Below are 288358 nucleotides of genomic sequence, written 5' to 3' on the forward strand. Positions count from 1 at the left end.
GCAGTTGCCGGGACAAGTCCAGGGACAGTACTTTGTAAATTCGGGACAGTCCCGGAAAATTCGGGACAGTTGGCTAGTATGTTATTTGTATTAATCTGGTTTAAAGGAGGGTAAATATTGACCAACTCTCACATGAACTGGTATCCCCCTCTCATTCTACACGCACATGACCATTTGTATTTTGCGGCCCGTAAACAACAGATCCGTTGTCCATTTTTGCGGTCCATGTGTCATCAGTGTGTCCTCCGCATCCGTACCGTATATCCGCAAACATGGTCCGTATTGCATCCGTATGTCATTCTTATTCACGAATCCGCAAAAAAAAAAAAAGGAAATGATGTCAATAGCTTGTCCCAAACCCCTGAGAAGGTCACATGATCCCCGTCGCCCAGCAACTCATCCGCATAACATGGATGCCATCCGTGTGCTGTCTGTGTTTTTCACGTCGCCATAGACTTGAATGGGCGAGACCGATCCGAAAACACGGATAGGAATAAACCTGCACTGAGTTTTGCGGCCCGGTTCTACTTGGTAGGGTGCATGGAGCCATAGAAGTGAATGGGTCAGTGTGCTATCCATTAAAAAAAACGGATAGCACACCGACTAAAAGAACAACTGACGAAAACAACGACCATGTAGCCTTCTCTTAATTTAAATGTAATAAAAAAAAGTTAATACACAACCCCAGGCGTTGTCATAGCAACACTTCCTTCTGTTCTTCGCCCAGGCCAGCCACGTATAATCCCATATGACTGCTGGCTGCAGTGGTCACATGGGCTGCAGCATCATATCACGAGGCCGGGCTGCACGGAGAACAGACTAAAGCGTCGCTAAGACAACGGAGAACGGAGTAAATATTAACATTTATTTTTCAAGCAGTCTTTCCGCCCGAAAAATTCCTTTTGGGTTCCAGGGTGGATTTTTATGCAGCGCATCCGCCCTGTGTGAACATAGCCTTATATTTCCTTGTGATATTCTGAATGAAGATAAAACAAAGTTCAGTATTGGTCTACTTGGAAAGTTAAAGGGGTTTTCCCCACAAATGACATTTATCACCTATCAGTAGGTTTTTTTTGTCACGGTTCTTGCAGCAGTTTTTACAATTGCAGCAAAACCATGCAATTTTTTAAGTAAAACACCACATTTTTGCCGCGATGACAAAAATTGTGGAAATAACCGCGACAGAAACTGACTGATCTAAATGTACCATTAGGATCCATTTACACATTGAGGTTGAAATACATTAAAAAATGCATCCAGAAACCGCATGCGTTTTACCGCCATTTGGTGTGTTTTTTAATGCGATTGCATTTTTTTTATCGCATTCACATTGAAAAATGCACCGAATCGCAATAACACACGCATGTGGTTTTTTAACCCCTTCAGGACCGAGCTCATTTTGGCTTTCAGGACCAGACCCATTTTTACAAATCTGACATGTGTCTCTTTATGTGGTAATAACTCCGGAATGCTTTTACCTATCCAAGCGATTCTGAGATTGTTTTCTCGTGACATATTATACTTTATGTTAGTGAAAAAATTTGGTCGATAAATTCAATATTTATTTGTGAAAAACACCAAGATTTAGAGAAAATTTGCAAAAATTTGCATTTTTCTAAATTTAAATGTATCTGCTTGTAAAACAGATGGTTATACCACCCAAAATAGTGACTATTTCACATATCCCATATGTCTACTTTATGTTTGCATCGTTTTTTGAACGTCCTTTTATTTTTCTAGGACATAGAACTTTCTCAGCAATTTCCTACATTTTCAAGAAAATTTCAAAAGGCTATTTTTTCAGGGACCAGTTCAGTTGTGAAGTGGCTTTGAGGGCCTTAAATATTAGAAAGTCCCCATAAATCACCCCATTTTGAAAACTGCACCCCTCAAAGTATTCAAAACAGCATTCAGAAAGTGTTTTAACCCTTTTAACCATTTCACAGGAATTAAAACAAAGTAGAAGGGAAATTTACAAATTTCATATTTTTTGCCAAAATTCATTTGTAATACATTTTTTTCTGTAACACAGAAGGTTTTACCCAAGAAACGCAACTCAATATTTATTGCCCAGATTCTGCAGTTTTTAGAAATATCCCACATGTGGCCCTAGTGTGATAATGGACTGAAGCAAAGGCCTCAGAAGCAAAGTAGCACCTAGTGGATTTTGGGGCCTCCTTTTTGTAGAATATATTTTAGGCACCATGTCCAGTTTGAAGAGGTCTTGTGGTGCCAAAACAGTGGAAAACTCCCAAAAGTGACCCCATTTTGGAAACTGCACCCCTCAAGGAATTTATCTAGGGGTATAGTTAGCATTTTGATCAAACAGTTTTTTTGCAAAATTTAATGGAATTAGTCTTTGAAAATGAAAATCTACTTTGTTTCTGAAAAAACATAGAATTTTATAATTTTTACAAGGAATAAAGGAGAAAAAGCCCCCCAACATTTGTAAAGCAATTTGTCCCAATTACGGCAATACCTCATATGTGGTAATAAACGGCTGTTTAGACCCACGCCAAAGCTCAGAAGGGAAGGAGCGACATTTGGATTTTGGAAGGCAGATTTTGCTGGAATTGTTTTCGGTGCCATGTCGCGTTTGCAACGCACTGGAGGGACCAAAACAGTAGAAACCCCAAAAGTGACCCCATTTTGGAAACTACACCCCTCAAGGAATTTATCTAGGGGTATAGTTAGCATTTTGATCCAACAGATTTTTTGCTAAATTTAATGGAATTAGTCTTTGAAAATGAAAATCTACTTTGGTTCTGAAAAAACATAGAATTTTATAATTTTTACAAGGAATAAAGGAGAAAAAGCCCCCCAACATTTGTAAAGCAATTTCTCCCGATTACGGCAATACCCCATATGTGATAATAAACTGTTGTTCAGACCCACAGCAGGGCTCATAAGGGAAGGACTGCCATTTGGAGCGCAGATATTGTTGGAATGGTTTTCGGTGCCATGTCGTGTTTTCAAGGCCCTGGAGGGACCAAAACAGTAGAAACCCCCAAAAGTGGCCCTATTTTGGAAACTACACCCCTCAAGAAATTTTTCTAGGGGTATAGTTAACATTTTGACCCCACGGGTTTTTTGCTGAATTTATTAGAATTAGTTTGTGAAGATGAAAATCTACTGTGTTTCAGAAAAAACATAGAATTTTCTAATTTTTAAAAGGAATAAAGGAGAAAAAGCACCCCAACATTTGTAAAGCTATTTCTCCCGATTACGGCAATACCCCATATGTGGTAATAAACGGCTGTTTAGACCCACAGAAGGGCTCAGAAGGGAAGAAGTGCCATTTGGAGCGCAGATATTGTTGGAATGGTTTTCGGTGCCATGTCGTGTTTTCAAGGCCCTGGAGGGACCAAAACAGTAGAAACCCCCTAAAGTGATCCCATTTTGAAAACTGCACCCCTAAGGTATTCACCTAGTGGTTTAATGAGTGTTTGTACCGCTAGGTTTTCATAGCCGGAATCATGGTATTTAGGTGTAATTTTTTTACCAAATCTATTATTTTTGGTACATGGTTGCCTTCCACAGCATATTAACCCGTAGAAGTGCATTTGCCAGTGTATGTAACTGTGTCGTGCCAACAAAGCAAATGACCAACAAATGTGTCAGTCCACAGCTGTTAACAGTTAAAGCAGGGAGAATTTAAATTAGAACTGTATTGGACTGAAGGGCAATATATTTGGGAACTGGAGGAAAAAAATTAGAACTTGAGCATGTTCACAGGACGAAAGAACAGGGCTTTATAATGTCACTTCTTTTTTTCAAAGGGACTAGTCATACAACATCTCTTTAGCCCCATCAATCAGTTATAATAATAGGCAAACTCAGTAAAATTATTAAAAAAAATATGTATTGAAGGAATATTACATTTATATGAAATGATGCTGTCAAATAAAAATTACATTTTTATCTCAAGTATGCTATTTCAGTGATTCCAACTGACATTATTTTGAAAACTCTACCCTTCAAGGTATTCATCTAGGGGTATAGTGAGAATTTTGTAGGGGTTTTTCAAAAATATTTTAATTTTGTGTGACCAATTATAACGTGAAACCACGTAGGTATTTATCTAGGGGTATAGTGAGAATTTTGTTAGGGGTTTTTCAAACATTTTTTTATTTGGTGTGTCTAATTATAACGTGAAGCCACTTTAGGTATTCATCCAGGGGTGCAGTAAGAATTTTTAGTTTTGTTTGGGCTTCTTTTAAAATTTTGTGGGCAAAAATTATTTGATATAAAATTACTCTGCTTCAAAAATAAATTTAGAATGGCCAATTTGTAAAATAAACGGGTGTATAAATAAAATAATCTAAAACTCTTGGGAGGTATGGTAAATTTTGAAGCATTCATTGATGCATAGGCTTGGCTTTTTGGGGCATGTCTCACACTGGTGGATAGTGTCTTTCCTAATGCCTTTTTTGGAACACACCCGACATCTTTTCTGGGGTCTTGTTTTCTTGTCAGTGGGGGGATTTACTGAGGGAAAGTGCTGGCCTGGGATTATACGGCAACTATAATCTCCCAAAGAAGTGCCCTCGCCTTCTGGGTTGTCAAATAAAAGGGCCTTGATTATTGTCTCCTGAAATTGGAGAAATGTGTTTCGATTGCCTGCGTATCTGGACACCACAAATGCGTTCTACAATGCCATTTGGGTGAGGTGGACTTCCAGCTTCTTGTACCAGGTCTTACTTTTACGCATGGCACTATACGGCTTTATGACCTGATCAGATAGATCCACCCCACCCATAAAGCGGTTATAATCCAGTACGCAGGCAGGCTTGGAAGTTGTGGTGCTGGAGCCACGAACTGGAACATTGATGCTGCTATCCTTATGGATGCTAGTTAGAATGTGGACATCTTTCTTGTCCCTATATTTCACTAGCAACATATTGCTACTGCACATTGCTTTGCTTTCCCCTTTTGGCAAAGTCTGGCCCAGGAGGGTTTTGGGGAGGCCCTTAGAATTTTTTTTATTGTGCCACAGGCCACTGTCGCTCTTGCCAAAAGGCACTTTTGGAGAGGGATGCTGTTATAAAAATTGTCTATATAGACATGATATCCCTGGCCAAGTAGTGGGTGTACAAGATCCCACACAATTTTTCCGCTGACAGTAAGGGAAGGGGGGCACTCTGGGGGATCAATTTTGGAATCCCTTCCCTCATAAATCCGGAAACAATGGGTGTACCCGGTGGAACTTTCACAGATCTTATAGAGCTTTATTCCATACCGGGCCCTTTTATTTGGGAGGTATTGACGGAAGTGAAGCCTTCCCTTAAAACTGACGAGAGACTCGTCGACCGCAATATTTTTATCTGGGGTGTAGATTTGGGCAAATTTTAAATTCAAATGATTTATGACAGGCCTTATTTTAAATAAACGGTCATAATTTGGATCATTGGGGGGTGGGCAGCGGGTATTATCTGCGTAATGCAGAAATTTGAGGACGACCTCAAATCTTCTTCTGGTCATAATGGTGCCATAAAGGGAGGTATAATATAGGACATTCGATGACCAGTAGTTCCTAATGCTGGGTTTCTTTATGAGGCCCATATTCAGTAACAGGCCCCAAAATTTGCAAAGCTCCTCAGAGTTTGTGGGGGTCCAATTTTGGTCTTTGGCATAGTAGGATGTGGGATTGTTGGTGAGAAATTGTTCCGCATATAAATTAGTCTGTTTCACCATTAAATGTATAAATTCAGCGGAGAAAAATAATTTAAAAAAATCGAACTCTCCAAACCCTGTGGTCTCCACTTGGATTCCCGAGGATGCGGTGAAGTCGGGAACCTGGGGGGCATAACTTGTAGCAGGCATCCATATCGCCTCACTATCGGGGGGGTCAGAACCAGCAACTCTTCTGCGCTGCTGGGGGGGCTCATCAGACTCGCTAGACGAAGATGATGTCAGCACGAACTCCATTTCATCTTCGCTAGCAGAGTCTGTATCTGAGCACAGCATAGCGTACGCCTCCTCTGGGCTATAACATTTCTGTGCCATATTGTAGTAATGGACACTACAATGTAACAGCTCTAATTTTATTGTAACCCTAAAATGTAACTGTCACTAAGAAAAAAATTTCTTTTTTAGAATTTTTATTTTTATATATTTTTTGTTGTATTTTTTTTTTAATTAACTGGAAACAAACTGGCGCTCTCAAAAATGTAGGAGCGGGATGGAACGGACTGGGTCACTGCGTAAAACTGTGACTGTATGTGGCACGGCAACAGTGAATGGAGGCGATCTGTTTGTATCGGACTGGACGCTGACACGGATCAATGTTCTCTCGCTGGGCAGTGAGGGGACGATCTGGGGATATTTAGGCTATCGCCTAACGTAATATGGCGCAGTATTTTCACTGGGGTAATGGGTGGGCGATTTGGGGATTATTTTATAACTACTGGGACAGGAGAGATCTGAGGAGATCTGGGAGGATCTGGGGAGATCTGGGGAGATCTAGAAGTGATCTTTATTCACTTTATTTTAACTTTTTCTGTCTGACAGGGCTTCACACGACGACTCTCACAAGCTCTTTGACAGAAATGAGCTTGTCAGAGTCGGCGATGAGGAGAATTCTCTGTCTTGTTTACATATGCTGTCATTGGTCATTCATTTTTGAATGACCAATCACAGCCATCGACGTCACAGGACCACTTTGATTGGTCCTGTGCCGGCGGGCAGCAAGTGTTTGTTGCTACTCGCCACCGTGATCTGCCTGCTGTCACCATGTCAAGTGACATGGTGACAGTTTATCGTCTGGACGTTACTGTACGTGATAATGCGGGAATGCACTGCAGATTATGACGTACAGTAACGTGATCCGGCAGGAAGGGGTTAATGCATTTTTTTCTATGCGGTTTAATGCGGTTCTAACCGTACCTCAACCACAAAGTGTGAATGGACCCTTAGGAGAAACTGGTACTTTATTTAAATAAATTATATAATCAATGCAAATTACTCATCACTCCATAAGTCATGTGTTATGGATTCTTTCTCATGTGTCATTTTGATGCAGCTTTTTTAACACAGTTTTTTAAGACACAACAAGGAGTGGAATGATGGAATTAAAAAGAGAGAAGTAGAATCTTTCCTGCACACTCCTTTACCCTTTAGGGTATGTGCACACAACCTCTTTTCAGACGTAATGGAGGAGTTTTACGCCTCGAATTACGCCTGAAAAGACGGCTCCAATACGTCGGCAAACATCTGCCCTACGTGTCGCTGTCAAAAGATGACGCGTAAAATTACGCCCGCAGCAAAGAAGTTCAGGACACTTCTTTGGACGTAATTGGAGCCGTTTTTCATTGACTCCAATGAAAACCAGCTCCAATGACATCCGTAAAAGACGCCGCGAAAAACGCGTACACTTGTAAAAACGTCTGAAATTCAGGAGCTGTTTTCATCTGAAAACAGCTCCGTAATTTCAGACGTATTTTGCGTTTGCGTGTTAACATACCCTGAGGGTATGTCCACATGTAGCGTAAAGACCGTGGATTTTCCACAATGTATTTCTTTCCAGAAAATCCACAGCATAACACAGTAGCAGCAGAGTGGATGAGAATACCTCCCAATCATCCCAGATCCTGCGGTACAGTCCAGTATTCCAGGCACTGTCCTGCTGTCCTGGGCGGCCGGTGGTATCTCCAGGTGTCAACTGTATCTGCGTACTCTTAAAGGTTCCCTCTAGGAGCGGAATCCCCGGCCGGAGCGTCGGAAACGCTCTGGCCGGGGATTTCGCTCCTAGAGCGAACCATACACTTCACTGTCCATATATGGACAGTGGTATCAGGGGCTACTCCTGGAGCGGAATCCCTTGCTAGCTGTATTGCCGACGCTCTGGCCGGGGATTCCGCTCCTAGAGGGAACCCTTGACGTCACTGTCCATATATATATATATGGACCTCAGGAACACCATCTGGAGCGGAATCCCCAACCACAGCTTGGTCGATGCTCTGTCTGGGGATATACATGGGCACTGTGTGTGGCACTAGCTACATGGTCACTATGGCACTATCTACATGGGCACTTTACATGTAGGCACTGGAACTAGGGGCAGCTAAGGCGGCATTTTACTGTATGGAGCAGCTTATGCGGCATTATACTGTATGGGGGCAGCTACGGATGGAGCCATCTTTATCTTGACTGATAACTTGCTGCAGCGTGATATCACACAACAATAGCCATTGAAAAATTCAAGATAAAGGATCTTGCCACTGTGTATTTAATGCGTTAAAAGTCAAGATAAAGATGGCTACATCTGTATGGGTTATTAAACTGTATGGGGGCAGCTAAGGGGGCATTATACTGTAATTGTGGCAGCTAAGGAGTCATTATACTGTATGGGGGCATCCATGGGGGCATTATACTGTATGGGGGAAGCTATAAGGGCATTATACTGTATGGGGAAGCTGGCAGCTGTGGGGGCATTATACTGTATGGTGGCAGCTAAAGGGGCTTTATACTGTAAGGGGGCAGCTATGGGGGCATTCTACTGTATGGGGAAAGCTAGAGGGGAATTATACTGTATGGGGAAAGCTATAGGGGCATTATACTGCATAGGGACAGCTATTTATACTGTATGGAAGCAGCAATGTGGGCATTATGCTGTATGGGGGCATCTATGAGGCATTATTCTGTATGGGGCAGCTATGGTGCATTATACTTTACGGCGGACAGCTTTGGGGGCATTATGCTGTATGGGGGCATCTGTGTGGGTATTATGCTGCATGGGGCATTCGTGTGGGCATTATAATGAATGGGAGCATTATACTGTATGGGGGTAGCTTTTGACTGAATTATGCCATATGGGGGCAGCTATGGGGTATTGTGCTGTATGGGGCAATTTGTTGTGGCATTATACTGCATGGGTGCATCTGTGTAGGCATTATAACGTATGGGGGAATCTGTGTGGGCATTATACAGTATGGGGGCATCTGTGTGGGCATTATACCATATGGGGGCATCTCTGTTGGGTTTATACTGTATGGGGCAGCATACAGTATGGTGGCAGCATGTGGGCTGAACCGGGTCCGTATGGGCGGGATTAGAACCGTGACTTAAAAGGAAGCAAAATTTGTCCCTCTTTAGTGTACTTGTAAGTTGGGAGGTATGTGGATGGGATTTGAACAATTCTCATCCACTCTCCGCGTAAAACATACACAGAAAAACAGTTTATAAATTGACCTGCAGTGCGTTTTGTTTTGTTTTTAAAATCTAGAGCATGTAAATTTATGCTTCGACATTGCTGCTTTTCTGTTGTGGGCTTTCCCCATTGATATCTCCTCTTTTGCGTCCAGCCCGGACTAAGGGATGACGTTTCATCCCATGTGACTGCAAATCACAGGTTGCAGCAGTCACATGGGATGGAACGTCATCTCAGAAGGCCAGTTACAGAACGTCAGAGGGACGCGTCACCATGACTACGGGTAAGTATAAGCTGTTTTTTTACATGCTGTTTCCTGCAGTGAACGTTCCGGCCGAAAAACTGCACCACAATTTGGTGCGGTTTTTTAGCCGGATTTCCCTGCGGGACCAGAGTATATACACGGTGTAATTTTACGCAACAAATTCGCCCTGTGTGAACATAGCCTTTAGGGTGCATTAAGATGAGACGTTTTGCGCCGGAATCTGAATTGCAAACTGTGACAATTTGTGGTAAAAAAGCATGCGTTTTTGCCACGATTTGTGATGCATTTTTTACCACGTGGCCAAAGAATCTCATCTAAATGCACCATAAGGGTATGCCCAGACGTGCCGGAGTTCTTCCGCCACTGTCCGCATCAATGGCGCACAGAATCTGCGTTGCAGATTCTGTTGCGGCTTTGCCTAAAATGGGCATTAAATTGATGCGGACTAGCCGTTGCGTATTGAGGGGAAGAGGGCTTTCCTTCTCTCTATCAGTGCAGGATAGAGAGAAGGGACAGCCCTTTCCCTAGTAAAAGTAAAAAGAAATTCATACTTACCCGGCCGTTGTCTTGGTGACGCGTCCCTCTTTCGCCATCCAGCCCGACCTCCCTGGATGATGCGGCAGTCCATATGACCGCTGCAGCCTGTGATTGGCTGCAGCCGTCACTTGGACTGAAACGTCATCCTGGGAGGCCGGACTGGAGGAAGAAGCAGCGAGTTCTCAGTAAGTATGAACTTTTTTTACAGGTTGATGTATTTTGTGATCAGAAGTCACTGTCCAGGGTGCTGAAACAGTTACTGCCGATCGCTTAACTCTTTCAGCACCCTGGACAGTGACTATTTACTGACGTCGCCTAGCAACGCTCCCGTAATTACGGGTGCACACACACGTAGTGACCCGTAATTACGGGTGCACACACACGTAGTGACCCGTAATTACGGGTGCACACACACGTAGTGACCCGTAATTACGGGTGCACACACACGTAGTGACCCGTAATTATGGTTGCACACACGTAGTCACCCATAATTACGGGAGCCCCATTGACTTCCTCAGTCTGGCTGTAGACCTAGAAATAAGCAAACCGAACAATACCCCAATATATACTAGTGGTCCTAGTGACTAGATAACAAGCCCAGAAGAAGAAACAAGTCACGACCAGATAATTGGAAAAATACAAACAGTCTTTATTGAAGTTAATTTATACACAGAGACAACATAGACAATTAAATATATTAAAATACCATAAACCTCGAACAAGAATGGAATCCGAACAAAAAAGCAGAGCGACCCCCAGATAGTAAAATATGGTCACAATCGACTCCTATATACAGCTAAAGTGCATAAGTATAAACTATTAAAGCAAGTGCTAGGCATAATACATTTGCACAGATGGACACGTATGCATAGTGTAAATAGTAAAAAAAATCTAGAATGCAGTCCTAAGTACATATAGCACACTGAGCAATGTACCTACACCTACATGGTATAAGATGAATAGGAGATCCGGACCAGGAAGGGGGACCTCTGCTTGACACGATGCGCGTTTCGCTCGTGCTTGGACACCAACCCCTGACGAAGCACGAGCGAAACACGCGTCGGGTCAAGCAGAGGTCCCCCTTCCTGGTCCGGATCTCCTATTCATCTTATACCATGTAGGTGTAGGTACATTGCTCAGTGTGCTATACAGTGGAGGAAATAAGTATTTGATCCCTTGCTGATTTTGTAAGTTTGCCCACTGTCAAAGTCATGAACAGTCTAGAATTTTTAGGCTAGGTTAATTTTACCAGTGAGAGATAGATTATATAAAAAAAAAAAAAGAAAATCACATTGTCAAAATTATATATATTTATTTGCATTGTGCACAGAGAAATAAGTATTTGATCCCCTACCAACCATTAAGAGTTCAGCCTCCTCCAGACCAGTTACTCGCTCCAAATCAACTTGGTGCCTGCATTAAAGACAGCTGTCTTACATGGTCACCTGTATAAAAGACTCCTGTCCACAGACTCAATTAATCAGTCTGACTCTAACCTCTACAACATGGGCAAGTCCAAAGAGCTTTCTAAGGATGTCAGGGACAAGATCATAGACCTGCACAAGGCTGGAATGGGCTACAAAACCATAAGTAAGATGCTGGGTGAGAAGTAGACAACTGTTGGTGCAATAGTAAGAAAATGGAAGACATACAAAATGACTGTCAATCGACATCGATCTGGGGCTCCATGCAAAATCTCACCTCGTGGGGTATCCTTGATCCTGAGGAAGGTGAGAGCTCAGCCGAAAACTACATGGGGGGGGGACGGGACATGTTAATGATCTCAAGGCAGCTGGGACCACAGTCACCAAGAAAACCATTGGTAACACATTACGCCGTAATGGATTAAAATCCTGCAGTGCCCGCAAGGTCCCCCTGCTCAAGAAGGCACATGTACAGGCCCGTCTGAAGTTTGCAAATGAACATCTGGATGATTCTGATAGTGATTGGGAGAACGTGCTGTGGTCAGATGAGACTAAAATTGAGCTCTTTGGCATTAACTCAACTCTTCGTTTTTGGAGGAAGAGAAATGCTGCCTATGACCCAAACAACACCGTCCCCACTGTCAAGCATGGAGGTGGAAACATTATGTTTTGGGGGTGTTTCTCTGCTAAGGGCACAGGACTACTTCACCGCATCAATGGGAGAATGGATGGAGCCATGTACCGTCAAATCCTGAGTGACAACCTCCTTCCCTCCACCAGGACATTAAAAATGGCTCGTGGCTGGGTCTTCCAGCACGACAATTACCCAAAACATACAGCCAAGGCAACAAAGGAGTGGCTCAAAAAGAAGCATATTAAGGTCATGGAGTGGCCTAGCCAGTTTCCAGACCTTAATCCCATCGAAAACTTATGGAGGGAGCTGAAGATCCGAGTTGCCAAGCGACAGCCTCGAAATCTTAATGATTTACAGATGATCTGCAAAGAGGAGTGGGCCAAAATTCCATCTAACATGTGTGCAAACCTCATCAACTACTAAAAATGTCTGACTGCTGTGCTTGCCAACAAGGGTTTTGCCACCAAGTATTAAGTCTTGTTTGCCAAAGGGATCAAATACTTATTTCTCTGTGCACAATGCAAATAAATATATATAATTTTGACAATGTGATTTTCTGTTTTTTTTTTTAAATATAATCTATCTCTCACTGGTAAAATTAACCTAGCCTAAAAATTCTAGACTGTTCATGTCTTTGACAGTGGGCAAACTTACAAAATCAGCAAGGGATCAAATACTTATTTCCTTCACTGTATGTACTTAGGACTGCATTCTAGATTTTTTTACTATTTACACTATGCATACGTGTCCATCTGTGCAAATGTATTATGCCTAGCACTTGCTTTAATAGTTTATACTTATGCACTTTAGCTGTATATAGGAGTCGATTGTGACCATATTTTACTATCTGGGGGTCGCTCTGCTTTTTTGTTCGGATTCCATTCTTGTTCGAGGTTTATGGTATTTTAATATATTTAATTGTCTGTATGTTGTCTCTGTGTCTAAATTAACTTCAATAAAGACTGTTTGTATTTTCCAATTATCTGGTCGTGACTTGTTTCCTCTTCAGACCTAGAAATACATAGGTCCAGCCAGAACGAAGAAATGTCATGGTAGTAAAACCAATACGCTCCGAAGCACACATAACATCTGCGGACTTTATTGCGGAATTTTGACTCTCCATTGAAGTCAATAGAGAGAGTCCGCAACAAGTTCGCTACACGTCCGCAACAGTCAGTGTATGCTGCGGACACCAAATTCCGCACTGCAGCCTATGCTACGCAGTGGAATTGTCCGCAACGTGTAAATGAACCAAACTAAAAAGCTGTGGAAGGCAATGGAGAAACGTGTACTCTGCGGATTTCCGCAGCAGCTTAATTCCAGAGCAATTCTGCCACGTGTGGTCATGCCCTTAGGGTGTATTCACACAGTGCAGTTTACCCAGCTTTTTTTGTGCTCATTTTGGCATGGAATCAGCGGCACGAAACCCCCCCCCCCCCATTGATTTCATGCACCTTCTTTGAGTGGTTTCCGCCTCTGACTTCCCATTGAAATCAAAGGGAGGGAGAAAATCTTGCGGCACTGGTTTGGAGCATTTTTTGCGACGGTTATTTCCCGCGTTAATTACATTAGATTCAACGGCTAAAAAAATGCAGGCCAGAAACACTGCAAAAAACGCGAAAAAAAAGCGTCAGAAAATACTGGCAATTCAAAATCAGATTTTTTTCTGCATGACAAGAACTGCCGTCTGAACTCTCCCTTAGGCCTTATTCAAGCGAGCGTATTTCATGTCCGCGTGCTGGCTGTTTAACTAGTTCCCGACCGCTGGCTGTATATATACGGCCAGCGGTCAGGGTCTCTGAAGTCCGCCGTATAGACTAATTACGGCGGCACTTCAGAGACTGTGCACGCGCGATCGCGTGCACACAGCTCTGTGCCCTGGCTGTTGCTAACAGCCATGGGCACTGGGCAGAATGTCAGGGGCCAATCTTTTGGCCCCTGAACAGGTTATCGCTGTGACAACCAATCACAGCGATCACATACATTTCTGCATATAAAACAGTGTGCACGCGATCGCGTGCACACAGCCCTGTGCCCACGCTGTTACCAACAGCTCTGGGCACTGGGCAGAGTATCAGTGACCAATTTGATGGTCCCTGAACATGTGGTCGCTGTGAAAACCTATCACAGCGACCACATTTGTTTTATTTTTACTTTTCTGGCAGTAAATCTCCTGCCTCTTTTCTTCTCCTCAAACATTGTTTCAGTTTGAGGAGAAGAAGAGACTCGAGAGAATTGCTGCCAGAAGAATAAAGTGAAAAAAAATACAGTTACACTATAAAACATTCTCTGTATAGATAGATTGTATAGATAGATAAAAATCTATCTATCCATATATCTTTTTTTCTATCTATCTATCTATCTATCTATCTACCTTTCTTTCTTTTATTCTATTAGAATAGGCAGGTAGGGAGTATATAATTATATATATATCCACATATATAATATATATAGCAATAGCGATTTATTTTTTTTGTTAGCGGTAGTGTAGATCTATATACCAGTTAGTTTGTGTGTTTTATAAATAAAAAAAAATTGGTTTAGTTAGTGTTAGTGTTAGTGACGTTATGGCGAGGAAGTTGTTTAGCGCCGAGGAGGCATACGCCATGCTGTGGTCTGAGTCGGAGACCGCATCAGAGATGGCGTCAGAGATGGAACCTGTTTTGGGCAGTGACGATGACAGCGTCACTTCAGGTTCATCTTCAGGGGACGTTGTCCCTGATGCAGTTGAAACTGCAGAACATGAAAGCGCAGGGCCAAGTAGCGCTGTAGCACGGGACAGCCTGGTCCCTCCAGTCCAGGCTCTTGTATGGGCACCTTCCCCATCTTTTGGGCCTAGAATCCACGGATTTACTGCCACTCCTGGCATAACCGTGGATAATACAAATTTTGTCCAAATGGATTACTTCCATTTATTTATAACGGACGACATCCTAAATCAGATTGTCCACAAAATAAATGTATATGCCACTCAATATACTGTATAAGGCAGAAACCTTCATCCACCCATGCCAGAGATTGGACGCCCACCAATTTGCAGGAATGAAAACATTTTTTGGGGCTCACCCTAAATATGGGTATTGTCAAAAAGCCCTCCATTAGGTCTTACTGGTCAACAAGAACCGCCCAAGCCACCCCAGTATATTCTGCAGTAATGCCCAGCTCTCATTATGAGACAATAATGAGGTTCCTCCACTTCGACAACACACAGGCCCCCCCAAGTACCGATGCAAACCGGGATCGGTTGTTCAAAATAAGACCGCTAATAAATTCCCTGAATAATTTATTTTCTGCACCCCTGAGCAGAATGTAAGTGTGGACGAATCCCTCCTCAACTTCCATGGCAGACTTAGCTTTCAGCCAAAAGGGCAAGATATGGCGTTAAGCTTTATAAACTGTGCGAAAGCGGGTCAGGATATACCACCGCCTTCAGGATTTATGAAGGGCGGGACCGCTCAATAAATGTTCCTGGATGCCCCCCTGATCTTTCCACCAGCAGCAAAATTGTGTGGGAGATAATGCAGCCTCTGCTTCACAAGGGGTACCACCTGTACTGCGACAATTTTTATTCCAGTGTGCCCCTGTTTAGGCATTTGCATGCTGCAAGGACTGGGGCATGTGGTACCATGCGCAAAAACCGAATTGGTTTTCCACAGCAATTAGTGGGGAAGCGCATGGTAAAGGGGGACTCCTGTGCTTATGCATCTGAGGAATTGCTGGCGGTCAAGTTCAGGAATCGCAAAGACGTGTATGTGCTAAGCACGATTCATACCGCAGGAACAGTGGCAGTGAGGGAAAGAGGGGCAACATCGGACAAGCACAAACCAGTGAGCGTGTCCGAATATAACAAGTACATGGGGGGGGGGGGTGGATTTAAGCGACCAGGTTTTACAGCCCTACTTAGTAAAGGGAAAAACAAAAACCTAGTACAAAAAAGTGGCCATTTATTTGTTACAGGTGGCCATCCACAATTCATTTGTGCTCTGCAAAAAAAAACAGAGGCAGAGACACATACCTGGATTTCCAGGAGAAAATTATTGAAGGCCTCATTTTTGATGTTCAGGACACCAGAGAATGCCCCCAGTCTGAGGATGTCACGCGACTGACTGATAGACACTTCATCAGTTGGATTCCCCCAACACCAACCAGAAGCAACCCCCAGAAAAAGTGCCGCGTCTGCAGAAAAGACGGGCACCGCAAAGATTCCCGATATTTCTGTCCCTCATGTCCCTCGCAACCAGGCCTGTGCATTGAGCCATGTTTTAAAAAATACCACACTGTTCTGCATTATTAGATTTTAGTTAATTTGTTGAAAATATATTTGCCCTACATTACTTTTTTATTTTTCCCCTGATTTTACTCCAAGGGTGAGGGAGGATGTCATGTTTGATGTTTTCTAAAGTTCATCTGCTGGAGAGCTCCATTTGCATAAACCTGCAATTTCTTATTTTAGAAAACCCCAAAAACTAAATTCCCATTATACCCCTAGATGTATATTTTTGGATTTCTGCTTCAAGAGCAGATATTTTGGAAGTGTTATAGAAACTCTGTTGAGTTTTGTAAAACCAGTGTAACGGCAGGGGGTAGGGAGACGGACAAGTGAGCCCTAATCTACCCGCCACTCTGTCCCTGCCTACTTGCAACGACCCGCCCTAGGCGACGGGGTACAACTGGGCGGCGGTCCCTGCGCTCAGTAAGTGCACGACAAACACGACAAACATACAAGGAACACAAGCAAGGAAAAGGGGCCGTTGCCCACAGCAACACCGTGAGCAACCAGAGTGGTGAACGAGCCGAGTCAAGCCAGGAGTGTGCGAGGTACAAAACGAAAAGCAGAAGAGTAGTCGGTAAGCCAGGGTCGGTATGGAGCAGGATCAAAAATAGCAGGAGCTGTAGCTGGGCCAGGAACCACAAGGAAGGAAACCAAAGCAATAACAAGCACCGAGGGACAGGAAGTGCAGGCTTAAATAGACCGAGGGCGGGAGCTAGCTGAGTCTGGCCAGGTTACGATAGGCTCTCCCACTCCTAAGCCTGCCAGCCTGAATGGTGGAAGCAGGAGTCAGTCTCAGGGATGTATTCTCAGGTGCTGACTGATTAGTTCTGGGAGTTAACCCCGCAGTGCTTGGCAGATCCTTTACAGTACCCCCCCTTTTATGAGGGGCCACCGGACCCTTTCTAAGTGGACCTGGCTTACTGGGGAAACGCAGGTGGAACCTCCTGACCAATACCCCAGCGTGAACATCCCGGGCGGGTACCCAAGTCCTCTCCTCGGGCCCGTATCCTCTCCAATGGACCAGGTACTGGAGGGAGCCTTGGACCATCTTGCTGTCCACAATCCTGGCCACCTCGAATTCCACCCCCTCCGGGGTGAGGATGGGAGCAGGAGGTCTCCTCGAGGGAGCCAAGGACGGGGAGCAGCGTTTGAGGAGGGAGGCATGAAACACGTCGTGTATCCGAAAAGACGGGGGTAACTCCAGCCGGAAGGAGACAGGATTGAGGACCTCAATGACCTTATACGGCCCAATAAACCGGGGAGCAAACTTCTTGGACGGAACCTTGAGACACAAGTTCCTAGACGACAACCACACCAGATCCCCGACCATAAACAGGGGGTTAGCAGAACGTTTTTTATCAGCCTGAGTTTTTTGTACGCTCTGGGACACCTCTAGGTTTTTCTGAACCTGGGCCCAGACTGTGCACAGTTCCCGATGAACGACCTCTACCTCAGGATTGTTGGAACTACCAGGTGAAACGGAGGAGAACCGTGGATTAAACCCAAAATTACAAAAAAAAGGAGAGACCCCAGACGAGTTACTGACCCGGTTATTAAGGGAAAATTCGGCGAGGGGAATGAAAGAGACCCAATCAAATTGACAGTCAGAGACAAAACACCTTAAGTATTGTTCTAGAGACTGATTAGTCCTCTCCGTTTGGCCATTGGTTTCAGGATGGAAGGCAGAGGAGAAGGACAGATCAATCCCCAACTTCATACAGAAGGCTCTCCAAAACAATGAAACAAATTGTACCCCTCTGTCCGAAACAATATTGACAGGGACCCCATGGAGACGCAGGATGTGTTTGACAAACAAGGTAGCCAACGTTTTGGCGTTGGGTAGTTTCTTGAGGGGCACAAAGTGGCACATCTTACTGAAGCGGTCCACCACCACCCACACCACCGACTTGCCTTGGGATGGAGGCAAATCGGTGATAAAATCCATGGAGATATGTGTCCAAGGTCTCTGGGGAATGGGCAACGAACGCAGTAAGCCCGCTGGTCGGGACCTGGGAGTCTTGGACCTAGCACAAACCTCACAAGCGGCGACGTAGGCCTTAACGTCTTTAGGCAACCCAGGCCACCAATAATTTCTGGTAATTAGGTGTTTGGTACCCAGGATGCCTGGATGGCCAGATAGTGCGGAGTCATGATTTTCCCTAAGTACCCTTAGCCGGAATTGCAGGGGAACAAACAGCTTGTTCTCAGGAAGGTTCCCGGGAGCTGCACCTTGATCAGCAGCAATTTCAGAGACTAAATCAGAATCGATCGAGGAAATGATTATACCTGGAGGCAAAATACAAGCAGGATCTTCCTCCGAAGGAGGGCTGGCCATGAAGCTACGCGACAGTGCATCAGCCTTAATATTTTTAGACCCAGCCCTATAGGTAACCAAAAAATTGAATCTGGTAAAAAATAACGCCCATCGAGCTTGTCTCGGGTTTAGCCTCCGGGCAGATTCTAGGAACACCAGATTCTTGTGGTCGGTAAGGACCGTTACCTGGTGCCTAGCCCCCTCCAGGAAGTGGCGCCACTCTTCAAATGCCCATTTAATGGCTAAGAGTTCGCGGTTGCCAATATCATAGTTACTTTCAGTTGGCGAAAACTTCCTGGAGAAGTAGGCACAGGGGCGGAGATGGGTGAGGGACCTGGTACCCTGGGACAAGACAGCCCCCACTCCCACCTCAGATGCATCAACTTCCACGATAAATGGCTCCATTTGGTTGGGCTGAACCAGCACCGGGGCCGAGACAAAGCACTTCTTAAGGACCTCAAAAGCCTGGACAGCCTCAGGAGGCCAGTGGAGGAGATCAGCACCTTTGCGAGTGAGGTCCGTAAGGGGCTTAGCGATGACCGAGAGGTTAGCAATAAATCTCCTGTAATAATTAGCAAACCCCAAAAAACACTGTAACGCCTTCAGGGAGGCAGGTTGGACCCATTCCGCCACAGCCTGAACCTTGGCGGGGTCCATGCGGAATTCATGAGGAGTGAGGATTTGACCCAAAAATGGAATCTCCTGTACCCCAAACACACATTTTTCGGTTTTGGCAAACAGTTTATTTTCCCGAAGGACCTGGAGCACCTTCCTGACATGCTCCACGTGGGAGGACCAGTCCTTGGAAAACACCAGTATGTCATCAAGGTACACTACCAGAAAAATCCCCAGGTAATTTCTCAAAATCTCATTTATGAAATTCTGGAAGACCGCAGGGGCATTACACAACCCAAAGGGCATGACGAGGTATTCGAAATGGCCTTCGGGCGTGTTAAACGCAGTCTTCCACTCATCCCCCTCTTTGATGCGAATAAGGTTATACGCCCCCCGTAGATCCAATTTAGAAAACCATTGGGCCCCCTGAACCTGATTAAAGAGATCAGGAATCAAAGGAAGGGGATACTGGTTGCTAACCGTGACCTTATTCAGGCTACGGTAGTCAATGCATGGCCTAAGACCACCATCCTTCTTCCCCACGAAGAAGAAGCCAGCACCTACCGGAGAAGAAGAGGGACGAATGTAACCCTTGGCCAGGGATTCCTGGATATACACTCTCATAGCTTCACGTTCGGGACAAGAAAGATTAAATATCCTACCCTTAGGAAGCTTAGCTCCTGGTACCAATTCGATAGCGCAATCGTATTCTCTATGAGGAGGTAACACTTCGGAGGCCTCCCTAGAGAAAACATCAGCGAAGTCCTGAACAAACTTGGGTAGCGTATTCGCCTCCTTAGGGGGAGAAATAGAATTAACAGAAAAACATGACGTACAACATTCATTACCCCATTTGGTTAGCTCCCCAGTATTCCAGTCAAACGTAGGATTATGCAACTGCAACCAGGGAAGACCTAGCACCAAATCGTACGATAATCCCTGCATCAACAGTACAGAGCATTGCTCCAAATGCATGGAGCCAACAAGGAGTTCAAAAACAGGGGTATGCTGTGTAAAATAACCATTAGCAAGAGGAGTGGCGTCGATACCCACTACCGGGACAGGTTTAGGCAAATCAATAAGAGGCATAGCAAGGGACATAGCAAATTCCACAGACATGATATTAGTAGAGGACCCTGAATCCACGAAAGCACTGCCGGTAGCAGACCTACCACCAAAAGAGACCTGAAAGGGAAGCAAGATCTTAGTACGTTTCATATTTACGGGAAATACCTGTGCGCCCAAGTGACCTCCCCGATGATCACTTAGACGCGGAAGTTCTCTGGCTGCAACCTTACGCTTAGGACAGTTGTTCACTTGATGCTTGTCGTCCCCACAGTAGAAGCAGAGACCATTCTTCCTGCGGAATTCTCTACGTTGTTGGGGGGACACGGAGGCCCCGAGTTGCATAGGTATCTCTGAATCTTTCGGGGAGGAACGAAGCAACGGAGCTTCGGGAGGCATCATGGGGGAGTCGGAGGAGAAAACACATAAACGTTCACGTTGTCGTTCCCTGAGACGTCGGTCAAGTCGTATCGCTAAAGCCATAACCTGGTCTAGGGAGTCACAAGAGGGATAGCTAACTAGCAGGTCTTTCAGGGCATTCGACAGACCCAACCTAAACTGGCACCTTAAGGCAGGGTCATTCCACCGAGAAGCTACGCACCACTTCCGAAAGTCAGAGCAATACTCCTCAACAGGTCTCTTACCCTGACTTAAGGTCACCAGCTGACTCTCGGCAAAGGCAGTCCTGTCAGTCTCGTCATAAATAAGTCCGAGAGCAGAAAAGAAACAATCAACGGAGGAAAGTTCAGGGGCGTCAGGAGCCAAGGAGAAGGCCCACTCTTGGGGCCCTTCCTGGAGCCGGGACATAATTATACCCACCCGCTGGCTCTCAGAACCTGAGGAATGAGGCTTTAAACGAAAGTAAAGCCTACAACTCTCCCGAAAGGAGAGAAAAGTCCTCCGGTCCCCTGAGAACCGGTCGGGCAACTTGAGGTGGGGTTCAAGAGGTGCGGTGCGGGGAACTACCAGGGTAGCATCAGGCTGGTTGACCCTCTGAGCCAGGGCCTGGACCTGTAGGGAGAGACCCTGCATTTGCTGAGCCAGGGCCTCACGGGGATCCATAGTGGTGTCAGGGACCAGGGGTAGACTAGGTATGGGCTTGTTATTATGTAACGGCAGGGGGTAGGGAGACGGACAAGTGAGCCCTAATCTACCCGCCACTCTGTCCCTGCCTACTTGCAACGACCCACCCTAGGCGACGGGGTACAACTGGGCGGCGGTCCCTGCGCTCAGTAAGTGCACGACAAACACGACAAACATACAAGGAACACAAGCAAGGAAAAGGGGCCGTTGCCCACGGCAACACCGTGAGCAACCAGAGTGGTGAACGAGCCGAGTCAAGCCAGGAGTGTGCGAGGTACAAAACGAAAAGCAGAAGAGTAGTCGGTAAGCCAGGGTCGGTATGGAGCAGGATCAAAAATAGCAGGAGCTGTAGCTGGGCCAGGAACCACAAGGAAGGAAACCAAAGCAATAACAAGCACCGAGGGACAGGAAGTGCAGGCTTAAATAGACCGAGGGCGGGAGCTAGCTGAGTCTGGCCAGGTTACGATAGGCTCTCCCACTCCTAAGCCTGCCAGCCTGAATGGTGGAAGCAGGAGTCAGTCTCAGGGATGTATTCTCAGGTGCTGACTGATTAGTTCTGGGAGTTAACCCCGCAGTGCCTGGCAGATCCTTTACAACCAGCTTTGAAAAAAAGCGATTTGTGAAATAAGCTTCTTCTATCGTCCGCCCTCCTACATCTCTATGTGATAATAAGGCCCACATATTTGGTATCCCCATGCACAGGAGAAGTGGCAGAATGTGAAAGGAGATTAATTTTGGCCGTGGTCTATACTGTGTGTGAAAAATGCTGGTATAAACTGACGCATTTGCTAAAAAATTGCTAATTTTATTTTGATCCATCTTATTCAAGAAACTTTCAGAAGAAAACTGGACTGTCTAAAAATATGATAAACCCCTTGAAGGAAACCTTGTGGCGTCTACTTGTGTGAATGAAGTCATTCATGGGGTGTTTCTAATGTTTCAGCAGCATTAGGCCCCCCAGAAAACAGTATGCGGCTATAAAATCAAGTGCAGAATTCCTGGACCGAAAAGGCCAAAATCCTCCTTTTATGCCAAGCCCTGGCACATGCCCGTGAATAAAGCACAAATATTTGGTATCCCCATGCACGGGAGAAGTGGAAGAATGTGAAATGGGATGAATTTTGTCCGTGGTTCATTCTATGTGTGAAAAATGCTAGCATAAACTTACGCATTTGCTAAAAAAAAAGCTAATTTTATTTTGTTCCATCTTATTCAAGAAACTTTCAGAAGAAAACTGGACTGTCTAAAAATATGATAAACCCCTTGAAGGAAACCTTGTGGGGTCTACTTGTGTGAATGAAGTAATTTATGGGGTGTTTCTAATGTTTCAGCAGCATTACACCCCCCAGAAAACAGTATGCGGCTATAAAATCAAATGCAGAATTCCTGGACCGAAAAGGCCAAAAAGCCTCCTTTTATGCCAAGCCCTGGCACATGCCCGCACAGTGAATAAGGCACACATATTTGGTATCCCCATGCACGGGAGAAGTGGAAGAATGTGAAAGGAGATTAGTTTTGTCCGTGGTCCATACTGTGTGTGAAAAATGCTAGCATAAACTGACACAATTGCTAAATTCTTGCATTTTTTTCCAATTTTGCCCACTTTAGAGAAAAAAATAAAAATTATATATACTGACAAATGCCACTAAAACAAAGCCCTATCTGTCCTTTAAAAAGAGTGTAAAATTCAAAGATGAACTTTATTCACCTGCAGAGTTATAGTCATCTAAAGAAGCGCATAGCAAAATTGTAAAATTTGCTCTGGTCATTTAGCTGTAAAACAGCCTAGTCCTTAACCGGTTAAATAACGGACAGCATATTGACCCATGCAATTCAATGGGGATATTCACACGTCCGTGTTTTTTCAAGGAGCAAGTGTCCATTGCGTGAAAATCACTGCATGTGCTAATTTAGTCCGTTTTTGCGGACCACTTTGCCCATTGAAGTCTATAAATGTATGAAAAACACAGACAGCACACAAACGACATCCGTGTGCTGTCCGTTTTTCACACAACATTTGTAAAGAAAACATGACCTAAAAAAACAAAAAAACAGGAAGTGCAGAAACACGGACTAGAGATATTTATCTCCCTACAAAAAAATCACTGTGATAAATCACTGTCCATAGGAATACATCAGACTAGAGATATTTATCTCACTACAGAAAATCACTGATAAATCACTGTCCATAGGAACACATCAGACTAGAGATATTTATCTCACTACAGAAAATCACTGTCATATATCACTGTCCATAGGAATACATCAGACTAGAGATATTTATCTCACTACAGAAAATCACTGTGATAAATCACTGTCCATAGGAATACATCAGACTAGAGATATTTATCTCACTACAGAAAATCACTGTGATAAATCACTGTCCATAGGAACACATCAGACTAGAGATATTTATCTCACTACAGAAAATCACTGTGATAAATCGCTGTCCATAGGAATACATCAGACTAGAGATATTTATCTCACTACAGAAAATCACTGTGATAAATCACTGTCCATAGGAATACATCAGACTAGAGATATTTATCTCCCTACAGAAAATCACTGATAAATCACTGTCCATAGGAAAACATCAGACTAGAGATATTTATCTCACTACAGAAAATCACTGTGATAAATCACTGTCCATAGGAACACATCAAACTAGAGATATTTATCTCACTACAGAAAATCACTGTGATATCGCTGTCCATAGGAATACATGCGACTAGAGATATTTATCTCACTACAGAAAATCACTGTGATAAATCACTGTCCATAGGAATACATCAGACTAGAGATATTTATCTCACTACAGAAAATCACTGTGATAAATCACTGTCCATAGGAATACATCAGACTAGAGATATTTATCTCCCTACAGAAAATCACTGATAAATCACTGTCCATAGGAAAACATCAGACTAGAGATATTTATCTCACTACAGAAAATCACTGTGATAAATCACAGTCCATAGGAATACATCAGACTAGAGATATTTATCTCACTACAGAAAATCACTGTGATAAATCACTGTCCATAGGAATACATCAGACTAGAGATATTTATCTCACTACAGAAAATCACTGTGATAAATCACTGTCCATAGGAATACATCAGACTAGAGATATTTATCTCACTACAGAAAATCACTGTCATAAATCACTGTCCATAGGAATACATCAGACTAGAGATATTTATCTCACTACAGAAAATCACTGTGATAAATCGCTGTCCATAGGAACACATCAAACTAGAGATATTTATCTCACTACAGAAAATCACTGTCATATATCACTGTCCATAGGAATACATCAGACTAGAGATATTTATCTCACTACATAAAATCACTGTGATAAATCACTGTCCATAGGAATACATCAGACTAGAGATATTTATCTCACTACAGAAAATCACTGATAAATCATTGTCCATAGGAACACATCAGACTAGAGATATTTATCTCACTACAGAAAATCACTGTGATAAATCACTGTCCATAGGAACACATCAGACTAGAGATATTTATCTCACTACAGAAAATCACTGTGATAAATCACTATCCACAGGAACACATCAGACTAGAGATATTTATCTCACTACAGAAAATCACTGATAAATCACTGTCCATAGGAATACATCAGACTAGAGATATTTATCTCACTACAGAAAATCACTGTGATAAATCACTGTCCATAGGAACACATCAGACTAGAGATATTTATCTCACTACAGAAAATCACTGATAAATCACTGTCCATAGGAATACATCAGACTAGAGATATTTATATCAAGACAGAAAATCACTTATATCGCTGTCCATAGGAACACATCAGACTAGAGATATTTATCTCACTACAGAAAATCACTGTGATAAATCACTGTCCATAGGAATACATCAGACTAGAGATATTTATCTCACTACAGAAAATCACTGTGATATCGCTGTCCATAGGAATACATCAGACTAGAGATATTTATCTCACTACAGAAAATCACTGTGATAAATCATTGTCCATAGGAATACATCAGACTAGAGATATTTATCTCACTACAGAAAATCACTGTGATAAATCACTGTCCATAGGAACACATCAGACAAGAGATATTTATCTCACTACAGAAAATCACTGTGATAAATCACTGTCCATATGAATACATCAGACTAGAGATATTTATCTCACTACAGAAAATCACTGTGATAAATCACTGTCCATAGGAACACATCAGACTAGAGATATTTATCTCACTACAGAAAATCACTGTGATAAATCACTGTCCATAGGAATACATCAGACTAGAGATATTTATCTCACTACAGAAAATCACTGTGATAAATCGCTGTCCATAGGAATACATCAGACTAGAGATATTTATCTCACTACAGAAAATCACTGTGATAAATCACTGTCCATAGGAATACATCAGACTAGAGATATTTATCTCCCTACAGAAAATCACTGATAAATCACTGTCCATAGGAAAACATCAGACTAGAGATATTTATCTCACTACAGAAAATCACTGTGATAAATCACTGTCCATAGGAACACATCAGACTAGAGATATTTATCTCACTACAGAAAATCACTGTGATAAATCACTGTCCATAGGAATACATCAGACTAGAGATATTTATCTCCCTACAGAAAATCACTGATAAATCACTGTCCATAGGAAAACATCAGACTAGAGATATTTATCTCACTACAGAAAATCACTGTGATAAATCACAGTCCATAGGAATACATCAGACTACAGATATTTATCTCACTACAGAAAATCACTGTGACAAATCACTGTCCATAGGAATACATCAGACTAGAGATATTTATCTCACTACAGAAAATCACTGTGATAAATCGCTGTCCATAGGAACACATCAAACTAGAGATATTTATCTCACTACAGAAAATCACTGTCATATATCACTGTCCATAGGAATACATCAGACTAGAGATATTTATCTCACTACATAAAATCACTGTGATAAATCACTGTCCATAGGAACACATCAGACTAGAGATATTTATCTCACTACAGAAAATCACTGTGATAGATCACTGTCCATAGGAATACATCAGACTAGAGATATTTATCTCACTACAGAAAATCACTGTGATAAATCACTGTCCATAGGAATACATCAGACTAGAGATATTTATCTCACTACAGAAAATCACTGTCATATATCACTGTCCATAGGAATACATCAGACTAGAGATATTTATCTCACTACATAAAATCACTGTGATAAATCACTGTCCATAGGAATACATCAGACTAGAGATATTTATCTCACTACAGAAAATCACTGTGATAAATCACTGTCCATAGGAACACATCAGACTAGAGATATTTATCTCACTACAGAAAATCACTGTGATAAATCACTGTCCATAGGAATACATCAGACTAGAGATATTTATCTCACTACAGAAAATCACTGTGATAAATCACTGTCCATAGGAATACATCAGACTAGAGATATTTATCTCACTACAGAAAATCACTGATAAATCATTGTCCATAGGAACACATAAGACTAGAGATATTTATCTCACTACAGAAAATCACTGTGATAAATCACTGTCCATAGGAACACATCAGACTAGAGATATTTATCTCACTACAGAAAATCACTGTGATAAATCACTATCCACATGAACACATCAGACTAGAGATATTTATCTCACTACAGAAAATCACTGATAAATCACTGTCCATAGGAATACATCAGACTAGAGATATTTATCTCACTACAGAAAATCACTGATAAATCACTGTCCATAGGAATACATCAGACTAGAGATATTTATCTCACTACAGAAAATCACTGTGATAAATCACTGTCCATAGGAACACATCAGACTAGAGATATTTATCTCACTACAGAAAATCACTGATAAATCATTGTCCATAGGAATACATCAGACTAGAGATATTTATCTCACTACAGAAAATCACTGTGATAAATCACTGTCCATAGGAATACATCAGACAAGAGATATTTATCTCACTACAGAAAATCACTGTGATAAATCACTGTCCATAGGAACACATAAGACTAGAGATATTTATCTCACTACAGAAAATCACTGTGATAAATCATTGTCCATAGGAATACATCAGACTAGAGATATTTATCTCACTACAGAAAATCACTGTGATAAATCACTGTACATAGGAATACATCAGACTAGAGATATTTATCTCACTACAGAAAATCACTGTGATAAATCACTGTCCATAGGAATACATCAGACTAGAGATATTTATCTCACTACAGAAAATCACTGTGATAAATCACTGTCCATAGGAATACATCAGACAAGAGATATTTATCTCACTACAGAAAATCACTGTGATAAATCACTGTCCATAGGAACACATAAGACTAGAGATATTTATCTCACTACAGAAAATCACTGTGATAAATCATTGTCCATAGGAATACATCAGACTAGAGATATTTATCTCACTACAGAAAATCACTGTGATAAATCACTGTACATAGGAATACATCAGACTAGAGATATTTATCTCACTACAGAAAATCACTGTGATAAATCACTGTCCATAGGAACACATCAGACTAGAGATATTTATCTCATTACAGAAAATCACTGTGATAAATCACTGTCCATAGGAATACATCAGACTAGAGATATTTATCTCACAGAAAATCACTGTGATAAATCACTGTCCATAGGAATACATCAGACTAGAGATATTTATCTCACTACAGAAAATCACTGTGATAAATCACTGTCCATAGGAACACATCAGACTAGAGATATTTATCTCACTACAGAAAATCACTGTGATAAATCACTGTCCATAGGAACACATCAGACTAGAGATATTTATCTCACTACAGTAAATCACTGTGATAAATCACTGTCCATAGGAATACATCAGACTAGAGATATTTATCTCACTACAGAAAATCACTGATATCGCTGTCCATAGGAATACATCAGACTAGAGATATTTATCTCACTACAGAAAATCACTGTGATAAATCACTGTCCATAGGAATACATCAGACTAGAGATATTTATCTCATTACAGAAAATCACTGATAAATCACTGTCCATAGGAAAACATCAGACTAGAGATATTTATCTCACTACAGAAAATCACTGTGATAAATCACTGTCCATAGGAATACATCAGACTAGAGATATTTATCTCACTACAGAAAATCACTGTGATAAATCGCTGTCCATAGGAACACATCAAACTAGAGATATTTATCTCACTACAGAAAATCACTGCCATATATCACTGTCCATAGGAATACATCAGACTAGAGATATTTATCTCACTACATAAAATCACTGTGATAAATCACTGTCCATAGGAATACATCAGACTAGAGATATTTATCTCACTACAGAAAATCACTGATAAATCATTGTACATAGGAACACATCAGACTAGAGATATTTATCTCACTACAGAAAATCACTGTGATAAATCACTGTCCATAGGAACACATCAGACTAGAGATATTTATCTCACTACAGAAAATCACTGTGATAAATCACTATCCACATGAACACATCAGACTAGAGATATTTATCTCACTACAGAAAATCACTGATAAATCACTGTCCATAGGAATACATCAGACTAGAGATATTTATCTCACTACAGAAAATCACTGATAAATCACTGTCCATAGGAATACATCAGACTAGAGATATTTATCTCACTACAGAAAATCACTGTGATAAATCACTGTCCATAGGAACACATCAGACTAGAGATATTTATCTCACTACAGAAAATCACTGATAAATCACTGTCCATAGGAATACATCAGACTAGAGATATTTATCTCACTACAGAAAATCACTGTGATAAATCGCTGTCCATAGGAACACATCAGACTAGAGATATTTATCTCACTACAGAAAATCACTGATAAATCACTGTCCATAGGAATACATCAGACTAGAGATATTTATCTCACTACAGAAAATCACTGTGATAAATCGCTGTCCATAGGAACACATCAAACTAGAGATATTTATCTCACTACAGAAAATCACTGTCATATATCACTGTCCATAGGAATACATCAGACTAGAGATATTTATCTCACTACATAAAATCACTGTGATAAATCACTGTCCATAGGAATACATCAGACTAGAGATATTTATCTCACTACAGAAAATCACTGTGATAAATCACTGTCCATAGGAACACATCAGACTAGAGATATTTATCTCACTACAGAAAATCACTGTGATAGATCACTGTCCATAGGAATACATCAGACTAGAGATATTTATCTCACTACAGAAAATCACTGTGATAAATCACTGTCCATAGGAATACATCAGACTAGAGATATTTATCTCACTACAGAAAATCACTGTGATAAATCACTGTCCATAGGAATACATCAGACTAGAGATATTTATCTCACTACAGAAAATCACTGATAAATCATTGTCCATAGGAACACATAAGACTAGAGATATTTATCTCACTACAGAAAATCACTGTGATAAATCACTGTCCATAGGAACACATCAGACTAGAGATATTTATCTCACTACAGAAAATCACTGTGATAAATCACTATCCACATGAACACATCAGACTAGAGATATTTATCTCACTACAGAAAATCACTGATAAATCACTGTCCATAGGAATACATCAGACTAGAGATATTTATCTCACTACAGAAAATCACTGATAAATCACTGTCCATAGGAATACATCAGACTAGAGATATTTATCTCACTACAGAAAATCACTGTGATAAATCACTGTCCATAGGAATACATCAGACTAGAGATATTTATCTCACTACAGAAAATCACTGTAATAAATCGCTGTCCATAGGAATACATCAGACTAGAGATATTTATCTCACTACAGAAAATCACTGTGATAAATCACTGTCCATAGGAATACATCAGACTAGAGATATTTATCTCACTACAGAAAATCACTGTGATAAATCACTGTCCATAGGAATACATCAGACAAGAGATATTTATCTCACTACAGAAAATCACTGTGATAAATCACTGTCCATAGGAACACATAAGACTAGAGATATTTATCTCACTACAGAAAATCACTGTGATAAATCATTGTCCATAGGAATACATCAGACTAGAGATATTTATCTCACTACAGAAAATCACTGTGATAAATCATTGTACATAGGAATACATCAGACTAGAGATATTTATCTCACTACAGAAAATCACTGTGATAAATCACTGTCCATAGGAACACATCAGACTAGAGATATTTATCTCATTACAGAAAATCACTGTGATAAATCACTGTCCATAGGAATACATCAGACTAGAGATATTTATCTCACAGAAAATCACTCTGATAAATCACTGTCCATAGGAATACATCAGACTAGAGATATTTATCTCACTACAGAAAATCACTGTGATAAATCACTGTCCATAGGAACACATCAGACTAGAGATATTTATCTCACTACAGAAAATCACTGTGATAAATCACTGTCCATAGGAACACATCAGACTAGAGATATTTATCTCACTACAGTAAATCACTGTGATAAATCACTGTCCATAGGAATACATCAGACTAGAGATATTTATCTCACTACAGAAAATCACTGATATCGCTGTCCATAGGAATACATCAGACTAGAGATATTTATCTCACTACAGAAAATCACTGTGATAAATCACTGTCCATAGGAATACATCAGACTAGAGATATTTATCTCATTACAGAAAATCACTGATAAATCACTGTCCATAGGAAAACATCAGACTAGAGATATTTATCTCACTACAGAAAATCACTGTGATAAATCACAGTCCATAGGAATACATCAGACTAGAGATATTTATCTCACTACAGAAAATCACTGTGATAAATCACTGTCCATAGGAATACATCAGACTAGAGATATTTATCTCACTACAGAAAATCACTGTGATAAATCGCTGTCCATAGGAACACATCAAACTAGAGATATTTATCTCACTACAGAAAATCACTGTCATATATCACTGTCCATAGGAATACATCAGACTAGAGATATTTATCTCACTACATAAAATCACTGTGATAAATCACTGTCCATAGGAATACATCAGACTAGAGATATTTATCTCACTACAGAAAATCACTGATAAATCATTGTACATAGGAACACATCAGACTAGAGATATTTATCTCACTACAGAAAATCACTGTGATAAATCACTGTCCATAGGAACACATCAGACTAGAGATATTTATCTCACTACAGAAAATCACTGTGATAAATCACTATCCACATGAACACATCAGACTAGAGATATTTATCTCACTACAGAAAATCACTGATAAATCACTGTCCATAGGAATACATCAGACTAGAGATATTTATCTCACTACAGAAAATCACTGATAAATCACTGTCCATAGGAATACATCAGACTAGAGATATTTATCTCACTACAGAAAATCACTGTGATAAATCACTGTCCATAGGAACACATCAGACTAGAGATATTTATCTCACTACAGAAAATCACTGATAAATCACTGTCCATAGGAATACATCAGACTAGAGATATTTATCTCACTACAGAAAATCACTGTGATAAATCACTGTCCATAGGAATACATCAGACTAGAGATATTTATCTCACTACAGAAAATCACTGTGATAAATCGCTGTCCATAGGAATACATCAGACTAGAGATATTTATCTCACTACAGAAAATCACTGTGATAAATCACTGTCCATAGGAATACATCAGACTAGAGATATTTATCTCACTACAGAAAATCACTGTGATAAATCACTGTCCATAGGAATACATCAGACAAGAGATATTTATCTCACTACAGAAAATCACTGTGATAAATCACTGTCCATAGGAACACATAAGACTAGAGATATTTATCTCACTACAGAAAATCACTGTGATAAATCATTGTCCATAGGAATACATCAGACTAGAGATATTTATCTCACTACAGAAAATCACTGTGATAAATCACTGTACATAGGAATACATCAGACTAGAGATATTTATCTCACTACAGAAAATCACTGTGATAAATCACTGTCCATAGGAACACATCAGACTAGAGATATTTATCTCATTACAGAAAATCACTGTGATAAATCACTGTCCATAGGAATACATCAGACTAGAGATATTTATCTCACAGAAAATCACTGTGATAAATCACTGTCCATAGGAATACATCAGACTAGAGATATTTATCTCACTACAGAAAATCACTGTGATAAATCACTGTCCATAGGAACACATAAGACTAGAGATATTTATCTCACTACAGAAAATCACTGTGATAAATCACTGTCCATAGGAACACATCAGACTAGAGATATTTATCTCACTACAGTAAATCACTGTGATAAATCACTGTCCATAGGAATACATCAGACTAGAGATATTTATCTCACTACAGAAAATCACTGATATCGCTGTCCATAGGAATACATCAGACTGGAGATATTTATCTCACTACAGAAAATCACTGTGATAAATCACTGTCCATAGGAATACATCAGACTAGAGATATTTATCTCACTACAGAAAATTACTGTGATAAATCACTGTCCATAGGAATACATCAGACTAGAGATATTTATCTCACTACAGAAAATCACTGATAAATCACTGTCCATAGGAAAACATCAGACTAGAGATATTTATCTCACTACAGAAAATCACTGTGATAAATCACTGTCCATAGGAATACATCAGACTAGAGATATTTATCTCACTACAGAAAATCACTGTGATAAATCACTGTCCATAGGAATACATCAGACAAGAGATATTTATCTCACTACAGAAAATCACTGTGATAAATCACTGTCCATAGGAACACATAAGACTAGAGATATTTATCTCACTACAGAAAATCACTGTGATAAATCATTGTCCATAGGAATACATCAGACTAGAGATATTTATCTCACTACAGAAAATCACTGTGATAAATCACTGTACATAGGAATACATCAGACTAGAGATATTTATCTCACTACAGAAAATCACTGTGATAAATCACTGTCCATAGGAACACATCAGACTAGAGATATTTATCTCATTATAGAAAATCACTGTGATAAATCACTGTCCATAGGAATACATCAGACTAGAGATATTTATCTCACAGAAAATCACTGTGATAAATCACTGTCCATAGGAATACATCAGACTAGAGATATTTATCTCACTACAGAAAATCACTGTGATAAATCACTGTCCATAGGAACACATCAGACTAGAGATATTTATCTCACTACAGAAAATCACTGTGATAAATCACTGTCCATAGGAACACATCAGACTAGAGATATTTATCTCACTACAGTAAATCACTGTGATAAATCACTGTCCATAGGAATACATCAGACTAGAGATATTTATCTCACTACAGAAAATCACTGATATCGCTGTCCATAGGAATACATCAGACTAGAGATATTTATCTCACTACAGAAAATCACTGTGATAAATCACTGTCCATAGGAATACATCAGACTAGAGATATTTATCTCACTACAGAAAATTGCTGTGATAAATCACTGTCCATAGGAATACATCAGACTAGAGATATTTATCTCACTACAGAAAATCACTGATAAATCACTGTCCATAGGAAAACATCAGACTAGAGATATTTATCTCACTACAGAAAATCACTGTGATAAATCACTGTCCATAGGAATACATCAGACTAGAGATATTTATCTCACTACAGAAAATCACTGTGATAAATCACTGTCCATAAGAATACATCAGACTAGAGATATTTATCTCACTACAGAAAATCACTGTGATAAATCACTGTCCATAGGAAAACATCAGACTAGAGATATTTATCTCACTACAGAAAATCACTGTGATAAATCACTGTCCATAGGAATACATCAGACTAGAGATATTTATCTCACTACAGAAAATCACTGTGATAAATCACTGTCCATAGGAACACATCAGACTAGAGATATTTATCTCACTACAGAAAATCACTGTGATAAATCACTGTCCATAGGAATACATCAGACTAGAGATATTTATCTCACTACAGAAAATCACTGTAATAAATCACTGTCCATAGGAATACATCAGATTAGAGATATTTATCTCACTACAGAAAATCACTGTGATAAATCACTGTCCATGGGAATACATCAGACTAGAGATATTTATCTCACTACAGAAAATCACTGTGATAAATCGCTGTCCATAGGAATACATTAGACTAGAGATATTTATCTCACTACAGAAAATCACTGTGATAAATCGCTGTCCATAGGAATACATCAGACTAGAGATATTTATCTCACTACAGAAAATCACTGTGATAAATCACTGTCCATAGGAACACATCAGACTAGAGATATTTATCTCACTACAGTAAATCACTGTGATAAATCACTGTCCATAGGAATACATCAGACTAGAGATATTTATCTCACTACATAAAATCACTGTGATAAATCGCTGTCCATAGGAATACATCAGACTAGAGATATTTATCTCACTACAGAAAATCACTGTGATAAATCGCTGTCCATAGGAATACATTAGACTAGAGATATTTATCTCACTACAGAAAATCACTGATATCGCTGTCCATAGGAATACATCAGACTAGAGATATTTATCTCACTACAGAAAATCACTGTGATAAATCGCTGTCCATAGGAATACATCAGACTAGAGATATTTATCTCTACAGAAAATCACTGTGATAAATCGCTGTCCATAGGAATACATCAGACTAGAGATATTTATCTCACTACAGAAAATCACTGTGATAAATCACTGTCCATAGGAACACATCAGACTAGAGATATTTATCTCACTACAGAAAATCACTGTGATAAATCGCTGTCCATAGGAATACATCAGACTAGAGATATTTATCTCATTACAGAAAATCACTGTGATAAATCACTGTCCATAGGAACACATAAGACTAGAGATATTTATCTCACTACAGAAAATCACTGTGATAAATCATTGTCCATAGGAATACATCAGACTAGAGATATTTATCTCACTACAGAAAATCACTGTGATAAATCACTGTACATAGGAATACATCAGACTAGAGATATTTATCTCACTACAGAAAATCACTGTGATAAATCACTGTCCATAGGAACACATCAGACTAGAGATATTTATCTCATTACAGAAAATCACTGTGATAAATCACTGTCCATAGGAATACATCAGACTAGAGATATTTATCTCACAGAAAATCACTGTGATAAATCACTGTCCATAGGAATACATCAGACTAGAGATATTTATCTCACTACAGAAAATCACTGTGATAAATCACTGTCCATAGGAACACATAAGACTAGAGATATTTATCTCACTACAGAAAATCACTGTGATAAATCACTGTCCATAGGAACACATCAGACTAGAGATATTTATCTCACTACAGTAAATCACTGTGATAAATCACTGTCCATAGGAATACATCAGACTAGAGATATTTATCTCACTACAGAAAATCACTGATATCGCTGTCCATAGGAATACATCAGACTGGAGATATTTATCTCACTACAGAAAATCACTGTGATAAATCACTGTCCATAGGAATACATCAGACTAGAGATATTTATCTCACTACAGAAAATTACTGTGATAAATCACTGTCCATAGGAATACATCAGACTAGAGATATTTATCTCACTACAGAAAATCACTGATAAATCACTGTCCATAGGAAAACATCAGACTAGAGATATTTATCTCACTACAGAAAATCACTGTGATAAATCACTGTCCATAGGAATACATCAGACTAGAGATATTTATCTCACTACAGAAAATCACTGTGATAAATCACTGTCCATAGGAATACATCAGACAAGAGATATTTATCTCACTACAGAAAATCACTGTGATAAATCACTGTCCATAGGAACACATAAGACTAGAGATATTTATCTCACTACAGAAAATCACTGTGATAAATCATTGTCCATAGGAATACATCAGACTAGAGATATTTATCTCACTACAGAAAATCACTGTGATAAATCACTGTACATAGGAATACATCAGACTAGAGATATTTATCTCACTACAGAAAATCACTGTGATAAATCACTGTCCATAGGAACACATCAGACTAGAGATATTTATCTCATTATAGAAAATCACTGTGATAAATCACTGTCCATAGGAATACATCAGACTAGAGATATTTATCTCACAGAAAATCACTGTGATAAATCACTGTCCATAGGAATACATCAGACTAGAGATATTTATCTCACTACAGAAAATCACTGTGATAAATCACTGTCCATAGGAACACATCAGACTAGAGATATTTATCTCACTACAGAAAATCACTGTGATAAATCACTGTCCATAGGAACACATCAGACTAGAGATATTTATCTCACTACAGTAAATCACTGTGATAAATCACTGTCCATAGGAATACATCAGACTAGAGATATTTATCTCACTACAGAAAATCACTGATATCGCTGTCCATAGGAATACATCAGACTAGAGATATTTATCTCACTACAGAAAATCACTGTGATAAATCACTGTCCATAGGAATACATCAGACTAGAGATATTTATCTCACTACAGAAAATTGCTGTGATAAATCACTGTCCATAGGAATACATCAGACTAGAGATATTTATCTCACTACAGAAAATCACTGATAAATCACTGTCCATAGGAAAACATCAGACTAGAGATATTTATCTCACTACAGAAAATCACTGTGATAAATCACTGTCCATAGGAATACATCAGACTAGAGATATTTATCTCACTACAGAAAATCACTGTGATAAATCACTGTCCATAAGAATACATCAGACTAGAGATATTTATCTCACTACAGAAAATCACTGTGATAAATCACTGTCCATGGGAATACATCAGACTAGAGATATTTATCTCACTACAGAAAATCACTGTGATAAATCGCTGTCCATAGGAATACATCAGATTAGAGATATTTATCTCACTACAGAAAATCACTGTGATAAATCACTGTCCATGGGAATACATCAGACTAGAGATATTTATCTCACTACAGAAAATCACTGTGATAAATCGCTGTCCATAGGAATACATTAGACTAGAGATATTTATCTCACTACAGAAAATCACTGTGATAAATCGCTGTCCATAGGAATACATCAGACTAGAGATATTTATCTCACTACAGAAAATCACTGTGATAAATCACTGTCCATAGGAACACATCAGACTAGAGATATTTATCTCACTACAGTAAATCACTGTGATAAATCACTGTCCATAGGAATACATCAGACTAGAGATATTTATCTCACTACATAAAATCACTGTGATAAATCGCTGTCCATAGGAATACATCAGACTAGAGATATTTATCTCACTACAGAAAATCACTGTGATAAATCGCTGTCCATAGGAATACATTAGACTAGAGATATTTATCTCACTACAGAAAATCACTGATATCGCTGTCCATAGGAATACATCAGACTAGAGATATTTATCTCACTACAGAAAATCACTGTGATAAATCGCTGTCCATAGGAATACATCAGACTAGAGATATTTATCTCTACAGAAAATCACTGTGATAAATCGCTGTCCATAGGAATACATCAGACTAGAGATATTTATCTCACTACAGAAAATCACTGTGATAAATCACTGTCCATAGGAATACAGTGAGATAAATATCTCTAGTCTGATGTGTTCCTATGGACAGTGATTTATCACAGTGATTTTCTGTAGTGAGATAAATATGTCTAGTCTGATGTGTTCCTATGGACAGTGATTTATCACAGTGATTTTCTGTAGTGAGATAAATATCTCTAGTCTGATGTATTCCTATGGACAATGATTTATCACAGTGATTTTCTGTAGTGAGATAAATATCTCTAGTCTGATGTATTCCTATGGACAATGATTTATCACAGTGATTTTCTGTAGTGAGATAAATATCTCTAGTCTGATGTATTCCTATGGACAATGATTTATCACAGTGATTTTCTGTAGTGAGATAAATATCTCTAGTCTGATGTATTCCTATGGACAATGATTTATCACAGTGATTTTCTGTAGTGAGATAAATATCTCTAGTCTGATGTATTCCTATGGACAATGATTTATCACAGTGATTTTCTGTAGTGAGATAAATATCTCTAGTCTGATGTATTCCTATGGACAGCGATTTATCACAGTGATTTTCTGTAATGAGATAAATATCTCTAGTCTGATGTATTCCTATGGACAGTGATATATGACAGTGATTTTCTGTAGTGAGATAAATATCTCTAGTCTGATGTATTCCTATGGACAGTGATTTATCACAGCGATTTTTTTGTAGTGAGATAAATATCTCTAGTCTGATGTATTCCTATGGACAGTGATTTATCACAGTGATTTTCTGTAGTGAGATAAATATCTCTAGTCTGATGTATTCCTATGGACAGTGATTTATCACAGTGATTTTCTGTAGTGAGATAAATATCTCTAGTCTGATGTATTCCTATGGACAGTGATTTATCACAGTGATTTTCTGTAGTGAGATAAATATCTCTAGTCTGATGTATTCCTATGGACAGTGATCTATCACAGTGATTTTCTGTAGTGAGATAAATATCTCTAGTCTTATGTATTCCTATGGACAGTGATTTATCACAGTGATTTTCTGTAGTGAGATAAATATCTCTAGTCTGATGTATTCCTATGGACAGCGATTTATCACAGTGATTTTCTGTAATGAGATAAATATCTCTAGTCTGATGTATTCCTATGGACAGTGATATATGACAGTGATTTTCTGTAGTGAGATAAATATCTCTAGTCTGATGTATTCCTATGGACAGTGATTTATCACAGTGATTTTCTGTAGTGAGATAAATATCTCTAGTCTGATGTGTTCCTATGGACAGTGATTTATCACAGTGATTTTCTGTAATGAGATTAATATCTCTAGTCTGATGTATTCCTATGTTCTATATTTCAGCATTGTGAGAAACTAGACATGGACCGCACAATCCACAGTATATACGTTGATCTGAGCAGCTAGGCATAATTTAGAAACATGAACATGAGGTTCTTTGTAAACATTTTGATCAAACTGTATAAGCCCACTTGCCACTTCACGGCGACCTCTTTAAAGTGGGTCCCTACTCTAGCGGTTGCAGCACCGCATGGCGGCTACCACCACCGCAGCACCGCTCCTGCAGAGGGAGCAACCCAGGGGCCCAAAAGCACCCATGCCTTCAGACCGTGCCAAGCCTCCTTGGCTCTGGGCCACGTCCCCCCACAAGTGCAGCACTACAGCAACAGACACCACCATACGGCACCACAACAAGTGAACAGATGGAATGAGCTCACCTTGCCATGCGCCCCCAGTGGCCAAACTGAGAGCACAAGCAAGAGCAGGAACACTTATGAGGTCATTCCTGAATTAAAATCAACTGGGTATTTTTTCAAATGCGTGGAGTGCTGGTACCAAGTAAAACAAAGGAAATTAGGAGGATAGACTATACAATATCAGCATTGTGAGAAACTAGACATGGACCGCACAATCCACAGTATATACGTTGATCTGAGCCGCTAGGCATAATTTAGAAACATGAACATGAGGTTCTTTGTAAACATTTTGATCAAACTGTATAAGCCCACTTGCCACTTCACGGCGACCTCTTTAAAGTGGGTCCCTACTCTAGCGGTTGCAGCACCGCATGGCGGCTACCACCACCGCAGCACCGCTCCTGCAGAGGGAGCAACCCAGGGGCCCAAAAGCACCCATGCCTTCAGACCGTGCCAAGCCTCCTTGGCTCTGGGCCACGTCCCCCCACAAGTGCAGCACTACAGCAACAGACACCACCATACGGCACCACAACAAGTGAACAGATGGAATGAGCTCACCTTGCCATGCGCCCCCAATGACCAAACTGAGAGCACAAGCAAGAGCAGGAACACTTATGAGGTCATTCCTGAATTAAAATCAACTGGGTATTTTTTCAAATGCGTGGAGTGCTGGTGCCAAGTAAAACAAAGGAAATGAGGAGGATAGACTATACAATATCAGCATTGTGAGAAACTAGACATGGACCGCACAATCCACAGTATATACGTTGATCTGAGCCGCTAGGCATAATTTAGAAACATGAACATGAGGTTCTTTGTAAACATTTTGATCAAACTGTATAAGCCCACTTGCCACTTCACGGCGACCCACTAGTCTGATGTATTCCTATGGACAGCGATTTATCACAGTGATTTTCTGTAATGAGATTAATATCTCTAGTCTGATGTATTCCTATGTTCTTTATTTCGGCGTATTTTGCGCATGACGCACCAATTGAAATCAATGGGTGCGGGAAAATCACACATGCCCCACGGAAGCACTTCCGTGGGACAAGCGTTTTTCGCGCAACAGAAGTAAAAGAATGAATGTAAACAGAAAATCACCACGTGCTTTTCTGTTTACAAACATCCAAACGGAGTGTCATAATGATTGCGGCTGCGCGAAAACCACGCAGCCGCGCATCCATATGAACATGACACACGGAGCTGTCACGCGCACAAAACGCAGTGTTTTTTGTGCACGCAAAACGCTCACGCTCTTGTAAATCCGCCCTTATGATCCAAACCTGGCTTGCTTAGCAAATTGTATAAATAAACTGCATCAAAGCGTTATACTTGAATCCAGCCTCATTGGCAGCCAATTAGACTAATGTTATATAAGTTGGTCACAGGTGGTGTAGTGATGGGGGTGGAACACAAAAAGTGGTTTTGCATGTCAGTAGGGAGTGAGGGTTGGTCAGTCAGTGGTTGTAAATGGGGATGGTTTACTTATGGAACTTGTATTATTGTCTTCTGTTTGGCAAACAGGTTCCCAGTTGGCTATTTGCATCTAAGGCCATATTAGCTTTAGGAGAAGTGTTTTTTTTTTTTTCCAGGTGAATTTTGCTGGGAATCGGCCAGGTAGTATTATACCTAGCCAGATTACAGCTTTATAAGCAGTGGAACCTTTGCAAAAATGGACTTTGAGGTAGGAAAAGTAATCAGATTTGTAATGAAATTTAACAACATGTAATCTTGTATGTAGGGAAAGAAGCTATTGAGTGAATGGGGAAATGGTGGTGCTGTAAGGCCTCACGCACACAACTGTATTGGCTTTGCGATCTGCAAAGCCATGGGGTCCGTTGCTATCCATCAGGCCGCAAAACAACCAGTTGTACATCTGTGTGTTGTCAGGACTTGCAACAATTCACCAGTTTTGGTAAATCTGCAAATCTGGACTGTAAAATGACTTTTCTGAGTTTTTGCGGTCCGGATTTGTGACCCACGTGGATCTGTATAAACCATGATCGTGTGCATGTGGCCGTAGAAATTAATTTGTCTGCGATGTATCCACAAAAATGTGGATAAATTGTGGCTGCAAAAGCAAAGTTGTGTGCATGAGGCCTTGGGCTGGAATCACACCCTGCATTTTGGTCTCATTTTAGCTTTTATGTTGCCAATCAGATGTTTGCTGGTAATCCAATAGAATATGAAGTTCTCTATATATTTGGGGTATTTTATTTATTTTTTTAATAAAAAAACAAAAACAAATGTAGAGTAAATTGCCTTTAAAAGTGGCACATGTAAACTTGCAAAAAAAAAGTGTGATGGAGAACTAAGGTGTGCCCTGCCCCTAAACCTGAACACCTTACAGGGAAAAGCATATTTTGTGTATACTTCCCTTTTTTTTTTTTTTTTTAACTTCTCAAATCAATTGGCACAGCATTAAATTATGTAGTAGGGTGTGCTCACACGGGAGGGTGCCTAAGGGTATGTTCATACAGAGTGTTTTCGGGCCGCAAACGTCCCAAAAAACGGCTGAAAAATCTGATGCAGAACGCCTCCAAACATCTGCCTATTGATTTGAATGGGAAAAATGGCGTTCTGTTCTGATGGGCTGTTTTTTTTTTGCGGCTGTTTTTCAAAACTGCCGCGTAAAAAAACTGCTGTGAAAAATAAGTGCGTGTTACTACTTTAGCCGTTTTTGGAGCAGTTTTTCATACTCTATAAACAAACGGCTCCAAAATCGGCCGTGAAAATCGCGAGTGGCTTAAAAAAAAGTCTGAAAATCAAGAGCTATTTCCCTTTTAAAACCGCTCCGTATTTTCAGACATTTTTGAGTTTGTGTGCGCACATACCCTTAGAGTACACAGTGCATCAGTACATAGCATATCAGTACACAGCGTATCTGTCCTGGACCCTGCAGGTCCAGGTGGAGAAGTTTTTCATGCTGGATGTCCGCTGTAGAAAACGGGTTAAAAAATAAATGAAAAAAAACTTATCTGTAGACATGGCGATGTGTCACTCTGATGTCTGGCTGCCTGGGATGAAACGTCATCCCAGGAGGCCAGCCTGGATGGAGAAGCATAGATCTTGTTAAGTATACTTTTTTTTTTTTTTCCCCATCTGCTTTTTGTTGCAGGTTTTACCTCCCCCCAACATGTTTGTGTGCAGCTGACATAAAGATTCTATAGCAGATTCTTGCCTTAATTTTTTGTGAAAATTATAGGTAAATATTTCTGCTGTCAAAATGAAGTGACTGATGGTGGGGATATTCAAAAAACGTTACACTCCGATAGACTGCTGCTTATTAATAGAATATGGTGGATGTTTTTTAACATTGTATTTGTTAGCAGTGCAGTTTAGAAACACTGTGTATGTTAACCACCCAGTCCCAAATACTTTCCTCATATGTCTAGTTCCTGCTAATGCTGCCTTCAGCCCTAGCTTGCTCACATAGAGGGAATTTATCTTTAGAATATTTTTCTGGAATAAAAGTCGTAAACTTTGGCGTACACCTTATTTGTGCTAAAATGTGCAGTTTTTCAGGGTCGTAACCTGACTGCCAAATTTATTACTTATTATTTAAATTGGTGCAAATTGTAGAGCAAATCTATACCAACTTGTAGCAGGTGTAGATTTCAATTTCTGTTTGAACTGTCTAAGGCCTTATTCACACGAACGTATTATACGTCCGTGCCACGCGCGTGATTTTCACGCGCATCGCGCAGACCTATGTTAATGAATGGGGCCGCTCAGACTGTCAGTGAATTTGACTCAGCGTATGTGCACTGCGTGAAACTCACGACATGTCCTATACTTGCCCGTGTTTCGCGCAGCAAACACCCATTGAAGTCAATGAGTGCGTGCAAATCACGCACGCCACACGAAAGCACTTCCGGGTGACACGCGTGATTCACACTACAGTAGTAAAATAAATGAATGAGAACAGAAAAGCACCTCATGCTTTTCTGTTTGTAAACATAAAACCAGAGTGTCATAATGATGCCGGCTGCACGAAAATCATGCAGCCACACACCATATGCTGATGACACACGAAACTTTTGCGCCCGCAAAACGCAGCGTTTTTTGCGCACACAAAACGGACACGTCCGTATGAATAAGGCCTAACAGGCATGCGCCTCTTAATAAATTTAGCACATCTTAGGCCCTGTTCCCTCCAGTGTAGTAGGGAAATGCCAGAACTTATCCCATGCTTTCCTATGGGATCATTTCTGGCATCCAGTTGCATTTCTTTTAACACTAGATATCTCCCTTTGACAGAAAAACATTGCATACAACATTTTGCTTCCTGGCTTTAGCCCGGTTATGGACACTGGACTGGTGCGCAAAAATGTCATCCGTTACTAAAAACAACTTCCCTGATGCAACTGATATGTGAATCCAACCTAATTCCAACACGTCTATTTAGGACTGGATTATGAAACGCAAGTCTTACTAAATCTTTTCCCAAGATGCGTCTAATAGAATGTTGCACAATCTTTTGGAATTGTGCTCAACTACAGTATAAAAATACATGAAAAGGATCAGATGAATCCTGCCTGGTAACAAGCATGTGAACTCACCAGATGTACCACATGAATAAGGCCCTAGGGTAAACTGAGAGGAGAAATGCATTGGTAGTACATTATATATTCTATTTTGTTCTTGGTTATGCAATTCTGTTGTGCTAAAACAATGTAGATTACTTATGTGGTGCATGGTAATGCAGCAAAAAAAAAATAAAAATCTAAATTTTTAAATTCACTTTGCTGGTGAAACATTCTGTGCAATTCGTTTGTGAATAACTGACCTGCTATTTAAAATAAGGCATTTTACTAAATATTTTCATATTCGTACAGAATCCGGCAGAAAAAAAAAATTGTTCCATCTGACTCTGTATGTATGAAGATATTCTTCCCAAGAAGCATTGCAGTACTAAGTCTGACAGCTCCTGTATGGCAGTGCAGAAGCTGTATGGCTCTGTTAAAGGAGTAGTACAGGCTCTGTGCCAGTGTACCGAGCCATTACTGTCCATGCATGGTGCGCAGTAGCAAAGCTACAGTCGTAGCGGCTGCTTCGGGGCCCAACACATACCACAAGGTGCAACCGAAGGGGATGGGGGTGCCTGGCCCGCTTACTATGGCGGAGCAGTGAGCCATTTGCTCTCACCCCCGCCACTTACTCTGGTAAGCCAAAGACTGTTTTAGGACTATGTCCGCTTGATGTCCCGACGCAGGTGGCGCAATGATGTCAATGCATAGTCGCCTATGCCGGGCTGTAGATCCAGCAGCTTGTCGTGGGAATGGGGTTAGGTAAGTTTGTGGTTTGTTTTTTCCCTATTGGCGCAAAAGGAAACTATTAAATATTGGGCTATATACTATATGGGGCGCCTGACCACACTATAAGGACGCAGAAGACTATTATTGTGTGGGGGCAAAAAAGTGGACATTACCACCATATGGGAAAGTTATTTTGTTTGGTGTCTATAGGGGGCACTATTAACGTCTGGGGCGGTATGGATGATGATTTTTTATAGAAGGTGGGGAGACCCAATGTCCTTCTATTAAAATGTTTATTCTTCTGTTGTGGTTACAATGTTCTCTACAAACCATGGTGAAAGTCAAATTTGTTGAATCGGTTCATTCACCTCTAGTAATATAGCAATGTGTGGAAAAAGTGTATTCAATATACTCTATAATACCCAGTGTTTTTTACTTTTTTACAGTGGCTTGCAAACCGAATATTGTAGTTTAAATGATTATTTCTTAATAGAGGAGGATCAGGCTTCAATGAGCAGGTTCAGTGTGATTTAGGGTGTTTTATTCCAATAGAAATAATTTTAATATGCTTTTACTGGATTTTCGATGGCAGCCTGCATTAAAACCCATGAAACTACTGATGTGAGAAGTCAGTGACATTTATTTCAATTTATAAGACCTGTAGAAAGTGAATGTGTTATTATAGGTCCTAGTGAGAATGTATCATTAAGCAAGTATTGATTTATTTCTTCTATCTCATGGTGCGTGACTGGTCCCCGATGCACAGCATGCAAATCTTAAAAGAAACAGAAGGGTGCACTCTGGTATAATGTTATTGAATGTTGTGCTTGAGTCTTAAAAAGAGTTATTAAAGGCTTTGAAAACCTTTTGCAGGTTTTTTTTTTGGTTATTTTTGTTTGTTTTAGTGTGGTTGGTGCAACTTTATAAATAGTCTTTATTAAAAATTTGTTTTACTTTTTGACATACCGCTGCTCTGTATGCAGCTGTATTGTTCGCTATTACCTAAATCCGTAAGTCCTGCGGACTGACCTGACCGGTTCAGTGTCAGCGGGTCTTGTGTCTCTGACGCGCAGGATCCTCTTGTAAACTATCACATCTAAGTTATGAACTTTGATGTGATGGTTAACAGGTAGTTACTGCGTGTCAGACACGCAGGAACTGCTGACACTGAACCGGTCAGTCCCGCAGACCTGACAGATTCAGGTCTTAGTGCTAAATACAGCTGCCCTGTATAGACAATAGAGCAGCTTTATCTCAAAAAGTGTTTTTTTTTTTTTTTTAATAAGGACTAATTAAAAAGTTACACCAAACACACTGACACACTAAAAAAAAATGCTCTGCAAAGGTTTACATAGCCTTTAATGAAAGATTGAGCTGTACTAGTCATATGATTCTTCTGTAGAACAGAGGGAGAGTTTGGTCCTGATATGGAACTTATTTTAAAGATTTAAAAATCTATTTTGTTGTACCCTATTTGGGAATGCTGAGTTAATAAAGAGGGGTCATCTGTTAAAGGGGTTTTCCACGTACTGACAACTCATGACCCATACTGATGACCTATACAGTGTTTATGAGCGGTGCGGGTCTGACAACCGGACCCCGCACAGATCAGCTGCTGCGGATGCCACCGGGCATCGAACAATATTGCCGGAAGCAGATGGCTCCGGTCAAAGAATAGCGGCCGAGCTATAGTACTGCTCCTACTCAAGTGAATAGGAGCAGAGCCGCAGTTCTGCCGAACAGCCACTATGCAGTGGTCGGAGGCATCTGCTTCTGGCTCAGACTGCTGCATACCGTTCAAAACATCCAGAGCCCGGACGCAGCCAGTGTGTAGTCCAGGTGTCGGACCTGCACCGTTCATATATTGGTGACCTATCCGGTGGATAGGTCATCAGTTGTCAGAGCGTAGAAATTCCTTTTAAGGATCCTCCTTTATTTTTTTTAGGCCAAAGTGGAGAGCGGTTACAAGGTCTCTCACTCTGGTGGTCCTGTCCTGCATTACACAGACAACCCATTTATATGAATGTGCATTGTGTAAAGCAAAATTTAGCCTGGGGTTATGCTGCACGGAAATTGAACTCTGAGGGTATGTTCACACGCCCTATTTACGGATGTAATTCAGGCGTTTTACGTCTCGAATCACACCTGAAAATATCACTCAAAACCGTCTGCAAACATCTGCCCATTGAATTCAATGGGTCTTACGGTGTTCTGCTCGGACGAGGTGTATTTTTATGCGCCGCTGTCAAAAGACGGTGCGTAGAAATACAACCGCCTCAAAGAAGTGCATGTCACTTCTTGGGACGTAATTGGAGCCGTTTTTCATTGACTCCAATGAAAACCAGCTCCAATTACGTCCGTAAAAGACGCCGCAAAAAACGCGTGCACTTGTCAAAACGTCTGAAATTCAGGAGCTGTTTTCGCCTGAAACATACAAACAGAGCGGCAGAACAGGGTTTGGGGGGCCACTTTCTAGAGGTAGGCGTATGTCCCAGAGGTGGGACCCGCATATATCTGACATTTATCACACATCCTGTGGATATGTCCTAAATGTCTCTGGGGGGAAAACCCCTTTAATAGGGTCAGGTAAACAAGTGTAACTTAGGCCTCATGCACTCAGCCATGTTATGGCTGAGTTTTGTATGGAGCTAAATTAGGCTACAGTAGACGTGCATGAGGGCCTTACTGTATATCCGAATGCTTAAATTTTAACTTTTTTTTTTGTCATTTTTTTTTTTTATTGTATTTTTTAAAAATCCAAGAGAAAAATAGTTACATCAGATGTCGTATGTACAGAGCTATTCTCTTAAAGCATGCTTCTATTGGGGAATAGCTATGCACAGCGCCCGACAAAGCATTGCTGTGTATATGCAGCATTATAGGCATCAAAAGTGCACATAAAAAATACTACCAACTGTAGTTCCCATAAAATTGTGCCAATAAAATAGCACCACTTATCTCTCTCCCTTTATAGAAAAGAACCGGTTCTCACAGAAGAACGTATTATCCAGTCATGGCCGGGCATTCATTGTTCTCTCCAAAACTAGCTCAGTCCGTGTGTGTGTGGATCTGCAACAGCACCCCTAAAATCAGACACATACTTTACGTCACCACAATCACTGGCAGCCATAACAGTAGTTTGTCACCCATTTTTTGCAAACCCTGAATGGCATATAAATCTACAGTGCTATGCAGAACTGCATCCAATAACAATTCAGTTGTGATTTCAGGTTTAAAAAACCCCTGATAAATACTATAATGGCTGCTATGAGTGGTTTACACCTTTGGAAAACCACCATCCGATTTCAGGGCTTAAGAGACTTTTTGATTGCATTATAATAATGGCTAGATGAACTAAATATGTACGAAGGTCCCCCAAAACTTGTTCTTGCACAAACTACTTCTCTTTCAGTAATGCAAGTTTGTGTTTTTTGTGTTTTGTTTTATCCCCTCTAGTTTAATTAATAAAATCACCTGGAGTGATTTGCGCCAAATTTATTAAAAGGCGCATTTCTTCTTAAACTTTGCATGTTTCAAAGTGCTTTTCTATTTTTGTTGAAAGATGAGAATCTCAAATTTTACCACTAAAATGTCACATAAACTGCATAATAGATGTGGGCTATTGTGTTGAACTTCGAATCCTCCTATTGACAACCAGCAAACTACGTTGTTACTTGCATAAAAAGTTGTCTGTCATGCACTGTAGACTAATCAGGCAACTTAAAATTTGATTGGGAATAATTAAGATGGTAAAATGTATACTATTCAAGTTTTTTTTTTGTTTTTTTTACTATCGAAGACTCTTTTTGTAATGACCTATGTATCACATGATTAGACCTCATGCACACGGCCGTGCCCGTAATCACAGCCCGAGAGCACGGCTGGCCGCCGACGGCCTTGGGCTGCATTTTCGGGCTGTGCTCCCTTACAAAGTATGGGAACACGGCCTGTAAAAATAAAAAATTAGGACATGCTCTATAATTCCCGGCATGGTTCTACGGCACGGACACCTAGTCATAGCGGTACAGAAAGGTGTTCGCAGCCAATAGAACCGGACGGGTTCGTAATTGTGGTCCGCAATTACGGAGTTTTTTTTTACGGTGGTGTGCGTGGGGCCTCAGTCAAATGAAGAAATGTTTTTGTATTTTGTTTATGCTCTTAACTATCATTTCAAGTGTCCGCATACTGATGTTTTTTATTCTTTTCCTTTTTTTGGTAGTTAAGTAAAGTGTTTCCCAACAGTAAAATGTACCTTGAGAACAATAATGATGTCCCATGTATAAGAAAACTGGAAGTGGAGAGTACTCAAACAAATGCTACACATCATTCCAACTTAAATGGGCGAGTGGGCATAGAAGCTGTGGCAAGTGACTTCAATGAGCTCATACTTCTGGACAGCTTTCACAGAGCGGCTGATGCTAAGAGTGAGCGGGAAAAGTCTTTTCAAAACGGGCAAGATTGTTGTGTTGCCTTTGGAGAAGACTTTGGCCCAACTCCTGTACAAGGAAGGTAAGTGAGAACATGTAAATGAGTAAACCTGTCTTTTCATAAAGTGCTACATCAATGGCCAAAGAGAAACCGACCTTCAGCAAAACTCTAATATTCCACCATTACTTATATTATACATTTTGTGACCCATCATGGCCTCTTGCTTATGTTTACTTCTCATATGTTGGCAGTTGTGCAGTGGTTAAATCGGCCATTGTCTGGCAAATGTGAAAGATGTGCTACATTAGAGAGGAGGGTGGTTAATCTGATCATCTAATACATATTGCACATATTCCACCTTGTTGTTTTATTGATTTTTATAAGGTAAGGCAAGGTGCTTGGCTTTTTTACAATCTAAATTTAGGGCTCATTCAGACGAGCGTAAAACTCATCTGTGCGATGTGCATTGATTTCAATGGGGCCGTTAACACATGTGAGTTTTCACGCAGCGAGGGTCCGCTGCGTGAAATCACTGCATGTCCAATATTGGTTCGTTTTCACGCACCTGCGCGCCCATTGAAGGCAATAGATGCGTGAAAACCACAGATGCAATAACGCAACGCACACGGACCAGATTTACATGCGTAAATCTGTCACACTCGTGTGACTGTAGCCTAAGGGTATGTTCACACGCTTAGCAAAAAACTTCTGAAAATACAGAGCTGTTTTCAAGGGAAAACAGCTCCTGATTGTCAGACTTTTTTAAGCCACTTGCAATTTTTGCTGCGTTTTTAACGGCCGTTTTTGGAGCTGTTTTTCTATAGAGTCTATGAAAAATGGCTCCAAAAACATCCCAAGAAGTGACATGAAATTCTTTTTCGCGGCCGTTTTTAAAAAACGGGCGCTTAAAAAATGGCCCGTCGGAACAGAACGCCATTTATGCCATTGTGAAAATACCCTTAGGGTACCGGCAACAGCCCGGATGTCGTCTTTGGGCTGCATATGTTGCTCTGTAAGGCCTTATTCACACGAACGTGTCAGTTTTGCGCTTGTAAAAACGTAGCGCTTTTCTTGCATTGCAGTTCCATATGACCTCACCGGCTGTGTTTTTATGCGCGTATGTCATGCGTTTTTTATGTCAGCAAAAAAAATTTAAGGATGTGTGTTTTTTTCCCCCTCATTTCTTTAGCAACTGGTGCGCGAAAAACATGGACTGTCTGTGTGCTGTCCTTTTTTTTTTTTTCACGCACCTATTGACTTTAATGGGCTGTGGGGTAAGCAAAAACCCAGCAAAATAGGACATGCAGTGAGTTTCACGCAACGGACAAATGAATAGCCCCATTGATTTTCATAGGTCCATGTTGTGTCCGCTCAAGCCATGTTAAGTGTAAGGGTATGTGCACACACAAACTCAAAAACGTCTGAAAATACGGAGCCGTTTTCAAGGGAAAACCGCTCCTGATTTTCAGAAGATTTTTTAAGCCACTCGCGATTTTCACAGCTTTTTTTTATACGGCCATTTTAGGAGCCGTTTTTCTATAGTCCCTATGAAAAATGGCTACAAAAACGGCTGAAGAAGTGACATTCACTTCTTTTTCGCTGCCTTTTTTTTACGCGCCCGTTTTGAAAAACTGCCGCAAAAAAGACGGCCCGTCAGAACAGAACGACGTTTTTCCCATTGAAATCAATTGGCAGATGTTTGGAGGCGTTCTGCTTCCGATTTTTCAGGAAGTTTACTGCCCGAAAAACAGCTGAAAACACTCCGTGTGAACATACCCTTAGAAGGGAGTTGGCATTACAGGAGCTCTGCGTAGTATACAGGGGGTGGTGCTGCAAAAAGGGAAAGTCGTAAAAGCTGCTGTGGAAGGTGAGGCAAGATGATGGAAATATACCATGCAGGGGTGTCGTGGAGAAAGATGTAACGAAGGAGGAGTAGTGCCAAACTTGTAAACTATGCTTGTTATTTAGAATGTACAATTTCGACCGGTGTTGATGGTTCACATGGCCATAGAACAGATTCACAGCTCTTCCCACACTGGAAGGCACAGCATAGTTACTGTATTTACAATTCTCCCCACTGCTGAGAGGCAAAGACTTTGTTATGGCTCAGCCTGGAGAGATGTCGGGGAGCTGTGTTACTCCTCAATTCGTCATGGCTACTTTGTCTCCTTGCATTCATTCAATATTAGATTTATTTTTGCTCTTCTTCATGCACTGACTATCTTTTGCAGTGTATAGCCATCCATTTATGCCACTTCACGTTTATATACTACTTATCTTGTGCCAGTCTGTGCAGTAATGGGGTCTCGTGTAACTATTACTTGTCCAGTGCATCACACAGCGAGTTGTCCTTTTTTCTCTGTAGGTTTGTGGATTCTTTTTAATTGTATTATTACTTAGCTTTTATTGGTCATTTCAATAAAGATTTTCACAATTTTCTATATCCTTTTGTTTTTGGTAGCATCCATTCTTTGTAGGTTGCATATATGACATATATAGGACATGTATGACGCTCTCTTGCACTTGCATTTTCAGGAATTGGATCCTTGTTGTTTTTTGGTCTGTTGACAAGTGCCACATAGTGGAGGGAAATTATTAGACTGCAGCAACAACACAACGGCGGGACAATGTTGAATAAAGCTGCAGTAAACCGTATTAGTAGTACATAGCAGTATAAGGCCATGGTAGATAGCTAAATACTTTAGGAAATAAGTATTTGATCCCTTGCTGATTTTGTAAGTTTGCCCACTGTCAAAGACATGAACAGTCTATAATTTTTAGGCTAGGTTAATTTTACCAGTGAGAGAGAGATTATATATATAAAAAAAAAAAAAAAGAAAATCACATTGTCAAAATTATATATATTTATTTGCATTGTGCACAGAGAAATAAGTATTTGATCCCTTTGGCAAAAAAGACTTAATACTTGGTGGTAAAACCCTTGTTGGCAAGCACAGCAGTCTGACGTTTTTTGTAGTTGATGATGAGGTGTGCACACATGTTAGATGGAATTTTGGCCCACTCCTCTTTGCAGATCATCTGTAAATCATTAAGATTTTGAGGCTGTCGCTTGGCAACTCGGATCTTCAGCTCCCTCCATAAATTTTCGATGGGATTAAGGTCTGGAGACTGGCTAGGCCACTCCATGACCTTAATGTGCTTCTTTGTTGCCTTGGCTGTATGTTTCGGGTCATTGTCGTGCTGGAAGACCCAGCCACGAGCCATTTTTAATGTCCAGGTGGAGGGAAGGAGGTTGTCACTCAGGATTTGATGGTACATGGCTCCATCCATTCTCTCATTGATGCGGTGAAGTAGTCCTGTGCCCTTAGCAGAGAAACACCCCCAAAACATAATGTTTCCACCTCCATGCTTGACAGTGGGGACGGTGTTCTTTGGGTCATAGGCAGCATTTCTCTTCCTCCAAACACGGCGAGTTGAGTTAATGCCAAAGAGCTAAATTTTAGTCTCATCTGACCACAGAACCTTCTCCCAATCACTCTCAGAATCACTCTTTGTTCATTTGCAAACTTCAGACGGGCCTGTACATGTGCCTTCTTGAGCAGGGGGACCTTGCGGGCACTGCAGGATTTTAATCCATTACGGAGTAAAGTGTTACCAATGGTTTTCTTGGTGACTGTGGTCCCAGCTGCCTTGAGATCATTAACAAGTTCCCCCCGTGTAGTTTTCGGCTGAGCTCTCGCCTTCCTCAGGATCAAGGATACCCCACGAGGTGAGATTTTGCATGGAGCCCCAGATCAATGTCGATTGACAGTCATTTTGTATGTCTTCCATCTTCTTACTATTGCACCAATAATTGTCTCCTTCTCACCCAGCTATTATGGTTTTGTAGCCCATTCCAGCCTTGTGCAGGTCTATGATCTTGTCCCTGACATCCTTAGAAAGCTGTTTGGTCTTGCCCATGTTGTAGAGGTTGGAGTCAGACTGATTAATTGAGTCTGTGGTCAGGAGACTTTTATACAGGTGACCATGTAAGACAGCTGCCTTTAATGCAGGCACCAAGTTGATTTGGAGCGTGTAACTGGTCTGGAGGAGGCTGAACTCTTAATGGTTGGTAGGGCATCAAAAACTTATTTCTCTGTGCACAATGCAAATAAATATATATAATTTTGACTGTGATTTTCTGTTTTTTTTTTTTTTATATATAATCTATTTCTCACTGGTAAAATTAACCTAGCCTAAAAATTCTAGACTGTTCATGTCTTTGACAGTGGGCAAACTTACAAAATCAGCAAGGGATCAAATACTTATTTCCTTCACTGTAAATCCCCCCCTTTTTATTTGGTGGATTTATTCCAATAGGTTACATGCGTACCATAGACCGTTACAAAATCCTCCTCATTGCACTATAATCCTGGAACGAGCACTCTAAATAGTCAAGGAAATTCCTTCTCTACCAGTGGTCTGCTAATCTGTCAGATCTAGGGGGCACAAATTGTCAAAGCAGTAGTAGCAAGTAGGGTTACTGATGTGCTTAATCCTTTACTGGATTGCTTCTGTTCATAATCTTTCATAATAAAAATATATCGGGGAATTGATGCTACAGGCTAATAATTCACAATGTCAATAGTTCTTTATTAAAATGTATCTAATAACAAAGGCTGAGATGGTAAAGTGTATTGTATGGAAACGCAGCTTGGCAGCAGCTAGACTTTACTCCGAGGCGTAGCTTGGTTCTCCAGCACCCAGGGCAAAGATTCAGTTTCGCGCTCCCCCAACCTCTTTCCCGACATCTCCTTCCCCCTCGCCATGTTTGTTTTCTCTACCAATCAATGACGTGTCATTTCTTTTCCACATTTCTTTTATATGTAACCCGAGCATAAAAACATTAGTACATTTTACAAGCAATATAGTTCTATACACAACACCAGAACAAAGCTCAGTACATATATACAGCACCAGAACAAAGCTCATTACATATATACCGCACCAGAACAAAGCTCATTACATATATACCGCACCAGAACAAAGCTCCGTACATATATACAACACCAGAACGAAGCTCATTACATATATACAGCACCAGAACAAAGCTCAGTACATAAATACAACACCAGCACAAATACAATCCAATTTAGTGCAACCCCTGCCATATAGGTATGTACGGCGTAAAACTAAAGCTCCCAGCATGGCCCGAACAATGGTAAGGATATGCTGTTTCACAAAAAATAAATCGTATCATATAATCATACCACCCGTCATCTCACTGCAGATCATACAGTGACTACATTACTGATTAGAGGCAGAATAAACATTTATATTAAGTGACTCACCGGTGACGTCTCAGATTCTAGTTCTTTTTCTCCATCTGATCCAGACCTCTATGATGACTTCTCCTGGTCACAGCCCATTTCTGCAGTTTGCCGCTCAGATGTCTTCAGCTTTTCACTTTTCCAACATTTCTACACCTATAAACAAAGATAAAGTTCTCATTATACCACACACTACGCCCCTAAATATAATAGTGACACACACACACACACTGTGCCCCCTATAGATAGTGCCTGCATTGAGCCCCTGTAGATAGTGCCCCCATATAGCCCACCCCTGTATATAGTGTCCCAAAAATAGCTCCCCTTATAGTTCTCCACAGATAGCCCCCTGTAGATATAGCCCACCCCTGTATATAGTGCTCCACATATAGCCCACCCCTGTATATAGTGCTCCACATATAGCCCACCCCTGTATATAGTGCTCCACATATAGCCCACCCCTGTATATAGTGCTCCACATATAGCCCACCCCTGTATATAGTGCTCCACATATAGCCCACCCCTGTATATAGTGCTCCACAGATAGTCCACCCCTGTATATAGTGCTCCACAGATAGCCCACCCCTGTGGGGACAGTTTACGGATGCACATCCGTAGCCTTCCATATTTGCGGAAGCGCCCATAGGCTTCTATGTGAGAGTCCGTGCCATAATTACTGTCAGGAATAGGACAAGTTCTATAAAAAAAAAAATTCAGCACTGACACCCATCAGTATAATACTGTAAGGTGTCCGTGGCCCATAGAATTAAGTGGATCAGTAATTACGGCCCGTAATTATGGATTAAATATACGGTCGTGTGGATGGGGCCTAAGTAGGCATATACTCCTCTGTGTTCTTATCTGTTAATATTTTGATTACATAACACACACCGCTCATGAACAATTGTGGTCCTGACATTTTTAGATTCCAGAATTCTACAACAGCCGAAATGTACTTCTCCATTTTCACTTTTTTTTTTATTCCCCCTGTACTTGAAGCAAAATTAAATTAAGGCTATCCACTATGTGAAGTGAGAGGTCAATCGCAATCAGGGAATATCTTTTCTTGGAACAAGACGTAGAGATTAAATGTATTTTTCTACTGAGGTGAAACATGAATTATTCATCTTGGATCAGTTTGAGCCATTGCCAAGAATGAGAAGAGCCTTCTAAGCCTTTGAGAGTAATTTGTAGATCCGTTATAATATGCTGAAGGATCATTGTCACTACTGCAAGCAATGATGCTTTGTGAGATGTTAGCAGCGGTAGCACCTGTATTAATGTTTCTCAATGTATTCTGCCCCAATGCCAAGAAAAATGAGCCAGGGAAACTGCTGTGCTAGACTTTTAAAAAATTAACCTCAATGTCATTTTGCCAGGATGTGCTGTGGCTTATATCTAATTTAAGGAAACTGCAAGCTCACGTTTATATTTATATATTTTATTTTTTTTAATGTATATTGCTCATTTTCCCCTTTTGCATATTATATATCCATTATGTGTACAAGTGTGACCTTTTCAGGATGCCTTTTTTTTTTTTTTGCTTAATTCCTGTTTTAAATTTTGCCAAATAAAATCAAAGCAGAAAGTAAGTATAATCAAGATTGAGAAGTAGCATATATAAAGATATGGATAGACGTAACAGATTCAAATTGCTTCACACACCGGTGTCAAACTTAGCACAGTTACTTATTATTCTAAGAGGTAAAGCCTAAATTCAATTGGAGGTTCAGTCTCCTATTTTGGAACATTTATGCTTCTGGAACACTGACATTAGCTACTGACCATAGCATAATAAATGCATATAAATCACTCTTATTTGCTTGAAAGGCTATGTACATCTTTGACATAGCGAACAATAAAAAAAACAAAAAACACTAAGACCTGAATCCATCAGGTCTGCGGGACTAACTGGTTTAGTGCCAGTGGGTCCTGCGTTTTTCTGACACGTAGGATGCACCTGTAATTGATCATATCCAAGTTATGAACTTGGATGTGATCGGTAACAGCTCGATCCTTCTGTTACTGAACCCATCAGTCCCGCGGATCTGATGGATTCAAGTCTTGGCAAATTATACAGCTGCTCTATATACAGAAGGTATAGCTGTATCTCAAAAAGTAAAATATTTTAAATAAAATGTATTTAGGAAGTTGCACCAATCACACTAATGCACAATTTTGTAAAAAAAAAAAAAACACAAAAATGTGCATAGCATTTAAAGAAGAAAAAAAGAATTCAATTGTGCAGCTAATTATGCAACGTATGGTACTAAATAAGTGAAAGGTGTTTTACAAAAATCCTTCTCGTGTCATGAAAAAAATCCATGTGAATTTAAGGGAATGCTGCAGACTTTCAAATTCATGGACTTCTATATTTTGGTAAGTATTCTCCATACAGAGGTCGAGTTTTTAAATGGGTTCCTCCAGGGGCGTAACTAGGAAAGACTGGGCCTCATAAAAAACTCTTGACCGGGGCCCCCCTGGGTGCCACAACCAGCCCCCCTTATAGATAGTGCCCCCTGTAGAATGTGCCATACAGCCCCCTGTAGACACTGCTATATAGCCCCGCCTATAGACAGTGTCACACTCCATTTGTAGATACGCCCCCCACCTCACCCTTGTAAATAGTGCCATACAGCCCCCCTGTAGATATCGCCATAAAGCCTCCCCTGTATATAGCGCTATACAGCTCCCACTGTATATAGTGCCACACAGCCCTCCTTAGTAGATAGTGAAGCACAGTCCTGCCTTAGTAGATAGTGCCACACACAGACCCCTGAATACTGCGCCACACTCAGCCCCCTGTAGATAGAGACAGAGCCCTTGTAAATAGTGGCATACAGTTCCCCTATGTGTATAGTGCCACAAAGCAATGGCACATCCGAGAAAGTTGTATCAGCCAGGGAGATGTCAATCAAACATGGAAAGGTGGGTTTGGAGGCAGGACTATGTGACTCTTCAGGGTAGCAGCACCGCCCCATGACCCTTTAATGAGTAATTAGCATATAGAGTGCGCCGTTTTAAAAGTGGATTTTAAAGTTTTTGCTGCATCTGAAAAAAACATACAAGAGAATGTTTGGAAATATTGTCAGGTCATGTAATACTGCATGGTGGTGGTTCAAAGGGTTACAACTACCAGACATGTTCCCATGAAATATACAATTAATTGAGAACAATTCCATCTGCCCTGCAATTTTGTTATTATAAATATATTCTATATAATTTACAGCTCCACAACCAAGCTCCGTACATAAATTCAGCACTAGAACCAAGCTCCGTACATATATACAGTAGTAGAATCAAGCTCAGTACATAAATACTGCACTAGAATCAAGCTCAGTACATATATACAGCACTAGAACAAAGCTCAGTACATATATACAGCACCAGAACCAAGCCCATACATATATACAGCACCAACCTCCGTACATAAATACAGCACTAGAACCAAGCTCGGTACATATATACATCTCCAGATCAAAGCTCGGTACATATATACATCCCCAGAACAAAGCTCGGTACATATATACATCCCCAGAACAAAGCTCGGTACATATATACATCCCCAGAACCAAGCTCGGTACATATATACAGCACCAGAACAAATCTCATATGTATAAACCGCACCAGAACAAAGCTCAGTACTTAAATACAGCATCAGAACCAAGCTCAATACATATACAGCACCAGAACCATGCTCAGTACATCCACAGCACCAGAACCATGCTCAGTACATCTACAGCACCAGAACCATGCTCAGTACATCCACAGCACCAGAACCATGCTCAGTACATCTACAGCACCAGAACAAAGCTCAGTACATTTACAGCACCAGAACAAAGCTAAGTACATATACAGCACCAGAACCAAGCTCAGTACATATATACAACACCAGAGCAATACAGCTCCATTTAGTGCAACCCCTGCCATATAGGTTTGTACGGCGTAAAACTACAGCTCCCAGCATGGCCCGAACAATGTTAGAGATATGCTGGGAGATGCAGTTTCACAAAAAAAAATCATACCACCCACCATCTCGCTGCAGATCATACAGTGACTACAGTACTGATTAGAGGCAGAATAAACATTTACATCAAGTGACTCACTGGTGACATCTCAGATTCTAGTTTTTTTCTTCTCCCTCTGGTCCAGACATCTATGATGGATTTCTCCCAGCAATGACCCATTTCTGCAGTTTTCCACTCAGATGTCTTCAGCTTCTCACTTTTAAAAAATTTCTGCACCAATAAATGAAGATAAAATTCTCAACACCTCTAAATATAATAAAGCACCATACACAACATCACTAACTATAATAGCGCCATACACTGTGTCCCATGCACACACCGTGCCCCCTGTAGGCAGCGCCCCCATAGCCCCCTGTAGATAGTGTCCGCCATAGAGCCTCTGTAGATATTGCCCTACATAGAAGCCCCTGTAGATAGTGTGCCACATACAGCCCTCTGTAGATAGTGCCCACATGGACTCCAGAGCTGCAAGGCAATAGTACTAACCACTGAGCGACCGTGCTGCCCTACATGTAGCTTCCGCTATAGATAGTGCTCCACGTATAGCCCATCTCAGTAGATAGTGTCTCACATATAGCCCACCCCTGTAGACAGTGCCCTACATATAGCCCCCATGTAGATAGTGCCCCACAAGTAACCCACCCCTGTATATATTGTCCCACATATAGCCCACTCCTTTAGAAAGTGCCCTAAAATAGCTCCCCTATAGATAGTGCTCTACATATAGCCCATCACTGTTTATAGTGTCTCACAAATAGCTCCCCCTGTATATAGTGGTCCACATCCCCACATATAGACGACCCTACCCGTCTGTAGATAATGCCACTTATTAGAAAAAAAAAAAGAAACTTTACATACATGATCCCGTTGCCGTGCCGTCCCATGGCAATGCAGATTTGCTCCAATCTCAGCAGGTCTGTAGGAGCTGAACGACTCGTCGTTCAAAGGCGCTGATTGGCAGGGCAAGTCATTTTGCCCCGTAAATTAGCGTCATTGTAAGGTGCTGAATGGTCAGGCATGCCCGGCCATTCAGCGCTACTGCATGTATTTGTACCTGCGTGCTATATATGCAGGTACACTTACTGCAAGACTGGGTGGCTGTTGCTAGCACCGGAGATCCCTTCGGTGCTAGCGACGCCTATGGGCATGAGGGCATGTGTCGCCCGGCACATACATGTTAGAGGCTCGGCGGCGCGGGCCCCGTAGTAGCGGCACTACTGCTGTAGCCGCCATGACGGCTGGCAGCACGGGCCCCCTCAAGCTGCGGTAGTTATGCCACTGGGTTCCTCCTACCAGTGTTTCCTGTACCTACAGGGGCCAGAATGAGAGCTCCTCAGCCAAGATCGGTGTGGAGCTGATAATTCCCTGTATTCCTGTTGGCTGTATTGTTTTTCTTCTTTGGTCCTGTGAGACCAAAGCAGCATGGAGGGAGAAGAATAGAGTCTGTCTAATCGTGCGCATCCTTTGCTGGTCCTCCTCGCCAGGCTCTGCTAGAAGCTGTACCATGCTTCAGAAATTATCTTCCAGCAGGCTGTTCACACATTTTGCCCTCATTCTGCCTTGACGTACACACCTTCCTTCTGTATAAGTGAGGGGAGCATGTTGGGACTACAAACCAGGTGTAAGTTGTTGCTGACCAATGTCTATATCCAGATTTCTGCCGCAGCCTGAATCCAGTTAGTCGGTGTCTTCTGCTGCTGTCACCATGGAGTCCCAGTCCACCTCTTTACAAGGTAGATCAACTCCTCCGATGTTGAGTGCCCCATAGGGAAATGGAGTGGTCCTGCATTCTTGTATTTCCCACACTTTCCTAACTTACTTCCTCAGGTAGTCAAAGACAGAGCCACAAAACCTTAAGTGGAGTCTAAGAAAGTGAAAAGATGTGCTGTTTGTTCTTGCGTCTTCCTCAGGAGAAATGTTCCGCCATCAAAAATTAAATAAATATATATTCAAAGACAATGTAGCTAAGACTATTTTCTATGTATGAGAATACACCTTTTAATAAGTCAGTTACCATATACCACTATACAAATAGCTATTATTGAACGAAACCCAGTATACTAAGGCCAATATCGCCAATTAAACCCATATACAAGAGACAAATAATACCATATCATGTCCACAAATAACCACTACATAGGGACTAAATAATACCACCATACTGTTACTGAATAATATCTTCATAACAGGAAACAACTATTCAATGAAGTAAAAAAAAAAAAAGATGACCTCTCACCATCCCTAGTGATTATGTCATATATGAAATGGGAATAGAATTTTAATCATGACAGAAATAGATTACTTGGAATATGAAGATATCATTCTTAGACGCTGCTAAGATCAGGACAGCGAATGTTGGTGCGATCGGCGTCTCCATCGCTGTTCCTGCTAGCTGTCTAAATTACTGGTCAAGTTTAAAGGCATTATGATAGAAAGTATGTTACAGGGCATCACAAATAATCATTCTGCGATGCTTTTGTCTGTATGCTCCAGGATTCTGCTCACCATCTGTACACTCAGATCTCGTAGGATTGAAGTGTACAACCTTTCTACATCAATTGTTGCCTGCTTATAACCAGCCTGCCAGACCACTGAATCGATCTCCGCAAATAATTTGGGTAAGGCAACATGGAGTGGCGCTGACCCGGCTTTAATGTGGCCAACACCTGCCCCGGCACGACGTTCGGCACGACTGTCAAATATCCTGTTAATGGCCGTGCATTTTCGCGGGTGAAATAACCCTTTACCTGCAAAATCGTGCGGCTATTAATTAATGCACCCTTTGCAGGTAAAGGGACGTTTTACCCGTAACAATGCGTAGCCATTTGACAGCTGTGCTGAACATGGTGCCAGCTTGGCTGTTGGTTGCGTCGCAGCAGTGTCACTGCCACTTCCGGTTAGTGCCGCTTCCCACCCGAGCTACCGCTCTGCCTGATGTCCGTCACATTTAGGAGCAGGAGTGCTTTATTTTCCCCTGTAGTGGTGCTTCAGGGAAATTTAACACTGACTACCCGGTTTCCCCAAAGATTACAGCTGTTGGCTGGGGTTCCCAGTGGGGAAACTCCTTTTATCTGCTTATTTGTCTTGAGTTTGATGCAGACTTTGGGCACATGGCAGTGATCCTGTACGTGCAAGTCACCATATTCTGCCTTAGGATCAATGGTTCTAGGTGAGAATACCTTCATTTGAATTGGTCATTACATTATCTTGCCTGGCCATGTTAGATTTTTTTATTTATTTATTTTTTAAAACAAAACCATCAGTACTGGTGTCAGTTTGCTGGACCTTGCTCTATGAATTATTAGGAGTTATGTCTTCATACAGTTTTAATGCATGCTTAAAAGGTCAATGCCGTAGCTTTCTTATAATTGGCTCTACAAATGAATCATTTTATAATTAACTTTTAGAAATTCTCAGTCAAATATTCTGTCTCTCTTGATCTAGAATATTCAAGTGTTGTATAGATTTGCTGATTTGAAGACAGTGGGTGGAATTAACCTTGCTTCGTCTGTTTTCTAAAGTAGAAAAGTCACAAATGCATCCGGCATCGCAATCTGTGCAAAACATTAGGACACTATGCATTTATGCTGCCAACGTCCCTTTTCCGAAAAGTGGGTGAGGCTTACGGAAAGGTGGTATGGCCTGCCGCAGCCTGACTAATAAACTGGCGTAAATTATCGAGGACATAGATGCTAGCACATAGCTGTACAATTTGCAAAAACCAAAGCTAATTTTGGCCTTAAATTGAAGGTCCACCAATGAACACCACCATTTTGTAGTGTTTAAGTGTGCATTTTTAATTTTTTTTGTGTGTGGCACTAGCTACGGGCGTGTGTGTGGCACTAGCTACGGGTGTGTGTGTGTGTGTGTGGCAGTAGTTATGGGGGTGTGTATGTGGCACTAGCTGTGTGTGTGTGGCACTAGCTACAGGGGGATGTGTGGCATTATCTACGAGGGCGGGGTGTGTGGCATTATCTACAAAGGCGGTGTGTGTATGTGTGGCATTATCTACAAAGGGGCACTGTGTGGCACTATCTACGCTGGTTTCTACGCTACCAGTAGTGGTCAGCACATATTACCTAGCCCTAGTGATAGTGAGACATCACCTGCTGGTAAACAACGGGATAACTAGAGAGAGATACTGGCCGGGCACCATAGTAGTCTGCATTAGTTTGGTTGACAACATTTTTTTTTGTTGTATGTCTGGGAAGAAAGCCACGCCCCATTAGCCACTCCCACCAGATAAGCCATGCGAATAACACCCACCCATCAATAAAGCCACAACCTAAGGGTCTGTTGAAGAAAAAAAAATAAAATGTTGGCAACTATGCGCTTTGTATGCAGCCTTTTAACAATTCACTTTATAGTAATGTTTGGTCAGAGCGTTTTTCCCCTTTAAAAAAAAAAAAAAAAAAAGCAGGAAAAGTGCAAACAAAAATGCAGCAAAACGCTGTGTGTGCATCCAGCTTTGGAGTATCTGACCCTGACCATTACTACAGACAGAAAACTCAACAGTTAGCAAAGCAAACCAAATCAATACCGTAAAAAATTTCAATCTGTCCAAGTATTCACTTAACACTAACGAAACAAATCTTCTCTCTAAAGGCCTATCTTTTTGCCCAACTACAACCCCAATTTGGCTTTGATTTATTCATGGACCTCAAAGAATAGGTCTTTCTAAAGAGCCCACTGAATTTGAGGATTTTAATGTAATTAGATGTCACTAGTGGCACTAGCTACGTGTGTGTGTGTGTGTGGCACTAGCTGTGTGTGTGTGGCACTAGCTATGTGTGTGTGTGTGTGTGTGTGTGTGTGTGTGGCACTAGCTATGGGTGTGTGTGGCAATAGCTACGGGGTGTGTGTGTGTGGCACTAGCTATGGGGGTGTGTGTGTGTGGGGGGCACTAGCTATGGGTGTGTGTGTGTGTGTGTGTGTGTGGCACTAGCTGTGTGTGTGTGGCACTAGCTATGGGTGTGTGTGTGTGTGTGTGGCACTAGCTATGGGTGTGTGTGTGGCACTAGCTATGGGTGTGTGGCAATAGCTACGGGGGGGGGGGGTGTGGCACTAGCTATGGGTGTGTGTGTGTGTGGCACTAGCTGTGTGTGTGTGGCACTAGCTGTGTGTGTGTGTGGCACTAGCTGTGTGTGTGTGTGGCACTAGCTGTGTGTGTGTGTGGCACTAGCTGTGTGTGTGTGTGGCACTAGCTGTGTGTGTGTGTGGCACTAGCTGTGTGTGTGTGGCACTAGCTATGGGTGTGTGTGTGTGTGTGTGTGTGTGTGTGTGTGTGTGTGTGTGGCACTAGCTATGGGTGTGTGTGGCAATAGCTACGGAGTGTGTGTGTGTGTGTGTGTGTAGCACTAGCTATGGGTGTGTGTGTGTGTGTGTGTGGTGTGGCACTAGCTATGGGTGTGTGTGTGTGTGGCACTAGCTATGGGTGTGTGTGGCAATAGCTACGGGGGGGGTGTGGCACTAGCTATGGGTGTGTGTGTGTGTGTGGGGCACTAGCTATGTGTGTGTGTGTGTGTGGCACTAGCTGTGGGTGTGTATGGCACTAGCTGTGGGGGTGTGTGGCACTAGCTATGGGGGTGTGTGTGGCACTAGCTATGGGGGTGTGTGTGGCACTAGCTATGGGGGTGTGTGTGGCACTAGCTACGGGGGTGTGTGTGGCACTAGCTACGGGTGTGTGTGTGTGTGTGTGTCAGTAGTTATGGGGGTGTGTGTATGTGGCACTAGCTGTGTGTGTGTGGCACTAGCTACAGGGGGATGTGTGGCATTATCTACGAGGGCGGGGTGTGTGGCATTATCTACAAAGGCGGTGTGTGTATGTGTGGCATTATCTACAAAGGGGCACTGTGTGGCACTATCTACGCTGGTTTCTACGCTACCTGTAGTGGTCAGCACATATTACCTAGCCCTAGTGATAGTGAGACATCACCTGCTGGTAAACAACGGGATAACTAGAGAGAGATACTGGCCGGGCACCATAGTAGTCTGCATTAGTTTGGTTGACAACATTTTTTTTTGTTGTATGTCTGGGAAGAAAGCCACGCCCCATTAGCCACTCCCACCAGATAAGCCATGCGAATAACACCCACCCATCAATAAAGCCACAACCTAAGGGTCTGTTGAAGAAAAAAAATAAAAATGTTGGCAACTATGCGCTTTGTATGCAGCCTTTTAACAATTCACTTTATAGTAATGTTTGGTCAGAGCGTTTTTCCCCTTAAAAAAAAAAAAAAAAAAGGAGGAAAAGTGCAAACAAAAATGCAGCAAAACGCTGTGTGTGCATCCAGCTTTGGAGTATCTGACCCTGACCATTACTACAGACAGAAAACTCAACAGTTAGCAAAGCAAACCAAATCAATACCGTAAACATTTTCAATCTGTCCAAGTATTCACTTAACACTAACGAAACAAATCTTCTCTCTAAAGGCCTATCTTTTTGCCCAACTACAACCCCAAAAGGCTTTGATTTATTCATGGACCTCAATAGGTATGTAAGGAAACTGACTTTAGCCAGGCATTTTGCCATGGCACCAATACCGTCGGCCACCAATAACATCTCTCTGACTACAGCACATCCTACTCCACATGTTTGTGTTGATGTAAGACCTAAGTCCAGCTTTTACCCCCTATACCATCGTGGGTCTGCGTTGGAAACTTTTTCCAACTTAATGAATACTGAATTCAAATTACTTGACCGCTTGACCATCTGTAAAGATAATCTTACCAAACTAGAGAGAGGGGCACTTAAAACCTTGTCCCAAAATGAATCCATAATTATCCGGTCAGCAGACAAAGGAGGTGGCATAGTCATACAAGACCGGATCGACTATATTAATGAGGCCATAAGATTATTGTCTGATTATTGTCTGATGACTCCTTCTATGAAATAATGTCTAGCAATCCTCTCTCCTCCTATATTATTGAATACAAACGTCTTATTGAACGTGGTCATGATGAGTGTCTTCTATCCAAAAAAGAATATAATTTTTTAAATATATCTCATCCAAATTTACCTTTCCTCTATCACCTTCCCAAAATCCACAAATCCCACATCAATCCTCCTGGTCGTCCTATCATATCTAGTATAGGCTCTCTCACAAGTAACTTATCTTATTTTATTGACTTACACCTCCAGCCCAAAGTTTTGAAACTCCACTCTTACCTCAAAGACTCAACACAATTAATTAGGGATCTAACCATTTTGAACAAAACACATCTCTCTATAGATTACAATTTTTTAACAGCTGATGTATCAGCACTTTATACAAATATTCCACATGACAAGGGCCTGCTGTCTATAGAAACCGTTTTAACATCTGACTTACACATACCTCGTTCCCAATCTTTTTTTCTGTATTGATTTCATTTTACAACACAACATTTTTTCATTCCATTCCCAAATCTACAGGCAAATTAGAGGTTGTGCAATGGGGTCTCGATTTGCACCATCTTATGCCAACCTCTACATGGGACAGTTTGAGGACGCCCACATTTTTGGTGACTCCCATTCTTTTAGTGACAATATTATCTTTTACCGTCATTACATAGATGATTTATTTTTTATTTGGAAGGGTGATGCTACTAATGCTACTGCTTTTATAAATTTTTTAAATCAGAATGATTATGGTCTTACCTTCACACACAATTTTTCCACCACCTCAATAGACTTTCTGGATCTTAGCATCAATAAGGATAACAAGGGTATTTTTAATACACAAACGCATTTTAAATCCGTGGACGTGAACAGTTACCTTGATTTTAAAAGTGCACATCATCCTTCATGGCTAAAAAATATACCGTTTGGACAATTCAGACGTATTAGGAAGAACTGCTCAGATGATGGGCAATTCAAATCAGAGTGTAATATCCTAAAAAAAACGTTTTAAAGATAAGCATTATCCCGTTAGTCTCATCCAAGGTGCCATGTCCAAGGCCAGTTTACTGACACAAGATTTGTGTATTTCATCAAATGATAATAAAACGGCATCTGCCTCTGCTAGTAATTTTAATCATAACTTCATCACCTCGTTTAATTGTGGCAGTAATGCATGTACTAAAATCTTAAATAAACATTGGCACATACTCAAAAGTGACCCTTATCTCAAAGAAATTTTACCAGATCAACCTAAAATAACCTATAGAAGATCGGGGACTATACGCAATATTATAGCACCCAGTAGACTGAAACAAATATCTGTAAAAAATTCTAACCCCTTTCCACCTGTTGTTGGTTCCTATAGATGTAGCCACCAGAGATGTTTGTGCTGTAGTAACATCACCCATGGCTACACGTCCTTTACTTCAGCCGTCACAATGAATCTTTTCCTATCAAAACGTTTATCAACTGCAGTAATAGTTACGTCATTTATCTCCTGAAATGCTCCTGCAACCTGCAATACGTGGGGAGAACAACCCAACAACTGCGGTGCAGAATCAACTAGCATAGATTCAATGTGAAAACCGTTTTTTTTAAAACATAGTGTTTCACGACACTTCCTAACTGTTCATAATAGGGACTTTAGTAATATTTGTGTCACCCCCATTGAAGTTATTCCGGTTAGTGATAACGATAGGTACAATAGACTTAAACAAAGGGAGAATTATTGGATTTTTAAGTTGTCGTGTCTGCAGCCTTGCGGTCTTAATGATATTTCAGAATCTGCATTGGACTGATTGCTATTAGCCTATCCGAATTATATTTGTGCTCCTTTTGATCAAGTTATGCATTACATTTATATATCTATTTTTATATTAATACATCAAGATGTCAAATCTTATGATCTTTCTATATTTATTATTTATATGTATTTATTGATATATATTTATTATTATATATATATATGCTTTATTTCATATTTCCTTCATATTCACTTTCTCTGAATGAACTTATTTCTCCATTTTCCCTTTTTATTTAAAAAAAATTTTTTTTTTTCTTATCGGACTAATAATCTTATTATTGTAACTATTTTACTACCCTTTACCATTGTTTCCTCTGTATTCCCAAAAAAATATGATCACAATGTAATAATCCTTTTTTATCTTACGCCTCGTCATGTAGCGATACATCCTCTGTCTGCGCTGTCCCTTTGCCTTTTATCTTTTTTTTCCCCTTTGCGGCCACCGTAGCTACTGTGGTCGTCTTGACTACGTTGATGCCGGCATTTGTTTACTGCTGCCTTATCTCTCTGCACTTCGGTGTTCTTCGCCGATCGTGTTCTCAATTGTCTGTTCATCCTTTTATTGCCTCTCCTGAACTGCGGTAAGCCTCTTAATTGTACTAATCCCCTCAGGCTCTGAAATGTCATCTGGTCTACTACCTTCCCCGTTTTGTCTTCTACATCCGCTCATCATCTGTTCCTTAAATACTCTGTTCCACTTTGTTGGGACTGTTTTTATGTTTCTATCTCTGCTGTCACTGCTGTTGATCCATATATACCCCTATGTATGTATTTTTTTAAACGCATCCAATGTTTTTTAATTGTGAATATGTACCTAATGCTGTCAGACACACCTGGTCTTATTTACTTTCTTGATTACTATGTGTTTTTTAACCCCTCCCCATCTTCCTTTGTGTATTTAAACTGTACACTGTGCTGCTCTGTTATACCGATTTCTTTGCCTGACGAAGACGCATGTCCTGCGTTGAAACGCGTTGCATAATAAATCAACTCATGATTACTCATCTGCCTTTTCTTCATATCAAGTAGCGCTCTCCAATAAATATCCAGTTTTTTATATATATATTTCACTGAAATATACTACCATTACTACATACGGTATTGCGAAAACGGCAAACTTTCGATCTCGGCAGATCACACGTGGAATGCAGTATACATATGTTTTACCGTCCCCACCCTCCCTTATGTGTGTAAAAAATATTATTATTGTGGGGGTGGGGGGGTGTTTCTCTTACATAAGAAGTTTAGGACAACTGGCAACATCCTCATTGGGATATGTGATTTGAAACAAAAAGATTAGTGCAATTGATTTTGTGAAAACTAATAACTACTCTCTGCTTGTGATTTCGCACCACGTCCTGATTATTTGGTGAATGGAAGACAGAGTAGCGGAGTAGTGCTAGTATTGAGAAGAAGCTTCTCATGTATTTAGCATTTGACCTTAGCTGTGACATCACTTGTAGTACAGGGTATCATCCTGTATCTTGATACAGGGGTACTACGAACTGAGATATCACAGCCATTCTCTTTTTCCAAGGATATGTTCACACGTAGTGAGCAAAAACATCTGAAAATATGGAGCTGTTTTTTGCTGCGTTTTTTAATGGAGTCAATGAAAAACGCCTCCAAAAACGTCCTAAGTGTCCTGCACTTCTTTTGGCGAGCCGTAATTTTACGCGCCGTATTTTGACAGTGACGCGTAAAATAAAGGCTCATGGGAGCAGAACATCGTAATTCCCTTTGAAAGCAATGGGCAGATGTTTGTAGGCATATTAGGGGCGTAAAATGCCCGAATTACATCTGAAACCACTGCGTGTGAACATACTATAATAGTTTTCCAACTACCATCTGTCATTGAGTGTTGAGTTTTCTGGTATTTCAGTGCTTCCTTTATCACCACAGTAGATATATTAGCAGACATAACTCACTTTGTCAAGTATTGAGAGAGCATGGTTGTGCGGAGATTATGGGGCTGTCAGTGAATTATTACCCCTCATCATGGTTTGATAAAGTCTCTGTGTGAACTTCCCCTAAAGGTGTGCATCCAGAGTTTTTTTATAAGTTTTTGCGGGTGCTGCGCGTGATTCGCGTAACAGTAGTAAAAAGAATGAATGAAAACCGAAAAGCACCTCGTGCTTTTCTGTTTGTAAACATAAAAACAGAGTGTCATAATGATGCCGGCTGCGCGAAAATCACACAGCCACGCACCATATGCTGATGCCACACGGAACTTTTGCGTGCGCAAAACGCAGCATTTTTTGCGTGCGCAAAATGGACTAGTCCGTGTGAATAAGGCCTAATTGTTACATTATGTTCCATTTGTTTGGTTTTGTTGTGAGTTTACAATCAGGTGTTGGTTGCTCCTTCTAGTCCCTGGCTGAAAGAATGTGCTGATGTTTTCTAATATGCATGATTTGCTAAGTAAAAGAAACCTTAAAGGGGTTGTCCAGGAAAAAAATAATTCTAAAAAGTGTCCCCCAGCCTTGGTTTGCCTTCCCTAATACCCCCTATTAAACTTCTAACCAGTTTCTGTTTGATCTCCATTGTCACTGCTGCCACTGGCGTAGCTATAGGGGTCGCAGCGGTCGCAATTGCGACCGGGCCCCGAAGCCAGGGGGGCCCACGGCCCCCCGCACCACATCAATAAAAAGTTACTATAGTAACTCGGGCCGCGGGCCCCTGTTACTATAGTAACATACTTTACTTACCTTCCTGGTTCCGGATCGCAGCGGAGGTCCTGACGTCAAGCGCTGTGCGCAGCGCATGACGTCACAGCGCTATGCCGCCGCGCACAGCATCGAGACTACAGAACTCCCGCCGCGGCCGAAGAGGAAGGTAAGGTTAGCCCTGATTGGCGGGGGTCTGACTCCCGGGACCCGCCAATCAGCTGTTTTGAAGGGGCCGCAGCACTAGTACGAGAGCTGCTCCCCTTCATTCCTGTCACTTCATTCCGGTCACACTGTGAATCGGTGTCGGCGATTCACAGTGTGCGCGAGTAGTGAAATGAAGGGGAAGCAGCTCTCGTAAGAGTGCTGCGGCCCCTTCAAATCAGCTGATTTGCGGGTCCCGGGCGACACATCAGCTATTGATGGCCTATCCTGTGGATAGGCCATCAATGTTTAGGGACTGCACAACCCCTAAGCCTACGATGTATCAGGCTTAGGGGGCCCATGAGACAGGATCACAGATTGTGTGATCCTGTCTGCTGGGCCCTGTATCTAAGCCAATCACATGGTAGGCTTAGATACATGGCCCATGCGTGATCCTGTCTGCTGGGCCCTGTATCTAAGCCTACCACACTGTAGGTTTAGATACAGGGCCCCAGCACACAGTAATCTTATACTGTATAAGATTACTGTCTGCTTGACCCTGTATCTAAGCCCACAGACAGTATCACACATAGGCCCTGTATCTAAGCCTTAGGGTATGTGCACAGACACTAATTACGCAAGTACCGGACCGAACTCAGTGCAGGGAGCCGGGCTCCTAGCATTATAGTTATGTACGATGCTAGGAGTCCCTGGCTCGCTGCAGGACAACTGTCCCGTACTGTAATCATGTTTTCAGTACGGGACAGTTGTCCGGCAGCGAGGCAGGGACTCCTAGCGTCGTACATAAGTACGACGCTAGGAGCCCGGCTCCCTGCACTGTGTTTGGTCCAGTACTTGTGGCCGAAACACGTCCGTCAATTACGGACGTAATTAGTGTGTGTGCACATACCCTAACACACGTGTTACTAATAATTTTTTGTGTGTTTTCTTACAGGTTCGGTCGTTGGACTACGGCGGATTCCAGGACTACTTCGATGACAGCTTTTTTTTTAATTAATAAAATGGTTAATGAGGGTTGTGTGTTTTTTTTTTTATTTCAATAAAATATTTTTTCTGTCTTTGTTTGTTTTTAAACTATATTACTACCGCCTTAGTAATGGCCGCCGGCTGATTGACAGCATCCATTGCTAAGGCGGGGCTTAGTGTTAGCGGATGCAGAGGCTAACACTAACCCCCTTTATTACCCCGGTACTCACCGCCACCAGGGGTGCTGGGAAGAGCCGGGTACGATCCAGTACCCGACCATCTGTAGTGATGGTCGGCCACTGGGGTGGCCGCAGGCTGGTATTATGAGGAGGGGAAAGGCCAAAAACAGTGGCCCTTCCCACCCTGGTGATGCTAGGCTGCTGCTGCTTTATTGTATCTGGCTGGTTATGAAAATGGGGGGGACCCCACGTCATTTAAAAAAAATAAAAATAAAAAATAATTGGAAAGAACAATGTCGGGTCCCCCCCAATTTTCATAACCAGCCAGATACAACACAGCAGCAGCAGGCAGCATTACAAGGGTGGGAAGGGCCACTGTTTTTGGCCTTCCCCAGCCTAATACTACCAGCCTGCGGCCACCCCGGTGCCTGCCCGTCACTACAGATGGTCGGGTACTGGTTTGTACCCGGCTCTTCCCAGTACCCCTGGTGGCGGTGGGTACCGGGGTAATAATGGGGGCTAGTGTAGCCTCTGCACCGGCTAACATTAAGCCTCGCCTTAGTGATGGAGGTTGTCAATCAGCCGGCGGCCATTACTAAGGCGGTGATAATAAAGTTTAAAAAGATACAAGCACATAGAAAAAATATTTTATTGAAATAAAAAAACACAACCCTCATTAACCATTTTATTGAGAATAAAAAAAACGCTGTCATTGAAGTCCTCGAATCCGAAGTCCAACAACCGAACCTGTAAAAAAAACACAAACACACAAATAATCAGTAACACATAAAGAAGCAAAATTATTATTCTTACCTATCCTGGGTCCAGCGCTGGAGCCGCAATGTCAGCGAGCTGGGCCCTGTATCTAATCCTATCATGTGTGATACAGTCTGCTGAGCTGTGTATCTAATCCAATCATGTATGATACTGTCTGCGGGCCCTATATCTAATCCGATCATGTGTGATACTGTCTGCTGAGCCACTGTATCTAATCCTATCATGTGTGATACTGTCTGCTGAGCCACTGTATCTAATCCTATCATGTGTGGTACTGTCTGCTGAGCCACTGTATCTAATCCTATCATGTGTGATACTGTCTGCTGAGCCACTGTATCTAATCCTATCATGTGTGATACTGCCTTCTGAGCCACTGTATCTAATCCTATCATGTGTGATACTGTCTGCTCAGCCACTGTATCTAATCCTATCCATAGTTTATAGGGTCGTAGTGCTATAGATATGCTATGCTGTCTCATATACACACTTTTTTTGGGGGCGGACACATATGTATTGGGGCTATTTCCCGGACATTTTAAGCCCTGAGGGTATGTTCACACGGCAGCCTCCGTTACGGCTGAAATTACTGTGCTGTTTTGAGGAGAAAACAGCACCGTAATTTCAGCCGTAATGGCATGTGCAGGTGTCTTTTGCTGCGTCCATTACGGAAGTAACTGAAGCTGGTTTTCCATGGAAAATTTTTGCATCGGGGCCCATGAGCCTCTAGCTACGCCCCTGACTGCTGCTCTTTCTGTTTGTTTACATCCCTTGCTTCTGGTCCTGGCTGTTTCCTGTTTTGTAACCCACCATACCCATGATCCCCTGCTGCATCTGAGGAAACAGCTTACACCCCCCCCCCTTCTCCAAAGATCTCAGCCATTTGCATACTGCCACACCCCTCTAAGTTCACAGGGTCCTTTCCTGCTCTAATTACAGGCAGCTCCCTCCCTGCACACGGTCTTACACACTAAGGCCTTATTCACACGAACGTGTTATATGTCCGTGCTACTCGCGTTATTTTCACGCGCATTGCACGGACCTATGTAAGTGAATGGGGCCGTACAGACTGTAAGTGAATTTCACGCAGCGTATGTGCGCTGCGTAAAACTCACGACATGTCCTATACTTGCCCGTGTTTCGCGCAGCACGCACCCATTGAAGTCAATGGGTGCGTGCAAATCGCGCTCGGCACAGGGAAGCACTTTCGGGTGCCGCGCATGATTCGCGCAACAGTAGTAAAAAGAATGAATGAAAACTGAAAAGCACCATGTGCTTTTCTGTTTGTAAACATAAAAACAGTGTGTCATAATGATGCCGGCTGCGTGAAAATCACGCAGTCACGCACCATATACAGATGCCACATGTAACTTTTGCGCAAGCAAAACGTAGCGTTTTTTGCGCGCCCAAAATGGACATGTCGGTGTGAATAAGGCCTAATCATCATTATCCTTTGTGCCTCCATCTGTCCTGCTCTAATTACAGGCACTCATCTCCCTCCCCCACCCCTTTCACAGCCTGATAAATGTAAGGGTGTGTTCACATGTAAACTCAAAACACGTCTGAAATTACGCCTGAAGACAGAAGTTTTTGCATGTGCTCGCGTTTTTCGCAGCGTCTTTTACGGACGTAATTGGAGCTGTTCTTCATTGGAGTCCATGAAAAACGGCTCCAAAAACGTCCCAAGAAGTGTCTTGCCCTTCTTTGACGCGGGCGTAATTTTACGCGCCGTCTTTTGACAGCGACGCGTAAAATTACACCTCGTCTGCACAGAACATCGTAAAACCCATTGCAAGCAATGGGCAGATGTTTGCAGACGTATTGGAGCCGTCTTTTTCAGGCGTAATTCGAGGCGTAAAACGCCTGATTTACGTCTGAAAATAGGTCGTGTGCACATACACTAAGGCCGGATTCACACAAGCGTGTGCGTTTTGCGCGCTCAAAAATCGCAGCCTTCAGGTGTGTCAGCAGCATATGATGCGTGGCTGCGTGATTTTCGTGCATTATGACACTCTGTATGTTTGTAAACAGAAAAGCACGTGGTGCAGGGAAAAAACGCCTCCGCCTCCCATTGAAATCAATAGGAGGCGTTTTCTGACTTTTTTGGCGCTTTTTCCGACGTCGTTTTTGCGTCAAAAAAGGTGTCAAAAAAGTCTGTGTGAACAGGGCCTAAGGGCTTATTTTCAGGCCGTAAGCGGCCGAAAAATAAGGGGCAAAAATGGTGTTCTGTTCCGATGGTGCGTTTTTTTACGCCGCCGTTTTGAAAATGCCCGCGAAAAAGAATTGCATGCCACTTCTTGAGCCCATTTTGGAGCAGTTTTTCATTAACTCAATTGAAAAACAGCTCCAAAAACGTAAAAAACGCCACGGAAAATGCGAGTTGCTTAAAAAATGGCGGAAAATCAGAGGCAGTTTTCCCTCAAACAGCCCTGCATTTTCAGGCATTTTCTATTAAGCGTGTGAACATACCCTTAGGCCCTGTTCACATGGAGTTTTTTGACACGTTCTTTGCGGAAACCGCGTCAGGAAGCATGCCAAAAAACGTCCGAAAATGCTCACGGGAAAAAGAAGCAACATGCCCTATCTTTGGGCGTTTACTCCTCTGACCTCACATTGAAATCAATGGGAGGCAGAGAGTGTTTTTCGTGGCGTTTTTGCCCGCAGCACTCAATGGCCGTGGGCAAAAAACGTGGCAAACGGCGTGCAGGCAGATAAAAATCTGCCTTAAAATTCCATCTGCCTGCAAAAAAGAAACTGTGAACAGGGCCTTACAGTGCAGCAAACACCAAACACTACTCCAAACAATGGTAAAACATTTTTGTTTTTTTTACATAATTTACTATAAATGTATGTAAGTGTCTCTCACTGTTGTTTACTACGCACACGCGAGCAAACAGGCGCGCACACACACACGCACGTGGGTGTGTTACATGAGAGATCAGCCGGCCAGGCAGCGCAGAAAATCCTAGTGTGAAGGAAGAGGAGGTGTGGGCGACGAGATAGGAAGAGGGGGGGGGGCATATACTATGATTGATGATGCTCCGTGTCTTTGCTAAGACAGCACTTCCGACTGTGTAGAGACGCTTCGCGTCATCAACTACCATTAGGCTCTATCCACACGACAGGGTCCGAGTGTCGGCCGATAAAAACGGCAGCTTTGGTCCGTTTTTCTCGGCCGTGTTGCATCCATTCTGTTTCCGTTCCGGGCCGCACATTACCCTCTGTAGTTAGTGCCGCACATTACCCTCTGTTGTTAGTGCCGCACATTACCCTCTGTAGTTAGTGCCGCACATTACCCTCTGTAGTTAGTGCCGCACATTACCCTCTGTAGTTAGTGCCGCACATTACCCTCTGTAGTTAGTGCCGCACATTACCCTCTGTAGTTAGTGCCGCACATTACCCTCTGTAGTTAGTGCCGCACATTACCCTCTGTAGTTAGTGCCGCACATTACCCTCTGTAGTTAGTGCCGCACATTACCCTCTGTAGTTAGTGCCGCACATTACCCTCTGTAGTTAGTGCCGCACGGCCCCCCTGTAGTTAGTGCCGCACATTACCCTCTGTAGTTAGTGCCGCACGGCCCCCCTGTAGTTAGTGCCGCACGGCCCCCCTGTAGTTAGTGCCGCACGGCCCCCCTGTAGTTAGTGCCGCACGGCCCCCCTGTAGTTAGTGCCGCACGGCCCCCCTGTAGTTAGTGCCGCACGGCCCCCCTGTAGTTAGTGCCGCACGGCCCCCCTGTAGTTAGTGCCGCACGGCCCCCCTGTAGTTAGTGCCGCACGGCCCCCCTGTAGTTAGTGCCGTACGGCCCCCCTGTAGTTAATGCCACACGACCCCCCTGTAGTTAATGCCACACGGCCCCCTCTTGGAGGTAGTGCCACACGGCCCCCTCTTGGAGGTAGTGCCACACGGCCCCCTCTTGGAGGTAGTGCCACACGGCCCCCTCTTGGAGGTAGTGCCACACGGCCCCCTCTTGGAGGTAGTGCCACACGGCCCCCTCTATGAGGTAGTGCCACACGGCCCCCTCTTGGAGGTAGTGCCACACGGCCCCCTCTTGGAGGTAGTGCCACACGGCCCCCTCTTGGAGGTAGTGCCACACGGCCCCCTCTTGGAGGTAGTGCCACACGGCCCCCTCTTGGAGGTAGTGCCACACGGCCCCCCTCTTGGAGGTAGTGCCCCAGAGCCCCCCCCGAGTCAGTGCCACACCGCCCCCTTTTACATAGTCACCCCCATAGATGTCAGCCCCTACCTTTCTTTAGGGGACGGCTCCAGGCAGGGCCGCCATCAGAGAGTGAGAGAAAAAAGTGTTTTTATTATTACTTTTAAGAATTGTAGCCGGCACACCTTTCTTAACCTATATCCGGGTTGGGACCCTATCTCGAGCACCCAAGGAAACCGGTGCTATTTGAACACAACCATATATTTTTATTATTACTGTTCTCCCTCTCCTGCCAGGAGAGGGAGAAGTTACAGCAGATCTGCAGGGGCGAGGGGGGCCACGGCCTGCGAGTGGGGAGGGGGGCATTGAAGTGAGGGACTTCTCCTAGATCGGAATCCCCGGCCACAGCAGTGGGGATTCCGCTTCAGAAGTCCCTGACGTCACTGTGTCCATATGTGGACAGTGAAGTGAGGGACTTCACCTGGATCGGAATCCCTGGCCACAGCAGTGGGGATTCTGCTTCAGAAGTCCCTGACGTCACTGTGTCCATATGTGGACAGTGAAGGCAGGGACTTCTCCTGGAGCAGAATCCCCGGCCACAGCGTCTGCTGCTGTGGCTGGGGATTCCGCTTTAGAAGCAGTCCCTGAGGTCACTGTCCATATATGGACAGTGAAGACAGGGACTTCTACTGGAGAGGTGTCTCCGGCCGCCGTGTCCGGCGATTCCGTTTCAGGAGTAGGGACCGCTCCAGGAAAAGTCCCTTAATTCACAGTCCATATATGGACAGTGAAATCAGGGACTTCTCCAGGAGCGTAATCCCCGGCCACCACTTCGGCAACGCTGTGGCCGGGGGTTAGGGATTCCGCTCCTCCTTCTCACATGCACTTCAGTGCGGGAGCTCCAAGTGTGAAGGATGAGGAGGCGTGGACGACGAGACAGGAGGAGGAGGGGGCGTGTACTATGATTGATGACGCTCCATGTCTTCGCTCACTTCCTGCTGTGTAGAGACACTGTGCATCATCAACTATGTCTACAGGCGGCGGGACCAGATGAGGCGGAGCTCTGAAGAGCTCATGAAACAACTGCCTGTAAATGTAGTTGATGACGCACCGTGCCTTTCTCAGCTGGAAGTGCTGGCTGAGCAAAGACATGGAACGTCACAGGAAATAAAAGAAATTACTCTGGGTGCGGTCACGTGACCGCAGATCAGAACAGAGTAACGCTGGCACAGGTAAACAGACACTATATTAGAAATGTTATTAAATATGTCCAATTAAGTTAAAATTGAAATAATATTTATTCCTGGACTACCCCTTTAATTCTCGTTCTAATCTGCAGAGATTACACTGTACAGTCATCCTAAACAACATTAATTTCTGATTGCATGCTTGATTCCATCATTTAGAAATAAAATGGAATTCTTTTTTAGGAGTGAATTTATAAACCTTTTATTCTTTACTTGTGTGAAAATATGTAATTGGTCCTCTTTGTATTAAATTGTAATTGCAAAACAGCAAGTGCAGGCAGCAGTACATTCTGTTCTGAGCTACAACCAAACAGTTGATTTCCTTCATTAAACAAAATGTTCTTGTTTGTTGCTAAATATGTTGAATGGAAGATATACTATAAGTGGCTCAGCTGAGAACTGCAAAATGTATAAGGGGCTGGTGAATGGAGGCTATCAATTATCCACCCCCCCCCCCCCGTATTATTACAGAATATGGTCAAATCTCTGTGTAAAGTTGCACCCTGTGAAATTCTAAGCGTTCATTGTAACACCTCACCATATGCAGATGCTCAAAAAATTCCTGTGGGTCAACCAAGTAAAATGAGGCATTGGGACAAACATCGGTTAAAGGTTCTTTGAAACCTGCCATGAAGAAGAGCGCCGATCAAGGAGAACGCTTGATGATCGGCACTTGTTTGCAACTTTCACAAGAAGCAATGATTGGCTATGTATGGGGACGAGAGATCGTTAATACTTGGAGATGTGCTGCCAACAACGATAAAATGTATTGCTGCATAAAACATGCGATCATCAAATGAACAAGCATTTGCTCGCTCATCTGCTGATCGTTTCCCTGTTTACACAGGGCAATGATCGGGAATCATTTTAACGCTCGTTTACCCATTCATTGGCCCGTGTAAACGGGCCTTAACTCTAGCAGCTGTTGAGGGGACCTACTCCGGTGCAACAAGCACTACTTGTGTCTAAGATGAAAATGATGGGTAATGGAAGATGTTGTAAATTACACAGCCTCTCAAAGGGCTTGTCACTTTTAACTTCTTAAGCGTCCATCACACATGTTGCAGTCTAAGGGCTTATTCAGACTAGCTTATTTCATGTCCGTGTGCTATCTGTTAAAAAAGACGGCACACGAACCTATGCAATTCAATTGGGCTATTCACACGCCATGGTTTTTCACGCAGCGTGCGTCCACTGCGTGAAGCTCACTGCATGTCCTATATTGGTCAGTTTTTGTGGACCAAGTTTCCCATTGAAGTCAATAGGTGCATGAAAATCACGTACAGCACACGGATGACATCTGTGTGCTGTTTGTGTTTTCCATGCAAAGAAATAATGAAAAAACAACAAAAAATAAATAACTGACACACGGAACGGAAATGCATGAAATACGACCTGTCTTTTTGCAGATGCTAAACGGACACGCTCGTCTGAAATGGCCCTAATAGATTATCTAAAAATAAAGCACACTGTATTCTATCTCCTCTTCAAGAATGTTGCTTATTCTGTATTGCCAAATAGGTTTGCAAGCGGTTTCAATAATTGTATTTCTCCTGAACTTATTTTTCATATCTCTTTTCACTAAAGCTCAGATTCACTCTAATCTGCTCATAACTCACTTTGATATTTGTCAGTCTGCATTTTAAAGATCACATGACCGTTTTGCAAATTGCAGAATTGACATATCACAAATACTTATAATTTTTTTTATTTCTGGGGAAAAAAGATCCATAGTCACTGCTTTAAAACATATATAACTTTTAAATTTTAAGTTATTTCTTTTAAATATATTGTTGAAAAATATTTACAAACACACTATGCTATGATCGAGGACCACTATCTTTATTTTTTAAAGAATCTCTGAAAATTTGGGATGGGCAATGGTGTGTTGTTTTTTTTTTTTCCTCCCCTTACAATGTATACCTTGGTATTTAAAAGTGTCCTCACTTCTCCTTGTTGCAACAATAAGATATTGAAGCTGACCAAAATGAAGGTTTAAAGGTGGGTTTACGTGGGCAGATATGTGCCCATAATGAGCGCCGATCGCCTGTGATTACAGGTCAATCAGCATTCTTTTAATGGCCCTTTACACAGGCCAATGTAAACTGTATGGGGAATTTGAGATCGTTTGGTCCTCATACAGATTACATAATGTCGGCGTCACTTCCTCCTGTTTACACTGAGAGATGATGCCGATAACCATGTTTTTCAGGGCAGCATAAAAGATTAAGTTAGTCAACGAACACTTGTTCGTCTAATCATTGGCATGTCTAAATGGGCCTTAAAGGGAACCGGTCACCAGCATTTCAACTATTAAACCAGCAATACCTGGTTTAATACCTGGTAGTGGGTGAAAAATCATTTCTATATAACCTATAATTGTCTTCTTACTCAGCTCTGTAGCTTTAGTATTCCGTTTTTTAGTGTTCCCCCACCGTATGCTAATGAGCAGAAAAGAGTCATATCTTCGTTTGAAAAGAGTCAAATCTTCTTTCCGAGTTTACTCCGCCTCCGTATCTTTGATCGCTCCTCGCCTTTCCCCAACACACCAAATCCCGCGTTTGTGCATTGATGTCCTCTTCTGGTGTGTGCGCACAAAGTGACACCGGATTATTGCGATAAAAGGCGCGAAATGTCTGCAGACCGTTATTTACAGTCGGAGGAGGGGTTTAAAAGAGCGGATAACGACAATGAACTTTTTATAGCAGCGGCCAGTGAGAGATAAGTAAAGTTCAATAGGTGAAATGCTGGTGACAGGTTCCCTTTAGTTCTAAGTTCACACCACATTTACGGTGACTGAAACATTTTTTGACTTGTACACCGATGTGCCCATAAACTTTAATGGGCAAAAGGGTGTCCTTTTTGTCTCTTTGGCCTGCGGGATTCTGATGTATCCCAGCCAAGTACAACCGTTTTGAAAAGTGTAGTCGACAGCACTTTTTAATACAATTATCTATCAATGTATACCGCGTGGTAACTTTTATAAGATGCTCTGTTTGGGTTTTGTAATGGGTATTGATCCCCTGGTATAGCCTCCTTTTATGAAAAGGGACCACAAATCATTCACCGGAAGAACTGTTTTGTTTTTTTGTTTTTTTTTTTAAGAACCGGGTTGCACCCTATGTACTGTGAGGGTTTTTAATTAATTATTTTCTGTACATTTCTTGCGTCTTAAGAACTTGTAATTTGCTATGTTCCTTTTTCTTATGTGACTTCTTAATTTTGTAGGTACCCATTTAATCTACCTAAATTGTTCAGCCCAGTGAAAGATAATGGTTACACAGAGAAGACTCCTTTGTTAAAAGTTCCCTCACAAAGCAAAAGGTAACTTTTATCTACATATTATGCATATGTCTAAATATATTGATGGAATTTCCTAGATTTTCTAAAGGTTTGTTTTAAATTTACCTGTATGCAACATTCATCATTTACATATAACCTTGTTCTTTAAAATATCAAGCAAAAAAGTTAATGGTAATTATACTATTTCCTTGGCACTAATTTTGAGGCGGAAATTGTCTGAATCGGCGCCAAACTACTCTCCAAATTTCGCTCCATTGATTTCAATTAGAGGAATAAGCAATTAATTTTTTTTTAAAAAGAAACACCTGGAAAAAAAACCTGCATCAAACGCCACAAAACAGTGACAAAATAAGCATGCATTTCAAAATCTACCTCCAAAATCCTGATTGAGTTTTGAGGCGGATTTTTTTTTTCTGCCTGACAAAAAAAACTGTGAGCTAGACTTAAGACTTTCTACAGTAAGAAGACAGCAAATTAACAAACTGTGTTATGAATAAGGGCTCACGATCATCTGACAAACCTTATTCAAATTTAGATGTTTAGTCAATATACTTTTACTCTTGCTGGTGCTCAGCACCACAAAGTGCACAGGGGTGGATGATGGCATCCGAGGGCTCCTGAACAAGAGCAGTTTGTGAGCCCCTTAAACTAAAACTGCTTATCTAATGAGCGTGACAACCCATCATTGGTATGTCAGTCCACCAGTTAAGCCATGCGGATCATTGGCCCAGTCCCTTGCATGAAACCTAAGAGACAGTAGAAAGTATTATGGTGGAAGTGGGCCACCATCCTCGCTATATGGCCCTTGTATAGTTGCATATAGAGTATGTTTGCCCAGGAACATCCTTACCCGTACATTTGGGTCTTCTGCTCAGCCCATGAGATGATCTTATCTGACTGAGCACCAGTACCAGATACAGGGGCATGGACATGAATGTCAGAAATGTAGTGATGGGCTCTTCGGAGTGCCACTGCTCCCTTGTTCTAATGTTGTAAAATCCCAGAAACCCCTTTAATACTAGATATAATCGTGGAATGTTTATTCTGATTGAGCTGTCCTCTGACATGTTAAGGCATTTGGTATTCTACTAGAACATGAGCCTTTTCTAAAAAATTTTTTATATGTATAAAAAGTCTTTCTAATTTACACGTTTATTTTGTTTTTTTGTGGTTGGCTAGTTATTGGTACGGAAAATGAATTTCAGAAGCACAACATTTATCTTTAAACAGTCCACCAAGAATAGTCCTATTTAATTTGTTTCCATTTCTAGCTGTGGGAATGTGTTAATAACGTCCTATGCAGCTACTGTTTGTAAAGTGAGACATTTTCAGAATAGGTCATTTATTATTAATGATGTTGCATTGTAGAGAAATGATTAAAGTGCACAATTCATGACCAGCAACCCATCCACAGATATTGACTGGTAAAAAGATTTTTATAACCATAATTTGCTGCCTATTTTCAGAACACTTAATGTGCCTGTTATATATATTTCTAGGGAAAACTGCACCTTGGTTGTGTACTTTAAGCCATGCTTTTTAGAATGTACATTAGGATTCTTAAGATCCTATTTTTAGAACTACCTCCTCATTCAGAACTCTCCGGAGCATATAAATATTAATGTAAGATGTGATCTGTGATTTGCTGGGTGTTCTATCAAAGCCGTTTATTTTGATTAATATCATCTGACAGTAAATGCTAGATTAGCCAGCCAAATAAAACCGAAAACTGCCTCTCCTGATGAGCATTTCATGACTAATATTTTGGTGTTGGATTCCCAAACTACTAATTTTTCTTTGTTAATCCATAGATTTCTGGCATGGGAAACTTCCTTTTTTATATACTTCCATAGAAAAATAGCAAATATCGCTTTGCACATGTTGATGGGAAGAGATGTGGAAATTTAGATGGATGGAAACAAATAGCTGAGCTTGCAGATTGCACAGTTGCACAAGATTTTCGTCATGTCTGTAATTTAGTTTTTTGTTTTTTTTTTAGGACGTTATAAGGCTTATAAATTTACTAGCACTTTTTCAAACTTTTAACAATTTGCAAAACACTTTCTATACAACCCCACAAATCACCCCGGTTTAAAAACAGCATCCACAAAATGTATTCAAAACCGGAATAGGAAGTCAACCCTTTAGATGTTTTACAGGAATTTGGGAATGAAGTTGAGGCAAAATGTACAAATGTAATTTTTTTTAATTGCAGATATTCAATTCTAATCTGTTTCAGTAGCATGGCAGGTGTTAACACAGAAACACAACACAATATTACCCTTTATTCTGCAATTTTTCATAAATTTTCCATATGTGGCCCTAGTGACCTACCTGACTCACACAGGCCTAAAAAAAGAAGGACCAACTTATGGATTTTGGGGCTCCTTTTTATTAGGTTGTTTTCCAATCATTAATGTTTAAATCATTTAATGTTTGAAGAGACCTTGAGGTGCCAAAATATAAGAAACACCCCAAAAGACCCAATTTTGGAAACCTAAGCCCTTAAGGCATTTATCTAGGGGTGAAGTGAGTATTGTACCTCCACAGGTGTTCTCCAGAAAATAGTGCTCAATGGATGTTGCATAGGGAAAAATTTAAATATTCCACAGATATGTCATGTTAGTGCTAAATATGATGTACCCAAGTAGAGGCCACCGGAGACACACCCCATAAATAGTTAAGCGGGTTCTCCCAAACATGGTTATACCCCATATGTGCTCATACACTGCTGTATGGGCACACTGCCAGTCCTGGAAGGACGGCCATTTGTTTTTTTAAATGAAGATTTTGCGTGGTAGCGGTATTGTTTGGGGGTTTTACTGGTATTTTAATTTTATAATCTGGGGTATATGTAAGCTGTGCAGAGTAGAGATGTGTCCTCCCTTTTTCTTTCTCGCTCTCTCTCTTGCGCATGCGCCCTATCTCGCGCGCCCATGCTCTCTGCCTCAGACAGTAACCAATAGTGCGGCTACTGACAGTGTGTTAAGTGTTCTAGTGTACCAATGCTGTCGAGATAGCCGCATATCACGCTTTTAGTGGGCGGGCCGCTGTATTTATATGCTCGGCATCTTAGTCTCCACACGCGGCTCTCATTGTGGCAGCCGGAGTACATAAACTACACTCGTGTCCTGTAAACAAAGGTCTCCTGATGCCTGTAGGTTACACTGTGGATGAAACTCAGTGACTTAGAGATCTAGAATTTTAAACATTAGCTAGCATGGCCGTTAATGTACACATGTAGCAATCCTTATCTTGGCTCCGCTAACTTTCTGCAGCATGATAACTTCTCACTTATGCCATTAAGACAAGTTGAAGGTTTTTTGCCACCTTGTATTTAACGCCTGAAGAGTCAAGAGCGCTACATCTGTACACAGCCTGCTTAGTTGCCGCTTATGGGACAAGTGATCGGGAACGCTGTATCACATCTTTTGTAAGTTCTTCTCTGCCAGCACTGTTTCATTTCTGTAATCTTTTACTATCAAGGAAAGATAGCATTAGGGATCAGATTACGGAGATTGACGTTCTGCAAATATCAATCATGATCTTTGGCAACTGACGAGAGAATTTGAAATCTCAGAATAACATTTAATTTTTAAAATATCTACGGTCAACAACTACCAGTGACAAACACCTGGATCAAACCGACTGAAATTAGGTGAATTGAATTTCAATAAAATATGGCAAACTCATAAGTTAGTTAACGAATATGTGTAGTTTGTGGACCTCATTGCATATCTCAATTATGTAATGATTCCCTGTCCATAATTATATTGAATAAAACCGATTCCAACCTCTTGCCAACCTGTAATGAATCCTTTACAAGACTATTTGTCGACAACGTAAACACACATAAAATAGCCTTTTAAATGTATTCTCTCTTAAAAATGGTTTTCATGTGAGGTAGTAGGCTAGTAGGTTTTGGAAAAACTGTCCTTTTCTTTTTAACTTGGGATGCAAAGCCATTTTCGATTGAGGGCCACATTGTACTAAAAGGGGCCACACTAAAATGTAAATTGAATGATGTTGAAATCCTGCTGTTCACTATAGGAACATCACATCTTTCTTAGTATTTGCATCATATCCACCTGCAAAAAAGGAAAGGCACGATATGGCTGCAATCTGACAGAAGCTTCTGGCCTTGCTTCAGTGTCCTATGGCAGGTTAAACGTGACCAGCTAATTCAAGGGATCCAAATGAAAAAAATTGCATTCTGCTTATGTTAGTGAGGTTGTAGTTGATCGATAAAGCCATATAGTCTGACTAAATTCCATGTCTCTGGTCCTCTGAGTCTTGCCCCACGTTCCCCACTGCCTGCCCTTTATACTTACCAATAAAAATGGTATATGTCTCGCATTAAAGGCTATGTACACCTTTTATAAAATATTTTTATTTTATAAAAATGTCTATCGGTGTGCTTCGTGCATCTTTCAAAATACTTTTTATTAAAACTTATATTTTACTTTGAGATACAGCTGCTTTGTATTCTGCATACAGAGCTGCTGTATCTAGCGCTGAAACGTGTGTGTCAGGTATGCTGGATCCACCTGTAATCGATCACATCTAAGTTATGAACTTAGATGGGATCGATAGCCGTTCGATCCTACGTGTCAGACCCGCATGACCCGCTGACACTGAACCCTTCAGTCCCGTGAAACTGACAGATACAGGCTTCACCGCTAGATACAGCTGCTCTGTATACAGAATACAAAAAGCTGTATCTCAAAAAGTTAAAATTTGTAATAAAGCATTTTGAAAGTTGCACTTTATTATTATTTATTATTGTCTAATGTGTACGCAGCCTTTAAGGGAAAGTTAGGGGAAGATATATATAAAAAAAACTGTTGCAAATAAAGTGGAGGCAACCAATCCGATTCAAAGTCTCATTTTCCAGGGGCGTTTTGCAAAATTAAAGCAGTGACCGGACTGCCATAGTTAACTGGTCCATTTTGATACATCTTCCATGTTGTCTGTTCTGCTGTGGATTGCACAGAGGGGCATTACTGGCTGCATGTCAGATCACTCTGGCATTAAGACTTTAGTCTAATGGATTCATAATGTGTCAATTTTCAACAGAAGCATAAGGGATTGTAAAGACTAATAATGGAACAGAAATATGTGGAGAACATCAGTGAGAACCGTTTTATCCATATATGCATAGGAAAGAATTTTGTTTTTTAAACTGTTTTATACATCCACATAATAACTTGCATCACAGAGAACCAAAGTTGGAAACATTTGTGACTTTTTTTTAATTAATTTTTTTATACAATGCCTGTTAAGTGTCTGTGAAAAAGAAAAGCGCCACTTTCATGTTTCTCCACACAGTGCGTGATTTCAAAAGACGGCTGCTTTCTTGCAAAAAAAATAAAAATAAGTTATATGAAACGAGAACTCAACTTTCTTCCTGAGACAGAACAATAGTGTTTACATTCATGTGATATGCGCTAAAGGCTACCGATCTATCTTCACGATTGTGATGCCTTTATAATGCTAGACAGTTTATTCTCATTTGCAGTGTGGAAATGAGGAATGTCTGTGTCAAATGCATGGATTGCTGCTCAGATAAGAGTGCATCAAAAAAACATGTCAGGAAAGCTGTTTCCTAGGAAACCCTGGCGTGCTCGTCTACATGGTGAGAAATCTCACCGGCAGTCATTCTTTGAGACTTCTTTGAGCATAAATCGAGGGACATTCTTTACATGTTAACTGTGTTGCTTCTACCAGATATCTCTATTTTTATTTTATTTTTTGCAAATCGCTGAAGGGTTAAGGCCATAATAAAATGTTTAAAACTTATACACTAACTGAATTGTAGTATAAAAGTGTTTGTATTCATTATGCTATAGGATTTGCTAGAGTCTAATGGCCTCCTGCTGGTGATAGTTGGAGGGATGGTAAAGGCCCTTCTACATTGGCTGATCGGGAGAAGGAAACGCTTGTTCGCCATAATCAACCTGCGTAAAAAGGACCAGTGATCAGCTGACAAACAAGCAAACGCTCATTTGTTAGCTGAACGCATCTTTCATGCAGTCCTGAGCATCATTGTTGGCAGCGAAGCTTCTCGTGTAAACCGGGTACACGATGCGGACTATGATGTAAACTGTATTGGTATGAACGATCTTGTTTGTCCTTATACAGTTCAATTGTTGCTCCATGTAAATGAAGCTAAATGAGCGCTGATCGACGTGCTACATCATGAATAAGCGCTTGTTTGCCGTTGTAAAAGGTACCTAATTTTGCACTAATAATCTGCAACAAAGTACAGTTTAATGTGTATGTGAATAGGCTTTTACAAAAGAACTTATTCACATATAGGTAAAAAAAAACAACCTGACTGGATTTGAGGACATACATTGGATTTTTATCCTGTGTGAACTGTACTTGTGAAATAAAGCTTCTATAATTCTTTCATAAAACTATTAAAATGTTTTTTTCCCATCTGGACAAGTCCTTCTATAACTGAGAAGATGCTGCGGATCATTGCGGGTCAAGCAGCCGAGACCCCCTGGCAATCGGATGTTATTGCCGGTGAAAGTGCCGGCTGCTGAACATTTTACCCTGCAGCAGCCAAATGTGGTGTTACATGGTGCTCATTCAAATGAGACCTGAGTGGGAAATGTATGGTTGGCTGCCTGGTCCACTGTTCATTTTTGAGTTAAAGTGCTTGTCCAAAAATGTGTTCCCGATAGTAAAATAGCAAGGTTGACATGTCCACAAAGATGTGGCCACCACTGATAATCACATAACTAGAATTAATTGTGAACCCCCAGGAAAATGGCAGGGAATCCACTGAATGGCAGGGCTCCCAGGTATATTTGTAAAATAAAGATTTGATGGTGTCCTGAAAATGGCAGTATGACAGATCACATAGTCAACAAAATAGAGGAAGAAATTGCATTCCTATTCTGTAGAGCAAACTCCTGAATTGGCTACTGTACCTAACATGAAATATTATTCTATAATATATATTCTAATGAAATGCAGGTATTTTCATTTATACTTGGGTAAACTGAGCATTTTCTTTACACTTTGCAAACATTTTGACTAAATGAGGCTCTAGTTGAAGTCAAGAAATAATTTGCACTCCCATGAAATGTTTTTGTATTTAATTTGTTACTGTCCAAGGTTTTGATCACAAATGCTTTGAAAGCTCCTGTGCTTTTGGAAATTTTATTTTTTATCTAACATTTTTTTTATATCCTCTAATAAAATTAAAATCACTTGCTAAGCATTCTCCTATAATTTATAAAAAATTTAGGAATGGGTAAACTGTTAGCAATATGTAACCTAGTAACGTAGTATGTGAGGCTGAAAAAAAACCAGAAGTTCAGCTGATTATTCAGCAATGTTGATCCAGAATAAGGAAAAAAACCCCATGAGGCAAAAGCCAAGTTTCCTTATCTATGGGGAAAAAAATCCTTTCAGACTTCAAATATGGAAATCTGAATAAATCCCATGGATCAGCGTCCCATCTCCAGAAATCCAGTACCCATAACTGGGGAGTTGTAGAATGATGTTTCCGTCATGTGCATCTATGGCCCTTTCGATGCACCCCATGATCCTATTTGCCTTGGTAGCGGCTGTGACACTGGAATTTTAGTTGACCGCAAACTTAACTGTAGCAACCCAAGTCCTTATCCAGAGTTCCTCAGTGCTTTCCCATTTAGTATGTAACGGTAACATGTGTTTTCCCTTACCAAGTGCATAATCTTACATTTGTCAGTGTTAAACCTCATTTGCTACTCCAACTTCTCCAGATTCATTTATAGTAGTATCCTCCGTTGTGTTAAATACCTTACATAGTATAGCATCTGCAAAAATGTATATTACTGTGCAATCCCTCTACAAGGTCATTAATAAATATATTAGAGAATAGGGCCCAATACTGACCCCTAGGTCAGTATAAGGTAAGATACAAGGAACTAATAGATCTCATGGAATAGGGCATCACTGTTTGGCATTATTCTCACGACTTGACTTCTGAAACCATGTATTTGTTGTTGAATGGAAGCTCGTCTGTTTCATATTATAAATTGTACAACTGCTAATGTATAAATGTTTTATCTTTTAGTGGGTCCATTTTATTTCACAATCTGAGAAAAACTTCAATTTTATAACTCTTCTGTTTCTATAATGCTTAAAGCAATATTGAAGGATTAGACATTACATGTGCTTTCATTGTTACGTTATCTATTCAATTGGCAGGGCTTTTTATATGTTGCTTTCCTTCCCGTTTTATTATTTTGCAATTATTGCATCTAGACCTTTTGGAAACTTTAGGGGGAGGTGAGATACTGTATATTTCTATGTATCCTGTTGTAGTTCCCTGCATGGCCGGGAGCTCTGCTGTGCAGGTAAAACCTAGGAGGGGGCGCAGCGCTAAATCACACCTATTTATTTATTTTTTTGCTTTTTTTTAACACAACTCAATATGTTGCACTTAACAGATCAGATTTAATCTATGGTATGGAATCATGGGAGAACAGCTCTTCAGAGTATGAGCAACGGTGTCGCCTTGGAAGTGAGGTTGGCAGCCTTTCTCGATCTGCCTCCTCCGAAAAGTATGAACTCCTTGACAACATTCAAGAAAAACTGAACTCTTCTAAACTAAGGTAATGCATCTGCAGAGGTGTAAAGAGTTATTGAGCTTTTACATCTCACAAATGAGGAATTCATACAAGAGCGTTAATTGAAAATGGCTAGTATTCCCATCTAAGACACTTGTCATATCCACGGGAGAATTCATGGAAAGGTGGCAGTGCATGTGCGCGCCTCTATTGATTTTCTAAGGAAGTTGTGGAAACCGCAGGGCAAGGCAGTAAATGGTCAAGTGACGCTCGTTCTAGAGATGGTTTGCTAAGCCTGTATACATGAATAAAGCTGGCCTGACATTTGTGCCCAATCCAATGTTTTTGCCGTTATCAGTTGCTATGGGGCTCATAAAAGTGAGGGCCAATTTGTTGGATATGTAAATGAGCCATGTAAACTATATAGCAGATGAACTCAACATAATAAAGTTAATTAAATGGGCTTTAAGGCCCATTTACACTGGCCAACCGGGTGATACACAAAAATATTTCATGCATATACTATTTTAAACGTGAACCTTTTCTAAACCCTCGCATAAGTTTTCCGCTAGCTATTAATAGTAATATGGAACTCGGTTCACTTCAGGCTGCAATGTGGGCTTATTTTTCCCCTTCTGCCTTTCATATCTGAATAATTGCACGAATAACTTCAGTGGGATTATGAACGTATGACATCTTGGGGCCCTTTTACATGGTCTGATCCCTGCCCGGTAACCAGCACCAATCGACGATAATTACTTGATTATCACTGGTTTTCTTAGTGTACAAGGAGCAATGATCGTGGCTCTATGGGCTGTATTGTTAATTCTCCTACAGTTTGCGTATTATCCGCAGCACATTCCCTGTTTGCACTGGGAGATGTGCTGCCAACAAGCAACCATTTTAATGCAGCATAAAATACCCGATCAGCTGACGAATGAGCATTTGCTAGTTTGTTGTCTGATCACTGCCATGTTTACAAGGGGCCGATCGGAAACGAGCGTTCGTATGAGTGCTCGTTTGTCTGCTCCTTAGCCCGTGTAATAGGGCTTTTAGTCTATGGTGTATATTCAGTTGATCTACACTACTGATTTTATTTCTCATAAGTAGAGATGAGCGAACTTATGAAAAGTTCGGTTCGCCGAATTTCGTGCAAAAGTTCGATTCGGACCGAACTAGTTCTGACCGAACCTGTAATACAAGAAAGCCCCTAAAAATCGTGTATAACACTGTTTTAAAGCCCTAGAAGCCCTGTATAACACTCTTAGGTCACCCATGAGTGTATCCAAGTACTTTTGAGCTGTCTTTAATGCAAAGTTGGTGTCAAAGTTACGCCAACATGTATGGCTCTAGGAAAACGGATGGGACACGGAGATAACTAACAGAAACCACTGCACTTGTGCATGTTGTATGCTTAATGCATTGTTAAAAAAGGTACAAAAATTAACCATTTTAGGCGGCTGATGCCTGCCAGGGTTCATACATATAAGGTGGTAAAAGAAGAAGCAATGGCTTTTGACAAGCCCTCCAAAAATTGACCCTTTTTATTGGCAGATGCCTGCCGGGGTTCTTCCATACATGGATGTAAAAGCATTAAAGCAACAAGCAATGGCTTTTCACAAGCCCTCCAAAAATTGACCCTTTTTATTGGCAGATGCCTGCCGGGGTTCTTCCATACATGGATGTAAAAGCATTAAAGCAACAAGCAATGGCTTTTCACAAGCCCTCCAAAAATTGACCCTTTTTATTGGCAGATGCCTGCCGGGGTTTTTCCATACATGGATGTAAAAGCAACAAGCAATGGCTTTTGACAAGCCCTCCAAAAATTGACCCTTTTTATTGGCAGATGCCTGCCGGGGTTCTTCCATACATGGATGTAAAAGCATTAAAGCAACAAGCAATGGCTTTTCACAAGCCCTCCAAAAATTGACCCTTTTTATTGGCAGATGCCTGCCGGGGTTCTTCCATACATGGATGTAAAAGCATTAAAGCAACAAGCAATGGCTTTTCACAAGCCCTCCAAAAATTGACCCTTTTTATTGGCAAGGGTGAGTAGTAGCAGCACATTAAAAGACACTGGACGACAGTCACAGGACAAAGCCCTGTGGTGGGGCAGGCCTGCTTGTAGCAGACGGGCGGCAGTGGAGGTGTATTGGTGGTAGTAGAGGTACTAGCCAACACAGACAGCAAGGGTGCAAGCAGTAGTAGCAGTAGTAGCAGCACATTAAAAAAAAGAGACTGGACAGTCACAGGAGGACAAAGCCCTGTGGTGGGGCAGGCCTGCTTGTAGCAGACGGGCGGCAGTGGAGGTGTATTGGTGGTAGTAGTCGAGGTAGCCAACACAGACAGCAAGGGTGCAAGCAGTAGTAGCAGCACATTAAAAAAAGAGACTGGACAGTCACAGAAGGACATAGCCCTGTGGTGGGGCAGGCCTCAGGCCTGCTTGTAGCAGACGGCAGTGGAGGTGTATTGGTGGTAGTAGAGGTAGACTAGCCAACACAGACAGCAAGGGTAGTAGACTGGTAGTAGCAGCAGCACATTAAAAAAAGAGACTGGACGACAGTCACAGGACATAGCCCTGTGGTGGGGTAGGCCTGCTTGTAGCAGACGGGCGGCAGTGTAGGTGTATTGGTGGTAGTAGAGGTACTAGCCAACACAGACAGCAAGGGTGCAAGCAGTAGTAGCAGTAGTAGCAGCACATTAAAAAAAAGAGACTGGACAGTCACAGGAGGACAAAGCCCTGTGGTGGGGCAGGCCTCAGGCCTGCTTGTAGCAGACGGGCGGCAGTGGAGGTGTATTGGTGGTAGTAGTCGAGGTAGCCAACACAGACAGCAAGGGTGCAAGCAGACAGTAGTAGCAGTAGTAGCAGCACATTAAAAAAAGAGACTGGAGAGTCACAGGACAAAGCCCTCTGGTGGGGCAGGCCTGCTTGTAGCAGACGGCACTGGGGTGGATTGGTGGTAGAAGTAGTAGCAGCTGCAGCACCAACAGCGGCACATTAAAAAAAGAGTGGACAGGACAGAATCCCATAGTAGCAGGCAGCAGTAGCAGGCGGCAGCGGCAGCAGCAGCAGCAATGTCAGATCTAATCAGTGGCATCAGGCACAGGGGTTTTAAAATCCTCACCGATCCACGCTTGATTCATTTTCAGAAACGTGAGATTTTCCAAGCTGTTGGCGGACAATCTTGTTCGCTTAGGGGTGACGAAGCCCCCTGCTGCGCTGAATACCCTCTCTGACGCTACACTGGAGGGTGGACAAGACAGTACACCCATGGCAAACTGGGCCAGTTCTTGCCAATGATCCAATCTGCTGACCCAGAAGTCCATGGGGTCTGGGATCAGCATTTCTGACGAAGAAAGGGCACAGTCCAAGTACGAGTGAACCTGGTTGTTTAGGTGCTGCACCTGGAGATGGTGAACATCCCTTTGGTGACTAGTGCTACGATGTGTGTCAGGTCGGGGTATTGGATGTAAAAATGTTGTCATCATATTTTCCAAACTGAATTGGCTGCTGCTGCTGCTGCTGCCGCTGCTGCCACGGCTGCCGCCTATTGCAGAGGTAGCTCTGCCAGAGGCGGTGGAACGATGAGACAGTGGGGAGCGGAGAGTGGCCCCCCGGTCAGACATGCTTGCAGCGGGTGTCTGCCGTTTGAAAGCCATGCCAAGCTGGCTGCATAGCTTCTCTCTATAATAAGCCAATTTTGCCTCCCTCTCGGAAGGCGCAAAAAACTCCCCCATTCTGGCTTTATACCGAGGGTCTAAAAGTGTGGCTATCCAGTACTCATCTCTTTGCTTCATGCTAACAATACGACAGTCAGCGCGCAAGTAACGAAGCATACAGCTCGCCATCCTGGCCAGCGTTTCAGAGGGCCCGGTTGGTTCCATCTCCGCCCCATACTGCCATGGTTGTCCATCATCAAGGTCGTCGTCAGACTCGTCATCACCACCATCACTGTCATGTTGTGCGGCTGCCTCGTCCCCTATCCCTTCCTGTGATTCCATCTCCAAATCCAGCTCCTCTTCAGGTCCTGTTTCCTCATCCTCCTCCTCCTCCTCCTCAACATCCATAGCCAGATGTGATCCTTCCTCCATCCTTTGCTGAATCATCGCTGTGAGCGTTTGCTCCATAATGAATATCAGCGGCATAACATCGTTCATTCCGGTAGCGTCACGGCTCACAAATCGTGTGGCCTCTTCAAAGGGCCTCAAAACGCGACATGCGTCTCTAACCAGCTGCCAGTGCCTGAGCTCGAAATTACACTGGCTCCAAACGCTGCCCGTCTGCTGCATCAGGAAATCATTCACGGCTTTCCGCTGTTCGTACAGATGGTCCAACATGTGCAGGGTGGAATTCCATCGTGTTGGAACGTCACAAATCAGGCTGTGTTCTGGGAGATTGTTTTGACGCTGCAATTGCAGGAGGGCGTGCTTAAATGCATACGAACGTCTAAAGCGAAAGCAAACCCTCCTGGACATGGCCAGCACACCCTTCAAACCAACATATGACTTTAAGAAGCGTGTTATGACCAGATTGATCACATGTGCCATGCAAGGAGCATGTGTCAGGTGACCTAGACGCATTGCAGCCACAACGTTCTTGCCGTTATCAGAGACAACATTGCCCAGTGTGAGTTTCAGAGGAGACAGCCAGCGTGCGATTTCCTCCTTGATGCACAGCAGCAGCTCCTGCCCTGTGTGGCTTTTCTCGCCCAGGCTCAGCAGGTGTAAGACAGCGTTGTGGCGCTTCACCTTGCACCTATGAAAAGAGGAGGGAGGAGGAGTGGAAGATACGCTGTGTCCTGTCGGGGACGGGAAGACCTCCAAGGAGGAAGGCAAGGAGGAGGAGGAGTAGGAGGAGAAGGATGGTAGGCGCCTGGTGTCCGGAGTTGAACTAGAAACATACAAGCGTGGAGGTGGTAATGCCTGGCATTGCTGCGGTGGTGCATCGGACTGCAAAATATTGACCCAGTGGGCCGTGAAAGACATGTACTGTCCCTGCCCATAGTTGCTGCTCCACGTGTCGACGGTGACATGTACCCTGCTGCACACGGATAATTGCAAGGACTTGGACACCTTTTCCTCCAAATGCTTGTGCAAGGCAGGGACAGCTGTTTTGGAGAAGTAATGTCGGCTAGGTATTCGCCACCTAGGCTGAGCGCACGCCATCAATTGCTTGAAGCCGGCGGAGTCGACCAGGTGGTACGGCAGCGACTGCACCACCAACAACTTAGCCAGGTGTGAATTAAGCCACACGACAAGTGGATGACTGGGTATATATTGTTGCTTATTGGACAACGATTCCGTAATGGATAACTGACGGGACATAGGAGGAGCACTAGATGACAGTGATGATGATGATGACAATGACATGGTGGATAAGGCCTGGCTACTACTTAGATGACAGGGACTCAGAGCAGCAGCAGCAGCGGAAGAGGGGTCTTCATTAGATGTACATGATGGTGGGGCATGTTGATTGTCCCACATGGCCTTGTGATGCCGTTCCATGTGTTTACGTAGAGCAGTAGTTCCTACATTGCTGCCCTGCCCACGCCTTACTTTCTGCTTGCAGATACGGCACTGTGCCATGTTTTCCTCCTCCGGGAAGGTACAGAAAAATTGCCACACGGCAGAGTACCATAAAGAGGTAGTACCACGTCCACCACCACCACCACCACAACCACCCGAGCTTGCCCCTTGTCTGGCAGGCTTTTTTCGGGAGCCTACACCAGCATCTGTGTCGCCGTCACCGGCTCCTGAGCTGACCCTACCGCTGCAACGTTTTGCAGGTTGACTTCTGCCCCTACCTCGGCTTGGCTGTTTATCACGTCCAGTGCCGCCACTACTACCCTCCTCCTCTGACGCCGTCATCACCTCGTCACCTGGTTCCCACGTCCTGTCTAAAACAACATCATCATCATAGCCTTCCTCATCATCCCCGCCACTTCTGTCACTGTGTTGTGAATGTGATGTGACATCATGGCGGGCTCCATGCCCCCCCTCATTACTGCGTCTGCCACCACGGCTACCACCACCAACACCCCCACTACCACAGCTATGCGTCTCGGTCACCGCTTCCACCTCCACCCCCGCCGCAACACACTCCGTTGGCTGACTCGCGGAAAACAAATCATCATCATCACTATGTTGTTCAGTATCTTCCTTCGCACCCGAGGAGATGTCTCCTTAGGACTCTCAGGAAAGATGGCTTCCCGCTAGGAAGGGGGAGCGAAGACATAGATGAAACGCTAGAAATACCTATATTACTACTGTCACCGTGCCAAGGAACTGTAGAGGATCTGGAATCCAACGAAACCTGGCTTGAAGCCAGATCGTCAGTCTTCCTGCTGAGATGACCGCGAGCCAGCCAACCAGTCCACAATGGCCGTATTGTCTAAAGTAACCCGCCCACCGGAGGAGATGGACAAGTCTGGCTTGCTGATACTACTACGAGCAGGCACATGGCAGCTGCTACTAGTGGAACTGGGCACATGTCTTGTGCCACAAATGCTGCTACTGGGTCTGGCACCAACAGATCCAACATTTGGACTGGAAGAGGAGACGGCATGGGTGTTTCTTCCTCTACCCCGTCCTTTCACAACCTTTTTTTTCCCAGACATTTCAGAGCCCCTTTTAAAAGCGTATTCACACACGGACACTGGCTTGGCAAATGGCAATGAATGAGAATTTCAATCAGCCTCGCTGCAGTTCACTCAGGGAATGCTGGGCCTTGTAGTACTTCTAGGCTGCCTGTATGGCAAGTTGGATTGTTATTCCTGTTAATAACGGCCAGGGATGAGCCCCTTTTAAAAGCGTATTCACACACGGACACTGGCTTGGCAAATGGCAATGAATGAGAATTTCAATCAGCCTCGCGGCAGTGCACTCAGGGAATGCTGGGCCTTGTAGCACTTCTAGGCTGCCTGTATGGCAAGTTGGATTGTTATTCCTGTTAATAACGGCCAGGGATGAGCCCCTTTTAAAAGCGTATTCACACACGGACACTGGCTTGGCAAATGGCAATGAATGAGAATTTCAATCAGCCTCGCTGCAGTGCACTCAGGGAATGCTGGGCCTTGTAGTACTACTAGGCTGCCTGTATGGCAAGTTGGATTGTTATCCTGTTCATAACGGCCAGGGATGAGCCCCTTTTTAAAAGCGTATTCACACACGGACACTGGCTTGGCAAATGGCAATGAATGAGAATTTCAATCAGCCTCGCGGCAGTGCACTCAGGGAATGCTGGGCCTTGTAGTACTACTAGGCTGCCTGTATGGCAAGTTGGATTGTTATTCCTGTTAATAACGGCCAGGGATGAGCCCCTTTTAAAAGCGTATTAGTAACATTAATATTTCTCCTTCACAGTTCTATACTTAAATCAGTTTGGTTTTTTTTTTATATTGATTTTCTTTTTTTTTCATAAGGTGCTTCTTAAAAAATCTGAAGATTGCTGGACTCTTCATCATTGTAGTTGCCTGCTCGGTGAGTGTGTCATTTGCAAACATTACCCATGGCCTGAAGCACCTCTGTGCAGTTTGAAACTGTAGACTTAAAATTACACTTGACACTTCATTTGCCCTAGTCTCCTGGTGTAATAGTACTGAATTGCTTTACCCTTAAATGCTTCCTGTGAGGATTTGAAAAACTCGCTTTACATTCCAATTTTATATTTTCTTGAATGAGCGCCGTTCTCAAAGGGATTTTATTTACTGTAGACTTTACGTTCTAGATTCCCTTGCACTAAAAGCAAAACAAAATATTTAACCCTTAATGATGAGGCTTTTTTTGGCCTTAATGACAAAGTATTATTTTTTTTTATCGCATTCCAAGAGACATAACTTTATTTTATTTTTATTATTACGTCAATATAGCTGTATAAGGGCTTGTTTTTTGTTGGACAAGTTGTATTTTTCAATTACACCATTTTTGGATGCATATATTATATTGATTACCTTTATTTTAGGAGAGAATTGAAAATAAAGACCTATTCCTGCATTGATTTTCGCTTTATAAATTTTATGTAGCTCACTATGCGGTGTAAATAACATGTTACCTTTTTTATTATATGGGTCAGCTCAATTACGGGGATAACAAATATGTAAAGGTTTTATGTTTTCCTATGTTTGCACAATAACAACCCTTAAAAAATAAAATAATAATACTTTGCTGCATTCCAAGAGCCATAACTTTTCTATCATTCTGTCTATGTAGCTTTATGTTGGCTTGTTTTTTTGCTGGGCAAGGTGTAGTTTTTAGTGGTACTATTTTGGGGTACATGGGACTTATAGATTTAACTTTTCATTTTGTGGGGAGAATGGGTAAAACATTTTTTTTGGGATGCTGTTCACTCGGCGGTTTAATGTTTTAACTTCATTGTTCTAGTCGTTACCATACGTGTTTTTGGTTCTTTTTATTGTTCGTTTTTATAGACACACTAGGGGACCTCATTTTGCGATCTTCTGATCACAGATATAATGCTTTGGTATACTTAGTATACAAAGCATTGTCTGCCTCTGTAAATCCGACAAGCAAGCACGGCATAATAGACAGTTGCTGAAGGCAGACTTGGGGGCCTTTGTTAGGCCCCCAGCTGCCATGGAAACTCATTGGTGTCCAGCGATCGCGTCGCAGGTGTGCCGATGGGGTGACAGAGGGAGCTCCCTCCCTCTGTCAAACACCTTAAATGCCGTGGTCGCTATGGACTACAGCATCTAAGGGGTTAAACTGCCAGAATCGGAGAGCTCTTAGATTCCGGCAGTTGTGGCAGGAGCCTGGCTGTGTAGAATACCAATGGTCCTGCAGCTGATCTCGTGGGTACAGTGGCAGTACCCATGAGATCAGAGTGACGGATATATCGGTCACGAAGTGGGTACTAGCATCTGCTTGTGACTGATATATATCGGTCACTCGTCGTTAAGGGTTTAATGTTGAATGTTTTTTGTATTGTCTTACAGCATTTTTTTTTGCCATTGTGAACAAATGGAAAAAATCTTCAAAATGTCTGATTTGATTACTCTAAAACCATCATAACTTACAGGCTAAGATTTTCTTTGCTGTGGTGTGTTTTTATTTTTTTTTATTTTTTTGGGGGTTGTATGTGTTTTGGCATACTAAACATTTTTATATTATAAATTTATTAAAAATTGTATTTTGTTTTTGCCCTGCAGCTTCGATGTATCCACTATATATAGAAGCTGCATAACACAGCTGTATGCCAAATCTGTCAGCTAGACTAATGTTTTGGCTGAAAGTGGTTTTTGTGTGCCTCTGACACACAATCTAATCCTAAGGCCAGGTTCCCACGAGTTGGATAAGCTGCGTAAAAACTGTGCAGCGTATCCGACCTGGAACCCGTAGCATCGTCCGTCCCAAAAATGTGGTGATGCTTTTCTAACAAATTTCCGCTGTGCAATGCAGTGCTGCGAGAAAAAAAAGCATCCATACTTACCCCCTCCCTCTTTTCTGTGCATAGTCCGGCCTCCTAAGATGACGCTGCAGCTTGGGATTGGCTGCAGTGGTCACACAGGATGAAACGACATCCAAGGAGGCTGGAATGCAAGAAGAAGAGTTCTGGGTAAGTATGACTTATTTATTGCGGTGGAATCGCTGTGATTCTGTCGCAACACTTGGCTTTCTGTTACAGGTTTTGTATCCCCATTTAAATTCAATGGGGGAAAACCTGCAATAAAAAATGCACGAAAACGCAGCATAAATTGACATGCCGCGGATTTTAATTCTGCACCGCTGGTCAATGTATTAATGTTTACGCTGCGTTTTTTTCCACAGCATGGGCATGAGGTTATCTAAATCTCATCCACATTGCTGCTACTGTAAATGCTACATAATTTCCCCACAGAATTATGTTGCGTAAATTCTGCAGTGTTTACGCTACATGGGAACCCAGCCTTATACTGATAAAATCTAAGTTTTATCAACCATATATTTAGGGCATGGGGGTAGGTCATTAATGCGACTACATGTACAGCGTGTTCTGGGGAGCTGAGCCCACACCATCGGCAGTGGCTTTTAGCTAGAACATCTGGCATCCTGCTGCAACTGTGAGATCGGCGCTAGCTCAGATCCCGGCTATTAAACCCCTTAAATGCCAGGGTCAATAGGAGCCACGGCATGTAAGGAGTTTGACAGATGGAGAGGTATCCATCTGTCAGCCCATTGACGCTCCCATGATGCAACAAGACAGGCATATTACACTTCACTACATTAGTAGTGCCGTGTATTATGGAAGTGATCACATGTTTAAGTCCCCTGTTTTGGTAAATGTGTAAAAATTAAGAGTTAAAATAATAATCCTTTTTTTAATGTAAAAATGCTTTATTATGTAAAAAAAAACAAGTTACAAGTTTATCACCACATTTGTAATGACCTGTACTATAAAATTATCATGATATTTAACCCGCACAGTGAATGCCTCAAAGAAATGTCTATGAAAGGCCTTTCCACAATTGTTTTCTTTTCATCCTGCCTCCCAAGAAAAATTAAGTTATCAATGGTATAAATGAAAACTGATCATCCTGCTAAAAAAAAAAACAGGCCCTCAAACGATTGTCGACAGAAAAAAAAATGTTATAGCTTTTGGGGTGTGGAGAAGAAAATAACTAAAAAATATTAAACTGTTTCACTTCTGCAGACAGCTAGTATGAGCCGTATTAGTCGGTTAACACTGACGGCTCGACTGACAGTGCCTTCTGTTTGCGCCTGCATCAATGTCCGAGTAAATACTGGCCGTTTAACCACTTAGATTCCGCAGTTAATAATGACTGTGGCATTTAAGCCATTAGAATGAGGGGGTTGGGGTCAACGGTAGTCGTGCCTTATGTTGGCACCCAGGCCTGCCAATTTTTTTCTCCTATTATGCCCTGCCAGAGAAGTTGATAAAAATTATAATACATTGCAATAATTAGGTGGACCTGGAGCCAGGCCTTAATGGTCTTGGTAGTTGCTGGGTTTCCCTATGCCTGGGAAGCTGATACTACTCACTCTGCTTGGGGAATCTGTTGCCATGATTTCAGTTAGTCAAGCACTTATGGTGCTGGCGGTCTGGGTGCAGACTGATACGCTTCTATCCTTCTCCTCTCTTTATCCTTCAAGAGCGTTCAGCAATGTAGTTCTGTCCTAGGCTGGCACGGGGCGGGTAGTTTTCGTAATGTCATGTGGCCAACCGGACATTGGGCCCGACACTGTACAAAACTGGAGGGGAAGAGGTCAGTCTTTCCGGTGTGACCAGAAATAAGGCATGGAGACGCTCGTACTGAAAATGACAGGAAGATTGTCACACGCTTGTGGCACACCAATTTTTCAGTGGGAAGACTATTTCTTTGTGGCATGTCTGCCAGAAAGTCACTTCTATTGGAAGTTCTAGCCAGCTTATCTTCGCTTCAGGCAGCCACAAAATACTGTGACCTCACCGGTCCATAAAGGCCTTTGTAGAGTGAAACAAGTGCGATACTTCTGATGGACCCCTACATACCCCAAGCATTGTACCATGGATAGTCGCACTATTGGGGTGGCAAGTCTTTATATTTTGATATTCCATATACACATCTAATGCTTATTATGAATATTTATGTTAGGGGAAGATGGCCCTAGAAAGTCCTTATTTAAAAGTCGCACCAGAGAATGTTAAATTTGTAGTAAGAAACGGTTTACTTCTTACTGAAAATTCCACATGTTCAGCCTTTATTAATAAAATGGTTTCTGAAATTTCTCTTTCCCTATTGAAACATGAGATCTATGATAAAAGTACACAAATCCCTTAAATCTTTACGCAAATGATCTGATGTCTGAGTACTTACTCAGCGGTTAATGTCTCTTCAGCTTCTAGTTCTGAAGATGAAAGGCTGTCGGAAAATGGATAACTCTGGGGAAACTAGTCTTTCCCCCTGAAGAAACCAAACCATTGCTTAATGCAGTCAGGGCTACAATAAGAGGGGACAAGTTATGAGCGAATAGATCAACTCCATATATCGTTTTTGAGGGATTAGAATCCAGATGTAAGCGACTTTTCCCCATTCACAAGAACCTTTGGTTATTAATCTTCAAAGAATGGGAAAAAAACAGAAGGTATTTATTCCAAGATCAGTTGAAGAGAAAAAGTTTAATGAAGGGGAAACTGCTTCCTTGGACACATCCCCAAAAGGACACAGTCCCATAGCTAAAGTATCCCTTTGAAAATATGGGGTTCTTGAGGGATCCAATGGACAAGAAGGCAGACCACTTCCTCAGAAAGACCTGGTAGTCTTTGGCAGCTTTTAAGCCAAGTATAGCCTCAACTTGTGTTGAGGCCATATCCCTCCTTATTTGGCTTAACCAACTGGAGACTCCTATTTAAATCAGAGCCCCATGAGAACCTGCTGGCCTGATGTGTCTGCAGATGCTCTTAGGCTATCTGCAAGATCTACTGCTCTATCAAATGAAGCAAAATTAACTCTATGGCTTAAAAATTGGTTGGGGGTGCAGGATCCAAAAACTTTTTTTGTGCCGCACCATATGAAGGGAATTTTTCGTTTTGGATCTGTTCTGCACGATCTTCTCCATAAAGTGGAAGACAGGAAGAAGGCTTTTCTCAAATTGCAATCCTAAAAAAAATAGATTGTTTTTGTGGTCTCTCCAGAAAATGTAATTCGTAGTGTAAAATAGAAGATGGTGGAAGATGGAGATTCTCCAAGAAAAATAAAGGGTTCTATCTACAATGGTTGTAACAGTAGATGCTCTCATAGGGAAAGGAGTTTTGGTGCCAGTTCTGCTAAAAGAGGAAAGTTAGGAATTTCATTCATCCCTGTTACTGATAGTCAATCGGCACTTTCTAGAAAATTCGCAATCTCAAACCCCTAAACAAATTTCCTATCTATCAAAAGTTCAAATGGAGACCATAAAATCCACAATAAACCTGTTCTCTCCAAAATGTTTCATGCCATCAATCGATTTAAGACGCTTACCTGCTTATAACCATACATATCGGGCTTGCTCCAGGAATTTTAGCAGGTGGCTGTACATTATCGATCCAACATAAAGCATCTTCAGTTCTGTGCTCTATCATTTGAAATCTCCATAGCCCCTTATGTTTTCACAAAAATAGTCGCAGAGATGGCAGCCCACATAAGAGAAGAGGAAAGCATTTTTATTCCATATCTAGATTACTTTCTGCTGGTAGGAAAGTCACCAAAGTTAGTTCAGCTTCAAATTTCATGGACTCTGAAAATCTTAAAGGATTTCAGAAGATTTTAAGACCAAGAATATAATTCCAGAAATCCGTGTTCCAGGGTGCAGAAATACTTTTTGCCTGGAGAAGGATGACGCAAACTCATTCAGTCAACTCTGTGCTGTAGCAATCCCTAATTTCCAACCACAGGGAAAAGTCTCTCCTGGGTTAATTCACGGTGTTCCTTGTGCTCAAGTAACTGCAGGTCCTCTTTAGCTAGAGGTATTGAATCAGTGGGACGGGTCAAATTTAGGGTTAGACCAGAAGGTGCTTCTTCCTGAAAAGACTGGAATTCCTACTATGGTGGATACAACCTAAAAAGGGTCTCCCCTGGTCAAATTTTGACTACAGACACCAGGCACTGGGGGTGGGGAGCTCACTTAAAGAGGCTCTGTCACCACATTATAAGTAGCCTATCTTGTACATGATATCATTGGCGCTGTAATGTAGATTACAGCAGTGTTTTTTTATTTAGAAAAACGATCATTTTTGACGGAGTTATGACCTATATTAGCTTTATGCTAATGAGTTTCTCAATGGACAACTGGGCGTGTTTTACTATATGACCAAGTGGGCGTTGTGGATAGAAGTGTATGATGCTGACCAATCAGCGTCATACACTTCTCTCCATTCATTTACACTGCAGATAGTGATATAGCTATATCGCTATGTGCAGTCACATAAACACACTATAACGCTACTCATGTGTCATGACAATGAATATACATTACCTCCAGCCAGGACGTGATGTGTATTCATTTTCCTGACCAATTCTGTAGCGTCTCTGTGAGTTACAGCATAGCAGGCGTAGTCTCGCGAGATTACGCTGTAAACTGTCTTTCACAGCGAGATCTCGCTGTGCTGTAAATCACAGACGCTACAGAAGTGGTCAGGAGAATGAATACACATCACGTCCTGGCTGGAGGTAATGTATATTTATTGTCCTGACACATGAGTAGCGTTATAGTGTGTTTATGTGACTGCACATGGCAATATAGCTATATCGCGATCTGCAGTGTAAATGAATGGAGAGGAGTGTATGACGCTGATTGGTCAGCGTCATACACTTCTCTCCACAATGCCCACATGGTCATATAGTAAAACACGCCCAGTTGTCCATTGAGAAACTCATTAGCATAATATAGGTCATAACTCCCGAAAAAATGATCGTTTTGCTAAATAAAAACACTGCTGTAGTTTACATTACAGCGCCGATCACATCATGTACAATATAGGCCACTTATAATGTGGTGACAGAGCCTCTTTAAAGGAATTAGTAGTTCAGGACACTTTTTGAAACAAAACATCCAAGGAAACTCCTCAAATTGCAAAGAGCTAATGGCAGTTCTCTGGGCTCTTCAATCAGCAGGTCCCTATCTAAAAGGGGCGAATGTAAAAATATTGTCAGACAACTCTACGAAAATGACTCAAACAGGCTGATCGGAACAAAAAGCCCATCCCTTATTCAGATTTTTTCCTTAGCGGAACAGAACTTCACATCACTAGTAGTTGTTCACCTAAGAAAAGACCATTTTAGGGCAGATTACCTAAGTTTTGGAGAAAAAGCTGTCAATCAGCGGCTGGTGGGTGGGGCTAGCTAAAGCTTATGAATACAGCCTACATATAAAGTATTTTTATAAAAATGACTGATCATTGACAAGTAAGTAATAGAGCATTCGAATCGGGTTCCCTGGCACTACTTTATGCTGCTCTCAAATGACAGATTCCTTTTAATGTCAAATAGGTCCAGTAGTTAATGGGTTTTCACAGATCTAAAAAAATAATAATAATTCTGCCCGAATCCAACAGAAAAAAAACTCCATGTGACATCTGAGGTACAGTAGGGTCTTGGAAACTTAGATGAACATTATAGCTCCAAACAACCATGAGCTTGTATAGAGCAATAAGACTGCTATACTGTATGCATGTGCATTTTAACCTGTTCCTGTATGTCGTGGTGTGGCAGGTGGTTTGGAGCGGGCTCACCTGCTGAGCCCGGTCCGTACGCAGGGGTTGTCTTACCGCGGTCACCCGGGTCTAACATCCAGGAACAGCAATCACGCTGTTCCTGGCCGTTTAACCCCTTAAATGCTGCGATCAATCATTTAGAAAGAGGGGGCTGTAAAAATGACAATATACTGCCATACATTAGTATTGCAGTGTGTTGTACCAGCAATTTAATGATCGCTGGTTTAAGTTCCCTAAGGGGACTAATAAAATGTGTCAAATAAAGTGGTTTTATTTTAGTAGCGTGAAAAAAATCTATTTAAAAAAAATAAAATCCTTTTCCCATATTTCCTCTAAAGTAATGTAAAAAATAAACAAAATTGGTATCGCCGCATCTGTAAGTGTCCGAACTATTACAATATACCATTATTTAACGCACACGATGAATGCCACAAAAAAAGAAAATGCCAGAATTGCTGTATTTTGGTCACTTCATATTCCACAAAAAATGAAATTAAGTGATCAAAAAGTCTTGTGTAACCCAAAATCGTTCTGTTCTGAGAATGTGGCGACAAAACACAAATTTTAATTTTAAAAATTAGTTTCTTCCTTGTAAAAGTAGAAAGACTTAAAAAAAAACAAAAAAAAAAAAACAACTAAATTTGGTATCACCGCAATCGTATTGACTGGTAGAACAAAGGTAACATACAGTTTTTACCGTATGGTGAAAGCTGCAACAAGGAAATTCCTCAAAAGATTGAGGAATCGCTGTTCTTTTCCAATTCCATCACACACACAATTTTTTTTTCCAGTTTTCCAATAGATTGTATGCTACAATAAATGGTGCTGTGAAAAAACTACAACTCGTCCTGCAAAAAACAAGCCCTCATATGGCTTTGACTGAAAAATAAAACAGTTATGGCTTTTGAAAGGTGGGGAGGAAGAAATGAAAACAAAAATAAAAAAATGGCTATGACAGGAAAGGGTCAAACGGAACATTCATATAGTAAAGCGACATGAATATCCAATCCCTTACGCTTTCATTCCTCTTGGGTGGAAATTAAATGTTGCTAAATATAAGATAAGAACGTGTTAAAGCTGTCCTCCTCCCCGTGGTGCCAGAGGCAGCCACCAACTCTGCCTACATTGAAGACCAGATGGACAATGTATTCGTTTAAATAAGCTGTTGCATTCTGTGTGCTGGCTCAATACATGGAAAATTTTAGTGCATAAATTTATATCTATACAGAAAGTGTATATATTACAGCGGATAAACATCCTTATGGTTTTCTTTTTAATTCCGATTACAACATTAATATCGTCCTGTTTTTATTTGTAAAAACTGTTAATGGCATGACTGTCATCTGTTTTTATATAGGCTCTGAACTCAAATGGCATGTGATAACTATTAATTTATGGTTTTCTGGACTGTTAATCTTAACCATCTTCTAATAAAAACAATCATCAAGTAATTTTTCATTATGCTGAAGTATCTGTAAATGGCTAATCACAGTCTTTGTCGTCGTCCCCCCCCCCCCCCGTCCATTTGTACTACAAAATGATTGGTATGTTCTAACTAACACTAAGTATGAATAAGGGTAAATTCAAAGAAAGCCTTTTTATATTATGTTACACCTATTTACGGAGTGGCAAAGTGGTGAAATCTGATTAGACCCCATGCACACGACCGTTTTCGGTCCATGATATACAATCCGCATGTCGGCCGAGTTTCCCAGACCGAACACACTGCAGGGAGCCGGGCTCCTAGCATCATAGTTATGTACAATGCCAGTAGTCACTGCCTCCCTGCCGAACTACCGTCCCATGCTGAAAACAGGATTACAGTACGGGACTGTTTTCCCGCAGCGAGGCAGTGACTCCTGGCATCGTACATAACTGATGCTAGGAGCCTGGCTCCCTGGAGTGTGTTCGGTCCGGGAAATGCGGTCGACATACGGACCATGTAACACGGACCGAACACGCTCGTGTGAATTCGGCCTTATACTGTGGTGATTACTTTGATGCAAATACATTTTCTGTGCATACATCATTTAATTACATGTTTGTCATATTGCTGCAGATATTATTTAGCACTTACTCTGATAAAAGTAACCCTTGGCAGATGTTGGCCCTCTCATCTCTGGAAAGCTACAGTATCCTTTTGTAATTTGCTATTTTCTTTCCTCAGAGTGTAATGTAGTTTAATTTAAGTCTGTCTGAGATCACCCTCTGCAGAATTAATTTTAAAGTAGAAAATTACTTGGTTCACAAACACTGTTCCTCATTTGGATCTAATCCAAATGACCATGCGCTTATTGAAATATATAAAAAGCTTGTGTGTACCCCCCACTTCATTTCTCTCTCCAGATTGAAAACTTCTATTAAATGTGTTTGACAAATAATGTTAATTTGTGTTTTGGAGTGTATGAATGTAAACTTGTATAAGGGTGAGCCCAAACGGAGCGACTCTTACCCAGCCGTGATGCGGCCAGCAACCGCACAGGCAGCAAGTTTGGTTGCGGCTGTCAAATAGCTTATTAATGGCCGTGTGTTATTGTGGGGAAACGGCCCTTTACCTGCAAAATTATGCAGCCATAAAGGGTGTATTAATGACTGCAGGATTTTGCAGGTAAAGGGCCGTTTTACCTGCAATAACACGCGGCCATTAACAGGCTATTTGACAACCGCGCCGAACATGGTGCCGCATCGTGAATGGGTCAGGGCCGCTCCATTTGGACTTACCCTTAGAGTGCTCACAGAATTCAAGTTTCATTAAAGCTTTTCAATGTGATTATGATTTGGCATAGCAAATTTTGAGTCCCTGTGGCTCCAAGCTACAGAACTGTGTGCTGCCATGTGTTGCCCTCCATACAGTGCAGTATTAAGGAGTAATAGTCAAGAAGAATACCTCCATAGTACAACACCCAACAGTGCATGGGATTATCTTCTGTTGGGTTCATACAAAATCCGTCAGTAAAAAAACCTTTGCATGAATTCGGAGGATTACAGCATGGCGCCGTAGACTATTGACACTATTACTCCATAAAATGTAGAGGTTCTGAACCATTAACACCTGGTGTTTGTTTTATCACATTAAATTCCAAAACTTTGAGGCACGTGAAATCTCCTGAGCTCAATAAATGTGCTGTGTAAATATAGTAGTCAAGATCTGCAGCAGATATGGAGTCAAGATATGGCTGAGGCAGGAGGGTGCTAATTGCAACAGTAGTCACGTAAAGGTCCTCTTACACGGGAGCACCGAACAACGAGACTGCTCTGATCGTCTCATGTGCTCCTTTCACAAGGAGCTAGTATGGGGACGAGCGTTCATTACTCCGATCGCTAGTCCCCGTACATAATTATCACGTCGGCGCACGTCTCCCTGCATACACAGGGAGATGTGCTGCCGACAGCGGTAATATTTTTCATTTTTATAACGATACGATCAGCCGACGGATGAGCGTTTGCTCGTTCATCTGCTGAACGCTACCTTGTTTACACAGGGCAACTATTGGGAACGAGCGTTATATGAACGAGTGTTTGCCCGATAATTAGCTTGTGTAAAAGGGTCTTTACAGTCCAGGTTTGGTATGCAGATAAGCGGCAACAGGCTGTAGTGAGGCAGCAATTGACTAGACCACAGATCGGAAGCACAAAAAACTGGTCTTCGGTCCCAATGAAGTTGTATATATGTTCGCGTATAAAACAAAACTGTATTTATTTGAAAGTATAGCAAAGGCAGGATATATGGCACTGGAAGGTGGTATTATGTTGCCTGGCTGTGCGTTATTCTAATACTGAAAATTGTGTTCTATTCAAAGAGCTGTAATACTTATTACCTATGGTTATTGCGATTTTCTAAATGTCTGGTTATTGTAACAAAGGGAGACAATGGTCCAGATTACAAAAAAAAAATGCTCTCAAACATGCTACAGTGACATGAGTTCCCTCTTGCTGATAAAGATCTGCTTGTCATGGAAGGACAATGCCGTCAATGAGATGTATTAAAGATGCATTGTGTTTTTGGTATTTTTTTTAAAGCTCCTTTTCTTCTTTGAACAAAAAGGTGTTGTCATTTTGAATGTGTAGACCTGTCTTTGAGGGGTTTTTTTTTTAGCTTCAATCCTCTGTTTTCAATTCCCTCCAACTCAATATACAGTACATATTTTTACTCAATACTGATATATTTCAATGTATATGATAATGTTGTTTATGTAGCGATAATTGCACAGTTCCACTTATGATTCTGTGTGCAGCATGTCATCTATTGTGTATGCATAGCTGAGCAAGCCTTCACTCCACATCTTTCATTGAAACAGAAATCAAATGGCCTTGCCCAGGATTGATATTTCAAAAGTCTCAAATAGACCTAGTTAAAACCTGTTTTTATCCACCCACCTCCAAATCCCTAATCCCTTTAGAGACTCTGAAAGCTGCTGAGTTGTGCAAAAATAGGCTTGGTTTTGTGGAGATGTGGTCATTAAAGAGGCTCTGTCCCCACATTATAAGTGCCCTATCTCCTACATAAGGAGATTGGCGCTATAATGTAGGTGACAGCAGTGCTTTTTATTTAGAAAAACGATCTATTTTCACCATTTTATTAGCGATTTTAGATTTATGCTAATGAGTTGCTTAATGCCCAAGTGGGCGTGTTTTTACTTTAGACCAAGTGGGCGTTGTACAGGGGAGTGTATGACGCTGACAAATTCTTTCCATTCATTTCCTCAGCACATAGGGATCTTTTTAGATCAGTATGTGCTGTCTTAGGGCGGATTTACACGCGCGTCGCACGGACCTATGCTAGTCTATGGGGCAGTGCAGACTGTCAGTGATTTTTGCGCAGCGTAAGTCCGCTGCGTAAAACTCATGACAGGTCCTATATTTCTGCGTTTTTTGTGCATCACACACCCATTGAAGTCAGTGGGTGCGTGAAAATCACGCATGCCACACAGAGGCACCTCCGTGGGACGTGCGTGATTCGTGCAACAGCAGGCAAACTATGATTGCAAACAGAAAAGCACCACGTGCTTTTCTGTTTACAAACAGTGTCATAATGATGGCGGCTGCGCGAAAAGCACGCAGCCGTGCACCATATTATCATGACACACGGAGCTGTTAAGTGCCTTTTGTGCACGGAAAATGCCGCGTTTTTTGCGTGCGAAAAACGCACACGCTCGTGTAAATCCGCCCTAATACTAACACATTAACGATACTGAAGTGTTTAGACAGTGAATAGACATTCCACGGGATGTTTATTCACAATCCCTGCGCTCACTTCGTTACTGTTTCTGTGGTACTTACAGCAGAGCAAGTATAATCTCGCGAGATTACGTTGTAGATAACAGGTTACAACGAGATTACACTTGCTCTGCTGTAACTACCACAGAAACAGTAACGAAGTGCAGGGATTGTGAATGGACATCCCGTGGAATGTCTATTCACTGTCTAAACACTTTAGTATTGTTAATGTGTTAGTATAAGACAGCACATAAGGATCTAGCAGGATCCCTATGCACTGTCTGAATGGAGAGGAGTGCATGACGCTGATTTGTCAGCGTCACACATTCTTCTGTACAACGCCCACTTGGTCTAAAGTAAAAACACGCCCACTTGGGCATTAAGCAACTCATTAGCATAAATCTAAAGTCGCTAATAAAGTGGTGAAAACAGATCGTTTTTTTTTAATAAAAAGCACTGCTGTTATCTGCATTATAGCGTTGATCTCCTTATGTAGGAGATAGGGCACTTATAATGTGGTGACAGAGCCTCTTTAAGTAAAGTCCCTTTTGCACGGGCCAACTATTGGCTAACGACAAATCACAGAACGCTCATAGCCCTGATGTAAACTGGGCAACGATCAGCCGATGAATGAGCAAAGTCTCGTTCATTGGCCAATCGATTTTATAATTTTCTGCTGCAGAAACGATAGTCGGCAGCACGTTTCCCTGTTCGTCCCCATACATTAATACTGATAATAGCTCCTTGTGAAAGGAAGAAACAAGCGCTGATCAACGAGTTGTCTGGTTGGTCGGTGCTCATTGTTATGGCCAAAATGGCCTGGTGTAAAAGGCCCCTAAGGGCTTATTCACACGGCTTACTTTCAGGCGCATTTCGGAGTGTAAATATTGATTTCAATGGGTAATACATTGTGTAGGTTTTTAGGAGGCGTATTTTTACGCTGCTAAATTAAGACACTGCAAAAATAAAATTTCCTTTTAAAACATTTCAAGAAGTGTAACTTTTATAAAGCATATTTTTATAAACGTTTTTGAAGCCTATTTTGAGTTGATAAAAAAACCTTTGAAAATCAGCTCTAATAATGCCTGAAATCAGCCTCGTATTTTCTGCCTCCTAATAAGTGCCTTGTGAATAGACACTTAGTACATGCGGGTGGCAGTAAGATTTATTTGATTTGTAAAGCAATTATATGGTTTTACATATATATATATATATATATATATATATATATATGTATATTTATATATATATAATGTACTTAGTACTTCAGTAGCCCTAGTTTTCTTTCATATAATGTATTCCAACAACCTTTTTAGTATATTTATGGTGGTCGATTTGGACAAGTTATAACAGTTGTGGGGTTAATCATCTGAAACCCCTGAAAATAAGGCCCCAAATCCCCATTCTTAGGCAGATAGCAGTAAATAGCAGAGTGAGCACTTTGTTTAGTTGGGGGCTTTCTGCCATGTAAGTATCAGTTAATCCACATTACTGTAGCTGTTCTAGGTATCATTTCAAAATCTTTTATGTACGGTTTATATAAGAGTCCAGATACATTTGTTAAACCTTAGAACTGTAAAATATTTTGATTGCAAGGGTGCAACTATAGCCACAAAAGGCTCTTTTACAAAGGCCAATTATTTGGCAAACGAGCGTTCACACGACGCTTGTTCCCGATAAACAGGGCAACGATCAGCTGATGAACGAGCAGACGCCCGTGCATAGGCTGATTGCATGGATTCAAATGCCTAAACTATTATCGTTTTTGGCAGCACATCTCCCTGTGTAAACAGGAAGATGCCCTGCCGACGTGATAACAATGTATGGGGGGGGGGGGGGGGTCACTTCAAACAGCCATACCTAGAACAGTGGTTCTGGTGGCATATGAAAGAGGAAATGCTAATCTTTCATATGGCACCAGGATCGCAGTTCTAGCTGTGACACAACCGGAGATATGACTAGTTAAATACACAGTTGAGAATGGAGGCTGTATACTGTAATATCACGCTGTGTTGCTGGGTAGGAAAGGGTAGGAGCTGTGCGCTGATTGGACAGCATCATACAGGAAATATTACACTGCCCAGAGTGAAAAAGAGTCCCCTCCTATTTGGCTATTAGAGGCACATTAGCATATTTAGAAGAATGCACAGAACTTTGCAAATCATACGTATTTTTTTAAAACCAAAGGACACTGTAGTTATCGGCTATTATATTAGTTAGGAGATAGGGAATTAATAAACTAGTGACAGAGCCTCTTTAACAATACTGTTCTTTATAGTACATTTGATTTCAGCCATGATCTCAATCTACTCCAGTAGATATTCCATGCTAGAAAACAATTTATAATTGACTTTCTCCTCATCTTGAATCTGTGATCTTCTCCTTACCCATTTCCTTATTAAAGCAGGATTATAACTTACTAGTACAAATAATAGCAAATTGCACTTTGACTTTAATTTGAATTTCTTTCCCCTTTCATTACGCTGACAAACTGTAGACATCCTGTTCTTCCCATACTTGCTAATTTGCTTCTAAATTTAGAAAGTCGGCTACGCTCCGTATACCACAACTGTATTTATCATAATCAAAGCTTTATACAAGCCTTTTTAACACTAGATTTTACTACAAACTGTAATTGCTTGAAAGATTTCTTAATTTTTTTTACAAAGTTCCCACATTAAAATCAGCGCAAAAAAATTGTACTGACCTTTATAGTCCTGACATATATATTGTGGTATTGTGTGCATGCATAGTATGTATGTGAGTGGTTAGCATTTAAAAAATTGCCATTAGAACATGAATTTCATAACTCGTTGTGAGATCCTAACAATACTGATACATGTCCATACCCCAAAAATTTATATCAGGTACAGCTGTAAAAACGGTTGTCTCATCAAAAGAACCCCATTCCATAAGGATCTCTTTAAGGAGGGTCCCCCACTATGGAACTCTTTTAGCCAGAGTGGAGAGCTGTATTACATAGACAGCTTCAATATGAAAAAGGTTGGCCCTGTGTGACAACCCTTTTTTAATGTAATACACTTTTTTCTTTTTAACCCCCATCCAGACATTTAATGTAACTGTACGTCATGGACTAAAAGGCTGAGCCCGTTCCATACTCAGCGGCTGTCGACTGTATGTTACAGCTGCCACTTTACTGCAACGGTTGGTATCTGAGAACTCCAATCCTGGCTGTTTAACAACCTCTGTCACCCCATCGCCCGGTGCGATGCAGTCTTGGGGTGCTGATGATTGCGACGGCAGTCTGGGGCCTAATGAAGGTCTGCCATATTTGTGCTCTTATTAAAAAATTACGATACACTACAATATATATTTAAAACAATCGCTTGTTCGAGTTCCCTAGGGGGACCAAAAATGTCAGGTTTTAGTCATGTCCAAAAAAATTTAACCTATCAAGTTCCAAAATAAAATTATTTTCATGTTTTTCACCTTAAGTAATGTAAAAAAAAAAAATCATACAATTGGTAATCTGTGTCCGCAAAAGTCCAAACTTTTTACAATAGAACATTATTATTTAACCCACAGGATGATCGCAATACAAAAACTACCCAAATTGCTGTTTTTGTCACTTTTGATGCAGAAAAAAATGGAATAAAAAGTGAACATAATTTAGAATGTAACAATATAATCTACAGCTTGCCCTCCACCGCTCCATTGACATTTACAAAAAAAACTTTATGAATGACACAAAAAACTTTTTTTTTTAACATCGATTTTTCCTTGTATTAATAGTAAAACATAAACTATATAACTTTTGATATTGCTGTAATCATATTGACCCGCAGAATAAAGTTAACACCTCATTTTTACCGCATGGAGAATGCTGTACAAATAAAACCCAAAAACAATGGAGGAATCAATCACTTTTTTTTTTTTCCCATTACATTCCACAAAGAAGTTTTCCGAGTACATTATATGGTACAATAAATGAAGCCATTAAAAACTACAACTCCTCCGCAAGAAAACAAGCCCTCCTACGGTTATGTTGATGGGAAAATAAGTTTATGGCTTTTGGAAGGCGGTGGCAAAGGGTTAAAACCAGTATTTTCCCCAATACTTTTGAAGACTAATGGTTTTCGGTTTATTGTATATTGTAGCTACAGTCTACCATTCTTGTTATCTAGAATTGCACTCACAGATGTGTCCACCTTTAACTTTTCTTGAATTGTGGTGTTATACAATTTTTATGATACCAATTCAATACTTGTGCCATCAAGTCAAAAAATAAAACATTTAACATGTGGTTTGTTTTTTTTAACCTGAGTCGCTATGGGTGACGAATAGCCGACAAATTGCGTAAGTCAGAGGCATCCATCACTGCTAACCAGTAAAAGAAGTATACTTTAAATTCTATAGGTGATAGATGATATTAGTCAAAGGTATCAGTCAGTTGTTTTTTTTTTACATGATTAACATTTCGGGCCACACATCCTGGATTTAGGCCTTGTTCACACAGTGCAGACTTGCCGCAGATTTTGTGAGCATTTTTTTTAAACCATAACCAAAATTGGATCCAGAATAGCAGACTGATAATGCCTTTCTTTGTAAAGTTCTTCTATTTAGGTTCCGTTCCTTGTTTTGGCTTAAAAAGAATAAATGCAAATTCTGCAGCAAATCTGTACTGTGTGAACAAGGCCTTAAAGAAGTTGAGGTAGGACACATCTGTAGTTCTACTATAAACATTATAGACACAATCGCATATGGAAAAGAGGATTTTTTGTAAAAGAATACTTTGTTCTGGGTGAAGAACAAGTTAATGGCATGTCTCAGGGTGAGATGATTGTTCTAATCATATATAATTCTATCTTTTCTTCCTAGGACTTCTATTTTGAATGTATTTATTGATGGTTTTTTTCATCTAAGCTGCACAAAGCAACGAGCAATCGCATGTAATCTAGTTCTTTTATAAGATGGAGGAATGAGTCAATAGAACTGCTGGGTGTCTTTTTTTTATTGTGTGTGTGAGCTGTATAGTTCCAAGTACAGAGCCTTAGTAATATGAATATTCATTTAAAACAAATATTGGGCAAAGTTATTCAAATTATTCGAAAAATAAAATAAAAAATATGGCAAAGGCTTGTATCTGCTATAAAATCTCTATCTTCTCCCCTATAACATTGCCAACCACAGTGCCCAGAGTCATCCTTTTTTTTTTTTTTTTTTTTTTTTATAAGTACCTTCTCACACGCTTGTAATTTCATGTTCCTGTACCAATCTACACAGCAATAGATCTTCCTGTTCTCGCCATTAACTCCCTCCTCACCTGTTTATACTGCCATATAAATATTGATCTCAGTGTAAATAAATAAATAAGATATTTGTTCTATCTATATAAAATGTATCATTCCAATAATCCTCCATGTTAAAATCAACATTCAACATATTTTTTTATTTTTTTTTTCCATTCTAAAAATGTTTTGTTTCTTCCATCGGTATCTTATCGAAAACTCTAATCTTGCCCTTGATCAGCCAAGTATGACTACAATGTACTGTAATGTGGTTTTATTTGCTGACATACCATCCACTGACCGTCAAACTCAGAGGCGTAACTTCATGTTCATCAACCCAATGCCTAATATGTAAAGGGCTCCCATTTATACTGATGTGTCTTGTGTGTCAGAGGACCCCCTCAGGCACCATGGTCCAGGTGTGACTGCTACCTCCCTGCTCGAAGCTGAAAACGGCATGGAAAAAAAGCTTCTAACGCACTTTATTTTTCTTTCGTTCACTCTCTCCTGAAGTATTTTATGCTCCTCCAGCATTTACAGTATATATGAAGTAGATACAGTGTTTACTAGCAATATACCCTTAACAATTGCCTACAAGCTGCAAATCTTACAGACTTTAAAGACTCTGCTCTTCTAAAGCTAGAAGTTGATGGTCCATTTGCTGGAGACTTAATTGATCAACGTAATGATGAATATATCCTTATTCAAATTGTGCAACTTGATGACCCATTTTCAAGGAGACGTCGACCTACACAGGTTGGTAGCTGTATTTAGAAAATACGTGTATATGTATGTATACACTATCTGTATCATCTGGCCATATTGTACCTCCGTATGTCTGTTTCCATACAGAGATTATTTTTCTTGTCGGATCCAATATGTATCTGCTTTTATCAGATGCCACATTAGAGGTGTCGACCGCCCCCCCCCCCTTATCAGCATAAAGCTTTCTATAATATGGTGCCATATGGAGGCACCACGTAGCAGGACAAGGAGTGCCTACGGCTTTTTACTACGGAGACTCTGTGCCGTCATACAGGCTCTGTGCACATGTCATGCCTGTGCCTTGACACTCTTCAAATATTGATTCAAATAGTAGAAATAGCGTAGATTTGTTTAATTGTGTTCATGTACAGAGTAGCTAGTCTTGCGAATGTGCAAATAGGGTGATAAGAGTATCCTCACACTGCCGCATCTTATGTCTTGTTCGGATTAGTTGATGTACAATTTTCTCAGCCTGAGTGGTAGAGTTGTTAAACTCAACAAAATTGCCTTTATCGCCCCTACTAGAATGGCAAATTTAATATAGCGTTCCGAAGGTCACGGAATCCGAAGGTCATAGTATCTGAGGTTATAATATATTCTTTAAAAGAATGGATGTGATTGAAATGGCATTCGATGAGCAACATTTTTTGTTTTCGTGTAAGCTATTACATATTTTGCAGGTTATACACAACTGGACTCTGGCTCTGAATTCAAGACGTAAGGAACATATTGTAAAACAAAAAACATTTGAGATATTAAACAGGTTAGTTATTTTTACCATATTGATGTTTTTGCATGGGGAAAGAGAAATGGTGCACAAGTTCAACAATTCTTTGTCTTTTCGAGGATGCCATGCAATATCTTTTTGTGTATTTGACAAATCTGCATAGGAAGTAGTAAACTGTTTTATAGAATCCATGCCACCAGCACTTAAATGTTCCCTTAGAGATAACTGGTTGGTTGATTTGAGTCACCTGCAATCCGCTTTCAGGAAGTCACAATAGTGACCTAGATTTAGGGCTGGATTTACACACAACATATATTAGTGGTTTTAGTGGCATTTTACATGTTTTCTTTTCTTGGGCCCAAAACACTGCTGTGAGATGTTAGTTTAAAGTCTGTAGTAATATGAGAGCCCTCATACATAACTTTTTTGTTTGTAGTGCTTTTGGGGTCAATGAGGCCAGATCACTCACACACACAGTTTTGATTCCGTTTTTGTGGCAGTTTTTAGCCCAGTTATTTTGAGCCAAAGCCAGAAGTGGTTTCAAAATGAGAAAAGTATAAAGAAAAGACTGATGCATCTACTCCAATAAACGCCAATAAAAACTTAACTCAATCTCGGTTTTTACATGTGTTTCAAAAGACTGAAAAAAGGTGTGTGAAGAAGGCCTTAAGCAGTTAATGTTACAAATTTCTGGCCATATTTATCCGTGGGGTTTAACCAGGTGAGTGTTATGCGACTTCTAATACTGCAGCTGTGATTCATTCACACGTTGCAAATTTGGTCCATATTTTGAAGCCAAAACCAGGACTCTATCCTATACACTGGAAATAAAATGGAAAGATTTATTCTTCTCTCTGCTTCCATGCATGATTTTGGCTTCTAAATACTGACCAAATCTGCAATGTGTGAATAAGGTCTAAAACTATGCATCTCAGCCAGTGGCTCAGGAGCCACATGTAGCTCATGGAACTCCCACGTGTGGCTTCCTGGAAGGGGATATTTTGTGAGGACTCTGAAGTATACTTGTCTTATAAATTCTGTAACAGTCCCCACAAAGTTTATAACTTTTATATTCTGAAAACATATTGACCCTCTCAATTGTTAAATACACACAGCGTTCATTAAAGATGTGTATGAATATTATGTTTTTACTTCTGTTTTCAACCATGGGTTAATAATTTGTGACTTTATACTTTAAACCCTGTGGAGATCTGGCCTTAAATGCATGCAATAGTTGCGTATATGAGTGCAGTGCTATACTATAGCATGTGTACAAGTGATGTCATGCATTTACTGTAGAAATCTAATTGAGCTCCCCCAACTTCCTACACCCGCTGCTGGCATATCTCGTGAGTTTGTGCTGCGATCTTGTAGAATATGGTGCCGTGGAGCCCTGACCTAAAGGGGTTGGTTCTTAATGATGGGTTACTAGACAGTCTGTAGGAACATGAAACCCTTAAACTACTGTACATGGACAATCTCCATGACTATATTAAAGGCTATAAATAGCCTTGATTTTAAACATTTTCTATCGTCCTGGCCCTGGGCCTACTGCTCCAATATGTGTATCCATGGTAACAGACTACAAACTGCAGTAATAGCTTCTTCCATTTGTCCCCTACTTCTTGCTAACCGTCAATTTTTGTATTTTGTTACCATAGAGACTCATAGGTATTCCTAAGTGCTGTAGACACAAAGGCAGGACAATTTTTTTTATTCAGTACCTATTACAAAGTTTGTACATTTTTCATTAGTGATGCATTGGGATAATTTAACAAAATGTAAATTTTTTATAAGTTGGATTTTAAGGTTTTATTTAAACTGCAAAACATTTACTCATATAAATCAAAGTATAACATGAGGCAGTCTAAGAATAAAATGTTCCTACCTGTAGATTTTGCATTCCATTATTTGACTACTAAAACTAATTATATATTTCTACTGACTAATTTTTGTATTTCATTTCCAGTGAAACTATTTCAATAAACATTCAAGCATTTCTACAAGAGACTCCCCTCGTTCCGCTGTCTGTATCTCATCAGTATCTTAGTGCAAGCATTGAGACCCAAGTAACGCTTGCAGCTGTTATCTTAGCAGGGGTTTATGTGTTAATCATATTTGAGGTGAGACTCGTTAATACTCCAATTAAGCTGCTCATATTACAAAAATAATGCTCACTTATTGTTCTATGTATTCTGTTACAAAAATATCTTGAAGCATCAAAGCATAGTTCCATAACATAGCATCCGATGGTGCATGCCGCAACAAAATCTCTGATCAACTTCAGTTACTACTAGATTAAATACAGAGCTGCAATATGCTTGTGTGAGTGAGCACATAATTTCAGGCTTGTGTGGGTATATATTATTTGTGCGTTTTATGTATTTATCGATCTATCCCCCACCCAATCCCTGCCTGGACATATTACTCTGTTAAGAAGAAATCGGCACAGAATTCTGAAACTAAAAAACGACCGTGTTAAAGGGTAGAAATTCACTTTTTAAAGGGAAATTAATGTTACTGTAAAATGGTTACTGGTTCCTTCCTGTGAAGGTCTGGAGAATTTTAAAATCTAGTAGATGACATAAAGTAGCAAACACAAAGCGCAGGGACTCCCTTCACATGCATTGAAGAACCTTATATTAAAATTACTTCATAAAATGTTAACTTCTTTTTAAGTCTTAATATGTATTACTTATTAATCGTAAAATATTATTCCTTATTTTAAAAATGTTCCATTTGTTGCTTAGAGGGGATGGCCTCGCAATCTATATAATCTTGACTAAAAAATGGGAAAGGGGTAACACACTGTTAGCAGTTCTGTGAAGTTTATTCACACTGTAAAGCCATGCCCCCTGATTAGTCAAGTCTTCTACTGTGACAGCACCGCCGCTCATATCCCTAAGATGGCCAGAGCCAAAGGGCCGTATGACACAACCTGTCAGTACTCTATAAATATCAAAGAGGCAGCGGTATATATCCCTAGGCTTTGTGGACAGTATTACTATCTAGCATTTTTAATCTTGTAGTACTACTGTGCACTATATCTGTCCTATCTATTATCAGGTCTGCATTCAGACTAAGCATGCTAGATAGTAATACTGTCCGCAAAGCCTAGTGATATACCGCTGCCTCTTCGATATTTGTTTGTACAGAATATGTGATGATCCATGTTTTATTCAAGCTTAATAAAAGCTAAGTTTTATAATTAATACTTCCTCTATAGTATACTATAATTGAAATTGGAGGTATCTAACGGGAACCAGCCCGTCAGTCAATATCTGGGAACTTTATACTGTCAGTAATCTAGCGCAACATCCATGGAAAGAGTGTGCATGCGCTAGTTTCCTGCACTCCTATGTGCATGCCCTTACAGTGTGAATAAATAGCACAGACATGCCAATGACCGTATATTAGTAATTTGGAGGTATCCCCCGTTCCCATATAGATAGATCGTGGTCAACTTCTTTTTCAGTAATTTCATTTGTAAAGACATTACAATTTGTCTGTATTTATTTATAATTTATTTATTTAAATTGGTAATGTTTTGTTTTTTTTCCTCAATCTGACAACTCATTGTGCTAATGTGTTATAGTTTTTAATCCCAATTTATCTGTTTTTAGATTGTCCACAGAACTCTAGCGGCTATGTTGGGCTCCTTGGCTGCACTTGCAGCTTTGGCAGTAGTTGGTGATGTAAGTTGTAAAACTCAATGTATTTCCTTTGCTATTATTAAAGTGTCACATGTCAATTTCTGATCAGTGGTGTATGGTTACTGAGACCCCCACCGATAGAATGATGAAGTCTTTAGTTCTCCTCATAAAGTCAGGGTTATTTATGTATGAGCCATAGACTTTCTATTATGCCACTATTCTTGGCGCTCTTGGGAGATCTGGAAAAAGCAGATTATAGCAAAAAGATACAATGCTCAACTGAGCACTTCTGCCCCTCAATTTCAGAGATTTGGTGGGGGTCTGGGTGCTGAGGCATGTCACTTTGACATATACCTGGGGAGTCAATGTGGCACTTCTAAATGCAGAAAATCCTGGTCTATGTCTATACTAAAAACACTATAAATGGGCAACTGTTCGGAAAGAAAACTTTCTCTTTTGCTCAATGTCACTGACATGTCAAAAGGTACCTGCTGTTTGTCTTTATTTAGACGTTTCTTCAATGTTTTTGTGTTCATACTATATATATATATATAATTATATACAATGGAGGAAATTAGTATTTGATCCCTTGCTGATTTTGTAAGTTTGCCCACTGTCAAAGTCGTGAACAGTCTAGAATTTTTAGGCTAGGTTAATTTTACCAGTGAGAGATAGATTATATATAAAAAAAAAAAAAGAAAATCACATTGTCAAAAATATATATATTTATTTGCATTGTGCACAGAGAAATAAGTATTTGATCCCCTACCAACCATTAAGGGTATGTGCACACACAATAATTACGTCCGTAATTGACGGACGTATTTCGGCCGCAAGTAGTGGACCGAACACACTGCAGGGAGCCGGGCTCCTAGCATCATACTTATGTACGATGCTAGGAGTCCCTGCCTCGCTGCAGGACAACTGTCCCGTACTGTAATCAGTATGGGACAGTTGTCCTGCAGCGAGGCAGGGACTCCTAGCATCGTACATAAATATGATGCTAGGAGCCCGGCTCCCTGCAGTGTGTTCGGCCCACTACTTGCGGCCGAAATACGTCCGTCAATTACGGACGTAATTAGTGTGTGTGCACATACCCTAAGAGTTCAGCCTCCTCCAGACCAGTTACAAGCTCCAAATCAACTTGGTGCCTGCATTAAAGACAGCTGTCTTACATGGTCACCTGTATAAAAGACTCCTGTCCACAGACTCAATTAATCAGTCTGACTCTAACCTCTACAACATGGGCAAGACCAAAGAGCTTTCTAAGGATGTCAGGGACAAGATCATAGACCTGCACAAGGCTGGAATGGGCTACAAAACCATAAGTAAGACGCTGGGTGAGAAGGAGACAACAGTTGGTGCAATAGTAAGAAAATGGAAGACATACAAAATGACTGTCAATCGACATCGATCTGGGGCTCCATGCAAAATCTCACCTCGTGGGGTATCCTTGATACTGAGGAAGGTGAGAGCTCAGCTGAAAACTACACGCGGGGAACTTGTTAATGATCTCAAGGCAGCTGGGACCACAGTCACCAAGAAAACCATTGGTAACACATTACGCCGTAATGGATTAAAATCCTGCAGTGCCCGCAAGGTCCCCCTGCTCAAGAAGGCACATGTACAGGCCCGTCTGAAGTTTGCAAATGAACATCTGGATGATTCTGAGAGTGATTGGGAGAAGGTGCTGTGGTCAGATGAGACTAAAATTGAGCTCTTTGGCATTAACTCAACTCGCCGTTTTTGGAGGAAGAGAAATGCTGCCTATGACCCAAAGAACACCGTCCCCACTGTCAAGCATGGAGGTGGAAACATTATGTTTTGGGGGTGTTTCTCTGCTAAGGGCACAGGACTACTTCACCGCATCAATGGGAGAATGGATGGAGCCATGTACCGTCAAATCCTGAGTGACAACCTCCTTCCCTCCACCAGGACATTAAAAATGGCTCGTGGCTGGGTCTTCCAGCACGACAATTACCCGAAACATACAGCCAAGGCAACAAAGGAGTGGCTCAAAAAGAAGCACATTAAAGTCATGGAGTGGCCTAGCCAGTCTCCAGACCTTAATCCCATCGAAAACTTATGGAGGGAGCTGAAGATCCGAGTTGCCAAGCGACAGCCTCGAAATCTTAATGATTTACAGATGATCTGCAAAGAGGAGTGGGCCAAAATTCCATCTAACATGTGTGCAAACCTCATCAACTACCAAAAATGTCTGACTGCTGTGCTTGCCAACATGGGTTTTGCCACCAAGTATTAAGGGTCTTGTTTGCCAAAGGGATCAAATACTTATTTCTCTGTGCACGATGCAAATAAATATATATAATTTTGACAATGTGATTATTTTTTTATTTTTATATATATATATAATCCATCTCTCGCTGGTAAAATTAACCTAGCCTAAAAATTCTAGACTGTTCATGTCTTTGACAGTGGGCAAACTTACAAAATCAGCAAGGGATCAAATACTTATTTCCTTCACTGTGTGTGTGTGTGTGTGTGTGTGTGTGTGTGTGTGTGTGTGTGTGTGTGTGTGTATATATATATATGTGTATATATATATATATATATATATATATATATATATATACATACACACACACACACACACACACACACACACACACACACACACACACACACACACACACACACACACACACACACACATATATATACATATACAAGGAGAAAGCAGCAGCACTCACATGGAAATCAATGAACGGGTGCCCAGCAAAAACGTCCCGATCCTCGGACGAAATGTCAGATATAGTAAAAGAAGATATGCGGCACTCCAATGAAGAAAATGGTGGTTTATTCAATTCCAATAGAAAAGCGACGTTTCAATCCTACCATAGGATCTTTATATATCGTTAATTGTAAAAAAAACAAACCTGCAAATCAGCGGAAGCCTGTTTCCTAAGGGTATGTGCGCACGTAGCGTTTTCAGGCGTAGTTTGGGGCGTTTACGCCTCAAAAAATGCCTGGAAAAACAGAAGCAGAATGCTTACAAACATCTTCCCATTGATTTCAATGGGAAATACGGCGTTCTGTTCCGACGGGGTGTTGTTTTACACCTCGTTTTCCAAAAACGGCACATAAAAAGATGCCTGTGAAAAAGAAGTGCATGTCACTTCTTGGGACGTTTTTGGAGCCATTTTTCATTGACTACAAAAAACCGCTCCAAAACGGCCGTAAAAAACACCACTAAAAACGCGAGTTTGATTAAAAAATGCCTGGAAATCAGGAGCTGTTTTCCCTTGAAAACAGCTCCATATTTTCAGAGGTTTTTGGTTAAGCATGTGAACATACACTCAGTGTCCCTTTCCATTAGGACGTGAATTGGCGTCCGCTGGTGCCCACACAGGAAGCCGTTCTGGGGCATTCTCTAACCATGCTCACATCCCACTGCAAATACAGACATAGCGATGGGGAGTGAGTGAGATTGGCCTAACTCATCGGCTCGGTTAACCACTTCGATGCCACGTTTAATAGTTTGACAGAGGGTGGGGGGCTGAAGGGGTGCTGATGACTTTCAATGGCAGCCGGGGGCCTGAAAAATGCCCCCAGGTCTGCCAGAGGCATAGTCTAATCCAGGGGTCTCAAGCACGCAGCCCGCGGGCGCTGTCATCTGCGGCCTGCGGGACTCAGAGCCGCTATTATAGGCTCTGCCACGAGACTCTGGAATTCCCTGACATCGCTGTCCACATATGAACAGCGATGTCTGGGCCGGCTTCCCCAGAGCCGGAGTCCCGTGCAGAGCGCTAGTACACTAGTACAGGCTCTGCTCTGGGACTCTGTGGAATTCCCTGACATCGCTGTCCATATATATGGACAGTGTTTCAGGGTCGTCCCCAGAGAGGAGTCCCGGGCAGAGTGCTAGTATCGGCTCTGCTCCAGGACTCTGTCGAATTCCCTGACATCGGTGTTCATGTTTAGACACATGATGTCTGGGGCTTCCCCAGAGCCGGAGTCCCGAGCAGAGCTTCAGCACATACACAACATACGTCATACTTTTAAATCTGCACTGATATAATGAATCATACCAGCAAGGGAAATGAGTTCATCCTTTTTTAGGGAAATGCTACTTTCGCCATGTCCTGCAGGGTTTGTCCAGCGATGTCTGGGGCTTCCCCAGAGCTGGAGTCCCAAGCAGAGCGCTAGTATAGGCTCTGCTCTGGGACTCTGGGGAAGCCTCTGACATCGCTGTCCATACATCGACAATGATGTCAGGGGCTTCCCAAGAGCAGGAGTCCGAGTGATGTCAGGAGCACAGCTGGAGTCCCAGGAAGAGCCTACTAGCGCTCTGCCCGGGACTCAAGCTCTGGGGTTGCCCCTGACATCTCCGTCCATATATGGACAGTTATGTCAGGAGCAGAGCTGGGATCCCAGGCAGAGTGCTAGAAGCGGCTCTGCTCCGGGACTCCAGCTCTGGGCAAGCCCCTGACAGCACTGTGGCAGCATCTGCCGAGGGCACTGTGGCAGCATCTGCCGAGGGCACTGTGGCAGCATCTGCCGAGGGCACTGTGGCAGCATCTGCCGAGGGCACTGTGGCAGCATCTGCCGAGGGCACGATCTAAAAAGGGGCTGCCCAATCTTGCCGTGTGTCTGCCAAACGCTGCTAACTGAGCCGCCGGACTGCATTTAGCGACACTTAAACTGGAAATCTGGATTGTTGAAATAAGCATGTGGAGAAATCTCTCAAATTTTAAACCTAGCGGTATTATTATAGTAATATAGTGTTATAGTAGTTCAAATAACGAATTGATTAACAATAATTTTATATTGTATCAAATTTGAAAGTAATGCGGCCCGTCAACTTCCCATTTTTTCTATATGCGGCCCACTTACCCGGCCGAGTTTGAGACCCCTGGTCTAATCGTTTGTCAGTTTTGCGCTGGAACATCAGATTGCCATCCATCAAACATGCTTTTTTTCAGCAAAAGTAGAGAATCTGAAAAACTATATAAATATGGTTTTACCATAATTCTCATAGAATAAAATGAACATATCTATTCTGTATGGTCCATGGTGCAAAAAACTGCAGAATTTTTTATTTTTCAATCTCCCCCCAAAAAAAGGTTCATAAGTTAATCAATAAATTGTATGTACCTTTTTAAAATGGTGTCAATAAATAATACAACTCTGATGAAAACAAAATTTGCTTGGTTTCGAAAGCCCAAAATAGACTGGTCCTTATTGGGTTAAATATTCAGCTCCAAAATTGAAGACCCATTCTGAACATTATGTATACACTTTAATATACCTGGTATGTAAGTAAAGCAACATTTTGTGTGACATTCTATTTTAATGTCACATTAAAATGAAAATTTGACTCCTTTCACTTTATAAATATCTCATGGAAACTGCCCCGTTTTTGGCATGTAGCCCATGACGCATTTATTTTAATGTTACCTTAACTACGTTTATACAATTTGGCACTTTTTCTTCATTAAGCTTTACGCCCCGTTACATAGAAGCAATATAAGTAGCAGATGTTCTACAATTTACAGCAATTATTAGGTAGCGTTAAAATATTAAACATTTTATTGAATAAACTATTATTGATGACACCAGAGCAAAACTCTACTTAAACACCACCTAGTACATGATATTAATCTTAACTGCATATAAAATCATGTGAGTTTAACACCGCATTGAAACTAAGATGTGAGTAATCTGTGCAGAATATTGTAATTTGTCATTAAACACCCAAATTGTAGATCTGGGGGGGGGGGGGGGGGAGAAGCCTGAATGTGCCTCTAATGTAAACGTTTCACCTCTCTCTATTTATATGATAGAGCTTCCAGGTATAGAATAAATGTACATGAAGAGGAGCAATACTGTAATTGTGTTGCTTTACTTATTTAGCACTGACCCAGAGTTGCAGCCTGTATTATAGCCCAGAGCAGCATTCACAGTTCTGCTGGCTTCAGAGCTGTAAGCTATCAGCATTAGAGTCTGGAAATATGTCTGTGCAGAGGTAGCTCTGATTTACATTCAGGCAAGTTTAGCTTTTACACCAGTAACTATACAGTCCCATTACAGATGGGAACAAACCTAAGGGTATGTGCACACGATAACTGGCTTTTACGTCTGAAAAGACAGACTGTTTTCAGGAGAAAACAGCTGCCTCGTTTCAGACGTAATTGCTCCTCCTCGCATTTTGCGAGGCTTCTCTGACAGCTGTAAATTTTGAGCTGTGCTTCATTGAGTTCAATGAAGAACGGCTCAAATTACGTCTGAAAGAAGTTTCCTGCACTTCTTTTGACGAGGCTGTATTTTTACGCGTCGTTGTTTGACAGCTGTCAAACAACGACACGTAAATGACAGGTTGTCTGCACAGTACGTCGGCAAACCCATTCAAATGAATGGGCAGATGTTTGCCGACGTATTGTAGCCCTATTTTCAGATGTAAAACGAGGCATAATATGCCTCTTTTACGTCTGAAAATAGGTTGTGCGAACCCAGCCTTAGGGTATGTTCACACGACAGCGTCCGTAACGGCTGAAATTACGGGGATGTTTTCAGGAGAAAATATCCCCGTAATTTCAGCCGTAACGGCATGTGCAGGCGCTTGAACGCCGCGTCCGTTACGGACGTAATTGGCGCTGCTTTTCATTGGAGTCAATGAATAACGGCTCCAATTACGCCCAAAGAAGTGACAGGTCACTTCTTTGACGCGGGCGTCTATTTACGCGCCGTCATTTGACAGCGGCGCGTAAATATACGCCTCGTGTGAACAGACAAACGTCAGCCCATTGCTTTCAATGGGCAGATGTTTGTCAACGCTTTCAAGCCGCATTTTTTGGCCGTAATTCGGGGCAAAAACGCCCGAATTACGTCCGTAATTAGTGTGTGTGAACATACCCTTAGATGTAATCTGTCGACAAGCTTGTTGACTGTTCCCAATAACAACCAGCAGATTTGTGACTGCAGCTCTGATCTATAAGAAAAACTGTCACTCAGGACCTGTACTAGGTAAGTAATGTATTGCTACCAAACTTTTTATGCAAATTTCATATTGTAAAACTGTGATCAAAGATCAACATAAACTTGAAAGCATTTTCAGCTAGAATTATTTAATTTAGGAGCTTTCTGAATAGTTAACTGTTTTTTTCATAGACATTTTTAAATACAGTTTGAATTAATTTTCTTATACTAGTTACAGCACAGATAATTTACCGTACACCTCTGCCTTTATGGCATTTGTAGAAATAGCAATTTATACACCTAAAAATCAATATCTTTGTTACATGGTGACCGCACACAATAACACAGGGTCCTTTAAAATGACTAAATAATGAGAAAGCATTCGAGGTAAAAATACACAAAAGAAAAAATTAGGATATAAATGGCAATGAACAGGAAGCATAGGAAAATGATGTTCATATAAATGTTAATTTGAATAGTTGATTATTAAATGGAGTGTGTATTCTGTGCAGCTAATCATTATGTGGGCAATTAACCCTTTTATTTAATATTTTATTCTGTCCTCTAATTGTAGAGACCAAGCTTGGTGAAGGTAGTGGAGTGGATTGATTATGAAACGCTGGCCTTTCTGTTTGGAATGGTAATTATTAATCTGTCATTTATAACAAGTAGAGGTTGTAATATACCAGTTTCCAATCATTGGTAATATCCCTGCATTCTAAAAACTCTACTGAGGTAAGACAAAACAAAGTTTAATTGCAGCTAAGTTATGTAATACTCTAAGACGTTCTAATTCTAATATTCTAAACTAAAAATTGACAATGCTGTTTCTAGTAATAGTTTATATGCGATGTTTTTTTTTCACCCCCCCCCCATATTGTGTATGTTTGACTACTGTGTCATGGAATTGTCCTAGGTTGCCAACCAGTAAGATGAATGTCACTATCGGCCCACCATTATCTTTGTGTCCCAAAGCATTGGTGGGTGTCAGGATCCCCACCTACTAATTATTATAGATATATTTCAACTATATCAAGGTGCAAGTTATGCCACAGCTATCCCATGAATATTGTATGACATTATTTCTTTTTAGGAAGGCCTGTGTGTGGGAGTCTGACATACAGACAAACACGTAAGGAATACAAATGTCAGTGTTAGTGTATGTTCACACCCTTAACCAAAAACGTCTGAAAATACAGAGCGTTCAAGGGAAAACAGCTCCTTATTTTCAGAAGTTTTTTTTACAGCTGTTTTTGGAGCTGTTTTTTTTTTAGTCTATGAAAAACTGCTCCAAAAACCTCCAAAGAAGTGACCTGCACTTCTTTATTGCAGCCGTTTTTTTACGAGGTCGTTTTTAAAAACGGCCGCGTATAAAAAACGGCCCGTCGGAACAGAACGCCATTTTTCCCATTGAAATCAATGGGCAGATGTTTGGATGCGTTCTGCTTCATATTTTTGGCCATTTTTCGGGCGTTTACGGGCAGAAAAACGGCAGAAAATAGGCCGTGTGAACATAGGCTATCTTCACACAGGCTATTTTCAGCAGTTTTTGGGCCGTAAATGCCCCAAAACATGGCTACAAATGCGGAGGCTGAACGCCTCCAAACATCTGCCCATTGATTTCAATGGGAAATACTGCATTCTGTTCCCATGCAGCGTTTTTTACGCTGCCGTTTTTAAAAACTGACGTGTAAAAACCCGCCTCGTAAAAAAGAACTGCATGTCACTTCTTGAGCCATTTTTGGAGCCGTTTTTCATTGACTCGATAGTAAAACCGCTCCAAAAACGGCCATAAAAAAACACTAGTTGCTTAAACGGCTTCGTATTTTCAGCTGTTTTTTGTTAAGCGTGTGAACATAGCCTTAGGGTAAAGCCACTTGTAATATCCATGGTTTGGCCATGGTCCTTTCATTCTGCAACTGCATCGGAGCTGTCATGCAATGCTCATTTTGGGCTATGATATTGCAGGTAAAATATCAAATGCCTCCAATAATCACACAGCTAGGATGAGCATTGCAAAACCCAACAGATTCACGATAAAACTGAATGCTGTTGTGGTTTCTGGGTGCACTTCGGCCAAACAGCGGCTGCTATGCGTGACCACAATTTTTAAAGGGGTTGTATCATAAAGACAAACCCTGTCCATATGCAGTAGTGTGTTGGGAGGACATCCTAGAGGGGTCCCCCACTTGGGACTCCCCCTCTATGTGCCAGAGCAGTCACTCCATTCAGATGTTACTAGGATGTAACACTATGTTTCCACTGCAACAGCTGAACGACTGCTCCTGGCAAAGTCCGCCGTTTCAAAATCAGCGGTGATTTCAATCTGAAGGGGGTTTCTGTGATGTCAATCAATTTGAACTTGCTGGTTCTATAATTGCATGTGTCACTTGCAAAATCTGGTACATATATGACCCATTGCGAAGCAATGTATGACATCTGCTGCAAATCCAGAAAAAAATCTGACAGATTGGCCATGATGTGAATTTGATCCGCAGTATACACTTAAATTCGGTTTTGTTAAACCTTTATTCATGTGCATTATACTGTACTGCAGTTGTGCATTTTTGGTGTATATTTCGCTCAGGAAATCAGCAATGAATCCAAAGCAAATCCGGGTTGGAGGCATATGCCTAAAACTTTTATAGTCTTTACTTTGAATAACTTGCTAACCGTAAAATTGCATTCCTGTAAATATCATACTTGGGCTGTATACTTTGGAACTTCAAATGCTACAGCATTTTCTAAAAGATTGTAAAAGACAATGTATAAGGTCACAAAGTTCTTAATACATTTAAAGCAGATTGGAGTAAATTATGGCATATTCAAAGTAGTTACATTTAAGCAGTATGACATTTTATAAGTTTAGTGATATTTGAGAAAAGGGTAAGACGTTACAATGATGCTTCTAAAACTAAAATTGCACCAAACAGTAAGAGATGTTACTTTAAATACGGTGTGGCAGCAGCATTTGGTTTATTGTGCCCGTATATTTTTTAAACCAGCGTAAAGGCTATAGACATTGTTGCACTGGTTTTTTTTCTTCATTTGCATTTTAAAATGCTAATTAGGCAACTTTTTAAATAGTCTTTGTTTAAAAACATCCTACCATTCTGCTGCTGTAGAGTCTGTGTAACTTCTGTACATAGATGGAAGTGCTGCTACTTCTGCTCCTGGCTGTGTTGGCTCTCTGCCCTCCCCCTTCTTTCAGGGTTAGGGTATGTGCACACAACCTATTTTCTGCCGTTTTTCGGGCCATTGCGATCCAAAAAACGGCAGAAAAATCGAAAGCAGAACGACTACAAACATCTGCCCATTGATTTTAATGGGAAATACAGCGTTTTTCTTGAGACGGGACATTTTTTTACGCCTCATTTTTGAAAGATGGTGCGTAAAAAGATGCCCTGTAAAAAGAAGTGCATGTCACTACTTGAGCCGTTTTTCATTGACTCTATAGAAAAACAGCTCCCAAAACGGCCGTAAAAGACGCGAGAATGATTAAAAAAACGGCTGAAAATTAAGAGCAGTATACGTTTGAAAACAGCTCCGTATTTTCAGACTATTTTTTGCTAAGCGTGTGAACATACCCTTAGGGTATGTTGACACGGCAAACTAAAAATGGCTGTAAAATCCGGAGCTGTTTTCAAGGAAAAACATCCTCTAATTTTCAGCCGTTTTTAAAACCACAAAAGTTTTTTTGTGGTGTTCTATTGATCCAATGAAACACTGCTCCAAAAACAGCTCAAGAAGTGACATGCACTTCTTTTTACTTGGTGGTTTTTTACGCGCAGTCTTTTCAAATAGCCACGAAAAAAACCGCCCCGTCAGAACGAAACGCTGTTTTTCCCATTGAAATCAATGGGTAGATGTTCCGTATTTTCAGCCGTTTTTCTGGGCTGAAAGTAAGCCGTGTGAACATACCCTTAGAGATAACAGCAAGGAAGGGGAATAAAGGGTTGTACATGGCAAATCAGAGTGTGGTGAAGGGAAAAACCTCATCGTCTTTAAGGAGGGCAAATCACACAGGCTGTCAGTATCAGAGTGTGATACTGACAGCCTGAGTGCTCTCCTCCCTATCTAGAGTATAGAAAGGGAGGAGAGTGCGCATGACAGTCTGCAAGGAAAGAAGAATAACAGAAACTGTATAGCACCCAGGGCAGACTCTGTAGTGGGAAGATCACACACTCCTCAGCCTCATGTCTGTCAGAACAAGGGAGAAATTATCCTTCACGGGCTGTAGTAGGTAAAAGCAGTACAGGAAGGAAGCTTTGCTGATGCATGAGTTGGTAAAGGCAGCAGCATCCTGGATTCAGACCTCACATTCATCATGTATTACTGGGAAGGACATATACTCATGATAAGTCTGAAACTAGGAGCAGGTTTCAAACTGCATACCAGGGGGTCTGAAAATAAATGAATAAAGATTGCAGCCTGAAACAATTTATTTATTTTTTATTCCAGTTAACCGCTAGCATATGTAAAAAAATCTTTTTTTTAATGTAAGCGGTGAGTATAGCCTTTTTCGATAAGGGGCTCTCATTTAGTAAAAATCTTCTAGGCCTCCTTCACTATTTTGTTAGCTTTTTTTAAACGCTTGAAAAAATAACCATGGATTGCAAGCATTTTTCATGGCGTTTTTGGTGTATTTAAAGAAAAAATTAAACCTTTGCAACATATTATTTCTGCCTTTTTTGTTTTTAAAAGTACTTTTAGATAAGCCTATGGGAAAGAAAACGCCACAACCAAAGCATGCAGAGTTTTGGTGAAAAATGCTACTGATCCCAAAAACTGCACCAAAACACCACAAACAAAAAAGCTGTGTATATAGACTTTTTGTCAAAAAAATTTTTTACTATACACAAAAGGCAACATCCGGCCACAGCAATTTTAACCTAAAAAAATGCTGTGAAAAATGCAGCAAAACACTGTACATCCGACCTATAAAAAGGATTTCCACCAAAAATGTTAAAAATAGCCTATGATCAGAAGTTGGAGCAGTAGCCAAAGTTGGACAATTATGTATAATTTTCTTTTTTGTTGTGGTGGCCATTTTTTCACCAGAAACAGGCGTGCAGTTATATTGGTTGACACTTTTCAATTGGCTGCTTAGACGCTGATGGTAAATAATAATTTTTTTGCTGATTGATCATACGGACCATATGAAAGCTGATAGTCTGTTTTGAGATGCTAATTTATCATCTATTGTCACTCTTGCTAATATCTCAAATATATAAAACAGATCACGATCACTTTTTTGGGGTATAAGTGTAAAGTTATAAAGTCTTAAATGTACAGCCTAAGGCCCTGCACACGGCCGTGCCCATAACTACGGTCTGTGATTACGGGCTATAAAGTATGGGAGCACGGTCCGTAAAAAGCAAAAAAAATAGGACATGTTCTATGTTTTGCAGAGCCTTTCTGCGGCACGGACAACTGCCCGTAAATATATACGGGAAGGTATCTGTCGGTAATAGAAATGAATGGGTCCGTAATTACGGATGAAGTCTACTATTGTGTGCATGGGGCCTAATCGTGTAGAAGCCATCTGATTTGATGGACACATTAGCAAAAATCTTTTGATAAATACATTGCACATAAATATTCTCCTATTTCAATATAGTAAAAGTCCCCTTTGTATATAGGTACGGCTGCATCTGCCTGCACCTTTCTATATTTGTCAAAAATTATACGTGAAGCCTTACTCTTTGGCATAGTGTTGACTTTATTCAGACTTGCTATAAGCCTTACTCTTTGGCATAGTGTTGACTTTATTCAGACTTGCAAAAACACCGAAAAAGGCCATACTTACAAATGGACACAGCCAGGTCAGAAACGCTGATAAAGGCGAGTGAGCAGGTGCTTTAAATAATAATAGCCACTCCCACTAGTCTTGAGGGGAGTGGTATGTGGTGCATGGGATGTGTAGTAAGAAATAATAAATGAATAGTCTATGTGCAAGTGTAATAATGTAAGTGAAATATAGGGGGCAGTAATGAGTAAAGTGCCTAAAAAATAAATGAATAATGGGATGCAAGTGTGTGAAACATGGAGGGATAGTGTGTAAGTCATGAGGCGCAACGTGTCTAGCCAGGTAGAAGCCTATTTGTGACGCCTTGATAATTCATAGAGCGGGCTACCCTGCTTGCTATGCCAAACAACAACAACACACCATGCTCTCCCAGCATCAAAGACCTGGCTGTGTCCAAAAGAAGCGAATATAAGTAATAATGAAAAATACCTGGGGTATTAGTGATCATTTTGGCCAAAAGGACGCAAGCTCGCAATCCACGACAAGGATCCCCAGACTTGCGAGTCCCTAACTGGAGCGAAAAGCTCCTGATGTACAGACAAAACAGATAAAAACAAGGACATTTATGCAAAAACACCGAAAAAGGCCATACTTACAAATGGACACAGCCAGGTCAGAATTATTCAGACTTGCTGTAAGCCTTACGCTTTGGCATAGTGTTGACTTTATTTAGACTTGCTAGAAGTACTTGGGGTTTAAATGCAATTCTGCATTCCCAGTTGTAGAATGTGATTTATCAAACACGTTTCTCTATGATTAATAGTCTAATAACATAACAAGTATGAGCCAGATGGAAGTGTCACGGTCAGTTGAAAGTTAGGTGTACAGTAATTGTTTTATTTAATTTTCTTTCAGTTAGTCTTGTTCTTTGCGAAGTGCTTTTAACATCGTAATCTGAAAATAACACGTTCAGCAACTAAATCATATATTTAAAGGGGTTGCCCCGTTTCAGAAATGAAAGGTATTTTGAGTATAAGTTATATAGTTTTCCAATATACTTTTGGAAATAATTCCCCACATTTATTAAGATCTCTGCTTGTTGTTCAGTGGGAACTTTCACTGTTTATTTCTAAACAATGAATGCTCCTACTGAATAACAACAAACAGAGATCTTGGAAACCGTGAGGAATTAATACAAGAAGTATATTGGGGAAATTATAACTTTTTTTAATTGCACAGAGTAACATTCATTTTCTGACGCCGGACAAACACTTTAAATGGAGGAATGGAATGAAGGTATTTGCAATAGGATATGCACAATGTTATTTTGTTCAATGTATGTTTTCTATGCCCTATTTAAGTCCCTTCAAATTAATTGTGTAGAATAACATGGGCAGTATATATAACTGTCTTAACCAATTTACCAGTTACAGTATATAATGCTATTTTATGATCTAAATTTCTGTAAAATACCTACCATTTGAAGACTGTGTAAACCCTTGAATGCGATTTTTATTTTTATTAATAAAAAGGTTGGTGTGTTTTGTGCAACTTTATAATTTAGTTTTTATTAAATTCTTTCTACTTTTTGAAAAACAGCTGCTCTGTATTCTGTATACAGAGCTACTGTATCGTGCGCTAAGGCCTGAATCTGTCAGGTCCGTGGGACTGACTGGTTCAGTGTCAGCGGGTCCTGTGAAATGTTCCCTCTAAGGCTGGGTTCACACGAGCACATTAACGTCCGTAATGGACGGACTATTTCGGCCGGAAGTCCCGGACCGAACTCAGTGCAGGGAGCCGGGCTCCTAGCATCATAGTTATGTACGATGCTAGGAGTCCCTGCCTCGCTGCAGGACAACTGTCCCGTACTGTAATCATGTTTTCAGTATGGGACAGTAGTTCCACGGAGAGGCAGGGACTCCTAGCGTCGTACATAACTACGATGCTAGGAGCCCGGCTCCCTGCACTGAGTTCGGTCCGGGACTTCCGGCCGAAATACGTCCGTCCATTACGGACGTTAATGTGCTCGTGTGAACCCAGCCTAAGTCTTGGCAGCTCCTGAGTAGGGCAGTTGGGGAGCATGGCAAGTCTCCATAAATGGTGGGCGATCTGATGACCAAAGGTAATACCCCCAGTAAACACTAATGTAGCGACTAAATAAGAGAAAAATAAAACATTTTAAATTAGTTTTAATTACTTTTTTAAATACTATAATATTACAAGTACAGCAGTAAAATAGACCATTATAAACACCAATTATTGGCATCAATGAAGGAATTTCTCATTACACTACTGTCCCTATAGATGGCGCCACACAGACCGCTTGTAGAGAACGCCACACAGACCGCCTGTAGATAGTTGCACACAGACCCCCCTGTAGATAGTTGCACACAGACCCCCCTGTAGAGAGTGCCACGCAGACCCCCCCCCCGTAGAGAGTGCCACGCAGACCCCCCCCCCCGTAGAGAGTGCCACGCAGACCCCCCCCCCGTAGAGAGTGCCACGCAGACCCCCCCCCCCGTAGAGAGTGCCACGCAGACCCCCCCCCCGTAGAGTGCCACGCAGACCCCCCCCGTAGAGAGTGCCACGCAGACCCCCCCCCGTAGAGAGTGCCACGCAGACCCCCCCCGTAGAGAGTGCCACGCAGACCCCCCCGTAGAGAGTGCCACGCAGACCCCCCCCCATAGAGAGTGCCACGCAGACCCCCCCGTAGAGAGTGCCACGCAGACCCCCCCGTAGAGAGTGCCACGCAGACCCCCCCGTAGAGAGTGCCACGCAGACCCCCCCGTAGAGAGTGCCACGCAGACCCCCCCGTAGAGAGTGCCACGCAGACCCCCCCGTAGAGAGTGCCACGCAGACCCCCCCGTAGAGAGTGCCACGCAGACCCCCCCGTAGAGAGTGCCACGCAGACCCCCCCGTAGAGAGTGCCACGCAGACCCCCCCCCGTAGAGAGTGCCACGCAGACCCCCCCCCGTAGAGAGTGCCACGCAGACCCCCCCCCGTAGAGAGTGCCACGCAGACCCCCCCGTAGAGAGTGCCACGCAGACCCCCCCGTAGAGAGTGCCACGCAGACCCCCCCGTAGAGAGTGCCACGCAGACCCCCCCCGTAGAGAGTGCCACGCAGACCCCCCCCGTAGAGAGTGCCACGCAGACCCCCCCGTAGAGAGTGCCACGCAGACCCCCCCGTAGAGAGTGCCACGCAGACCCCCCCGTAGAGAGTGCCACGCAGACCCCCCCGTAGAGAGTGCCACGCAGACCCCCCCGTAGAGAGTGCCACGCAGACCCCCCCCCGTAGAGAGTGCCACGCAGACCCCCCCCGTAGAGAGTGCCACGCAGACCCCCCCGTAGAGAGTGCCACGCAGACCCCCCCCGTAGAGAGTGCCACGCAGACCCCCCCGTAGAGAGTGCCACGCAGACCCCCCCGTAGAGAGTGCCACGCAGACCCCCCCGTAGAGAGTGCCACGCAGACCCCCCCGTAGAGAGTGCCACGCAGACCCCCCCGTAGAGAGTGCCACGCAGACCCCCCCGTAGAGAGTGCCACGCAGACCCCCCCGTAGAGAGTGCCACGCAGACCCCCCCGTAGAGAGTGCCACGCAGACCCCCCCGTAGAGAGTGCCACGCAGACCCCCCCGTAGAGAGTGCCACGCAGACCCCCCCGTAGAGAGTGCCACGCAGACCCCCCCGTAGAGAGTGCCACGCAGACCCCCCCGTAGAGAGTGCCACGCAGACCCCCCCGTAGAGAGTGCCACGCAGACCCCCCCGTAGAGAGTGCCACGCAGACCCCCCCGTAGAGAGTGCCACGCAGACCCCCCCGTAGAGAGTGCCACGCAGACCCCCCCGTAGAGAGTGCCACGCAGACCCCCCCGTAGAGAGTGCCACGCAGACCCCCCCGTAGAGAGTGCCACGCAGACCCCCCCGTAGAGAGTGCCACGCAGACCCCCCCGTAGAGAGTGCCACGCAGACCCCCCCGTAGAGAGTGCCACGCAGACCCCCCCGTAGAGAGTGCCACGCAGACCCCCCCGTAGAGAGTGCCACGCAGACCCCCCCGTAGAGAGTGCCACGCAGACCCCCCCGTAGAGAGTGCCACGCAGACCCCCCCGTAGAGAGTGCCACGCAGACCCCCCCGTAGAGAGTGCCACGCAGACCCCCCCGTAGAGAGTGCCACGCAGACCCCCCCGTAGAGAGTGCCACGCAGACCCCCCCGTAGAGAGTGCCACGCAGACCCCCCCGTAGAGAGTGCCACGCAGACCCCCCCGTAGAGAGTGCCACGCAGACCCCCCCGTAGAGAGTGCCACGCAGACCCCCCCGTAGAGAGTGCCACGCAGACCCCCCCGTAGAGAGTGCCACGCAGACCCCCCCGTAGAGAGTGCCACGCAGACCCCCCCGTAGAGAGTGCCACGCAGACCCCCCCGTAGAGAGTGCCACGCAGACCCCCCCGTAGAGAGTGCCACGCAGACCCCCCCGTAGAGAGTGCCACGCAGACCCCCCCGTAGAGAGTGCCACGCAGACCCCCCCGTAGAGAGTGCCACGCAGACCCCCCCGTAGAGAGTGCCACGCAGACCCCCCCGTAGAGAGTGCCACGCAGACCCCCCCCGTAGAGAGTGCCACGCAGACCCCCCCCGTAGAGAGTGCCACGCAGACCCCCCCGTAGAGAGTGCCACGCAGACCCCCCCGTAGAGAGTGCCACGCAGACCCCCCCCCGTAGAGAGTGCCACGCAGACCCCCCCCGTAGAGAGTGCCACGCAGACCCCCCCCGTAGAGAGTGCCACGCAGACCCCCCCCGTAGAGAGTGCCACGCAGACCCCCCCCGTAGAGAGTGCCACGCAGACCCCCCCCGTAGAGAGTGCCACGCAGACCCCCCCCCGTAGAGAGTGCCACGCAGACCCCCCCCCCGTAGAGAGTGCCACGCAGACCCCCCCCCCGTAGAGAGTGCCACGCAGACCCCCCCCCCGTAGAGAGTGCCACGCAGACCCCCCCCGTAGAGAGTGCCACGCAGACCCCCCCCGTAGAGAGTGCCACGCAGACCCCCCCCCGTAGAGAGTGCCACGCAGACCCCCCCCCGTAGAGAGTGCCACGCAGACCCCCCCCGTAGAGAGTGCCACGCAGACCCCCCCGTAGAGTGCCACGCAGACCCCCCCGTAGAGTGCCACGCAGACCCCCCCGTAGAGAGTGCCACGCAGACCCCCCCCCGTAGAGAGTGCCACGCAGACCCCCCCCGTAGAGAGTGCCACGCAGACCCCCCCCCGTAGAGAGTGCCACGCAGACCCCCCCCCGTAGAGAGTGCCACGCAGACCCCCCCGTAGAGAGTGCCACGCAGACCCCCCCCGTAGAGAGTGCCACGCAGACCCCCCCCCCGTAGAGTGCCACGCAGACCCCCCCCCCGTAGAGTGCCACGCAGACCCCCCCCCCCCGTAGAGTGCCACGCAGACCCCCCCCCCCGTAGAGTGCCACGCAGACCCCCCCCCGTAGAGTGCCACGCAGACCCCCCCCCCCGTAGAGTGCCACGCAGACCCCCCCCCCGTAGAGTGCCACGCAGACCCCCCCCGTAGAGTGCCACGCAGACCCCCCCCGTAGAGTGCCACGCAGACCCCCCCCGTAGAGTGCCACGCAGACCCCCCCGTAGAGTGCCACGCAGACCCCCCCGTAGAGTGCCACGCAGACCCCCCCGTAGAGTGCCACGCAGACCCCCCCGTAGAGTGCCACGCAGACCCCCCGTAGAGTGCCACGCAGACCCCCCCCCGTAGAGTGCCACGCAGACCCCCCCCGTAGAGTGCCACGCAGACCCCCCCCGTAGAGTGCCACGCAGACCCCCCCCGTAGAGTGCCACGCAGACCCCCCCCGTAGAGTGCCACGCAGACCCCCCCCCGTAGAGTGCCACGCAGACCCCCCCGTAGAGTGCCACGCAGACCCCCCCCGTAGAGTGCCACGCAGACCCCCCCCGTAGAGTGCCACGCAGACCCCCCCCGTAGAGTGCCACGCAGACCCCCCCCGTAGAGTGCCACGCAGACCCCCCCCCCCGTAGAGTGCCACGCAGACCCCCCCCCCGTAGAGTGCCACGCAGACCCCCCCCCCGTAGAGTGCCACGCAGACCCCCCGTAGAGTGCCACGCAGACCCCCCCGTAGAGTGCCACGCAGACCCCCCCGTAGAGTGCCACGCAGACCCCCCCCCCCCGTCGATGGTGCCACGCAGACCCCCCCCCCGTCGATGGTGCCACGCAGACCCCCCCCCCCCCGTCGATGGTGCCACGCAGACCCCCCCCGTAGCTAGCGCCACATAGCAATTCCCCCCTCTTCCCCTTGCGTAGATAGCGCTACACGGTTCCTTACTAAAAAAATGTTTTACTTATATTGGCCCATTCCAGCGACAGACGGAGCTCTACATTGCCTCTTCACGGGAAGCATTCGTAGACCGGCGTGATGTGACGTTATCACCCCCGGCCTGCGCGACTCCTAGCGCCTTATAGGCTGCAGGCCTAACTTGACCTGCAGCCTATAGTATTAATTTCCTGAGGACGCACATACAAGTGAATGTTGCTGTCGCTAGCACCGAAGCCCCCTCCGGTGCTAGCAACACCACTGCATCCGCCCGCCGCGCAATACAGTGTGCGTGCTTAAACGTTTAGTGGTTGGGCGGATCGTGGAAGGTGCGCAGCCGTGCACCTTATAGGGAACACTGGTCCTGTGTGTCTGACACGCAGTACCCGCATGTTAGAAATTAATGTGTCTCTGACACACAATATCACTGTTCACTACACTCTTCCTTCAGAGTGTGTGTGTGTGTGTGTGTGTGTGTGTGTGTGTGTGTGTGTGTGTCCCAATAGGAGGACCCCATCCTGCTCATGGAAAATTAGGTCGTTTTGTTGGTTGATTAATCGTTGACTAGATGATCCTTCCCTGTTGTGCTCATTTACAGATAAATGTAAAAACAAAGCATTAGGAGGTTTATAGTGATATTGAGCATGAACTTTTTCTCTTCTCCAGATGATATTGGTGGCAGTATTCTCAGAGACCGGGTTCTTTGACTACTGTGCTGTAAAGGTAAGTAAAGTTTAATGTGACAAAGATCATATCAATGAAACTGTAGAGATCATGTGTTAAAGGCATGGTGTCGCCCCAAAAACATGTTTTTTTTTTAAAATTTAAACATTTAGTGTGTGGGTGATTAAACATTGTTCAAATTTTTTTCATTTTTTTCGCGAGTCAGGAAATATTATAAATTTTTTCAAATTTATAATACTACCCATTTTTGGTCACTAGATGGAGCTGTTTGGAGCTAGTTCCCAAAATTGCAGCATTGCAACATTGGGTTAAAAGCTATCGCTCTAGTGAGCTCTCAGCATCCCCCCCTCCTTTATCCTGGCTAGTGCCGGGATAAACGAGGGGTTTGAAAGGTTTAACCTCCTACACTGTGTGTCGCCATTTTTTGAGGTAACCCACAGTGTAGTAGGTTTACATGCAGTAGTAAACACACACAAACACTAACATACATTGAAATCGCTTACCTGCTCCTGCCGCCGCGGCCCGTCCGCTCCCTTTGCTGCCGCTGTTCCATGTGCACTTGTCCGGAAGCCGCGACCGGAAGTAGTAATATTACTGTCCAGCCGCGACTTCCGGTCCACAGGAAAATGGCGCCGGACGGCGCCAATTTCGAATAGGACTGTGTGGGAGCGGCGCATGCGCAGTTCCCACACAGACGCCGTACACGGCAGTCAATGGGACGGGAGCCGTTCGCAGTCCCTATGGGACTGTGGCTGCCGTATTCCATGTCTGTGTGTGTCGTTAATCGACACACACAGAAATGGAACAAAAAATGGCAGCCCCCATAGGGAAGAAAAAGTGTGAAAATCAGAAACAGTAAAACACAAACACACAAATGAAAATAAACGTTTATATTAAGGCACTAACATCTTTAACATATAAATAAATTATTTGTGATGACACTGTTCCTTTAACTCTATGAAATGTAAAGTATTTTATTACATTCAGGAGCATAAGAGGTGCTGGGGTTACTTTCCCTGTTCTGTTACATCACTAGGGCCCAGATACAACTGTAAACACTGGTGTTCTCTTGTGTTCATTAACCCCTTAAGGACTGAGCCTGTTTTGGTCTTATGGACTAGGCCAATTTTTTCAAATCTGAGGTAATAACTTTGGAATGCTTTTATTTTTTCAAGCGATTCTGAGACTTTGTTGTGACATATTGTACTTTAAGTTCGTGGTAATATTTGGTAGATACATTCAGTGTTTGTGAAAAACAAAATTTAGAAAAAATGTGCTAAATGTAGCATTTTTATACATTTAAAAGTATCTGCTTGTAAGACAGATAGTTATACCACACAAAATATTTAGTAGTTAACATTTCCCATATGTTTACTATATGTTGGAATAATTTTTTGACCATCCTTTTATTTTTCTCGGATGTTACCAGAACTTAAGCAACAATTTCTTACATTTTCAAGAAAATGTCAAAAGCCTTTTTTTTAGGGTTCAGTTCTGAAGTGGTTTTGAGGGCCATATATGTATAAATGGGGTGATTGATAGGAAAAAATATATATATCTATCCCTATCAATCCATAGGTATGTATGTATGTGTGTGTGTATGTGTATATGTATATATATATATATATATATATATATATATATATATATATATATATATATATATTCTCTATATCCCCCCTATGAATCACTTCATTTTAAAAACTGCTCCCCTCAATGTATTCAAAACAGCATTTAGGTTTCTTAACCATTTATTTTTATTGCATAAAATACGTTTTAATAATTTTTTTTTTTTTTGTAACACAGAAGGTTTTACCAGAGAAACGCTACTCAATATTTATTGCCCAGATTCTGCAGTTTCTAGAAATATCCCTTGTGGCCCTAGTGTGCTACTGAATTAAAACACAGGCCCCAGAAGCAAAGGAGCACCGAGGGGATTTTGGGGCCTCCTTTTTATTAGAATATATTTTAGGCACCATGTCAGATTGAAGAGGTCTTGTGGGCACAAAACAGAGAAAATACCCCCAAAAAAGATACCATTTGGCAAACTGCACCCTTTAAGGAATTTATCAATGGTTAAAAACATTTTATTTTTTTTGCTGATTTTAGTGGAATTAGGCCGTAAAAATTAAAATCTACGTTTTTTTCCAATAAAACGTAGAAATTTTCAATTTTTACAAGGCATAAAGGAGAAAACACCCTAGCATTTGAAAAGCGTTTTCTCCTTAATTACAGCAATACCCCATATGTTGTAATACACTGCTGTATTGACACATGGCAGGGCTCAGTAGGGAAGGCGCGCCATTTTGCTTTTAGAGATCAAAGCATTTTTAACCCACATGTGTTTTTTCATTAGAAATTAATGTGCAGCAGATGGTGCAAAGTGAAAATTGCATTTTTCCACTGATATGTGATTTTACTGCACAATGTTGTGCCCCTGAAAACCAATATCTCAAACTGTTAAGTGGGTTTTCCCGGGTATGGGAATACCATCTATGTGGTCATAAACCGCTGTTTGGGCACACTGTAGAGCTCAGAAGGGAGGGAGCGCCATTTGACTTTTGGAGTGCAGATTTAGCTTGGAAGTTCTGTTTGGGGTTTTACTGGTAATTCAGTTTATAATGTGGAGGCATATGTATCTGTGTGGGGTACATCAGGGCATAATAAGAGGGTTTAATAAGGCTGTAAATAAATAATAATCTGCAGATGTGTAGCCGGTGTCACACGGATAAGTGGTGCCCAATCTTATCCGCTTTGGAACACTGCACATTTTGTCGCCATACTCTGAGAGCCAGAACTTTTTTCGCCAACTGAGCTGTGTGAGGGCCTTTTTGTTGTGGGACAATCTGTAGTTTTCATTTGTACCATTTTGGGGTACATGCGATCACTTTTTTATTCCATTTTTTGGCAAGCAAGGTGACCAAAAACCAGCAATTCTGGCAGTTTTTTTAATTTTATTTTTATTTTTTATTTATTTTTTTACAGAGTTCATCGTGAGCTATAAATGACAATTTTACTTTATTCTGCGGGTCGATAAGATTACGGTGATGCCATATGTATAACACTTTTTCATGTTTTGTAGCATTTGCACAATAAAATCATTATTTTAATTTTTTTATTTTTTTGTCACCATATTCTAAGAGCCACAACTTTTTTTTATTTTTCAGTCCAAAAAGCTGTGTAAGGACTTGTGTTTTTGCGGGAAGGGTTGTAGTTTTTATTGGTACTATTTTGTGGTACATGAAACTTTTTGATCACTTATATTCTGTTTTTTTTGTTTGTTTTTTTTTGCAGTGTTCACCCTGCATGAAAAATAACATTATAGGTTTATAGTTTGGGTCGTTACGGACGTGGTGATACCAACTGCGTGTACTTTTTTTTTTTTTTTTAACTATTTAATTTTTTCCCTAAAAAAGTCGAATTAGAGGAAAAAAAGCACTTTTTGTTCTTTTAACTTTAGAACTTTTATTTTAACACTTTTATATATTTTTATTAACTTTTTTTTTTTCGTTCCACTAGGTGATTTAAAGGCCTGCACCTCGGATCTTTATTCTAATACATTGCACTACCCACATAGTCACTCACTTACAGCAAGTCACTCACTGACAGCAAGCCTGTTAGTCAGACCGTGGCATACCAGACGGCCAATGTTAGGGTTCCGATTGCTATAGCAACCATTGGCACCCCAGCGATTGCATTGCAGTGATGCCGACTGTTTACAAACAACTAAGATGCTGTGATCGCTTTTGATTCTAAGGGGTTGCTGACAGAACGTTACCATGACGTAACTGTACTTCATGGTGCCTTAATGCAGTGCCATGACTTAGTTGCGTCAAGGTGCGGTAAGGGGTTAAACTTGTATTATGACTGCTGTATTAATCATCTCTGATGTCACTTTTAATAGCAAGGGATCACAATGATATAGTGCATATTCCTATGTTATTACATCACTGTGGTAATATAGGGAGTATTACTTGTCACTATTGAATGGATGCCGCTGGCCATCATAACCTGTGCACCCAGAGCATTTACCCCCTTATCCCAAAATTGAAAGACACACACTGATAGAACGGCAAGTTAAAACACCAATTGGCAGCAATTTGCAGACTCGCACTACAATGAGAACCCTTTGACGCGGGTAGCAAGCTTGCATATTTTTGCCAAAATATCAAAGAATGCCTTAAATTTAAAATTTTTGCAGAATGCGGTCTGGCCTTATGTTAGGGGAGAATGCAGTGTCAGTACTTTGTATGGTATACTAAGAAGGAACTGGACAGCCAACCTGATCTAATAGTAAGGGGTTGTTAGCCACCATGCTGCACTACATGTAACCATGTGATTGCCACCTTATAGAAGCCTTGTGTGTGTGCAATTAGAATACCAATACTCCCCACATGGATGATAGGTGTGTGAGTGGCTGCTAATCAGTAGTTTGCATCTAGGCAAACTCCCATTGTGGCTTGTCTGCATACTGCTAGGAATTGTTTTTTTAACATGGCATTGTGTCAGAAGGTATGCTTTCTTTTTTACTGTAATTGTTTTTTGTTTTTTTATGGAATTGGTCATCCGTTTGAGCCTTCAAAACCAAAATCCAGTGTCACTAACAAGCATCTTGAGCTCCAAAACCTCCACTTCTACTTGACAAACAGCCATCAGTCAACTGCATAGTGGAGTGTTTGACGCTCAAGATGCCGGACACTTCCCATTTCCGTGGATACTGGATGCCTAATTTTCATACAGCGCATAGCAGAATGAATTATGTCTTTACGCTTGCCTCGCGATGACCTTTCCCCTTGTTTATTATTGTCTGGGCCTCTGCCGTAGTCACGCATATACCCTTCCCCCTTTCTTTTTCTGTCCTGCTTCTTGTCCTCTTGTAGTTCTGTTTTTTGCCTCCTGCATCGTCGCCGCCACCACATGCATCTTGCCCATAGTGCCGCCTCTCCTTTCCTATTGGCTTAGGTGGTGCTCCCGTCACGCGCGCATAGTACAGCCTGCTGCCAGTCGTCTGGGCTTCGCCGCACGCCACTCCTCCTCTTGTAGACGGTTTGGCGCGTGTGTGTGACGCGCGCACGCAGGACTGTGGGAAGATGACCTGTTCATCCATATGCTCCTCCTCTGCCTTATTCTCTAAACAGCAATAGGGAATAGGTAGAAAAAAAGGAATTTCCCTCTGGCGCATCCACAGTTGGAAATAATTATTTGCATTCAAAGAGGTGATTCAGGCTAAAACGATCTTTATTCAGGTACAATTACGACAAAAAAAGTTTCAAGATCGTACTGATCTCTTCCTCAGGTAGTGTACGAGTGCTTAAGGGCAGATACAGACGGACATTGCGTTTTAGCGCGCGCACACACCGCTGCGTTTTGCGCGCGCAAAAACCATTTGACAGCTGCGTGTGTCATCCGTGTCTGATGCGCGGCTGCGTGATTTTCGTGCAGCCGCCATCATAGAGATGAGGCTAGTCGACGCCCGTCACTGTCCAAGGTGCTGAAAGAGCTAACTCTTTCAGCACCCTCGAAAAACCTGTTGAAAAAAAAGAAAAAGTTCGTACTTACCGAGAACTTCCCGGCCGTTGCCTTGGTGACGCGCCTCTCGACATCGGGCCCCACCTCCCTGGATGACGCGCCAGTCCATGTGACCGCTGCAGCCTGTTCTTGGCCTGTGATTGGCTGGAGCTGTCATTTGGACTGAATTGTCATCCCGGGAGGTCAGACTGGAGGAAGATGCCGGGAGTTATCGGTAAGTCAGAACTTCATTTTTTTTTCTACAGGTTCATGTATATTGGGATCGGAAGTCACTGTCCATGGTGCTGAAACAGTTTAACTCTTTCAGCACCATGGACAGTGACTATCTCCTGACGTCGCGTACCGATAATTTTTTTGCCGAGTTCGGCCGAACCCGGTGAAGTTCGGTTCGCTTGTCCGGCTTCGCTCATCGCAAAGACACTCCGTTTGGATGTTCGGAAACAGAAAAGCACGTGGTGCTTTTCTGTTTACATTCATCCTTTTGACAGCTGGTGCGCTGTTTTAGTCGGTTCGCACGGAAGTGCTTCCGTGCAACCTGCGTGGTTTTCACGCACCCATTGACTTCAAAGGGTGCGTGATGCGCGAAATACGCAGAGTTATTGAACCTGTTGCGCTTTTTGCGCAGCAGACAAACGCTGCGCAAAAAGCACGGACTGTCTGTACTGCCCCATAGACTTGTATTGGTCCATGCGTGCCGCGTGAAAACCACGCGGCACGCTCGTGTGAATCCCCCCTAACAGTGGATATCCGTCTCTGTTTTATAACACAGATGAGTAATTAACAAGGAAACAACTACCGGATAAAATTGGCGGGTCAAACAACAGTTCAAAAGAAAGGTATGTATAAATAATTAGTTTTTCTATTAAAATACCAAATCAATTTAAAAATAATTTGTTTATACCTTATATGTTACATAGAATTATTTTGTTTTATTTTGCTTTGGTCTTGTATTTGTCCAAAGGTTCAAATATAATAATATACTATAAGGCCCTGTTCACACAGAGTTTCTTGACAAGTTCATTGGGGCAGAAAAAAAAAAAAACTCCTGCAAAAAACTCCGTGTGAACACAGCCCAATAAGAAACGATATCAATGATTAAAAGGAGACAGTACCACCTGTTATTTTAAAAGAGATACAATAAATATATTTTAAAATTACATAAACAGCTAAAATAATGTAAAATAGTAGAAATGTAATAACAATATTAATTAATTTTTTTTTTAAATAACGAAGCATCACTTATAATATGAAAAAGATGAAATAATTCATTTTTAATGCGATTGAACAACTGTATAGTGAAAAGATATCATCATTTTTTATTTGATCATATCATAGTACTGTATTTTTATTATCATAATTCGTTGACAGTAATACGCTATTTTGTATTTATTATGAATATTCGTTCGATGTATAGAAGAAACCACTTGCCGTTAATGCTCTATTGTATAATTATGAAATGAATAGTCATATAGCTACAAAAAAATCATCTTATTAAAGGTTTTATTATAAATAAATATAATTAAATAAAAGTTTAGTTATAACTATATGACTGTCTCCATTTTTTCGTTCAATCCTTATGGAACTAATGTTTTTAATTTATAGATCCAGAAGTTCTCTCTATTGCATAAAGTCGCAATGGGGACACGTGTAGCACCTAGCTATGCTAATATTTTTATGGGTATGTTTGAAGAGGTACATATATGGCAACACATGTGGGCAACCACCCATTTGACTTTTTTTAGGAGATTTATAGATGACCTCTTTATTATTTGGAAGGGAGACGTCTCCTCTGCTCTATCATTCTGCCAGTCCCTGAACAATAATATCTGGGGCATCAGTTTCACTTTTAATATCCAGGAAAAAGAAATTCTTAGACTTCGTAATCACTAAATCAACAGAAAATGTCATCACACGAACCCACTTTAAACAAGTGGACAGTAATAGCTACCTAGACTACAAAAGCGGCCACTACCGCAAATTGCTCCGGAACATACCTTATAGCCAATACATGCGTATCAGGAAAAACTCTACGTCAAATACAGATTTTAACATACAAAGCCGTATTATTTATAAACGTTTTAGAGAGAAAAATTATCCCTGTACTCTTCTATCCGATGCATATAAAAAAACAAAAGACCTAAAACAACTGGATTGTGTTAAAATAGCTGAGCCAAAAGAAGCATTATTAAAAAAAAAAACAATACATTTTCGTTAATTTTTTTTTACAAAATACAATAGTGAACACAAAAAAATTAGGGACATCATGTGCAAACATTGGCACATCTTGCAAAAAGACTCAATTTTAAAACACAATTTACCATTAAAACCGTTAATTACTTTTAGAAGAGCAAAAACCATCAAAAACATACTTGCACCTAGCAGAGTAATTTTTCCTGATCATAAGAATGAAACCGAAGTAGCCACTATTGTCAAACATACCAAAAAAGGCAGTTTGAAATGTGGGAGAATAAGAGGCCTATGTTGTAATATGATTACTGAAACTGATACGTTCACATCAAATCAAACAAAAAATATATATAAAATTGATAAGCACTTAAACTGTCAGTCACAATATGTTATATATCTGATAAACTGCCAATGTGGCTTACAATATGTGGGCAGAACTACACAACAATTACACTGTCGTGTTAATAAACATAGGTTCAATTGCAAGAACAAGTTTATGCTACATAGTATCTCTAGACATTGTATGTTAGCACATAGTGACAATTTTGATTGTTTCACAATTACTCCCATTGAACAAATTTCAGCGTCCAACACCAACAGATTTGCGACTTTATGCAATAGAGAGAACTTCTGGATCTATAAATTAAAAACATTAGTTCCAGAAGGATTGAACGAAAAAATGGAGACAGTCATATAGTTATAACTAAACTTTTATTTAATTATATTTATTTATAATAAAACCTTTGATAAGATGATTTTTTGTAGCTATAGGACTATTCATTTCATAATTATACAATAGCGCATTAACGGTAAGTGGTTTCTTCTATACATCGAACGAATATTCATAATAAATACAAAATAGCGTATTACTGTCAACGAATTATGATAATAAAAATACAGTACTATGATATGATCAAATAAAAAATGATGATATCTTTTCACTATACAGTTGTTCAATCGCATTAAAAATTAATTATTTCATCTTTTTCATATTATAAGTGATGCTTCGTTATGTAAACATTTTTTTTAAATTAATATGATTACATTTCTACCATTTTACATTATTTTAGCTGTTTATGTAATTTTAAAATATATTTATTGTATCTCTTTTAAAATAACAGGTGGTACTGTCTCCTTTTAATCATTGATATCGTTTCTTATTGGGCTGTGTTCACACGGAGTTTTTTGCAGGAGTTTTTTTTTTTCTGCCCCAATGAACTAGTCAAGAAACTCCGTGGGAACAGGGCCTTCTAGTATATTAATATATTTGAACCTTTGGACAAATACAAGACCAAAGCAAAATAAAACAAAATAATTCTATGTAACATATAAGGTATAAACAAATTATTTTTAAATTGATTTGGTATTTTAATAGAAAAACGAATTATTTATACATACCTTTCTTTTGAACTGTTGTTTGACATGCCAATTTTACCCGGTAGTTGTTTCCTTGTTAATTACTCATCTGTGTTATAAAACAGAGACTGATATCCACTGTTAAGCACTCGTACACTACCTGAGGAAGAGATCCGTACGATCTCGAAACTTTTTTTGTTGTAATTGTACCTGAATAAAGATCGTTTTAGCCTGAATCACTTCTTTTGAATGCAAATAATTATTTCCAACTGAGGATGCGCCAGAGGGAAATTCCTTTTTTTTTCTACCTATTCCCTATTGCTATTGAAACATCGAGCCTGTTTCACAGACCTCGAATTGGATCCCTGGCTGCACCTGAACTATAGCGGTCACTGCTATCAAGGATTTATTCCATGCAACTATGGATGTTATGCTCCTAGCATAACTCCATAAGGTGAGCATATATTGTTACCTTCAACAGACCTATATCTCTTTTGGTTCGTGCACAATTGTGCGCCTTGCATTTTTCTTTTGTATTTCTTATTCTCTAAACATGTACTGTATATACACATATCTTACATTGATCACATTAAGATCAGCTGCCACTAGTGCCTTCCCACGATCCCATTTTTTGTGACGCACTTGTAAAGCAGCCGGACTACATTTCCTCATTTTTTGTTTGGGCACTATGGTTTAGGCAGTTGTCTTTGCAGTGTTATTTGGGCAACGGACGGCAACCTTTTTTAGTATGTGTTTATTTGGACACTATCTTACTCTTTCAGGTGGCACATGGCACTATACAATCTAAGGGTATGTTCACACGTAGTCAACAAAAACGTCTGAAAATCCAGAGCTGTTTTCAAGGGAAAACAGACCCTGCTTTTCAGACGTTTTTTTACCAACTCGCATTTTTCGCGGCGTTTTCACACCGTTTTCGCAGCATTTTTTACGTCCGTTTTTGGAGCTGTTTTCATTGGAGTCTATGAGAAAACTGCTCCAAAAACGTCCAAAGAAGTGTCCTGCACTTCTTTTTACGAGGTGTAATTTTACGCATCGTAATTGCCGTGGACAATACAGCGTGGACAATACAGCGTTCTACCCATAGAAAGTAATGGGCAGATGTTTGAGGACGTATTTGAGACGTATTTCCAGACGTAAAACGAGGCAAAATACGCCTCGTATACGTCTGAAATTTGGCCGTGTGAACATACCCTAAGGGTATGTTCACACGCTGAGAGGCAGTTACGTGTGAAAAGACAGACTGTTAACAGCTGCCTCGTTTCACACGTAAAAGCTCCTCCTCGTAATTTACGAGGCGTCTGAGACGCTCGTAAACCTTGAGCCGTGCTTCATTGATTTCAATGAAGAACGGCTCAAATTACGTGGCAAAGAAGTGCCCTGCACTTTTTTGCCGAGGCAGTCAATTTACGCGTCGTCGTTTGACAGCTGTCAAACGACGATGTGTAAATTACAGGTCGTCTGCACAGTACGTCGGCAAACCCATTCAAATGAATGGGCAGATGTTTGCCGACGTATTGCAGCCCTATTTTCAGACGTAAAACGAGGCATAATACGCCTCGTATACGTCTGAAATTTGGCCGTGTGAACATACCCTAAAGCTGACCCTGATTGTCATACAGTAATTCGCAGAGTGTGACATCACAGGGACATTTGTATTGTGGCATTACTGTGTGAATTATCACTGGGTGCATTATGTTTTTGCAGTGACATCACTGTTTATTACCATGTGGTGGGATTTATGCATCATCCACGTTCTATGGCATTAGGGTATGTTCACACGGCCAAATTTCAGACGTATACGAGGCGTATTTTGCCTCGTTTTACGTCTGGAAATACGTCTCAAATACGTTGGCAAACATCTGCCCATTCATTTAAATGGGTTTGTCGACGTACTGTGCAGACGACCTGTTATTTACGCGTCGTCGTTTGACAGCTGTCAAACGACGACGTGTAAAAATACAGCCTCGTCAAAAGAAGTGCAGGACACATCTTTGGACGTTTTTGGAGCTGTTTTCTCATAGACTCCAATGAAAACAGCTCCAAAAACGGACGTAAAAAACGCAGTGAAAACGCCGCGAAAAATGCGAGTTGGTAAAAAAACATCTGAAAAGCAGGGTCTGTTTTCCCTTGAAAACAGCTCTGGATTTTCAGACGTTTTTGTTGACTACGTGTGAACATACCCTAACTGTGCATTTTCAGGGGTGTAAATATATGGGGGCAGAGGTTGAGGCAATATCCAATAACTAATGCCTTAGCCCTTATTCACACGACAGGGTTTAAATCGTCCGTCACCCGGCTGCAGTAGGAACAATTGACCCCTAATGGGGCTATTCACACGACCGATTTTTTGGACGGCCCGGGAAACCTGGCCGTCAAAAAATGGGACATGCCCTATTTTTGTCCGTTTACCCGGCCACCCGGCTCCCATAGAAGTCTATGGGGCCGGGTAATACACGGCCATCACCGGAATGTGTCCCGAGTGATGGCCGTGTATTCCATCGCTCGCGCTCTCTCTCCTCCTCCTCACAATGCAGAGTGCATGTGAGGAGGAGGTTTTTTATTTTGCTCCCTTTAGGAGTCGGAATCCCAATCTCCGGCCGGGGATTCCGCTACAGGAGAAGTGAGTGACTACACTGTCCATATATGGACACAGCGACGTCACTCACTTCTGAAGCGGAATCCCCGACTGTATGGCCGGGGATTCCGCTACAGGAGAAGAGTGACTACACTGTGCATATATGGACACAGCAACGTCACTCACTTCTGAAGCGAAATCCCCGACCCCGTGGCCGGGGATTCCTCTCCAGGAGAAGTCAGTGACTAAACCGTCCATATATGGACATTGAAGTCAGTGACTTCTCCTGGAAGCGGGGGGATGGGTGCAACCTACAGTGGGCTGTGTGGCATTACCTACAGGGGACTTGGTGGCATTACCTACAGGGGACTTGGTGGCATTACCTACAGGGGACTTGGTGGCATTACCTACAGGGAACTTGGTGGCATTACCTACAGGGGGCAGATTGGCATTACCTACAGGGGGCTGATTGGCATTACCTACAGGGGGCTGGGTGGCATTACCTACAGGGGGCTGGGTGGCATTACCTGCAGGGGGCTGGGTGGCATTACCTGCAGGGGGCTGGGTGGCATTACCTGCAGGGGGCTGGGTGGCATTACCTGCAGGGGGCTGGGTGGCATTACCTGCAGGGGGCTGGGTGGCATTACCTGCAGGGGGCTGGGTGGCATTACCTGCAGGGGGCTGGGTGGCATTACCTGCAGGGGGCTGGGTGGCATTACCTGCAGGGGGCTGGGTGGCATTACCTGCAGGGGGCTGGGTGGCATTACCTGCAGGGGGCTGGGTGGCATTACCTGCAGGGGGCTGGGCGGCATTACCTGCAGGGGGCTGGGCGGCATTACCTGCATGGGGCTGGGCGGCATTACCTGCAGGGGGCTGGGCGGCATTACCTGCAGGGGGCTGGGCGGCATTACCTGCAGGGGGCTGGGCGGCATTACCTGCAGGGGGCTGGGCGGCATTACCTGCAGGGGGCTGGGCGGCATTACCTACAGAGGGTTGTGTGTGGCAACAAATTTAAATAAAATTCATCCGATTTTAAAACTGACAGGGAAAACAACGGATGCAAAACGGGTCAAAATCGGCCATTAAAAACTTCAACACGGCCCGGAACAGAATCGGAACGGATGCAAAACGGATGCAAATCGGCCGGGAAAAACGGCCCAAAACGGCCGATTTTATCGGCCGACACTCGGACCCTGTCGTGTGAATGAGGCCTTAGGGAAGTAACATTGACTCGTCTGCCATGTTACACCGGACCTCTGTGGAGACAAAATCTATGTAACCTTGTGGGAAATAGCCCAACCTGCAATGTTAATAACTGCAGTTAATAGTCTTTATATTCACTCATCTTGATTTCAGCAAGTATTCGGAAACTTGATAGGTGTGATAATCATGAAAGTAATGAAGGTCATTTATTTTAAATGGCTAAACGCAGTTTTATGTTCCACATTGAAATGGTTTTTGTCACTTTTTTTTATTGAACTATAATTAGGTAACCCACTGCACACTTAATCCATAGTTCACTTTTGCCTTCTTATTGGCTCTTAAAAATACTTTTATGTCTACTCAGCATGGCAAGATTGGTTTTGTAAAACCAATTTAATAGTTACAGCTTTATCCATTTATTAACTTGCCACGTTAAAGTCCACCTGTTGGTTTAGAAAAGTACACAAGATTAAAAAATTAAGTGCTGTTTGTTTCTGATATATAGAGAAAGAGATAGATATATAGCTATATATATATATATATATATATATATATATATATATATATATATATATATAAACAATTTTTTATATAATATATGTACTAGGTACGCAACACCGAAGATACTGAGCCATAATGGCTAAATATTTTCTAGTCACTATCTATCTAGACTGTTTTTTTTTTTTTTGTTTGAGAATGTACAAGAACATCAAGCTTTGGACCTGATCTAAGGCTTCGTGCTGTATTAAATGGGGATATGACATAATAAATGTGGTGTTCCCATGTTGGTCAGTCCAACTGCAGTGCTGCTGCACCTTCGCAAATTGCAGGGGACTACAACATAGCCCCATTCAATAGTAGATCGCTGTGCATGGAATAAGCCTGAAGTTATATTGGCCCCTACAATTTTATTTATTAGTGGGGATCCCAGAGGTCAGTCCTCCATTGATCCCAATGCTGTGATATATCCTAGTTAACACCCCTTTATGGTCTGCCCCAGAGCTGGCAAATATTGTATAAATATGCTGCTTTATAAGTGTAGTCATTATTAAAATATAGATCTTACATTCTTTTTTTATATAGTCGACAAATAACAATAGCTTATACTGTTAAAAGGTAGCCTTTGGTCTATTAATAAAAACAATATAAGGGCCTTTGCGCATCACATTCGGTAGATTTGCTCCCCTGCGCACTTATACAAAGTCCCTAGCACCTCAAAATAAGTAAATGCAGTGACCAAATAAAGCTCTATGTAGAGAGCTACGTGTAATTCTATTTTTTTTTAATACACATTTACTTTATGAATTATGGAAATGTTGATATTCCACTTTTTAATACGTCAATTAAATCCTACCAGCATGCTGAATGCTTATTTGTGAAAATGTACTTTATGCTGTTTTTTTTCCCAATAGGCTTACCGGTTGTCTAGAGGACGAGTGTGGCCAATGATAATAATTCTGTGTCTTATCGCAGCCATTCTCTCAGCATTTTTGGACAATGTCACCACAATGCTGCTTTTCACCCCAGTGACAATAAGGTACCTTGTTTGCTATACTGTAACTGTTTGAAAAATAGAAGTGTTTTTGCCTGTAGACAAAGATTTACCCAAAAAATTTCACTAAAGCTGTAAATGTGACTATATTAAAAAAAAAATTCACTTTTGACCTACTTGCAATTACTCCATACTCACACTCTTGGAAGCCAGTGTTGCACATTGTATGTTATGCTAACCTCAAAAGATCTGACATTTTCAGCAAATTGCTTAATCAAATGTAAATTCCCTTAAAGCTACCACATATGCTTGCATTGAACCTTTCTTTAAACTTCAGATAAAAGTCCTTTATAATTAAATAGTAATGTAGAATATATTTAAAAGCCATCCATGCTTCGGGACAGTATTATTTAACATTGGTGACCTTCTAGTCTTGTTTAATTGTGGCCACCCGGGATGACTGCAGTTTACAATATCTAGTGGCTATAATATTTTATTCCTGCGACTTCTTCATTTACACACATTTAGTCCTTTTCTTTTTAGGCAGATTACATCTCTCATTTTGGAAGTTAATAAAACAATACATAAATTGCGTTGCACAGTCACCAGTGTTTGTTGCCTAGAGTCTTTTTGCATACACCAGCATGATAGTTAAAGGAAAATGTTCTGTCTTGGCCGGATAATTTCAATCAGTTCAATAACTCAGACATCCGTGATAAGCGTCGTCTGAGAACCAATGCTCCAGGGAACACATTTAATGCTTTTATTTTGCTTTGTGATCTATTCTTTGAAACACAAATGTCAGACCAAATTTGCCACAATATCCTGTTATTGATAGATCCATCGTGAAAGCTGATGATTTAATTTCTTTATGCCAATGTACAAATATAATTGCTTTGATTTCTATATATTAGTAGTGTGCTCTCCATCAGAAAACGCATTAAATTAAGTAGAACAAACTGAATAATTACCTGATGTTTCTACAGTGGTTGCCATGGCTTCGTCCAGGGACTTGTATTTTTTTTTTTTAAATCAATCCAATTTTATTGATACGAACACAGAAATGAAATAACACATTAACATTCACATTACAATTTTCCAACATCGTATGCAATAGTTACAGCATATCAGGAAATCCCCAACTTCCCCCTTTCCCCCCTCCCCGCACAGCCCCCCACTATATCTCCGCCCTTTGTTTCTAGTACCATTCCTGGTCAGAGCATATTTCTCTTATCAAGTTTCCCCACCACCCCTTCTTTGCTCCAGACTCTATCACCTCCAGTTCCTCAGACGACTCTCGCCCTTAGTCTGCTCAGTTCAGGTGACAGCACCTCAGGACAGGCCAACCATCTGCTCCATTGTTGCTCAAATTTTTTTTCCGTGCCCCTTTTAGAAAATATCTTATGCTCCATCAGGATATTATAATTCAACATTCCTACAATTTCCCTCATCCCTGGTGGCTCCGCGTCCAGCCAGTGTTTAGCAATGCATTTCCTTGTTTGATATAATATCTTGGCAATTGCCAGGCTTGCCATTCTGTCACTCTCCAATTCTCCCACCGCTCCCAACAACATAACTTTAGGGTCTGCCGCCAATTCCCGTCCATACACCTGCTTTATCAGGTCCAATATTTCCCCCCATAGGGTCCTCAGGGCCTCACATGACCAAAACATATGCAATATGTCTGCCTTCTCCTCCGTGCACCTAGGACATTTAGCATCCGCTCTAATACCCATCTGTTTTAATACCCACGGGGTGCGGTACACTCTATGTATCAGGAAGAGTTGTGATCTCCTCTGCGCCAGACTGAGCGATAAGTGACATGTGGATGCTAATATCTCTTCCCACTCCTCCTCGGTCAATGGACCGACATCCTGTTTCCATTTCGCTTTTACCAGCACCATTGGGTTTCCCAAGTGTTTGGACAGTAAGCTCCTGTACGCCATTGAGATCAGGCCTTTGGTCGTGTCAGCCCGTCCCACATACTCTAGGACCCCAAGAGCACAGACCGTCAGGTCCACCACATGCGCCTGCGCCTGTAGGGCATGACGGATCTGCAAATATTGGTAAAAGATATTGTGCTCCAGTGGAAATAGGTCTTTCAACTGCTGAAATGATCTCAGCCCGTTATCATCATACAGGTGTTGTAATCGCCTAACCCCTGCCGATTCCCATTTTTGCATGCCCTCTAATTGGTATAATTCCCACAAGACCGGATTATGCGATAGGGGAGTATATTTGGTACACATTCCCACTCCCAGGATCTGTTTGCATTGCCACCATATTTTATGTATCAGGAGTAACGTTGGTTTAGCACTCGCCAATCTCTTAAAGGTATGCGCTTCCAGACCCTCTAGTGGGTTGAGTCCTCCCCCCAAATATGACAATAAACGTGCACTGGAGCCCCAGGTCTTTGTGTCCTCCCACCCCTTAAACTGTTGGCTCTGGGCAGCCAGGTAATATATCCAGGCATTTGGCAGCGCGACCCCCCCCCCCCTTCGTCTTTAGGCAATTGCAATTTCTCCAATTTAATCCTTGGAACCCCTTTTTTCCAGACCAGATCCCGAAAGAGATTGTGCAATCGTCTGAACCAGTGTTTAGGTATCCATACTGGGGAGTTATGAAGAATATATAAAACTTGAGGCATAAGGATCATCTTGATTAGATTAGTCCTCCCCAGAGCAGAGAGCGGGAGCCTGTTCCAGGCATCCACTTTATGTTTCACCTTGAGCAGCAGTGGTAAAACATTCAAAGACATATAGTCTTGGACCCTAGCCGTCACCTTAACCCCTAGGTACGTAAATTCAGAGACTATCGGAATCCAGGGTCCCACTCCAGTATCTACAATATTCACCGTGTCAAGTGGAGTCAGAGCAGACTTGGTCCAGTTAATATTTAATCCCGAGAACTCCCCAAACCTTGTGATCGTATCCATTACTACCTTCAGAGTATTCTCAGTGTCCGTCATATATATTAAAATATCATCTGCATATAGTGAAATTTTTTCCTCCATTTCCCCATATTGCAAGCCTCTTATACGCTCCTCCTGTCTTATGAGGCACGCCAGTGGCTCTACCGCCAAGGCGAAAAGCAATGGTGACAGTGGGCACCCCTGGCGCGTACCCCGGGCCAGTGAAAATCTCTCGGACATTCACCCGTATGCGGGCTGTAGGGGCCACATACAACAACTGTACCCACTTCACGAAATTAGGGCCGAATCCCATCTTTTCTATTACCCGCCATAGGTACCCCCATTCTACGCAGTCGAACGCTTTTGCGGGGTCTAACGTTAGCACCGCCCTTCCTCCTTGATCATCCGGTGTCGCCTGAAGATTTAAAAACAGCCGCCTGAGGTTGACAGCCGTCGATTTGGAGGGCATGAACCCCGATTGGTCTTCATGCACAACATGCTGTACCACCCTGTTCAGCCGCAGCGCCAATATCTTTGCCAAAATCTTGACATCCGATGTCAACAAGGATATTGGTCTGTAGGACTCCGGTAATTGACTGTATTTCCCCTCTTTTCGGAGAACCACTATCGTAGCCTCATATAGGGAGTCTGGTAGTTTACCTCTGGCAAAGCTATCCTGCAAAGTACTCAAGTATTCTGGCGCTAGTTCCGTCCCATATTCCTTATAGATTTCCCCCGGTAACCCATCTGGACCCGGGGCTTTCTCATTTGCCATATCCCTTACCGCCTGTTCCAACTCCTCCAGTGAAATAGGTGCCTCCAAGCTTTCACAGTCCTCCCGGCCCAAGGTAGGCAAATTAATGTTTCCCAAGTACTCGTCCAATTGCTGTGTGTCGTAATGCACTTTGGATGTATATAGGTCAGTATAAAACCGCTGAAATATTTGCAAAATTTGCCCCGTGTCTGTCTCCACCCTCCCCCCTCCCCCCTAAGGCCATGAATGAAATTATTACTCCCATGCGGCTTTGCCATCCTAACGAGTAGTCTCCCCGCCGTTTCCCCTTCTTCATAATATTTCTGTTTAAGGAATAATCGTTTATTATCCGCCATTGTTAGTTGGTGATTTTTTAACAACGTCTGTGCCTCCACCCAATGTCTAAGTGTCTCCTCGGTGCCCTCTTCTACATGTCTCCCTTCTGTTTCTGTCACCCGATCCTCTAAACTTTCTCCCAATTGCCTAGATTTTGTTTTAATTCGTTTAATATGTTGAATGAATACTCCCCTCAACCAGGCTTTCATGGCGTCCCATAACACCCCTCGCGGCACTGACTCAGTATTAAAATTGAAATATTCTTTTATCAAGTCCCGTATTTCCCCGCCATCCATCAATCTTAGCCAAAACGCATTCAGCTTCCAATTCCCGGGGTTCCTGGAAGGCCTTACACCCACTTCCAGCGTCACCGCCATCGGAGAGTGGTCTGACAACGCCCTCTGTAGGTATTCAATTTGCGCTATGTACGGCACTGCTGAAACTGAGCATGCTACCAAGTGTATTCGCGAAAGTGACTGAAATTTGGATGATGCACACGATTATTGCCTCACCCCTGGATGTTTATCTCTCCAAATATCTCGCAGACCCAATTCCTCCATTTATCTTCCAAAGGCAGTCAGGTCTCCCCTTTGCCCTCCCCCCCCTATGAAACCTATCCAACCCTTCAGACATCACTGCATTAAAATCCCCCATCACGATTAGCGGTACCTCAGGCCACCTGGAGAGCTTCTCCGTAACTCGTTTAAGTACAGTGCTAGAAAAAGGAAATAAGGCGGAGGGATATACAGCACTACTAGAATACACTCCCAGTGATATATAGTACAGTGCACTCCCACATATCTCCCCTCCTCATCAGAGAAAGACGAGTGACAGACAAAGGGAAGACTCCTGTGTATCAGCAAACTCACCCCCCTAGAATAAGTCGTATGAAAGGAATGAAACCCATGTGCGATCCACACTCTCTGCAGTAAGGACACAGATTCTCTAGTCAGATGCGTTTCTTGCAGCCCCACTATCAGGGCATTTTGCTGTTTAACCCAGTTAAAGATTGCCTGTCGTTTCCTAGCTTCCCGTATTCCCCGGACATTCCAGGATAGACATTTAACCGATCCCATCAGGCGCCATATCTTTAAGAAATCTGTTACCACTCCAGCCTGCTCCAGTCAAGATATTAGGCCGTGCGTTCCCTCCCCCTCCCCTCCCCCCCCAACAAAACCTCCCCTCCGAAAAGGGTCAGAGCGACATGTACTGTCTCTCCTATCCAGCAGAAACGCACCATAGTGCGAACTTTTGACATGCCCTATTGGCATCTCTCTTTGAACCATTTAACTTTCTCACCACTTCCAGTGAGCGCTGGCTCCCACTGCTATTTGCATGTATTAAACAATCCCACACAATCAGCAGAATTTACAGATACATTAGGTACCCAGTAACAATCCCACAATAACATTGCCGTCAGGTGCGGCCATTCTTGTTAAAAGGATACCACCCTGCTGTGTTTCAGACAAGGGTGTACACACACTTCGGAGAACTGCATAAGAACATATAATATGCTACAGTCCCGCAAACGCCAACATGGCTCCAGACTTCACCGCCCAGGCAGGCTTTCACGCATCTTCTTCTCCAGCCGGTCTCCGCAGCCGTGCCTCATTGCTATCCAGCCATCTTGCAGCCTCTCTGGGGTTCTCAAAGAATGAAGCAGTCCCAAAAGCAACCACCCGCAATTTAGCCGGATACATCATGGAGTACGGTATGCACAAGTTCCTCAGACGTTTCTTTACATCCCAATATTGCAGCCGCTTCTTCTGTACATCCGCGGAGAAATGCGGATAAAAGGATATTTTGGCGCCATTGATGGAGATATCCTGCCGTTCCCTTGCCTTCCTCAGTATCTTATCTCTGTCCTTGTAGTGCAACAGCTTCACTAAGACCGGTCTCGGGGGCCTCCCCGGTGGTCCCGGTCCGGTAGGTACTCTGTGCGCTCTTTCAACAGCATATAAAGGAGACAGCTCTTTCCGGCCAAACTGCTCCAGCAGCCATTTTTCAAAAAACTCATCCGAGTTATTGCCCTCCGTTTTTTCCGGCACTCAGACCAAACGCACGTTGTTTCTGCGTAGCCGATTTTCTAAATCATCCGTCTTAGCCTGCAGGGCCACCACCGCCAAGGACTGAGACTGCACATCCCGCCTGAGCTCCGGCAGAACATCTTCCACTTCAGACACTCTCCCCTCAATAACTGTGGTTCTTTCTGCCACTTTCTGTAAATCATTACGTAGCAGCAGAATATCTTCCTTCAGGCTTCCCACCTGCCCGGTCAGCATAGATAAAATTGAGGCGTTCTGCTTCACCGCAGCGAATATATCTGTGAGGGAAGGCTCCTTCACCTGGTCTCTCCTGCTATGCGTTCTGCCTCCATCTTCCTCAACACGCCTGTCCCGCCGCTGACTCCCCAGCTCTTCCTCCTCCTCACTCACCGTATCCTCTCCCAGCACTGAGTATCTGGAGCCTGAGGCCATGCTGTCTGCCTTCCTACTGCCAGCCACCGGCGTCTTGCCTGCTGCAGATCCGCTCGCACGAGGGGTTCTTGCAAATCTCTCCAGCCTGTCTGCTGCTTCAGACCGCATGTGCCTGCTCCTGCATTGTCTTCTCGGCCCGGACTCGCCGGCGGCGTTTTTTATTTCTTAGAACGGGTCATTGCAGCTGTATTAAGCGGTACCGACTCCTCCAGCCTCCAGATCGGTGAATATTACCGGGTAATTCAGGGATAATCAGTACATTAAGGATGGATACAGCAGGAGCTCCAGCCACACACATCCTCTTACATCTGCTGCTAGGCCACGCCCCCCAGGGACTTGTATTTATCAATACTGTAATAGTTTCTTATGTTCCTATTTCCATTGGGCAAAAAAAATATCTGCCTGCTATCCGGTATAGACTAAAGAATAAATTGCCCTCCTGCTTTATTGGTCATGCTTATAGCTACGTCCATGGACAACCTCTGTTTACATTGCTTAATGCATTCATAGAACTGAAAAATGATGCTCAATAGGAAAACTGTTTAAATCCAGTTTAATCATAAAATGGAAAGAGTTAGTAGTATAAAATACGTAACTCCTTTTAACCCCTAACAGCCACATTAAAATTGGAAAAAGCCTACCTGTCATTTTTTATTTTTTTGTTGTAAATTTTGAATATGTCTCAAGTAAATATAATTGGTGCATAACTCTAGTGTCTTATGCGTCATGCACACGACTGTGTGTGTCGGCCAGGTTCCGTCAGTGATCTGTGCAAAGATAGGACACGTCCTATTCACCAATCGAAAATGGACCCTATTCACCTTCTAAATTGAATGGGTCCATGAAAACGATCGGATGCCATGAAAAAAGGCCCAAGTGGCACTCAGTTGTGTGCAACAGGCATTAAAGGAGTTTACCCTTCTATATCTGCCCTATGGTTGGAACAAATTTTTTTTATGTGCTATATATAAGGATATGATCTTCATTGTTGGAATACCCTTAAGTACATTATGACCTTACCTTATTGTCGTAACAAATTTTAGCCTTAAGGACCCCTATGTTTCAGCCGGTCATAACTTCTTTAATGCCTTCACACACCAGGGCGTCCCGATACGTCCTGGTGCAGGGGGATAAGTATGTAGTGCACTCCATACGGTGTGGGTGTCAGCTGTGTATCACAGTTGACACCCGGGACTAATGGCCAGGAACTGCGATTGCGCTGTTACTGGCAGTTTAACCCTCAAATGCTGTTTTTGTGCAACTTAGGCCTAGTTCACATCTGCGTTGGAAGGAGATTACCAGAGGGGCCTCCATTGCAGTTCCGGCCGAGATTACCAGAGACCATAGTGCAGCATGCTGCGATACGGTCTCCGGTAAAATAACAGACACCCCGATTGAACCTATTAAAGTCAATGGGTTCCATCAGCCACTGGCGGTGTCCGTTGTGCCACGGAACCGTTGCTTCCATTATTCCTTTGTTCTGCTCCTCTGACAGCGCAGAATGGCACACACAGACGCAGGTGTGAACTAAGCCTAAGGGTTTACAGAACTCGTAGTCCAGAAATTGATATGAATGAATATTGTATATGAGCATGTCAAAATTAACTAGGCGTATAAAACAACCACCGGTTTGAAATTGTGTGCCGTTTTGCTGTGTCATGTAGGCAAGAGGCTGATTTATAAGCTTTAGGGTATGTGCACACGACAACGCCAAATACGTCTGAAATTACGGAGCTGTTTTCAGTAGAAAACAGCTCCTGAATTTCAGAAGTTTTTACAAGTGCACACGTTTTTCTCGGCGTATTTTAAGGATGTAATTGGAGCTGTTCTTCGTTGGAGACAATGAAAAACTGCTCCAATTACGTCCCAAGAAGTGTCCTGCACTTCTTTGACGCGGCCGTAATTTTACATGCCGTCTCTTGACAGCGATGTGTAAAATGACAGCTCGTCTGCACAGAACATCGGAAGACCCATTGCAAGTAATGGGCAGATGTTTGTCGACGTATTGCCGCCGTCTTTTCAGGCATAATTCGAGGCGTAAAACGCCTCCATTACGCCTGAAAATTGGTCGTGTGCACATACCCTTAGTCTTATTCACGGGCTGATCAGATGAATAAGCTCGATTTTCAAATGCTCGATCCCAATCATTGACCTGTGTAAACATGCCCAGCAATTGAGCAACAAAGGAGAAGATGCTCGTTTTTGATTATCGCATCTTTTATGCAGGCATAAAAACTATTCGTTGTCAGCAGCACATCTCAACAGCTATGTGCTCCTGACCAAAATGAATCTCTGCCAGGATGATCGCACTAAGGATAGTTTATTCTCATACAGTAACTTTGATTACTCCATGTAAATGGAGCTAAATGAGCACCGATTGACTTTCTATATCTTCGATTGGCGCATGTTACCGGCAGAAACGTTGCCAGTTCATAAGGACTTTAAAGCATTGTTGACACACTGCAGATATTGCATTCATTTTTTAAGATAAAACAAGAATTGGATCCAGGAGTGGAGGCCTTTGAGGCCATCCTTTGTGTATGTCTTTTGTTTTAGGTTCCGTCCCTGGTTTTGGGTTGAAAAAAAGATGCAAAATCTGCCCTATGGAAACTAGATATTTATATTTTTGAAATTCTGTAAATTATTTTTCTTAGAGTAACCAGATTATCAATTCACCAATTTGGAAGATAGGTTTGTCACATTGAAATGTAGTTTTCTAGTACATTCATGGCTGTGCTTTATGTATTAATATTAAAAAATAATGACAAATTAACCATGCAATGAATACATCGATTTTCTATTGTATAAAATTTAAATTTCTTCATGGCTTTTCCATCCTTTAGGTTGTGTGAAGTACTCAACCTTGATCCCCGACATGTTCTGATTGCAGAAGTGATCTTCACAAACATAGGGGGAGCTGCTACTGCTGTTGGGGATCCACCCAATGTAATTATTGTATCCAATCAGGAGCTGAGGAAGGTGGTAAGTGATGAAAAAAAAATTATGTATTGTGTATATGTATTTTTTTTTTTATGTACAGATTTGTGGCCTCAACACAGCACAGTGTATTTTGTGCCTAGATCTAATCTACATTAAATACTTTGCTGTACTGATCTGTAATAACAGCATATATCTAGTTCTGTTCATTGTTGCTGATCCACACAACCCTTAACATTTTGGATTCTATAATGGAAAACACTATGCTGCATTTCATACTGGTATCTGTGTTTCTTCTGCATTAGGGTACTGCAGCCCGTGACTCTAATGCCAAAACATTTGTGTAGATAAGAACTTTATTAGGCTTGCGTAAAGAGCATCTGTTGCCATTATATTCAGTAACCATGTTAAATCGCAATATGTTCTCATAGGAGAATTCTAGTTAACTTGCATCAAAGTTTTAGTTTCTCACTCTTATGTAAAGTTTCTGGCTCAGTGAGACACTAAGGGCTCATTCAGACAAGCGTGATTCTCGCCAGTGTGCTGTGCATTGAAATAACACAGCACACGGACCAATTGTTTTCAATGGGACAATTCAGGCGTGCGTGAGTCTTCACGCAGCGAGTGTCCGTTTCGTAAACTCACTGTGTGTCCTATATTGGTCCGTTTTCACACACCTAGTCACCCATTGAAGTTATGGGTACGTGAAAACTATGGACCGCACATGGATGACATCCATGTGCTGTCTGTTTCACGCATCAATTACATAGAAATGTCGAGAATAAAAAAAAAAAAGTGCTTGCACGGACTTTAAAAATGCATGCCACATGCAAAGCACGCGGATATGAAATTTAGAAAAAAACACGGTGTTTTTTAAGCGTGCAATTCGGACACGCTTGTCTGAATTGTAGCCTAAGGTGTTTTACTGTATTTGCTTAGAGTGCTCACTGAAGTTCTAGCCTTTAGGCTCATTTAATACAACTCTCTGTTAGGGCCATGTGCATAAACCCTATTACAACTTCGTATTGTATGGGATCATAGTAGGGCTGCCATAAAGGTATACAGGGCCTCAACTTTTTTTGTTGTTGCTGGATTCCATACAAATCCGACAGAATTATTTTTTTCATGCTCTATCAGACTCCGTAGGGATGTATTATTCCCTATAAGCATGATTTCCTAGGGGACAATCTCTCTGACAGTGCACGAAGTTCATGTGGCTCTGTACTAAGGAGCTGTGTGGCCTCCATGCACTGTGGTTCAGGCTCCATGTTTTTGTGTGGCAGCCCTTAACCAGTAGTGTGTGACTCCCCATAACGTGTAGGAGAAACTGATAAATTATGTATTCTGACATCTGACTGGCCAGCTAAGAGTTATTTAACAATAGGCTGGTTTTCTGGTAAATAAAATCCACATAACATGTCAGTGATTCCAAGCTAAATATCTTTTGTTGCTTATAGTCCATTCTTAATTTAAAGGGATTATCCCTATAGATTATAAAAAGTGAGCACTTTCCATTTACATGCTGTTAGAAAACCTGAACCCAGTTATTGAAGTAGCCTGGCGCCACCTGGTTTTCTAAGTGTATGGCAATGTGCATATCCGCCTTATGGTAGAGGGCTGGTGGACATACATGCTCAGTCATTCCCCCAGCCAGTTCTCTGCATAATGATCCTCTTTCCAATAGAAATAGCTTTCTGTCCTGCTGGTCAGGGTAGAAAGCAGAGTCTCAGTAGTAGCATGGCAGTACAGATAAGGCGACTCCTTCTCAGCTTCTTAGGACTGTAAAGTTCTGCATTCTGACCATCTGATATGAACCCTACTCATGCCCACTCATCCTTTGTTTAATGTCATTGTCTTTTAAGAGAGTACATACTGTGGATATCACACAGTATACTAGTCCTTCTCAATGAATTAGAATATCATCAAAAAGTTAATTTATTTCAGTAATCCAATTAAAAAAGTGTCTCTCATATATTATATAGATTCATTACACACTGTTGATGATTATGGCTAGCAGTTAATGAAAACCCAGAATTTTGTATCTCAGAAAATTAGTATATTATATAAGCCCAATTTCAAAAATGATTTTTAATACCGAAATGTTGGCCTACTGAAAAGTATGTAAAGTATATGCACTCAATACTTGGTCGGGGCTCCGGCTCTGCAGGAATTACTGCATTAATGCGGCGTGGCATGGAGGCGATCAGCCTGTGGCACTGCTGAGGGGTTATCAATGTGGTGTGGCATGGAGGCGATCAGCCTGTGGCATGGCTGAGGTGTTATGGAATCCCTGGTTGCTTTGATAGCAGCCTTCAGCTCGTCTGCATTGTTGGGTCTGGTGTCTCATCTTCCTCTTGACAATACCCCATAGATTCTCTACGGGGTTTAGGTCAGGCGAGTTTGCTGGTCAGTCAAGCCCAGTAATACTGTGGTTATCAAACCAGGGATTGGTATTTTTGGCAGTGTGGGCTGGGGCCAAGTCCTGCTGGAAAATGAAATCTGCATCTCCATAAAGCTTGTTCGCAGAGGGAAGCATGAAGTGCTCTAAAATGTCCTAGTAGACGGCTGCGTTGATGCTGGACTTGATAAAATTTGCGGTGATTTGCGGTCACCGCATTTAAGGGGTTTGCAGCAGATCGGCAGCCCCCGCGATGCGATCACGGGGTTGCCATGCAACCAGACCCCAGACAATGGTTTCCGGGTCTGCAGAAGCCTAAGTGGACCGAAACTAGAACGACCCAAACTATAAAACCATAATGTTGTTATTCCCCATGGTGAACACCGCAAAAAAATAAAAATAAACAATGCCAGAATTGCTATTTTTTTGGTCACCACCCCTCCCAAAATCTAGAATAAAAAGTGATCAGAAAGTCACATGTACCCAAATGGTACCAATAAAAACTACAACCCGTCCTGCAAAAAAGAAGCCCTTACACAGTTTTTTTTTTTATTTTTTTTTACCGAAAAATAAAAGTTATGGCTCTCAGAATATGGTGATACAAAATAAATTTATTTTTTTAAAAGTGATTTTATTGTGCAAATGCTGAAAAACATAAAAAACTATATACATATGGTATTGCCGTAATCATATCGACCCGCAAAATAAAGTAAAATTGTCATAGCCCACTGTAAAAAAAAAAAAAAAGAATTAAAAACATTGTCTGAATTGCTGGTTTTTGGTCACCGTGCTTGAAATAAAATTGATCAAAAAACTGCATGTAGCCCAAATTGGTACCAATGAAAACTACAGATTGTCCCGCAACAAATAAGCCCTCACACGGCTCCGGTGGAGAAAAAATAAAAAAGGTCTGGCTCTCAGAATATGACAACACAATGTGCAGTGTGTTCCAAAAGTGGATACGATTGGGCACCATTTATCAGTGCGACACTGGCCACATATCTGCAGATTATTTATTTACTGCGTTATCCCCTCTTATGTCCTGATGTACTCTTCCCAGCTTACATATACCCCCACATTATAAACTGAAATACCAGTAAAACCCCAAACAGAACTATTACTAAGCAAAATCTACGCTCCAAAAGCCAAAAGGCGCTCCCTCCCTTCTGAGCCCTGCAGCGTGCCCAAACAGCAGTTTAGGTCCACATATATGGCATAGCCATACCTGGTATAACCCGCTTAACATTTTGAGGTATTTGTCTTCAGTGGCATAACATATTGTGCGCTAAAATGACATATCAGTAGAAAATTGCAATTTTCACTTTGCACCATCCGCTGCGCATTAACCCCTTCACACACCATGATGTAGTGACACGTGCGGAGCCGCTCCATACGCTGCGGGTGTTCGCTGGTTCAAGTCCCCTAGTAGGACTAATAAAATGTGTAAAAAAAAAAAAAAGTTCAAGTTAATAAAGTGAATAAGAAAAATATCGAAAGTTAAGAAAAAAAACACTTTTTCCCCATTTTTCTCCTAAAGTAATGAAAAAAACAAAAAACAGAATTGGTATTGCTGCGTTTGTAAATGTCTGAACTATTACAATATACCATTATTTAACTTGCATGGTGAACGCCGTAAAAAACGAAGAATTTAAAACGCACAACTCGCTTTTTTTTGGTCAGCTTGGCCCTTAAAAAAAAAAACAAACAAAAAAAAAACTTAAGTGATCAAAAAGTTGAATGTACTAATAAAAACTACAGCTAGTCACGCAACAAAATAAGCCCTCAGACCGCTCAATCGACCAAAAAATAAAGTTATGGATCCCGGAATGTGGTGAAACACCCAAAAAATTTTTAACTGATTTTTTTTCTTTGTAAAAGTAATAAAATAGAAAAAAATATATACATTTTGTATCACCGTAATCGTATTGTGACGCAAAATAAAGTTACGTTGTCATTTTTACCACCCGGTCAAAGCCGTAAAAACGAAACCCAAAAAACAATGTAGGAATCAGTTTTTTCCAATTTCAGCTCGCAAAGATTTTTATTTTTCAGTTTACCTGCACGTTATATGGTGTCCATAGAAACTACAACTGCTCCTGCAAAAAAATAGGCCCTGATAACTCTATTGACGGAAAAATAAAAAAGTTATGGCTCTTGGAAGGCGGGGAGTGAAATGGAAAATGATCAGTCTTGAAAGGGTTAATTTTCTAATGAAAAACATGACTACATGTGGGGTATTTCCATACTTGGGAGAAACTTCTTTACAAATGTCGGTGTGCTTTTTCTCCTTTATCCATTGTGAAAATGAGAAAAACCAACATTTTAGTGGAAAAAAATGTTGATATTCATTTTTAAAGCTTAATTTTAATAAATTATGCAAAAGACCAGTGGGGTTGTAAATGCTCACTATACCCCTAGATAGTTTCCTTAAAGGAAAGATTTAATGAAGTTTGTTTTTTTTATTCATATGTGTTTTTATTTAATAAAATATTATATTGACCTTATTTATTTTTTATCTTGTACTCTATTGGGGGCTGCCATGTTTTATTTAATCTGTGTATGTGTTTCTTCACAACACATACACAGATGAAATTTGGCAGCTACAGGCCATAGGACATATGAACAGCTCCCGTCTATATATCCTCTGCTTCTGCCATTTAGCTTTGTACTGTGCATGCTCTGTGGCATGCGCAGTTCAGAGCGACCCAGCATACAAGCTGGTTTGTAGGGGAAAAGCCACACTGCAGGTAAGGTGTGTGTGTGTGGTTGGTTTGCATGTATGGGGGAGTTTGCGTGGGGGTGGGGTTTGTGTGTGTGTGTGTGTGGCAGGGTGCTCGTCGGAGCAGCGGTGCTAGCCGCTGTTCCTTCAAAACAGTTGATTGCCGGCTATAAAGGATCAAAAATAAAAAATAGTCTGTAAAAATGTTCTCACCTACAGCAGACGCCTGTCTTCTCCCTGCACCGCAATATAAACTACAGGCCAATGAAAAATAATTAGGGCATGTTCACACGCCACTCAAAAAAAACAAACCGACGTCGAGTCTTTTACGTGCTTTTTTGATGCATTTTGTGCGTGCTTTTTGCACGTTTTTTTGGTGTGTAATTAGGACTTCCATTGATTATGGGAACATTTGGCACATTTTATGAATCGACCCGACACGTATTTTTCTCTACAACGTGTTTTTTGTTAAAACGCTTGCGTAAAAAAAACTTGTATTTACTAACGGTTCGCTTTTCCGTTGATTTAAATTGGAAGCTTAATCAAGTGTTTTTTGACGTGTCTTTCAAGGGGCTTTTTGCACGTTTTTTGGCGATAAGTATTACTCCCACTGACTATGGCGTAATACGCTTTACGTGCCAAAGAATTGACAAGACGCTTTTTTCCAAAGCGTGTTTTTTAAAACCGATCGCGTAACTAAATAGTGTATGTATTAACGGCGCGCTTTCCTATTGATGCATCATAATCAAACGTATGACGCGTTTTGTTTGCACGTAAAAAAAAAAACGGCGTCAAATACACTCCTTGTGAACCGGTCAACTGAAAAGTCATTCACCACAGGGTCTTCCCTCTTGACTTTCGCCATTCTTATCATTTTGGTGTGTCCTAGAGCTCTGCCATTGTAAAAGCACTCCCAAAATGGAGTTGGACAATGCTTCGCAATTTGGACACAACTTTTCCTGGCTTGTAGCCAAAAATAGGGAGGGGTTGAGTTTTCCTCCCGCATTTACAGCAGCTGTAAGTCGGGCTGCTTTGCCTGATTCACATTTCGGTAATTCTGTGAAGTGCTCCCTCTGGTGGCCAACATAGGAAAACATCTCAAATTATGACGTTTTTAATACTCCCCACTTGTGGAAATAAAAAAAAAAACAGCAAAAAAACTTTAAAAATATGTAATTTACGGAATTTTATTTTTTAATTTGCGTCACATTCCCTTTAAGGGGTGTAGTTTCCCAAATGGGGTTATTTTTGGAGAGTTTCCACTGTGTTAGTCCCTCATAGGCTTGCAAATGCTACATGGTGCCTCAAGCCATTCCAGCTAAATTTGACCTCCAAAAGCCAAATAGCGCTTCTTCCTTTCTAATCCCTACCATGGGTCCAAACAGCAGTTTATTACCACATATTGCCGTAATCTGAAGAAATTGGTTAACAAATGTTGCGATTCTTTTTTCTCCTTTATTCCTTGTAAAAATTCTACATTTTTGGGGGAAACACAGATTTCAATTGTTACAGATTAATTCCAAAAATTTTGAAAAAAACCTGGGGTCAAAATGCTTACTATACCCCTAGATAAATTCCTTGAGGGGTTTAGTTTCCAAAATGGTGTCTCTTTTGGGGGGTTTCCACTGTTTTGGCACCACAAGACCTTTTCAAACTTGACATGGTGCTTAAAATATATTCCAAAAAAAAGGAGGCCCCAAAATCCACTAGGTGCTCCTTTTCTTCTAAGGCCGGTGCTTCAGTCCATTAGCACACCAGGGCCACATGTGGGATATTTCTAAAAACTGGAGAATTTCCGCAATAAATATTGAGTTATATTGAGTATTATAAATGAATTTCGGCCAAAAAAATAACATTTGTCAATCTCACATATGTTGATACATAATGTAGCTTATTTTTGTATATATTAGGAAATCTTTTTAATTGCCCTTATTGGCCATCTCAACTCCTGGAACGCTTGGTCTACTCGCGCCTTATCCTCTATCTCTCTGCTAACTCAATTCTTGACCCCTTAGAATCTGGTTTCCGCACTCTACACTCCACAGAGACTGCCCTCACTAAAGTCTCAAACGATCTCTTGGTGGCTAAATCTAACGGCAAATACTCTCTACTGATTATTCTGGATCTCTCTGCTGCCTTTGACACTGTAGACCACCAACTCCTACTTAACATACTCCACTTTATTGGCCTTAAAGACGCGGCTCTTTCTTATTTTATTTTTTTTATATCTCTCTGACTGCTCGTTCAGTATGTCATTTGCTGGTTCTACTTCTTCTCCTCTTCCCCTTGCTATCGGGGTTCCTGAGGGATCAGTCCTAGGTCCGCTTCTCTTTTCTATCTACACAGCCCCTATTGGACAAACCATCAGCAGATTTGGCTTCCAGTACCATCTCTACGGAATTATATGCCTCTTCCCATGACATCACCCCTGCTCTAATACAAAACACCAGTGATTGTCTGTCCTCTCTATCTGAAACTGAATCTTTCTACTCTCACCCACAAAGCTCTCCACAGTACTGCACCACCTTACATCTCCTCCCTCATCTGTCTACCACCGTACTTGCACTCTACATTCTGCCACCGATACGCTCACTCCCGTCTCAAAGATTTTTCTCGTGCTGCACTAGTCTTCTGGAAGGCACTTCCCCAGACAATCAGGTGTTAATCATGTGTTATTAATGTGTTATTATTTAAAACACACAGAACAATGGCAGAATTTCAGTTTTTTTTTTCTATCCCCCAAAAAAAAAAGTTAATAAAATTTCATAAAATAAATATGTACCCGAAAATGGTGCCATTAAAAAGTACAACTAATCCCACAAAAAAACTAGTCCTCATACAGCTATGTTGACGGAAAAATAAAAAAAGTTATAGCTCTTTGAATGCGACTTTAGAGAAACTGAAAAAAATAGCTTGGTCATTAGGGCCTTAAGAAGGCTCTGTCACCACATTATAAGCGGCCTATATTGTACATGATGTGATCGGCGCTGTAATGTAGATTACAGCAGTGTTTTTGATTTAGAAAAACGATCATTTTTCACTGAGTTATGACCTATATTAGCTTTATGCTAATGCATTTCTTAATGAACAACTGGGCGTGTTTTACTTTTTGGCCAAGTGGGCATTGTGGAGAGAAGTGTATGACGCTGACCAATCAGTGACCAATCCGCCTCATACACTTCTCTCCATTCATTTACACAGCACTAGCGATATAGCTATATCGCTATGTGCAGCCTCATACACAAACTATAACGTTACTTCAGTGTCCTGACAATATACATTACCTCCAGCCAGGAGGTGATGTGTATTCACAATCCTGAAACTTTGCTAATACAATCCCGCCACTACAGCACAGGACGCGTAATCCCGTGAGACTACGCTTTAAACTGTCATTTAAAATGATATTACGCTTGCTGTGCTGTAGTGTCGGGATTGTGTTAGCGAAGTGTCAGAATTCTGAATAAACATCACGTCCCAGCTGGAGGAAATGTATATTCATTGTCAGGACACTGCAGTAACGTTATAGTGTGTTTATGTGGCTGCACATAGTGATATAGCTATATCGCTATGTGCTGTATAAATGAATGGGGAGAAGTGTATGACGCTGATTGGTCAGCGTCATACACTCCTCTGTACAACGCCCACTTGGCCAAAAAGTAAAAAACGCCCAGTTGTCCATCAATAAACTCATTAGCATAAAGCTAATATAGGTCATAACTCTTTTAAATAAAAAAACACTGCTGTAATCTACATTACAGCGCCGATCACATCATGTACAATATAGGCCACTTATAATGAGGTGACAGAGCCTCTTTAAATAGGCTGGTCACTAAGGGTTTAAGACTCTATTCACATAAGCTGTTTTGCAGTAGTTTTAGGCCATTTTGCTTTTCTAAATTACAATAAGATAATTATAATAATTTTTATGAAAAAGAAATGTGGAGATAACGGGCACATGTGAATACAGCCTCTGAACATTTTCACCACAGCGTTGATGGCGTCAATATTGCCTCATTATGTATTCAATTTGTTTTACGTTGCTTTGCTTCATTCTTTCATTATTTTTAATAAATTGCTATTGTTTCCTAGGGATTGGACTTTGCTGGATTCACAGGACATATGTTCATAGGCATTTGTCTGGTTCTTCTGGTATCTTTCCCATTTTTAAGAATCTTGTATTGGAACAAAAAACTTTACAATAAGGAACCCAGTGAAATTGTTGGTAAGATATGCAGTTTCTTGCTTTTTAGAGCTACCGTCTATTCTACACACAATAATGACTGAACTAAAGCTAAATTGATAGTAGAAACAAGACTGTTGTCAATATATAATATGAATGTAGAACTATAGCCTGTTTTTCACATATAGCAGCCTTATGGAGTGGTTTGTGGTCCTTCCAATCCTTGAGTCTCTTCTCACAGCCACCCAGGATCAGACTGGCTCACTAGTCTAATATAATAATGGTCCCTAAAAATACAGCAGCAGAAAACCCCATTTGGAGCTGACTTTGGAACCAACTTCATTCTACTAGGGTATATCTTATTGATTTACAAATGACCTATTTGAATTTATCGATGTGTGCAATGAGCATTCTAAAATGGATGTGTACATGTTCTGTATAGATAAAAAGCGGACCCCCAGAATAATTTTCTTTTGCGGGCCTATGGCACCCCAATCCGACAATGTAGCTGTCAGCATAGTCTACAATAAAATGCCATGCCCCTTCTCTTCTGAATGTCCGGTGTGGTGGTTGTAGGCAGCTATTTGGCCATCTTCATATAAAGTACGGTGTGGTCCACAGGATCATTCTTACTACTGCACTTAGGGTTAATCCTACTTTTCTGCAAATTATTTTTGTAGTTACTCTTTAACATTTATTTTATTTCTTTGTTTGAGTGCCTTTTATATCTTTTTTGTGTTTCCTGTATAATATTTTATTACTTTTACTTTTAGTCTCAGAATTTTTTGAACTTTAATCATTTCAACTTTACAGAAACTTAAACATATTCAAGCCAATCTGTGTGACAAAGATATTTCATTTAGATGCAGAACAGTAGGGTTACTGAAATACAGGTGCAGTAGTTCATTGCTGCGGAGTATGGCAAAGCAACTACAATCAACTTCAATCAACAAAAACATTTGCAGCCAGAAATCTGATTAGCAATCAAAATCTCTGCTGTATCAGAAACCGGGAAATCAAATTGCTTCTCTAACTTTTGCTGATTTCCGTATTTTTACTTTCAATGAATTAACCTGCTCTATTTTTAAAAGACAATTATTGTATATTCTTTAGTAAAAGAATATTTGTGAAACCTTAAAAGTCTGAGGTTTTTAACAGTATAAAGCGTGGTTGTAGTTAGGCAGACTAACCAATAACATACAATGAGCAAAGCAATTTAAAAGGAGCGGCGCTGATGTCTTTCCCTTGAAATGACTGGTTGTGAAAATTAGATGAATCTAAATATTACTGGTGTATGAATGCACTTCATCTCATGAATGACATATATAAGGATGTAATTAATCAAGCTTTTTATTCTTTCCTGCCTATTAAACACAAGGGGCAAATTTACTAAGACTGGCGTTTTTATACGCTGGAGTAAGATGCAACAGATGCTTTCAAGAGGCCCATGCCTTTTAATCTGTCCATGTGGCGCAATGACCGCCACTGTGAACCACAATTGTGGCGCAAAGACAATGGCTGTGACCCATCCATGCCCATCTCCCACCCCACCTGACATAAAATAAAAATAAATATACTTCACCTCACCGCTCCTCTTCTCCCCTCAGCGTGCGGTGACTCATATAAGGTCCCGTCGTTGAGCAGCGTCAGGCTTATATGCGACGCAGCACTCAATGACATCAGTGCTGCGTCACATACAACGTCTTGATGCTGCTCGACATCAGTACATTGTATGAGCGTACCCTTCTGAGGTTAGCAAAACATTTTTTTAAAATTTTAAAATTGTTATTTAATAGTCTCAAGGGGAGTAGTCTGATTGGGAAAGGGACACCTGGCCTGGCACAAGTCTCTATCTTGCTAGGCCCCACTGAGTGGAATCTACGCCAGCTAGTTGCTTGCGTAGCTTTCCACTTAACTTTAAACCAGTTTTCGTACATAAGTGATAAATTAGTCACGTTGTTGTGACAGTGTCCCCTTTTGCAAAGCCTCTCCCCTTTTCTCAAAAGTAGCGAGGGCAGCGTAAAAAGACCAAACATTGCAATTTATTACTCAAATTTCAACTGTTGGGCCCTTTCTCAACTTTTCAACGCCAGATAACTGGCGTACAAAGGTTGATATATTCCCCCCGTGGTGCCTGTTGAGGTTTTCTCACCTCCTGTCAAAGTACTAATAAAAAAAAAAATGTTACACAAATGTTTTTGTAAACGGCGATTTGACTGCAACGTGTGAATAGACCCTAAATCTCAGATTTAAACCTTTCCACCCAAAAGAGTCCCGTCATAAAAAGCCATGTGCACAAGATTTTTCTGCCATCCCACAGTTCCCTTAGTAACTATACCATTCAGTGTGCCCCCTACGTTTCTTCACTCCTAATGTCCGGTAGGGCGGGAGTATGTAATTAGTGTTACTATAGGTGAACCATGTTTTATCAAGAAAACTAGAGGCGTATAGAATTGTTTACCTAAATGGACTTGTCCAGTTTTATATCAATAAAGCTTAATCATATTATATGTTGTGACTTTCTAATATGGAATATCAAATCTGCATAATGTTCAACATCTCTGCTTGCTGTCTGTGAAAAGTGTTCTCGTTTACTTTCAGAGGCCTGAAAATCCATTCAGACCTAGTCCTGCTCACAGCTGAGAGGTGCTAGAACTGTATCCTATATAGATCATCCTCCTCTTGAGCTGATTTAACTCACAATTTCTGTTGTCCTGACCATTTTCCCCAATGTAGAAGTATAGGTAAGATACAGTATATCCTCCTGGAGTACATGCCGCCTAGACTGAACACACAGACTGTATCCACCTCCGCTCCAAGCCAGAATAGATCTGAACAAGTTTTCAGTCTCAAGATGTAAAGTATTAATTGACCAAAAAAAAACACAAAACATTTGTAGGCATATAGCTGCTGTGCCAGGGACTGCAGGAATAGGAGGGGGGGGGGCAAAAGAGGGTTTTAACTGGCAAAACACAGACCTTTGTTTGGGCTGATGGTAGTGGGATGGATCTTTTCGCCTGGGCAGCTCAAGTGATAGGGGGATGCTATATAGTTGATGACACTTAAGGGGGCCATTTCCATGATGTTAACATTTCTGTTAGCTTCTGCCCCTGTTTCTACAGTGCTGCACTTTTTTTGTTTTTTTCTGCATCCCGCGTATTTAAGGACAAACCTTTCTGAGACTAACATTTAAGTCTTGATTTAATGAAATAAAACAGGCTGCAAGCCAGAAAAAATAAATAAAAATCTTATACTTACCCAGAAGTCTGTTTTTCTTCCTCTAGGCCGGCCTCCTGGGTTGACTTTCATCCCATGTGACCTCTGCAGCCAATCACAGGCTATAGCAGTGGTAACATGGGATAAAACATCATCCGAGGAAGCCGGCCTAGATGACGTTAGAGGGTTGGCCTCCTGGGATGACGTTTCATCCCATGTGATCGTGGCTGCAGCCAATCACAGACTGCAGTGGCCGTCCTCCATCACCCCTAATCCTAAACAGATCTGATCACTAGAATCTACTTTGCCATTCAGATTTTTTTATCGAATCAACTCCTCCCCCCAGCCGTTGGTATGTCCCGTGGAAGAGGATAATCTCGTGTGTTTTGGACCTCACTCTGCTCAAATAAAAAGAACAAACTGTTTCCTGTAATACTGAGGTCATTGCATTGTTCTGCTTATGATATGTATAGGAAACAATGCTTTCAAATTTGAATCCATTGCTTTTTCTGTTTTTCTGCACAGTCTTTGCTCAAGTCTTGCTTCTATTGTTAAAAATATAACTTTAAAGACAAACCTGAGTATCTGGAAAGTGTTTAATGATTTTGTGTATATGTGTGATTGTAGAAATGAAACACGAAATTCATGTTTGGAAGTTGACTGCACAGAGAATTAATCCTGCGAGTCGTGAGGAGACTGCAGTCAAATGTCTTCTAATGCAAAAAGTTTTGGCGTTGGAGTGTTTGCTGAGGAAGAAGCTTCGAACATTTCAAAAGTATGTTTCCACATATAAGGAATTATCTTTGGGCAGTAAGATTTCCAGATACTATAGATGACCAAGAACAATCTGTTAAAATTATATTGCATCTATCGATATTTTTTTATTTATTTTTTACCTGAAAGAGGCTCTGTCCCCACATTATAAGTACCCTATCTTCTATATAAGGAGATCGGTGCTATAATGTATGTGACAGTAATGCTTTTTATTTAAAAAAACAATCTATTTTTACCACTTTATTAGCGATTTTGGTTTATGCTAATGAGTTTCTTAATGCCCAAGTGGGCGTGTTTTTACTTTCGACCAAGTGGGCGTTGTACAGAGGAGTGTATGACGCTGACCAATCAGTCATGCACTCCTCTCCATTCATTTACACAGCAGCATCGCGTTCTTACTAGAACACGATTTGCAGCCACATACACAGACATTAACGTTAATCAAGTGTCCTGATAATGAATATACATGACCTCCAGCCTGGACGTGATGTGTATTCAGAATCCTGACACTTCTGAATCTTTTCTGTGAGATTCCAGCAAGATACGATTTTGTTTCCCTTGCTGGAAATCTCACAGAAAAGATTCAGAAGTGTCAGGATTCTGAATACATATGACGTCCAGGCTGGAGGTCATGTATATTCATTATCAGGACACTTGATTAACGTTAATGTCTGTGTATGTGGCTGCACATCGCGTTCTAGTAAGAACGCGATGCTGCTGTGTAAATGAATGGAGAGGAGTGCATGACTCTGATTGGTCAGCGTCATACACCCCTCTGTACAACGCCCACTTGGTCGAAAGTAAAAACACGCCCACTTGGGCATTAAGGAACTCATTAGCATAAACCAAAATCGCTAATAAAGTGGTAAAAATAGATTGTTTTTTAAAATAAAAAGCATTACTGTCACCTACATTACAGCACCGATCTCCTTATGTAGGAGATAGAGCACTTATAATGTGGTGACAGAACCTCTTTAAATATCTATATGAATATTAGTAAAAGGGTGTATAGCTATTGACATAGCAACTGTGCAATTATTATGGGTTCCAGTAAAACCAAAAAATTCTTGTCATATTATGGAGTGCATTAAGGGACAGCGGCAGCACTTTAACTCTTTCATATGTTAAAAGTTCACTTTGGAAGTTTTAATGTACAATTCATATATTTTCTAGGCAAATTTCACAAGAAGACAAAAACTGGGAAACAAACATTCAAGAACTCCAGAAAAGTGTATGTATTTTGGCTATATTTATTTATATAATTGCTTATGGTAATTTGGTAAATGGTAATGATAAATGAGGTAATAGCTCTATTTCATGTGATAATTTGGTGTCATTTCAACCTTGAGCTGAAGACCTGAGTTATTCCTATACAATCCCTTGTAAATGACCCAGTTGCTCGGCTAAAAGTTGGAAGGGCACTGTACTTTTTAAGCATTGAAGGAAAACGGCAACCGATCAGCAGCCGCTCTGATTTTTAAAAGCTTCCACTTGTATACGTCAATAGTTTTTATCAATTGTTTTCTATGAAGGGAAAGTTAGCTCCCAATAACAATACCCAAACCACTTCCAGATTGCCCCGTTTAGTTAGTATCTTAACTATGTCCCAATGTAATAAAGATGGCATTCTATAAAATGTATTAACCTATTTCACAACAAAGGTACATAATGTGGAACAGTGTAGCTAGAGTAACATGTGTACTTTCACGACAATATTAACCATTTAATATCACATATATGCATATCATACAGTAAAGAAATAAAGTTAAAGAGGCTCTGTCACCAGATTCTGCAACCCCTATCTGCTATTGCAGCAGATCGGCGCTGCAATGTAGATTACAGTAACGTTTTTATTTTTTAAAAACGAGCATTTTTGGCCAAGTTATGACCATTTTTGTATTTATGCAAATGAGGCTTGCAAAAGTCCAAGTGGGCGGGTTTACAGTAAAAGTCCAACTGGGCGTGTATTATGTGCGTACATCGGGGCGTTTTTACTACTTTTACTAGCTGGGCGTTCTGACGAGAAGTATCATCCACTTCTCTTCAGAACGCCCATCTTCTGGCAGTGCAGACACACAGCGTGTTCTCGAGAGATCAGCCTGTGTCGTCACTCACAGGTCCTGCATCGTGTCGGACGAGCGAGGACACATCGGCACCAGAGGCTACAGTTGATTCTGCAGCAGCATCGGCGTTTGCAGGTAAGTCGATGTAGCTACTTACCTGCAAACGCCGATGCTGCTGCAGAATCAACTGTAGCCTCTGGTGCCGATGTAGCCGACACAATGCAGGACCTGGGGCAGGAAGTGAGTGACATCACAGCGTGATCTCTCGAGAACACGCTGTGTGTCTGCACTGCCAGAAGCTGGGCGTTCTCAAGAGACGTGGATGATACTTCTCGTCAGAACGCCCAGCTAGTAAAAGTAGTAAAAACGCCCCGATGTACGCACATAATACACGCCCAGTTGGACTTTTACTTTAAACACGCCCACTTGAACTTTTGCAAGCATCATTTGCATAAATACAAAAATGGTCATAACTTGGCCAAAAATGCACGTTTTTTAAAAATAAAAACGTTACTGTAATCTATATTGCAGCGCCTATCTGCTGCAATAGCAGATAGGGGTTGCAAAATCTGGTGACCGAGCCTCTTTAACATGACCATTTTAATGTATCATTTTTTTTATTTATTTTTTAAAACAGCATAGGATTACTGACAAAATCCTTCTAATCAAATGTTTAGCGGTCTTGGGATTTGTTATCTTCATGTTTTTCCTCAATTCGTTTGTACCTGCCATCCACCTGGACCTTGGTAAGACCAATTTTTCTTGTAAGTTACTTTTAGAAATCTAATTATAAATAAAGACCATTCCAAAGGCAGATCTTTCTGATGATATAACTTACATATCAACACTTCTAACCAACAGGGGAATTCATACAGTAGATTTTACACCCAGTTAGTGTCTCCATTAGTGCGGATTACTCCTGACATTGAAAGATAGATGACGTTCAGTCAACTATACATCAACCACCACCCATACCGAATAAAGAAATAGACTCCTCGTTGTGGTAGAAAGGCCCTAGCAGCCACATTTTATTAACCATAATCTTTAGAACGAACAATTACGTATTTACATATTAAAAATATATTCAAATTAAATATGAAAAATATCAAACATTCTTCATATTACCATATTAACATATAACAGCCTGTTTACCTCATGGGAGGAAAAGGTCCTTAACCCCTTCCTTCCACAGCCATTTGTCGGATTTTCACTTTAGTTTTTTTCCTTCCCACCTTCCAAAAGCCATAACTTTTTAATTTTTCCATTGATATTGCCATATGAGGGCTTGTTTTCTGTGGGAGGAGTTAAAGATTTTCATAGCACCATGTATTGTACCATATAATGTAATGGGAAACTGGAAAATTATTTGTGGGATAGAATGGGAAGTGAGTGATTCCTCCATTTTTTGGGGGAGGCTTAGTTATCCCTTTCAAGGAAAAAAATGTATGATTTTTTTTGTAACGCCGTATTCTGAGAGCCTTAATTTTTTGGGGTACATATGACCTTTTGATTTACTTTTCACTCAATTTTTTTGTGGGAGATGAAGTGACAAAAAAAACAAGCGATTCTATAGTTTTACATTTTTCCTCACGGAGCTCACCGTGCGTGTTAAACATTGTTGTAATAGTTCAGACATTCACAGATGCGGTAATATGAGTTATGTTAATGTTTTGTGTTTTTTGTTTTTTTTACATTGCGCTTGGGGAAAGGGTGTTTTTTTTTTTACTTTTTAATTAAAATGTTATTTATATATTAAAAAACTTTAACTATATTTAACTTTTTTTCACTATTCCCCCTAAGGAACATGAACCAGCGATTAATGGATCACTTGCATGATATACTGCAATACCAATTTATTGCAGTATATCGTTATACTGACAGTCTTCTATTCCTATAAAGCCCTGCCTCCAGCAGGGCTTTATAGGTGTAGATAGATGGCAGACCTGTGGGCCTTTATTAGGCCCCCAGGCTGCCATGCCAAACATTGGCAACCCGCAATCACGTCATGGGGGCGCCATTGCTACGTTACAGGGGGCCCTTCCCCTTCTTTCTAATGGCTGAGATACTGCAGTTGCATTTGATTGCGGCATCAAAGGAGTTAAATGAGCGGGATCCCGTTCGTTACACTGAAGTGTCGGCTGTTACATACAGCTGACACGCTCGTTCCATGGAGCAGGCCCAGGCTGTGAGCCCACTCTATACTTACTCACCCGTCGTCTGCCGTATATATACGGCGGATGTCAGGAAGGGGTTAAAGGCTATCTCTATCAGCATCACCTTTTTACTGTGCGAACATCTCCTACACCTGACCCAAGGGCACCAAAATCCTATTTATTCAATATGCACCTGGGGACTTCTTACCTACCAGGAACTCGCATATGTTGCATGCAAACCGTTAATATGCAGGACCCTTTCCTCGTGCATCTGTCAATAACTTTCTGCCTCCATGGACTCCTTCCTAAAGACTCATATCTCCTACGCTGTCATGACTGGATCACTCCAAATAACTATTAATTTTCAAAGGACTGGTGATGGGCAACTTTCTTTCTCTTGGCACTTTAGCTGTTAGCCCCTCTCTTTAATCCCTCTATATAAATCAAGCCTATGCCAGACATAAAATCCTCATCTGCTGGCCTAAAAGCCCAAAGACACGCCCTAACTTTACCCATTAATTTACGATATTTACCCTCTCTGCTTCTACCCCAGTCAAGCTGCGCCCTGCTTCATTGCTCTCCTACCTTTCATGTAATGCAGCATATGCTGCTTGCTTGAGATTAGCCAGAAGGCATTTGTGCAATTTTTTTTTTTTCAATCTTACTATATTACTGTGCCGCCTATTCCTTTTCAAATTGAACATGTTATTTATCTTAATCTATTTTTATCTTTACAGGATGGATTGCAATTTTGGGTTCCTTGTGGCTACTTGTTATTGCGGATATTAACGATTTTGAAATGATTCTGCACCGAGTAGAATGGGCAACTTTGCTCTTTTTTGCTGCACTGTTTGTATTAATGGAGGTATGACCTGTAAATGAAAACAGTTTATTCCACTACTTCCCTATTGTATTATACTATGTCATATTTAAAAATCCCCCCCAAAAAAGTTTGTATGAAATATGCTCTGATGTGAGTTAGGCTTTGTTCACATCTGCGTCAGAGCTCCATTCCGACGTTCCATTGGAGCTTTCCGTCGGAACGGAGCCCTGACTGACACAAATGGAAACCAGAGGTTTCAGTTTCCATCACCATTGATTTGAATGATTTGTTTTTGAAGGCAAAATATTAAAATTTTACTTTTAAACATTTAAACTTCTGTGTAAGCACTGGAAGATGAATACACCCCTGCTTTAATTAAAACAACCATAAGCATAATACTCCTTGTGTCGGGTGGTAAATGCTGCCTTTAATGCAATACCAAGATAATGTAACGTGGCAAAGGACCAACCTTTTCAATAGACTCGTGTTACTTTCCTTTTCCTCTCCATTAGTTAATTAAATCATATTGAAGCAGACATTATGAAAATGGAATAAAAATGTGTAGCTGACCTAATGGTTTCCTAAGCGGTTTTCACAATATTATATTCATCTGTTTTAGGCCTTGGCTAATCTGCACTTAATAGAATACATAGGGGAGCAGACTGCAGTACTTATAAAGGTAAGGGGAATAATTGTAACATTGTTTTTTGGTGTAAAGATGCAATAAAAGAATGCTCTTGGCAAAACTGATGCAGTTTGCACATAGTGGTGCATGATTAAGGGGTTCAAATAATACCCCAAAAAAATCCTGTCATGCACTGCCCCTTAAAGGGGTTATACAACTTCTGATAACTGATGACCTATCCACTAGGTAGGCCATCAGTATGTCATCGGTGCGGGTCCGACACCCGGACCCACACCGATAAGCTGCTCGGGTGGCCTGCGGGCACCGGATGTTGCGGCACATAATGCTGTGGACGGAGCCCGGAAGCAGTTGGCTCTGTACACTGTATAGCGGCCGTGCTGCAGAACTGCAGGTCTGCTCCTATTCTCTTGAATAAGAGCAGTTCTGTAGTACTGCAGCTTGGCTGCTATTCCGTGGCCGGAGCTAACTGCTTCCGGCTTGTACGTCCGGTGCACAAAGGCACTGGACCAGCTGATTTGTGCGGGGCCCGGATGTATTCAGGATACATAGATGCTGTATCTCAAAAAGTAAAAAAATCTATTTTAGATAAAAAATAGTTACTGTATTTTACAGACTATAGGATGCACTGGACCATAAGATACTCCCATAAATTGTAGCATAAAAGAGGAGAAAAGGGTTTTGCCTTTAACTGTACATTTCCTGGGTATTATTGAGACAATAGGGTGCCACAATACAATTCCAGCCACAGTGCCCCATAACAATGTCAGACAAAGAAATACAAGATATTGGCAGCTATACTGCTCTCACCCTCCTCTGATCTCGCCAGACAGAGGTGTGGAGAGGCAGGGGTTAATGGTGTTGAATCTGCTCTTCTTGCTCTGTACATAGGAGTGGTCATGGCTAGAAGGTCCTTGCAGATCAGTACCTGCACAGATTTACTGTGCTGTGTGAACAGTGAGATGACAGAAGTCTGTGTGTAAGATGTGACTGTTCAGTGAGTAGATAACTCATATTCTTTACACACCGCACAGGACATGCTGCTTCCATTACACTGCACTGCAAGAGATAAGTAAAAGATGCCGTATAATATGCGGTATCCGCACCAGGCTTGGAAGAAAAGGAAGCTATGAAGAAAAGGAATGCGTTGTCGTTCCAATAAAGAGTACCTTTGCAAAATACCTTAGCGAACCCGTTCTTTTTCTTCCAAGCCTGGCGCCAATACCGTAGATTATACTGCATCTTTTACTCCTCTCTTCGTCACACATTTGTTCCTTGGAAGGAGGATTCAGCCACCGAGGGACCGCAGTGGGTGGCAGCCAGGAAAGATATTGTTCATTCTGCAAATAGTCTCGGAGGAGCGCTGCTGTTCCCCAAAACATTTTTTCACATTTGTGCATACTGCACTGCAAGGACCTTTTGAAGCTCAGAGCTCAGTCTCCTGCACCTGGCATCTGTTTGCTTTCAGGAGATAAGATACAGCAGAAGATTAAAGCATGGATTCTAAGAGGGAAACTGCGTCTAATAGTCCCAAAAAATACGGAAAGCTGTTTTATTAAAGAAAAAAAGTGTTCAAAGGTTTACATAGCCTTCGCTTCATTTTAGCCCTTATACTAACCTTAGGCAAGTATAGCATATTATGCAGCAATATAGCAACTCCCCACATATACTCTCCACTCAGTATGAAACATAGTTTTATAGCATAAAAAAGTCGCCACTACCAAAAGTTGTAAAAATTGCAGTTCCCGCCGCTCTTTGCACTTTCCTAAAAAAGTGAGCAGAGCTTGGCAGAAGGGACTTAGCCCCTTACGGCCTTCCAGATCCACTATAATTTACAACAGAAACTGCCGAAACTTCGAACTGAAATCTATCACAGCTCCTGGCTGGCATAGATTTCATTCAGTGACGCATGGACAGCCAAAAATCTGACCGTTATTATGAGGCATGCGCCTATTAATAACTTTGTTGCATTTCACGCCACCTTAGATATTCACTGCTCATTCTAAATAAGAAAGACCAGATGTTGGTTACGTTAAGCCTTTTATTTGAAAAAAAAAAAAAAGTGGGATTCAAGTTTCCATAAATCTGAAGTAATATTTTTGCTAATTATACTTCATTTATATGGCATGTCTGTAGAGAGGGGGAGGTTGGAGAGCGTAGTCAGCACAAGGGTCAATGTGGAAGAGTAGGCGCAAAGTAGGTCAGGGAAAACGGGATCTAATAGAGGGGGATGTTGTAAGAAGAGAGACTGCTGGAGTAGAAACTGAGATTTGCGGAGGTTGTTTAAAAATATGATTTAAATTTAACTACAATTGGATATCAATTTTAAAAAATATAGAAGTCCAGTTTTTTTTGTTGAGTTTGTTTAACCCGAAAGTAACAGTGGTTGTTTTGGTTTCTTTGTTGGTTCTACAAGATATCGAAGATAGGCCAGATTTATAAAGACAAATGTCCTGAGCCTTGCAGTACCAATATTGCTTATGACCTGCTTAGTCCATACACTAATATTTTACACGTCCAGTGTTCCAGGCTTTTTCAAAAATGTAAATTCAAATCTATGTTTCAATGTATTAAACACTACAACTCATGGTGGATGCGTGTATTTTCATAAAAAGTATTTACAGTTATAAAATCATTATGTATTGGCTATACTTATTCATTTGTTTGCTATTCTTTTATATCAATGTTTATGTATGTCAATTAATATACATTTGCAAATGACAGTAGTCTTTCAAGCAACTACAAATTTCTTGTAAATTATTACCCGCAATTATACTTAAATTATTCTATTGAAATCATCTCTCTGATAATTTCTTTAACAGGCGGTTCCTGAAGATGAAAGACTGGCAATAGCAATCATTTTAGTAGTGTGGGTTTCAGCTTTAGCTTCATCTCTAATTGACAACATCCCTTTCACTGCTGCAATGGTAAGAATATTTAAAAAATAAATTAAAAAAAAAAGTTTTAAGCAAAGGTTCATATTTCAGGTGTTGCCTAGAGACCAGTAAGTACAAATTCAAAGGCTGCGTCATAATGCACAAGGCTTAAATAATGCTTTCAAATTCTCCACACATTTTCTAGGTTGAAGTCTAAAATGTAGCCTTACTAGGGGTTCAGTTTTAATGAGAAAATGGAACTACTGAGACATGAGTTGATGCATTTTCTACATTTTGTGAAAATGTCTGAGGTAAATCTTTGTTTAGGAGTAAATATGCTCAAATATACCAAGGCAGATAAGCTGTTTTATGCTCATTCTTTGCATATATCTTATGGTTATTAAAGAAGTCTCTACTTCACTTCAAATCAAGTCAAACGAAATGTTTCTTTCTAATAAGGAGAGGAAAGTTCTTTTGACATTTTTGTTTTTATTTCTCCTAAAATAACATCTATGGAGACTCTGTTCATTAAACTGTGTTGTGCTCTTTCTCTGTTATTCCTTCTGGAAATTTATGAATAAAATGACAACTGGGTGTTACCATTGCCCTTATCAATAGGGTGTGTCCCTGCAGTGTCAGATTGTGTAGGGACAAATATTCGCTGATGCCTTTTAGGGGTCTAGTGGTACAACCAATATATTAGAGATTGCACATGTTACATTGTATCACATATACCACGTGAGTAGTACTACAATTCATAAATGTTCCAACATTGAAATGCTGTTCTGTAGAAAAGGACTGAATATGGCGGTGTACTTGTACGAAGCCTTAACAATAATCTAGGTAGAATAAACCCTGACTTGCATTTTGAAAAAAAATCACTAGGGGAGACTAGATTTCCAACTGTAAAATAATTTTTAGCTGTAAGTTTGCAGCCTGTGCCAAGTATTATTTTTTAGTGACTGGGTCTGATTAGAAGTTTATTGTATAAAAATCCTACCTGATCGTAATTGGCACTATATTGTGTGGAAAACATTAATTTAGTATTATGTTATTGTCCTGCCTAGATCTATTTGAGTAAATATATTTTTGCCTATTTTTTGAATTGGTAATTTATATTGCCCTAATCAATACCAAGGATGTGTAGCCTCTGGCTTTTTGTCTATTTTCTATAATGTCACACTCTAATAAGTAGCAATGGTGGACAGCACAACTACACACACAATGTGTGTGTGTGTGTATATATATATATATATATATATATATATATATATATATATATATATATATATATATTTCACCTATAGGTAGGTCACTTGTGTGTAGACTGTATTTTTTTATTTTTTGTACATAGGGAGATTAAGGCTTGGTAGGACAAACTGCTATACCCCCAAAATAAGTGCCAATTCTCCTGCCCTAAACTGAGTAAAAGCAGGCTGGTAGCTATGAACAAGCCCAACAAACTGATTAAAAATACAGTGGTCATTAGGCTGTGTAAACCTAGCAACTAGACAGTCCGATAGGATAAGCAAGGCTTTATTGGCACTGTGTGAGCAGCAGGGAAGGGCAATGGCAGCTTTAAATGCCACTTTAATTCTGCATCTTGAGAAGGGAAGAGGACATGTTTCCTTCTCCTGGTTTGCCAGTTGAAATAAATGAATTTCCCATAAAAAAATTTTTTTTTTAAAATAAAATCAAAGTCTTTTCTTAAAACTCTGCATTGAGCCCTTCCTCTGTTATTCCTCTTAGAAAAGTATGAATAAATGAACAGGGTGTTACCATTTCCCTAATGCCCTTATCAATAGGGTGTGTCCCTGCAGTGTCAGATTCTGTAGGGACACACCCTTTTGATTAGGGAAATGGTAACACCCTGTTCATTTATTCATACTTTTCTAAGAAGAATAACAGAGGAAGGGCTCAATGCAGAGTTTTAAGAAAAGACTTTGATTTTATTTAAAAAAAAAAATTTTTTTTATGGGAAATTCATTTATTTCAACTGGCAAACCAGGAGAAGGAAACATGTCCTCTTCCCTTCTCAAGATGCAGAATTAAAGTGGCATTTAAAGCTGCCATTGCCCTTCCCTGCTGCTCACACAGTGCCAATAAAGCCTTGCTTATCCTATCGGACTGTCTAGTTGCTAGGTTTACACAGCCTAATGACCACTGTATTTTTAATCAGTTTGTTGGGCTTGTTCATAGCTACCAGCCTGCTTTTAGTTACTCAGTTTAGGGCAGGAGAATTGGCACTTATTTTGGGGGTATAGCAGTTTGTCCTACCAAGCCTTAATCTCCCTATGTACAAAAAATAAAAAATACAGTCTACACACAAGTGACCTACCTATAGGTGAAATATATATATATATATACACACACACACACACACACACACACACACACACACACACACACACACACACATTGTGTGTGTAGTTGTGCTGTCCACCATTGCTACTTATTAGAGTGTGACATTATAGAAAATAGACTAAAAGCCAGAGGCTACACATCCTTGGTATTGATTAGGGCAATATAAATTACCAATTCAAAAAATAGGCAAGAATATATTTACTCAAATAGATCTAGGCAGGACAATAACATAATACTAAATTAATGTTTTCCACACAATATAGTGCCAATTACGATCAGGTAGGATTTGTATACAATAAACTTCTAATCAGACCCAGTCACTAAAAAATAATACTTGGCACAGGCTGCAAACTTACAGCTAAAAATTATTTTACAGTTGGAAATCTAGTCTCCCCTAGTGATTTTTTTTTCAAAATGCAAGTCAGGGTTTATTCTACCTAGATTATTGTTAAGGCTTCATACAAGTACACCGCCATATTCAGTCCTTTTCTACAGAACAGCATTTCAATGTTGGAACATTTATGAATTGTAGTACTACTCACGTGGTATATGTGATACAATGTAACATGTGCAATCTCTAATATATTGGTTGTACCACTAGACCCCTAAAAGGCATCAGCGAATATTTGGTTGACGTACACAATCCCGACAAACGCAATGTGTTTGGAGCTGCCAGGCAGTTTTTGGATGTACATCCGAGTAATACTGAACACTTACAAGTATTTCCAATACAGAGGGTTTCCAGACCTAGAAGAGGAGGTGATTGGTGCAAATTGTTGCTGAATAGGGAAGCCCTATGGATATCGAAAATGGATACACGTTTCCCTAGGGGCTTAAATAATAGACTTGATCTTATGTACATCTATTAATTTAGAATATGAATACGTTCTCATTCTGTCCTCTATACGCACATGTTGCACTGTCACATACTACACGTTGACTTATGAAATTATATTCTAATTATTTCTATATAAATGTATCTTACCTGTGAAATACTGTGATATGTTAGGCAGTGAAAGGGTTACAAGTACTAGGTATGGAGAAGTTAACTATGGTTAAGAACCTCACATTCGAAATGTGTAAGCGTCTTTCCATAGGCAAATTTTTATTTTATTTTTTTTATTACTTTTTTAATCAAATGATTTTTTTCATATCGTGGATCAAGCACCGGACATTATCCTTTCAACTTCAGCAGATATGATCTATACCCTTCCTTATCTCTTACTTCCACATCAATCAAGTTGTGAAAATGTGGATTAGTTATTGCAGCATTAAAGAGATTCTCCAGCCAAAGTACATGTGGATTCTTGTGACCTGTCGGATATACAAGATCCACTCTGCATGTTAGCATGTAGTTGTACCTGTAGTTTTTTCTGCTGCATGTGAACATACCTTGGAATTTTAGCCATATGCGAATTGGGCATACGTGGATTGGAAGAACTGTTGAAATAGTCATCTTATTAGGTTTCTATAGTTTGCATTTTGATTACCATGGGGAAAATGCAATACTAAATGCTTAGTTACTTTATAGTCCCTCGGCTTTACGAAGCTTAAAGATTGTTCAATAAGGTAATTATGTATTAAACATGTACTCTAAGTAAATCTCAGCCTCCTTTTACCCTTAACTGCGGCTCTGCCCTCCCGTTCACTACCTATACAACGCCTCCTTTATGTACGTATTTTTCTCTGCGTCTTAAAATGCATGTGAAAAACGCAGTGTAAAAAAAAATAAAACGAAATTAATTCCGCCCTTTTGTTTTTAGTGGCTTTTTGATCGAATGTTATTTTGTTCAAACACTTTTCCTATCATTTTGTTTTAAGTTCTATGGAAAAGCCTACAAAGAATCAAACTATCCCTTAATCGCTATAAAACGTCAAAGACCAAAACTGTAGGCATTCACCTATTTTACTAATCTAGGAAGAAATATTAATTGTGGCACTCACTACTGTAGCAATATATTTTGTTTTATTGGCTGCAAGATCAGAGGCCGTTTCACCTGTTCCCATGCTTTGTCAAGGCCCTAAAGTTATCCAGAACTTCATCCTGTTAAATACAACAGAATCAAACTTTAATGTAAAGGGCATACACGAATCGCTGCAGAAGACCAGGGTAGGAGAGTATGGTCTTTTTTTTTTTTTTAGGAGTGCAATCGCAAGTGCAAACGGTTCATCAGAATCTGAGTTAGAGCACTACAGAAGCATAAAGTTCAATTGACGTTTTTCATCTGCAAATAGAATGTAAAAAGTGAATGCTGTATTTTAAAAAAATGTATTGAATACGACTGAAAAATACGCTAGTAGGAAAGCAGCTTCACTCAGTGTTTACTATAAGAGACTGATATCTGCTAATAAAACAGCACAATACCGATAATCTTAACCCTTTTAAGGCTATGCCACGTATAGTAAAGTCGCTGCCGTTAGGTACTTAACGCAACAGCACCTAACTGTACATGGCAGTCATGGTGCGGGCTCAGAAGCTGAGCCAATGCCATCACCAGTGGGTGTCAGCTGTATATTACAGCTGACACCCTGCTGTAAGGCCATGACTGGAGCTAGCTTCCAATCTGGCCGATTAAGCCCTTAGATGCAGCGACCAAAAGCAAGGGCTGCCGATGGTTGCTATGGCAACCGGAGGCCGAACTATGGCCTCCTGGCCTGCAAAGTATGGAAGCCTATTAGGCCCCGCACGGAGGTGGAGCCTAATATGCATGCTGTCAATGTATTACTGAACGCTGTAATATACTGCACTATGTAGGTAGTGCAGTGTATTAGAATAGCGATCAGGGTTTCAAGCCTTCGAGTCTCCTAGGACAAAAAAAAAGCAAAAAATGATTTAAAGTTAAAAAAAAAAAACTAACCGCCTTTTGTAAAGGATCTGCCAGACAAAGCTTCTGTGGCGACGCCCGTGGTTAATCAGTCTGCATCTGCTCCTAGGTCTGATAGAGTGACTCGATCTGCTACCACTCAGGCTGGTAGGCTGAGGAGTGGGAGAACCTATCACAGCCTGGCCAGACGGAGCTAGCTCCCGTCCTCGGTCTATTAATACCTTCATTTCCTGCTCTTCCTTTGCCTGTGATTCTGTCTGGTTTCCTGGCTCTGCTGTTCCTGCTAGTACTATTGACCTCTGCTTCAAATTGACCCTGGCTTTACTGACTACTCTCCTGCTCTGCGTTTGGTACCTCTTCACTCCTGGTTTGACTCGACTCGTTCACTACTCTTGTTGCTCACGGTGTTGTCATGGGCAACTGCCCCATTTCCCTTAGCTTCTGTGTACCCTTGTCTGTTTGTCTGTTGTACACATATTGAGCGTAGGGACCGTCGCCCAGTTGTACGCCGTCGCCTAGGATGGGCCGTGCAAGTAGGCAGGGACTGAGTGGTGGGTAGATTAGGGCTCACCTGTCTCCCTACCCCGACATTCAATTTTTTTTCCCATTAGTCTTTTATTATAGGAAAAAAATGGAAACATTAAAAAAAGTACACATTTGGTATCACTGCGTCCATAACGACCTAAACTATAAAATATCATGTTTTTCCCACAAGGTGAACACTAGCAAAATAAAATAAAAAACAATTCCAGAATCGCTTGTTTTTGGTCACCACCCCTCCCAATATAGAATAAAAGGTGATCAAAAAGTCGCATGTACTCCAAAATTATAGCCCATCCTGCCAGAAAAAGACCTCCCACAGCTTTTTGATTGAAAATAATAAAGCTATATCTCTCAGAATATGGTGATACAAAAAATCAAGGTATTAAAAAAATAAACATTTTTTTTGTGCGAGCACTGTAAAACATAAAAACAATAGTAGAATTACTGGTTTTTGGTCATCTTGCTTTAAAAAAAAAATAATAAAGTGATCAAAAAGTTGCATGCACCCCAAAATGATACCAATGAAAACTACAGATTGTCCCGCAAAAAAATAAGCCCTCACACCACTCCATTTGCGAAAAAATAAAGTTCTGGCGCTCAGAATAAGACAACATGAAAGGTGCAGAGTGTGTTCCAAAAGGGGAATAAGATCGGACACCATTTATCAGTGCAACGCTGGCCACACATCTGTGGATTAATATTTATTTACCGCATTATTATACCTTGTTATGCCCTGATGTACTCTGCACAGCTTTTATATATGCCCCAACATTATAACAGTAAAACCCCAAACAGAACAACTACCAAGCAAAATCCACACTCCAAATGGCGCTCCCTCCCTTCTGAGCCCTACAGTGTGCCCAAACAGCAGTTTATTTCCACATCTAAGGCATCCCATACCCGGGAAAACATGTATAATATTTGAGGTATTTGTCTGCAGTGGTACAAACTGGACACAACATATTGTGCACTAAAATGGCATGTCAGTGGAAAATTGCAATTTTCACTTTGCACCATCTGCTGCACGTTCATTTCTAATAAAAAAAAAACAACAAGCCTGTGGGGTCAAAATACTCACTACACCCTTAAAAAATGCCTTGAGGGGATGTGGTTTCCCTAGTAGGGGTCCCTACTTGGGAGTTTGTTCTACTATTTGACCGGCAATTGTGGGCCAATGCTGCGAAAATCACCAAAATAGGACTCAAATGCGCATTGTGCTCTTTCACTCCTAAGCCCCGCCACATGTCCAGGCAAATTATAACGGATAAGTGCCTTGAGGGATGTCGTTTCCAAAATAGGTTCACTTCTCAGCGTTTTCTACTGTACTTTGGTACCTAAGGGAGCTCTGCAAATGCGACATGGCGCCTGAATACCAATACAGCAAAATCTGCGCTCTAAAAAGCCAAATGGCGTTCAGTTTTATTGGAAAAAATTTAGATTTTCATTTTTATGGTCTGGTCTGGTCTCCACTAAATTCAGCAAAAAACCTGTGGGGTCAAAATACTCACTATGTGCCTCAATAAATTCCTTGAGGGGTGTAGTTTGCCAAATGGTGTCTTTTTTTGTGGGGTTTCCACTATTTGGCACCACAAGAACTCTTAAAACCTGACATGGTGCCTAAAATATATTCTAACAAAAAGGAGGCCCCAAAATCCACTAGGTGCTCTTTTGCTTCTGAGGCCAGTGGTTCAGTCCATTAGAACATTAGGGTCACGTGGGATATTTCTAAAAATGACAGCATCTGGGAAATAAATATTGACTTGCGTTTCTCTTGTAAAACCTATGGTTACAGAAAAAAAATTATTTTCATTTGTGAATGTCCCCTCCACTTCGCTTTAATTCCTGTGAAACGCCTAAAGAGTTAAGAAACTTTCTAAATGCTGTTTTTAATACATTGAGAGCTGCATTTTTTTTAAATGGGATGATTTATGGGGGTTTTCTAACATATAGGGCCCTCAAAGCCACTTCAAAACTGAACTAGCCTCTAAAAAAAAAAAAAAAAAGATTTTCTTGAAAATGGGAGAAATTGCTGCTAAAGTTATAAGCCTTGTAACATTCTAGAAAATTAAAAGGACTTTAAAAAATGTATGCCAACATAAAAAAAGGCATTTGATAAATGTTAACTAGTAACTATTTTGTATGGTATTACGATCTGTCTTACAAATAGATACATTTAAATTTATATTTACATTTTCTCTAAATTTTGGTGTTTTTTGCAAATAAACACTGAATGTATCAACCAAATTTAACCACTAACAAAGTACTGTGTGTCACAAGAAAACCATCTCAGAATCGCTTAAAAAAATTAAAAGCATTCAAAAATAAAGTGATATGTCCGATTTTAATTAATTGGCCTGGTTCTTAAGGCCAAAACAGGCTGTGTCCTTGAGGGGTTATTAAAAGTTATCTTTAGAGCAATTATAAGAGACCATGCTACTTTGTATAATATATTACATTTCATAATTGACGCTGATATAATCTTTCATCAACTTTTATAAAGCAATTCAAACAGAAATGCCGAACTACTTGTATCTAAACAGCCATATTCACTCTAATTCTCAAGTTTTTTTTTCCATGTTATGAACTTTAAATTTATTGCTGCTTGTGGTCTATTTTGTTTGTCCTCCACAATCTATTTGTTAAAATGTTCAATAACTACAGAGCATGTAAGGTATTTTTAGGTAAGAAATTGTACGAGGCTCCTATATAATTCTGAGTAATGTAACTAATACTACCTCAACTCTTATCTTCATGGTTTTGTTTTTTGTTTGGTTTTTTTTCTGCCCAAAATTAATGTTTTCAATACTTTTTTTTTCTTCTCTTTATTTTTTAAGTCCATTTTATGTGGCAGAAAAGGCCACATCTGCCCCAAATGATTTATTAGTTAATTACAAATATATAGCAAACTATAGAAGTTAATTAAATGTCTTAAAGCTTTCTCTTAAAGAAAGGTCATAGTGCAAACATTACAAAAATATGTGTTGCTAAACTATTTGTTCTGAAAGCGTAAAAACACTGATCATTTGCCAAAAGATAACTGTAATGCATGAAGAGAATTAAGTAAAATAAATGAAACACATTATTTGGGTTTATCAAATCAAAGCCAGCCCAAATACACTACAATTTAACAATCACTTTGATCTTCCTACTGCTTTGGGATCATGATGAAAGCAGGTCAATGGGAGGAATTGTAGCCAAAGATAGGCAAAAGGGATTGATTCCTTGCCAAGTAGGTGATTCGAGCTGTTTAGCTACAAGGTTTGGCTTTGGGTATGTGAACCTTTGTCATGGCTGGGAAAAAAATAGCTTTAGACCTTTTTCAAAGTCCCTGGATTTTTTCCAGTTGCACTATATTTTTGGCAAATTTCTACATAGTTTTTTTTTTTCTCAATACCCATTTTAGGACATGCCTGCTTGTGGAACTTCGATATCGGTAGACCTTTCCCGTGTAGCATGCTCTCTCTGCCTCTCTTCTTTCAAAGCCTTATTCTCTCTACTCACCCCTCTGCCTCTCTCAGAAGGACATGACTGTTGGGGTCCGTTTACACAGGCCCATTTTGCCTTTGTAAACTAACGAGACAGCTCGTTTGCGCCTGTCACAAGGAGCTATGTATGGGGACGACTGCTCGTTGCTAGGATTGCTCGTCCCAATACATCATGTCACCAGCACGTATTTACACAACAACAATATTTTCAGCTGCATCAATGATACAATCAGCCAATGAAAGAGCTTGCTCGTTCATCAGCTGATCGTTGCCCTGTTTACACAAATCAATGATCAGGAATGAGCGTTCTGTGAACGCTTATTTGCCAGTTGATTAGCCTCACAGCCTAAGGCCCCATGCACACGACCGTGCCCGCAATCACGGCCCGCCGACTGAAAGCCGCATTTTCGGGCCGTGCTCCCATACAAAGTATGGGAGCACGGCCCGCAAAATGCAAAAGAACGGACATGTTCCATAATTCCCGGAACATTTCCACGGCACGGACACCCTTCCGTAGTGAATGGGTCCATTATAGGTTTTTTACGGTCGTGTGCATGGGGCCTTAGAGTTGTGATGTCTGCAAGGATGTAGTACACATTGGCCCGCATTTATTAACCACTTCCTGACCAGAAGCTTTACCCACCCCCCTTCCTGACCAGGCCCAATTTAAAGTTGGTCATGGTCCAATTTAAAAGCAAACTACTGTTCTATTACTCTTCCAACCTACATGTATTTGGTTTTGTTTTTCTCAGGACATATTGGGCTTTCGTATTTGTGTAAAAAAAAAAAAAAGTTAAATATTTAACTTTTTTTAAAATATGGAAGGAAAATGGAAACTAAAATGTGTATGTGAATTTTTAGATTTATTTTTTATTACATCTGGTGCATGCCACACCTGAACACATTTTTGCCAACTTCTGCCGCATTCAGAGATTAAAAATGCAACACTTGCATATATACGTAATATATACGCGCGTACACACTAAAAATAACAGACCCGAATACTAGATATTGTATATGGGACTTTAGGCTTAAGCTTGTTTAGGCCCAAGAAAAATCTGCCAGCTGTGGCGACGTTATAAAAGCCACCAAGAAACAACACAATTCCCCAGGAAAATTACTTGGAAAAATAAGGAAGGGAGAGTGGGAGAAGATTCTCTAGAAAGGAAGTGGCCCCAGTTCGACCCCACCTTTTCTAACCCCTTAAGGACACAGCCTATTTTCACCTAATGGACAGGCCATTTTTTTCAAATCTGACATGTCACGTTATATAATAACTTTGGAATGCTTTTGGTTTTTCAAGCTATTCTGAGATTTTCTCATGACACGTTGTACTTTAAGTTAGTGGTAAAATTCGATCGACACATTCAGTGTTTATTGTTGAAATATACCAAAATTTTGAGAAAATGTGCAAAAATTAGCATTTTTCTCAATTTAAATGTATCTACTTGTAAAACAGATAGTAATACCACACAAAATTGTTACTAGTTAACATTTCCCATATGTCTACTTTATGTTGGCATCGTTTTTCTAAACATTCTGTTTTTCCAGGACATTACAAGACTTAGAACTTTAGCAGCAATTTCTCACATTTTCAAGACAGATTCAAAACACATTTTTCCGGGACCAGTTCAGTTCTGAAATGGTTTTGGGAGCCTTATATATTAGAAACTCAGTATAAAACACCCCATTTTAAAAACGGCACGCATCAAAGTATTCAGAAAAGCATTTAGAAAGTTTCTTAACTCTTTTGGTGTTTCACAGAAATTAAAGCAAAGTGGAGGTGAAATGTACAAATTTTTTTTGAAGAAAATCTGTTTTAATTCATTTTTTTCTGTAACACAAGGTTTTACCAGAGAAACTCAAATCCATATTTATTAATCACATTCTGCCGTTTTTAGAAATATACCACATGTGGCCCTAGTGTGCTCCTGGACTGAGCACCGACCTCCGAAGCAAAGGCGCACCTAGAGGATTTTTGGGCCTCCATTTTATTTGAATATATTTTAGGCACCATGGCAGGTTTGAAGAGGTTTTCTGGTGCCAAAACAGTGGAAACCCCCCAAACAAGACACCATTTGGCAATCTACTGCCCCTAAAGGAATTTATCAAGGGGTACAGTGAACATTTTAACCCAGCAGGTTTTTTTGCTGTATTTAGTGGAATTGGGATGTAAAAATGAAAATCTAAATTTTTTCCAATAAAATGTAGAAATCTTCAATAGTTACAAGGCATAAAGCAGAAAAAGCACCCCAACATTTGAAAAACAATTTCTCCCGATTACGGCAATACCCCATATGTGGTAATCTGCTGTTTGTACTAACGACAGGGCTCAGAACGGAAGGAGCACCATTTGGCTTTTGGAGCTCAAATTTAGCTGGAATGGTTTGCGGCGCCATGTCACATTTGCAAAGCCCCTGAGGGGACAAAACCATGGAAACCACCCAAAAGTGACCCCATTTGGGAAACTACACCCCTCAAGGAATTTATCGAGGTGTATAGTGAGCATTTTGACCCCACAGTTTTTTTGCTGAATTTAGTGGAATTATGCTGTGAAATTAAAAATTACTTTTCTTCTGATAAAACGTGGACATTTTCAAATTTTACAAGGAATAAAGGCAAAAAAGCACCTCAACATTTGAAAAGCAATTTCTCCCAATTACGGCAATACCCAATATGGGGTCATAAACTGCTGTTTGGACACACTGCAGGGCTCAGAAAGGCAGGAGCGCTATTTGGCATGCAGATTTTGCTGGCTTGATTTTTGGGCGCCATGTTGCATGTGCAAAACCCTAAGGTACCAAAGTACAGTGGTAGCCACCAAGAAGTAACCCCATTTTAGAAACTACACCCCTCAAGGCATTTATCATTTGCCTGGACATATGAAAGGGCTTAGAAGTGAAGAGCACCATGCCTACTTGAGGTCTATTTCGGTGATTTTCACACCATTGGCCCACAATTGCAGGGCTCTGAGGTCAAATAGTAAAACAAACCCCCAAGTAGTGACCCTATTTTTGGAAGGGGTGTCGTGAGCATTTTGACCCACAGGTGTTTTTTTAATGAGAAATTAATGTGCAGCATATGGTGCAAAGTGAAAATTGCAATTTTCCTCTGATATGCCATTTTAGCGCACAATATGTTGTGCTCAGCTTGTGCCACTGAAGACAAATACTTCAAAGTTTTAAGTGATTTCTCCCGGGTATGGCGATACCATATATATATATATATATATATATATATATATATATATATATATATATATATATATATATATATATATATATATATACGTAAACTGGTGTATGGGCACGCTGTAGTGTTCAGAAGGGAGGGAGCGCCATTTGGCTTTCGGCGTGCAGATTTTGCTTGGTAGTAGTTCCGTTTGGGGTATTGCTGATATTTCAGTTTATAACGTGTGGGCACATGTAAACTGTGAGAGGTACATCAGGGTATAATAAGAGGGTATAATAATAATGCGGTAAATAAATATGAATCCACAGATGTGTGGCCAGCGTTGCACTGATAAATGGTGTCCGATCTTATTCCCCTTTTGGAACACACTCTGCACCTTTCATGTTGTCTTATTCTGAGCGCCAGAACTTTATTTTTTTACCACTGTAGCTGTGTGAGTGCTTATTTGTTGTGGGACAATCTGTAGTTTTCATTGGTACCATTTTGGGGTACACGCAATTTTTTTTTATCACCTTTTTATTAAATTGTTTTCTTTATTCTGTGAGTCGATAAGATTACGGCGATACCAAACGTATATAGGTTTTTACGTTTTGCAGCGTTTGCGCAATAAAATATATATTTTTTAAATTTTATTTATTTCTTGTCGCTATAAGAGCCATAATTTTTCAGTCAAAGCTGTAAGGGCTTGTTTTTTGTGGGACTGGTTGTAGTTTTTATTGGTTCAGTTTTGGGGTACATGCAAACTTTTTCATCACTTTTTATTCCATGTTTTGGGAGTGGTGATAAAGAATGCCAGAATCTCTCTTTTTACTTTTTTTGTGGTGTTCACTGTGCCGGAAATCTAAGAAGAGTTTTATAGTTTGGGTCGTTACGGACGTGGCGATATCAAATTTGTATACCTTTTTTAACGTGTTAATTTTTTCCTATAATAAAAGGCTTATTATGGGAAAAAAATTAGGTGTTTGTTTTTATTAACTTGAAACTTTTATTTTTACACTTTTATTCAACAATTCTTTTGTCCCACTAGGGGACTTGAGGGAATGCACCTCTGATCTTTACTCTAATGCATTGCGCTACCCACGTAGTGCAATGCATTAGAGCTGTCAGTCATTCACTGACAGCAAGCCTATTGGGTCCCTTCTCTGGGCGGGGCCTAATAGGCTATCGTACGTGGCAAACCAGGAAGCCATTGTTAGGCCTCCGGTGGCCATAGTAACGATCGACAGCTTGACGATCACATCGCGTCGATGCCGATCGCTACAAACCACTAAGATGCCGCGATCGCTTTTGATTGCGGCATCTTAGGGGTTAATGGCACGATATAAAGATCAGACAAACGTTCATCTGAATTAAAAATCAAATATATTTTATACACGATGTTCCTAGTTGCGAAAAGATATTACAAAGTTTATTATCTTTGCATATACTATTGACGTACAGAAAAACATTATAAATGATCGGAACTCTGAAATTGGGCACAGTTGTTGCAGCTTTAGTGACCAGTTATATATTAAAGTTTGTTGTCACATTAGTAGAATCAAGTTGTCAGAAATGGTACTATATAACTTAATAGGCACTGTGGATGGAATTATAAATGGAGAAATGTGGCTGATCCTATAAAAGAGTTCTACAGTTGGCACATATACTGTAGGTATTTCTGTGTAGTTGCTGCAAAGGTATTACAGTGGTGAATCTATGCAAGTAGCGGGCACTCTGTGGCCATTAAGTAGACCAGTTAGCACTATTTGGCTCAACTCTGGGTCATTTTAAATTTATTTTCAGGGCGCATAGTCTGAGATACAAGATAATATTCCTCAGAAAATAACCTATTGCTTAAATCAAGTTTTTTTTTTTTTTATGTTAAACATATATTGTAAGAATTATTTGTTTCTATGATATCTAGATTATAAAAAAATCCTAAAATATTTGTTTTGACTATGGCCACTGAGACTCACATTAGACGGACACTTCCTGTTCTGTAGAGATCACTTCTCACCAGTCATATCAACATCAACATCTATAATCATACTCCTCTGCCTCCATGGCCGCACGGACCATGAGGCGAGATGAGCCACCACCCCTCCTGCACTATAAATATACCGGCATCTATAGGACGCAGATACAATTACATGCATAAGCCAGTGGCGTAACTACCACCGTAGCAGCCGGAGCGGCTGCTACGGGGTCCGCGGCATGAGGGGGCCACCATGGCCGGAGGCTCCGCTAGCAGCAGCTATGGCTGCTACAGCGCGACGCCACTGAACACTACGGCAGAGCAGGCAGGTATCTCCCCGCTCTGCCATTAAACAAAAGACATGTATCCCCTATCCACAGGATAGGGGATACATGTTTGATCGCTGGCATTGATAGGGAGAACGGGGGACTGGGGACGCTGTATGTCGTTCCCTACAGGGGGGGCTGTATTGCGTTCCCTACAGGGGGGGCTGTATTGCGTTCCCTACAGGGGGGGGTGCTGTATTGCGTTCCCTACAGGGGGGGGTGCTGTATGGCGTTCCCTACAGGGGGGGTGTTGTATGGCGTTCCCTGCAGGGGGGGCTGTATGGCGTTCCCTGCAGGGGGGGGCTGTATGGCGTTCCCTGCAGGGGGGGGCTGTATGGCGTTCCCTGCAGGGGGGGGCTGTATGGCGTTCCCTGCAGGGGGGGGCTGTATGGCGTTCCCTGCAGGGGGGGGCTGTATGGCGTTCCCTGCAGGGGGGCTGTATGGCGTTCCCTGCAGGGGGGCTGTATGGCGTTCCCTGCAGGGGGCCTGTATGGCATTCCCTGCAGGGGGGGGCTGTATGGCATTCCCTGCAGGGGGGGGGGGCTGTATGGCGATCCCTGCAGGGGGGACTGTATGGCGTTTTCTACAGTGGGGGCTGTATGGCGTTTTCGCCATACAGCCCCCTCTGTAGATAGCGCCATACAGTCCCCCCTGTAGATAACGGCATACAGCCCCCCTGTAGATAACGCGATACAGCCCCCCTGTAGATAACGCGATACAGCCCCCCTGTAGATAACGCCATACAGTCCCCCTGTAGATAACGCCATACAGTCCCCCTGTAGATAACGCCATACAGTCCCCCCTGTAGATAACGCCATACAGTCCCCCCTGTAGATAACGCCATACAGTCCCCCCTGTAGATAACGCCATACAGTCCCCCCTGTAGATAACGCCATACAGTCCCCCCTGTAGATAACGCCATACAGTCCCCCCTGTAGATAACGCCATACAGTCCCCCCTGTAGATAACGCCATACAGTCCCCCCTGTAGATAACGCCATACAGTCCCCCCTGTAGATAACGCCATACAGTCCCCCCTGTAGATAACGCCATACAGTCCCCCCTGTAGATAACGCCATACAGTCCCCCCTGTAGATAACGCCATACAGTCCCCCCTGTAGATAACGCCATACAGTCCCCCCTGTAGATAACGCCATACAGTCCCCCCTGTAGATAACGCCATACAGTCCCCCCTGTAGATAACGCCATACAGCCCCCCCTGTAGTAGATATCTACAGGGGGACTGTATGGCGTTATCTACAGGGGGGCTGTATGGCATTATCTACAGGGGGGGCTGTAAAAAAGTTCCATGCTCGGCCATTCAGCGCCTTTAAATGACAAAGGCGTCGCACCACTTTGGTCATTGAAAGGCACTTAGGGCAAGTCATTCTGCCATGCCAATGTCATTCAGCGCCTTTTGACGATGCAAAATCTACAGGGGGAGCTGTATGTGGGGCATTACCTACAGGGAGAGCTGTATGTGGGGCACTACCTACAGGGGAGCTGTACGTGGGACACTACCTACAGGGGAGCTGTACGTGGGACACTACCTACAGGGGAGCTGTACGTGGGACACTACCTACAGGGGAGCTGTACGTGGGACACTACCTACAGGGGAGCTGTACGTGGGACACTACCTACAGGGGAGATGTACGTGGGTCACTACCTACAGGGGAGCTGTACGTGGGACACTACCTACAGGGGAGCTGTACGTGGGACACTACCTACAGGGGAGCTGTACGTGGGACACTACCTACAGGGGAGCTGTACGTGGGACACTACCTACAGGGGAGCTGTACGTGGGACACTACCTACAGGGGAGCTGTACGTGGGACACTACCTACAGGGGAGCTGTACGTGGGACACTACCTACAGGGGAGCTGTACGTGGGACACTACCTACAGGGGAGCTGTACGTGGGACACTACCTACAGGGGAGCTGTACGTGGGACACTACCTACAGGGGAGCTGTACGTGGGACACTACCTACAGGGGAGGCTGTACGTGGGACACTACGGGGGGGGGGCTGTACGTGGGACACTACGGGGGGGGGGGGGCTGTACGTGGGACACTACGGGGGGGGGGGGGCTGTACGTGGGACACTACGGGGGGGGGGGCTGTACGTGGGACACTACGGGGGGGGGGGGGGCTGTACGTGGGACACTACGGGGGGGGGCTGTACGTGGGACTCTACGGGGGGGGCTGTACGTGGGACACTACGGGGGGGGGGGCTGTACGTGGGACACTACGGGGGGGGGGGCCTGTACGTGGGACACTACGGGGGGGGGGCTGTACGTGGGACACTACGGGGGGGGCTGTACGTGGGACACTACGGGGGGGACTGTACGTGGGACACTACGGAGGGGGACTGTACGTGGGACACTACGGGGGGGGCTGTACGTGGGACACTACGGGGGGCTGTACGTGGGACACTACGGGGGGGCTGTACGTGGGACACTACGGGGGAGCTTGACGCGGGACAAGATCTACGGGGGGGGGCTGTACGCGGGACAAGATCTACGGGGGGGGCTGTACGCGGGACAAGATCTACGGGGGAGGCTGTACGCGGGACAAGATCTACGGGGGAGGCTGTACGCGGGACAAGATCTACGGGGGAGGCTGTACGCGGGACAAGATCTACGGGGGGGCTGTACGCGGGACAAGATCTACGGGGGGGCTGTACGCGGGACAAGATCTACAGAGGGGGATCTATGTAGGGCACGATCTACAGAGGGGTATCTATGTAGGGCACGATCTACAGAGGGGGATCTATGGTGTCACTATGTATAGGAAGCACTGTGTGTGTGTGCTATTATAATTAGAGGTGCAGTGTACGTATGTAGCCATCTTTAACTTAATTCTGATAACTTGCTGCAGTGTAATATCACAACAAAAGCCATTGAAAAAGTCAAGATAAGGGATCTAGCCACTGTTTATTTAATGCATTAAAAGTCAAGGTCAAGATGGCTACATCTGTATGGCGCTACTATATTTAGGGGCGTAGTGTGCGGCACCATGAAAATTTTATCTTCATTTATAGGAAGAGGAAATAAAAAAACATTAAGGTGCTTCATTAACACATCTGGATTTTAAGCCTGAAATCTGGAGGGTATTTTAACAGCAGCAAAGTGAATGAGATTTTAGCTAATCTCATTGAGACACTGCAGAAATTGATCTGCTGTGATCTACGGCATGTCTATTTATGCTGCAGAATGCTTGCATGTTTGTGGATGTCATAAATATAAACTTTTGCAGTTTTTGTTGAGGAAAAGCTGCAAATCCTTAGGAAAATTTTAAAAAATATGTTTTAAAATAAAATCCGTACTCTACTTCCCTGGTGTTGCCATAGCAATACCTCACTTCTCCCCAATCTGGTCTGTGCTAAGCCGGCCTCCTTGGACAATGTTTCATCCCATGTGACTCTTAATCAAAGCTTCACATAGGACACAATGTCATCCCAGTAGGCCGGCAGCAGAGAGCACAAACTAGGGACTAGGAACTCGTCGCTATGGGAACTCCAGAAGCAGGGAGTATGAACTTCTCTTCTTTAACCAATGTTCTCCCCAATGGCAAATCTGACAGAAAATCTTCACCAAATCAAACACGATTTGGTACGGTCTTGCGGACGGAATTCCCCTGTGTTATCTGGGTCGGATTAGCTGTGGAGTTATTCACAGCAAATCAAACTCGAGTGATCATGCCCTAAAGGCTTTATTCTATCCCAAACAAGAATTAACCCCTTCCTGTTATCTGCTGTATATATATATGCCAAAGGTGGGGTGGGGGAATATGGAGCAGGCTCACAGGCTGAACCCTCTCTATAGAACGAGCGCGTTGGCTGTATGTACCAGCCGATACTTTAACCCCTTAGATGTCGCGATATCTAAGCAGTAAAACGGGGGAAGACCGTTAGAAAGGAGACGACCCCCTCGGACAGCTCATCACCCCCCTGTGCCACGATTGTGGTGTGCTGGTTGTGCACATGGCAGCGTGGGGGCCTAATGGAGGCCCCCAGGTCTGCCATTTTTTTGTGGAAATAAAACCTATATATTTCACAAGAAAATTGCGACAGCACACTGCGAACGCCAATGCCACCTAAACACTATAAAAAAAATATGCAATGCTGCTGAATCTACTTACAATAGTGAGGTTCTTAGCACACATTTTGATCAAATTGTGTGAACCCACCTGCAACGATGCGGTGGGTGCCTACGCCGCATATGTAACAAATTCTTGGGTGAACGGCACAGTAGTCTGACGAGTCCTATGTCAATATCTCCAAAAAAAGAGGCAGCACTCTCCAAAAATTAAAGTAAATAAACTGGAGGTAGGTAGGTAGATATTATTATTTTATTTTTTTAAAATACTTTTTCTATTTTTCCCCAAAAGCAATGTGTACAAAATTATTACATTATTTTTTTAAATTAACATAACTGGTTTGAAATATCACAATATAACATTATTTAATGGTGAACACTGTTAGAATAAAAGATTCACACCGCAAAAAATAAGCCCGTATTCTGCTCAATCAAAGGGAAAAATAATAGTTATGGCAAATTTTATTTTTAACAATCTGTTTTTTTTCTTTGTAAAAGTAGTAAAACATAAAAAAACTATGCAAATTTGATATCACTGTAATCATATTGACCTGCAGAATAAGGTTAATATGATGTTTTATCGTATGGGGAATGAAATAAAAAAATGTTTTCCCCGTTCTACCCCACAAAGACATTTTATCCAGTTTCCCAGTGCCAGGAAAAAAAAGGTATGGCTTTTGGAAGGGGAGAGGAAAAAACAAAAGTGAGAATCCGAAAAATTGCTGTGGTGGGAAGGGGTTAAAGCAATTTTACAGACTTGCTGTAATAAAACAAAATTGTGTCATTAACCCCTTCCCGCACCTTGACAAAACGAAGTCAAGGTGAGCAGTAACTTCGCGCACCTTGACGTGCAGTTACGTCTGGACTTTGACAGTTAACCGCTGCGCGGCGCTACACTGCAGTGGCGGTTAACTGTTCAGGGTGTCTTCTCTATATTCCCTGTTGCTTATCAGCGGCCTATTGCCGCTGATTTTGTCATTTAACCCCTTAGATGCGGCGGCCGATTGCGATTGTCGTATTTAAGGAGTTTAGAGCAGATTGGCAACCCCCATATGAAATTACGGGGACTGTCGATGGTTGCCATGGCAACCGGAGGCCAGATAATGGCCTCCGGGCTGCCATGTACGGAAACCATGAAGACCAGCCGTTGAATGACCGTTCTAATGCATTACACTACCTAAGTAGTGTAATGAATTCCAGCAGCGATCAGAGCTGCAAGTCTTCGAGTCCCCTAGTGGGACAAAAAAAAGGTAATGTTTTAGAAGTATAAAAATAAATTATAATTTACAAAAAATGCTTTTTATCCTTTAAAGTCTTTTATTATAGGAAAAAAATGAACACATTAAAAAAAGTACACATTTCGTATCACTGTGTTCGTAACGACCCAAACTATAAAACTATAACATTATATATACACTATAAATTTTTCCCGCACGTTGAACACCGCAAAAAATATAAGTACGAAACAATACCAGAATTACCATTTTTTGCTCACCACCCCTCCCAAAATATAGAATAAAAAGCGATCAAAAAGTCACATGTACCCCAAAATACCAATAAAAATTACAACCCGTCCCGCAAAAAACAAGTCCTTACACAGCCTTTTTGGCTGAAAAACAAAAGTTATGACTCTCAGAATACGGTCACACAAAAAATTTATAATTTTATTAAAAATGTTTTATTGCGCAAACGCTGCAAAACCTAAAAAAAACGATATACATATGGCATTGCTGTAATCATATCAACCCACAGAATAAATTAAAATTGTAACTTATAGCCCACGGTGAACGCCGTAAGAAAAAAGAATAAAAAACATTGTCAGAATTAATGGTTATTGGTCCCGCAACAAATAAGCCCTCACACAGCTCCGCTGGAGAAAAAATAAAGAATTTCTGGCTCTCAGAATATGGCGATGCAAAATGTGCAGTGTGTTCCAAAAGCGGATAAGATTGGGCACCACTTATCAGTGCGACACTGGCTACACATCTGTGAAATATTATTTATTTACCGCATTATTATACCTTCTTATTATGCCCTGATGTACTCCGCACAGATATGCCCCCACATTAGAAACTGAAATACCAGTAAAACTCCAAACAGAACCACTTAGCAAAATCCTCACTCCAAAATCCAAATGGTGATCCCTCCCTTCTCAGCCCTGCAGCGTGTCCAAACAGCAGTTTACATTCAGATATGGCAATGCCATACCAGAGAGAAACCGCTTAATATTTTGAGGTATTTGTCTTCAGTGGCACACACTGGGCACAACATATTGTGCACTAAAATGGCATGTCAGTGGAAAATTGTAATTTTTACTCCGCACCAACCGCTGCGCATTAACCCCTTCGCACACCACAACTTAATAGCAAGTTGTGGTGCGGGGGATTATGTATGGTGCGGGCTCATGCCATATGCTGTGGGTGTCAGCTGTATATTAGAGGACAGGAACCGTGATCGCGTTGTTACAGGAGCCTGTAAAAATAACAATTTACTGCAATACATTAGTGTTGCAGTGTATTGTACCAGTGATCTAATGATCGCTGGTTCAAGTCCCTTAGGGGGACTAATAAAATAAAGTAAATAAAGTTATTATTAGTGAAAAAAATTATATAAATATTAAAAGTCCAAAAAACAACACTTTTCCCATTTTTTTTCTCTAAAGTGATATAAAAAAAATACACAATTGGTATTGTTGCGTCCGTAAAAGTCCAAACCATTACAATATACCATTATTTAACTCGCACGACGAACGCCGTAAAAAATAATGAATTTTAAACTCCAAAATCGCAGTTTTTTTTTGGTCAAATTTTTTTTAATAAAGTGCTCAAAAAGTTGTATGTACCAATAAATGGTACCAATAAAAACTACAGCTCGTCCAACAAGGAATAAGCCCTCACCTCTCAATCGACCAAAAAATAAAAAAAGTTATGCCTGAGTGTGGTGAAACAAAACTATTTTGTTTTTTACCAAATTATTTCTTACTTTGTAAAAGTATTAAAATATAAAACCTATATAAATTTTGTATCACCGTAATTGTATTGAGTCGCAGAAAAAATTTAAGTTGTCGTTTTTACTGCATGGTGAAAGCAGTAAACGCAAAACCCCAAAAAACAATGGAGGAATCGCAGTTTTTCCAATTTCTGCCTGCAAAGATTTTTATTTTCAGTTTCCCAGTACATTAAATGGTACTTTAAATGGTGTCAATAGAAACTACAACAACTCCCGCAAGAAATAAGCCCTCACACCACTCTATTGATGGAGAAATAAAGTTATGGCTCTTGTAAATTGGGGAGGGGGAAAAGAAAAAGCAATAAATGGGAAAAATAATATTATGACCACATGTGGGGTATAGCCATACTCGGGAGAAATTGCTTTACAAATGTTGGAGTGCCTTTTCCTCCTTTATTCTTCGTGAAAATGAAAAAAATCAACATTTTAGTGGAAATGTTGATATTCATTTTCACGACCTAATTCTAATAAATTCTGCAAAAGACTTGTGGGGTCTAAATGTTCACTATACCCCTAGATAGATTTCTTAAGGGGTGTAGTTTCCCAAATGGGGTCACTTTTGGGGGGTTTCCACTGTTTTGGTCCCTCAGGGGCTTCGCAAATGCGACACGACACCCAAAAACCATTTCAGCTAAATTTGAGTTCCAACATCCAAATAGTGCTCCTTCCCTTCTAAGCCCTGCTGTGGGTCCAAACAGCAGTTTATGACCACATATGTGGTATTGCCGTAATAGGGAGAAATTTCTTTACAAATGCTGGGGTGTTTTTTCTCCTTTATTCCTTGTAAAAATTTAAAACGTCTACGTTTTTGGTTTTTTTCGAAAAAAAAAAAGTAGATTTTGACTAATTCAGACTAATTCAAATACATTTGGCAAATAAACTGTGGGGTCAAAATGCTAACTATACCCCTAAATAAATTCCTTGAGGGGTGTAGTTTACAAAATGGGGTTGTAAAATACTTTGGGTTTTTTATGGTTTTGTTACCACAAGACCTCTTCAAACCTGACCTGGTGCCTAAAATATATTCTAAAAAAAAAAAAAAAGCGGCCCCAAAATGCACAAGGTGCTTCTTTTGCTTATAAGGCCTGTGTATCGGTCCAGTAGCACACTAGGGCCACATGTGGGATATTTCTAAAAACTGCAGAATCTGGGCAATAAATATTGAGTTGCAGTTCTCAGGTAAAATCTTCTGTGTTACAGAGAAAATTGTATGACAAATGAATTTTGTCAAAATTTTTTAACATTTGCCTTAAACGCCTAAAGGGTTAAAATACTTTCTGAATGCGGTTTTGGATACTTTGAGGGGTGCAGTCTTCAAAATGGGATGATTTATGGGGACTTTCCAATATATAAGGCCCTCAAAGCCTCTTCAGAACTGAATTGATCCCTGAAAAAATAGGCTTTTGAAATTTTCTTGAAAATATGAGAAATTGCGGCTAAAGTTCTAAGCCTTGTAACGTCCTAGAAAAAAAAAAGAATGTTTAAAAAATGATGCAAACATAAAGTAGACATTTGGGATATAGGAGATAGTAACTATTCTGTGTGGTGTTACTATCTGTCTTACAAGCAGATACATTTAAATTAAAAAAAGAAAAGGCAAATTTTTGCAAATGTTCTCTAAACTTTGGTGTTTTTCATACACATATTGAATTTATCGACCAACTTTTTTTTACTAACAGAGTACAATATGTCACTAGAAAACAATCCCAGAATCACTTGGATGGGTAAAAGCATTCCCAAGTTATTACCACATAAAGTGACACATGTCAGATTTGAAATAATCGGCTTCGTCCTCCTGGCCAAAACAAGGGTTTTCCCATGAAGGACATTTGACATATCCACAGGATATGTCATACATGTCACATGCGGGACCCGCACCTATCTCTAGAACGGGGCCCCCTAATCCCCGTTCTAGCTTTTTGTGCTCATGCTGACTCCCGGCCACTTCCTGGTTATATGGTCGGGAGTTATGGAAACAGTGTAACTAGCTGAGCTACGCTGTTTCGGTAACTCCTATAGTAGTGAATGGCAGTTACGGAAGCAGCGTAGCATGCGACCTACGCTGTTTCTGCAACTACTATTCCGCTCCATGGGAGTTAACGAAACAGCGTAGCTCAGCGAATTACGTTGATCTGTAACTCCCGACCATGTAATCAGTAAGTGGCTGGGAGGCAGCGTGAGCACAAAAAGCTAAAACAGGGTTTAGGGGGCCCCGTTCTAGAGACCCGTTCAGGTCCCAGAAGTTGGACCTGCATATATCTGACATTTGACATATCCTGTGGATATGTCATAAATGTACTTCATGGGAAAACCCCTTTAAACTATAAATATTTTTTTCATTCGTTATTTTATATTTGAAGAATTTTTATGCTTTTTGATAATGACTAGCTCGCTGCTATAAATATTTTTCTCATTTTAAGATTTTCTTTGAAAGTTGTCATGTTACTTGCTCGTCAATACAGTCATTTATTTTGTATAAATCGCCACTATATACAAATGTGCATTCAATATTACCAGTGCAAACTGAATGCCCTAAAGCTAAATATTTCCCAGCAGCTATGTTTTTCCTTTAAGAAATGAAAGCTGCTGGCTCAAATGTATATAGTGTGTTCAGCATCTTCAGAATGATACACTTATTACATTCTCAAGGCTTGCCTCTTGCGTTCTGTTTGGTCAAGCGCAGAAATTATAACTTTGGTTGAAGTCCTTGAGCAGAGCGGCTGTGAAGGTAGCTCCAGTGCCAAGCTGACAGTGGCATCCGTCACCATAGACTTTCAGGTTTTAAAAAAGAAAAAGTCATAGTAGATGCATTTCACCGCTTTAAGCCAAATCAGTCAGTGTGCTAGGCTAACTTCTTGACTGAGAGCAACTTCTGTGTGCCTTTTGAGAGCTTACACAAACACATACACACATGCATACATGTGTGTCAGTGTAAGCAGGGCCGGCGTCCACGCCTAGCGAACCCACGCAAGTGCCGGGTTCCACTACACTTGAGGGGGGCCACACGGCCACCGGTTGCTGATGCTACCATCATATAAGGAGGAAAGGAGTCCCAGGCAGAGTGCTAGCGGCTCTGCTTCGGGACTCTGTCTCTGGGAAAGCCTCTGACATCATTGTTCATATATGGGTCCAGATTCCGGGAGATTTAGCGGATCTATATTTCCTACATTTTCCCCCACTACTCCAACGTACTCTCAAAGAGCTACACTCCTACGACCTTGGCCATCTCTCCTGGGTCGGTCGTATGAATGTCATCAAAATGGATATTGTACCACGCTTCATATTCCTATTTCAGGCGGTTCCTGTTCTTGTTCCAGGTACATTCTTTAAGAGTGTTCAAGGGGCCTTTAGCGGATTTGTTTGGGGCACTCTGAAGCCACGTCTCAACACGAAAGCTTTCTCGCCCTAAGTGAAAAGGAGTTGTGGGATTTCCTGATCTCCTCTTATATTAGACCACTATTCTCGTGCTAATTGTAGACTGGTTTCACAATGGCTCTTTCAAACAATGGGTTTCAATTGAACGGACCATAGCCGCAATCTCTCTCCGGTCCTTACCATGGATTCTGCCTGATTATAGACCGGCCCTTTCTACTTTCCCAATACTTAACCAAGTTGTCACTCTCTGGGACCGACTCCTAGTTCAAAACTTGCCTATCGCATAGACCTGGGCTTGTTAGCCCCCCTCTTTGACAATCCGGAATTTCCACCAGCTGTACATAAGAATGATTTCTTGGTTTGGTCCTCCTCTGATGACACTTGATTCGGCCAGGTTCTGTAGGATGATTGATGGCTACCCTCCTTTTACTGAGATGAGTGGGACTTGCCCTGGGAAGACTCTTTCTTGGTTTGAACATGATTGGCTATCCACATTCCTACACAGCCTTTATGGGGGGCTTTGATTGTCCGCACACACTACTTTTGAGTCAATACTGCTCCAATCGTGAGCTCCAGGCCGAGTCATATCCAAAATATACTCCCTCCTACTACAGGCCTTGGCGGATCAACCTTCTGCTTACGTTAGCGCCTGGGAACGTGAACTTGGGGTTAGTCTGACAACAGCGGACTGAGAACACATCTTTCTATTGACTCAAAAAATGCCTGTGCTCAAGAAAAGAATTTTGAGATTCTGACTTGGTGGTATCGCTGCCCTCTGGCCTTACACAAAATTTATCCTCATGTATCTGATGATTTTTGGCATTCCGGCATGGAGACCGAATCGATGCTACATATCTGGCGGCAATGCTCGGTCCTACAGACCTTCTGGAAGGTTATTTTCGATATCTATGCCTTGGGTGATAGATCTCCTGTGGTGTCCACTCCACAGATTGCTCTTCTATCTCTGATTCTTGGTCCCCTACCGCTGATAAAAAAGGACTACTGCGGCTTGAACATTCATACCCAGGCACTGGAAGTCTACGGAGCCCCCCCACAATCAAAGAATGGGTATTGGAGATGGATCTTCTGCATAGAATGGAAGCTTTGATGGCGGAAGATGGAGACCTATGTAGTGCAATGTATTAGATCGGTCAGTCATTCACTGACCGCAAACCGATTAGGCTTCGACTCCCGGCGGGGCCTAATCGGCTTACATAATGGCAGAGCAGGAGGCCATTGCTAGGCCTCCTTTTGTCATAGCAGCAGTCGGCAGCCCTGCGATCGCAGGGCAGGGCTGCCGATCTGCCAACCACTAAGATGCAGCGATCACTGCATCTAAAAGGTTAATGGCAGGAATCAGAGCTAGCTCCGGTGCCTGCTGTTACAGGTAGATGTCAGCCAGAACATACAGTTGACATCCACCGCTGATGACGCCGACTCATCTCCTGAGCCGGCGCCATCTTGCCGACAGCTACTGAAGACTCCGGCCGGGGCCTGAAAGGCTTCCATACTAGGCAGACTGGGAGGCCACTATTAGGCCTTCGGTTGCCATTGCAGCCACCGGCACCCCAACAATTTCCATGCTGGGGTACCGATGAGCTGCAAACACCTTAAATGCAGCGATCGCTTCTGACCGCTCCATTAAAGGGGTTAATGGTGGGGATCAAAGCTAACTTAGGTCCCCACCATTACAGCAGGGTGTCAGCTGTAAGATACAGCTGACATCCATGGATGATGGCAGCAACTCCGCTTCTGATGTGGTGCCACCCATTTGTCATAAGTATACGACAAGTTGCGGTAAGCACTGGCTTTCCATGACGTATACTTACGACAAATGTCGGGAAGGGGATAAAGGCCATTCAAGTTGTGAACCGGGTGTGTCAGCCGGAAATAATAGGTAGCTATAATAGAATGTTTGAGTAGGGGAACTACGTATGCGAATATATATAAATATATATATGAAATCCCCCAGCACACCTAAGTAATCAAAAAGAGTGGTTTATTCAGCCAACACCAACACAGCCGCAATGTTTCTGTCCTGCTATGGGACGTTTTTCAAGCATGGTCATACAACAACATGTGTGCAATATAAACGTCAGTCTCATTAACATAATGAGTGATAATTAAAAAGTGCAATAGGATACTGTACATATACACATAGTGTTACAATAAAGTTATTAGTACAATAATGTATATTACGTGCCAGTGATGATGCAATTATAACCATATAAATAAACTTTAAAACCTCGCACATATAAACTTGATTAGTGCTCAATAAAAAATGCAACAATATGTGCAAAGGTGGGGAATACTGGACCACTCACCAATCCAAAGGTATGCAGGTAGGTCAATAGATGTAAACGGTCATATAGTATCCATGTGGTGTCGGATAACCCGGCGTCGTCTATATCCTACTGCGCATGCTCGCGCGCTCAAGCCGGAAGAATAGCAAGGAAAGAGTGTTACCCATACATATAAAGAACTCATCAGAGCTAACTGTATATTTTGAAGCATTGCAAATCGAAGCCTTTTTTCTGATGCACCTTTGTTGGCATAGGCGAAGCGACCATCCATCTGCTTCGGAGCCCCATACGCAGTAGGGATTCGCTGAACTGTTGTTTTAGACACGTCTGGTAGCCCCCTGGTTAATTTTCATGGTGGGCTGCTCTACTGTAGCTTGTCGTTCAGCCCTCGCGTACCTTTGTAGCCAACGTTCACCTCTCATCAATGGCACGTGGTGCTCCGTGGTTTCCGCATTGGTTTTTCCCAATGGTACCATTTGTCCACTCATGATACACTTTCACCACAGCAGCACGCGAACCATTCACAAACTGTGCTGTTTGAGAAATACTGTCACCCTTGGCCCAAAAGCTGATAATCATCCCTTTTTTCAACTCTGATAAATCACCCTTTTTACCCGTGGCAACAATGAGTGATGATCTCAGACAGCCTATTGCACACCTTACATACCCACAAAGCCAGCCCACGACACATTAATTCTTTCTTAGGCTACGTGCTGCCGCAGTCAAAAGTAGGAGAAATGATCTTTCTTGGATTTATGAATTATTGAATAAAGTGATCTATTTTCATATAAATTCTCTATCCAACACAACCTTTTTTGTTTTTTGGTCTTATATCTTGGTAATATATTGGGGATATCCGCACCATATAGACATTTTCTCTGATATATAATAAGAGGGACAGGAAATATATTGATGCCTTTGAACTTGGTGTTAGTGAAGACTTCTAATAGTACGTGGACAGAAAAGAAAATGGATAAATCATCAACCAAATCAAACCTAGCCTTTCACTTGCAGTATAATTATCCAGACTGAAGTGGCCATATTTTGGACATCGTGGGAAGAACATTTATGCTTGTAAAAGTTGAAGGAAAAGCGGAAGAGGACCACCAACAACAAGGTGGTTGGACAGTCGCAAGAATTTTGAACATGCCCCCTGAAAAAACTGAAGACAGGACATTCTGGAGAACCCTATTTGTATGGTTGGCAGAAGTCATAATCAACTAGACCAATAACAAATAGTAATAATTAGTAGCAACTATGACTTTCCATAAAAGGGATTGTGAGAATTTCTAAGAATTGCTCTTTAATGGAAAAACTTCTGCCGTTTGTCTTGGTCTGACTTTGCAACGCCGTTTAGTTTAATAATATGCAAAAAAACCCTCATGTCCAAATCTTGCCGAACTGTGGCTATAAATTCTTAGTTTACGGAAATATCAGCAAATCATAACAGCTTGCTAGTGGAAATAGATATCTGTAGAGTAGGTTTTGGAAATTTCTTTAGTCCGGGTGAAGATAAATAGGTTTTCTTTTTAAATTTATATGGCTGATTAAAGAAGCAAAATATTCCAGGAGCATCTGGTTATTCCATTTAGGCTTGGCCTCAAGTGTTATCAGAGCCTTATAGGTCTGTATTTAGTATATGACACAACAAGACATACCATAATAGAATAATAACTGTTGTACTACACAAAGGAAATGTAGGGGTCATGAAGGCAGACCTGGTTAGTTGAAAGGAGAATATTATTAGGGAGGAACTAGGCAAGTATTAAAAGGTGTATAGAACAGTCCCATGTAGGTGAAAATTTGAGTGTTTATAGTAGGAGTAAGTTGTGTAAGAGACAGTCGGTCTTCACACTTGTGAAATAGTGCATTCTAACATTTGTTAAAAGTAAATCATAACATTGTTGCCTTTTTCTGTTTCTTCCTAGATTCCAGTGTTAATAAATTTAAGCCAAGATGCAGATGTTGATCTCCCGATTAAACCACTTATTTTTGCCCTTGCTATTGGTGCTTGTTTTGGAGGTAAGAAATGTAACACATAATTAAATAGTTCAACACTAAAGAAGACTTTTTACTGTATAAGTTGTTTGCCTGCGTTCATGATTATTATGGTAAGCTGCATATTTGTGCTTTTGTTACAAGGTTTACATTTGAACTAAAGTACAACTACTGTGGATAAATCTTTCCTGTTTTGCCTTGTTGGTGGTTTTAAGTGCAGAATTTTTTCGTTTTGTTTAAATTTTCATGATCTCGATACAATAATTCATTGGTCCAAGTCTTAGATTGCAAGAAAGCTGCTGTATTTTACACGGCTACATGTTTTGCTAGATCTTTACGAGCATTATTTTGGGCCTGTACAAGTTATATTTTAAATATTCCAGTTTTCTCCATTTTAACCTTTTTTGTTTTCCAAGCATGCATTTAAGTGTATTATATTTACAACATTTTATATGAGAATAAAGGCTGTCCACCCATATAAGCAAACCCTTGTTGAAAATAATTCCTATTCCTTCATTGTCAGTGAAAGGATTCTGAAGGGCAAGTCTTAAATCATCAAAGTTTTAATGAAAAATCTGCAGTCGGTAACTTACATGGAGAAATGAGGGCAAATATTTAGTCCAGTTTATTTTTCAAGTGAAGGGTTTTACTAGGGTTTAGCTTAGAGGCTCTGTCACCACATTATAAGTACCCTATCTTCTATATAAGGAGATCGGTGCTATAATGTAGGTGACAGTAATGCTTTTTTATTTAGAAAAACTATCTATTTTAAACTACTTTATGAGCGATTTTTAGATTTATGCTAATGAGTTTCTTAATGCCCAAGTGGGCTTGTTTTTACTTTAGACAAAGTGGGCGTTGTACAGAGGAGTGTATGACGCTGACCAATCCGCGTCATGCACTTCTCTCCATTCATTTACACTGCACTAGCGATATAGCTATATCGTTATGTGCAGCTACATACACAAATACTAACATAACTGTAGTGTCCTGATAATGAATATACTTCACTACCAGCCTGGACGTGATGTTTATTCAGAATACTGACACTTCTGAATCTTTTCTGTGAGATTCCAGCAAGGCAAGCGTAATCTCGCGAGATTACGATGTAACCTGTCATTTCATTTAGTAGACATCACACTTCACAGGCTCAAGGTGCTGTTCTGTCGCTCTCTTCTGACATTCATATATACAGCATGCAATCTGAACAAGTAGAGCTTCAATGTAAAGCAGAAATCCACCTAGTTGACTAATTGCTATGGGAAAATTTGAAGAATTGACCTGACGTCACATACACTCCGTTTGAACAGGGCCTAACTTCCAAAATTCTGCGGCCATTGGCCATTACAAGTGAGCAGAGTGTTGGCCGCATGCGGCTGCTGCTATATCGGTCTGTAGCCTAAGAAGGGAGCTCAGAGGTCCAATTTAATTGCACAATACAGTGTAGGAAATAAGTATTTGATCCCTTGCTGATTTTGTAAGTTTGCCCACTGTCAAAGACATGAACAGTCTAGAATTTTTAGGCTAGGTTAATTTTACCAGTGAGAGATTGATTATATATAAAAAAAAAAAAAAAAACAGAAAATCACATAGTCAAAATTATATATATTTATTTGCATTGTGCACAGAGAAATAAGTATTTGATCCCTTTGGCAAACAAGACTTAATACTTGGTGGTAAAACCCTTGTTGGCAAGCACAGCAGTCAGACGTTTTTTGTAGTTGATGATGAGGTTTGCATACATGTTAGATGGAATTTTGGCCCACTCCTCTTTGCAGATCATCTGTAAATCATTAAGATTTCGAGGCTGTCGCTTGGCAACTCGGATCTTCAGCTCCCTCCATAACTTTTTGATGGGATTAAGGTCTGGAGACTGGCTAGGCCACTCCATGACCTTAATGTGCTTCTTTTTGAGCCACTCATGTAAAGGATCTGCCAGACACAGCTTCTGTGTTGACGCCTGTGGGTAATCAGTCTGCACCTGCTCCTAAGTCTGAGAGAGTGACTCGATCTTCTACCAGTCAGGCTGGGAGGCTGAGGAGTGGGAGAGCCTATCACAGCCTGGCCAGATGGAGCTAGCTCCCGACCTCTGTCTATTATTACCTGCATTTCCTGCTCCTCCTTTGCCTGTGATTCTTTTCTATTTCCTGGCTCTGCTGCTCCTGCTATGATTATTGACCTTGCTTTGTTTTTGACCCTGGCTTTACTGACTACGCTCCTGCTCTGCGATTTGTACCTCGTGCACTCCTGGTATGACTCGGCACGTTCACTACTCTTGTTGCTCACTGTGTTGCCGTGGGCAACTGCCCCATTTCCCTTAGCTTCTGTGTACCCTTGTCTGTTTGTCTGTCGTGCACTTATTGAGTGTAGGGACCGTCGCCCAGTTGTACACCGTCGCCTAGGACGGGCCGTTGCAATTAGGCAGGGACTGAGTGGCGGGTAGATTAGGGCTCACCTGTCTGTCTCCCTACCCCGTCATTACAACTCCTTTGTTGCCTTGGCTGTATGTTTCGGGTCATTGTTGTGCTGGAGGACCCAGCCACGAACCATTTTTAATGTCCTGGTGGAGGGAAGGAGGTTGTCACTCAGTATTTGACGGTACATGGCTCCATCCATTCTCCCATTGATGCGGTGAAGTAGTCCTGTGCCCTTAGCAGAGAAACACCCCCAAAACATAATGTTTCCACCTCCATGCTTGACAGTGGGGACGGTGTTCTTTGGGTAATAGGCAGCATTTCTCTTCCTCCAAACACGGCGAGTAGAATTAATGCCAAAGAGCTCAATTTTAGTCTCATCTGATCACAGCACCTTCTCCCAATCACTCTCAGAATCATCCAGATGTTCATTTGCAAACTTCAGACGGGCCTGTACATGTGCCTTCTTGAGCAGGGGGACCTTGCGGGCACTGCAGGATTACGGCGTAATGTATTGCCAATGGTTTTCTTGGTGACTGTGGTCCCAGCTGCCTTGAGATAATTAACAAGTTCCCCCCCCCCGTGTAGTTTTCGGCTGAGCTCTCACCTTCCTCAGGATCAACGATACCCCACGAGGTGAGATTTTGCATGGAGCCCCAGATCTATATCGATTGACAGTCATTTTGTATGTCTTCCATTTTCTTACTATTGCACCAACAGTTGTCTCCTTCTCACCCAGCGTCTTTCTTATGGTTTTGTAGCCCATTCCAGCCTTGTGCAGGTCTATGATCTTGTCCCTGACATCCTTAGAAAGCTCTTTGGTCTTGCCCATGTTGTAGAGGTTAGAGTCAGACTGATTAATTGAGTCTGTGGACAGGAGTCTTTTATACAGGTGACCATTTAAGACAACTGTCTTTACTGCAGGCACCAAGTTGATTTGGAGCATGTAACTGGTCTGGAGGAGGCTGAACTCTTAATGGTTGGTAGGCGATCAAATACTTATTTCTCTGTGCACAATACAAATAAATATATATAATTTTGACTGTGATTTTCTTTTTTTTTTTTTTTTTTTTTTTTTTATAATCTTTCTCTCACTGGTAAAATTAACCTAGCCTAAAAATTCTAGACTGTTCATGTCTTTGATAGTGGGCAAACTTACAAAATCGGCAAGGGATCAAATACTTATTTCCTTCACTGTACATACCCTACTAAGTGATTTTATATTGATTGTCTTGTAAATGGAAATCCTTGATTGCGCGTGGTGGTGTATGCTTAATTAGAAGGTATTTTTTATTTGTTGATCTACATTATTATAGATCTGTATGTTTACATATCATATAAAGGTATCAGTTCATATACAATCAGAAAAATGAGGTGACCATATGGATTTGACAAGTATGATATACTGAAAAAGTATATCAAATGCATGCAATGTATTGTGTTTTTATTCATTCTTCATCTTAAATCTTTTCTTGTGAACATGTCCTCTCGTGCAAGTAAAAGTTGAATACTTTTGCATTGTTAAGATCAAGTAATATGTAAAAGTAGATACAGCCGTCAGCCCTATATTAACACAGCAGGGATTATCCTTGATTTTGCTTTTGAAACGCAAAAAAAATAAAATACTTTTCCAATATAATAACATTCAGAACAGTGAATTGCTTAATGTTCTTGTACAGAGCATGCCTTCAGGTTACATAAAGCCTGGGTCACTTGTAATTTGATGTACTGCAGTTACAAAACTAAGGACATATTCCATATATTAATCTTTTTATCTGTGGTGCCCTAAATAAAAGATTCAATCCAAGCCTCAAAAACTCTAGTGTAGCATCTAAAAACTTTGCAAATGTATAAGAGTGTACTTTGTTTCAAATCTGCTAGAAAATAAATCTCTGGATGAAATGGAAGTTAAAAGAAAATTAAATTCAGTTTTGGCCTGGAGAAGTTCTCCAACTGCATTCAATTTTACTTACCTGGAACTCAGAAATTTCACTGCATGGTGCTTGCAGTTCATGAAACCATTAGCAGCTGTACTAGGTATTACCGGAAACCACCCGGTCATTGGTGTAAATTATTTTACCTTGATATTGCACCGGTTTTCAATATTGTTGCTCAAGATACAAATAGGCAAAAAAATATAATGGCCAGTACGCAAGGTAAACAAAAATCTAGCAAGGATTTTATTGGACATGCATACATTAATTTACCAATTACTGAAACCCAAAAAAATGAACTGCAATCTTTTCAAATCTATTTTTTGTGCCTGTAAATGTCAAGCTTTTTACTGGTAAACTCACCAGGCTTGATCATATTCCTAACCTATAACAATTTATTCATTCTTTAAATTCTATGTAGACGTTAAGAATATATGCATTATGCCCCAAAGGAAAGCCACATAAGTACGGGTAGATAACAATTCCCTAATGTTCCTATTATCAGGATTCAGAAGCTATACAAATTTAATTTTGTAAGATCTGGTACAAGTGACAGAAAATGAAAACCTACAATGATGAATCTTCATAGATTTACAATAGAATTGGATTTTAAAGTGAAAAGGCCATTAAGTGGCCCAGGTTTTAGTCTATTTTGTCAGGTTCACAGACTGTTTCTTTAAACTTTTTTTTCCTTCAAAATCCTGATCGAATCCTTAGTAGGGGAGATGTATAAAGCTTTCTCGCTTTGGGAAGTGCTGGTTTTGTCTGCAAAAGCAACTGTGTTATGTAAACCCAGACTAACAAATGTTTAAAAGTTTTCTTAATAGGGGACATATTTTGAACTGACAGGAAAATATGGGAACTCAAATTGATGACCATATAGCTTTACACTGAAATAATCTAGTATGAACAATAGATGTAGAAATTGATCACGGGTCTTGGTAATGTCTTGTTGCCTTCCTCAGTCCATGCTAAGCACTTAATCTAAAGCGGTTATGCAATCAACTAGGAAGTGTACTTTTATTTGTGTTTATCTGCCATACAAAGGGGCCTCTGCATCCCAAAACCTTGAAATTAGTATTTTTAGGGGTTGGCTAAAAAAGGTATGGTTTTTGTATTTCTATTGCCTTATCTGATAAATTTATTTCACATACTAATTTTAGGTAGATGTGTTGTGTTATATAAAAATTTGCTTGTACCACCTATTTATATTGACACAATGAACGGAAGCATGTAGATATACTAATAACCTTTCCCCTTCTTGCAGGAAATGGAACATTGATTGGGGCATCAGCAAATGTTGTATGTGCTGGAATTGCAGAACAGCATGGATATGGATTTTCCTTTATGGAATTTTTCAGGTATGATTGACTTACATAACAGACAGTAATAAGCAGCAGTTGAAGATTTCTTTATAATCAAACACATTTAATTTATTTTGCATAGTTTTTATCCATTAATGGCCAGGTCTTAAAGAGATTTTCCTATCTTGAATATTTATGGCTTATCCACAGGATATGCCTTAAATGTCTGAAAGATGCGGTCCCCATCAACGCGTCTATCTTTAGAATTGAACCACCTTGACCTTCCTAATACCTCCTCTTGCTGCTCTCTGGCCACTGACTGACTTGGTGGTCGGGAGTACAGAAACAGCCACCACAGTTGCTGAGCTACGCTGTTTCCATAACTCCCATAGAACTGACTACAGAGTACGGAAACCGCGTAGCACAGTGAGCTATGCTGTTTCTGTAGCTCCCAAATTCCGTAAACAGGATAGCTTGCTGTGCTACACAGTTTCTGAAATTCTGAAACTCCCATTCACTTCTATGGGAGTTACGGAAACAGTATAGCTCAGTGTGCTCGGCTATTTCCATACTCCCCTACACCGGGCGACTTTTTAACCGATCCATGAATAATCAGTGGTTTAAAAAGTTGTTTCCGAGGACCTAGTGGTAATTGCCTTCAGGATGATCCTCACATCTGGTAGTAAGTGTGTGTGTGTGTGTGTGTGTGTGTGTGTGTCTGTCTGTGTTGCAACTTTCTACATTTTATAAAGTTATTTTTACTTTTTTAAATACAGATGTTTTGTTTACTGTATACAGAGAAGCTGTATCTTCCGCTGAGGACTTAATCCATTAGGTCAGCGGCACTGACTGATTCAGTGACAGCGGGTCCTGCGTGGATCGAGCTGTTATCAATCACATAAGTTATGAACTAAGATGTGATCGATAACCGCTCGATCCCGTGAGTCAGACAATCAGGACCTGCTGACCTGGCGGAAACCAATTTCATTGCTAGATACAGCTGCTCTGTATACAGGATACAAAGCAGCTGTATCTCAGAGTAAAAATATTTTTTAATAAGTAGTTAGAAAGTTGCACCAAACACATTGATAGACATTTTTATTAAAAAGCCTTTAACCCCTTCCTGACATTTGATGTATGGGTACGCCATGGCAAGCTAGTGCTTCCCGCATTTTGCCGTATCCATACGCCAAATGCATCGCACCGGCTCAGAAGCTGAGCCAGTGCCATCATCACTGGATGTCAGCGGTATATTACAGCTGGCATCCGACTGCAATGGCGGGGACCGAAATTAGCTTTGATCCCCGCCATTAACCCCTTAAATGCAGCGCTCAAACGGAATTGCTGCATTTAAGGTGTTTGCAGCTCATCGGAACCCCAGCAATTAAATTGCTGGGGTTCCGGTGGCTGCAATGGCAACCGGAAGTCTAATACTGGCCTCTCAGTCTGCCTCGAACGGTAGCCGTTCAGGACCCACACGGCGGCGGAGCCTGAACGGCATCCGTAGCCGCCGGCAAGATGGCGCTGGCTCAGAAGCTGAGCTGGCGTCATCAGCGGTGGATGTCAGCTGTATGTTACAGCTGACATCCACCTGTAATGCCAGGAACCGGAGCTAGCTCCGATCCCTGCAATTAATCCCTTCGATGCAGCGATCGCTGCATCTTACCAGTTGCTAGCAGATTGCCAGCCCTGACATGCAATCAGGGCTGCCGACTACTGCTATGGCAACAGGAGGCACAATGGCCTAATTGGCTTGCTGTCAGTGAATAACTGACAGATCTAATACATTGCACTACGTAGGTAATGCAATGTATTAGAAAAAAATAAATAAATCAGACAGTTGGACCTTCAAGTTCCCTAGTGGGACTTGAAAAAAAAAGTATAAAAAGTGTAAAAAAAAAAGTGAAAAAAATAAAACTTTGAAAACATAATAAAAGTTTAAAGTAACAAAATAAAACACAATCGCCCTGTTCCCTTATCAAATCCTTTATTATTGAAAAAAAAAAATAAACCACACGTATTTGGTATCACCGTGACCTGAGGTATAAAAATATTATATTTATTGCACGCGGTGAACAGCGTAAAAATAAAAACCATTAAAAATTATACCAGTCAAACTATAGGTCACGTTGCCCTACAAATATTGGAATAAAAAGTGATCAAAAAGTCACACATATCCAAAAATGGTACCTATAAAAACTATAGCTCGTCTCGCAATAAAAACAAGCTCTCATACAGCTCCGTCGACGAAAAAGTTAAAAAGTTATGGTTCTCACAACTTGGCAACAGAAAAAATACATTCTTTTTACAAAAGTAATTTTATTGTGCAAAACGTTGTAAAACATTAAAAAGTGCTATAAATTAGGTATCGCCGGAATCTGACTGACCCGCAGAAAAAAGATAACATGTAATTTATAACGCTGTATAAAAAAACGATGCCAGAATTGCGTCGTTTTTTTGGGTTACCTGGCCTCCCAAAAAATAGGATAAAAAGTGATCAAAAAGTCGCATGTACCCCAAAATGGTACCAATAATAACTACAGCTCGTCCCGCAAAAGAACAGCCCTCATACCACTAAGTCTATGAAAAAATAAAATTAGTTAAGGCTCCAATAAGTCAGGAAATAAAAAATATGCAGTTGCGCAGGTCCGAGGGGAACATTTCCTCTGTTTCAAGAGGCGATTTATCAAGGCCCTAAAATTAGGGAACCAGGAAGGGTAGGGTCCAAACATATCCCTGGAAGCGACAGTGCCCGTATTATACCAGGACAACACTTTCCAGCAAAATTCACTAAAACTGCAAATTCACGTATGGTCCTGTCATGATGGGGATGTTACTGCTCTTGGCTTTCAGGGAATTGAATATGTCAGACCCCTCGCGAGAGGGGGGGATCTGGACAAGAAAATATTACAAAAGGAGGCTGAATGGATATTTAGGATGCAGACCATAAATCCCCATGGCCTGAATGAGCAAATCTCCTATTCTTGTTTTCTCTAGTTACATTGTGCCTCTAATTTCTTATTCCTCTCTGTCGAGTTGTTTGTGCCTTATTGCAAGTTGTGATTTTGGTTACTCCCAGTTATCTCTGAGAATATACCAATATATAGTATTTTGACTGACAATGGCATCTCTGATAATTGGGGATGTCTCTGTGAATATATCAATATATTATATTTTGACTGACAAATGGTATTTCAGTCCCTGTTCACACTATGCGTTTTCTATTGCGATTTGTGGCTGTATTGTTCTCCACTTGCTGACCTTTTCCTTTCTATTTACTTTTTATGTCTTCCTATTGCACCTCCCGTTTGAGATTAAGGGAGCGACTATGGATGGGAGTTTTTCCTCCGCCGGGTACCCTCCGTTTATGTTTGGGAGGATGCTCGTATAGGACTTCTATGCGTACTCCTTGCGGGATAATGGGCTATACCCATTCTCTATCTGAGTTTGATCCCTGGCTAGTAGGGTAACGATAAGTTGCTAGGCAACTATGGAATCACTGGGGGTCAGTCTCCTCTTGACGACTCCCGTGATACTTATCTCCTCCACCTCACACTGCCCCGCTTGTTTGGGGACGGTGTTATGTGTGATAGGAGGGACATTCGTTCTTTATCCATTCCTTGTTGTTTGATGTTGACAGCAGTTTAGGAGCCGCGTCTAGCGTCCCCTAGTAACTATGGACGCTTGTCGTCCAGGTACCCTCATTGGTCGTCTGTATCATTAGGCGCCGCCTCCGGCACGTCACAATGTGCGTGTTGCATGCGGATTGGCGGTTGCCCCGGTGACGATTGGAAAGAGGGCGGGCTCTCAATCGTATAAGCCTGCAGCTTCCCGGGCGCGTGTGCGGTCATTGTATCAGAGCCGTTCACGCGTCTGGAGGCTAAAATCTGCACATATACAGTGCTATCCAGCTTTTGAAATCTAACAATTCTAATTGAAATCGCTATCTAGTAATCCCTGATGAGCCATCACTCTTGATGTGTTGCTGAAACGCGTTGGATCTGGATAGATTGTTATCTATTGGCAAGGGTGTAGCGAAATACTATACAATAAGCAGGGAGGGTGGTCCTGGAGTGTTTGAGAAACTTCGTTCACTCTGGTACACCTCTCCTGTCGCCAATCACTTGCTTTTGCCTGTTTCTGGAAATAATGGCTGGTTGCGCCATACCTTTTATCAATTTAACAATAAATTAATTTTTAATCGTTCGATCAGGCAGTGAATCCCTAGTTTCCCAAATGTGGTCACTTTTGGGGGATTTCCACTGTTTTGGCACCGCAAGAGCCCTTCAAACCTGACATGGTGCCTAAAATATATCCTAATAAAAATAAGGCCCCAAAATCCACTAGGTGCTCCTTTGCTGCTGAGGCCGGTGCTTCAGTCCAGTAGCACACTAGGGCCACATATGGGATATTTCCTAAAACTGCAAAAGCTGGGCAATAAATATTGAGTTGCATTTCTCTGGTAAAACTTTGTGTGTTACAAAAATATGAAATTTGTAAATTTCACTTCTACTTTGCTTTAATTCCTGTGAAACATCTAAAGGGTGAAGACATTTTCTAAATGCTGTTTTGAATACTTTGAGCTGTGAAGATTTTAAAATGTGGCGACTTTTTGGGGGTTCCTAATATATAAAGCCCTCAAATCCACTTCACAACTGAACTGGCCCCTGTAAAAATAGCCTTTTGAAATTTTCTTGAAAATGTGAGAAATTGCTGCTCGAGTTCAAAGCCTTGTAACCTAGAAAATTAAAAGGATGTACATAAAACGATGACAATCTAAAGTAGACATATCATGTGGTATAACTGCCTGTCTTACACGCAGTTACATTTATATTGAGAAAAATGCAAATTTTTGCAATTTTCCGCTAAATTTTGGTGTTTTTCACAATTAAATACTGAACGTATCGAGCAAATTTTGCCAGTAATGAAGTCCAATGTGTCACGAGAAAACAATCTCAGAATCGCTTGGATAGGTAAAAGCATTCTGAAGTTATTACCACATGAAGTGAAACATGTCAGATTTGAAAAATGAGGCCCTGTCAGGAAGGTCAAAAGTGGCCAAAGCGGGAAGGGGTTAAAGACCATAATATAAAGCATAATAGTAGCAGTATTGAATTTCACCTACTTTGACGGCTGACGCTTTCCCCCTTACTGATAAACACCAGCCCCAATTATTTGTGTTTTTTTTATTTTGTCTAGAAATTTGTCAATTTCCTTTCAGTCACTTGATGATGGTTGAGTGGTGACCGGTGGTGTCCTTTCTTTTTCTCGTTAAAGTTAAATAACTGTAATTTTGATGTTTTCAAATAGCATCCAACAGGAAATGTGCTTTGCTTATTACATGTTTCTACACTTGATGCAAATACATTTCAGTAATATATATAGTGAGGGGAACAATGATTCTATTTGAGGTTCAGAAATCCTTTATATTGTAAAAATGCAGGCAAATAAAGGAGCATTCGTGGTGTCTGCAGGGAATAGCAGAACCAGCTGAGTACCTTTGTTGAGGAATATGCCACCAGCTTTGATTGATACTCAAAGAAAACAAAATGTTCACAAAAACCATTCTCTGTAAGTTATAATTTGAATCCCATCAGAATGCTTTATATGTAATTCAAGGTGTATTAATATATGCTTTTTAAAATGTACACTCTGTTATCATGGAAAACAGATTGTTTCAGTTCCTGAAATTTTGTGACACATACTTTTAACAAAATTATTCACAGTAGGCGGTTCAATTTATCCCTTTCTGTAAATAGTGACAATATAATATGCAGCACAATGCTTTTAGTTAGCCCTGTAGATCCCACTTGTGGGAAGGATTAAAGGGATTACCTACTGTTTTCTTAGATTTAGTTTATGCTATGCATAAAATGTGTGACATATCCGGTATGGGAATAAACAAGCCTTTTAGTAGCTAAGATTCCTTAATGGCATTCCATTAGTGTATATAAAAATACTTTGAACAAGAGCAATGACCAAAAAATTAGAAGTACAATACAATTGAATAAGTGTGCAAGTGAGATTTCAATCTACACATTCTGAAAAGTAGCAGTTTAGATTTATCCATGCTTCGTTTAGGGTTTGTAAAGTAATTCCTGTATCTGAGGATTTTGAAGGTTGAAGTTTTAAGTCTACATGCCTCTTCGTAAAGATGGCACCACTTTTAGAATTAATGCTGAAAGCTGAATGATAGTACTGTTAAAATAGTGACGCTACAGAACTGTACTGTTATATCGGTTTTCAATCTTTAGAATACAAATACAACCCTTTCAGCCATAAAAAATAATTGCATTAAATGCATGGTAATGTTAGGGTAATTTTTCCAAATATAGAAGTTGTCGAAGGATCCACAGGTTTCACCGGCTGGGAGACCATAAGCACACACAGGGTGGTGTACAGTAGAGTCTGAGATTTCCATCTCTCGTTGTTTATTTATAGTTCAGTGTTTACTAAGAAATCAATGACATAAGTGGCCAGTGTAAAAGGGCCCTTCGCTTATTGGGCAAACGAGCGTTCCCAATAATTGCCCTGTCTAAGCAGGGCAACGATCAGCTGTTCCATCGTTTTAAATGCCGAAAATGTTATCGGCCGCAACACATCTTCCTGTGTAAACAGGGAGATGTGTTGCTGACATGATAGAAATGTATGGGGACGAATGTTCGTAGTAACGAGCACTCGCCCCCATACTGGCTCCTTCTTAAAAGGAGCAAATGAGCGCTGGACAATGAACGGTTTTGTTGGTTGATCTGCACTCATGTCGGGCCATGTAAGAGGACCTTAACAGGACTAATGGCAAAACACAATAGAAACACGTTTAGTTACAAATTACCTAGTCAGCATCTTATGTTTGCGGAGCTAACTTTGGACATCTATTCAGAAATTCCTGAAATGCAGATAGCTTTATGATTCACCGCCCTCTACCCACATTCAATTGTGCAAGATGTTCTAAAGCAGTTTGTAACAGTATGTATGTGACTAAATGGAATATTTTACATTCACACTGAACTGTTACATTGCTAAATATTAGCAAATGAGTTCCACAGTAAGAGATATGATTAAATGTTATGTTACTAGTAATCCATCTCTAAACATTATGGTTGTTTTCTCAGTGGAGAACGATATATATGGCTGTGTTCACAGTAGACTCCTTTAAGCTTGGCTGCTAAAAATGCTTCTGGTTCATTACATTTCTATATTGAGATTATATGCAACACTGTAATCTAACACTTGTGTAGAAGACTATCTAATGTTTTACTCTTAGCTGTCTAATGTAATTTTAAAAAAAAGTTGGATCACAGGATTCCGTTTAATGCTGGCTAATGTCCGAATATATTTTGGGACTTAATATGCAATAGGCACAATTAAAGTGGTATTCTGGTTTCAGAAAATAAATGTAATTCTTTCTGTAATAAAAAGGTATACAATTTTCCAATACACTTTCTGCATTAATTCCTAATGGTTTTCAAGATCTCTACGTTCAGTTCCAGAAGTAAAATCTATCCTGGTCATGTGATGGACAGATTAGTCTCCGTGTTATCAGAGCTCTGTATTGTAGTGAACCATATAATGATTACACTAGTACATGATCAGGACAAAGTTCCTATTGTTATATAGAGAAAGTAGAAAAGACTATATGCAATCATCTTTTTTTTTTTTCTCAATAAACATAGTGAACATTAGAACCTTCACTGGTTAACCCCTATATCTATATAGACACAGTATGTACCTTCAAGAAGACGACCTCATGAGTTTCACCAGCATTATCAAAATGCTAGATAATGTTTCCTCTCCTTTATCCATATAATAATTCTCTAATGTACAGCATATTTATCCCCTTCTATTTAACTCCTTTGTACATAACTTGGATGTCTAGCTCCAACTGTATCACTTCAATGATAACAACTATACCATAAGGGGATATTAAATTAGTGCCTCATGAAGTTACTGCTACCCACCACTCAATTTTCAGTTTTTCCCTCCTCCCCCCCCCCCCCTCTCATGAAGATCACATTATTATCTCAGACCCATTAGAAGTGAAATTGGAAGATACATACATTTGGCCTCAATGACCTTCCACGCTATATAAGTGTAAATCGGACATCCTCGGCAAGTCACGGCAGACACCTCTCTCCCCATCTAAGACAGGATAGAGATTGCGTGCAAAACAGTAAAACCCCATCATTCACACAAGCATATATTACATTATAATCTAATATATTCTGTGTGTATTATTGTGTTCACAAGGTGAAATGAAATTTCAGTCTAAGCTTATATGGTATAAGAATCTACCTTTCACTGGTCATATTATAGAATACTGTACAGAAAACTCAATGTTTATACTACACTTAAAGCATAACGCCACCAAAAACATATAAATTGAGGTTTGCTTGGAGGGTGGTGTGATTGATAGTATGCTAGTTAAGAAATCTGGGCTGCTTTATGCAAGGTTCTTGCCATGACGGTCTGATTTAGCTGCGCTTGTCTGTGAAGGTAAATCACAAAGTACTTAAAGCGCAAAACACTGTTGGATTATGCAATATTTCTGCTTGCTTTTCATGCCTCTCCTAGTTGTTTATCCTGGGAAAACTGTAGAATATGACTGCCCCCCTAGTATGTAAACCAAGGCTAAAAGCTTTATGAGCAAGTTGCTGTTTGTGGTTTGTATAGTGAGGGTCTGGGAAACAAAGTGACATGACCTAGGGATTAAGAAAGGGAGTGTAAGAGGTGGATGGTAATCCATTATTTTATAGGGAGAGCAATGTAGGGATAGGAATACAGCATTCCAATTTTATAAAAGTCAAAGCCACAGATGAAACCCACATAACCTATTGATTGATTGAAAAACATATACTTTCTCAGTAGAAACCTTGTAGCACGAACGATTACTTTAGAAATGGTAAGTAATAGTAGAAAGAAGGAACACATTGGAATATCCTTGGATCAACCTTTTATTAATCGCTACATTTATTGTGCTTTTATTTTTTTTCCCCCAATGCATTCTTAGTAAAGATATTTGTACAAAGTATGGATTGACCTTAATGTTTTGAGAGCATAACATCTATGGTGAGATTTGTTTTTTTTGTTAGTTTTTTTTTCAATGGTGAATTATTTTCTTATGGTGAAATACACAGTATGTACCTACAGTGAATTGGAGAAACAAATATGCATTAAGTTTTATTAGGAAAGGATTTTTTAGATACAAGAAAAAGAAAAAGCTCTTTCATAATAAGTGTAGATATGAAACTGGAGAATCCCTTTTAGTCTTTTTAAAGTTGAGGTAGAAAGTCCCTAAAAGTTGATACTGTATATGATCTGGGCATGCAATCCAGCATGTCTTTCCTATGGCTTTAATACAGAGACTTATGAACTATTAGATCTGATCCATATCCTTTTATAGCCAAGGTTCTTGCCCCTCTCAAGATGTTAAAGATCTTTGGTTATCACTTAGAAAATAGTATTGATTTTTAGTGGGTCAGGTCTTTAACCAGAAATATTAAAATAAAATAACAAAAAAAAGTAGATTTCCCATTCTGTCACCTTGCACTTTACCTTGCTTGGTGTGCTTGTGTAAATGAAAGTATTGTCCTACTCAAGTTGGTATTTTAACAACCATCAAACTAAAATGCAAGTGTCCACGGGGCGCCCCATTAGGTCTAATCTAATATAAATTGTAAAGAGGGAGTTAGGGGTGCATTAAATGCACTCCCCTATTGATGTTGGGCAGATTAGGCACATATCTAATAAAATCTACCAAGATGTACTGTATATACTGTGGCTACATCTATCTCAGCGAAGATGGCAAACCGGGAGTGGAAATATAAGTATCGTGAAAAAAATAGCTGTATACAGAAGCGCAGCCAATACCAGACGTGGAGTTCACTATTTTTATATGGACATCATGTTTCGAAATTGGATTCATGTCTCCCTCAAACTAGTTTGAAAGGCATTTTCCAAAAAGCTTGCATGACAAAGACAAAATGTTTACAATATCCTCCTACTCCCCTCTATATTGCTCTGTCAGCAGTATTGAGGCCTCAAACTGTGAATTTCCTTTAAAATATATAATCTGGCGCTTTCATTAAATTAAGATTTTTATAGTAGGTCCCTTTTTTAATGCTAATGTGGACATGAATATAGGGAAGTTATATTTTTTTTTTCATGAGAAAATTACTTTTTGTTAAAGGAAACCTGTCGCTAAATATGCATGTTGTGACTAGAGCTTGCTACAATTGTAGAATATTGCTCTTCGTTAAAAAGTCTGCTACTCATCTTGAATAACGAGTGACAATCTCCAAGAACACATAGCGGAAAACGGAATCTACTGTCCTTTGGAGGAAGGGAAAACACAATAGGCCATAATGGCAAACTCTAGGTACTTTTGGGTGTAGGAATTACTGCTAAAAGTTGTTGAAATGAGACGTCCCAATTTATAAAGCAAGACAATAACTGTGCAGATATTGTAATGTCCGTGCCTGCGGGCTGTCGGCTCCAACCTCCCCCTGACAGCCGCAGCCACGAGTCTGCAAGCGCTGGCCCCAGCCTCCTCCTCAGACTCCAGCGCTTGCGTCCACTCACCTCTGCCGGGTCCCGTAGGGTGCGTGCGCACACTCGTGCCCGCTCTTAAAGGGGCAGCGCGCACCAGACCTCATGGATGAACTCTGACCCGTGAGTACCCTGGATTATAAGAGGGGTTCAGCCCCCTAGTTCTATGCCTGAGCGTTGTTGTGTTCCCTATAGTTTGTCTATGCAAATGGTCCCCTAGTGTTTCCTGCTCCCAGTGTTTCCTGTTCCTGTAACCTGTATACTGATCTAGTGCCGTGCTTAGCTGTAGTCGTGCTGTCCTGGATACCACGCCTGTCCTGCTTCTCCACACCTAACGTCTACCTGTTGCCTAGTTCCTTCCAAGCTACTGTCCGTGCTGCCACAGGTACCCTATATAACTATAGATTCTGACCTGCGCCCTCTTGGCCAGCTGCCCTACCGCCAAGGCGGTACGGCCCAGTGGGTCCACAGACCCTTCGTGACAGATATAATGTCCCAAAAAAGGGAAAATATATAAATAATGGCAAGCAAGTTTATTTCATCTTTTTTCCTGCAATGCACTGGATAGTATATTAATAGAAATACAAACTGTCAACTCAAAATTCGAGTTGTGTGTAAATGTGCTCATTGTGATCATCCAAAGTTCACTAACCCATAAACAAGATATGTTCTCATTATTCAACATTACCTATGAATTTTCATGAATTCAGCTGTGTGCTCTTTTGATAAGCAATCAGGAGTGTGGTTCATCAAGTACTTTTAACAATGCTGAATCAGAACTGGCACAGCTTTAAGTGAGAAAGTAAAAGAGCAAGCTGCAATGCCTCGATTGGGCTGGTTATCCTCCAGTGCCTTTTTGTCAGTGTCACTTATTTTTTTGGTTTTCTGCTGCCAGTGTATGTCTTAATTGCCGTCTCCACATTCTTGACTGGGCTCGCTCATTTTAAATATTTATATTGTCAAAGTAAGACTAAATGAAATGTCCCTACCCTCATTTTGCATTCAAAACGAATTTTAAGAAGTCAATTGATGCTCAGTTTTTTCGTTTTTGCTCTTCTACATTAAACTTTTATGAGGCATAACCACTATCTTGTAAGACCATGCCAATCGTACTTATTTGTCTTCCCACGTGGGTGTAAGCGTTACCTAAACTTTGCTTGCTGTAAAAAACTGATACATTTTCAGCCTGTAGAGTAAATCTGCAATGATACTTAGCAAAGGAAAAAAGTAGATGTATAAAAAATAAATAAATATATATATATAGTAAATATCTCATACACACACATATATCCTTCTATACAAAATATACAGTATGTGTGGTTTTAGTGTGTATGTATAGTCCCTCAAATACTTCCAATGTATGTCCTTAACTAGTATAGGCACTTAACAAGTATGTGGATGGAATGATTGTCCGCATACTTATAGATATTGTGTATGTGTTTATAGACAGAATTATGTGTGTATTATACAAAAATAGCATGAAACCTCTTCGGAAAATATATATTTCAAGGATAGTGACTTTACAATTTCCCAGCATAGTATCTGCAAAGATTGTAGACCTTTTTGTGTTTGCATACATGTCTCCACCATACAGAGACATGTACAACATTGTCTTGGGCTTCTCATGAGACTTTGCTAAATAATAAACTGTATTGTAGATAGGAAAGAGGATCTTGTCAAGCTGATGTAAGAAAGAAGCTTGTTTTCACTGGGGAAAAGCATATGAATAACACGGTCATTCAATTAAGGAATTTTTCAAAACTGAAGAAAGCACTTCTGTTGTGGCATGCTGTCCAATAAATAAATTGTGACAGATTGCTTATTAAATGACCTGTAAAATGTGCAGTATTGTTTGAGTACTCTCACTCTAGCAAGTTGCATTAATATTATAGTTTACCTGTTTACGTGTATGAAAGTAGTTACAGCAGTGTAGTGGTCTTCATGGTGAAATCCCCACCTCACTATGACCCTTAATTTTATAGCTTCCCTATTTCTCCTATGTAGGAAATGTTACAATGGCCCCTATTTGAGCACCATCAGCGGTTCATTTCAGTCTAGTTAATAGGGAGTCCAAGATAAATAATATCCACAGACATGGTAGCTAAAATAGTTTTAAATAACTTTAATATAAAATACATTTTCAGGAAGGTGACATGCAAGTGCCAACCCATTCATGAGCCTTATGCCTGTTTCATGCTGGTCACAGTGTGTGACTACAATGACCATTCTCCAGATGGGAAAACAGTTGGTACCAGCCTTCCTGAGACAACCCAAATCCCTTACAGGTGGATCTTTCCCATTGAAAATGCTAGCAAACTGACAAGAATTCATAGCAATGATCAGGAATTTGGTTGGAGGTCTGGCTCTTAAACCATTCTTTGGACATTGGAGTACTACCTTCCGAGGGACATACAGTATAATTTACTTGAGACACTTTCTCATCTACCATAAGGGTCCATGTTTGTGAGTGTCAATGACATAGCAAAACACAATGAGCAAAAATGTCACCCATGACCATGGAATTTGTCTTTTCTGTCAAGGGCATTAACTGCCCTTTCAAAAGGCCCATGATGGCCACAAACACAACCCCCCTTTCAAGATAGATTATTTAGAATGGTAAGAAAGTCTATGAAAACATAAAAAATTGGTTTTAAATGCATTCAACCCACCAGCTGTCAAATATCTGAAGAATATGCTAAAGAAAGATACACTTTAAAGTTTTGTACAAGTAACACTTGCCAATATAGGAATGATCCCTTGCAGTGATTTAATAATGTAGTTGATCCAACACTCGACCCAAAAACCTTAGCTGTACAAGGAAATTCACCATTAAAAACTTCCTCTGTCTGTATGACCAATGGAGACTCCAGCATGCAAATTAGTGGAATTTATTTTGTTTTCAAATATTCATCTTCTGTAGCTCTTCTTGTCCAATAAAACATTCCTTTACCACTGTACGATATTTTGGTTCCGACTCTCTCTAAGTAAATGAAAACAAAGTTGCATATTTTGGCTCTAGGTCTTACATCTGCTATAAAATTCCTCCAGGCCAAATTCCCTCTTCGCAATATTGTAATTTGGTCTAAATCTTGGCTCTTACTGCACAAATATAAAAAATAGGAACATCATTCCGCTATTTTCACTGGGCTGTAAAATTCCCTAGATCAGTGCTTCTCAAACTGAGGCGGGCCATACTAGTGAAGTGTCCCCCCTCCCAGTAGTTAGTGAGGCACAGCTGGGTAGTAGTTTTGACAGAAGTAATGATATGCTTCAAAGTCCTTTCTCTAACTGCACCAATCTCTGGTTTAGCAACAGAATGGACTCCATTTGTTCTTATCTTAATGTTCTGTGTTCAGGAGACGAATTTTAATGTAAGTTGAGGTCATTTTTAAAAACTTTGGAATAGACTATAACCACTAGTGAGGCTGTGGAATCGCCATATTCTGTCTAGTGAGGCCCTGGTAGGAAAAGATTGAGATGGAGTCTACTAGAAAGATTAGATCAGTTCTGTAACCCCTTAACCCGAAAGTTTTATATGTAGTAGCCTATCCGATTCCATCCAGCACTGTTGGTCGTTTAGAATACGCCAGTCTTAGTAAATTAGGAGCGTCTTACTCCAGCGATCTTTATATTAAGAGGCTCAGGAGGATCAGGCTGACCCATGCTAGGCCAATGCCTCTCATAGCAGTGGTCCATATAAGCACGAACTGTTAAAATGATGGCCTCATCATTTTGTCAGTTGATTAACAAATAGAACAATGGTAAACAATACGGACTAGGTTCCGATCTTCTCCAGTAAAGGTGCTTTGCTCACCTGGACGGCCCAGGTCACCACCAGGGGATTCCGGACCTTCCCAACAAGCACATGATTGTATATGCATTGTGTACTTTCAGTCCAATAATTTAAAATAATTTTAGCAGTACATCAACTTTCAAGAATGGTTAAAGTCATTGAAAAGGGTCTTTGTTGCGTATCACTACAGAGATTCTTTGCTTGCATGTTTTTGTTTTGTTCATTATTATGCAAACTAGTTTTCTTTTGAGAATTGTCTCATTTAAATCAATTACTGCTCAATAAATCTAGGACACAAGGGAAATCGTAAGATCTACCAAGATGAAATGTTTCAACAAAACGGTTTCCAGCTGCAATAATGAAAGACTTGCATCATACTTCTCTGAAATAGATACTATTCACCTGCTTACAATGGGATCTACTGCACACTTTATTTTTATTTTTTTAAACACTCCTATGTGTTATTGAACTGCAAACAATGTGCGGTTCAATTTTTGTTACAAATGGGAATATAGGCCAAGCTCGGGAGGGGGGTGCTACAAGTTCAGGGATTTGAGTACATTTTAGCAGCCCTCTTTCTGAAGATTGTTTTCCACCGAAAGTTGGGTTGCAGCGTCTGGTCTGAGCCAACCGTAGAAAACCCAAAACTGCCCAAAATCTTGTTCTATAAAGATTGTCGGTTCCTTTGATACAATACATAGTGCGTTTTAATCTATGAATCAACCATCTTATCAACAAAAGCAATTATTATTATGAACCTTGCCAATGGTCTGAGCCAAGGCATATAGTTGTACTCATGATCTTGTCAAATTATATCTGTTATTACTACAAATGGATTCCTGGCTCTATAAATTTCTTTGTGCTAGGCATATACAGTAACTGTTAGATGCCCATCACGTTCTTCAAATATTTTTTAGAAATATTTAGCAAAAATTCATAAAATGTATGATACATTAAGAACTGTATAGATGTTCCAAAGAACCTGGATAGGCATATATTTAAACCATATGACCTATGAAACACATCTTTCTGACTTTTACTATATTTTATGTAAAAGACATAGATTTTCGGAAATATTGTACGAATGTATTCTTTAAAAGTGCTGACACGTTTTAAGAAGTCGCCACGTAAGGTCCTACCTTCTTATAGTCTGTGTTTTTACTTGTGATGTGGTCATAATGAATGGAATTTCTAAAAAGCTTAGAAATCTCATGTACATTCTTCTCTTTGTAAATGTCATATTTATGACTTTAATGTAAATATGAATCTTACATGTAGGCCAGTACTTTTGGGTTAGTCACAAAAGGTGAGCAAAGGATGAGGATTTTGTTTCATTTCATTAACTTCTTATCCAAAAGCTGCATCATGGCCTTTTGGGAATTTTAAATTGGTTGCCTCACTACAGACAACTTTCACTATGATTGTGATCACAAAGGGTCAAACTTCCGATACCCCAATAGTGGCTGAAAGGGAAATGTATTATTACAGATTTTATTATATGGAGAGTTTGAGTTCACCTGAGCCAGAGCCGGTGCTTGTCTACCGCTCTTCACACTGGCTCATAGAGGGGGTCCTGAATGGGGGAATCCCCTTTGTGACATTGATTTCCCCGTTTTTAATATACTGTATGTTCTATACATTAAATTCATTCAAAGGAATTGAAATTGAATAACCACCAGATGAAATTGTCACAAATAGCGATTGATGGGTGTTAATTGAATATATACATGCTGCCAATGAACAAGATGCCTGGTACTAAATGTAAATAGTGTCGCTGTGTTATAACTGTGTTCTGGCTGATTTTGGAGGCTGCTACAATCTAGCAGGTTTTAGCATCATATCTTGCAGTGGAAAACTTCAGATTAGCATTCAATTGGATTAAATAGAAGAATTGTTAATTATATACTGTATGGGAAAATGGTAATATAATTTACAGCAGAAAGTAGTCACCAAGTGTATCATAACATTATTTGCTTAGACTTGCATTACTCCGTATAATACACACCTCGGCCACTGCAGAAGCTTTTTAATTTTTTTTTATAGATAGTGATGGGGGCTTCCTGACCATCATTGACTAATGATATGAAACTTTCAATACCTTTAAAAAAAACAAAAAAACCTTCTGCTGCATCTGTGGTTTGTTTGTTGTTGCTGTGCAATATTTAAGTCCGAGAACTGTATGAGACCCACTTCAGCTTGTAATTTGATTTGGCCTATAATATAGTTTGTGTTGGTTATTTTATTTTGGGGTGGGGGTGCGGTTTCCCCAAAAATGGCTGCCTCTTCAGGACAATTCTCTCATTCTAACATACTATAATACTCTTATTCTTTTTTAGGTTGGGGTTCCCCATGATGATCGTTTCTACCACAATTGGAATGAGTTATCTGTTGGTGTCACATGTTGTATTGAAGTGGAATTCTTAACCAACAAGAAGACGTGACTACCATGTCAACCGTTTTACTAATTCAATGAAGCCATGGTTGTGTTTAAAGGACATGTGGAATTTAATTTCAACTATGTACAGGAAAAAAAGTAAATATTTTGGGTCCTTTACATTAGGCTATAAACTTTGAGATAAGCAACATGAGTGTCGTGTTAGCATTAATAAATAGATGCACTAAGGCAAACATATCATGTAGTATGTACTTTATTTGGCCACTTTTAATTATAAAGAGTTGTAAAAGCTTTGTGAAATTAATTCAGTGAATTTCAGTATTTTTCAACATTAAGTCATTACTGCTCAGTTGTATGTTCTTAGTACGGTTTTCTCCAATTATATAAATTTGGAGGTTAAACCGGTGATTGCAGTAGGAAACACAATGTTGAAAGAGCTACATTCTGTTGCACCTAATTTAATCAATTTTTGGTTACTGAATTAATACAAATTTTGTAATTGTTACTGATAAGCACTGTAACATGTTTTGGTGAAGTTTATAACATTGGTGCTTTCAATGTTTTTTTGTATTCACGTGTACTGTGATCATCAAAAATGGATACGTTTGAGCAAAAGAAAATACCTAGACTGAAGAAAATAAACCTGAATTTGGACCCAAAACGGTTGTGTTTGTGTTTGTATATCACTCTGCTAAAAAATAATAATTTCCAACTGGTAATGCTTTATCAACACATTTGAATATGATTATTTGCAGAAATGGTAATCGTTCTGCATTACATGTACCTTTTTAGTGGTGTTCAAAAACTCCTACTTTTTATTGCTACTAATGTATAATTTAACCATGTTAGAAGTTTACATAGGCTGGGATTTATGAGCTGGGACATCCACCTCTGACCAGAATGAAGCTGTTCCATTGACTTAGAATCGGAACTCTACAACTCTTATGAGAGGATTCCACTTGTGAAAGCTGCTGAGGTAAATGGCATTTTGTTTTGGGTAATTTATGAATCTCTAATCAAAGCCAGGGTGTCCAGCTGTTTACCAAGCATCAGCAGCAAGCATACAAGGGCAGATGTTGGGGGCCACTGGGCTTAGCGGGTTGGCATGGCTCTGAGTAAACATGCACTTTGCTCATCAAGCGAAGAATGTCACAGCACAAAGTTTGAAGTAAAGATGCTCCAGAATTGTTCACTTCTGTCAGTTTTAGTAAATACTTGTATTCCCCACGACATCACAGGTCCTCTTTTATTTTTAACCGGTTCCCAACCGCTAGCTATGTATTTACGTCCGGCGGTCAGAGTCCTTAAAGCCCACACCATAAACTATTTTCGCCGCTGGTTTTAACTTACTGGCCAAGCGATCGAGCAGCTATATGTCAGGTCTCTGGCAGTCCGTGACTGCTGGGGACCCTGAGGAGAAGATGGAAGCAGCTTTCCCTGCTTCTATCTTCTCTGATCTCTTCTACACAGCGCTCAATGAGTGCTGTGTAAATTAATACACAGCCGCTGCCTTTATCAGTCCCGGAGATCATGTGACTGGTCTGCAGCCCCAGTTACAGTTGAAAAACATGGTGTAAAAAAAGAATACAGTGCCCAAAGGTCTTTCCTGAACTTTGAAGGACAGACCATAATAATAAAAAAAATAAAAGTAAAATAAAGTGCAAACATTTTTTATAAATGCACAAAATACCCACCCCAAAAAATAGAGCCAATTACCCTAAAACAGACATGTAATATATTAAAAATTAAGTTTGTTTCTCGGCATTGTGTGACTCCTCTTTTTAATGTTTTGTATCTATCTTTAAAATAAAGCTATTTTTTTTTTATTACTTATCACGTTTGTGCTAGTATTGATCCTTTTCATTTGTAAGGTTTATCTATATTATTAAAAATGATGGTAGATAACTCAAATAAAAGGTTTATTTTAGGTTAAAACTGTTATTACCAGAAAAAAATAGCTAAAATGCAAAAAAGCTTATTTTTTTTACTATTTTCAAACTTTAAGCCTAAAAATTCTCAAATAGCAAAAAGTATGTGTATAAAATTGGTAAAAAATAAACCTGCATTCTCTACAGAAAAAAAACATTGCAAGAATCACGTCCCTAGCCCAACAAATAAAGTTATTTCAGTTTAACGAACGCGTGCTAAAAATTACTAAACGATGTCTGGTCCTGAAGGATCAAAATAGCGTGGTCCTGAACCGGTTAAATCCAGTGACTCACAGGTGATGTTTTCTTGGAATATAAATGTTCTCTTTCCTGCCCTTTCCTACTCCATCCAGCCAAGACCACTGTGAGGACTTCCGACCACTGCAGAATTTGCTGCTGAGACCTCTTTGGCCCCTCACTTCTGCAGCCACTCCCAGCCTATATAGCAAGTCAAATAAATTCAGACTCCCTTAATTAGGACCCCAAACACCTAAAGTCAGAAACCAGACCAGACCACTTAAATCTTTTTGCTCTCCCGAGGAATTTGGAAATGTAGAACCTCTGGCAGCCAGGACAATTTTCATACATTTGGCATGTAGAAATATATGACGAAATAAAAAAATCATACTAAACCCCATATGTAAAGGATCTGCCAGGCACAGCTTCGGGGTTAACTCCCAGAACTAATCAGTCAGCACCTGAGAATACATCCCTGAGACTGACTCCTGCTTCCACCATTCAGGCTGGCAGGCTTAGGAGTGGGAGAACCTATCGTAACCTGGCCAGACTCTGCTAGCTCCCGCCCTCGGTCTATTTAAGCCTGCACTTCCTGTCCCTCGGTGCTTGTGATTCTTTCCTTGTGGTTTCCTGGCCCAGCTACAGCTCCTGCTATTTTTGATCCTGCTCCATACAGACCCTGGCTTACCGACTACTTTTCTGCTTTTCGTTTTGTACCTCGCACACTCCTGGCTTGACTCGGCTCGTTCACCACTCTGGTTGCTCACGGTGTTGCCGTGGGCAACGGCCCCTTTTTCTTGCTTGTGTTCCTTTGTATGTTTGTCGTGCACTTACTGAGCGCAGGGACCGCCGCCCAGTTGTACCCCGTCGCCTAGGGCGGGTCGTTGCAAGTAGGCAAGGACAGAGTGGTGGGTAGATTAGGGCTCACTTGTCTGTCTCCCTACCCCCTGCCATTACACCATACCTATATATTTTCTGAAAGTAGACACCTTGCCACTCAGCACTTTTGACACAAAATTGCTTCACTGTGCCTGTGTGTATAATGTGTAATTTTTCATTAAAAATGCATTTTAATTTGTTGCGAAGTGTGAGCCAAGTAGAAAATTAAATGCACCACACATCCTACAAATACAAGTTCATACATACCATTTATGCTTAAATCTACATGCACATATCTTTATAAAATTAGGTATTGAAGAGACCAAAAATAAGGTTTTAAACAGGAAATTAAAATAAAAAAAATAAACTATATAACTCAGAGTTTACACACCTTAAAAAAAGCCAATATATTTTCTGAAAAAAAGGAAAAATAAGGATTGCAGTTGTCTTGATGTGCTATTGGCAGCCATGTCCAAGATGTGCAAAGTGTATATATATCACAAGCATCCACATTAGCAAGCACTTGAGCTCTCAAAAACGCTGAAACAGAGGCCATGCATTTGGCAATCATCCACAAAAATATATACTGTTAAAAAATTGACATGGGCCGAAGTGAGTGCTGCAGTATATTCAGCTCCCACTTGCTATAACTCAGGCTAGACTGCAGCTAGAGGTGCAATCTAGGTCTTTCTTAAAATATTCTTGGCTTTAAAACAAGACCTAGATTGGCTCTAGCTGCAATCTAGACTGAGTTAAAGCCATTAGTAGCAAAGGGCGCATCAGATACATCCTTAGCTACTGTACTACCTCCCTGCCAAGATGTATGATATATGTCCTTGGCAGGCAAAAGTTTAATGCAGACTCCAGACACCCCTCCTCCTAATACTTACCTTCCCTATACTTACCCTCCTTGATCCCGGACTATGGCACACAAAGTCCTAATGCTGGCTGTGGCAGGATGTTGTGGGCACTGCCACATACTATGTCCCTATTGTGGACGGCAGCAGGAACCAGTGAGGTGGCTCCTGGAGCTGAAGATGAGCCCAGGAGTGAGCAGGGGAAGTATCATCGGCTTATATCAATAAAGCCAATAGAGAAATAAGAAAGAAAGAGACCAGTTTCTTAGGGGGATGCATTTGCCCCTTTGTGCCCCTGGGCCCTTATAATTCTGCCCCTGGCAGGCGGCCCACTGGTTGACCCACATGAGCATCCTATCCAGAATACTGGGCCTACTCGTGTGCAGCTGCTCGACTATGGAAGCCAATTTCATAAAGGTCTCGACAAGCAGTTCTTGGACTAATATAGCTTACAGAGGCTGATTAAACAAAGGATAATATATAGATTTTATTTATTTGCCGGGGCTTCAGCATTCAGCAGCCCCACTCTGAGTTTGTGTGGTCTACCTCTCCGTGGCTGAGCAGTTATTACTTCTATACACTTTAATTTCACAGAAATAATGTAGCACTTACAATTAGCTGGGGGAGAATTTTCTTGAACTGACTTGCAGGCTATCACATTTAAAAGTACGACCGTACGATCAGTACGACCATTATTAGTAATGTTTGTCTATATAGATTGCATGGATGCATGCTTGATTTTATGCACTTGTTTGCAATGCGTATAGCTGAAAAATCTGAACTCGATAATTAGAGGTGTCCACATAATTTTGGCTATTTAGTATAAGTAGTGGACGAAATTCAAGTTTGGGTTCAAAAAGGGTCGAAGTGAAATCTTAAACTCATCCGTGAAATGAATGCTATTTCCTAAATCACAGATTTCATATGGTACAAATGAGCCAATTCGTATCCAAAAGAAAAAAAAATAGATTAAACCAGGACAGAAAGAAGCAGTAGGCATTGGTGCATCTAAGTGGTCTGAGAAAGATGTCTTATAGGTCTTAGGTTAGGTGCTACTTGAAATAATGCATGACATGTACCCCGGGCCACACCGTCCATGAGGCGAGATGAGCTTCTCACCCAAGGCGGCAGCATGCTGCCTCTCTTAGGGCGTGGTGGCGGCAGCGCCACTGAGCGCTGAATGGCCGGGCACGTTCTGTGCCTAGCCATTCAGCAACTTTCAAAGATGCAAGCGTCGTAATGATGTCATAGCGCCGCTTGCGTCGTTCAGCCCCAGCTCAAGAGAGCAGACCTGCATTGCCACAGAAGGGTGCAGGAATGGGATCAGGTGAGTATGTAAAGTTGTTTTTTTTTTCTCTTAAGTGTGAGTGGCATTATCTACAAGGGGGCTCCATCTAGAGGGGGAGCTATATGTAGGGCACTATCTACAGGGGGGCTATATGTAGGGCACTATCTACAGGGGGAGCTGAATGTGGGGCACTATATACAGGGGGCTAAATGTGGGCCACTATGTACAGAGGGCTATATTGGGGGCACTATCTACAGGAGGCTCTATGGGGCAGTATTTACAGGGGGCTGTTTGGGGGGCACTATCTACAGGGAGCACTGTGTGTGTATGGGACACAGTGTATGGCGCTATTATATTTAGGAGCGTAGTGTGTGGCACTATGAGAATTTTATTGTTATGACAGGGTAGGGAGACAGACTGGTGAGCCCTAATCTACCCGCCACTCAGTCCTTGCCTACTTGCACGACCCGTCCTAGGCGACGGCGTAAAACTGGGCAACGGTCCCTACGCTCAATATGTGCATGGCAGACACACAGACAAGGGTACACACAAGCTAAGGGAAATGGGGCAGTTGCCCACGACAACATCGTGAGCAGCAAGAGTGGTGAACGAGCCGAGTCAAACCAGGAGTGTACGAGGTACCAAACGTAAAGCAGGAGCGTAGTCAGTAAAGCCAGGGTCAATATGAAGCAGAGGTCAATAGTAATGGCTGGAACAGCAGAGCCAGGAAACAAGAGAGAATCACAGGCAAAGACAAAAAGAAAATGAAGGTATACATAGACCAAGGGCGGGAGCTAGAACGGTCTGGCCAGGCTGTGATATGTTCTCCCACTCCTCAGCCTACCAGCCTGAGTGGTAGCAGAACGAGTCACTCTAGGGAGCACCTAGGAGCAGATGCAGACTGATTAACCACGGGTGTCGACACAGAAGCTGTGTCTGGCCGATCCTTTACAGTACCCCCCCCTTTTATGAGGGGCCACTGGACCCTTCCTAGGTGGACCTGGCTTATTGGGGAACTGAAGATGGAACCTCCTTAGCAAAACCCAGGCGTGAGCATCTCGTGCGGGTACCCAAGTCCTCTCCTCAGGCCCGTATCCTCTCCAATGGACAAGGTACTGGAGGGAGCCTTGGACCATCCTGCTGTCCACAATCTTGGCCACCTCGAATTCTACCCCTTCAGGGGTGAGAACAGGGATCGGAGGTTTCCTCAAGGTAACCAAGGATGGGGAGCAGCGTTTCAGGAGGGAGGCATGAAACACGTCGTGTATTTGAAAAGACGGGGGTAACTCCAGCCGGAAGGAGATAGGGTTAAGGGCCTCAATGACCTTGTACGACTCTATGAACCGGGGAGCAAATTTTTTGGACGGAACCTTAAGGCACAATTTTTTTGAAGACAGCCAAAACGGCACCATGGATTCCCAGACAGTCTCCAACACTGGTACTAGCGAGGCCTTAAGCTGTGTAACTTTTGCGATATGACGAGAACAGGCACATTGAGCTTAGATTGGCGATTGACAGTCAGAGATAAAACACCTTAAATATTGTTCTAGTGACTGATTAGTCCTCTCAGTTTGGCCATTCGTTTCAGGATGGAAGGCCGAGGAGAAGGACAGATCAATTTCCAACTATTTACAGAAAGCTCTCCAAAACAATGAAACAAATTGTACACCTCTGTCAGAAATAATATTGACAGGAACCCCATGGAGACGCAGGATGTGTTTGACAAACAAGGTAGCTAACGTCTTGGTATTAGGTAGTTTCTTGAGGGGCACAATGTGGCACATCTTACTGAAGCGGTCTACTACAACCCACACCACCGACTTGCCTTGAGATGGAGGTAGATCGGTGATCAAATCCGTGGAGATATGGGTCCAAGGTCACTGGGGAATGGGCAAAGAACATAGTAAGCCCGCTGGCCGGGACCTGGGAGTCTTGGACCTAGCACAAATTTCACAAGCGGCGACGTAGGCTTTAATGTCTTTAGGCAACCCAGGCCACCAATAGTTTCTAGCAATGAGGTGCTTGGTACCCAGGATGCCTGGATGGCCAGATAGTGCAGAGTCATGATTTTCCCTAAGTACCCTTAGCCGGAATTGCAGGGGAACAAACCGCTTGTTCTCAGGAAGGTTCCCGGGACCTGAACCTTGATCAGCCACAATTTCGGAGACTAAGTCAGAATCAACAGAGGATATTATTAAATCTGGGGTCAAAACACAAGCAGGATCTTCCTCCGAAGGAGGGCTGGCCATGAAGCTACGCGACAGTGCATCAGCTTTAATATTTTTAGACCCAGCCCTATAGGTGACCACAAAGTTAAATCTAGAAAAAAAACCATGCCCAACGAGCTTGTCTCGGGTTTAGCCTCCGGGCAGATTCCAGGAAGACCAGATTCTTGTGGTCGGTAAGGACCGTTACCTGGTGCCTAGCACCCTCCAAGAAGTGGCGCCACTCTTCAAATGCCCATTTAATGGCTAAGAGTTCGCAGTTGCCCACGTCAGTTACTCTTAGTGGGCGAGAACTTCCTGGAGAAGTAGGCACAGGGACGGAGATGGGTGGGGGACCTGGTACCCTGGGACAAGACAGCACCCACTCCGACCTCGGAGGCGTCAACCTCTACGATGAATGGCTCCATTTGGTTAGGCTGAATCAGCACTGGGGCAGAGATAAAGCACTACTTAAGGATCTCAAAATCCTGGACCGCCTCCGGAGGCCAGTGGAGGAGATCAGCACCTTTGCAAGTAAGAACCGTAAGAGGCTTAGCGATGACCGAGAAGTTAGCAATAAATCTCCTGTAATAATTAGCAAACCTCAGGAATCACTATAACGCCTTCAGGGAGGCAGGTTGGACCCATTCAGCCACAGCCTGAACCTTGGCAGGGTCCATGCGGAATTCATGAGGAGTGAGAATTTGACCCAAAAATAGTATCTCCTGCACCCCAAAAACACATTTTTCGGATTTAGCAAAGAGTTTGTTTTCCCGAAGGGTCTGGAGCACTTTCCTGACATGCTCAATGTGGGAGGACCAGTCCTTGGAAAACACAAGTATGTCATTAAGGTACACTACAAGAAATATCCCCAGGAAGTCTCTTAAAATCTCATTTATGAAATTCTGGAAGACCACAGGAGCATTACACAACCCAAAGGGCATGACCAGGTATTCGAAATGACCTTCGGGCGTATTAAACACAGTCTTCCACTCATCCCCTACTCTTACTCGGATAAGGTTATAAGCCCCCCGAAGATCAAACTTATAGAACCATTGGGCCCCCTGAACCTGATTGAAAAGATCAGGAATCAAATGAAGGGGATACTGATTCCTTACAGTGACTTTATTCAAGTTTTGGTAATCGATGCACGGCCTAAGACCACCATCCTTCTTCCCTACGAAGAAGAAGCCAGCACCTACTGGAGAAGTAGAGGGGTGAATGTAACCCTTGGCCAGGCTTTCCTTGATATATTCTCTAATGGCCCCACAATCGGGACAAGAGAGATTAAATACCCTACCCTTAGGGAGCTTAGCTCCTGGTACCAAATCGATTGCGCAATCGTATTCTCTGAGGAGGTAAAACTTCGGAGGCCTTTTTAGAAAAAACATCAGCGAAGTCCTGTATAAACTCAGGTAGAGTGTTCACCTCTTCACGGAGAGTAATTAAATTAACAGAAAAACAGGACGTTATGCATTCATTACCCCATTTAGTAAGATCCCCAGTACTCCAGTTAAACGTGGGATTATGCATCTGCAACCAGGGAAGGCCTAAAACCGAATTGGACGATAATCCCTGCATCACCAGTACAGAGCACTGCTCCAAATGAATGGAGCCAACAATGAGTTCAAAAACAGGGGTATGCTGTGTAAAATAACCATTAGCAAGTGGAGTGGAGTTGATACCCACTACTGGGACAGGCTTAGGTAAATCAATCAATGGCATAGCTAGAGACATAGCACATTCCACAGACATAATATTAGCAGAAGACCCTGAATCCACGAAGGCACTGCCGGTGGCAGACCTACCCTCAAAAGAGACCTGAAAGGGAAGCAAGATCTTATTAGGTTTCATATTTACGGGAAATACCTGTGCGCCCAAGCGACCTCCCCGACGGTCACTTAGGCGCGTAAGTTTTCCGGCTGCTTATTCTTACTCCTAGGATTGTTGTTCACTTGATGCTTGTCATCCCCACAGTAGAAGCAGAGACCATAATTCCTGCGGAGCTCTCTACGTTGTTGGGGTGACACGGAGGCCCCGACTTCATCTGAGTTTTCCGTGGAAGAACGAAGCAACGGAACCTTGGGAGCCATCATGGGGGAGCCAGAGGAGAAGGTACAAAGACGTTCAATTTGTCGTTCCCTGAGACGTCGGTCAAGACGTACCGCTAAAGCCATAACCTGATCTAGGGAGTCAGAAGAGGGATAGCGAACTAACAGGTCTTTCAGGGCGTTCGACAGACCCAATCTAAACTGGCACCTCAAGGCAGGGTCATTCCAGCGAGAAGCTTCACACCACTTCCTAAAGTCAGAACAGTACTCTTCAACGGGTCTCTTACCCTGACGTAAGGTCACCAGCTGACTCTCGGCAAAGACAATCTTGTCAGTCTCGTCATAGATGAGCCCGAGAGCGGTAAAAAAAAAGGTCAACAGAGGAAAGTTCAGTGGCGTCAGGAGCCAAGGAGAAGGCCCATTCTTGGGGGCCATCCTGGAGCCGGGAAACAATTAGACCCACTCGCTGGCTCTCAGAACCTGAGGAGTGGGGCCTTTGACAGAAATAGAGTCTACAACTCTCCCGAAAGGAGAAAAAAGTCTTCTAGTCCCCTGAGAATCGGTCAGGCAACTTGAGATGGGGTTCGAGAGGTGAGGTGGAGGGCACTAGCTGGTTAGCATCACGCTGGTCACACCTCTGAGCCAGGGCATGGACCTGTAGGGAGAGAGACTGCATTTGCTGAGCGAGGGTATCAAGGGGGTCCATAGTAGTAGGAACCAGGGTAGAAAAGGTATACGGCCTGTGATTATGTAATGATGGGGTAGGGAGACAGACAGGTGAGCCCTAATCTACCCGCCACTCAGTCCCTGCCTACTTGCACGACCCTTCCTAGGCGACGGCATACAACTGGGCGACGGTCCCTACGCTCAATATGTCCACGACAGACAAACAGACAAGGGTACACAGAAGCTAAGGGAAATGGGGCAGTTGCCCACGGCAACACCGTGAGCAACAAGAGTGGTGAACGAGCCGAGTCAAACCAGGAGTGCACAAGGTACCAAACGTAGAGCAGGAGCGTAGTCAGTAAAGCCAGGGTCAATATGAAGCAGAGGTCAAAAGTAATGGCTGGAACAGCAGAGCCAGGAAACATGAGAGAATCACAGGCAAAGACAAGAAGCAAATGAAGGTATACATAGACCGAGGGCGGGAGCTAGAACCGTCTGCCAGGCTGTGATAGGTTCTCCCACTCCTCAGCCTACCAGCCTGAGTGGTAGCAGATCGAGTCACTCTAACAGACCTAGGAGCAGATGCAGACTGATTAACCATGGGCATCGACACAGAAGCTGTGTCCGGCAGATCCTTTACATTTATCTTTCTTTATATGTGCAAAAATTATTGAAAAGTGAGTTTCTGAAGACATCTGAGCGGCAAACTGCAGAAATGGGCTGTGGCCCGGAGAAGTTATCATAGAGGTTTGGACCGGATGGAGAAAAAAAGAGAAAAATAACAACTAGAATCTGAGATGTCACCTGCGAGTAACTTAATGTAAATGTTCTGCTTCTAATCAGCACTGTAGTCAGTGTAGGATCTGCAGCGAGATGATGGGGTGGTATGTTTTTTTTGTGAAACCGCAGCTCCCAGCATGTCCTTACCATTGTTTTGGCCATGCTGGGAGTTGTAGTTTTATGCAGTACAAACATATACTTCAGGGGTTGCACTAAATTGGGCTGTATTTGTGCAGGTGCTATATTTATGAAAAAACTTTGAGAAAAAGAAGTCATTACGCCATAGATATAGTAAAAATGTAACAAATTTTATTAGGACATACAACATAAAAATTTCATAAAATTCAAAGACAGATCCGAATAAAAATAGGAACACAGTGTGGTGACTTCCAAGATATTATAAATTTGGGATATTGGGCCCACCGCAACAGAAAGTCCCTGGCAATAAGTCACCTTCCAAGATGGATGGTAAGTAGTAAGGTCTAGGTGGAATTGTACATGCGTAACTATGGAGATATTGGCTGCTGAGTATCTGTAGTTTAGGAGTAAAAGAGAATCTCTCCAGGTGCTATATTTATGTTGAGAGCTTGGTTCTGGTCCTGTATTTATGTTGAGAGCTTGGTTTTGGTGCTGTATTTATGTACTGAGCTTTGTTCTGATGCTGTATATATGTACTGAGCTTGGTTCTGGTGGTGTATATATGTACTGAGTTTGGTTCTGGTGATGTTTATATGTACTGAGTTTTGTTCTGGTGGTGTATATATGTACTGAGCTTGGTTCTGTAATTTATATAAGATATATTTATAATAAAATTGCAAGCCACTTGGAATTGTTTTCAATTAATTGTATATTTGATGGGAACCTGTCAGTTAGTTTTAACCCCTTCAACTTCTAGTGTGCGGTAGTATATGATCTGACTATATTTCCAAACATTCGCTTGTTTGTTTTTTTCAGATGCAGCAAAATCGATATAATCAACTTTTGAATCTGTGCATACTATATGCTAGATACTCTTTAAAGGGTCATGGGGCGGTCCGCTATCCTGAGGAGTCACATAGTCCTGCCTCCAAACCCACATTTACATGCTTGATTGACATCCCCCTGGCTGTTCTATATCACTAGCAGCCTCCTCCAACTTTCTCGGATGCGCAATTGGCACACATCGTGCAGCGAGGTATATTTTACCTGGCTTCATCGCTGCACTGTGCATGCAAGGGGAGTACAAGACAACGGCACATCCGCAAGAGTTGGAGGAGGCTACTAGTGATATAGAACAGCCAGGGGGATGTCAATCAAGACCTGCATGTACCTATACTGTTTGGTAAAAAGAGGACTCTAGGATTCCGGGCTTCCAGACAGAATAAAGATGTGATATGTGACACTGTCACATTGAACTAAGTTACAGAAGTAAAATTGCAGACATTGGAAATGAGTTGCTGATTGATTGATATGTTTGAGTTCTGTGGACAACACTGAAAAAGCAAAACCTGGGAGTTGTATGGAAAATAAAAGGACGCTGGAGGAAATTTAATTATATAATGGCTACTTTGGTGCTGGTAAGATGGGAGATTTATAGAGAGCAAAGAATAATTAACTAGAAAGTTTAACACTCAATTTTTCAACTCCTCCCCTGTAGTTATCACTTAATCATGCAGCAGAACAATGATCCAATGTATGCTTCTAAGCTATGCTGAAATGGTTAAATACATTTTGAATGGGATTTCAATGCCTTTTCTGAAACACACAATGTTCACACCAAATTTAATGATATGGAGGGCAGTTGGCTCTAGGATTTTTTGTGATATTTGAGTTGAGAAAAAAATGTTTCTCACAAACATGACAATTGACATTTATCTTATGGAAAATAGAAATAAACCAGATCAAGGAGCGCTCCTGGTGTATTATTGCGAGCTTCAGTAGTAGGAGACCAATATATTGACAGATGCTCTCACCTGGTTAAATGGCGTCATAAAGTTTAGGTAATTTTAATCTAGATATATGATATGCTTTATATGTCATCAGATAACACGTTTCGAGGTACTCCAACTTTGTGACGCCACTTTACATGTTGCAGTGTCAGTACAACACTACCAGGTGAAAGCATTTGTTTGCCACCACTGAATGCCATAATAATACACTAGAAGCACTCCTTGGTCTTGTTTTCTTATACTTTCAATCTTTATGTAAATACTGTCGGTTGGCAAGGTGGAGACCAGTGGGAGCAGCACCTATATTTAGTCCAAAATATACCTGACAAGAGTGTTGTCAGGATTACACAACCAATTCAGATAAGTCTGTGAAGACGGTGATGGGCCCCGTGCACATGATATTTGTGCAATTGCAGATGCTTTTTCCCATGAAGCACCCCTTGTCTTTTTTTTTCTGTTTCATAAATCCACCTCATAGGGGTTTTGATAAATTTGGCGTTACTCACTAGGCATGTTAGACATATGTAACTGTATTTCATCCATGAAGTGGCATTCAGAAGATAAATCAATATTTCACACCATAAAATTGCTCACATCTGGATCTTTTTACATTTTATCACTCGTCTAAGCCTCTCCCTTGTTCATTTTTAAACACTTTTTACACGACCGTTTTGAAAAATATTTTTTTTTTTGTACTAGTACATTTTTTCTTTTAGACCGCATCCCTGGGATCTATGCTACTGCGAATTTGGTTTAGGAGAACTGCAGGGAGTCCTATTCTTATATACAGAGCACAGACCGATAGATACAGGTCCAATAAGCCAGCTTGATTGAGGTGTCTGGCTGCATTTTGCTATGTGAGGTATCTGCATATATCAAGTGCTATAGATTAAATCAAATCCCGTCAAGCCAAAGGGGGGTGGTGCAGAAGGGGGGGGGGGGATTGACTAAGAATGACACAACCTTGTCTTTTTTTTTGGCTCAGAATATACAACACAGAGCTGTATTATGGCTACGTAAATGCATCCTTATGGTCATCTCAATCAGCAGCTACTATATGGTTTATGGTTTAATAAAATGTACTCAAGAGAGGCAACCATATTCATAAAATCTATATTAATTGCTTCTCATTTCTGAATAAGGAGTTGAAATTTAGAAAAATATTAACTTTTCCTTGTTGATGAACAAAACCGTTCACTGGAACCTAAAATTCAAAGAATTCGTAGCACATTATTACCTTCATCAACATTTAGAAAATGCTTGGCATAATAATCCAAGCTAAATTATTGCTTTTGAGTGCATTTCCTTTAAAATTATAGATGCTTTGTGACATTTATTTTAATCTTTTGTTTAAATTCTGTTCATTGAATTATCTAGATAATACCGCCATGGTAACTAAATGAACTGTATTTTAACATACGCTTTAAAGAAAAACACCTGATGTGCATAATTGCTGAGAAACAATGCATATTATGCTTTTCATTATATTGTTACTTACAATAGCATTTGTACAAACTGTTTCTTTAGATGTTCTTGAGCACATTGGGAAGACTGAGCATCTTAAATATTTTTTTTTTATATGAAACATAAAGTACCTTCTTTAAATAGATATTCTAATTTGTTAACCTTTTCAAAGAGGAATCTAGCTGTACAATTGTTGGAGGTATTGAAATAAGTCATGCCCCAGAATTTGCTTTCCGATTGATTAGGGATTTTCATAACCAGTTTATTTTTTCTTTATAGAATTTTGTTTACATTATGACATTTTCAGTTGAAGCCGAGAATTTCAATTCAGTAGTAGAATAGATAAAGAAAGTGAGACCTGCTGGTAAAGTTGAAGAGATGGAAAATAATTGTAATAAATTGAACTTTCATGTATGGATCTGCAATTTTAATATATGAATCTCCAACTAATTTGCTGTCAAACTGATGCCATATATCTGCCAAAGTGAGGAGGCAGTTTATATGGTTAATTATCTACAATTCTTTCAAGTAAATTAAACACCTGGTCATCAAAAGTTTTAAAGTAAATGAGTGCACCTCCGATTATAAAACAACTTAATAGTACTACTGAACAGAAGAAGCTCTGTAGTATATCTTATTACAGGAAAAGCCTCTTTCTCCTACTTATCAGACTCCTTTCCTCCTTCCCCCTTGCATCCGCAAATGTTAATACACACACACACACACACACACACACACACACACACACACACACACACACACACACACACACACACACCCCCTCCCCTATAACGAAGTATCTGAAGATACACATACTCGGAGACTTTGTTATGCCTCACATTATGAAGAGACCTAAGCAGTCTTGAAAACTTGCTTTTAACATATTTTTTTTGTTCGCCATTAAAAAGTGTCATATCTGCAAGACTTCATTAGATTTTTTCAACTGGCTAAAATGGTAAGGAGACAGCAGGAAGTGGATGAGTGAAGTATGGTAAGTGGAGATGGAAGCATTATTCTGTAATAAGATACCGTACGTTACAAAGTTTCTTCTAGTTACTTCTATTATTGAATTATGGAAAGTTGTTTCATAATCTGAGGTACACTTTAAACATTTTATATCTTAGCCTTAACAACCTAACGACCGCCGAAGACTGTTAGAGCGTTTCTTTAAAAGTCCCGCTTCAGAATAAAATTGCAGTGCTCTGCGCTGTTCAATCATGATGCCCAGCCTGTAACCAACAGCCTTGGGTATCAGGGCACTAATCAGAGACCAATAAAGTTGGTCGCGATTGTTTAACCCCTTAGATACTGCGATCAATAGTGATTGAGGTATCTAAGGCGTTTGACAGAGGGAGGGCACTTACTCTATCAGATCATCGGCACTCTGACACAATATATCATGGGTCTGATGCTTTACTATGGCAGCCAGGGCCCAACAAAGCCCCCAGGTCTGCCATAAGCATCTGTCTATTAGGCCAGAGGCATTGCTTAATAGTCTGCTTTTCAGTTTAGCACTGACTGGCAATAATGATTTGCAATACTATGTATTCCAAGTAAATAAATGATCACAACTGCAAGTTCCCTAGGTGGACAAAAAAAGACATGTATACACTACCGTTCAAAAGTTTAGGGTCACTTCGAAATTTCCTTATTTTTGAAAGAAAAGCAGTTTTTTTTTAATGAAGATAACATTAAATTAATCATAAATACACGCTATACATTGTTAATGTGCTAAATGACTATTCTAGCTGCAAACGTCTGGTTTTTAATGCAATATCTACATAGGTGTATAGAGGCCAATTTCCAGCAAACATCACTTCAGTGTTCTAATGGTACATTGTGTTGGCTAACTGTGCTAGAAGGCTAATGGATGATTAGAAAACACTTGAAAACCCTAGTGCAATTATATTAGCACCGCTGTAAACAGTTTTGCTGTTTAGAGGAGCTATAAAACTGACCTTCCTTTGAGCTAGTTGAGAATCTGGAGCATTACATTTGTGGGTTCGATTAAACTCTCAAAATGGCTAGAAAAAGACAGTTTATTCTTGTTCTTAGAAATGAAGGCTATTCCATGTGAGAAATTGCCAAGAAACTGAAGATTTCCTACAACGGTGTATACTACTCCCTTCAGAGGACAGCACACACAGGCTCTAACCAGAGTAGAAAGAGAAGTGGGAGGCCCCGGTGCACAACTGAGCAACAAGACAAGTACATTAGAGTCTCTAGTTTGAGAAATAAACGCCTCACAGGTCCTCAACTGGCAGCTTCATTAAATAGTACCCGCAAAACGCCAGTGTCAACGTCTACAGTGAAGAGGCGACTCCGGGATGCTGGCCTTCAGGGCAGAGTGGCAAAGAAAAAGCCATATCTGAGACTGGCTAATAAAAGGAAAAGATTAATATGGGCAAAAGCACACAGACATTGGACAGAGAAAGATTGGAAAAAAGTGTTATGGACAGACTAAAGGAAGTTTGAGGTGTTTGGATCACACAGAAGAACATTTGTGAGACGCAGAACAACTGAAAAGATGCTGGAAGAGTGCCTGACGCAATCTGTCAAGCATGGTGGAGGTAATGTGATGGTCTGGGGTTGCTTTGTTGCTGGTAAAGTGGGAGATTTGTACAAGGTAAAAGGGATTTTGAATAAGGAAGGCTATCACTCCATTTTGCAACGCCATACCCTGTGGACAGCGCATGATTGGAGCCAATTTCATCCTACAACAGGACAATGACCCAAAGCACACCTCCAAATTATGCAAGAACTATTTAGGGAAGAAGCAGGCAGCTGGTATTCTATCTGTAATGTAGTGGCCAGCGCAGTCACCAGATCTCAACCCCATAGAGCTGTTGTGGGAGCAGCTTGACCAATCCAACTTGTGGGAGGGGCTTCTGGAAGCATGGGGTGAAATTTCTCCAGATTACTTCAGCAAATTAACCGCTAGAATGCCAAAGGTCTGCAATGCTGTAATTGCTGCAAATGGAGCATTCTTTGATGAAAGCAAAGTTTGAAGGAGAAAATTATTATTTCAAATGAAAATCATTATTTCTAATCTTGTCAATGTCTTGACTATATTTTCTAGTCATTTTGCAACTCATTTTGATAAATATAAGTGTGAGCTTTCATGGAAAACACAAAATTGTCTGGGTAGTGTATACAGAGAAGAAGCGGAGTAGAAAGCCATATATATAAAAATATAACAAATTTTTATTGATCACAAGAATTAGACAAAACATTTAAAAAGGTACATAATGTATGGAAAGAGTCCATAATATTACATGGTATAACAGGAAAACATACTACCCATGTGGTAATAGCAATCAAGTAATGCACTAAAGTCCTTACAATGAAGATGTATGGGAAGGGTAGTGTATTGTCCTATGGGTGGCTAACCCCTCATGAAAGAGTCCATCAAATTATGGACACATTGGTCCTGGGAAAATTAGAAAGTGAAAGTGACAGCACAGCTTCTGTTTCCATCACCATTAGTGCAGTCGACTACACTATTGATTCCGTCCGAAAACCAGGTGACGAACGGAAACCATTAGCGATGTTTCCGTCACCATTGAGATCAATGGTGGCTGAAACGGAAGCTGTGCTGTCACTTTCACTTTCCGTTGCGGGGTTCACCCGACGGAAACCTCAGACGGAACCCCGGAACGGAAGCGAACGGTGATGTGAACAGGCCCTAACACAAAAGTTTTGTATTTTTTTAAGCTGGTTCCCAAAAAAAAATTATTCCAAATTCTACTGGACCAACTGCCTATTTAGAAACCGGCAGCAGCTCCAGGAGCGACATCATAAGGGACACACTAGGCGGATATGCTGAGTAAAACTACACAGCTTATCCGCCCCGGTAGCAGCAGCTCCAGGAGCGACATCATAAGGGACACACTAGGCGGATATGCTGAGTAAAACTACACAGCTTATCCGCCCCGGTAGCCGCAGGGAATTCCAACAGCAAAACCGCAGCACCAAATAGTGGCGCAGGTTTCGTAAGGCATGTCCGCTGCGGGAATCCTGCAGGGAAAAAAAAGTTTAGACTTGCCCCGGCCGTAGTCCTGGTGACGCATCTCTCTCTTCTGAACGTAGCCCCGCCTCCTGGGATGACGCTGTAGACCATGTGACCGCTGCAGCAGTCACATGGGATGAAACGTCATGACAGGAGGCCGGGCTGCGCTAAGAATAGAGGATAGTGTCACGAGGACTACGGCCGGGGCAAGTCTAAACTTTTTTATAAATTTTAAAAAGTGCCTTTTTTTTTTTTCTCATTTGTGATTTTTGCGGCAGAACCGCAGCATTTCCGCAACAGAGGAGCAGCGATTCCACAGAATACATTGACGTGCTGCGACTTAAAAAGCCACACGGCAGGTCAATTTTTTTTGCAGCGTGTGAATGAGATTTGTTCAAATCTCATCCACTCTGCTGCGACTGTGATACGCTGCGGATTATCCACAATAAAATGTGTTGCATAAAATCCGCAGTGTTCATGCCTAGTGTGTTCCTACACTAAGGCCGGATTTACACGAGCGTGTGCTTTCTGCGCGCGCAAAAAACGTGGCGTTTTGTGCATGCAAAAGGTCCATAACCGCTCCGTGTGTCAGCCGCCATCATTATGACACTCTGTTTGTATGTTTGTAGCACGTGGTGCTTTTCTGTTTTCATTCATAGTTTATACTGCTGCGGAAGTGCTGGGCGTGATTTTCACGCACCCATTGACTTCAATGGGTGCGTGATGCGCGAACAATGCACAAATATAGGACATGTCATGAGTTTTACGCAGCGGACACACGCTGCGTGAAAATCACTGACAGTCTGCACGGCCCCATAGACTAACATAGGTCCGTGCGAGGCGCGTGAAAATCACGCACGTTGCACGGACGTATTACACGTTCGTCTGAATAAGCCCTAACAATAAGGCCCATTTCACAGAGTTTTTGGGCCTTGATATTGACTCGGACGCTGCGTCAGAATCAGTACCAAAAAACTTCCAAAACCGCCTCCCATTGATTTAATCTGAAATCAATGGGAGCCAGTCGCGGAAAAAAGAAAAAGCAGCACGTCCTTTCTTGCCGCAGTTCCGCCTCTGACCTCCCATCGAAATCAATGGGAGGCAGAAAATGCATTTTTCGCTGCGTTTTTTGTCTGCTGTCCTCAATCGCTGCGGGGAAAAAACGCAGCAAGATAGTGTGGGCATGTCAAAATCTGCCTCAAAATTCTTTAAGGAATTTTGAGGCAGATTTTTTTCGGCCTGCAAAATACTCTGTGTGAACAGGGCCATACATAAACAGCACTTTGAGACACTTTACTCACTGTGTCAGAAGAGATGCTCCCACTCCAGTCCTCGTCAGGCGATGTCTTCGGTCCAGACGTCCAGTCCTTCACCTCCAGGCTCCAGAAAATGGCGGGGATCGTAGAACTCCTGCCGCCGCGCAAGAACTGGACTACTCCCCCTCTCCTTACGCAGCTACACTCTGGAGGAGGCGGAGGCGGAGGACGAGGAGGCCGAGGAGGCGGAGTCGGAGGCGGGCCAGCAGGTAACTAGACTGTGTGCCGCTGTCCCTGTGTGGCTGTCGTTCCCAGTTGGCGGCGGGCACGAGCGGGATGCGTTCCGGCGCGCCCGGTCGTTCGCGCGCGGGTGCGCGCTTGCGGTCATGCGTGCACGGGTGCATGCTTGCGGTCATGCGCGCGCAAGCGGGCGGTGTTTCGCGGCGGTGTTTGTTGAGAGGGGGTCCCGCAGCTCACGACATTGTTTTGGTGAAAAGAACAGTCCATTGCAGGGGCCTGTTTTTTTCTACCAAAGGCAAGTCGCGTCAGTTGCCGGGCCCCTCTTTCAATTAAGTTTGGCCGGGACCCCTACAGTAGTACCCCTAATAGCCCCCTGATGGCGGCCCTGGGCGACACACCCGGTCGTGTACGGGTGGAGTGTGCACCCCATTGGAGAACTGGGACGAAGATGATCAGACGGTAACATGACTCATTCACCACTGACGTAGCTAATGACGCCCACTACAAAAATATATTCACAGAAACCAGCCAAGAGAAATGCCTGGTAATAGTTTTTTTATGTTTCAAAAAAGGATATGTGTAGTTTACATAAAAATGTGTGAATGAGTAACATTCAAAAAGAGGAAAAGGGAGAGTATATCCCCCCGAATGGTGCATATGTTTTTGAGCCAATTAGAGGATTCAAAACGTGTGACGATTTATGTACGTGAACATCACAATATGTACGTAAACATCACAGTATCGTGAAGGTTATTGTAGACCTCATAAAGTGGATATATTTATAGTGATTAATAAGATCACCTTTTTTTAAAAAGGGAAAGCAATACAAATAATGTGTAAAATATAATAGGAATATACATATGAGTATTCTCACACAACACATATGTATCCTATGCCAAAGTCATGTGCAAAAAAGATCACAAAAGAGTGTCATCAAACAAAACGTGACATAAATCAGATCTCAATAAAGAGAAGGAAAAGAAAAAGAAGAAAAAAAGGGTGACACAAATATCAATGTTAACTTCTGTGTCAAGGGGCGGTGAATTTTCTGAAATCTCCTAATTCCTTGTTATAGCGGTCATCCAGGTCTAGAACTTCTATTTCCTATACGAGGGCAATTAGACTGAAGAGAGATGGTACATCAGATACCTATTAAAAATATGTAGTACAAGACACAAAATAATAAATTTCAAAAGCATGCTGATGGTAGAGATTACATTTGTTTAAAGAAACGGAGCAAAGCTGAGTTTTTTTATTGAGTCCGAACGGTGTCATTGAGCCCAGTGCAACAATACACTTGCCTTCTCTTTGTGCCAGGACCTACTTCAGATTGCCCCCCCCCCCGATGCCACAATGTATACAGTCGATTCCATGAACCCTAAAGGATTTGGGGGTTACAGCCATGGTATAGTTTGAAGTGCTTTGGCAGAGTTTTTAACTGTGTAAGATCGTTTATAACACTAGCTCCGGTAATATCCCGCACATGTTCTCTAGTGCGTAGCCTCAATTCTCTGGATGTCAGGCCTATATATACCTATGGACATCCAGATACCGCGTAGAAGATTACTTGTGTGGTGCTGCAAGAGATCTAGTCTCTGATTTCAAAGGATCTTTTCCCATCTACTGACTCAAAACTTGTCGCTCTGCTAATGTTGGGGCATGCTATACAATGAACACAAGGGTAACATCCTACTCTCGGTCTCCGTGATCCAAAAGGATTCATATTTTTTGGTAAGTAGTGGCTTTTGACCAAAAGGTCTCTGAGGTGCCTACTTCTCTTGGCCGTCATCATGGGCCTCTCTACAAACACATAGCCAAGGCTAGTTCAGATCTTAAAACATACCAGTGTCGCCCTAGAATTGTCCTCATCGTCTCCCATTGGCTATTGTACGTGGTTATAAACCGTACATTGGTTATAAACGATCTTACACAGTTAAAAACTCTGCCAAAGCACTTCAAACTATACCATGGCTGTAACCCCAAATCCTTTAGGGTTCGTGGAATCGACCGTATACATTGTGGCATCAGGGAGGGCAATCTGAAGAAGGTCCTGGCACAAAGAGAATGCAAGTGGATTGTTAAACTGGGCTTAATGACACTGTTCGGACTCAATGAAAAGCTCAGCTTTGCTCCATTTCTTTAAACAAATGTAATCTCTACCATCAGCATGCTTTTAAAATTTATTTTTTTGTGTCTTGTACTACATATTTTTACTAGGTATCTGATGTACCATCTCTCTTCAGTCTAATTGCCTCCAGTGGCGTAACTACCGCCGTAGCAGCAGTAGCGGCTGCTACGGGGCCCGCGGCATGAGGGGGCCCGTGTCGCCCGCCGGCACGGGCCCCCACCATGGCCGGAGGCTCCGCTAGCAGCCGCTATGGCTGCTACAGCGGGACACCACTGAACACTACGGCAGAGCAGGGAGGTATCTCCCCGCTCTGCCATTAACTGGTTCCCGACCGCTGGCTGTATTTTTAGGTCCTTAAAACCCGAGCCATTGACTTTCTACGGCTCGGGTTTTAACTTGCTGCCCGCGCGATCGGGCAGCTGAATGTCGGGTCTCCGGCTGTCAGTGACTGCCGGGGACCCTGAGGAGAGGATAGAAGCAGCTTTCGCTGCTTCTGTCTTCTCTGATCACTTGAACACAGCGCTGAATGCGCGCTGTGTACAGGAATAGAGACAGCAGCAGCGGCGCTGTCTCTATTCCTCCCGGTGATCATGTGACTGGTCACATGATCGCCGGGTGCCGTTACTTACAGACTGCTGCTGGGTCTTACAAGACCCAGTACAGCCCTATTAGTGACTATGAGAGGGCTGATTTCCCCTGTAACTGGGGCTGCTATGTAGCTCCAGTTACAGTGGAAAAACATGGTGTAAAAAGAAAAAAAATATATAAAGTTCCCCAAAGGTCTTCTTTGACCATTGGGGGACAGACCATAGTAATAAAAAAATAATAAAGTAAAGTGCAAAAAAAATGTAAATAATAAACACACATAAAATATCCACCCCAAAAAAAAAACGTTCCCCCCCGCCAATCATTGTTGTAACGCTAGCGCTGACCCAATTATCCTAATATAGACATGTAATATATAAAAATTTACGGTAGACAATGACGATCACAAATAAAAGGTCTATTTTAGGGTAAAACTATGTTATTACCAAAAAAAAAATAGCTGAAATGTAAAAAAGCTTATTTTTTTACTATTATTTTCAAATTTTATGAATAAAAATTCTAAAATCGCAAAAAAGTTGTGTATAAAAACGATAAAAAATGAAACCTGCATTGTCTATGGAAAAAACGTCGCAAAAATCAGGTCGTTAGCCCAACAAATAAAAAAGTTATAGCCTTTTAACTAACACGTGCTAAAAATGGCTAAACGGTGTCTGGTCCTGAAGGCTCAAAATAGAGCAAAAGACATGTATCACCTCTCCACAGGATAGGGGATACATGTGTGATCGCTGGCATTGATAGGGAGAACGGGGGACTGAAAGTCCCCTGAAGTTCTCCATCACAAACCTCGGACTTCCGGGGTCTGTGTCGGCAGCTCCGTAGAAATGAATGGAGCGCCGGTCGTGCTTGTGTGCATGCGTGACCAGTGCTCCTTTCATTTTTATTGAGCTGCGCAGACACCGGAAGTCAGAGGTTTGTCATGGAGAAGTTCAGGGGACTTTCAGTCCCCCGTTCTCACTATCGCTGCCAGCGATCACACGTATCCCCTATCCTGTGGAGATCCTGTGGAGAGGGGATACATGTATTTTGTAGGACACACTGTAGGTCGCATTTTTTTGGGAGGGGGGACGCTGTATGGCGTTCCCTACAGGGGGGGGACGCTGTATGGCGTTCCCTACAGGGGGGGTGGCTGTATGGCGTTCCCTACAGGGGGGGAGCTGTATGGCGTTCCCTACAGGGGGGGCTGTATGGCGTTCGCTACAGGGGGGGCTGTATGGCGTTCTCTACAGGGGGGGCTGTATGGCGTTCTCTACAGGGGGGGCTGTATGGCGTTCTCTACAGGGGGGGCTGTATGGCGTTCTCTACAGGGGGAGGTATGGCGTTATCTACAGAGGGGGCTGTAAAAAAGGCACTATCTACAAGGGGGGGGGTTGTGTGACACCCAGGGGAGGGGGGCCCCAGTCAAAAGTTTGCTATGGGGCCCAGTCTTTCCTAGTTACGCCCCTGATTGCCTCCGTATAGGAAATAGACGTTTTAGACCTGGATGACCGCTATAACCAGGAATGAGAAGATTTCCGCAAATTCACCGCCCCTTGACACAGAAGTTAACATTGATATTTTTGTCACCCCTTTTTTTCTTCTTTTTCTTTTCCTTCTCTTTTTTTCTTCTCTTTATTGAGATTTGGTTTATGTCACATGTTTTGTTTGATGACACTCATTTGTGATTTTTTTTTTTGCACATGACTTTGGATACATATGTGATGTGTGAGAATACTCATATGTATATTTCCTATTATATTTTACACATAATTTGTATTGCTTTCCCTTTTTAAAAAAAGGTGGTCTTATTAATCACTATAAATATATCCACTTTATGAGGTCTACTATAACCTTTACGATACTGTGATGTTTATGTACATATTGTGATATTGGCTCATAAACATATTCACGATTCAAGGGATATACTCTCCCTTTTCCTCTTTTTGAATGTTACTCATTCACACATTTTTATGTAAATAACACATATCCTTTTTTGAAACATAAAAAAACCTATTACCAGGCATTTCTCTTGGCTGGTTTCTGTGAATATATTTTTTGTAGTGGGCGTGATTAGCTACAACAGTGGTGATTGAGTGTCATGTTATTTTCTGATCTTCTTCGTCTCAGTTCTCGAATGAGGTGCGCACTCCGCCCATACGCGATCGTGGGTGTCGCCTGCCCCGTTCCCGCCTCCCACAGCGCACTGCGCATGTCCGGTATTCCTGAAATGGTGAAGCTCAGCAAGCATGGCTGTTTCCGCACTCCAGAGCATCAAGACAAGGTAGGATGGAGGTCAAGAGGCCCTGTTCTAAAAAATGGTGTGGGACTAGCTTCTATCAGATATTGATGGCATATCATGTGGATATGCCATAAATGTACGAGATGGAGATACCCCTTGAAGGAGGGATTTAGGTTCTTATTTTGTAATGATACTTACAATTTCATGATATTATTTAGATCCATTTTTAGTTTAAGACATTAACTATATATAATCAGTATTTTCTGTCCTCTGTCATGTTCAGATATAATACTTCGAAAATTTAGGAAGCGATTAGGAACCTACCCATGGAATAAATAGAGATAAAAATAAGACTGCTGTATCCCTCATGTAAAATGAAGTCAACACAAACGTAGTTTAGAGGATATTATTTCTCAAAAATGTAAAGATTTTAGTCTACTGAGATGACAAAATAACACATTAAACATTCTTAATAAAATATGAATTTGGTTTAATACCTATCCAATTTTTTTTTAATTGGAAGATTTATTTAGTTTTAAAACCATTTACAAACAGTGAAGTGCAAAGAAGAATTTTTTTTAAAAAAGTACACAAAATATTAAATTAGGTTCCGTACGAAATAAGAGGTTCCATGGTTTGGGGAGGCGGGTCTAAAGATAATAAGCAAAAGAATATATAAACTAGAACATTAGAGAGGACAACTCTGTCGGTTGGGACACGTACAATGAGAGTAGTGTGGGTAAATATAGGGAGGTAAAACCCACAACAAAGAGCTATGTGTTGTGACTCTTGCGGTGCAAACGCTACGATTTCACCTCAAAATACGCAAGTGAGAGGAAAAAAAGCTATTTTATTTGAAACTAATAAAAAGAAAAAAACCTAATACTTCCCCCTATGCCGTAGTCATAGTGACGTGATCCTCTATTCTGAGCAATGCCCGGCTTAATGGGATGACGCAATAGTCCATATGACTTCTGCAGCCTTTGATTCGCTCAGAAGTTAGGGACGCATCACCATGACTATGGTCAGGTAAGTATAAACATTTATTTTTATTCCTGGAGAATTTCCGCAGCGGACATGCTGCCCGAAAAACTGCACCACAATTTGGTGCCGTTTTTCATACGGAATTCCCTGTGCCTACCAGGGCGGTTAAGCGGTGTACGTTTATGCAGCGTATCCGCCTAGTGTGTTCCTACCCTTAAGGGCAATTCCGCTCAGAAAATTCCAGGGTTGCGCAATCTCTACTGGTTTTCTAAGAAGAAAAAAAGGGGACCAATTGCAACGGCAACAGGGGTGGAGTAGACAAAGATATATGTTGGGCTCAACTTGTCGGCCAAACCTTAAGGGCACATAAAGACGTGGTGGAAATCTGCTGCAAAATTTGCATATTTGAGGGTTTGTTCAGACGTGGCAGATTTCGCAGTGGACTTGCTTCAGCAAAGGCTGAAATCTGAAGTGAAAATCCGCTACTTCTCCGCAACAGACTGAGCATGCTTCGGAATGTAAATTCCGCACCACAGGCTAGCTTCCCATGATTGTTTTCTACAACGTCTACACTAAGTTAAGTGAAAAGCTATAGAAACCAAAAAAAGAAAAGTCTGCCTCTTGCAATGAAGCTGGAGATTTAATGTTGGATTAATGGAATAGAAGGTGCCCATAAATATATTGTAAGTGGTGGTTTTGGCTCATAAGGTGAGCTTTTATATCTGTATGTGTTGATGATTGTAAAACTAACTTAAGCTAGGGGGCAAGATATAGTTCATATGTATATGGGTAGAGATGAGCGAACTTATGAAAAGTTCGGTTCCGCTAGTTCGCCGAATTTCACGAAAAAGTTTGATTCGGACCGAACTAGTTCTGACCGAACCTGTAATTTCCGTGCGCCGAGCATGGTACTGTCCAGGGTGCTGAAAGAGTTAATGGGCTGCACTAACTCTTTCAGCAACCTTTACAGTACCATGCTCGGCGCACGGAAAATACCATTTTAATGTAATAAAAAAATAAATAAAATACGTTCATACCAATCACAGGCTGCAGCGGCCTCTGCAGCCAATCACACGCTCCTCTCCTGAAATACTCTGTGCTGCCTTAAACTCTGTGAACAGGTCAGGATCTTGTTTCTTTTAAATGCTGCTGGGGAACCCGCTCTGCAGCCAATCACAGGCTGCCGCGTCAGAAAAGAAGGTCGGACTGGAGGAAGAAGAGGGACTTGTCACCAAGACAACGACTGGGTACGTATGAAATGCTTTTTATTTTATTTTTAATCAGCAGCCTCTTTTCTCTATCAGTGATTGATAGAGACAAGTGGCTGCCGATTTGTATAATATTTTTGACCGGGTTCGGTCAAAACGGGTTCGGCCGAACCCGGTGAAGTTCGGATTCGCTGCGAACCGAACTTTTCCCGATGTTCGGACTGAAACCGGGTTTGGTTGTCCCGGTTCGCTCATCTCTATATATGGGGTTGGGAGTATGCAGTCATCCCAGAGAAATGCTATCATACTATATGATCATAGTCTATATAATCATACTATATGTTGTTTTGATAATGGAGCAAAGGAGGTGGATTGGGACAGTCTACAAAACATAAAGTAGCTTAGAAAGAATATAAGTTTTGAGAATTTTCTTCCTACTCATCAAAGAAGTAAAGAGTAAGCAAAGTTCCCTGAAGTTGTTTTCTGACTTCAGTTAACAAATGGATGGCATTTCATCATATATAGAAGATTCGGGTTTGAAGTAATCTGAGTGCCTAAGTATTTTATGGCAGTCAGGCCAGCTAAGTGGGGTATTAAATGTTAAGAGGCTGAACTCTTTGGGATGTAAAGATATTTACTTCTTCCAATTTACTGAGGTTTATTTTAAAACTTGAGACCTCCAAAAACATGTAAAAGCTTTATGTATATGGTATAGCTTGGGACGGTTTGATATGAAGAATAAGTAGGTCATCTGTGAATGCCATTGTGCTATGTTAAAAACTAGCTGACATTTAATCCAATGATTTCGGGGAATTGTCTAATTTTTAGTATAAGGGTTTCCATAACTAAGATAGAGGTGGATTCATAGTTGCAGAGACCGAACGGCTGCCTAATTAATCACTTAAACCATATCAAACAAATAATTTTATATCAAACTTGGTTTTATTGAAACATCGACAACGCGTTTCCGGACAGGATAGGTCCCTCTACTCATGACCTGATGAAAGGACCTGTCCGATACAGAAACGCGTTGTTGATGCAATAAAACCAAGATTCTGTGCAGAAATTTGTCTCTTGTGGGGAAGCAATGGGTTGCAGCCAGCCAAGTTCTTCTTTATACATGCTTTTCAGTGGCGTTGTGCCTATTATATCACAATGTCAATAGGTGAGTAGTAAACTGCTACCAATTATAATTAATTGATTGTTGGAATTCCTAAAGGCAATATTACCTTACTGGAGCGCCGCCTCCTTGTTTTTCTCTCTCTATTTCTTCATAAATAACATGAAAAAGAAGGGGGAAAGAGGACAACCTTGGCGCGTGACGTTTTTAATTTGAAAGGAGTCAGAGTGTGCCATTTATTCTTCTTTTAGCACGTGGATTGTGGTAAAGCGAGAGAAACACATAATCTTTAGCTGGCGTAGATTTTCCTTTGCGGTGCACAGACTGCCAGAGATGTACCTAATTTATTAAGAGGCATGTGCCTCCTAATATAAAGAACACTGGAGTAAAATGTACCTAAATTATTAAGACTGGCGTATGAAACATCAGTCTTAATAAATTTCCACAATAGTGTTGTCAATACTGGTGCAAAATTAAAGGGGGGTAGTTGACCAATGCAACCAATCTGGTTGCTACTTTCATTTTCCAAAGGGCCTCTGAAAAATGTCAGGCAAGATCTGATTGGTTGTCGTGGGCAAAGACCATTTTCAAAACATCTCCCCTAAAGAGATTTTGCGGTAGCATCAATTAAGTACACAACCGATAAAAAAATTAAAAGAGAAAAAAAATATTGTGATATCATGAAAAGAGAACACAGCTTAGACTATTGTGACATCATCAAAATAGACCACAGCTAGGAATAAAGACAAACACTATTGTGATATCACAAAAGAAAATGGCTTATAAATGAAGACACAATTTATTGTTGCATCAACATATAACGCAGCTTATCAATAAAGGCAAGAATATTGCGACATCATCAAAATAGACCACTGCCAAGGGATAATGACAAACTGTATTGTGAAATCTGCCTATAAATCTTAATGGCGTGCGTGGGAAGGGGGTTGTCGAGGGCATGGGCAATTACAAACCAGTTTACGGTTTGCTCTGAAAGGGAAAATGTCCTGCAGGAACTGTTACATATGTGTCAGCCAGGTTGTAAATAACAGTCAAACCACTACCAAAAGCATCCTTGGAATAATAGGCTTTGGATTGTCTATGTATCGGCAATAAAGCTAAACATGCAGCTGTAGAGTGAGGTCGTTCAGCTATGCAGCTATAATCACTCACTAATGCTGCTGTTTTGTCATATTGTATTATACTATCCCTGTTATGGTATAATTGTGTGATTTATTAAATACCGTAGCCAGTGAATTAATGCCAGTCTACAGATAAAAGCATATTACAGCAGGAATATGTATTGCAGAAACAATAGGTATTAACCCCTTTATGTCCACCCACCAGGTATATACATCATAGGGGGTTGTATGGAGGGGGCTCACGAGCTGAGCCCGCTCCATACGCTGCAGGTGTCTGCTGTATATTACAGTTGACACCCTTTTCTAACTGCTGGGATTGCAGATTACTACGATCCAAACTGTTTAACCCATTCGGTGTGGCTGTCAATACCGACCATGGCATCTAAGCTGTTGAAAGAGACGGACGCCCTTTCCAATGGAACATAGCCCCCTCCTGCGACGCGGGTGTTATGGAAGCTTGCTAGCCTAAACCAAGGCCCCAAGGTCTGCCAGATTTGTGGTCCTATTAAGCCCTGCTAGAGGCAGGGTTTCATAGGCGCCATTTAAAATGACAATATATGTGAAACATTAGAAAAAAAATAATAAACTAACGATTATCGCCATAACCGTAAATGTCCGAACTACTACAATACAACATTATTTACCCTGAAGGGTAAACACAGTAAAAAAAATTTTAAATAAAGACGACAGTGTTTTTTTGTCGCCCTCTCTCCCACAAAAAAAACAAATAAAAAATTATCAAAAAGTTGTATGTACCTACAAGCTACAGATTCCCTCCTGTAGATAGTATCATACAGCCCCCTCCTGTATGTAGTGCCATACAGCCCCCCCACAGTAGATGGTGCAATACAGCCCCCCCCACAGTAGATGGTGCCATACAGACCCCCCACTGTAGATCGTGCCATAGAGACCCTCCACAGTATAGTGCCATACAGACCTCCCACTGTAGATAGTGCCATACAGACCTCCCACTGTAGATAGTGCCATACAGACCCCTCACAGTGGATAGTGCCATACAGACCCCCACTGTAGATAGTGTCATACAGACCCCCCCACTGTGGATAGTGGAAACAGACCTCCCACTATAGATAAGGCCATACAGACACCCCCCCATTGTAGTTCGTGCCATATAGACCCCCACATTGTAGATAGTGCCATACAGACCACCCCCACAGCAGATAGTGCCATACAGACCCCCCCACAGCAGATAGTGCCATACAGACCCCCCCCCACTGTAGATAGTTCCCCCCAAACAAATACAACAAAAAAAACGTTGATCGGAGCTTCTACACAAGCCTCAATGCAGTCAGGATCCTTGCTTAGACCGGCGTGATCCAGTGACTTCATCACACCATCCTGCATAGGGATCCTGTCCCTGCACCTGATAGGCTTGTAGCCAATGGCAGACCAGGGAGATAATTCCCTGTTCTGTCTAAGTGTTCAATAGTATCTGTGTCATAAGGACGCAGATACTATTAAATGTGGCATCACTACCACTTTAGCAGCCAATGAGGCTGCTAGCGGCGCCAGCGGGCATGAGGGGGCCCGTGCCGGCGGGCGGCACGGGCTTCCCTTTGCCGTGGGGCTTGTAGCAGCCGCTATGGCTGCTACAGCGGTATTTACGCCACTGAGCACAACAAATTGTTGGATGGTCTTTTTATTTCTCAAAAGTTTTTTTAGAAAAATGCAGTGGTTAGCATCCTCAAAAGTGGCTCATAATATCGATGCTAATTTATTATCGAGGACAGCAATGGCTTTCGCTGCAACCTTGCAGCGTACAGTGGAAGGTCTTTGGAACGACATCCTTCAGATGGCACTTTAAAGACAATTACAGCTCCATAACTATAAGGCCTCGTGCACATGAACGTGTTTAAATGTCCGCAATTCATCCGCAAAAATGTGGATGAATTGCGGACCCATTAATTTCTATGGGCCCATACACACAACCATGGTTTCCATTACTCTCTGCAGGCTTCCGTGCCATAATCACGGGCTGTGCACACAGCTACGGCCATGTGCATGAGGCCTTAATGAGTTTCTCTGCATCCGCATGCCAACTTATTTAGAAACTTTTTGGAGTGCTACTCACTTTACTTTCAGATAATGCGAAAAAGATTCTTACTGTTTCAAGGTGAAGTTTATTCACTGCATCTCTCGCGCATTGTTTAAAGGGACGGCAGAACATCCGGCTGGACAACCATATAATATCCCAAGAAGTTCCTGAACATCACCAATTCTAATTAATAGGAGCAGAGCCGGAGAGTCTTTGGGCAACTGTACTGCCCAACATTTCAGCCATGTCTCCCACTGCCACTTTAAACTTCAGGTAGGAAAGGCAGAGACGAAGAAATTATAGTGACCTTTTCAATAGGATTATATAATTGCTTTTCATTGCAGAATACCAATGCTATTTTTAATGGTGGATTTTCTCAAATGGCTACTACATGCTGATTATAATATTTGAATGGGTCCAGAAATGTACAGTGATTCTACTGCAGGGGATGTTTTGTACAATGCCTATCCTGCAGGACCTACTCTCACACTAAGAAAAGTATAGAAATTTCCACCAGCATTATTTTCATATGTATGTATAGCTAATAAACATACAGTAATTATTTAATAAATAAATACATTCAGAAATCTTTGCCAAACCCTATTAAATTCTTGCGGTGGATGTTAATAGCTTCCCATACGTAGATAAATATCAATATAAACCAAACAAAGCAATTAACCTTCTAAATGTAAGCCTTGCCCCCTCTGGGTAGATAAACATGAGCTTACTGAAGTATGTAATCAAATACAGGAAAATAATCTGCTTTGACTAAGCGACGGAAAATAAAATGTGTAAAAATGTCCTGCGTTTACCTTCAGGTTGAGTGTCCTTGCGTTCTGGTATCAAATCTTTTGGTTCTGGTCATCATGTAGTGTTCAGCGAGTGCTGACTATAAGTCAATCGAGGTCCCATCCTTGTCTGAATTTACATTTTATGCCTCAGCGAACATCTTATGTTAAACAGGATCACAAGTAAATAATAAATATATTCTGTTCCCTGTTTTCCGAGGCTGATTTCACATCTCTTTGTTTTACAATGAAGAGAAGATTTTACACGGTTTGACATTTTTATAATACGACATTTAACAAACTCAATCTTCCCTAATGCATTTATACAGTTCTAATTAGAAATCTTTTGGGTTTCTAAATAATTGCGTGTTAACATCTGCATTAAAACTGTAGGAAATGTTCAGTTCAAGCTTAAAATTCTATTATCTTTTGTCCTACTCTATGACTTGCCTAACAATATTTTATTTATTATTTGAACAAGGATTTACTGTTAAATTAAACATTAATAAGAATAAAACTCTTCTACCTTTTCTCCTATTTGCAGTACATAAAAGAAGCATACTTACTGTTAAAGGTTACTAAATATAATAAAAACCAAGAGCAAGAAATTCATTTTCTTGACCAGTTCTTAGAGTTTACTGGTCTCTATTATTGACAACCTTGCATTATGTGAAAATGAAGAGTAAGGAATGTGTAAGTACTTGAATCCCTAAGGCATACTTCAAATCTTAGTCTTTCATACTTTACTCATGACAAACATATTTACAATGTTCCCTCATATTACCTCTACCAAGAAAAATTCAATTAGAAAATCTAAAATCACCGACCTTGCCTCCAATCATAGTGTATCTTGTGAGAAAAGTTTTATTGTTTAAGCAGGTAATAGGCCCATTGGGTGAACTATGTTTTGCTGTAGTTTGGCAATCGCATCAATTTTACAGACCGATGAAGGAGCACTACTGGATGAATAAAATATGTTAACTACCCGTTAGTACACAATAATACCCAGGAACATCAACAGTCACAAGAAGGGCTCAAATTTCATACGAAGTCACAGACGAAAAGTGTAACCATCGCGCTCTACCAGTATCTACCACAGGATTATGTGACAATAAATAGCATTATAAGTGACTGCCAGCACCTTTTTACTAAGGACAGAAGTTGTCAAACTAACCTAATCTGTTTTTATGAAGAGGTGAGCAGAAGTCTAGACAGAGGGGCCGCTGTGGATTTCGTGTTTTTGGACTTTGCAAAGGCATTTGACACTGTCCCTCATAGACGTCTAATGGGTAAATTAAGGACTATAGGTTTAGAAAATATAGTTTGTAATTGGATTGAGAATTGGCTCAAGGACCGTATCTAGAGAGTTGTGGTCAATGATTTCTACTCTGAATGGTCCCCGGTTATAAGTGGTGTACCCCAGGGTTCAGTGCTGGGACCACTATTATGCAACTTATTTATTAATGATATAGAGGTTTGGATTAATAGCACTATTTCTATTTTTGCAGATGACACCAAGCTATGTAATATAGTTCAGTCTATGGAAGATGTTCATGAATTGCAAGCGGATTTAAACAAACTGAGTGTTTGGGCATCCACTTGGCAGATGAAGTTTAATGTAGATAAATGTAAAGTTATGCATCTGGGTACGAACAACCTGCATGCATCATATGTCCTAGGTGGAGCTACACTGGGGGAGTCACTTGTTGAGAAGGATCTGGGTGTACTTGTAAATCATAAACTAAATAACAGCATGCAATGTCAATCAGCTGCTTCAAAGGCCAGCAGGATATTGTCGTGTATTAAAAGAGGCATGGACTCGCGGGACAGGGATGTAATATTGCCACTTTACAAAGCATTAGTGAGGCCTCATCTAGAATATGCAGTTCAGTTCTGGGCTCCAGTTCATAGAAAGGATGCCCTGGAGTTGGAAAAAATACAAAGAAGAGCAACGAAGCTAATTAGGGGCATGGAGAATTTAAGTTATGAGGAAAGATTAAAAGAATTAAACCTATTTAGCCTTGAAAAAAGACAACTAAGGGGGGACATGATTAATTTATATAAATATATTAATGGCACATACAAAAAATATGGTGAAATCCTGTTCCATGTAAAACCCCCTCAAAAAACAAGGGGGCACTCCCTCCGTCTAGAGAAAAAAAGGTTCAACCTGCAGAGGCGACAAGCATTCTTTACTGTGAGAACTGTGAATCTATGGAATAGCCTACCGCAGGAGCTAGTCACAGCAGGGACAGTAGATGGCTTTAAAAAAGGGTTAGATAATTTCCTAGAACAAAAAAATATTAGCTCCTTTGTGTAGAAATTTTTTACTTCCCTTTTCCTGTCCCTTGGTTGAACTTGATGGACATGTGTCTTTTTTCAGCCGTACTAACTATGTAAAAAAAGTATCCAAGTGATAAAAAATTATTACAGCTGATTGCCTTCCCACATGCACCAGCCTTGAATGACAGTTATCCCAGTTTAAGATACAACTTTACACTGCTGAGATCCTATATTCCATACGATTATTATACCAGCAATAGACAGACACAAGAACACAGAGCAATAATGTCCAAACTGCATGAAATAATCCTTAGTGGGATTTTTTTTATACTTACAAAGTAAAGTTTAAAAACCGCATATAGTAATATAAAATCCACGTGGCAGGCTGTTGGAGTTTGTTTGTCACTTGGATTTTATATTACGTGCTTTCAAGTTGTTTTCCGAGACACATTTTTTTTGCCTGACACTGCCGTTAAGTCCTTAGAGACATCAATTTTGTAATGTATTTACTGTATCTATAGTGCGCCCGTTTCTGAATTCTAACACAGGTCATGTGACTGCGACATCATGATCTGTGTCCTCTTTACTGATGTGCAGTATACCAATCTCGTGGTGAAGGCTCATGAACAATCTCTGCTGTTCTCCCCTGCTTTCACACGTTTACCATTTGATCTATAGCTCCTGCACTTCTTGCTATAAGAGACAGCACAGTGCATGGACGATGAATGGAATCCCCGGGAAGCTGGGCAGCAGACAGAAGAAGACAATGGCTGTGTGAGGACATTGGTCAATTAACAGCAGCAGCAGGGAGCTGGGCAGCAGACACAATGTGTCTAGGTCGGTTTCTAAAATTATGGAATGAAGAGCAGAACACAGAGGAAGGAGCTACACCACAGTTCTGAAAACAGTGTGGATGTAAACAAACGGCATGCGTTAGTGTAAGTGAAATTGGTAAAAATGTGTTGTGTTTTTCAAGTAAATGGCCACAACTTGTGGGTTGCAGTAAGGAAATCGCTTTTTCTATTTTTATATAGGCAGGATCTTGAATAGTGCAGTCTCGAGCATGTGCCCGAAGCTACATTCAATGTCTATGGGACCTACGGAAACAGCTGAGCGCTGTACTTGTCTCTTTCCATTCTACCCATAGACTTTGAAAGGAGAGCGCATACTTGACCGCCGCTCCATTCAATATCCTCCTTACTGCGGTCGAGCAATGAGGAGAAACAGGGTGTTTTGGCCGCTTATTCTCAAGATTAGTGGGGCCCCCAGCGATCAGACAAATATCACCTATCCTATGGATAAGTTATAATTGTTGATTTTGGGAATACCCAATTGAGGCAATTGCACTAAATGTCCTTATGATTGCCATAATGTAAATCTTTGGAGGGATATCTAGGTTATATTATACAATCAAAACCAAAATTTCCATCTCAGAATGCAAATATTGTCCGGCACCTTAGACTCGACTCATCAATAAGGCTGCACCTTAGGTAATTTATAGTATTAATAAAGAAGAACATTGTTGGTTGCTTCTTACATTTAGCACCCTCTGCAACCTGGTTGTCCTCTGACGGAACAGAGCAACGAAAGCTTTAGCACAGATGTGAACAGAGCCTAACTTGTTTTCCTCCACATGATGGCTGGCTCCTTCCTCAACAGATAGTGGCAGCTTATCACAGGAGCTGAGCTCTGTTCACTTGCATGACAACAGGTACACACGGAGCTTGGAAACTCCTCTCTCTTGGCTCCCTCCTGTCCTATAGTAAGCACCGCTCTTCTCCCCTGCACTGCATTTAATCACGAGATGCATCATTGTTGGGAAGGAAAAAGCAAGAGAAGAGATTGAAAGCTTGACAGCTCACTCCCCTCCACTGGTTCCCTTCTGTCCTCTGCTAGGCCTTGCTGAATTTTATTTCATAGGGCACAGCAGCATGAAGAAGACTCAAGCAAGTGACACAAGCTGTCTTTTCAAAGGGGTCCCAGCTAAAAAAAACTGTTAAAAAATGGTGGTCAGTGATTAGAATGAAGTGGGCTTTTTAAAGAACACCACTGTACGTGGACTATAATCAGACTTGGATCGTGGCACAATAGAGATGGGAAACCAGCACTAATGAAATGTTGCGGAAGTATTCCCCTCTCTCTTGTGCATGTTTATGTCAGGGTGATGGTGACACATATGGAAAATATTAAGAACGCTGGTAAGTAAAATGACACAAATTGGGTTAAAATATGAGCATGCTAATCTTTGGAAACATAATATTGTGCTTGTTATTAATTTACTTTTTATTCAGGAGAGAGAATTTTCTTTGAGTTATAAATTATGTAAAATAAATTGGTAAAAACAGCCTGGAGAAGAATAGCACTTTAGTAAAACATTAATTATTTGTTTTTGCCTTAATTAAAAAATGTTAGAACAAGATAAATAATCTTCTAAACTTCCGTTAGTGAGAATTTAACAAACATAGAGTATTTAAATGTAACTGGAAAATAATTCCTTTTATATTACAGCAAAAAAGTTTTTTTTATTATTATTACATCAAAGGACAACACAAGCCAAACCCCAATTTCCGACTAGTCCAGTGCTCCAATACTCCTATAAATGTATATTTACTAGAGATAAGCGAATTTCAGAAATTTCATTTTGGATCCAATTTGATCATTTTAGATTCTGCGCAAATGGCATGTGCCCCGAAAATTCATGTCTGACCCTCTGGTGTCTTCTAGGACTGAATGGATTGGCACTTTACAGTATGCTTATTTTCACTAAAGGGTGGGGAATGCCCCCCTTGTGTGTACAGCCTTCTCCACGGACTGTACAGCGCTCCTGTTCTGGCCGCTGATGAAGGGTTCGCCAAATCTTTTGGGATATTTGGACCAAATTTGAATAATGTAGAATCGATTCGCTCATCCCTAATATGTATCTCTGTTGATAATATACTCTGAAATAGTAAAGTATATGTGTGATATATGCAAGATCTCTAATAAGTCAACCTCATAAAGCCCAGGAATACCCTATGGTTCTGTTTGCGGGACCCTCACAACGAAGAGTTGCTTAAGGCTTGATTCACTCATTGTTTTAATGAAGTTTTTAGTGCAGCGTTTTAAGCCAATGCCCAAAGTGGATACAGAAGAAAGGAGATTTTTCAGTCTTACTTATGTACCCTTCTTTTCTTTAGCATAAACTCCTGGCTTTGGCTCAAAAACTGCATTAAATCTACATGTGCGAATCCAGCCTTTTTATGCAGTATTTTTTTTAACTAAACACAGAAGTGGATATAAACGAAAAGAGACATATCAGTCTGTCCTTTATACCTTTCCTTCCTTTTGGATCCTCTTCTGGATTTGGCTAAAAAAAAAAAACGAGGCAAAAACTGTGTGTGTGATCCTGGCTTTAATGTACTGGACCTGCAGACAGGGCCATATTTAGTAGAGTAGATGCTGCCCTAGGCACTTTTAGGCTATGTTCACATGCAGGGGCATAACTAGGAAAGACTGGGCCCCATAGCAAACTTTTGACTGGGGCCCCCCTCCCCTAGGTGTCGCACAACACCCCCCCCACCGGATAGTGCCTTTTTTTACAGCCCCCCCCTGTAGAAAACGCCATACACAGCCCCCCTGTAGATAGCACCACACACAGCCCCCTGTAGATAGTGCCATACAGCCCCCCTGTAGATAACGCCATACAGCCCCCTTTGTAGATATCTACAGAGGGGGCTGTGTGGCGCTATCTACAGGGGGGCTGTATGGCGTTATCTACAGGGGGGACTGTATGGCGTTATCTACAGGGGGGCTGTATGGCGTTATCTAAAGGGGGGCTGTATGGCGTTCCCTACAGGGGGGGTCTTTAGGGAACGCCATACAGCCCCCCTGTAGGGAACGCCATACAGCCCCCCCTGTAGGGAACGCCTTACAGCCCCCCTGTAGGGAACGCCTTACAGCCCCCCCTGTAGGGAACGCCTTACAGCCCCCCCTGTAGGGAACACCATACAGCCCCCCCTGTAGGGAACGCCTTACAGCCCCCCCTGTAGGGAACGCCTTACAGACCCCCCCTGTAGGGAACCCCCCAAAAAAATGCGACCTACAGTGTGAAAAGACAAAAGACATGTATCCCCTCTCCAAAGGATAGGGGATACATGTGTGATCACTGGCAGCGATAGGGAGAACGGGGGACTGAAAGTGTTCTCCATGACTAACCTCTGACTTCCGGCGTCTGCGCAGCTCAATAACAATGAAAGGAGCGCTGGTCACGCATGCGCACAAGCGCGACCGGCGCTCCATTCATTTCTACGGAGCTGGCGACACAGACCCCGGAAATCCGAGGTTTGTGATGGAGAACTTCGTGGGATTTTCAGTCCCCCGTTCTCCCTATCGCTGCCAGCGGTCACACATGTATCCCCTATCCTGTGGATAGGGGATACATGTCTTGTTTAATGGCAGAGCGGGGAAATACCTCCCTGCTCTGCCGTAGTATTCAGTGGCGTCCCGCTGTAGCAGCCATAGCGGCTGCTAGCGGAGCCTCCGGCCATGGTGGGGGCCCGTGCCAGCCCGGCGGGCGACACGTGCCCCCTCATGCCGCGGGCCCCGTAGCAGCCGCTACTGCTGCTACGGCGGTAGTTACGCCACTGTTCACATGCTTAACAAAAAATGGCTGTAAAATACAGAGCTGTTTTCAAGAGAAAACAGCCTCTGATTTTCAGCCGTTTTTTTATGGGAACAGAACGCCATTTTTCCCATTGAAGTCAATGGGCAGATATTTGAAGGCGTTCAGCCCCCTTATTTTCAGCTATTTTTCGTGGCGTTTACGGCCCGAAAAACAGCTGAAAATAAGCAGTGTGAACATGAACATGATGCCTTCAATAACTCCCGATGTCACGGAAACAGCGTAGCTCGCTGAGATTGCGGCTTCAGCCCTAGACCCAGGAAAGGTAAGGTAAGTATAATAATTGTTTTGCTTTTTTATTTGTTGCTAATTTCTTTTTTTGGATTTGTTTTTTTATAGGTTTGGTTGTTGGACTACTTCGGATTCGAGGACTACTTTGATTACAGCATCTTTTTTTTATTTTCAATAAAATACTTAACAATTCATTTTTTTTTTAATGTTAATAAAATATTTCGTCTGTTTTTTTTTTAACTTTATTACTACTGCCTTAGTAGTGGCCGCTGTCTGATTGACAGAGTCTATTACTAAAGTGGGACTTCGTGTTAGTGGGTGAAAAGGCTAACACTAATCCCCCATTATTACCCCATTACTCACCGCCACCAGGGGTACAAGGAAGATTCGGCTATAATCCAGAACCCGACCATCTGCAGTGACGGTAGGGTATTGGGGCTACCGCAAGCTGGTATTAATAGGCTAGGAAAGCCCAAAAATGGTGGCCCTTTTCAACCTGGTAATCACTACGCATATGAACAGTGATGTCATGTGAAGTTTCTGAAGTCCCTCGGCAGAGTGCTAGTAGAGGCTCTGCCCGGGACTCCGGTCCAGGGAAAGCTCCTGATGTCACTGTCCATATATGAACAGTGATGTCAGGGGCTTCCCTAGAGTTGGAATCCTCATGCAGAACGCTATTTTCCAACCCTGGGAAAGCCCCTGACGTCAATGTCCATATATGGACTGTGACATCAGGAGCAGTGCAGGAGTCCTGGGGCAGAGCGCTAGTAGATGTTCTGCCCGGGATACCGCCACTCCCCCTCCCATGAGTGACCTAAATGCTGGTCAGTCAGGTCACAGAAAAAATAAATAAAAATTGCTGCTGAAGCCGCCCCTTCATACTGGACAGGGCGCCTGGGCACTGCACCGCCAGTGCCTAGTGGCAAATACGGGCCTGCCTGCAGAGCTCTTGTGAAGTGAATTAAGTAGTTATTATCCTTCCCTAAGGGTGTGTTCACATCAGCATTAGGTTCCGTTGATGGGTTCCGTCAGAACTTTCAGCAAGGGGAACCCATAAACGGAAACCATAGCTTTCCGTTAGCATTACCATTGATTTCAATGGTAATGCTTCCGTTGCTAACGGTTTGCTTTTGTCTCCATTCCGTAAGGTTTCCGGGTTTTTTTTACGGAAACAATAGCGCAGTCGACGGTGCTATTGATTCTGTAAAAAAAACTGAAACCTTATGTAACGGAGACAAATGGAAACAAATAGCAATGGAAGCGTTAGGGTATGTGCACACAACCTCTTTTCAGACGTAATGGAGGCGTTATACGCCTCGAATTACGCCTGAAAAGACGGCTCCAATATGTCGGCAAACATCTGCCCATTGCTTGCAATGGTTCTTACGAGGTTCTGTGCAGACGAGCTGTAATTTTACGCGTCGCTGTCAAAAGACGGCACGTAAAATTACGGCCGCGTCAAAGAAGTGCAGGACACTTCTTGGGATGTAATTGGAGCCGTTTTTCATTGACTCCAATGAAAACCAGCTCCAATTACGTCCATAAAAGACGCCGCGAAAAACGCGTACACTTGTAAAAACGTCTGAAAATTCTGGAGCTATTTTCTCTTGAAAACAGCTCCGTAATTTCAGACATATTTGGCGTTGTCGTGTGCACATACCCTTACCATTAAAATCAATGGTAATTTTAACAGAAAACTATGGTTTCCGTTTGCCTTTCCTTTGATGGGTTCCCCAGACGGAAATCATCAACAGAACCCAATGCTGATGTGAACAGGCCATAACTAACAAATTAATAGCTATTCAGGGTCTGAAATATATTTTTTAAAATTACGGACCAATTACAGAATTTCTTCGTGAAGTAATGATCTACAGAAAGTACCTCAGACCTCCGTTTTCTAGATAGCCATTAGTATGACCTGGCAAGAGGAGTGAGTGAGTGAGTTAGTTAGTGAGGTTATCGCCAGTCAAACAAAATTTCTGTATATATATTTCTTAGTTTTGTTTTTGTTTATACAGTTATGTCCAGTAAGATAGTCTAATGTAATTAGTTGCCATAAGACAACTATACTGGTCTAAAAAGTTCTGTTCTGGTTTAGTACAATGTTTTAAATTATTACATTTAATTCAATCTAGTACCAGCTACCATTAATAAGTTAGCTCTTACTCACATTAGTGTTTCACTAGTACTTTTTCTTATGCTTTATTAGGGGGGATTCACACGAGCGTGTATTCGGTCCGTGCGGGCCGTGTGGTTTTCACGCGGCACGCATGGACCAATACAAGTCTATGGGGCAGTACAGACAGTCCGTGCTTTTTGCGCAGCGTTTGCCTGCTGCGCAAAAAGCGCGACAGGTTCAATAACTCTGCGTATTTCGCACATCACGCACCCATTGAAGTCAATGGGTGCGTGAAAACCACGCAGGTTGCACGGAAGCACTTCCGTGCGAACCGACTGAAACAGCGCACCAGCTGTCAAAAGGATGAATGTAAACAGAAAAGCACCACGTGCTTTTCTGTTTCCGAACATCCAAACGGAGTGTCTTTGCGATGAGCAAAGCCGGACAAGCGAACCGAACTTCACCGGGTTCGGCCGAACTCGTTTTGGCCGAACCCGCCAAAAAAATTATCGGTACGCGACGTCAGGAGATAGTCACTGTCCATGGTGCTGAAAGAGTTAAACTGTTTCAGCACCATGGACAGTGACTTCCGATCCCAATAAACATGAACCTGTAGAAAAAAAAACGAAGTTCTGACTTACCGATAACTCCCGGCTTCTTCCTCCAGTCTGACCTCCCGGGATGACAATTCAGTCCAAGTGACAGCTCCAGCCAATCACAGGCCAAGCACAGGCTGCAGCGGTCACATGGACTGGCGCGTCATCCAGGGAGGTGGGGCCCAATGTCGAGAGGCGCGTCACCAAGGACGCGTCACCAAGGTAACGGCCGGGAAGTTCTCGGTAAGTACGAACTTTTTCTTTTTTTTCAACAGGTTTTTCGATATTGTGTTCGGCATTCACTGTCGAGGGTGCTGAAAGAGTTAGCTCTTTCAGCACCTTGGACAGTGACGGGCGTCGACTAGCCTCATCTCTATGATGGCGGCTGCGCGAAAATCACGCAGCCGCGCATCATACACGGATGACACACGCAGCTGTCAAATGTTTTTTGCGCGCGCAAAACGCCGCGTTGTTTGCGCGCGCAAAAACGCAACATCCGTCTGTATCTGCCCTTATTGGAACTGATCCATCGAAATAACTCGTTGGTTCCAATGGGGCTTAACAAAATGCTTATTTTGAGGTTATAGTGGGACAACAGGTGTTTGAATATCTGTGTAGGCACCCTCACCCTCCTTGTCTCTTCGCTGGCTTCTCCATAACAGTTCCTGAACTCTTCTATTTCTTAAAGGGACAGGCCTATATCAGATGGTAATCTCTAATTATTTAATCGTGATTAGAGCTGCCACACCTTGCAAGGAGAAACAAGGATCTTTGGATCCTGTCCATTTGTAAAAGTGTTTTTTGTTTGTTGTTTTGGATTTGATCTGGTTACTTTCCTGTCTTTGGATTGCTGTCTGCCTTGAGCTATATTAGTCTTATTGTGTTGCATGAACTGTGCAAGCGCTGACCTTGGAGTTGTTCAAAAATTCTTCTATTTTCTTGACTTTGGTACTTTGCTTCAGAAATATCATCTGTAGGCTGTCAGCGATTGCTATTCTAGAATACTTCGGGGATGAAACTAGGTAATTCCCTGGACAAATTCCAAATGCTCTGAGGAATATTTTAAGGTGAATATTGCAAAATCCATTAGACCCCACCCCATGGTTTAGCCCTAGCCAACTCTGAGGGTATGTTCACACGCTTACTAAGAAACGTCTGAAAATATGGAGCTGTTTTCAAGGGAAAACAGCTCCTGATTTTCAGAATTTTTTTATTCAACCTCGCGTTTTTCGCTGCGTTTTTTTACTGCCGTTCTTGGAGCTGTTTTTCTATAGTCAATTAAAAACGGCTCCAAAAACGGGTCAAGAAGTGACATGCACTTCCGGTTCGTGGGCGCATTTTTACACAGCCGTTTTTTAAAACGGCCACTTAAAAAATGCCCGGTCAGAATAGAATGCAGTTTTTCCCATTGGAATCAATGGGAAGATGTTTGGAGGCATTCTGCTACAGATTTTTCAGTCGTTTACGGCCCGAAAAATGGCCGAAAATTAGCCGTGTGCACAGATCCTAAAAGTGACACAGTGAGACCACGCTACTATTGTGGGGACTGACCTTGACAAAGTTCCTTTTAAATATAGTATTAAACATGCCAAATAAAGTAGCATACTTTTTCTATGTCAGTACTAGCTTTTATACGTGGCATTGCTCGGGAGGTTGACTTACGGTATAGATAGAGTAAAAACTCACTATTTAAATACCCAATTATGTGTTGTAAGGCCCCATGCAAACGACCGTAAAATTCGTCCATAATTACGGACCCATTCACTACTATTGCCCATGGACACCTTCCTGTGCAAAAATCACTGACTCTCTGCACGGCCCCATAGACTAACATAGGTCCGTGCGAGGCGCGTGAAAATCACGCGCGTTGCACGGACGTATTTTACGTTTGTCTAAATAAGCCCTAAGTCAGTGCTCCTAGACTAAACTACGAAGTGGTGGATGAGGGACCGGGACTTCTGATTCTTGCCCATTTGGCATTGATGTTTTATATTCCAGTTATATTGTGTTTTATATTCGTTATATTATATGTTTTATATTCCAGTTATGTATCGTTATACACCAGTTGCAGGTATTTTATGTATATATTATATACCAGTTATTCTATATTTCACTTATGTTATATATGTCATCACCATATATATATATTTTTTTCGTTCTTAATAAAAAGAGTTTTTGCAGTCCTGTCATTGTATTTCTGGTCTCTACGGGTGGTGCGGCCACATGCTGGGAGTTGTAGTTTCACACGATACAGACGACGTGTCTATTTAATAGATGAGCAGCTCTGCACCTGAGGAGGTACTACAACCCTCAGCATGCCCTCAGTGAGAGGATACATAGAGGACAACTGCACTTGGGGTAACCACTACTCCCCCTACTAATCCTTTCCTCCGGGATTCACCGTCCAGACCGCGTCCTGCAGTGATATGACATTCACCGTTAGTGGAGGGAGACGGGGCGCCCCCACTGTACCTCAAACTCCTCACATAATGTGACCCCAAAACTGAGGCGGCGGCCGCTCACCCGACTCACCCGCTTCCTGTGAGGACGCGACAGCACGGGAAACTGGGGACATCACGTGACACATTTGGCGCGCACGAGAAGCGACTGCAGGATCGAGCTAAGGCGGCTGCACACAATGATGGAGGGCAGAACCTGGGAATAAAGGTGTCAGGAACAAATTCAATGCGTTTGTTTCTAAAAATCATGAGGGTCTCATCTCTGACGGGATTATTCAGTCGTGGCGTGTTGCCGCGATTTTGCGACATATGAATGGGACAGCTAGAGTTCTGTACATATGAATAAGAGGTTCTGCGGCAGCTGTGTTTTATATAAGAACACATTATACAGATGTCACTGACATGGCTGTGTGATCTACATGCGTTATTACTGCGGTGCTTGATTATAAATGACCAGTGATAAGGATTAGTCCTTACTGCAGGTCCCAGAAGTCATCGAATGATGTACGTTGCAGCCAATTATGGGCTGCCATGTCATCAATAGGAGGCGGAGCCTGTCAGTGCAATCCGTTACCTGGGGAACGCGTGTCCAATCAAAAAGAGCTATTCCCTGATTTTAAACGAATGAAAAATCGGGCTTCAAACTTTTGAAAATATATATAAGATTGTATACATTATCACTATTAGAGCAACAGATCTAAATGCATTATTTTACTCTTTATTGAGATTTGTGTTTATCCATTGTTTCCATTACAAGTAAAACTGTGGCATTTATTCGCTCTCTTTTCCCAGCACAAGCCCCCCAAAATGCAAGTGCAAACTTAAATCCCCTATTTTATGTAAAAGGACAATTGTTTTTCTGCTAAAATATATTCCGAAGAATTATTGTGAAAGTCTAATCAGAAGCATTTTTTGTGAACAATGGTATATAATTTTTATTTTACATTTTTCTTAAGACAAGGGTTTAATATTATGGATAAATGTACTGACCTACTGTACGTGAATTTTAACTTAAAAACTAAATCAACGGTTTATTAGCAGACACCAGTGTCTAAGATCTAATTACAGCGTAAGTGTCTATTCACAGATGTTCCAAATCACTTCCAGGTGGCAGGTCCATAATTATATTTCTGTTGTGAAAGTGTTTAAAATTAAAACTTCACAACTGTTGGGAAACCTCAAGCAAAGTGGAAAATAATCTCTAGTTGTCTACTCTTCAACAGATGGGCCGTGCATCTGCATGACCACTGCTTTCACGTTTGGCACAGTTATTTTGATAACATAACAGATAAAAAAGGCAGAAAAGTCTTACAAGTCATTGAAAAGAGAATAAATTATCTAATCTGACATCGGTGACAATAGCTGTCATACTAATTAGCCTCACAAAGGGAACGTAGAAACAAATGTAACTGTATTGACAAGACTGCATTGTATTGTTATATGTACTATCTAGAACAGTGGTCTCAAACTCGGTCGGGTAAGTGGGCCACATATAGCAAAAATGGTAAGTTGACGGGCTTACCTTCAAATTTGATACATTACAAAATTATTGTTATGCAATTCGTTATTTGAACTACTATAACAATACTACATTACTATAATACTACATTACTCTAATAATATTACATTACTATAACAATACTACATTACTATACCAATACTACATTACTATAATACTACATTACTATATCAATACTACATTACTATAATAATATATTACTATAATAATACTACATTACTATAATAATACCGCTAGGTTTAAACTTAACGGAAATTTGCGAGATTTCTCCACGTGCCTAATTCAACAATCCAGTTTTCCAGTTTAAGTGTCGCTAAATGTAGTCCGGCGGCTCAGTTGGAAGCGTTTTGCAGACACACAAATGTCAAGATTAGGCAGCCCCTTTTTAGGTCGTGCCACAGAGCCCCCTATAGATACTGCCACAGTGCCCTCTATAGATACTGCCACAGTGCCCTCTATAGATACTGCCACAGTTCCCTCTATAGATACTGCCACAGTGCCCTCTATAGATACTGCCACAGTGCCCCCTGTAGGTAATGCCATGATGCCCTCTGTAGATAATGTCACAGTACCCTCTGTAGATAATGTCACACACCCCTAAATAATGCCACAGTGTCCTCTGTAGATACTGTCACACACCCACCCATAGATAATGCCACAGTGCCCTCTGTAAATGCTGCCACAGTGCCCTCTGTAGATAATGCCACAGTGCCTCTGTAGATAATTCCACAGTGCCCTCTGTAGATGCTGCCACAGTGGCCTCTGTAGATGCTGCCACAGTGGCCTCTGTAGATGCTGCCACAGTGCCCTCTGTAGATGCTGCAACAGTGCCCTCTGTAGATGCTGCAACAGTGCCCTCTGTAGATGCTGCCACAGTGCCCTCTGTAGATACTGCCACAGTGCCCTCTGTAGATGCTGCTATAGTACCTTATGTAGATGCTGCCACAGTGCCATTTGCAGATAATGCCACACACCCCATATGAGGACAGCGATGTCAGGGAATTCCACAGAGTCCCGGATCACAGCCTATACTAGCGCTCTGCCCAGGACTCCGGCTCTGGGGAAGACCCTGACAACAATGTCCATATATGGACGGCGATGTCAGGGAATTCCACAGAGTCCCGGAGCAGATCCTATACTACGGTCTCTGTGTCCCGCGGGCCGCAGATGACAGCCTCAGGGGCTGCATGCGCCCCGCAGGCCGCGGGCTTGAGAACCCTGATCTAGAACTAACCAGACACACAGTACTGTATAACACATAATGATAGGCCAGTGTTTTGTTGATGTTATAGGTATATTAACCCCTTAAGGACACAGCCTGTTTTCACCTAATGGACCAGGCCACTTTTTTCAACTCTGACATGTGTCACTTTACATGATAATAACTTTGGAAAGCTTCTGTTTTTTCAAGCGATTCTGAGATTGTTTTCTCATGACACATTGTACTTTAAGTTAGTGGTAACATTTGGTCACCACATTTAGTATTTATTTGTGAAAATACCAAAATGTAGAGAATATTTGCACAAATTTGCATTTTTCTAAATTTAAATGTATCTACTTGTAAAATAGATAGTTATATCACACAAAATAGTTACTAGTTAACATTTCCCATATGTTTACTTTATGTTAGCATTTTTTTTGAACATTCTTTTATTTTTACAGGACGTTACAAGGCTTAGAACTTTAGCAGCAATTTCTCACTGTAATTTCCGTGGCTGCGGGCTCTCAGCTCCAATCCCCTCCTGACAGCCGCAGCCACGAGTCGGCAACCACTGGCCTCAGCCTCCTCGTCAGGAGGTGCCAGTGCTCGCTTCAACTCACCTCAGTCGGATCCCGTAGGGTGCACGCGCACGCTCATTCCCGCTCTAAAAGGGGCAGCGTGTGTACCGGACTTTTGATGAACTTTGACCCGTGAGTACCGTGGACTATAAGGCTGGGTTCACATGACATATTTTCAGACGTAAACGAGGCGTATTATGCCTCGTTTTACGTCTGAAAATAGGGCTACAATACGTCGGCAAACATCTGCCCATTCATTTGAATGGGTTTGCCGACGTACTGTGCAGACAACCTGTCATTTACGCGTCATCGTTTGACAGCTGTCAAACGACGACGCGTAAAAATACAGCCTCGTCAAAAGAAGTGCAGGACACTTCTTTCAGACGTAATTTGAGCCGTTCTTCATTGAACTAAATGAAGCATAGCTCAAAATTTACGGCTGTCAGAGAAGCCTCGCAAAATGCGAGGAGGAGCAATTACGTCTAAAACGAGGCAGCTGTTTTCTCCTGAAAACAGTCTGTCATTTCAGACGTAAAAGCCTGCTACCATGTGCACATACCCTGGCTTCACCATGCCTGATGTCTATCTGCTGCCTAGTCCTAGCTGAGTCTGCCCTGCTACTGTCTGAGCTGCCACATGTACCTATTCGAACTATAGACATTCCCCTGCGCTCTGTTGGTGAGCTGCCTTACCGCCAAGGCGGTACGGCTCAGTGGGTCCACAGACCCTTCGTGACACTCACATTTTCAAGAAAATTTCAAAACGCTATTTTTTCAGTGACCAGTGCTGTTGTTCTGAAGTGGTTTTGAGGGCCTTATATATTAGAAACACCCTATAAAACACCCAATTTAAAAAACTGCACCCCTCAAAGTATTCGGAACAGCATTTAGAAAGATTCTTAACCCTTTTGGTCTTTCACTGGAATTAAAGCAAAGTGGAGGTGAAATTTACAAATGTATTTTTTTTGCAGAAAAGCTTTTTTACTGTAACACAGAAGGTTTTACCAGAGAAACGCAAATTCATGTTTATTGCCCAGAATCTGCAGTTTTTTTAGAAATATCCCACGTGTGGCCCTAGTGTGCTACTGGACTGAAGCACTGGCCTCAGAAACAAGTGAGCACCTAGTGGATTTTGGGGCCTCCATTTTATTAGAATATATTTTAGGCACCATGTCAGGTTTGAAGAGGTCTTGTGGTGCCAAAACAGTGGAAACCACCCCAAAAAGACTCCATTTGGCAATCTCCACTCAAGGAATCTATCAAGGGGTATAGTGAGCATTTTAACCCAGCAGGTTGTTTGTTGAATTTAGTGGAATTAGGATGTAAAACTTAAAATATAATTTTTTTCCAATAATATTTAGAAATCTTCAATATTTACAAGGCATAAAGGAGAAAAAGCACCACAACATTTGAAAAGCAATTTCTCATGATTACGGCAATACCCCATATGTGATAATAAACTGCTATTTGGACTCAGGAGGGCCCAGAAGGGAAGGAGCACCATTTGGCTTTTGGAGCTCAAGTTTTGCTGGAATGGTTTTCGGTGCCATGTTGCATTTGCAAAGCCCCTTAGGGACCAAATCAGTGGAAACCACCCAAAAGTGACCCCATTTGGGAAACTACACCCCTGAAGGAATTTATCGAGGGGTATAGTGAGCATTTTGACGCCACAGGTTTTTTACGACCGTTTTTGGAGCTGTTTTCTATAGAGTCAATTAAAAACAGAGCCAAAAATGTCCCAAGAAGTGTTCTGCACTTATTTTTCATGGCCGTTTTTTTACGCGGCCGTTTTGTAAAACGGCCCATCGGAACAGAACACAGTTTTTCCCATTGAAATTAATGGGCAGAAGTTTGCAGGTGTTCTTCAGATTTTTCAGCCGTTCTTCGGGCGTTTACGGCATTTTGACACCACAGTTTCTTTGCTGAATTTAGTGGAATTATACTGTGAAATTAAAAATTTATTTTCTTCTGATACAACGTGGACATTTTCATTTTTTACAAGAAATAAAGGAGAAAAAGCACCCCCACATTTGAAAAGTAATTTCTCCCGATTACGGCAATACCCCATATGGGGTCAGAAACTGCTGTTTGGACACACGGCAGGGGGCAGGAGCGCTATTTGGAATGCAGATTTTGCTGGCTTGGTTTTTGGGCGCCATGTTGCATTTGCAAAACCCTAAAGGTACCAAAGTACAGTGGTAGCCCCCAAGAAGTGACCCCATTTTAAAAACTATACCCCTCAAGGCATTTATCAATTGCCTGGACATATGACAGGGCTCAGAAGTGAAGAGCACCATGTGCCTTTGAGGCCTATTTCGGTGATTTTTCACACCATTGGCCCAAATTTGCAGGGCTCGGAGGTCAAATAGCAAAACAAACCCCCAAGTAGTGACCCCTATTTTGGAAACTACACCCCTTAAGACATTTTAAGGAATGTAGTGAGCATTTTGACCCCACAGGTTTTTTTTTCATGAGAAATTAATGCACAGCATATGGTGCAAAGTGAAAATTGCAATTTTCCACTGATATGCCATTTTAGCGCACAATATGTTGTGCCCAATTTGTGCCACTGAAGACAAAATACCTCATAAAATTTTAAGTGGTTCTCCCGGGTATGGCGATGCCATATATGTGGATGTAAAGTGATCTTTGGGCATGCTGTAGGTTTCAGATGGGAGGGAGCGCCATTTGGCTATCTGCGTGCAGATTATGTTTGGTAGTAGTTCTGTTTGGGGTATTGCTGATATTTCAGTTTATAATGTGGGGGTATATGTAATCTGTGCGGAGTACATCAGGGTAAATAAGAGGGTATAATAATGCGCTTTTGGAACACTGCACATTTTGCATCGCCATATTCTGAGAGCCAGTACTTCTTTATTTTTTCTTCACCGGAGCTGTGTGAGAGCTTATTTGCTGTGGGACAATCTGTATTTTTTATTGGTACCATTTTGGGGTACATGCGAGCAAGGTGACCAAAAACCAGCAATCCTGTTATGTTTTTTATTTATTTTTTTACGGCGTTTACCGTGGACAGTGGCGTAGCTATAGGGGTCGCAGCGGTCGAAATTGCGACCAGGCCCTGAAGCCAGGGGGGCCCAGCCGCCCCCCCCTGCACCACATCAATAAAAAGTTACTATAGTAACTCGGGCCGCAGAACCTGTAAAAAAACACAAACACAAAAATAATTAGTAACGCATAAAAAAAGCAAAACAATTCTTATACTTACATTTCCTGGGTCCAGCGCTGAAGCCTCAATGTCAGCGAGCTGGGCCCTATATCTAATCCAAT

General features: G+C 41.6%; 1 protein-coding gene across 1 annotated transcript; it reads left to right on the top strand.

Annotated features, from left to right (window-relative positions):
- Window positions 1-49232: 49232 nt before the first annotated feature.
- On the top strand, window positions 49233-238046 carry OCA2 (OCA2 melanosomal transmembrane protein). The gene is made up of 23 exons (XM_075850311.1): window positions 49233-49516; window positions 80797-80892; window positions 89322-89486; window positions 96863-96920; window positions 106685-106757; window positions 115690-115847; window positions 116537-116619; window positions 118553-118706; window positions 120207-120278; window positions 127747-127812; window positions 139903-139959; window positions 154204-154328; window positions 163605-163743; window positions 172905-173037; window positions 176839-176986; window positions 178159-178216; window positions 179686-179794; window positions 181939-182066; window positions 182644-182703; window positions 185490-185594; window positions 214943-215036; window positions 220628-220721; window positions 237339-238046. The coding sequence occupies exons 1-23, from the start codon at window positions 49254-49256 to the stop codon at window positions 237424-237426; spliced, it is 2526 nt and encodes an 841-aa protein (XP_075706426.1). The 5' UTR covers window positions 49233-49253; the 3' UTR covers window positions 237427-238046.
- Window positions 238047-288358: the final 50312 nt, after the last annotated feature.

This window comes from Rhinoderma darwinii, chromosome 2 (genome assembly GCF_050947455.1).
Source record: "Rhinoderma darwinii isolate aRhiDar2 chromosome 2, aRhiDar2.hap1, whole genome shotgun sequence".
NCBI lineage: Eukaryota > Metazoa > Chordata > Amphibia > Anura > Rhinodermatidae > Rhinoderma > Rhinoderma darwinii.

Coding starts and splice junctions, on each gene's coding strand:
- OCA2 (XM_075850311.1), top strand. CDS start 49,254: ATGTACCTTGAGAACAATAATGATGTCCCATGTATAAGAAAACTGGAA. Junction 173,038..176,838: donor GGAACCCAGTGAAATTGTTG/GTAAGATATGCA, acceptor GTGTGATTGTAG/AAATGAAACACGAAATTCAT. Junction 179,795..181,938: donor TGCCATCCACCTGGACCTTG/GTAAGACCAATT, acceptor TTATCTTTACAG/GATGGATTGCAATTTTGGGT.